General features: G+C 45.1%; 13 protein-coding genes and 1 long non-coding RNA gene across 22 annotated transcripts; 7 read left to right on the top strand and 7 right to left on the bottom strand.

Moving 5' to 3' along the window:
- Positions 1 to 1,000: 1,000 nt before the first annotated feature.
- On the bottom strand, positions 1,001 to 8,527 carry LOC121594061 (DE-cadherin-like). 6 transcript variants are annotated; one of them, XR_006004891.1, is made up of 4 exons: positions 8,427 to 8,527; positions 3,166 to 6,005; positions 1,514 to 1,690; positions 1,001 to 1,406 (listed from the first exon to the last, which is right to left on the bottom strand). XR_006004891.1 is itself a non-coding variant. In XM_041916958.1 (4 exons), exons 2-4 carry the CDS (start codon positions 5,960 to 5,962, stop codon positions 1,664 to 1,666), a joined length of 2,853 nt encoding a protein of 950 aa, XP_041772892.1. In that variant the 5' UTR covers positions 5,963 to 6,005; positions 8,427 to 8,527; the 3' UTR covers positions 1,564 to 1,663. The 6 variants fall into 6 exon arrangements, 5 of the variants coding, with proteins under 5 accessions (XP_041772889.1, XP_041772892.1, XP_041772891.1 ...); XM_041916958.1 differs by lacking the exon at positions 1,001 to 1,406 and adding an exon at positions 1,748 to 1,776 and having other exon boundaries at positions 1,564 to 1,690; XM_041916955.1 differs by having other exon boundaries at positions 1,001 to 1,690.
- Positions 8,528 to 14,801: 6,274 nt separating this feature from the next.
- On the top strand, positions 14,802 to 20,570 carry LOC121594064 (DE-cadherin-like). Of its 2 annotated transcripts, XM_041916967.1 has the most exons (3): positions 14,802 to 14,949; positions 15,979 to 17,374; positions 17,446 to 20,570. In XM_041916967.1, exons 2-3 carry the CDS (start codon positions 16,024 to 16,026, stop codon positions 17,457 to 17,459), a joined length of 1,365 nt encoding a protein of 454 aa, XP_041772901.1. In that variant the 5' UTR covers positions 14,802 to 14,949; positions 15,979 to 16,023; the 3' UTR covers positions 17,460 to 20,570. The 2 variants fall into 2 exon arrangements, with proteins under 2 accessions (XP_041772901.1, XP_041772900.1); XM_041916966.1 differs by having other exon boundaries at positions 15,979 to 20,570.
- A 9,987-nt stretch (positions 20,571 to 30,557) lies between these two features.
- LOC121591969 (THO complex subunit 4) lies at positions 30,558 to 35,494 on the top strand. Its single transcript, XM_041913099.1, has 4 exons — positions 30,558 to 31,631; positions 34,122 to 34,350; positions 34,440 to 34,646; positions 34,730 to 35,494. The coding sequence occupies exons 1-4, from the start codon at positions 31,374 to 31,376 to the stop codon at positions 34,849 to 34,851; spliced, it is 816 nt and encodes a 271-aa protein (XP_041769033.1). The 5' UTR covers positions 30,558 to 31,373; the 3' UTR covers positions 34,852 to 35,494.
- A 716-nt stretch (positions 35,495 to 36,210) lies between these two features.
- LOC121591968 lies at positions 36,211 to 37,678 on the bottom strand. The gene has a single exon (XM_041913098.1). The coding sequence runs from the start codon at positions 37,331 to 37,333 to the stop codon at positions 36,320 to 36,322; it is 1,014 nt and encodes a 337-aa protein (XP_041769032.1). The 5' UTR covers positions 37,334 to 37,678; the 3' UTR covers positions 36,211 to 36,319.
- A 3,794-nt stretch (positions 37,679 to 41,472) lies between these two features.
- Positions 41,473 to 49,089, bottom strand: LOC121593829 (cilia- and flagella-associated protein 44). The gene is made up of 9 exons (XM_041916535.1): positions 48,910 to 49,089; positions 48,659 to 48,821; positions 48,270 to 48,579; positions 46,717 to 48,208; positions 46,002 to 46,640; positions 45,825 to 45,932; positions 45,319 to 45,502; positions 43,557 to 45,257; positions 41,473 to 43,494 (listed from the first exon to the last, which is right to left on the bottom strand). Exons 1-9 carry the CDS (start codon positions 49,023 to 49,025, stop codon positions 42,469 to 42,471), a joined length of 5,739 nt encoding a protein of 1,912 aa, XP_041772469.1. The 5' UTR covers positions 49,026 to 49,089; the 3' UTR covers positions 41,473 to 42,468.
- Positions 49,090 to 54,837: 5,748 nt separating this feature from the next.
- Positions 54,838 to 59,833, top strand: LOC121593347 (zinc finger protein GLIS2 homolog). The gene is made up of 3 exons (XM_041915616.1): positions 54,838 to 56,280; positions 58,035 to 58,308; positions 58,390 to 59,833. Exons 1-3 carry the CDS (start codon positions 55,667 to 55,669, stop codon positions 59,032 to 59,034), a joined length of 1,533 nt encoding a protein of 510 aa, XP_041771550.1. The 5' UTR covers positions 54,838 to 55,666; the 3' UTR covers positions 59,035 to 59,833.
- Positions 59,834 to 87,487: 27,654 nt separating this feature from the next.
- Positions 87,488 to 235,365, bottom strand: LOC121594831 (homeotic protein female sterile). The gene is made up of 5 exons (XM_041918534.1): positions 233,875 to 235,365; positions 229,407 to 230,664; positions 107,383 to 107,573; positions 97,176 to 97,811; positions 87,488 to 94,741 (listed from the first exon to the last, which is right to left on the bottom strand). The coding sequence occupies exons 2-5, from the start codon at positions 230,179 to 230,181 to the stop codon at positions 93,788 to 93,790; spliced, it is 2,556 nt and encodes an 851-aa protein (XP_041774468.1). The 5' UTR covers positions 230,182 to 230,664; positions 233,875 to 235,365; the 3' UTR covers positions 87,488 to 93,787.
- LOC121594830 (venom allergen 5-like) lies at positions 106,293 to 107,688 on the top strand. The gene is made up of 2 exons (XM_041918533.1): positions 106,293 to 106,563; positions 106,633 to 107,688. Exons 1-2 carry the CDS (start codon positions 106,399 to 106,401, stop codon positions 107,356 to 107,358), a joined length of 891 nt encoding a protein of 296 aa, XP_041774467.1. The 5' UTR covers positions 106,293 to 106,398; the 3' UTR covers positions 107,359 to 107,688.
- Positions 121,357 to 132,422, bottom strand: LOC121594832. Its single transcript, XR_006005042.1, has 3 exons — positions 129,734 to 132,422; positions 122,347 to 122,816; positions 121,357 to 122,238 (listed from the first exon to the last, which is right to left on the bottom strand). It is a non-coding gene; the product is annotated as an uncharacterized LOC121594832 (long non-coding RNA).
- Positions 235,366 to 245,627: 10,262 nt separating the features above from the next.
- LOC121592922 lies at positions 245,628 to 253,220 on the top strand. The gene is made up of 4 exons (XM_041914838.1): positions 245,628 to 245,884; positions 251,007 to 251,138; positions 251,245 to 251,535; positions 252,961 to 253,220. The coding sequence occupies exons 1-4, from the start codon at positions 245,839 to 245,841 to the stop codon at positions 252,990 to 252,992; spliced, it is 501 nt and encodes a 166-aa protein (XP_041770772.1). The 5' UTR covers positions 245,628 to 245,838; the 3' UTR covers positions 252,993 to 253,220.
- Positions 253,221 to 255,258: 2,038 nt separating this feature from the next.
- LOC121593819 lies at positions 255,259 to 262,464 on the bottom strand. Its single transcript, XM_041916521.1, has 2 exons — positions 259,591 to 262,464; positions 255,259 to 256,421 (listed from the first exon to the last, which is right to left on the bottom strand). The coding sequence occupies exons 1-2, from the start codon at positions 261,943 to 261,945 to the stop codon at positions 256,374 to 256,376; spliced, it is 2,403 nt and encodes an 800-aa protein (XP_041772455.1). The 5' UTR covers positions 261,946 to 262,464; the 3' UTR covers positions 255,259 to 256,373.
- A 3,283-nt stretch (positions 262,465 to 265,747) lies between these two features.
- On the top strand, positions 265,748 to 271,166 carry LOC121593939 (atrophin-1-like). Of its 3 annotated transcripts, none has more exons than XM_041916738.1 (5): positions 265,748 to 267,356; positions 268,516 to 268,782; positions 268,848 to 269,134; positions 269,210 to 270,635; positions 270,728 to 271,166. In XM_041916738.1, the coding sequence occupies exons 1-5, from the start codon at positions 267,323 to 267,325 to the stop codon at positions 270,778 to 270,780; spliced, it is 2,067 nt and encodes a 688-aa protein (XP_041772672.1). In that variant the 5' UTR covers positions 265,748 to 267,322; the 3' UTR covers positions 270,781 to 271,166. The 3 variants fall into 3 exon arrangements, with proteins under 3 accessions (XP_041772672.1, XP_041772671.1, XP_041772670.1); XM_041916737.1 differs by having other exon boundaries at positions 268,848 to 269,143; XM_041916736.1 differs by having other exon boundaries at positions 268,848 to 270,635.
- Positions 271,167 to 273,801: 2,635 nt separating this feature from the next.
- On the top strand, positions 273,802 to 279,645 carry LOC121592526. The gene is made up of 4 exons (XM_041914031.1): positions 273,802 to 274,181; positions 274,263 to 274,380; positions 274,840 to 274,995; positions 275,453 to 279,645. The coding sequence occupies exon 4, from the start codon at positions 275,468 to 275,470 to the stop codon at positions 276,263 to 276,265; it is 798 nt and encodes a 265-aa protein (XP_041769965.1). The 5' UTR covers positions 273,802 to 274,181; positions 274,263 to 274,380; positions 274,840 to 274,995; positions 275,453 to 275,467; the 3' UTR covers positions 276,266 to 279,645.
- Positions 279,646 to 281,611: 1,966 nt separating this feature from the next.
- On the bottom strand, positions 281,612 to 284,659 carry LOC121592525 (probable serine/threonine-protein kinase kinX). The gene has a single exon (XM_041914030.1). The coding sequence runs from the start codon at positions 284,391 to 284,393 to the stop codon at positions 282,381 to 282,383; it is 2,013 nt and encodes a 670-aa protein (XP_041769964.1). The 5' UTR covers positions 284,394 to 284,659; the 3' UTR covers positions 281,612 to 282,380.
- Between the last annotated feature and the right edge of the window lie 1,157 nt (positions 284,660 to 285,816).

The following is a 285,816-nucleotide window of genomic DNA, read 5'->3' as shown; positions in this document are numbered from 1 at the left end:
CGCCGGATCGTCGTCCGTCGCCGTTGTTTCACTATCACAACCCTGCTTGGGTTGCTGTGGGGTCTATTCACGCCTCTACGGGCTTGTTACTACTTCGGGTTTTTATTTCCCGATTTATTTGACTACTTGCCGAACCGTTGGTTGATGCGTCCTCTCTGGAGCCACCATTTGTCGCGCACACGAAAGTGTCTTTCGGAGCAGCAGCTTAAGACAGGCACAGTACACGCCGACTTAAGCACAATAATAACGCACCAACTGGTTCTTGGCAAATAATCGATTCATTAGTTTATTCAATTGATTTTATACTCTAAAAATGCTGACCGTCGTCGATCAGCATATTTTTCTTAGTCTATTCTTCTTAGCCTATTTTCCATTTAATCGTTAAACCAGCGCGCATCGCTGGCGCGTTGCATAACGTAGCTAGTCAGCATTTATTGACCTAGCAACGCTTTGTTTTTTAAGCCTAAATTGTCGTCAGCGACAAGGTGATAAAACAACTTTTTGAAACCTGGTAAAATAGATCAGGGATGGCAAAAACATCAACGTTTAACCTTTAAGTTGGCAACCGAATCCCGGGTATTTTTTCAGCTTCGAACTGCAATAACTTTTGATTCATTGCTTTTATTGATCTGAAATTTTCCGTAGCCTCCCAACTTTTAATTTATGATTTTTTGGTGCATAAGTTGTAATTTTAAACAGCCTGTAAGTATTTTATTTTGATTTTTTTTAACTTTACCACGTCAGTTGGCAACCAGCATACCCGGGTATTCCATACATTTTGTGTGGAGAATGACGTTTCTCTTCTTCCTCTTTTCGTATTTTGCTTATTTTCGAGTCAAATTCAAGCGATTCCAAATTTAAATTTGACCGTTGTTTTTATAATAAAACGAAAAAAACTTAATGAATAAATGAAATAGAAGAGAATATATGGTCTGCATTTTGCTTACAGCATTAAAATATAGAAAGCATTGTTTACCTATGAAAATCGTTAATTTTTTGCATCAAAACGTGTGGAATACCCGGGTATGCCGGTTGCCAACTTACGTGTGTAAATCTGGTTGCCAACTCTACGGTTAACAGCCAGAGTGAATTTAGAGCTTGTGAAATTGCACTTGCAGTGAAAATGGGTGATATTTAATTCTGACTTGCAAAACCCCGAGAGAATAATATTAAATTTAATTTTTAAATCGCTTTCTTCTTCTTCTTTCTCGCATAACGTCCAACACGCACATGCCTGTCTGTAAACGACTTTCGAGACTTATTCAGGTACCACGCAGCCAGATAGTCAGTCCTTGCTAGGGGGGACGGTCCATTCGAGGCTTGAACCAATAATGTGCATGCTTTCGAGTCACTCGAGTTGAACTTTACCACGGGGTCGCCCAAAATACCAAGAATGATAAAACATACTAAATGGCGGGTGGGAGGTTAATTCATCGTCATAAATAAATAAATTTTGTTTTTAAAACGTTCCTTTAACTAACTCTTTTGCAAAGGCACGTGTTTCAAAAGTTACCCTTATTTATGTTTCTTCATTCGTACATGACCCCTAAATACCATGCATCTTTTGGACATCAATCTCGTTTGGGTGACTGATTTACAACTGATTTGACTTGAGTCACAGCTCGGAGGCTTGAGCTTATAGACGGAGGCAAGTATCCACCAATTACAGCAGTTGTTGAAACAGAAGATCCTGAAAAAATAGTAATAAATATTATTTGTAGTAAAATTGATTGCTACTAGTATATGCCTTGATGGTAATCGCCATGGGGTTGTTTGCTGAAAAATATAAGAAAAATGTTACATTAATTTTATTTCAGCAACGTGCATAAACATGACATGATCATGATGACCCAAGAAGAAATCCAATGATTAGTTGTTATGATTTTACTCCAGCATTTTATCTGACAGTGTGAACTTGTATGTCGCGTAGCGTCCTTGGTGGATGCGTGATAGAATAGCAATGCTATTATTATCATTGGTCGTTTAAGAAAATCGTTATGAAATGAGGAAATGGAGTGGGTTTCTTACTGGTAACGTGGGTTTTCAACTAGTAATTAGACACGACAAGCAGTTACCGAATGTTGGATTGTATTATGCTTATAGTATTCAATATATTGTTAAATCATTTATGTTACGAAGTATTAATGAGGTAGCAGCAGAATGTGAGATTGCTAAACTAGCCTGATAGAGATTATCGGTTGAGAAATGTAAGAACTTCAAAAAAAATGGGAAGGTGTATGGAAAAGAGCATTGGACCGAGATCTGTATACTCTCAACCTACCAACCCTTTATTTTTGATTAACATTTCTACATATAAAAAGTTAAAAGTATTATTTTTACAAGATAATTATCTTAAAATTAGTACGAACTAGCTAAAGTGATTATCCTTTGATGATCTAATATTTTGTTCAACTTATTTTCTGTCTCTCTGTCCTATGATGTCGAACGGTCACTGTTATACTATAAAATTAAAAGATATTGCTACTCTAGCTAAGAGATTATGGAACCACTAGAAAATATCAAAATTGATTTAATGAGTTGACATACCACTCAACAATCCGACACATCTTTCATCGACTTCGGTAAAAGATGGTAATTGTTCAGGTGCAGGATGCAATTCTACCATCGTGTCAATTGATTTTGTTTGCAGTTTTCTGATTAATATCTCAATCCATGATTGTAAGTAGTCCTTTAATCGTATAACGATTACTATCGACATCGCCATTATCGCTATACTTGAAGTTACAATCGATACCAACAAAATTTGTTCACCTATTGCTGTGAATCCCTGGGAAATGAATAAAATATTATGTTTTTGACTCGTTTGGGTAAAGTCTATCGTGCGCCCGTTTATTGTAAGATTGCGTAGACAACCATCAAAACTCTTCGTAAATGGTACATATTTCCAGCTGTATAGCGATCCCAGCTTATCGAGACTAATTGATGAAACTCCTAGTTGAAGAGACACATTACCTGTAAGAAACCCACTCCAATCCTTATTTTCATAATGACTCCTACTGCTCACCATCTTATTGGTCACTGTTTTTATCTCAATCCTATATGGCTGTAAAATAACCTGAACTTTAATAATCTCGTGTAAAACTATTTGTTGATGCTCGAAACGGCTCGTCCCAGTTCCATAATCCAATAGTAAGACCAACATACCATCGTTGATTTCTAATGCCAGAAAAGGTGATGTCTTCAAAGATGGGTCATACTTCAGAGGACCCATGTAGAATACCAACCCGTCTTTATGTCGGGGCAATAACTCAATGCTGATGTTGTTTACGTTGCCACTGTTGATCGATGGATAGATTGCATACCCACTTCCATCAAAACAGATGTCCAATTTCTCACACAGGGAACCTTCGAACCCCATGGGACAATTACATTTACCATTCTGGAAAGTGCCACCGTTGAAGCATGCTACTAGCGAAGATTCTATCTGTGGGATGCATTGTGCTTGCACCAATGTGGTCATTCCCACAAACGAGCTAGTGTTGGTGTTCACTACGATTGGTTTTGCTGTTTTAAGGACCTTGTTCTTGCATGTCTGTGTACATGTATGTCCTTTCTCGATGCACTCATCGATACCAACCGTCACAATCCGATACCCGACGTCTTCCTCCAATTGGCGTAGATGCAAACTTAACACTGCATTTAAGACCTCTGACGATGTGTAAATAGTATCATCTACTGTAAAGAACACGTCCAAGAATGCACCCCGGGCAAGCTTACGATTGTTGATCGTGAATATGTCCACCTGATCTGGGCTGGTATCCAGAATGCTTGCAATGCTTTGCTGAAGTCGATACATGGGAGTGTTGAGCTCACCCAGTGTCTGAGATATGAATGTCTCAGCAGTTACATTGTAGAAGCGAATCGATCCACTCTGGTTGACTGTTTTCGCCGAGATATTCTTCACTGTCACCGTCACTCGAACAGATACGTTGTGGCGTGGAAAATAGGATGATTCTTCAATCACAGTGAACGCTAGATTGTATATTCCTTCGGGTGTGCCTTTTATCATCGTGATCATACCGGTGTTGAAGTTGAGCTTGAAGAGCTTCCTATTCGTCTCGGGCGTCATCTCATCCCAAAGAAACATCTTGTCTGATACATCCCAATCATCTGGATCGCTGACATACACTCGTCCTAACTGCGTATCTGCAAGCTTGCCTTCGTAATTGTTGACGAGAATGTGGCTCTGGCCCATTTGCATTTCGTTGTCATTTTTGTCACCAATCACCACCAACAGTTTGCTGACGGCGCTCATCGGTTTGTGACCCGAGTCTCGAATCAGTATCGGTACCAAGTATTGTTTCTGCTGCTCCCGATCAAACTCCACCAATGAATACAGCTCATCACCTACAGTCTGGAAGCGATTTTTGATTTCGGTTGGGGCATCGGGATCAACACTGTAGAAGAACGGCGGTCCATTGTGCTCTCCATCAGCGTCTTTTGCAGTCAGCTTCGTGATCATGGCTGAAGGGCGGTTCTCACTCCACACAACTGGCATTCTATTGGTGAGCTGGGGCGCGTTGTCGTTAATGTCTTCAACGAAGATGTAAACTGTTTCCATCACCGTTCTTCCCTTACCATTTTCATCTGTAATGGTAATATTGATTTGTATCACTTCTTGCCCATGTGGAGGATCACGATCAAGAGGCTGGAGCAGTTTAAGACATCCTTTGTCGTCGATGCTTAAGAGGTGCTGGTGTTCTTTGGGAAGTGCATATTGTATGTTTTGTGGGTACTCGAAATTCTCGATGTCTGGATCATAGGCCCACAAATTTGCAATACAATCCAAAGGAATGGTGTTTTCCTTGATCGTGACGTTTGTTAAGGTCAAAATTTGCGGTGCAATGTCATTCAGATTTTTTATTTGAATCCATACGTTGGTTGTGCTTTTAAAACGGCCGTCATAGGCCTGCACGACTAAATCGTATTCTTGAATCGATTCATAGTCGAGCTTTTTGTTAACTGAAATAAGTCCGGTGTCCTCATCGATCTTAAATGCCTTTCCAATGTTATTCTCTATTATGCTGTATTTAATCTTGGGATCTTTGTCCATATCCATTGCCTTCACCTTGATAACACTTGTATTGATGTCAGCGTCTTCTGGTATGTTGTTCACCTCGTAGTATTGTTCATCAAACCGTGGTGGATGATCGTTTTTGTCCAAAACTCTTATGAACAACTGTTTTACCGCACTGTTTGGCTTTCCATTATTGAACAGCACGGACGGTGAGTTATCTTCGACAATCACAGTTACAGGATAAATATCCTTCGCCTCACGATCGAACTCCACCAATGACGTAATGTTGCCAGTTTTACTGTCAATGTGGAAATACTGTCGAGCAGTTCCTTCGAGTCGGTATGATACGATGTTGTGGCTCGATGTCCCGTCATTATCATGTGCCTTTACTTGCATCACAAACGTGCCTGCTGGCTCGTGCTCCAGTATAACTCCATTAAGGTTTCCTGTGATCTCTGGAATATTATCGTTCTCGTCCAGGATCTTGATTAGAACCACTGCTTCTGCCTTCAAGCCCTTTACATTCATTGCTCGTACCGTGATTCTATATTCTTGCACCTTTTCATAGTCAAGTTTGCCTCCCAGCTTTATGTATGCGGTGTTATTGACCTGCTCTAAGATAAATGTATTTTGTATGTTAGGTATGGCATCATTATCTAGAACGAGATCAAATATAATATTTGTTCCATCATTTAAATTCGTATTTGCCTCAAGTTCGGCTATTGCTGTATTGAATTGGTCGTATGTTTCATTGAGTGCGATGGGCGCTGATGGAATCTTGGTAAACAAGGGAATATAAATCGAGTCGACGGTGAGACTTATTGTGTCATTTTCAGCTTCATTCTTGGCTTGAATATTTGCTGCATGCGCATTGATGCAGAATGATACAATCATGAAGATTACAATCAGCTTAAACGGTTTCATTTTTCTGTTGGTTTTGTTTGAATTCCGTTCGCGTTATGCCTTTCTGAAATGAAATAAGATAAGTTCGCAGTCGTTTGTTTAACCTCTATCAATGTTTTGTTGTTATAATTTAATGTAATGTCAATGATCCCTCATTTGAAGAAGCAAACGTGAACAAACAACATCTACATCCTACATACCCTATTCCTCCCTATGAGATCTACCAGTGAATCATAAAACGACACAACAAACACAAACATTGGTAGACCAAAACCAAGACTATACTAGGCCATAGTTCGCCTACTTTTTTCTTATCCTTTGACACAACAGCCGTTGTTGGTCTAGGCATGCCTGTGCCACTAATGGGGCTAGCGATCAGTAACTCATTGCCTGTGTTCACACGTGAGGTCCAAAACAGCCGAAGTCATACAAAATCATGAAAAAGTCTTTGTTCCGGTGTCCTTCGGAAGTTTACCGAGCCGAACTGAATAGTTGTGTTCGATAAACATGTATGCATATCAGGTAGCTGAAGTTGTATTGCTTACCTGCCGTATGCCGATGTGATACCGAACGAGACGCATAGACAACGCGTCTAGAGGTCATGTGTAGCCGTGAGAAAACTTTTCTGCGTCTCTTTTGCCTTGTCCTTGCCTTTAGAACCTGATGAGAAAAGCATGCATACCTTTCGAGTACGTTCGTAGTATAAGCCTTTCCCTCTTACGTTAATGGTGAAGATATAATCGTATGCTATCGGCTCTACATTCGAGCATAGGCAGGCCCATGGGCGTCGTGTGTACGCAGGTATTAAGTCCCCACAGCAGGATAATCAATATTTCGTAAGGAGGAGTAGATCCTTAATCACACAAAGCAGCAACTGCACTGTATTCAGTAAAACGACGTCACTTTACATTACACATTACTTAACGCGGTTTTGACTACTAATTTTTAATATTATTTAACAATACGCTAAATAACTTGTACCTGGTAAAATGCGCCATACAAATGTACAGAGTGAGTCATAGAGTGGGGTAGTGATTCAGCAGATTTGTAGGTGCTTTTATTGTCCTACTTACTCACAGCTGAACTCGTGACGCCTTTGTCTTATTCGTAATCGTTTAATCTTCCTAAAGATTGCGAAACCTTGCGGTATTTTGTATCGAATTATCTCCTTCTTGGAAAACCATATAACGTAAGCACATAAAGTAAACTAGTGATAACATGTTGTTTTTCATATTCAAGTCGATAACAGAATGATAACAGTAAATTACAGCTAAGGGAATGGTTCCGAATCGTCTAGAACAGAGACCGGCTAACTTTGCGACCTAAAGTCAAGAGCCAAATTTTATGAAACATGTTCGCAGAGCCAATTATATAACCAAAAAGTTTGAATGTTTGTTAAAATGTTCAAATGTAAAGGTTTAGAGCGATGATTTTGACATCGTTGTAAATAATGGGAACCTTTCTTTCAATCTAAACATCCAATATGTCTTAACAACGCCATAAAAAATTGACGACTAGAAGCCATTTTGTGAAACCCTTATTTCATTTCTAATGGAGCATGGATGATATACCATGTTTTCAATAATTTATTTAAGTAAGGAAATTGGTACACGATTCTGGTGTAATATAATGTATCTTCAAACTACATTTTATTTAAAATGCAATAATAAAATACGACATGATGTTTTTGATCATTAAATGAGTTAAACTTTGTTTAAAAAAAATATAGAACTGACACGAACTTCATTAAAGTATTCATTTATTTTCATTAAATAGCATTGAAATACACGTAAAATCTAATGGTTGCAGTCCAGTGATCTGTTTGATACACGCGATGGGTACTACAACTACGATGCGGGATTAAACGGACATTTGGACCACTCTACACGTAGCTAGGATGTGCGGATGTGCGTGCGATGGATACGGTTGTGTGGTACTAAATTACGTGTTCACAAGATTTTTATGTATTTTTTGTCATATGCTTCGTATTTCTTCCATAGTAAATATTTATAATGAAAGTTCATTTTCAGTAATCTGATCAAAATTGAATTTAGTAAATTGGATGTTAATAGTCCGTTTGGAAGTCGATTTTGAATACTTTAAAAGTTGAATTTGATAGCTCTCGAAACAATATTGTTTATCAAATAAATAAATATATTGGCAAGCAGTCGTTTTAAAATAATCGTACGCGGCATTTTGCAGGTCAGTTTACTGTTTCCTGATCAAATTTTTCTCTAGTGATGTAGTGTAGTGCAGTGCAGCTTTTCTCTGTTGAATCTTGACTGTTTTGCAATAGAATAGCTTTAATTATGAAGATCCCTTAAGGCTCAATAATGGTGATAAACAATTAGTAATACTTAAAAATCACATTTTAGTCATCCATACGCACTTTAACACTGTAACACACGGCCTTTGCACATTTTCCTATTGTAACACAGTGATTTGTAAATCCATATTATATCACTGCTCGCTTTTGATAACTTACCGGAAATTAATGATCCCATGCATCTACATTGAATCACTGGCAACACTTTAACACAATGCGTTGGGATACTCTGTCGAACTGAGAAGCTTTCATCAAATCTTTGGGTTTTTATATTTCTTATCAGTAACATGTTCTTATCACAGATAACTAAGTTAGCTAAATTGGAAACGATGAATAAGCTGCGCGATACGATAGAAGGCTGCACTGATTCGATTACTTACCGAGGCGCCACTCCATTGCACATTGGGCAAACGCCTGTATAAAAATCGAAAAACCATCTTCATCGCAGGTTAACACCGTAATCATTTTCTTAAAATAGATACTTAAACTTAGTTGAAACCAAAATATTTCACGTTTTTATCTTAAACTTACTGAGATATAGGCCGTCAAAGTGTAAACTTTGTATTTTTGTTCCAAATTTGAGCTATTTTTCGACCGAACATAAACCATCATATTTTAGCATATGATAGTTAGATTTTGATAATTAATGTGTCATTGGAAAGGGTTTTTGTCATACTTTGATGTTATGTCTGAAAATTTTGCAAAAACTTGTTTTTAAAGTTCATTAATGATTGAAAACCAAACATCACTGCCGAATTTTTAGATATTTGGAGAGTGAATTTTTTTATGATTCGACTCGATTTCACTCGTGTGTCGTATATCATCGGAAAGATCAACATTTTTCCTACGTTTTGACGTTGAAATTAGCTGCGACCATCCGCGACCCCGAAAATTATTGAACTTTTTCTTGAAAATAGCGCGGGCGATTTTGACGTGTTGTTGTATGAGCCATACACCACAAGTATCGAACTACCTGTCATAAACGGGCATTTGAAACAAACAGGCATAATAAACAAAGCTGAACAGAGAAAAACAGTTTGAAAAAGGTCGTAAGATAGGAATAAGCTCTTTTCAAAACTAACCATGAAAAACTCGGCTTTTTTAGCGCGTAATACTCAAAAATCGTTTTTAGTAACGAATTTACTCCGCCTTTGTTTTATTTCTTAACAATAATTGTTGATGCTGTTAAGTACTACACAATAATTTAATGTTGTGAGCGATAACTATTAATGTTTTTCGCTGTCTTGACGATTTTAGTACAGGACTGGTCTGTGTAGTAAGAGCAATGTTATTGAATGAAGAAAAACTGCAATAGCACGAGGAATTGATTTTCATCCCGGCGTTTACCCAAATAACCAAATCGTCCTTAACCCACTGTAAAACCACTTCAAACCCACGTGGGTTTGTGGTGGTCGATTCAGTCGTTAACCCACCAAATTTTAGAACAATCGGAGCTGCCAGTTCCGATCCGATGTATTTATCTTGCCCACCCTTAAGCCACCTTTTCCAAAAATGCTTTGAGGAAAAGTTTGGTAAAGGGTTGGCTAAGGTCAATATGCTGGACAGGATTTTAACTCCTCGGTTGATTAAATTCATTCACTTACATCACTGCACTTCAACTTCAGCAATATTATTAGTCTATAAACTATGCACTGACCAGCGAAATGGAAGAGTTCATTCGCAAGTAAACAAACACACATATACACATATACATAAAACATGTTTGTTTTACAACAAACCAACTTAAACACACACGCTTAATTGCTTCCTTCGCACAATTAAATAACATTTTAACACAGGTGAAACATGTTGAGCAAATAAATTGCCCGTGCATAAAAATCTGACTTCAACAACATTGAAGTGGCTGCTTCTGTGGCCGTATGACTTAACCCACCAAACTGATAGTTTTTTAGCTTTGTTTGATGGAATTGGATTTTTAGTACAAGAAATTGATGGCGTTTTCGGTATCTTGGTTATATGGGTTGTATGGCCGTTGCCCACTGTGCATTGTAACAGTCGGTTGCATAATTGAATACGTTTAATCAACCTGTACATGTTGGTCAGTTGCTGGGAGCTGTGTTGTGTGGGTCAAGTATTATTTCGTTTACTACGCACGAGAAAGTGTGAATAATATGGAGAGCTTTGACGAACAATACATTATTTGAGAGTGAGTCCCATGTTAGTCAATCGGTTCTTAAATAATTTAATATATCTTCTTATTATTATTCCCCTTTTTTCTTCTTCTTCTTATTCTTCTTATTCTTCTTCTTCTTCTTCTTCTTCTTCTTCTTCTTCTTCTTCTTCTTCTTCTTCTTCTTCTTCTTCTTCTTCTTCTTCTTCTTCTTCTTCTTCTTCTTCTTCTTCTTATTCTTCTTCTTCTTCTTCTTCTTCTTCTTCTTGTCGGCGTAACGTCCTACGCGGACTTCCCGGCCTATAAGGCTTTCGAGACTTAATACTTTGTCCTAGTAAGGTGACATTGGATGTCAAATTTCGCGCGCCAAAAGAAACCTTTCGTTTTTATTTTTCGTTTGTCAGTATGTATGTTTTCAACAGATCTGCCAAGTTTCAAGTCACTACATCATCCCGTTCGGACAATTTGTTTTCGGAGCTGCGTCAAGTGTTTTTGTCGTCGGTCGAGGTGGATGGTCTCCCCGGACGGACGGTCACCAAAGCCGATCGAAAATCAAAGTGATGCTAACGGTATTCTTTGATTACCGTGGGGTGGTTCACAAGGAATTTCTTCCGAACGGCCAAACTGTGAACAAAGAGTACTATCTAAGCGCAATGCGGCGTTTGCGGAAGTTCATCCGACAAAAGCGAACGGATTTGTGGAAAAACAACAGCTGGTTTTTGCATCACGATAATGCACCCTCCCATACGGCCATCACTTTGAGGGAGTTTTTCGCAAAAACTGGCACCCATATTGTTCCGCAACTGCCGTATTCACCAGATTTGGCTCCAGCCGACTTCTGGCTGTTCAACAGGCTAAAGCGGCCGCTTCGGGGACACCGTTTTGACACTATCGAGGAGATTGAAGCCGCAACGACGGCGGAACTAAAGGACATCCCTGCATTCGCGTTTTCCACCTGCTTCGAGGAGTGGAGGAAGAGGTGGAAGAGGTGCATTGCATCAGAAGGGGATTACTTCGAAGGTACCTATATTTGACCGAATAAAAAAGTAGTAATTCATTACCACGCAGACGGATAGTCAATCCTTGCTACGGGGGACGGTCTATTGTAGACTTGAACCCGTGACGGGCATGTTATTGAATCGTTCGAGTTGACGACCGTACCACGGGACCGCCCCTTTAAAATTTCTAACCGTTACCGTTACTCTAACCGGGAAAAAGGAAAGTTCAGGAACATTGTACGATCAGATGTGATGATATGATGATGAGTGTGTTTGGCATTGCAGACCATAAAAGCTAGATGTTTTAGGCGGTGGTAAATGTTTTAGAACGATTGTGTATTGATATGCAACGTGTTATGAATTGATGGTGAGGTAGGGCGAGGAATATAAATAATGGTTGGGTCGGTCGGGTGGAACAGTCGTCAACTCTAACGACTTAACAACATGTCCGTCATGGGTTCAAGCCCCGAATAGACCGTGCCCCCATACGTAGGACTGACTATCCTGTTACGGTAACAAAATGTCACTGAAAGCCTAGCCCACTTCACTAGCGGGTGCAGGCAGGCCTTGACCGGCAGCAGTTGTTGTGCCAAAAAAAGAAGAAGAAGAAGGGCAAGGAAAAAGTAATGGTGACCATTTAATTGTCGGCATTTCCAAGAGATGTGCTTAAAATGAATGTTGTTTCCAATGGCGATATGATCGGAAAGTAGGGCACTGGAAATATCGCAAAGTCCATATAATACAGAGGTCGAGTCATCCAGAATATTTGATCAAATGTTGACATTTGAAATGTTGAAAGGTTGAATCAAAATGTTGACAGCTGGATGAAAAAGCTTCAATAGTTTCATCGCAGCATGCATTGAGGTTTTAGTTGTTGTGCATGCAGTGGTCTGAATTCATTTTCGGTAATTTTTACGACGTTTGTTCATAATCTTGTTCCTGAAAAAGTTGACGAATATAAAAAAATATATAATTATAGAGTAATTATCAATTCAATCAATCAGATTATTGCTCGAAATTACGACGAACTCATCATGTGCAGTTCAAGAGCACCAAAGCTAAGACGCTAGATTTCTGATTGTGGTCGTTTTTAAGTGATAAATTACTGAAAACACTACTCCATGCCACGTTCATGAGAAAGAAATGTATAGTTACGCTAGATTTTGTGCACAAAATGCACAATTAGCCCTGAAAAGTGTTTGGTTGTTTGGAATCGTTTATGAACGCTTTTTCATCTTTTTCAACTGTCAAAACAAGCTTTCAAAATGGTGGACCAAAACCGAGCTATGCATCGACCTCTGTATTATATAGACTTTTATATGGATGCATGCATTAAGCCGTGGAAAATATTGACATCGATATCAAAGATGTTGAGATTAACAGCATACTCTATTTATTCAATTGGAAAACTCTGTAAACACCTGTTTTACCTTATATTTTATCATACTTGGGAAATACGATTCTTGATAAACATGGTCGCTGAAATAAAAATACATAAAATTCACCCTGCTCCTTTAATGCCACAAAGCTTAGAAAAGCGTGGTTGTAATCTTTTCACTGAATTCTGCTTTCTGTTATTGATTAATCTGTTTATTTTTAAAATAAACCATAACTGAAGATAACATAACACCTGAGATAACATATAAGGATATTTTTCAGCGCGGAAGAGTGAAGTAAGTACGTTCTGGTCGTTGGAGCCCCGTGATAGACTTTTTAAAAGCCCAGCAAACGTTCGGTATGCTTGCGATCCAGACATCGATAAGTCAGAGTAGCCACAAAACATACACTTCCGAAGGAACACGGAAATAGCGTAAAAACTGCCAGTTGGATAGACTTTCTGAAAACGCCAATCCAAACTCATCTTGTTCCCATTCGCACACAGTGTTATTAAGCATTTAGCTTTTTTTTGCTACAGTGTTCTTGGGGGGATGTAAAATTATCTACAAAATGTCATTCAGCCTCAAAATATGCTTTATTGTGAATTAATTGGTAAACCCACCAATAACTTCCTACACATTGTATACTCTTGACTCTTAGATTATTTGTATTTCGTATCGTTACTCCGATCTATAAGCTTTTACTGTTTTATGTTTTTCTTCATAATATTATAGACATACAATTTTAACTCTAGGTTTACGGGCGTCTTTTATATACCTATTTCTACAGACACCCGTCAATTTGACGGGTGGATAAAAAATACGTATTTAGATTGGTTAAATCATGAAAACCCCAATTTTACTAAAATTATGAATCGTTTAACATGTGTTGGTTTCCATAAAAAAATTCTACGCAATGCTAATTTATTGTAATAGTCCTTATTGTTTCACCGAACACATGAACCGATATCTTTTCGATGCCACATTTTGACCGATTTCCACGGGAGTTTCAAAAAAACTCGTTGAGCAAGTTGATCAGCAATACCATTTGAAGCCACTTTATTTAAATTTTAAATTTAAAAAAGAATTATCAATAAGTGTTTTATAGTTATCTTTCATTTTCTTTAAATTTACTTTAAATGAAAAATGTTACAACTCAACTAAATAAACCAAATGTAATCAACCCATCCGCCTATTTGACGGGTTCCGTAGAGTTAGGTATATCACATATGTATCAGAAAATCCATATGCTTCAAACTCATAGTGTTATGATAAATTTACGAAAAGTAAAAATCAAGATGACACAAAAGGTATTCTTAGTATTTCACTTCAAAATATAAATTCCGTTAAATTGATGGGTTCCGTAAACATAGTGATAATGAAATCATTTTATGGAATTCATCTTTCCAGTTCTAATTGTCTTATCGGCAACTAGAAGAGTTTTATTCTTAAAAATGTTTATGTTTCTATTCAAAATGGTATCAAGGAATATTGACCTTGGTTTTTACAAACGAAGTTAATCTCGAAAAATCCAAAGGCCCTCTGTACATGAATGAGGCCCTCTGTACATGATTACCGGGAGGTACTCGGCATCCGTCTTTGATTATGTAACATTTCAACTTAAACTTTGTTGCTAAGCTGGGGGGGGTACTTAGGGTTTGTCTAGCGCGGGGCCCCATCGACCATCACCCACAAGGCCCTCCTTGCTATGAAAGTGTCATATTCTATCTACTGTTATGGATAATGGACTAAAGATTCCGGGGCCCCTCATTCACGGGGCCCCCCGCAGTTGCTTACTTTGTTTACCGTTAAACACGTCACTGGTTTCGCGTAACATAAATCATCTCGGTTTTCGACTTTACGATTTCTAAGAAACAGATAATCTACTTTCAAGCTGGTTTGAAACGCACTACTGATTAGATACCACGCATTGAATTATCTTTGAACAGAGCAAAGTACCCTACTTCGAGCTGATAGCGTTGAAAGTATATAGCTTGCACTCAATGTACAAATTTAAACAGTGAGTGAGTTTAAAAGTGAGTACTCGTCATAACATATCTTCATCCAAAGGAGTAACAATACTAACAAAAAAATCTGTTTAACAAGTGAAAGTAACTACTTTCCTTATTACAAGTGTGATGTAGTAAGGAATATTTACAATTGACCGTTACGGCAAAGTGAGTGATGAAATATGTGCCAGTATTGTTTGGGAACTTAATATTACTTGTGAAAAATAGTGTAACAAAAAGTTTAATGTAAAGGAAAAGCTTTTACATACATTGTAAACATCATATTGAAAGTTGAAAACCAAATGAAACTGAAAGTAAATTGACATAATTTATAAAAGCTTGATGCAGTTTAAGATCCTGTAATCAATGCATTGGATATACTTTTGTTGGTGATGTGTAGATGATGCAGTTGTTCGAAGCCAAAGACTAGTAATGATAGACCACGAAAGTGTTTCGAGATATTTCCTTCTTTCAAATGTTATTGTGTTGTACTAGATGCGTTGTGTTGATTAGAGTAATTTTGTGTGCGAACGTGCACATTACGTTAATGGTGATGTGCAACATTATATCTGATAAAGATTAGATTAAATTAAATTAAAGTTATTATTCAAAAGGTTATGTTATTTTTTTACACAATGTGATTGATTTGATAGCCGGTCTCGTAGTGCAGTCGTCAACTCGTGCGACTTAACAACATGCCCGTCATGGGTTCAATCCCCAAATGGACCGTGCCGCCATACGTAGGACTGACTATCCTTCTATAGGGGGAAATCAATTAGTCACTGAAAGCCAAACCCACAAGTGGTGCAGGCAGGCCTTGACCGACAACGGTTGTTGAGCCAAAGAAGAAGAAGAAGATTGATTTAATATCTGTTTGCCTTTTTGGTAAGAGATGCCATCATATCTCAGATAAAAATGCGAAATAGATTAAAAATATATACATTTTTTTGTTACATTTCGCTCTTTGTTTGTACTGTGTTTTACTATTGCTATTTTCACTATCCTTGGCATTGATAGATGATCATTCGTTTAAATGATAATTTCTGACATTGAATCATATTAAATTAACTTGCACGCGCCCAGATAAAATATAGTTCATTTACAAGCTCCACTAAAATCTATCAAGCGGGGCAACAAGAGCTAAGCAGTGATGTCAAAACTCATTATAATAGAAACTGTTACGATTGCTTTTTTCAGGAGTACTCCTATTTGTCATCTATGTGAAACGAATAAGCTGACAAAATGACGAGACAAATAGGTTTCGTCCTTTTGCTGGTTTCATCAAACTGGTTTCATTGCCACTGTTTTGCAGCAACGGATTTCAAAGCACCTGTAAATCATAAACCAAACTTTCACAATTGTGGAGAATACAAGCCGACATTGAAAGAAGAACAAGAACCTGGGACATCTGTACTCCGCGTGACCGCCACTGATCCAGACCAATCTCAAACGATTAAGTACAGCATTTTAAATGAAATGAGAGAAGAACAGCTTTTCGCCATCGATGAAGATACGGGTGAGATCTTTTCGGCATACATCTTCGATCGAGATCCTCCGTATCGGGATACCGAGTTTTACATTACGGTACGAGCGACCGATAACGGTCTGTCCAGTCTGGATGATGTGTGCACGATCAAAGTGACAATTCTAGACATCAATGACAATCCGCCAGTGTTTGAGAAAGATTATTATGAAGCGTTTGTCTCCATGAATATGACACTTCGCCAACAAGTGACCATCATCACAGCAACGGATATCGACGACCAAACAAATGACGTTTTTTTCGAAATCGTAAAGGAATATGGAGATAGCAGTTACTTCGAGATTGACCAACATACTGGTGTATTCACACTGGATAAGCGCATCGATCGCCACCCAGGAGAGTATTATGCGCTTCGTGTTCGCGCTTACAATCAAGGTTATATAGAAAACGAATCAGAAAACCCAGAAGTTGATGTGAAAGTATGCATAATTGACGCTGACAAACGCTTACCATATTTCACCAAAGTGCCAGAAGCTCCTGTCATATTACACGAAAATTTCACTGCATTTGATCAGGTATTGGCAGTGTTTGAGGCGAAATCAAATATAAACAACGATAGCAACGTTATTTTAGAGATAGTTCGAGGTAAATTTGAACAGACCAACTCGATGAACACATTCCTGTTGGAGCAGATTGATAATACAGCCCACATTAAGCTGGCAAGAGCGCTCGATTATGAAAGGGTCACCGAATACACGATAACTGTGAAAGCTACGAACAGGCACGATCTAGCGACAGAGGCTGTGGTAAAGATCATGATCCTGGACGTAAATGATAATATTCCGGTGATCATTAAAGATGTATCATATCTCGAATATGAACTCATCGACAATTCACCGGTAATCCAAATACATGCGTACGATTTGGATGCTACATCAGCTAACAATATAATTTCGTATAGCATCGCCGAAAGTAATCAGCTGCATTTTACAATTGATTCCCACACCGGAACAGTAACGAAACAAAATAGGCTGTTTGATGACAAAAAGGACATATATATTATCAAAATATCTGCTGAAGACAACGCACCATCCGCCTTACTTCGAAATGGTAAACCAAACATGAGCTCTCATACGTTAATAGTTAAAATTATCAATAGAGATCTAACCATTATTCCCCAGAATGCAATCACTAACATTCAAACACAAGAGCAGCGGACCAACGACAAAACTTTTCAAGAAATTTTAAGGAGTTTGAGGAGTTATGAGCAAATCAATTATATCAATAAAAGGCACATCATTGTTCACAATTATGCAGGCACGCTTACAGATAAACTGATAGGAAGTGTGTACATCGATTATGATAATGAAGATATTTCCAACAAGATAATCCTTTGGGATGATAGGATCAGGAACAGGAAACACTTCAGGCTCAATTTCAAGAGCGGTATGATTATGATGCTAAAAGGCACACCCGAAGGTATATACAATCTAGAATTTACAGTGATTGAAGAATCATCCGATTTTTCACGACACAACGTATCTGCTCGTGTAACGGTGACAGTGAAGAATAACTCGGAGGAAGCGGTCAACCAGAGTGGATCGATTCGCTTCTACAATGTAACGGCTGAGACATTCATATCTCAGACACTGGGTGAGCTCAACACTCCCATGTATCGACTTCAGCAAAGCATTGCAAGCATTTTGGATACCAGCCCAGATCAGGTGGATATATTTACGATCAACAATCGTAAGCTTGCCCGTGGTGCATTCTTGGACGTGTTCTTTGCAGTAGATGATACTATTTACACATCGTCAGAGGTCTTAAATGCAGTGTTAAGTTTGCATTTACGCAAATTGGAGAAAGACGTCGGGTATCGGATTGTGACGGTTGGTATCGATGAGTGCATCGAGAAAGGACATACATGTGCACAGACATGCAAGAACAAGGTCCTTAAAACAGCAAAACCAATCGTAGTGCACACCAACACTAGCTCGTTTGTGGGAATCACCACATTGATGCAAGCACAATGCATCCCACATATACAATCTTCGTTGGTAGCATGCTTGAATGGTGGCACTTTCCAGAATGGTAAATGTAATTGTCCCATGGGGTTCGAAGGTCCCCAGTGCGAGAAATTGGACATCTGTTTTGATGAAAGTGGGTATGCAATCTATCCATCGATCAACAGTGGCAACGTAAACAACATCAGCATTGAGTTATTGCCCCGACATAAAGACGGGTTGGTATTCTACATGGGTCCTCTGAAGTATGACCCATCTTTGAAGGCACTACCTTTTCTGGCATTGGAAATAAAAGATGGTATGTTGGTTATACTATTGGACTATGGAACTGGAATTATTAGGTTCGAGCACCAACAACTAATTTTACATACATTTACAACAGTAGATATTGTGTTAGAGCCTCATCGGTTTGAGATACATACTGCAAGCAACAATTTGAAAGGTAGCAGTAGGAGTCGCTATGAAAATAAGGATTGGAGTGGGGTTCTTCCAGGCAACATGCCTATTTTGTTGGGTGGTACAGTCAATCGCTTTGCCAATTGGCCATTACACCTCGTGGGTATACCACAAACGATAGATTATAACGGTTGCATGCGAAACCTCACAATCAATGGGTATACGATAGATTTTATGCAGCCGATTATGGCAAATAACGTTTCTTTCAGTAGTCAGTGGTTCAATTCAGTTCATAAATCTTTTTCTTTAAAGATATATGCGCATGGTATTGTATTCATTTTAATGTTAGCTACATGTTATGTAATGAAGAACAATATACAACAATTATTTAATGAAGTACAATTTAATAAGCATTCATTGATAACGTCTGATGAAATATTATTGTGTTTGCTGATATTTGCATGGTGTATAGTGGTAGTTTTAATCTTAGCTTCAATTCATTCAATGAATGACAAGACAAGTACTGGAAGATGACAAGACTAGATGGATTGGTCAAAACCCAAATTGAAAAATTATTGTGCTAACATTTGACAGTTGTTGAAACATATATCGCGCGTGATGAACACATATTGGACTTCATGCGATCACCTTACGTGATGTACCGAGTCAAGATGTTACTATGTAAACAGCGTTATTCACCTTGTGTTTTTGCGTTACATTTAATTCTTCAGTTTTTCTGAATGATTCTGAATTCCAAAAACAATCTTGATTAACTTAACAATCATTACAATAGTATTTGATCATTAGAATTTTCGGCTTGTAGAAACACTGATGCTAGCTTCTATAACCGCACCTCTAATTTTTATGTTTTGCTGTGCTGTTTTCGTGTCTTCAAAAGATATGATATCGGTCATTATGGGGTGTTTGTTTGCGATGGTGAAATATGAATTTAGCGCATTTTTGATTATTTTTACCATTCATGTAGCTCTTTTATCATTTTGCTTTTAAACCGCTTATCGGAACACACATATAGACTGTTATATGATATATAACTCTTTGATACTCTTTGGTTATGCTGGTGCAAAAAAATCAGGCCGATACTAAAAAATAATGAAAAAGCGAAAAATAATGTTATCAATGCAGCTAATAGTATAAGCTAACACTAATGAATAATAACTGAAATTGTGTAATTATTGCTACGAGGTCATTTTGCAAAGGAAAGGTGGAATCTCATACCTACTGTTAGAAACTTACAAAGATAACCGAATTTCTTAGGCTAAGGCGTGGTGCCAAAAAATTGGTTTTTATTTTAGGCGTTTTGTGGCTTGCGTTCGCTCGGTGAATTCGTTTAACTGAAAGGACAGAAACTGCCGTTCGTTCCCTATTTAACTATTTTTTGTCCTATCCGCGATGTGCTTGGCTGACAGTTCGGCGGAACCCTACAACGGTTACAGTAACGGTTGTCTATCCTGTATTAAATTAGAAATCCCAAATTCTGGCCCTCCACCAACACTTGGTGACTTAACAGCTCAGACCGTGTAAGTGCCTCGGACCACTGCGCGCTACTTACGATGCTATTCGTGACTTTACAGGACAAGGAGGCCTAACAGTTCGATCTTCAATACTTGAGCAGAAGGCTCCTCCGTGTTGTCAGTCAACTCCACGCATCTTCGAGCCCTGCTCTTTTATATTTTTTATTTTTTGTTAACGAGGAGTGAGCGTATTCCATCCCCCTCCCCGACTTACCCAACCCTGCCGGTACGCTGTGGTGCGTATTACTTCATGAGGAGTCGTGCGTGCGGTGCACCCTGGTTGACGCTCTGCTGCGGCGATCTGGTCTGCTGATTCTGCTTTTTACGCTGCTTTCCGTGGTGCGACGCGGTCCCTGTGATCCTATCACCCACACTTCGGGTGGACAATGGGGGATCTGCATCGTTGGTCACCACTCCAAGCACGTAAGGCAGTTCTTCTACAACGTAAATTGGATAGAGGAAACAAGAAAAAAAACTAAAGAGAAAAGAGATAGGGAAAGTCTAAAAAAAGAAGGAGAGAAAAGAAAAAGGAAGCTGGAAAGGTACGAAAAGAAAAGAAGTAAAAGATTAATAACTTTCCAGCTTACGGTGGCCCTTGCGGCGCGGGTCGTTGCGGTGCCGAAGGGCCTGAAGGATCGCCATTTGAGTCCCTCGCCCGACGTCTGTCCCGCCTGCGTCGCCTTGCCGTGCGCGGCGACCGTTTTGCGATGGGTCTCCTTGTCGAGCACCCATCGCTCCCAGGTGGCAACTCCGTATCGGATGATACTGTTGCCGACGTTCATGAGTTGTCTCTGCGGCTCTTAGGACCACGTTTATTTGGCATCAGGCAGGTCAAGGCATTTGTTATCCGTGAAGCCTTATTGACCACCCTTCCCAGATGCCGGCTGTGGTGCTGTTTGCGGCAGAGGACCACTCCCAGGTACTTCAGCGTTTCCGTGGATTGGATTGAGTGACCGCCCGTTTGTAGCTCTGCGAGCTGCGGGGCATGATGCGTACAGAAAATCATGAACCCGGTCTTTTGGTGGGCAAGTTCTAATCCGACTCTTTGCAACCACCCCTCGATCCTCTCCAGGTTAGCCGTTGCTAAAGCACTAACCTGTTCCGTGGTCCTTCCCAAAAATGTGAAGGCCACGTTGTCAGCAAAACCGATGATGTCCGCTCGTAGTCCCTCAAGCGGCAAGCGGAGTAGGTCGTCATACATGACGTTCCACAGTGTTGGTCCTAGAACTGAACCCTGAGGAACGCCAGCAGCTACAGTCCTCGACACTACTCCCTCATCCGTATCGTAGTGGAGCGTTCGGTCAATAAAATAGTTCCGCAGCAACGCCTGCAAATAAGGCGGAGTGTTTTTACGCTGCAGAGCTTGGCCAATCGCTGTCCAGTTTGCCGAGTTGAAGGCATTCCGGACGTCCACCGTTACCACCGCACAGGGGCGATCCCCCTTTCGTTTTTTGTCCAAAGCGACTTTACCGTTATCCATCACCCGAGTGATGGCATCCACGGTTGAGCGCCCTTTACGGAAATCGTATTGGGCGTCCGAAAGTCCCCCGGTCGACTTCAGGTGGGTTGTCAGCCTCCGCTGAAACAACCGCTACAAAATTTTACCCAACACACTCAGCAGACAAATGGGCCAGTACGACAAGGGCTCCCCAGGTGGTTTCCCCGGCGGGCAATCTCCTTCAACTCTTTCGCTAACTCCTCCTCCGAGACCGGATCCTGCAGATCCCCACCTGCTGCCGTCTCGGGCCACACCATCGGGGAACGCTCTCGACTTGAACCTGTGATGCATTAAAGTTTACTGGCGGGCCTACTCAACAGTCGCCGCAGTGATACGACCAACGACTGTCTTTGGACCCAGTAAGACTGGTGGCCCGTCATGGTTTTCGAGGCCGCGACATCGGTTCGTGGGCCAGCAGAATACGCGCCGCTTTGGCACGCACAAGTGCATGCACGTACCTCAGCGTTGCAGATTGACGCTACCTTAAGAGATGCAGGCGGCCGCAACTATCTGCACCCCGTTCCATAGCGGAGTTACCCACCTGTGTCCGTCTCATTTAACCTAGCGAAGGTAAAGCAGCATCACGGGAAGGTATGAGACCGTTGCCAATGTGGAGTCATGAGGTAAAGAGCCCTCTGGGTCTCCCCTCCGCAGTCTTTCAGCTGTCGAGCAATCCGGGGATTGTAGCAACGCGATCAGCAATGCAACCGTTTAGAACAGTTTTTAGCCTGTGCGTATGCAATCCACAACGCATTGTGTTCTGCACTGATTGCACACCTTAGTTCCATTGCTTCAAATGGTTACTCGTCTATAACAGGACATCAATGCAATATTGCAATATTTTCAATGGTATCGGTGTACATTTCAGCGCGTATGAGTGTTTAAATATGTTATATTGGCCTAAGCAAATTTCATATTTTTTTCCATCGAGAATCGTGCCAACTAAAAATATGCAATAATTGACAGGGAATCGAAGTTTAATCAGTGAGTTCATACTGTATTGCATTGATCTCCCGTTCTAGATAGGCAGCCAATTTGAAGCAATGCAACCAAGCAATGCAATCAATGTAGAACACGATGCGATGTGGATTGCATACGCACAGGCTAATAACTGTTCTAATCGGCTGGATTACTGATTGCATTGCTACCATGTGAAGTACCCTTTAGGAAACTGCACCAATTATGGAAGAGTTTGTACAGTGCGTGGACTCAAAATAAATTGTAACGAAACTACTGAATAAAAACTCATGAAAAGGGTTACGGTATTCGCTTCTGGGTATGCGTTTCCACATATCCGCGCAGCGTGTCCATAGATCCGCGGCTGAACGTGCATGCTGGTTCTTAAGCTGATGCTTGAGAGTGCACCACAGATTTTCAATCGGGTTGAGGTCAGGACTCAACGCAGGCCACGGTAGAACTTGCACATCCTGGTTTGCCAAATAACATTTAACTGTTCGCGATGTATGCTTAGAGTCGTTATCATGCTGAAAGATGTAATGCTCTTCGTCTCCGAATTTTTGTCGGGCGTATGGCAACATCTTACGACTAAGTATTTTTCTATATCCTTCCGAGTTCAGTGTCCCGTTGATACGGAACAAAGGAGCCGGGCCGTGCCAGGAGAAGCAACCCCACACCATTACGTGGCCGCCTCCGAGACTAAGGGTTTTTATCGTATTTTTCGGATGATACGCCTGATTAGGAAGGCGCCAGACGAATTCTGGACTCATCCGAAAAAATGATTTTGCCCCACCAAAAGATGGATGCAGCTAAATGTTCTTCGGCAAACCGAATGCGCGCTTCTACGTGGTGCGGCAGCAGCTTACGAACCTTCCGCGGTCTCCGGGCACTGAACCTAGCGGTGTGTAAACGGCGAGATACCGTTTTCGCCGAAACTTGCAATCCAAGCTCTTGCTTAATACGAGCGCAAGTTTTGAAAGGATCCGCCCTGATCATCTCAACAATCTGCGCGTCAACGTCGGCCTTTGTTTTTCGCGGACGACCTGTCGATTTACCCGTAGCCTCGCTACGAATGGCGTTGTCCACAACAGTCCGCGAACGGCCGAACGCCTTGCAGATTGTCTTGATTGGCACGTTCTCACGATATAGCCCCTGAATGTGTTTTCGCTCCTGTGGTGTGTAGTGCTTTCCGCGACCCATGATGATCCTGTGGAATTTTTAAATAGCAACCTTTCACCTTGACCACTGATGGAAGAATGAAGCGCTACACGGTTTGGCTCTCCTTTTATACTGCCGCAAAACGCTGCCGGCACTCAAAACTCAGATAAGTAGCGCACCAAAAATGAGAGTATAAAAGGCAAAAATCGGCGATTGCAAATTCAGTACGCCTCGAACTTAAGAGGCGAAAGAACTCCGTAGGAGCCAAAGCCTCTCTAAACCATACTAACAACAACATACGCCTCGAACTGTTGGCGATGACACACTTAGTGCACCCAAAAAAAACACACAAATTTTTTTTTTCCTATTTTTATGTCCAGAGGTGTATCTTGCTTTTTGCTTTTTGTTTGCTTAGCATCTTTGCTTTTCTTCTTCTTCTTCTTCTTTTGGCACAACAACCGCTGCCGGTCAAAGCCTGCATGTACCCACCAGTGAAGTGGGCTTGGCTTTCAGAGACTTAGCAGGATAGTCAGTCCCTAGATATCGGGTCACGGTCTATTCGGGGCTTGAACCCATGACGGGCATGTTGTTAAGTCGTTCGAGTTGACGGTACAGTCGTCGACCGGCCGGCCCATCTTTGCTTTTACATTTTGTAAGTTGGACACTTTTTACAAAAGTTCTATCGGTTTTCCTAAACCTCTTCCGTGTACTAATTGTTGTGCTATGTGTTCCAAATGTTGTACTAGCTGTGTACGAATTGTTGTGATTGTCCTAAAAATGTGCTACGATTGTTTGATCTAACAAAATTAATTTTAAACATCGAAGTGAATGTTTTTAAGGAATTTACAATTATAAAATTTGATAACCAAATGTTAGAAACTAATAAAATTTAATATTTTAAGATAAGGTTTAGAATGTCAAATTTGTACGATGCGAAATGATACAACTGATTTTTGCTATCTTACAGCAAAACTTATAGGCATGGATATCACCGACAAACCGACGTGACACTGGCGTTACAAAAGTGTCCCACACGAAAGTACTGTCATTTACCAGTGAGGCGAACACTTCTGTCAAAGTAAGCTCTGTTCACTGCTGCTTCGATGTAAACAACTTTTCTAAATACAAATGGCGAAGGAAGTGTGAGGCAAGATTTTGTGAGAATTATTGGACAAAACACCACGGAAAATCATTTTTTTAGTTTCCAAATCAATACAAATGATGTGAGAAGCACATAAAACAATATGCATTGGAATTTGCGAAGAAAAACAAAAAGCGGGTTTAGCAGCACCGACAAACCGACATGACACTTGCGTTACAAAACTGTCCCACAAGAATGTACTGTCATTTGCCATGAAGGCGAACACTTTTGTCAAAAAGAGCTCTGTTCGCGGCTGCTTAGATGGAAACAACTTTTCCATGTACAAATGGCGGAGGAAGTGTTAAGCAAGATTTTATGAAAAAAATTGGACAAAATACCCAGAAAAATCATTTGATGGGTTTCCAAAGCAATACAAATGATGTGAGAAGTGGAGAAAATATTCTTCGTTGGAAGTTGGGGAGAAAAACGAAAAAGGGGTTTTAGCAATTTCTCCTCTGTGTCAGTGTAGTAAGCGAATCATTATAGAGATGGCGCTACCCAAGTGCCACAAATCCACTAAACGACCACTAAACGGCTTCTAAACGCCTCAAATTCTCTACCTAAACGGAATATAGAAAGACTTCGTTTAGCAGACGGCAAACGACTCATGCATTCTAAAAATAGCAAAAAAGCTGGTGGCGCCATCTGTTTGTGGGATACCCAGCCTGTGGAGCTTCCTCGCTTGGAGGAGAGCTTTCTCATTTCCTCTGTACTGTTGTATGGTTTCGCATTGAAGTTATGCATCGCTAGAACCAGAACGGCGATACGATTGTTTAAATACTAAACTCCAACGGAAACCACCAGTACTGAAGCAAGTGAGATTTGAGTAATGGTCGTTGGTGTTGATACCCACGTATCTGATCACACGACCATTCATATAGATTTTTGCTCAGAAAGTTAGAAGGCTATATAGGTCATTATAAGATGAAACTTGTCGAAACACATTGCAAGAAAAGGATAGCAATATAATGATGAGTTGTAATACGCCATCTATTGATCAAACCAATGAAGCTGTGAAGCTTTCATTTTTTTCCTATGGATATTCAATTTTCCAGTCGTTTAAGCTTAATCTGTGGCGCTTGGGTAGTGTTTAACGTATTTTCATATGAAATAAGGAGACAACTTTTGAAGCTAATTTTGTTCGAAGTGTCACGTCGGTTTGTCGGTGTTAGCAGTTTCTTCCCTGTGTCAGTGTAGTACGCGAATCATTATAGAGATGGCGCTAGTGTTTAACGTATTTTCATTTGAAATAAGAAGACAACTTTTGAAGCTCATTTTGTTCGAAGTGTCACGTCGGTTTGTCGGTGTGGATATAGCATAACAATTGATACATGTCAGTTTTGCACCCATGATTGTTTAGTTTAGTCAACTTGATAAAATAATTATTTAACATTATTAAGCAATCTGAAATGTGCTGTTTCAGTGTTAATGAATCATTATCGATTTTTTAACATCGATTGGCATAGATTCTGTACTCTACCCTACCAGCATTAAACGGCTTTGAAGGCATTCAGAAGGCATTTAAGGCCTTAGTCGCCTTAGAAGACGAATAAAGATTTCAACCGAAACTTTCACGGCTGAAACAGGATCTCTTCGAAATCTTTCAACTTTTTGATTCAACGAGAGCAGATAACTTGCCGCCATCTTAGCTTGTTTATATACTGATTTTGCACCCTCACTAATGTAACTGCCAACTAGAGTAGTGACAACGCTTTTAGTTCCGAACCGAGAAAGCGTGTGTTCAAATCCTGATTTTTATTATCTTTTTTCTGTGTTTATTTCTTTTTAAATTAATATTTTCTTGCTATAATTAGAACAAATCAAATTTATATGAAGCAAAATTTTAAAAACACCTTTTTAAAAAACATAATAATGACTATGTTTACCCTTCATAATCAGGATGGGAGAAAAATGTATCTTATTTCTCCTTTTACTAGAGTTATCGAAATAAGTTTGATATATTAATACCTTTCAACGGGTTGGTCTTTAACAACCGAATAATGCAGACCATATTTAATTAAGTGAAATAGCTCAGAGCTTAACGCAAGAGAACATAACATGTAAATCGTGCTATCGAATCTCACGCACATATCTGGGAACACTACAACAGCGCAGTGCCGAAGACGCTTGTAAGGTTTTCTTTTGACAGTTGCAATTTCAAATTTCAAATTAAAAGTGAAATTTTTCAATGACATATTTCAAAGGCATTTAATTACTGCTAAATGCACTGCTGATCGCCTTCAATTCGCCGGCGATTATAAGGCGATTAGAAGGCATTTAACGGAATTTTGCGGGTAGGGTAGTTTACGTATAGATTGAAATTAAATGTTGGGCGGTTTTTTCGCTCAATGATAAGCAGAAATACTCAAAGTGAGTGTATACATCAGGTGGGCTTATGGTGTTCTTCCTCATACGGACGTCACACGAAGCGTAAACTTTGGCGTAAACTAAATTTCAGCCATACAACTTTATAATCTTTTGACAGGAAGTTTACGCTCTCCCATACAAATCAAGCGTAAACTTTTTGAGTTTACGCTTCGTGTGACGTCCGTATCACCAATACATCGACCAAAGTCTATATAATACAGAGGTCGAAGCATAGCTCGATTTTGGTCCACCATTTTAAAAGCTTGATTTTGACAGTTAGTTGAAAAAGTTTGTGAACGATTCCACACTTTTTAGGCCCAATTGTGCTTTTCTGCACAAAATCTATTGTAACTATACATTTCCTTCTCATTTACATGGCATGGAGTAGTTTTTTCACTAATTCACCGGTTAAACACGACCAAAATCAGGAAACTAGCCTCTTAGTTTTGGTCATCTTGAGCTGCACATGATTTCGTCCTAATTTTGGACACTGATCTTGTTATAATCAATAATTGTACTACAATTCTTTCTTTTCTTGACTCTCGTCAACTTTTTTAAGTACAATATTACGAACAAACGATGTAAAAATGACCGAAAATGCGTTCAGACCACTGCATGCACAACAACTAAAACCTCAATGTATGCTACGATGAAGCTATTGAAGCTTTTTCATCCAGTTGTTAAAACTTTCCCACGCTTTTTGATCAAATGTTCTGGACGACTCGACCTCTGTATTATATAGACTTTGACATCGACACACAATTAGACAGTTTGTTCCATAACAAAATCTAGTATACCTAGAAGTTTAAACTGTATCTCGCAGAAATATTATGTGGTTTTACTCAGGCGTATCACGAAGAAAGAAACCAAAAAAACTTACGTGACGGCCAGTTCTTGGATTAAATGATGATCTTAAGATTACTGGAATGCAAAAACACATTTCCTAAGCAAAATCTGATATATAAGAAACAATTATTGAACCTGTTCGGTCAGCAAGCAAGGAGCAGTGTAATCGAACCAAATGCGGTATCATACTTAAAGTCATTAACGGATTAATGGTATCGGGGGCCCTAGGCGGTAAGACGAGTTGAGGCCCCCTGTAAATGGTAAATGGTGTTCTGGATTGGGGGGGGGGGGGTGGTAGCGGCACTACACTTGCTGTTGGGAGATTCAAATACCGTCGGGGGCCCCGGAGGCTCTAAATTTTTGCTGCCGGGGGGGGGGGGGGTCTAATGATTCGCCAGCCTCGGGGCCCCAACGTTCCCAACTTGTCGCTAGTACTATGTCCATACGACATACTATAGAATGGCGATCTACGGGGCCCCTTCATCGGCAACCGCCTAGTCCGCCTACCGCTAGATCCGCCACTGCTTAAAGTAAGGAACTTATCAGAGTGTCCTTGAATACATTATTTTGTTTCAATCAACAGACCTTTGATTGTTCTCAAAAATCGTTCAAAATTGTGAAAATTTAGGATAGACCAAGGTGTATGGATATTATGAGGTGAAGTGCTTCAGAGCAAATTGACATTTCACGACTTCCCAAGTGCCACAAATCCACTAAACGACCACTAAACGGCTTCTAAACGACTCAAGTTCTCTACCTAAACGGAATATAGAAAGACTTCGTTTAGCAGACGGCAAACGACTCATTCATTCTAAAAATAGCAAAAAAGCTAGTGGCGCTCTCTGTTGGTGGGATACCCCAACCAGTTGAGCTTCATCGCTTGGAGGAGAGCTTTCTCATTTCCTCTGTACTATTGTATGGTTTCGCATTGAAGTTGTGCATCGCTAGAACTAGAATGGCGATACAATTGTTTAATTACTAAACTCCAATGGAAACCACCAGTACTGAAGCAAGTGAGAATTTAGTTATGGTCGTTGGTGTTGATACCCACGTATCTGACCACACGACCATTCACATAGATTTTTGCTCAGAAAGTTATAAGGCTATATAGGTCATGATAAGATGAAACTTGTCGAAACACATTGCAAGAACAGGATAGCAATATAATGATGAGTTGTAATACGCCATCTATTGATCAAACCAATGAAGCTGTGGAGCTTTCATTTTTTTATATGGATATTCAATTTTCCAGTCGTTTAAGCTTAATCTGTGGCGCTTGGGTTGACATAACAATACTGGGTGCTCTGGTATTAAAATCGGGAAGGGCTGGAGGGAGGTGTAGAAAATTGTAGGCGCGGTTAGGAGATACGCGAATTTCTAAGTTTGACAGATCACATGTCAATTCAGTACAATTTGTTTCATGTTCGGTATGAATTGCATTTTTGCTAACAATTTGAAACCGCTTTAAAGCCAGAAATATTATGATTTTCTGCACGAATCATATAAAATAAATGATAAAGTGTATAAAGCTACTAAATTAAATCAATAACTCCGAGTAATCAATAGTATTTTAGTCAAAAAACTTCGAAATTCGACTTAGGGCGGTGGCAACGCTTTTTCGCATGCGATTTTTATCGGACGGCCTGTCAAATTTTTATATGGGATTTGACAGATAACGTCGGACAACAAAATCGCACGTCCGCGTTTTCTAAAGCGTTTTGCAGCTGTCAATTGTTATGTTGCGCTCCGTGTTACCCGGCGCTCTAGCACCAATCGAACACGACATCGAACATGAAAAATGTATGGGATTTGACATGTTTGTCTTGTTTGTTTGTTTGTGTCTGACAGTGCACCTCCATATGATGATATGGGTTTGTTCGAGTCGGATGTCGTGTTCGATTGGTGCCAGAGCGCAGCCTTATGCTGTGTGGAGTCCTGCGGATACAGTGACTAAAACCGCCCCCTACTTGCAAAATTACACGAAAATTAGTGAAATTTTAGCTGGAAATCACGAGATTCGACTTACGCGGAAATTCGAGATACGCGGTATTTTGCGGCCGTTTTCGGTCCCCATTAACTGTGTATCTCGGGCACCGCCTGTATCTCGGGGACCGCCTATATATATTTATCTAGCTTTATATTGGCAGATAAACGTCGTTAAAATATTTGGAACCTAGAAAAAATAACAAAAAAAAAACTTGTAAAAATTAAAACAATATAAACCAAAAGAAACAAACAAAAACAACATAAAAGAAGAATAGGCTGCAAAATCCACACGAAGAACTTAATGGAGAACTTCCTGAAAATATATGCAAGTAGCCAGATAAAAAAAAAAAAACAAAAAAAAAACAATAAAACAAAACATAACACAAAAAAGACAAAAACGTGTCAATCCAAAAAAAACACCAAAACAATAACAATAAAGACAAATAAAATACTCACAAGCACCATGAAGCGACCGTCCTTCCATGTGGCAAACCATTTCTATAGCTTTTCAACAGTGTAGTTAACAAATCGTGCGGGATTAGCCCGTCTGTATATTATACCCACTTTGTTTGAAGTACTCAGTAAAGTAGAGCCAAATCTTTTTCCTTAAAGAAAATGAATTAGAAGACTGGTCAAATTCGGTTTTGATTCTAGTTGGTTTTTATCTGTCGAATAAAATACTTTCGTTACTTTTAGGAATGCTTAAATTAAGGCAAGAGTTTTTAACTGAAAGTAGATAGATGTTAATATATGCAGGTTCAAAGGCTCTTTAAAAAAAATAATTAAAATTATCGAGCAGTTTTCAAGCAGACATTTATGGATGGATCAGTTAAGTTACTTGAAATGTTATTTGACCCTCGATTGAAACGCCCCATCGAAAATGTTAATTGGGTTCTGGCTGCGCTGTCAAAAAATGGGTCGACGTTTACACTCTCGTTCAGAACTTCAAATGCCCATCACCATCACTTGCATTTTCGGGTGCGTGTGAACAGAGAGCGAAAGTTTGCTGCTCCGCCAGAAAACAGCATTTTTGTGAAAATTAAGATCAGTTTGCGTACCAATTTGTATTTACCATCGACGGTTAATTGCACCTGCGGCAATTGTTGTAAAAGTTGTGTGGAAATCGTCCCTACGTAGCGTTTCTAATCACATCATTACAGCACCTACCTCCGAAGTTACGACGGCTCCCCGCATCAAGAACAAAATGGTGGACAAAATTGAGATGAGCCTCGATGAAATCATCAAGTCACAGAAATCGACCCGTCCGCGCGGCGGCGGTGGCCGTTCCGGTGGAGCGGGCCGCTCGAACCGTCGACCGGGAGCGGGTAGCGGCGGTGCCAGCGGTGGTGGCGCCCGAAACGGATTCCGCTCGGGCGGTCAGCGGAACGGCGGAGCGAGCGGCGGCGGTGGCGTACTGAAGGGACGCACCCGTGGTGGCATCACCCGGGCACGCTACGGGCGGGTAAGCGATGGATGAGAATAAGACAAATGCCTTAGCAACTCCTTTGTTCCGGTCACTTCAACTTCCGAGCAATCGCAGCAGCAGCAGCATCATCGACCCGAAACGACATCTCCATTCCCTTGGCCTGGCCGCGGCTGGAAAAGGGACTTACCCCATCCCTCATCCTACAACGGGATCTTGCCCCAGGTTGGCTTGATGACAACTGGACGATTGCGGATCTTAAGGGCGATATCATTCTTCTCTTACTATTCGTGTGAAATTGATTGGTCTGCAGTTCCTCGTAAATGCGTAGTAGAACGTGTGGGGGAGGGGCAACCGTTTCGAGCAAAACGAGTGGACAATTTTGTGCGTTTTGAATGTGCTACGGGTCACTAATCGTAGAATGCATTTACAAATTGGGAAGGAAGCGACCTTTTTGGGACTTTTTTTGCGCCGTAAAATGTTCTTTCATCGGCAAATATGACGCCTTGGTCCAATTCAAGATGGCGTCTATCGGTGATGAAAAATGCCCGCTTGCCGTACGGTGAGCGCTAGAAAGAGAAGCAAACAGTGGAGCGCGTGTGTGCGTGTGTAGTGGTGACAGAATCATCGGCTTAACGCGCGATTTGCAGTGGTATCTGTGTGTGTGTGTGTGTGCGTTGTGTTGCGTTTGGTTTGGTTTTCGCGTGCCGTGTGCGATCGTTCGTGGGTCGTCGCCCTGAACCTCCCAGGGCCCTTGGTGCGTGGTGCGTGGTATTAAAACGAGCAATAGAATGGAAAGTGTGAAAAAAAAAATCGAAAAGCAATACGATTCGCCACTGTGTATGTGTGCGATTAGAGTGAGCGTGTTGTGTGTGTAATATGATTTTTCAAAAGTTTCGATTTGATCAGGAAAAAAGCTCCTTCAGAAATAGTTCTAAAATCCAATTTATTCACTAAATTTTAATAAGTTTAACGAAATTATCGTGTTTTATGCGACATGTTATGTTTCGAAAATCACGTCTCTCCACACTGCTGTCAAAGTATGGTGAAGCAAACAACAAGCCATGCGTTTTCCAATTCCACTTCTCCCCGTCCTACGGTAAAATGAACCTTTGTCGCCGCTATGTGTGAGGTTGTAGAAATTCTTCATTAATGTCCTGTGCGTCCACCGAACGTGTGCTTTGTTCATGCTGAATAAGGCAGCAAAAAAAAAAAAGAAAATTCCATCGAAGTTAATTTTCAATTTGCGCGCACAATGCTTGTGCCTCTCGGGAAAAGTGTGCGTTTGATTAGTTCGGAATCGGTCAATCAGAAGGAAAGCGATATGCTGTGTGTGTTAATGTGAGTGTATGTGTGTTCAATGTCAGCGTGAAGATGTTGCTGTGTTCCACATTGTTCACCAAATCGACGCTCGGCGCACAGCAGCGCACATCACACAGCGCCAGCTCCAGACACAGCACACTCTGCCCTTTAACCCCCTTGACATTCCTAGAAACGCAACTATTCATTTTGCAGCACCATCCAAAAAACGGTTTCAACGATTTTCCTACGATTTTTCCGAGCAAAACCCATCTCCAGCGGCGGGAGCGGTGGCATCTCTTTATTACTCTTTTTCATTGTCGTCTGCTGCGGGTCCCTGATTTTGTAGCTCTTCCGGATTTTGCCGTAACGCACTTGAACTCACACCACACACATATATTTACAAATTTAATCTTATCTTGTCGAGCATATCGTGCTGTCGCGCAGGACAGACAACACAATGTTTGAGGCCATTATGCGCGCGGGAAGGAAATGAATAACGTAAAAGCTGTTTACCATGATCGACTAGCAAATGAGCTTCTCGTAGATGATGATGCTGCTGTCAATAATGGTTGGAAAGGTTCGACCAGGAACTCGGTGTGTTGATCCAGCACTTGGAAAAGCCAGCTGGTTTCGTTGGCGAACAAACTCCGTCGAGGGAGGTAGTCGTCGCGGTTATCCCTTTCTCTCTACTGTTGGTATTGACCACACGCACACACCTACGAGCTTCTGTGAAAATGAGACACACACACACGCGCGCAAACCTGCATTAAACACGTGCCAGGAATGGAAGGCTAATGCGAAAACAAACGTTAAACGAATTTCTTGCAATCGAAGGAAAACGGACGGTAAAAACGCAAGAGAGGGACGGCCCACTAGATGGAAGTAGAATTTGTTGTTCCCCTCGTCTTAGCGGAAGAAGAAGGGTAGAGAATGAGAATGAGAGGTTCGGTCAAAGTGGCGCGATTGCTGGCCTGCGTTGGTGCCCCTTTTCGGCTTGGTTGGGCTTGGTTTTGGATTGTACGGATTCGGTGACGCTGCTCAGCCCTGAGAAGGAAGGAAGAAGAACGGATGGAGGAGAGGCTAAAGCGAACGCATCGGGGGGAAGAAAGGAGGAGGAGTACCTTTTAGAGACCCAGATCGAATCGATAACCGCGTGTGTGTGCGTGTGTGTGATGACTATTCCAAACAACCTCCCTCCACCTCCATCCTCGTCACATCATTCCACAGGGCGACGTGAACAGCGCATGGAAGCACGACATGTACGAGGGGCCGCGCAAGAACCGGCTGCTGGCGGCGGCCGGTGGACTCGGTGCCGGCGGACCGGGCGGTGCGGCGAAGCTGCTGGTATCGAACCTGGACTTTGGCGTGTCGGAGACGGACATCAACGAGCTGTTTGCTGAATTTGGGCCGCTGAGAAGCGCCTCGGTACATTACGACCGTTCGGGCCGTTCGCTTGGTAAGTGTTGGTGGTGGCTAAGGAATTGACGAAACTTTGTTTTATTTAACTAAATATTCCTATTTTTTTGTTTGTCCCCTGCCTTGTAGGAACGGCCGACGTTGTGTTTGAAAGACGTTCCGATGCGATCAAGGCGATGAAGCAGTACAACGGTGTACCACTGGACGGGCGCCCGATGAGCATTCAGATGGCGACCTCGGAAATTCCTGCCCCACGTGTTCCCCGTCCAGCAGTGCTGGCTGCATCGTCGTCCGCACGTTCCCCGCGCAAACCGGCCGGTGGCCGCGGAGCAGGTGGTAAGTAACGCAAGCGTACTAATTGAATGTAACATTGAATCAATCTAACCTCATGGTACCTTCTGTGCGTTTGTTTTTTTTAGGTAAATCCCAAGGCCGTGGTGGTCGCGGCGGAGGTGGTGGCGGCAGACGACAGCCCCGTGAAACGAAAACGGCCGAAGAGCTGGATGCCGAGCTGGATGCGTACACCAAAGACATGAAGTAGGGCGCAAACGCGAACGATGCGTCCTTCACTGATATTCGGTTGTCTCGCATAAACACACAAGAACAGTATTCCGTGGCGAAGCGGAATAGGTAGAGGAGGAGAAGGAGAAGTAGAAGAACGTTTTTTACCTGACAAACGACCTATGCGTGTGTGTGGTACGCGACGGGCGCGTACTGCTACCGTTTGTCTTGGGACACATGTTTTTATTGACATGATTCTAACACCTCAAAACGTCTTGTGCGAGACCTGTGTATATAGAACATAGAGAAGAAAAACAAACTACTATTAATTGCTTACTACCTACAAACACAGAACGTTCGTTCGTTTTGCTGGGCGATTGGTCGATAATTAACAATTGGAGGTTGTGAGGACAAGATCGGTGCTTTCACCACGGTTCTCACTTGCGCCACTGTTGAGCTCTGCCAGCCCCTGTAGTTATTTGGAAAGGAAAAGGAAGATACAGCGATCAAGCGTTGGATTGAGTTTTGATTACTATGCACGTAAAGTACAGAAAAACCAGGAAACCAGGAATACAGTGCAGCGTCGTTGTACATAAGATTGCCAAAAAAAACAGGGGAGCAGTGCGTCAACAAGAAATCGACAAGAAAGAAAAGTGCACAATCGTTACAGTACAGCGTCAGCGTGAAAAAAAAAAACGAAAGGATTTCGCTACTAACCGAAATCAGCTAGTTAAGATTTAATATCAGTTTGATTTACCCGATTTGCCCGGCAGCAGCGGAGATGATCCTTTAGTTTTGCTAAGCTAGTTAAATTGCTAACCCCGCACTAACACGGGCGTGGTAAGGTGAGGAAAGTGAAATTATCCCGTTCGGGTCAGCGTGTGCACCTCCCGCATACCGGCTAATACTATCTTAGGAGAATGCCCGTTGTCCTTTACCCTAGCGTTAACTATTTCATTGTAATTCGCGCGCCAAACTTGTTCTCAATACCGTTGCGGCGCAGCAGTGACGCTTCTGCAACATGTGGCGCAGAAGGTTTTGTTAGTTGAAAATTTGACCCGGCATAGGATCAGCGACTCATTGTCAGTTCAGCAAGTGCAGTATGAATTACCCACATACCGCACCCATTATAAGGATTTATGAGTTTTAGTTTATTCGTACATGATTACACACAGAAGAAGGAAAACAAATGGACGAACTCTTTTCATTCGCCAACACATAACACACAAACAAATGGATTCAAGCGGATGTGACAATTTTAGTTGTATAAGGACAGATTTGTAAACGGCGCGCTGTGTGAAATTCATGCAAATGAAAAGGAAGGAGAAAAAGTTGCGAAACTCGTGAAATAAAACGTAAAAAAAAAACAATGTAAAACGATAGGAGGAAAATAGTGCTGTTAATTTTCAATTTATTTACAATAATTTAGTTTGAAGGAGAAAGAACCGGAACGCGACAACAATTGGAGGAATGTAACATTTTACCCATCATACAGAGCAGCGAGCACATTAAGCCTCAATCCAGTTGATCCCGTACTTGTCGATCAGATAGAAGCGCACGTACTGCTGCTTGTCCGCCATCGTAATGAACGCACTGAACCGCTGGTCGGCACTGCCTTGCTCCGACCCACCCGGACTGGGGTTGTCTGTTTCGGTCAGTTCGATCCGATGGTCAATCAAACTGCCGGCGGACGACGCCGTGCTCATCAAGGGCGTAAGAGGACCCGCAAACGACGATGCCTGAGTCGATCCGTCCAGCGACAGTGCTCCCGCTGCGCTGGTCGTTTCGAAATCACGCCCCGATGCTTGTCGCCCACCAAAGTGGGACGGTTTGGTGAGCAGGACGATCTTTCTCCACTTGCCCGCCAGCCGGCTTAACGTTTTGCAGTGCGCTTTCTGGTACGTATCCTGCCGGATGAGGTTTTTCGCCGTACACTTGGTCCAGTAGAAGGTGGCAATCGAATCGATCAGCACGAACGTCAGCTCGGGCTGCTTCACGAACAAGGCCGGCAGTGCGAGCAGGGAAAATTCAAACTGCTCCAACGAGTAGCACGTGATCAGATGGAGCCGGCTCAGGGCGGCGCGTTGAATGGTTTCCAGCTGGTGCGGATCGGCCAGCGTACTGGCGAGGGCCGGTTCTGCCTGGTTGAGGATGTGCTTTTCCAGGTTGCTTAGCAGGACGGTTTTGCTGTAGCTGTTCTCACAGTCAATCAGGACCGCAGCGAGCTCTAGGCCGCCGCAGCTCGTGGGCAGGATGATGCGAGCGATCAGCTCTAGGCAGAGCAACGATTTGCCGCTGTTCGAGTCGCCACTGATTTCGATCAGTTCGCCGGGCCGCAGACCACCGTCCGGGAAGAGCACGGGATCGACGTTGTGTGTGGCCTCCGAGCCGGAAGCTAGCCGGCTGATGGCAACGAAGGCGGACTCGATTGTATCGCACATTGCACAGGCTTTGCGTGGAAACAATGAGAATTTCACGACTCTTATTTCGTGCCTGTCAAAACATTTGTTTACAAACAACATTGGCGGCAAAAGTTTGACATTTCGCGAAAGCAAAGCAAAGAGGAATTATAAAAACAACCGAATTTAGAGATGAATTGCGATGTGGGATTGTTAAATTTTTCAAAGCATTTACTTCTGCGGTATATAAAGTGTATTTTTAACGTTTGATGACGTAGTTAAACAGTGTGGAAAGCCTCTGAGGTGTTGCGTTTGAGGTTTTTTTTTGTGTTTGTACGGTTTGGTTCCATCATGACGCCGATCGCTGGACATGAATTTCCCAAGAGATACAAATGTTTTAATTAGAAGATTTCACTGTTTATTCTTGTAAAAGGGAGAAAACAACCGAATAATGTGCAATAGTACAGTTTCGATACAAAATAGAGTCGACATAGGGTCACCACGCTCTACAGGAGAGATAATGCAACCGTTCCGTCTTGTACAGTGATTAGCGATCAAGATGGCCTTGGTTCGTTGTCATCCTTTTTACTGTGGTTGCTCAAAACGAATGATTCTCGAGGCCACTGGAAAGCTAGGGCGGAAACACGGTACAGCGACAAAGTAAAGTAAGTAGAGATTATTTATAAAAAATAAGTCCTTTAGAATAGGGTAAATGTCAGCTCTAACATTACGGTGCAGTAGAACATCACGATCTGATCTATGATATGATGTTCGTATGATTTGAACTAGGCAGCTAGGCTCCACCAGGTCTCCATCGTGTAGTCGTGCGGAGCTGGGACTGCCCCAGCTGACTTAAAACACAAAAATACCTGTAGAAGAGTTCAAGCCTCATATCCACCGCAGTAGCAAGGACTGTGACACTCCGGCTACGTGGTATTCTAAATAAGTATTGAAAGCCTGTATGACCGCATATGTCTTCTCTTCTTTGTTACAACAACCGTTGTCGGTCAAGGCCTGTTCTGTACCACTACGAATGGGGCTTTGGCTTTCAGTGACTTATTAAATGGCACACATAAGGGTAGTCAAGTCAGACCTACGCGTGTGGGAGCACGGTCCATTCGGGGCTTGAACCCATGTCGGGTATGTTGTTAAGTCGTACGAGTTGACGACTGTACCACCAGACCGGCTCAATAGGTCGTTACTTCAAATAAAATAATAAGAAAAAATCATCTGCCTAAAACGAGCATGTATGTACTATACAGTGGAGCGCTGTTTATCCGGCTGTCCGTTTATCCATGCTGATGAGACATGACAGTACAGTACAAAGGTGACATTGCGTGCATAGGAGGATATTAGAAGAAAAAAAAGTTATCAGAGCACATTGTCATAACAAAAAACGCAATAATTCATTGCTCATTTCAAATATTCTCATTGGAAAAACATGAAGCTACTAAAAACTGGCTTGGTTTTAACAAATACATAATATAAATAAAAAAAGTCAATAATTTGTGATAAAATATATAATTCTAACTCATTATTCGTGTTATTCGAGCATCCAGGTGAGGTCGAGTCCCCATGATCTCGGATAAACGGCCGCCCACTGTACTTTGTACTACGGTCTTAAGCTAAAACTTATTCATATACTGTCCAACAGCAAAGTGAGATAACAGCTAAAGACAATCTTAGGTAGCATCTGTTAACGTGACCTAGTTAATACTAAAATGTGTCCTATTGCATTATATACGACCATACAGGACAGAAGGTCCCTCGAGCTTAAAATAGACAGGAATTGATCCTATTCCGACAGGACTCCTATCTGAACCATCCCTAATACAAAGTAGAAATTATCTTGCTATTAGATTCGGTTATGGTCTAGATTAATATTTAATGAAACTGTGACACAGCTTAACATTGTTTCAAAAGATGTTCTTCATCTTCAATGCAAAATGTGTTGATAGAAGATTTATGATGTTATACAAACACTTTTCATTTTGTTATTTAAATCATAAAATTAATTCGAAAAAAAAATAGTCAATCACACCACAGATATGTCACATGCGATGACAATTATTACCAGCAAAGATTTAAGAATAGCACAACCTAAAGAAAACAGAACAGAACAGAATCCATCTCAACGTCGATGCCGTTCGATAATTATAAATCCTGCTGATCTCCTGCAAAGCAAAACTACCGGCGACCCATGCGAGAGAGGCGCATGCCGACGGATCAGCTCAGGTAGAGGACCGAACCACAACGCGCACCAATACCAGGAAATTAAAGAAAGACGAAAATTACAGGCATATTCACCGAAACAAAACAAAAAAAAAGGAAGAAAATCAAAGTTTATTATAAAATAATGCCAGCGCTTCCAGCTGACACTTTTTTTTATATTTAATTTTCCATTCCCTCGGCGGGGTCTTCTATTTTCAACCCACGGGTACCGTGGCGCGCCCGTTGCGGTCTCTATCCGGGGGGCCAACACTTTGCCGGGGCTGATCGCTAGCAGCGGTGTGGTCGAGTCTCGATCGTGGTCGCACCGCCAGCAGCGATTGTCGTGATTCACGCGAGTCACCTCGTGGCGTTCGGGTCCAGCACGTGCACAGTTCGAGCGTGCAGCTGCAGTGCAACCAGCTATAGTCCGTTTGAAGTTTGAATTGATTTCAATTGTTTTACATTGTTACCTGTAGCTGTCTATATTGTGCTGTGAACATAGTGATTTACCCTTAGCAGATCTAAATGGTGAGTGTGAACGTGCTGTGATTGCGTTGCAATATTTAAATGTGTGTTTGAATTGTCTCTCTTCTAACCTACAATGTTGTGTTTTCGCTTCTAATAAGCTTCCGTGCAAATAATAAGAAAACAGAAAGGAAAGTGGGCTGCTGTTTTGATAAAGCAGCCGGACTTATTGATACGAAATGTGAATAATTATTATCATACCAAGGCAACTGCAAAACAAAGCAAAAAAGAATGTAATAATCAAACCCAATAATCGGATGGCCAAATCAAAACCAAACAAAGGAGCAGCAACAAGAAGAAACCACACTGTCACGTTGTTTGGAAATGTTAATTAGTGAGTGGGCAGAGTCACAAACACAAGTCTGAGACTGAGCGCACTCGTCCGCCCGCCGTTATCAGCGCACGATTGGAAAGTGTGTGCGCACACGGCACCGGAGCGCACAGATTGTTTATCGTCCGGTTGGTTGGTGGGATCGGGATCGGTACGAACAAACAACTTGCCCGACGCAAACAGTGAACAGGACGGGAAACAAACTCATCAAATCGAAGAAGAACATGGTAATAACGTGTACCATCGGCAGCGGGGTCCCGCCGTATCAGAGGATAGATTATTGGTGGCAGGAAATTCATTTCTTTTTTTTTTTAGACATAGCGCACACAACACTTCCAAACCGACGCAAACAAGGATCGCATGTCATGCTATAGGGATTGGGGGGACATATGGGGGATTTTGCGGGCACACCATCGCACCGACGGACGCAAACACCGGGAAAGCAAACCGAGCAAACGTGATAAGGATGGGCGCGCAAAACCCACTTTTAATGATGGGACCGCACACAGCCCACACCAGCTGCTGATAACGTGAACAAAACCATTGGGTACGTGGTCCGTGTGTGCGTGTACATTTGTGTGTTTCCTAGCGCACACTTTAGGCCTGTGCGCCCCGGAAATCATGTGCCCGGTGCGTGTCGGCTGCCTTTATCTGTGCAAAAAACTGCCAGTCAGGCTGATTGTTTTGGTGTGTGTGTGTGTACTATTCTGTTGTTGTTGATGATGTCTTGTTTTTTGCTCATAGAGGTGAAGAGGTCCCCATTTGAATAGGTGATAAATTTGCGCAAACAAATCACGGTGGGAGTGGCGAGGTTGCCTTAGCGGCGTGTCCTTGAGCATGTTTTTGCCATTTAAATGCAAGTTTGTTTATGAGCCGGGGTCATTTTTTTTTTATTCTTTGCCTTACAACATATCATCTTGTACTAAGGAGAGCAGTAGTACTTTTTGACTCCCATTTTTGAACCTAATCTTTTATCAAAAAGTAAGCAAACAAGTTATAAAGCTGCATGATGCTGCTCACTCGATGCACGATTGCATACTGTTAGGCGCAGCTAATCCGTAACCGTTACGGTCTCACCCGTAGACTACTTAAACGTACCGATAAGCAGTGTGTGTGTTGGCATGATTTTAAAGATTAGTAACACATACAACTCGTAAACAAATGATTAGACAAATGAATTAGCAACACATTTCAGTTGATTGCATCACATTTCATCTTTTCTGCCCGAATCTTATCTTTCGTGTGCGGAAAACACGTAAAGTTGAAATTTCCCCGCCCAAAAAAAAGGGCTTAAAATCACGTTTTCTCCACATTAATCGTACTTCCACACTCTTTCCTTAACCCACAATCGGCATCTTATCGCCACAATCAAGCATAGAAAATTCCCACACGTCAAAAAGCAATGCGAGGGATAGGAGAAAAAAAAACTTCCGATGACTAACATCACTCGCTGTCGATGTGAGGCTATTTTTGGGGGGAGCATTCGCTGCGATAAGGGCTGTTAATCGCGAGAGCATGGTGGATGACTTTCTGGACAATATATCGTAGTGATCTGATAAGTGTGGCAATGAAAAGATTTAGCCACCCGATAGAGGCCAACCAATTTCAGACTGTGTCGGACGCACGGTGCAAGCATTACAAGACTTCTTTGCTTCCCTCGAACATCGATGCCGAATCTCTCTTCTTGTATTGTCCATATTTTGTTTTTTGGCTCAAAATGAGAGGAGAGATGGAGGCTTGTATAAAAAGGGGAGTTTGGCAATGGATTTAGCAAAAGGTTGTTTACTTCCACCACCACACGATAACGGCGTACGCATCTCCATCATCATCGTGTGCAGCTGGCTTGCCCCCATTGTCGGGTGGGAAAGATAGATAACAGCAGCGGCAGCAGCAGCACCACCACCACCACGCTGTCGTCATTGTTGCGGGCGCACGCCACGGACGCATGACAATCGTTCCGCATGGGACCCATCGGCCACCCGTGTGGGCTGGTACTGCTGTCGCTAAGGGCCCACACCACACGCGGTAGACCGGCACACACTGACAGACGCGCGGATCCAAAGCACGCACCGCACACCTTTCGATTATCGTACTCCACACCCCACGTTGCACACATCAATCTCCAAAGCAAACACAATCGGTTCGAGATGCTTCCCCTTATGGCAGTTTTTGGAACCCAGCGTCCCCCAACCTACTGCTCCCGGACGCACTGCAGAATGCCCTCGAGAACGCCCCGGATCAGATCGGTCCCGATCTCGTCCACCGTGTTCTCCTGCGCGTACTGGACGATCTCGTCGCTCATCAGCTGCACGCTGACGCCGTCCGGATCGATGCCGGGCTTGTGCCGGATGCCGTTCGCGATGAACGCGATCGTCTCCGGATGGTTCACGTCCGCGATGTGCAGAGTCGCCAGCACCTGCTTCATAATGTCCACCAGGATGTTGTGCGAGTAGTTCTGCGAGGCGGGAAAGATCATCTCGAGACTGTTGCCGACGATTTCGCCCAGTATCTCCTTCGTGTCGATGTCATATCCCTCCTTGAACGTGCGGAAGATGCTCTCGATCAGCTCGGCAATCGCCTGGGGCGGTATGGTGATGAGCAGCTCCTCCGGTATGAAGGACTTGAAGTTTTCGATAATGTGCGGCAGCAGATCGCTCGCGTGCTCGGGCGCAAAGTTGTGTATGATGTTGGACAGATAGTGGGCCAGATGGTTGACGACGCGCTTGATGTCGGACTGCAGGACGCGCGAACCGAGCTGCTCCACCAGGAAGTCGTCGATCAGGCTGGAGATTTCGTTGTACAGGAAGTTGTCGGGCGAGCTGGCACGGGTGCTGGGCGGGGCCGAGTCCATCACCGCATTGTAGACGGATTCGTCGGCGACCGGGGCCGGTTTGCCGCAGACCGCTGGCGGTGGTATCTGAACCTCCACATCCGGGCTCTCGGCCGAGAGGGGTTTGCACTTCATGCTGAGCGTGCGGATCTCGCGCTGCAGGGTGTTGATCTGTTCCTTCTGGATTTTGGCGATTTCGCGCAGCTTGCTGAGATCTTCCGAGTAGGTCGGCGGTGGCTGTTTGCGACGCTCTAGTATCAGCTTCTGGTGGGCGAGTGCTTTCTCCAGGTTGTTGTACTCCTCTTGAAGGACGGTCAGGATGTGCAGCTTCTCGGTGCCTTCCTGGATGACCTTCTTTAGCTCCTCCTGCTTTTTGGCGTACAGTTTCTGCCGGGGATAAAGCGTCTTTAGACACTGAGCAGAAATAGAAATGCTGAAAACGGACTTACCTTCAGCTCCCGGGCACGCTCCTCGTAGCTCTTGCGCACGTCGTCCAGGTTGGCGCGCATCTCGAACGTGTACTGGCGCAGTATTGTCTCCTCCAGCTCGTCCAGATCGATCACGCGGCCAAACTTCTTCATCATCGTCTCGTTGATCTCCTCCTTGAGCGATACCAGCTGCTGCCGCATGAACTTGATGTCCGTCTTCATGCGCGCGAGATGCACCACGTTCACCCGGTGCTTGCGCTTGGTTTCGAGCGTTTCCGCCGCCAGCTGATCGACGCGCGCGTACAGCTTCAACAGCGCTTCCCGATTGAACAGCAAACTGTTCTCCACGTCCTGAAACTCCGTCTCGGTGCGGAAGTACTGCATCTGATCCATCCTCACTATGATCAGCGTGTCGATATCGTTGAGTCTTCGCTGCTTCTCGCGCCGCAGCTCTAGCAGCTCGTTTTTCCTTTCGCTAAGGCGCGTTTCCGCATCCGCCAGCTTGGGCTTAAGGTTTTCCAGCTGCCGGTGCATCTCCTTCAGGGAGCGTTCCTCCCCGTAGTGGCGCCGCTGCAGCTCCAGCTTCTCGTTGCGCAGCTGGATGGCAAGGTTGTACAGCTCCGGCTTACAGCCGGTCGGACAGTGGTTAAGATCGAGAAACACCTTGCTCACTTCGCCCTCGTTCGCGTTCTCCAGCCCCTCAATGTCTTCCGACGAGTACTCGGACGACGAGTCCGACTCGTTGCCGTTGATTTTGCACGGCTTAAACTTCTTCTTGTAGATGCGCTTCATCACCTTGGTGTAGTCGTTGTCGAGACAGCTCGAGTTGAAGCGCTGCAGGTTCGAGCGCTGCTCGCGCTGTATCTGCTCCATCTCCAGCTCGACCTGCTCGATCGCGACCCGCGCGTCCTGCACGGCCTGCAGTAGTCCGTTCCGCTCGATCGTTACCTGCTCCACGCTGTCCAGGACGGCCGTTTCGATCTTGCTAAAGTCCTTCAGTATCCACAGCTCCTGGTAGAGCGTGAGCTGAAAGTTTTCCAGCAGCTTCGCATCGGTGTCCACCTGCAGCCGCTCCTGGGCCAGCTGGTCCAGCTCACGGTCGAAGCGTTCGATGCGTGCCGACGCTTTGGCGATGATTTTGTCCTGCTTGAAGAGCTTTCCGATCAGGCGCAGCTCTCGCAACTCCCGCTCGTGCTTGCTTAGGGTGAGTGTGGCCTGCTGCTCCGGGGGCAACGTCAGCCCGAGCACTTCCTTCAGTATCATGTCGTGGCTTTTCCGGTGCGCCTTCCGATCCAGTTGCTCCAGAGCGGCCAGATTTTGACGATCCTCTTCGAACTTGTACTGATCGTCGGCGTACTCAACCTTCAAGTTTAGCGTAACGTCGTGGGGGAATTGTTTGCGCTTTTCCGCCGGCAGCTCCTCGTGGATAGCTGCCAACTTTGCCCGCTGCTTCGCTATGTACCGCATCAGCTCGACCTTTTTCTCCCGCAACGCAAACACCCGCTGGTTGTAGTCTCGGCGCAACGTGAACATCTCCTGCCGTATGCGCAACAGCTCGTGGTACTTGCCGGTGGTCGTTTCCACCTGCTCCTCGGCCGGCTCGTAGTCGGGATCGCTCTTGAGATTGTAGTCACCGATCGAGCCGGCCGCCTCCTTGATCGCCAAATCGTCGGCGGGATCGTTCGCGTTCGGGTCCGGTTTGGAGGCTTTATGTTCTTCCCACTGAAAAGGGTGAGAAGACTGTTGGTCGAGCTGTTTGGGTTAAATTCAGTCCACCACTCACCTCTTGCTGGCGTATCGTTTCTTGGTTCTTGCGATCGCGGTACTTCGCCAGCAGGCGTCTCATTTTGCTTTCGAGCTTAAAGTCGATCGTCGACTGCGATAGGCCTTCGAGGAACGATTCTTTGCGCTGCATTTGGGAGTCCTTTCGGCGATCCTTGCGCTTGGCGGAAGTCGTCTCGGGAGCTCTTAAACAGCAGCAAAGGGGAAATTATTATCATTTTGATCAATTTAACAGGATCTAAGGGTCTATTATGCATGGTGTACTACATCAGTGCCTCGAAAAGTAGCATCAGTATCCCAAAAATGCTTAAAATTGTCTCCAAAAACTTGGAAAATGTGCTCTGTGCGTAAGCAAACAGTGAAAAATGACTTTTGTTTCATAAAAAAGACAAACCTATCCTCCGGAGTCTTACACAACTCAATGAAGCGGCTTAATATTTGCAATAAAAAAATTTAATTTGATTAATGCTGTAAGAAACAATTCCATCTGAATCCAGCAACACTTACCGTCTACGTTCTGCCTCTTCTGCGACCAACTTCTCGACCTGCTCCACGGTTTGAAAGTAGTCATCGTCCAGCTTTTCGATGCGGAAACTCTTCACCGACTGTCCACTTCTGCTGAAACAGACATGGATCCCCTTTAATTTACGATTGCAAAGATCTTGTCTGGTCGCAACCCGTTACCTTACTGCCAACACCTCGATCGGGTAGCTTTCCAGCGGCTCCAGGAAGAACTGCTGCAGCTTGCCGGCCGCAATGCGCACCTTCTCCACATCGAACGCCATCCGGCGATGGACCAGCCCGAGCTCGGCCGCCAGCTGCTCCCGCAGATCGTCCATGATGCGCTCGTCCAGCACAAAGTCCGTCACCGGTATGCGGAACGCTTCCGGCAGGGCCCGGTTACGCTCCAGCAACGCCTCGAAACGCTTCCGATGGCTGGCGACGGTGCGCAGCACCGCCTCCTTACGGTCGGAAACAATCTTCGCCAGCCGGTCCCGTTCCTGGCGTGCCTTCTGCTCCTCCAGCGACGGATAGTCACGCTCGTCGATGTCGAACACGCGCTTGACACCCTTTTCGAGCGGTTTCGGAGGGATGGCTTGGAACGGTTCACCCTCACCGAACCACCGGTACGCGAACAGGTTACCGTCCGCCCCAACGCTGAAGATGTACGCATAGTCGTGGCTGAAGGCGAGTGCCGTCACTTTGCCCGTCCGATTATCGTGCATCGGCAACGTCCAGTAGTCGCTGAGGTCGCGAAAGTCACGCTTGGTTCGGTTCACCCGTATCGCACCGTCGCCCGTACCGAAGATGGTGTAGTTTGTGCTGGGGAAATAAAACGCTCCAAAATTAGGGATGCCTATTGAACAGGGGGCACTATTGTGCGAAAGGAAGGCCTTACTCTCGCAGATAGCACGTCAGCTCGACATCCTCCAGCTCCGGTATGGGCGTGCAGGACAGCGGGTCCTCATCGTCGAACCCGTACTCGTACACGTACCCTGCATCGTACCCGCCCATCGACAGCCACAGCGTGTCCTCGTCGGTGTACCGGGCCCACAGCACTGGATTGGGCACCTTCGGGATGTACAGCGGTTCCAGCTCTTCCTCCTCGTCCGAGTCGGCCAAAAACGCTTCCTCGTTGATCTCAGCCTTCGGGTTTTCGATGCGCATCCGCTCGAGCGTTTGCAGCTTTCGGGCGCGCTTCTCCTGCTTGCGCTTCTCGATCTCGGCCACGCGCAGATTGCGCTTGATCTCCGACTTTACCGACTGGAAGGTGAGCTGCCGGATCTCGACGTGCCGCAGATGGTAGGAGATGGTCGTGTAGTCGACGGGCGCTTCGGGCAGCTCCACCTCGAGCAGCTGACCGTGCCGGCAGCCGACCAGAGCGGTGGCGGTTGTGTCCGGCTTCCAGCTAATGGTGCTGACGGCGGACGGGGTGTAGACCAGCCCGATGGGTTCCAGCGTCGCGTGAGGACTCGCTCGGACGCAACGATGCACGAAGATGGTTTGATCTTCCGAGCCGGACACGAGGATTGTTTCCCGAGCGTTTAAACCCAGCGCCGTGATGGCTTTCGAGTGTGGCTTGAGCAGTTGTATGAGATTGACTCGGTTTTCTGGATAGGAAAGGTGTCCCTGGTGCAGGTTTACGGCAACCGCTCGTAGAAACCCGTCCGCAAAGCCTAGCACAAGAATGGCTCCGGTCGGGTCGAGTGTAGGCGGCAGCCAGATCATCGACTGCCCGGCACACTGGAATCGATGGCTCAGCAGTAGCTCCCGCTTGGCGTAATCGTACACGCACAGCATACCGTCCACTCCGAGTGTGGCCACGTGGCTAGACACTGGGCTTGCCTGCACGGCCACAATCTCACCCGCGTGACACTTGAACAGCTGCTGCGGTGGTTCCGTGTGATGCGCAGGGGTTAAATCGCACAACCAAATTCCACCGCTGCCATCCTGTGCGTACCACTGGAAGTCACCCTGCCGGCGCACCAAACACATCAGCTCCGCTCCGATGCGGAACTCCATTATTGGTTCGATCTCCACAAATCGATCGTCGTCCGGTGGATCGGCCAGCTCGACCGTCTCCCAGAACCAGATCCTTATCCGACCGTCCAGGCCCGCCGTCATGACTTCGCCCTCGCGCATCAAGATCTGCGTGATCGGCCCATCGTGGCAGGGTCTGCGGCCCTTGCGGCAAACTTCCAGCTTAATCAGCCCGGCCTCCCACACGAGCACATTGCCCCACTGGCAGCCGGACAGGACTTTCTCATCGGGCAGCGGCAAAATCCCCACAATGTCCGATATCTCCGTCTTGCCAAAGCGTCCCAGCTCGCCCTGGAGCTTCAATCCGGTGAAGGTGCTGGACATTTTCCAGAATTTGATATGTCCCAGGCCTGCGTTGGACACAAGGTATCGTATTACAATCGACGACGGTCACCATAGCAACCAACTTACCGCACGTTGTAATGTGCCCCGGGACGCTCGGCGAGAACATCACGTTCAGCACATCGTTCGAGAACGACTTGCAGCGGAGAATGATTTCCGCCTCGCGCCAGTTCCACACCGTCAGCATGTAGTCGGGCTCGATGCCCTGCGAAATCAGCAGCTTACCATCCACGGTGTAGTCGATGCGCGAGTAACCGCTCGTCGTACCGCCCGTCAGCAGATTAACGACCGTCATCTCAGGATACTGGTAGATGATGATGGGCGGATCGGAGCCATTCTCGCCCACGGTCAGATGGCAATACTCTTCGCTCGGGTTGGTCTGGATAGGAGCGAAACATTGGGATAACATTGTTAGCAACTCAGGTAAAAAAACACTCGCAGGACTGCGCCCTAGCTACCGTAATGCAACCGATGCCGCCCCCGGTCGAGCTGCGGCGCGTCGTGACGGTGTGCGTCGTCACGTCGAAGAAGTGTATCAAATTGCCCGACGCAAACACCAGGACGTTTTCGGCGATTTTGCACAAATTAAAGAACCGCTTGCAGTCGTATCCGTACGAGTAGCTGGGGAGAAATGGGCAGACAGTTTGAATGGAATGGATTGCGGGGAAGGATGTTACTGTTCCATCTTCCCGCCAAGAATGTTACTCACTCAAACTCCAGCAGTTCGTTCGGGATGGTACAGGACGAGTTACGGATTGGTTTCGATATGAGTGATTTTCCATCGTAGCGCCCGGTAGCCGGCCGTTCGTTTGAGCTCCGTTCCATCACTTTTGAAGGTTTGGCTTCTACTGGCGCAGGTGTTTGTGCGGGAATAGGCAACGTATCGATGCCAACTGTTTAAGCTGCACGCAGCCGGTAACCATGGCAATCTATAGCAACCGGAAAAAAAAACATGTTGGCTGACTGCTGCTCCTTGTGCAGCATTGTAAAATTTACGGTGGTTCACTACATTGATCACTCAACATTAACACAGTTTTTAGCGTATATCGTGACATCTCTCTAATATATTTGTCTGATTTGTGACTAGAGATTACACGTCTCTGGTGGATTTTTGTTTTTGTTGTATTTTACGGACATATTACCATTCATTTCTTTTGCTTTATATTAATATGGGTTTTTCAAGGGAAATCATATCAACATAAAAAAGTATTTTTCTTTATTTACATGCAGTCTGAGAAGGACAGTGGCCCTTATCGCTTATTTAAACTAAACTAGGACCTCAAATGTGACACTTTTCTTCGTCTAATCATAGGCTCTTGAAAGAATACCATCAATTGTTTGATTTCGAAATATGGTGTAATGGGTTAATCGAGGCTCAGACAGATTAGTTGGAGAGTCTTGGGAGACTGGTCACGCTATTTGTAAGAAACTGTGCAAAAATTTAGTGTGTGATCAATTTAGTACGCTTTTGAAGAATAAATGTTATAGAAAGAATTTTATTAAAACTTTTACTGCTAGGGCAAAGCGTTTACCAAACTACGCCTAAAATCATGTAATTTGCATAACAAAACACGCAACAAGTAACGTTTTTTAGCTGAATAATTCTAAAAATCGAATAATTTTATGTACAGTATTGAGTTATCTCGCTATACCAAATTTAGTAAAGTGTAAAACGCACTAATATTGCTGATTGAATCAAATCTAGGTGCAGTATTTGGGTTGGAATGGGTTTGGGATAAGTTCTCGGAATGGTGTGGGTTCAGTACAACTTCCAGAACCGGTTTGGGTAGGAGATGAGCTCCAGAATCGGCCCATCAGCTCGAGATAGGTTTCAAACAGTGTCATGGGAATAAGTTCCAAAGCCAGAATGAGTATCAGTCCCTCGACGGGCATGGAGTTGGAATATATTCCAGTATGTTTAAAGGTTCTATAAGTTCCAAGAGTGGTATGGGTACAGTATCTCAGCCATTGGAATGGTATGAGTTCAAGAACATTTTCAGGATCTTAATGGATTGGGATCGACAAGGATTCAGAGCAGTTTTAGTAACAATATAAGTTCAGGATCCGTTTAAGGATCGATATAGGTTCAACTATCACTTTGGGTAATAGTTTAAAATCAGTATCTCTTGACATTCCAAGTTATTTGCAAAGGTAACTGGGTATCCAGTACTAGCCTATTATCCTCTGAAGTAATTTTTCGTAGCCATGTAATCGGGCTAAATAAACTAGTAATAATAAGTCATATCAAAGCTTATTATTTTTACAAGTTATCTATTATTATGGCATTATAGACATATTTCAATCGTAACAACGTCACACATTGTCATCTTATCAGCATTGCATTCATATCCCACGTCTCGTTGCTGAGCTCTCAACTTGAATTGCATTCCCCTCCGATGCAATTCCTAGCTACAAAAACTGATCATCGATACACCTGCCAATAGTCTCGTATTTCGCAACTGTATCAAACACTAATGCTCCCCCCCCCCTCCGCTTCCCTCACCGGTTCATTGACCGTCTGATCGATAAATTCCCCTCCACACGGAGCTGATGAAACATCACGCGCCAGTTTCACCAGATGCGTGCCTGATAAGCCCGCAGCGCTGTTCCAGCTGTTTCCCAGACCCGACCGGGTCCAGGGTATCGTCGCGGACTCCGGTCGAAAATCGCCTCTCCTATCACACAACAAAACTTGGGGGGATCCTTGAGCCACGGGGTCGTCCCCTAGCCCCAACAGGGCGAGACACCTTTAGCGAGTACGGCTTTCCGTTATAAATTATCCTCCAGTCCCCGGGTCGCTATCAGTCGCAGCCCTTGCATGCCCGCAGCCAACCGACACGAACCGGATTCGTGTTCAGCGGATGATTGGTTTCGGTGAGCGCGCACCGATTTTGAAAAGGGTGCTATTTTTGGTGGACACCTTCAAAACAAACAAAAACCTAGGAACGGAGCAAAGGGTGCGATAATTAATCATCCAAGAAACAGGGGAGGTGGATTTTGCCGCGAATGATCTACAGGGCAAAGTGCGCGGAGCTTCGACGGTGTAACATACACAGCGCAAACGCCTCCCACCGCGGGGTGTATTGATGCATTTGTCCAAAGTAGGACAAATGCTCTCGGTGGTCCGGCTGGCCCTTGGACGGAGCGTGTAGTTGCGATAAGCGCCCGATCTGCGCACAACGGCTGTCCGGGGATGATCGAAATCTGGCTCGAACCGGTTCGCGCTGATAACCCGAAGGGTTAATTTCTCCCTCACCGAGCAGAATCGGATTCGGTCCTGGTGTGGGGCCGCGCGTCAATAACTGACAAGCGGTGTGATGGGTGTATTACATTCTGCCAAGAGGTGTACTTCAGATATTCCCACACACACACTCACACACTGAGGCAAGGGCTTATTTATGGTCGAGCTAGAAGGTACTAGAGTGGGTCGTATAGCTTCCAAAAACATGTGTTCGGCGTGTGCCGTCGTCGGACGCATGGTCACGCAGGAAGTGATGTAATGTTCGCCACATATTACTAACGAAAAACTGCCAACACATGTGTTTGTGTGTGCTTTTCCAACTCGAAACTTCCCCCGCTCAAAGTCTACAGCCTTGACTAATGGGAGCCTACACAGTGCCTGCGTGATCGTGAGCGGCCAATGGTAATAAAAACCCTAAAAATACACACAAAATCCACCAACACCTCTGTTGCTGGAATCACGGCACACACGAATTCTTCCCCCCTGCAGGCGAGCAGTATTGTGCCTGCCGGGCTGGGTCTGGTATGTTTCCGTAATTGACGGAATATTGCGCGCGCCCGCACGCGATAAGAAGGTAGAAGTAGACGGGACGCGACAGCATGCTAATCGTCGGTGGAACTGGCTCGAACCGGTTCAATCCCTGGCCGGGCGTACTGGACAATCCGGTACCACGGAGTGCGTTCGGCTTTATCGGTGCTGTACGAGCGATTCCAGACGTGTAGCGCGATAAGAAGCGCTTCACCAAAGTGGGGGTGAGATGACACAAAGTGAAATAGCTCGGTGGTCCGATGATAGGACCCGATTGGGAATTTCTGAAGCATCTGAAAGTGTCTTGGAGTCAGAATTGATGTCAAATTGGGCTATTTCCAATGAACAATTAATTCCCTAGAACCAACAAATTACCATAACGTCACGACAGCCCTCAAGCCTCACCTAAAGGGGCATACTTTTCACCGGAAGACGAGCAGTGGACGGTTGTTTGTACCGGATCTTATCAAAGTGCACTACCGTGCACGTCTTGGCGTTATCACAAGCACCGCGATGCCCGACGAATGTCAATATTAGTAATGCTGGGAATTAAATTGTGGACGTAACAAACTCTGCACCCTAACCTAACCTAGGTTTGGCGAGAGCACCACACGCCGGACCGATCAACGTAAGGCCGACTGTCCCTTGCTGGGGTCCAAAGCGATGCGTCCGACGCTCGATGGGAGTCACTCGCTACCAACCTCCACTAGACGGAACGACCCTGAGCCTGTTTGATGGCGTTGCAGGGCATGTGATGTACCGGTGGCTTTACACGATCGAACTCCGAACCGGTTTGCACAGGATCGGTACGCCCGGGTGGTTTAGTCTATTGGTGCCGATCGTGTACCCGAATCCAGTTTATACTAGCTAGCGAGAAGCTCAATGAGAGTGAATCCCACCAACGGACTAATGACCCGGATTAATGAGAATTTATAGAATCGTGGGTTATCGCGAATGCAGCGCTGCGTTGAAGCCTTCCTTGAAGCTGAAGCTACTACGTAGTATGTCTAAGCATGCGGAGTGTCTAGACGATGCAATATCGATAGCTAGACCTACAGTACCGATCGTGTACATCTGATGAGATTTTATGCTCTGATTGGAGTTCTACTGTTTGTTTGGAGTGGGCCCGATTTCATTCATTACTATTTTGATAACGCCTTCCTAGACACTCTTTACGTTGGTTTTGGTGTAACGCTTCGCAGGTGGCATCTTTGCTTGCTTAAGTGAGCTTTTTTATTCCATATTAGTAAACTTATTAAGAATGTTCGGAATCTTTCGGGGTCAGTCACTGGACACTGTTTATTACAAATGTAGGACAAACTCACTTCAGACCATCGATTGCAATCAGTATGCATAGATAAGCAATAAGCTTTATGGCATTAGACGTCCGGTGTGATTCTTATGACGTGCTTAGCACACCGCAGAGTCCCTTGCATTGGTATTTGTGGAATTAGGGATTTGCTCTGAGTATCTTCCACTTGAGCCTTGAGCTTTTTGACAGTCTTGGCTTACAAGTGACCCTGAACATACTTGAGGTTACGGTAGATTATCTATCAGGTCTGTGCAAACTGTTGAAAAGAACATGAAACTTCATAGGTTCTAATCTCGATCATGATGCGTTTCTTGAGTATTTTTACGTTTTTTTTCCTCAAATCTAACCCATAACCTCAAATAATCAAACATAACGCTAATGTAAAAACACATTGTTTTATGAAGCGCTTTTTCTTATTTTACTTCTTCATACTACATCTTTCTCTTATTGCTCTTCTGTGTCTTCTTAACTTCTTCTTCTTCTTCGTCCTAATCTTATTCTTGTTATTTTTCTTCTTCTTTCCTCTTATTTTTGTTTGTCTTTGTCTTTTTATATTTCTCTTATTTCTTCATGTTTCATCTCTTTTTTTCTGTGTGTCCTTATACTTCTCCACTTTATTTCTTATATTTTATCTTCCTGCTCTTCTTTTTTCTCAATCTTTCTCCTTCTCCTCGCCCTATTTATTCTTATATTTTTATTCTTCTTTTAATCTTGATTTTGTTCTTCTCTTTGTTTTGCTTGCTTTTCTTTCTCAACTGATTCATGTTATTGTTCTTCTCATTCGTATCATTATCATGTTATTCATCGTCTTCTTCTGTTTCTTCTTCCTATCCACTTGTCATTGTTCTTCTTCCTCTTCTTTATATTTTTATTATGGTTATTCTTCTTCTTCTTGCTCGCTCCTTTCTTTTCCTCCTCTTCTTCAGTCGTCTGTTATCAGCCCTATTTTTAAATTAAAGCTGAAAGACCATGCGTCTCCATCTCCACTCCAAGCGTCTCTTACCGTTACTACCCATCATCTTCCGTTGGACAGTGTCGAACCCGTCCAATAGCAGATGAATTGTACCTTAAAATATCCCTTAAAGCCCCCACACGCCACCAGTCGGTAGCGAACCGATGCGTTCGAAGATGTCATCGGGACGGCTTTATCGACGCGCTCGGATTTGTCGAGGCACGGTTAGACCACCCCGATGCCTTCCCATCATTTCCTTTCCAGCTTCTGATAACGGAACCCCCCCTACCGGAGCGGCACACCGTGAAAGGGCACTTTTCGTGTTCCAGACCTACTTCAACGTTTTCCCCCAGGGCGGCGGCATGACGTGCGCGTATTATGAGACTCGCGTTTGAAGGAACGGCCTTCGAGGCGAGGCGTGTGCACACAGGCCATGCAGCGACAGATAGGAATAACCTTCCCTCGTTTCACACAGAACCATTCCTCCAATTGTCCAAAATCACTATCACCCATTGGGTCCACCACACACACAAACACCCCGGGAGGTGATACTGACAGTCTGTATCTCGCTCTCTCTCTCTCTCTCTCTTTGTGGTTCTCTTTCGCTCGCCCTGCCAATTTAGCCTGGTAGGGAGACTGATAAGAACGCTGTAAGTCGCTGACCGAGATGTCGCTTGGTGTGTTGGTGGTCGTACACACAAGTAGGTAGCGTTAAAATGTGTTCCGGTTAGGTGGGGGGCCTTTAGTCAGCATCTCGAACTCGTACCGCTCGGACCGCGCGCCAGGTTCGTTCGCCAGCACAAAAGGTCGCGCGTGGTTGAGTGCTACAGTTGATAAAGCACCAGGCGAAGGATCGGATCCATGCCGGGAGCGCCTCGGAAGATTCGAATTGTGCGTGTTGCCGTCTTGTTTCTCCGCTGCGCTTTTCTCCACACAGTGTTGCTGTTCCGTCCAATATTATTAACTTCTGTGTGATCGAGAGAGAGAGAGATAGAGAGAGAGAGAGAGAAAGAGAGAGAGAGACCGTTTAGAGTTAGACGAGCGACAAACGACGAAAATGCCAAAGAAACCGAATCTGTGAAAGAGAGTGCGAGAAAAGATTAGAACAAAGAGGCCATCTTGGTAGTGAGTGATCGGTAGTAGATCGCTGGATCATTGCTGCGTGTGTGTGTGCATTTTGTGCTAACTCTTGTTCCAACGTGTGTTTGTGTGTGTTTGATTGTGAATGCAAATAAGCCGCCACTTGCTAACAGCCCGGAATGAGTAGTAATTAACACGTTAAGATAACGCTTCCAGTGTTGTGACAGTGTCGTAGTGTCTTCTGGCTGGCTCGACACCGGCTTTAACCCAAAGAAAGCACATCTAACCTTAAATGATATAAAAATAAAAGCAGAAAGCAACCAGCGTCGCGACACAAAACACACGGCACAACAATGCTAATCAACAAAGAAACCATCCCGTACAGGATGGGCCTGCAGCCCTTCTACTACTACCAATCGTCACCGCCGGTGCAGAATGAGCGGCTCGGCGGCTACCACCCGATAACGCCCCCGTACCACCATCCGTACGACTTTATCCTGCCGATGCAATCGTCGCCACCGGGCGCGATGCCGGCCAGCGCAACGGTTGCGGCGGTAGCGGCCGCCGCCGCCGCCGGTGTACCCGTGCCGACCGATCGTCTTCGGTCGCCGGCCTCATCAACCGGCTCGTCGCCTACGTCTGTCGGCCCATCGCCACTGTACTTCTACCTGAACGGGCGCCACACCGGCACGGAGGGAGCGGCCGTGTCGGGAAAGGAGCAACTTGCGGCAGGGCCGCTTTCACCACCCCACACACCACCGTTGCGCGATCGCACGCCCAGTCCACTGTCGGCGGGGCGGGGTGAAGGGCTCGGTGCCGGCAGTACGGCAGCGCAGCGCAACTCCGTCATTATGAAGGTGCAGAATCAGCAGGTCGTCCCGATGCAGGGCGAAACCGACGCGAGCAGCTCGCAGTCCGAGCCGGACACGGTGGAGGAGTTTGTCTGCCGCTGGGAAAACTGTTACTGGTAAGGACGGGGATGGTTTTGTCGATTAGAAACAGGATATTTTGTGAATTTCACTATCTCAATGCTATTAGGGGTACCTCCTACTAGATGGCGCTGTTCTGCGCTCGATTAAAACTAGCCAGAATTCACGATAGAGACAGATAGTTCATTTATTGCTTATGTAGGAGTCAACATTATTGTTCTTTGAATGCAACACATACAACAGTCTTCAATGAAACTTATAAAAAAGCTTGATGTACTTAAGCCTGATGTGATTTTTGGCTGCAGCAGACAGATGGCGCTGCAATGCAATGGTAACAACAATTTAATTCAAGCATTCTAAGTTCTGTTACGATTTCAACAGCCTTAAATCAGCAGTTAGCGCATTGCAATTCAATGATCCTCAAGTTTTTTTTAGTAATTGAAAGACATTTCAAGGAAAGTTCCTTTTTTATTCCTTCGTAAAACGCGACTGGATACACCCTGTACCTTATATCGACTATCGTAAGTTGTTTTTTACCCGCAGAAAAGATCTCTCCAGGCAGTTTGTTATCTTTTTCCTCGCCACCGCGGATCATATGATTGTCGCGAGATATAACAGCCAAGATGAGACTGGAGAAGAAGCGAACGTTTGCTCCTCCGGCTGTCCACCACGTAAAGCAAACAGACAGTCCCAGCCTTCCCTCTCCCCTTTGGGGCCACGTTCTTACTCTGCTTACCCTGAGTCGCACGTTTTCTGTTGTACCGTGTGCAGATGTCAGCGTGAATCTAGCGAGAAGCTCCCGTTCATCGTTCATTGTTTATCGTGGTAGGATTCTAGGAAAAGCACCAAAAATTTGGAATCAAGTTTCCATATTTGGGTGGAGGAAATGGTTAATATCCTACAATATATATATAATTGTATTGACAAAACTGAGGACTTCTAAGCAGAAAATGAAATCAAAACGAATGATTTTTTGAAACAATTCTTAGATTCTCAAATTCTGAACATGAATTCGGCGAAAAGGGCTTATCAACAAGCGCTCTTGAGTAGTCTAGCGCCAACTGATGTATTTGTGACTGTGTGTGAGTGTGTTTATGCCTCGATTTTGATTGGGCCCCCATTTCGTGTGAGGCGTTTTCGCCCGCTCAGGCTCATCCAAAGGCGCGTTACTGATAAATGCGTTAGCACACTCTCACCCTCGCCAGCCATTCCTTGTCAAGCGGAGCAGCGAATTTACAGCTTCTCTAACTCGTGACGTATACCACCGCCGGTGGTGGTAGTGCCTATTTTGAGCGCGTTTTGTTATGCCCCTTGGTCAAACACCAGGTTTGATAAGGCATGGTTTCGCAACATTGAAATAATTACACCATGGTGGTGGCAAGCGACCAGTGGACCGCATCCAAAGCCTTGCTAAACCTGCAAACAAAAACCAGGCAAAAAATCCCAAAATCTATTTCCGGTTGTGATGAGCCAACGATTCCGGCCGCACAAAACACCTTCGTACCTTCGTCGAAAAGCTTGATTAACCCGTACCACGACCAAGCCCTTCCCGCGACCATGCGGTGAGATAATGATCGCATCATCATCATCAACCGGGGGGAAACCGGGGACCTCGGTCCGGTGCGGCCAAACAATTGCGGCCGGCCGGTGTGTTCGAGGTCGATATATCTTATCGGCACAATATCAGCCGGCCTGTGCGTGACGTTGACCCGTTCGCTCACATTCAGCACTAACACCGCGCGCTAAGAAACTCCCACTAATCGTTCCCTCTCTTTCCATCCCTTTCGTGCAGCGTGTTCTTCAAGCTGGAGGATCTGGCAAGTCACGTTACGCAGAAGCACGCCGTCATCGGGCTGGACGGTTTGTACTACTGCCGCTGGGAGCGCTGCCTGCGCCAGGACCGTGGCTTCAACGCGCGCTACAAGATGCTGGTGCACGTGCGCACCCACACGAAGGAGAAGCCGCACCAGTGCGGCAAGTGTGGCAAGTGTTTTTCGCGCGCGGAAAATCTGAAAATTCACCTCCGCTCACACTCGGGCGAAAAGCCGTACGTCTGCCCGGTGGAGGTAAGTGGCACCAGCAGCTGGGATCTTGCATCTTGGATGAGCAGTGTAAACTAATCTCCGCTTTTGCTCTGCCAATTGTAGGGATGCAACAAAGCGTACTCGAACTCTTCCGATCGGTTCAAGCACACCCGAACGCACTCGAACGACAAACCGTACGTGTGCAAGGTGCCGGGCTGCAACAAACGCTACACCGATCCGTCCTCGCTGCGCAAGCACGTCAAGACGTTCAAGCACGCGAACCTGGACGGCTGCTCGCCCCTGCGGCTGCCGGATGTGTGCTGCATGGAGTACGAAAGCTACTCCCAGGACAGTACGACCCGCTCGGATGCGACCGGTTCCTATCCGGACTACGATTCCGAGGACGACGGCGGTGCGCTGATCGATGTGGTGCGTTGTGACGAGGAGGCCCGACTCTATCCCGAGTACGGGCCGCAACGTTTGGCGGGCTGCGAGCATCCCGGGTGCTGTCAGCAGTTTAAGCACGGTGCCAGCTACTGGGGCTTGATGGAACAGGCGGACGATTCCCGGCGCCAGCTGATGGATAGCGAGCAGATCGAACCGTGGGACAACGGCAACGGTACGGCACCGCGCGAAGACGACGAACGGTGCAGGGAGGGTGTCGTCGTCGTCGGTGCTGCCGGGGCGGGTGAGCGTCCGGAGGTTCCGAGGCTGCTCAAGATGGACGTGGAAGATGGTCCGCTCGATCTCAGTGTACATCACCGATGAAAGTATGCAATTGAGGAGATGTTGTTTGGTTTTTCTTTCGTTGTTTTAAAAGAGGTGCGCGTAGTAAGCGTAACTTATCCCCACAACCTTACCTTCCCGAGCTCCCTTTTCCCTATCCTGTCCCACAGTTTCCTTCTCCAACCACACCCTTCCCTTTGTTTCTGCATTGAAACAAACATTTTTAACTGTGTTCTGCAACGCAACTGATGGATTTTGTAGTCTGTAAGGAAACAAGTTTTTTTTTATATTATTATTATTACTTTAATATTTTACACACAACATGCAAGCAAATAAGCAAACAAGCAAGCAAACAAAACATATCTATAACAAACGTTTATCTTTATTGTGTAATGCCGCAAGCGAGCAAAACTAACAAAAACTACATGTGTAGCTATAACGATACGATCGAACACTAGTGCAATGTGCTGCGAATGTTTTAAACTTCATATGGCGGGCGGGCAGCTCCCCACAACAACACACACACAACACAAATAAAATGGTGCAAGTGTAGGTTTAGTAGGCTAGAAAAATAATGCTAGAAGGATTTGTGATTTTGATGGCAAGAGAGATGGAGAAAGCGAGAAAGAAGAAATGAAAAAAGAAGAAATAAGAAGCAGAAAAAGATGATCAAGAAGAAGAAAGCTAAAGAATAAAAGAGAATGAGAAAGAAGTAAAAAGGAAAGGGAAAAGGAATGAGAAGAAGTAAGAAGAACACAGGATAGCAAGATATAGGAAGAAGTAGGATGGCGAAATATGAAGAAGAAAGCAGAAGAAGAAGCAGTAGAAGAAGACGGAATAAGAAGAAAAAAAAGAAGGAGTAGAAGAAGATGAAATAAGAAGAAGAAACAAAGAAGTAGAAGAAAGAAGAAACAAAGAATAGAAGAAAGTAGAAGAAAGAAGAAGATGAAATAAGAAGAAGAAACAAAGAAGTAGAAGAAAGAAGAAACAAAGAATAGAAGAAAGTAGAATAAAGAAGAAGAAAGAAGAAGAAAGAAGAAGAAAGAAGAAGAAAGAAGAAGAAAGAAGAAGAAAGAAGAAGAAAGAAGAAGAAAGAAGAAGAAAGAAGAAGAAAGAAGAAGAAAGAAGAAGAAAGAAAAAGAAAGAAGAAGAAAGAAGAAGAAAGAAGAAGAAAGAAGAAGAATGAAGATGAAAGAAGAAGAAAGAAGAAGAAAGAAGAAGAAAGAAGAAGAAAGAAGAAGAAACAAAAAGAAAGAAAGAAGAATAACATTTCTTTTTCCTTTTATTCTATTTTTTATCGAATGAGACAGAAAACACGAATGTCGAAAAGAACAAAGCGTAAGAGCAAGAATAGAACAGCACGGGAATAGGTGTTACTAATAGAGGAGAACATTAAAACAGAAAGCAAAAGGTAAAGAAAGAGAGCGTGTTTGTGTGCGAGAGAGTGAGAGTACAATTATAGAAAAAAAAAACAAACAAACGGAACAACACTCTGTGGTGTGTATTGAAACTCAACTTCTTTTAACTAAAGCAGTGCAACACGAAAACAAATACTTACTTGTTACAATGTTTAACCCATTTATGTGGTGTGGTTGAATAAAGCAAACCAAAAGCAACAAGCGCGTTTTTCGGGAAGTGAAGGGACTATGGTAAAGTAGCAAATTGGACTCAGAAATATGCTTTATTTTTAGCATTTATTATTTCTTTTTTATAAAAATATGATGCCCACCATGTTGATGTCCACTAAGCTTTATTTCTGTGGCTTCGACCCAATGGGGAAGGAAGGTAAACTGGGAGCTCCACCACCACCACCACCACCTCCGCCCAAGCCACCTCCTCCTCCACCCAGTGCACCAATCACCGTTCCAAGCATCCCCGGATTGAACGGCGTAATGATGGCCTGAAATGCACCCAGTATCAGCGAGGCCTGGGGTGACCCACCCGATTGCTGTCCGCCGGCACCCAGTTCCGGTAGACCACCGCCTCCACCGAGCAGTTCACCCAGGCCGGGCAGAGGTTTCGCTGTGGTTGGCTTTTCACTGGCAGTGGTCGTCGGCAGTGGTGGCCGTAAATCCAGCGGCCCTGCACGTGCATCGAGATCGCCAGCAACATCGGGCGGCGTTGGTGATTGTTGTGTATCATCCGGCAAATCCCCGAAAGTTGAGTGACAGAGCGACAGCACAAATAGTTGCACAAACAGGTGTAGCTTCAGTTGTGTCATGTTCCTAACTTCTGTTACAAGCTCCGTTGGACGCGGTCTGCAAGACTTCTTCAGTACGATCGCTACGAAAGACTGTTTAAATGCAACTCCGAGCTGGAAAACGTGTCCGGACAAATGGTTTCCGGCCTCTTCTGGGGGTGAAGAAGCATTTGAGTCGTTGCAATAATTACACACCGGTTCGCGGGAGATAAGAGGGCCGGTACGTGCGTTGGTATTATTCAATTAACATGCGTTATGCTGGCCGAGAACGGTTTCACCCCAGGGTTCGAAAAGTTATGAGCAACACACGATACGGACTATCAACTCGGGCCGGGGGTCAGGTTGGCAACCCACTGTTCGTTACAGTGTGAGGGGGTTTTTTCCGCACAGAAAGCGGAAATCGTTAACCTGAACGATGTGGTGGTGCGTTATTCAATGCAAATCGGGCAGAACAATGTTATTGGAATGTTTTGGGCGAATTTATTAAGTCGTTAGTCGTGTCGCGTACGAGCTTGTTGCGTTATTTATGGTGCATTCCGTTTTGAGTGGTGCTGTGAGTTTTGGAAACAAAGGAATAAAAAAAAGAAAAATAATGCAATTTACTTCCACTAGTTTGCCTAAAGTTATGCAATTTGCACGACACTATATCAGAGGTGAGCAACCTGTTGCGATTTAAGTTGAAACTGATTAGTTTTTGGGCTTTTTTGGTAAGTTTACTTTGTATAAAAGAAAATATGTTTTCTTTGGTTCTTGGTTTTAGATAATGCAGTCTTTGATATTTCCATTTTTTATATTATTTTCCAAACGCTCCTACATGCTAACATATTGAACAATTATTTTCATTTTAATGATAAATGATATTTTAATATCTACCAAGTGCTTCCAAACCAAACCAATTTCGGTAAACCAATCAATATTTCCCCCCGGTTTGAGTGCACTAACCACGCAACCTGGCCCTTTTCCATAACGATTGATCAATTCGTCTTACTCAAACCCCTCCGCAGAATTTAAATATTGCATTCTGATGAAGTCCCGGTTGATAAAATAAAAATCAAACCCAACCTTTCCCCTGCATATGCATCACCTGCCAGATGCCATTGAGCGGTTGAATTAAACTTCAACAGGTTTTTAATTGACGCTAGAACCATATGCGTTTGCGAGCCTCGTGAACCATGGGTTACGAGCTACAGTATGTCTACTGCGGCACAGTTGTTATCTACAGAGGCAAAAAAAAAAAATGTCAACAAACGCAAACATTTGCGACCGAAATTTCAAACTTGAAGCACAGCTTGGTTCACATGATGCGATCGAAAAAGCAGGACGGAGATAGGCAGCGTTTCCGTGAGGACCATCGGTTAGTTTTAACATTTTTGCTGCAATTTTTGTTCCAATATTTGCGTTTCCCCAGTCAATGGTGTCCTGGCCAAGCGCTTGTGTGCTGATGTGTTGACATTGCTTTCATGCCGTCCAATTCGGTTTATTTAACGGTACGAAGCATTGTATTCAGAGAGTGGTGAAAAAATAAAACCAATTCAACGAGATGGATGAGAGCATATATTGGCATACCGGGCCACTGCAACAAACTGGAGTCGTCTGGCTAAATAATAAAAAAAAGAACGTCATAAAGTCCCGAGGGCTAATTTCCACCGGTCGGTGCAAAGGCCGGACAGGAGTAATAATAAAGCCTTTCCACTTTTACCCAGAACAAGCGCATCGTCCGATCAGTCCAACAAGGGTGGGAAGAAGGGAACCGAAAGCCTTTCATTTACAGTCGGCCAGACAGCTACTCTCCTTTCGCCCCATTGCCCGGATGCATCACAACCACTACCACCGTTCGGCGATTAACTCTGGCGCTGGAATGCAAAACGGTGCCAGATGCAAATCCGTCTGCCCCTTCACAGGGGCGAGAACGAGACTCAGAGAGCGAGGAGGAGAGTTTTCATTATCGTCGACTTTCCACGAACTCCGCCGGCGAGCTCACGTGCAGACGGCGTCTTACGTCGTTTCCGGTCCCAGCGCCCAACGTCAGACACATGCTACACGCTCCGCAACGAACGAACCAGACGGCATGGACGGGAGTGCAAGGTGAACGAAGTAAACGAATTTTAAATTTGTGGATAGCCGAACGGAAGCACTGGCACTGCCACTGGCATGGACACTCTGCTCGATGCACTCTTTGGTGTGCTTCAGACGATGCTACCGGGACGAAACTTTGCACGAATGCGAACAAAATTGCAAACTAAGTCGGAAAAATGATAGTTAGTCGAAGTAAAATTTGTGCTAGTGTGTGTTTGCAGTTTTTCGCTTTGTTTTTGAAAACTCAAATCGACTCAACGGGACTCAAGCCTGCGAACAGATCGGGACGGGATGGTAAACTTTCTTCTGGACACATTGGGTTATAATGATAACAAGGAAGGTTATCGAAAAGTGTCTCATTTTTGCCGTGAATTGTTTAGAAATTTGATGGCTTGTTTGCTTATTTGTTATCCATATTTCAAATTGCTCAAGGCAATCTCGCCTCCAACATGCAATCCAACAAATTGGATGCTTCATCGGTACAGTAGCGCAACAGTGAGAGATAATCGGTTCGGGTGTGAGAGGTGAGCAAATGTTCTCAGTACTTTTCACTATGGGCAAAAAACATGTGTTGTAGGCCCGTTTCATAAAGGTGGTTTAAATATAATTAATACAGAACACATTTTTTTAGTATCCGAATTTCTGATATCCAACTGTAATGTTTGTTTGTAATGTTTGCTATTTTAAGCCTTTGCGAACGAATTTTAACAAGGAAACCTAAGACTTTTATACAGTAATTATCCGCAATACGTTTGATACGTTGTACTTTAATTGATTCTTTTTTAAAATTACTAATATTTCAAAAGCTTGTTTCATAGAATTGGTGCGATACATGCCTATTTTTCAGTAACAATCTTTAATTTAACCATATTTTAAATATTTTGATTCCACATTTCCTTACCCTTGAACTGAAACATAAACTATTTTTCCCTAGGAAATCGCCAGACGCGAATACTCAAGATACGCCATTGTGCTCGATTCCGTTCGATAATTATTGTAATTTATTGAGTTTAAACATTACCTTCATCGATCATTTGAGAGCTTTTTCCCATATAATACTGGTTTGTAATCATTTTGAAAAAAATATTGGTAACATTGCATTCTTTATGCTTCTTCTGTCCCTAAAAATAACTAATACGAAATATAGTGTAGTTGTTATGTTTCTCACTATACTCATTTAGCTCAACATTTAGCTCAACATTCTGTAATATTTCTCACTTTTACATATAATCTTCTTCTCTCTGTCTCTCTTATGCTCATCTGAACCTCTCAGATCTCTCTGTTTTACTGTTTACCTCGAGAACAAGCACCAGTGCCGTCAACGCCGGAAGAACATGGACACTGCACTGGCAGCAGACTACGGCGTTTTGCTCTGCACGCGCAAATCCTCACCATCTTTTGTAACACCACCTGCCCCAGTCCAATGCGCAGACACCGTGTTACGCATGGCGATGAGAAAACAGGAAGTGAACACACAAAAAAGGAGCAGGTTACAGAGTGGTAAGGCAAAGGCAAAACTTTCCCAGACTGTCTGCAGTCCGGCCCGCACAAATGGGTGTGCGAAATTGATGACGTCTGCTGCTGGTGGTGTTACTGGCTGGCTGGCGTTGCTGGTGTGTCTGTATGAGTGTATGCACGAATCGAGCCTGATCCCGACGCTAAAGGATGGCCAGTCGAGCCGGACAGGATAATGGGGTTTGGTGTGCTTGGTTGCCATGAGCCGAGCGGTTTTCACAGTAATGGTCATGGAGTTTTGCAGATAGGAATATGTTTGATTAGTATTAGCTTAGTAGCTCAATTAGTACAACATATTCATCAATTTTATATGTTTTTAACTATAAAAATAAAATTCAAAAATTAAAAATTTGTTGAAAAACTCTTTTAGTAAAATTTTCCATAAAAGCATCAGTTATGGTACGTTACTGTAATCGGTTCCGGTGGCGGTTGGCCACCATAAAGTAATAACAAAAGTATATCTCGTAGCTAAAGACTCTCACAAAGTTCGCATACCGGCATCTCGTGCACCACTAAAAACCAACGCATTTTACACATCCACCCATCGAAGAATATCCACCCGAGAGACGACTTATCGTACGATAAAGTTAGCAGTGCCGTTTTGTCCGATGAAAATGACGCTCGCGATGGAGCAAGTTGCAGCCAGCTGGGGCCAGCTACCCATGTCTCCCATGCCGGACCCATCGCTGTGTGCTGTGATGATAGTAACTTTGGCACTGCATGTCCCAGCTGCACCCGCACGGGATGCACCGGGGACGATGTCACAACCACAAAACTGAGGAGCCACATCGAATGGGCGAAGTCGGCGTGTTGTGTTCGTCGTGCGGGTGCGTTCACTTTTCGTCTTCGCTTCAACCAACCACTCAATCCACCAAACCACTGACGGGAGAGTTCAAAAACCATCGTCCTCCGGGCGGGAGTTACTGTGACTGATTGGAAGCGGTTGAGAGAGAGAGGGGTAGGTAAAAGTTTTAAATGAAAGTTGCCACTCACGCGGTATAAACGCTGTGTCAAACGTGAGGGCCATGGTTATTGGAGCTTTTTTGTACCAAAAAAACAACGAAAGAGGTGAGGAAAGTTCTGTGTCCCGGGCAATGCATTTAACTATGGTGGTGGTGGTGTGTGTGTGTGTGTGATAGCAGGCAGTGATCAACACAAATTGGGGATGAAAAATGATGGTATGGGGATCGCGATTTTTTGTATGTGGAACGCGCCCGGCACACTATCAATCTCGAGCTGCATTTGTTTTCGTGAGAGCAATGTGGTAGGAGAAGCGCTACGTTAAGCTATTACTCAAAGCCGAATCAAGTTGCAATTGTTAGTGATCAAGTGTGACAGATTCGTTTGAGATTGGTGGCTTTGTTTTGAAAAATATGTTTTGTTAGAAATTTGACAAATTAAATGTAAAAAAAGAGATTTCCCCGGCTTCACAATCAATTAAAACAACAAAAGCATTATTTGGTGGTATACAGATTGCATAGGGACAGGGAATGTTTGATCGAAAACGCCCAAAGCTATGCAATACGAGACACGTATCATTCCTTGTCGTTTGCTGTACGCCTAAAAGTATGCAATAGCTTTATGCAACGTTTCTATACTCCTTATGCCTCTTTTAACGGTCCATAATTACGAAACGCATTTAAAGAATCGTATTGCATACCTTCTGGCGCTTAGCAAAGCCCATCACAGGAAGGCAATCCTCATGATTGTATTTTTATAACAATAGTTTAAATTGCTTCATTGTTGCATAAAAGTACATAATTTATCCTCTTCTTTTGTTACAGGAAATCTTAGCTCTGCTATTAAGTTGCGTAATGTAATAAAAATAATTTAATCACAACGCCGATGACCACGAACATTGTCTGATTTTACCTTATTCCCTCCAAGGAGCAATCTACCTCGACTGTTTGCATTTTACATCGTCCTCCTTTCCCCACCATGGGTCATGTGACGACACGTGACGTCACGGCGCTACCAAACTAAAAGCGTAATGCTAAACCTCTCTGTTCCACCGTAAGTGACGCGTCAAATGCATTCGATCCCCGCCCGGGAATACTTTGGCACGCTCGTAATAATGCATGCAAGGGGTGCGCACAGACAGACGGACAGACCATGGGCGAGACGAGGACGGGTGTGTCGGGTAGCATTCGCACCCTCTTTGCAGGACGCGTCCAATGTCTGCACACATTTCGTCAAGGTTATTCATTAGCAAGCATCCATCAGTCAGGCAAACGTGTCTCCTCCTGTCCCAGCACTGGTGTTTGTGGCACAACACAAACACAACACACACACACACGTACACACAGAGAACCACAAGTGGCTGTATGTGTGTGTGTGTGTGTATGTGTGTGTCTCGGGGACGTGCTGACGAGGATCATAATAAAATGCAAATGAGTGAAAATGGAAATTTTGATTGCTCTTGTTTTGTCTCACTCTGGGCGTCTGCGGGTGGGGTTCGGAACGGGAGAAGCAGCTGGTACGAGCGAATTTTTATCACCATCCGCCAAGGAGCGTAAAGCAACCCCTTCGAAACGTGTCTGGTTTGGGGTGGAAAGATGGAAAGTGTCACAACGGTAAAGCTCTCACCTTCCGTCGGAAAGTATTGCCGGAATGTATGCCGCAGACAGGTGGAGCTCGCCAACTAGGTAAGGAGATTGTTCACGGAACGTATGACGGAATGGGTGGCGAAAACGGTGGCGTGCTTCGGAGGGGTTTTCGGGTGGGAATGCCACGGACACGTTGTCGTGCTGCGTAAATTATGCGTTAAAGCTTGTTAAGAGAAGAGGCAAATTAGAATCATTGCGCAATGTTTGCTGTTTGCCATGTTAAACAATTCAGCAGAAATGAGATTGAATGGCTAATATTGTGGAAGGTGGAAGACAGCGTTCCGGGCAAATGGGATGAATCGGATCTATTTAGTCCAACATTTGAGACTCAATGAGAGTAATTTACTGAAGCAAAACCAATAAAATTTCAACCTCAAGCAACACATTTCGTACGTAAAATTTATCGACGTTCTACATCGATTGACAGTCCAGGACAAGAGGACGTCGGTGTCATTCGAACAAAAGCATTCTATACCATCTCTCCACCTCTAAGGCAGAGAGGACCGTTGTCGCCGATGCGGCCGTTGCATTCGCAGGGAAAACTTGCACTTACTAGAAGGCAAATGCTGACATTGCTGTTGGTGATGGTGTCCAATGCAGCGCTCGATATGTACTTGAACCAGACCGAAGGCAGCAAAGCGAGTGAATGTAATCCAGCAGCGACCTGAATCCACGGAGAGCTGGATAAACGCAGCGGGAAGGTGGCCTGGCCATCGGCCCTTCATCACGATGGCCCTGCTTGTTGCGAAGTGCAACGCTTCGATGATGGTCGGTGAATGAACGGGACCGAACGCTGCCAAGGACACCGCTTGCACATTGCACCCTCTCCCGCCTGTCCGGTTGCCTCTCTACTCTTCCCGTGATCGACGGAAATTGGAATGTAAAGTACTATTTACTGCCCCCGTCCCGTGCTTTCGCCCGACTGCACGAGTTGGGTGACTGAATTTAATCTGATTTCAGTCGACAGCTGCATTTGGCGTCGATGGCGTTGCCCTCGCACTCCCTCACAGCTTACAGTGTGGTGGAGTGTGTCCTGTGCGTCAGTGCAAAGGATACGCGACTGTGCTATCGATTTTCCCACCACTCATTGTATGGTGCACTACCCGGCCGTCCATTCGTCCGTTCAGCAGCCAGACGGTTGCAGCCGTTATGTGCTGGTAAATGCAATTCTAATCCTTGCCGCTTGGCTACATGCACCCCGGTTGTTGTTTACCCCATGGCGAGCAGTTTGTGTAGTCATGCTGATGATGCAGGCCAGTTACAAAATCTTACAATGTAGTGTTGCTTTCGTTTACAGTAGTGTGCGACACGGTTACGGGTAGCTATCGATAGAAAACGTACAAAAAAGACTAATTTTTTAAAGCAAATTGCATATTGATAGGCGTTTATGTCTGAAATCTTGTATGCCTACTCTTTTTTAAGGGGAAAAATAAAGATAAAAAGGTTAAATTTATCAATTTTATAAATGAAATGGTTTAATACAAGAAATTATTTGTTTTACAAAATGTAAAATGATGAAAGAAGCAATCATGTAAAAAATGAAAACTCTTTTTTGATTTGAAACGATTGATTTGAAAGACGCCTAAAGTTATGCAATTGCATATTCAAATTGCATTTAAAGGTGATGATTTCGAAATTTAAACTGGTTTGTGACCATTTTCAGCAAACTAAAACTGCATTGAAGACACTTTCAAAGGCTTTTGTAAGTTTTTTTTTAATTTCATTGAGATCAATTGTCTATTTTCATTATCAATTTTCCAATTAACGATGTAAACTGTTTAAATTCTTACCCTTAAAAATTTGTTACCATAAAGTCCCACGCTAATGCCACACAGTGCATGGCAAAGCTGCATCTGCACATCGCCTGGTACTTGCCAACTATGCTCAAAAGACCCTATGAAACAGTCCGATGGTAAATGGCTAAAGGTAAAGAATAAATAAATAAATAAAACACCACCGACGATGATGCCAATCGATTGCGTCAGCACCAATGGGAAAAGCATCAGCACCCACCGCTCTCCCACATCACCCCCGCTACGATGCAACGTTCGACCCCCGCTCGCCCGTACTAAGATCGATGCAAATTTAATGAAAAACTATTTCATTAGCCCATCACTTATTAACGGGACACCGTAATTAAATCAGTCCAGTCAATCGAAAAGCGGATAACCTCGGGACGGGAATCACCCTTGGTCCTCTTTTCCTCTCTCTCGCTTTTCTCTCGCACTATCGCTTTCCACCTGGGTTGAATGTGGCCTTCATCACCTTTCCCTCGCTCCCTCCCTTAAAAGGTGTGACAGTTTCGCAAAGACATACGCCCGCAGGATACGTTGTCCTGGCGAAGGGCAAACTTTGTCGCCGTGACGGAGAGCCCAGATCAAGGGCAGGGGCTGAGCAAATATCGCCTTTTGCTGCATCGAGCGCCAATCTGGCCATCCTTGGACGCTGTGGGTGTGTGTGTGCTCGAAGGGTAGCAGGATAAAGTTTTCGATTGATTGGCTCCCAGACATCAGACGAAATACAATTAACTGTTTTGATGAGCTTCGGCAATGAGTCGAATGGTTCGACAAACTGTCGTCGTCGATGGCAGCGCTTCGGTCCGGTCGGTAACGGCCGGCTGTGGATGCGTTTGATGTGAGGTTAGGTGAGTGTGTGTGCCTGCGTTTTTCTTTCGCTCTATTTAATGGAAATGCAATCGGATAATAGTAGTAGTTTTGAAAAGTTTACAGTTACGATAGGCTAAATGGACTGTTGTGAGATGTTGTTTTGGTGAAATGATTGTGTTACAAATGGTGTTTTGGTTTGCACTGGACAGCTTCAGCAAAAATTCACTTGATGTGTACTTAAATGGTTTAATGTAACGTAAGGTAATTAGTATAAAATGTAACAAATCATTTTTGTAACAATGTGACAAACACAATAAACTAAATTTAAACCAAAATCGTGTTTGATTTTCGGTAGTGTAAATTAGTAATAAACTGCTAACTTTCTTGTTCCACAATTTATGCTTCACCAACTGTGCAACAAACAAACCAATAAAATACCGCCCGTCGCACGTCATTCCCGTTCCCGTGGTGCGAAAACGTTTTCGATAATTAAATCCGTAATTTTAACCGGTCGCTTCTCCGCTCGGTTCCCCAGTTTTGCTTGGAGCGTTTGTTAACGTTTCGGCACGTCAGTAAATACCAACTTTACGGTCGATTCTCACACTCAGGCCAGTACCAGCCAGCCAGCCCGTGGCCGGTGCGTTTTATGACGCCGACACTGGTAGATTAAAATATGTTCACACCGACACGGTTTGCTGTGGTGGTGGTTGGTGTTTGCTTCTCGAAACATACACATTATGTGTAGGGAGTGTGTGGCAGCTGAGCAGCAATATGCAACGAATTCGGTTTCGTTTGCATATACAAAAAAAGGGGAAAGACGTTTTATGTTGGTTTTCGGTACGTTACAACGCTACAATCAGTTGTAATCAGCATCAGCATCGATTGGTGTGGGGGTTTTGTGGGGAGGGCTGAGGCATTTTATTGCCACCGAACACTCGGTAAAAGTAATAAAATTAATCAACTTTCCGTTCGGATCGCATTATTGGCTTGTTTAAGGATATTTGGTTTTACTAACTTACAAGGGTAGTTGATTGAAAGAAAGCTCGGTGCACGAAAAGTCAAGAATGAAGGTTATGTATCAAGAATCGTATTATAAGCAAATAAGCAAGCGAATAGATTGTTTTAACTAAAAAAAGTGATTTTTTCTGTTTAGTCTTGCTGTGCATTATTTTTAGCGCCTTAATGTATGCAAAAAAGATCTTTTTCTTTAAATTAAGCTCAAACGTTGTTTAAAACTTAAATTATTGAATCGATTTTTTCATTTAATTGTAAATATAAATCGTTCTTCATGGTTTAAGCATTTGTAGGTATTTTTGACCAATATTTATACCATTTCTTGTGCAATTCTAGGACTGTTAGATTATAAAGCAGCATTTGCTACACTTTTTGCATACCTTTAGGCGCTTTCAAATTACCGAAAACGGCAGTTCTTTAGAAATTGAATCTAAAAATAGTTTTAATAGCTTTCTACTTCTCCTTAATTCCCAAATCTTGCTTCTAAGGACGGGAAACTAACTCGTTATTAGTTACTACAACACCCAGCTACCATCATTCTACTCGCTCAAAACCCCATCGCAACCATTAGCGAGTTAAGCAGGCGAGCTCTCTCGTCCGTCCGGCTGCTGTTTTGCTCTTTTTCTCGCATTTCGTAGAAGGAAGCAGAGGGAGGAGGCAAGTCCAAATTCCATTTTCCTCCACTTGGCGTCCACTTGGCTGTCATTTCCGTCTGCCAAGCGTCCCCCGGCACACGACCCACCATACGCACCCCGGGCTTTTCTCCCACATTTTCCGTTGAATGTCATCTTTCCGTTTACCTGAGATTTGAACGTTTCCACTTCACTTTCAAGGTCGTCCTAACCATTTTTCATAACGCTCGCCGGATGTCTATACCGATCCAACCCATGGTCGTGCGCTCCATTCCACGATTTCGCATTCTTCTTCTTTGGCACAACAACCGCTGTCGGTCAAGGCCTGCCTGTACCCACTAGTGAAGTGAGCTTGGCTTTCAGTGACTTATTGTTACCATAGCAGGATAGTCAGTCCTACGTATGATTTCGCATTACCGTGGGTTTTTGTCGGTCCCTGAAGAGCCGTCTCCGGAACGTCCACTTACCGGGTCTGTCTGTAGTGGGATTTTTTTTTCTTCTTTCAAAGCTCGAACCTCCATCCCTATCCTCTTCCATCGTTTGAATGAAAATTTTCACAAACCTGTCACGTTCACGTCTATAGGTTTATTTTTTGAAGGTAAAAGTTTTACCCCTTCATACACCTCCACACGCACAACACCGGTCCGGGTCTCAATCCTTTCTCTGGTTTCGGAGATGCAATCATGTCGAGAGAGGAAAAAAGAAGAAGCACGAAACGAGCTCGATTAGGACTCGCAATTATCACGCCTTTTGCGTTATAAGTTGATGGCCGAAAGGCAAAAAAAGTTGATGGTAGTTGCCCCAAAATTGCTTCAAAAGTGTTCGAGGTCTGTGGTGGGTCGAAGTGCATTTCTGGGTGGGAAATGTCGTCAAATTTTTACGAACGAAAGAGAGACGCAATCAAATAAATGTGCGATTTTTGTTTCCAGCCAGCCGTACCTGATTCGATTACCAACGAACTAGCCTCTCAGGAATGGTTTGAACTTGAAATGCTCTTTCCTTTTTCCCCATTGCCCGTGAAGGACAAACACGAAACGATGACGCTTAAACATCGATATGGTAAGCTCCAGATAACTGACTAATGAGCGAACCAAACGAACGAAGCGACGGTTTCGGAACGGGCACCGGACCGGGTATTAAGGATGCCATGCTAACGTTCGCGTACGTCGCGTCCAAACCCGTGGCAGTGCAGTGCTTATGTACTGAAAGCGAAAAGGAAAATGGCCCCGGGTCGGTGGAGGTGGTATTTCCCGTGTGAGCCATTGCGTACGACGAGCAACCCCGTGACCTTGAGACATTTTACGAACGGGCTCCGAACGGGCTCCGAGTGGCAGGACGGGGAACAACGAACGACGTATTTGTACATAAAAGCACCGACACACACACACACACACACACAAGGTGCTCGTTTCGTCATTTCGACCGGCTGGATGCTTGTTGGTCTTATGTGCATGCGACCATCCCTCCTCCCTTTGCATTCGGTACTTATGTGCGGGTCCGTGTGTGCATGGGAGAGCGTTATGTATGCGGCACAAGATAATAATGACCTGTCTGGTTGTGGTGTGCGCTGGCAGGTTTTCGGGTGGGTGGGATCTATTTAGAAGACGGTAAGGTGATCATTTAAAAATAAATCAATCGATCGCGGTGGGACATTTATGAAGTCGCAAGCCAGATGTGACTGCGGTTATGCCGTTGGGTTGTATCGTTCGGATGAGAGCAAATAGTATGAGTATGAGAGTTAGTCTTGGGGCGAGTATGTGTACAAATTATTAATACAATTCAATAGATTGAGAAGCATGTAATTAACGTAATAAAAGTATTAACAATTAGACAACTGCAATTGAATCTTTTTGTGGAAATTGAAAGACATACAAAAAGTTTATTTCTTTTTCTTCATGTTATCAATTTTTGAACACATAAACATATTTTTTTGCACGTTATGTCAATTAGTATTCATAGTACTCTTCTTGTTCTAATTCTTCTTCTTCTTCTTCTTCTTCTTCTTCTTCTTCTTCTTCTTCTTCTTCTTCTTTTTCTTTTTCTTCTTCTTCTTCTTCTTCTTCTTCTTCTTCTTCTTCTTCTTCGTATTCCTCTTCTTCCTCTTCTTCTTCTTCTTCTTCTTCTTCTTCTTCTTCTTTGTCATCTTTTTTCCATTTCTCATCTCATTTTTATACTCTTGCTCTCATTCTCTCTCTCTTTCTTTCTCTTGCACACTCTTTCTCTCTTATTTTTATTCATTTGGTTATTTTTTCTTCTCGTCCCTCGATTTGGGCCTATTTGACTTTCCCCTTATTATTTTTTCGCTTCTATTTATCTTTTTTCTTTTCCTTCTTCATTCTTCTACCCTTCTTCTATACCTGTTTTCCCCTTAATTAGCCTTCCGATCCATGTTTAACATCAAACTTAATTACCAAATACCGTGCGCCGAACCAAAATGTCACACTCATTTAAAAGCTTCGTAATACACGTCTTCCTATTTTTCACCGTCCACCCACCGTACTGGAACAAATGGAAACATTCGATTCGACCTGTCTGCCGGTCCAGCCCAAACCTCGTCCCGTAATGAAGACGGATTCCCGCACCTAATTACGACTAGCACACAGACGGACGCATTTCACACCTTTCACCTGCGTCAAAACCAATCGGGTTGATCACCCAGTGGGGTACAATCCATCATGTAACGAGAGAGAGAGAGGTAAAGGAGGGATGGTTTTGGGTTCGTTTGCTGCACTCGGCGTCATTTATTTTAGCCCTACACGAACCTACGCTCGCCTACGCGCCCAAGGTCAACTGGCAACACCTTGAAAGGGCGCGCAAAAACCCCTGAACACCGGTGGCCGTCTATCAACCTGACGCGGTTAAGACATTTACGCAAATGACCGTGAAATGACGATGGTGCGATTTCGTTTTTGGTTGTGCGATCGTGTGTATGGGTGTGAAATTGTTTGGAATGACTAAAAAGGGAAACAAAAATTAAATGATTACAATCTTCCTGTCTGGTCCAGGAGCGAGGTTTTGGTGGTTCAATATTGCTCATTTGGAATTGAATTTGTAATTTTTTGTTTGGGCTCGATTTGAATATCAGTATGATTAAATCTTATGGATAGATTTGAGTGGTATGCGGTATAGAAGTGAAAGGCTTTAAGGATCTAAACGAAAGTGAATGTTAGCATGCTTTGAACTACAATTTAGCTGTTTGTGCTTGACTGTGCAACAATTCCGTAACTGAATCTTGTAGGCAAAATTTACCCTACCCCAATTTACTAAAGACGTTCACCTTGCTCAACACCTTGCTCCATTCGAACAACAAAAAAGTGAGAAATGGTAAAATTTGCATAATTTATGATCGTTTGCATAAGGATGTGCATAACACGCAGACGGTGACTCTTGGCCGGTGTAGACGAAATAACTCCTCATTTGCCACGGTTTCATGTGGCCACGCTAGGGAAGGAAGATTGATTTCGAGAAGCATTATCTAGCACTAAAAATAGAGGTAATTCAATGTTCATACATTGTGTAGTACAGCGAAAGAAATGCAAATACTTGAACGGTTTCTTGCTACAAAAAATATGACTGTCTGGGTTGATATTTCTGTGAGATTATTTTTTTTTTATTCAGTAGGGACTAGTGATGGGGAAAATGAAGATTTCGTCGGAATCGATTCCGGCTAGCTCCGAAATTTTCTGGAATCGATTCCGGATAGTAGGTCCAGAATCAGTCTTCAGTACCGATTCCGGAACCTATTTCGGAATCGGCTCCGGAACCAACTCCGGAATCGGCTCCAGAATTGGTTCCGGAATCAGCTCCGAAATTGGTTCCGGAATCGGCTTCGAAATTAGTTCCGGAATCGGCTCCGGAATCGGAATTGAATACGGATTTGGTTCCGGAATCGGCTCCGAAATCGGCTCCGGAATTGGAATTGGCTCCGGAATCAAAATCGGTTCCGACATCGGAATTGACTCCGAAATCAGAATTGGCTTCGAAACGGAGTCGGTTTGGGCATCTTCATAGGAATAGGCGTTTGGGTACAATGATGCTATGTGTTGATAGGGACAAAGAATACTTGTAAATGATCTATTCACATCGAGATTCGCGGACTTATTTCGCTGCCCACACTTCTTATTTCAATTCAAACCATTCCATTTCTGGAGTCAAGTTCTGATTCCGGAGCCGATTCCGATCCTGGAATCGATTCCGGAGTCAACTCCGGAATTGATTCCGGAGTTGGCTCCGGAATCAACTCTGGATTCAACTCCGGAATCGGCTCCGAAACCAACTCCGGAATCGGTTCTGGAATCGACTCCGGAATCGGAATCGATTCCAGCGTCGGAATCGGCTCCGGAATTGATTCCGAACACGGTTTCGGAATCGGGTAGGTCCGATTCCGAGCTCCCACCACTAGTAGGGACGGCTTTGCCGTATTGCTTATCTGTGAGATTATTTGATTATATAAATTTTCAAGGTAAAATCTTGTTAATACAGCGAAATAAATTCTAAAAAATATTATTTTTTTTTTGTAAAAAAAATCATACAAAAAAAGTAGCATAATAGTCTTCTACCAATATGTTTCATTACATGAATTCTATGAACACTTGATTTAACGAATTGTTTAAATAATACACCTTTTTCTACGACAACATTCGTTCAGCCGCTCAGATTAAGTGCCATTAATAAAAGGAAATTTTACCCCAAAAAAACAAATACCACATGCAACCTTTTGTCAACGACCCACGACGCAAACGAACAGTATCATTTGAACATAATGTGTACCTTTTATCTTAAATTCATAAATTGTCATCCTCCGCCTCCGGAAGTCATTTATGCTCTTTCGCACCAAAAAAAAAAAAAACAATAACGGGCACAACAAAAGCTGGACGCAAACAAAACAAAACGCTAGCAAACAAAAAGCCATCCAACCAAACACCAGTCTGCCGTTGTTGATACGCTGTAAATAATTGTTAAACTTTTGCTCTTCCTGCTTCCCAAGCATTATCAATCTCGTTCTCGTTGCTGTGTGCGAAACAAAAGCTCGGCCGAATGTGTGAACAAAAATGGCAACGCTGCAGCAAAATGCGAACGAGTCGACAAGCGGCAGCGTGTAAATTCTAGCACCGAAAAAAAAGAAGCTGACGTATAAGAGACAGAGGGAGAGAGAGAGAGAGAGTGTGAGAGTGTGTATGTGTGTGGGAGAGAAAGGGAGAGATGTGAAGGATGGCAAGGAAATGCTGTGGTTTATGCATTAGAGGCGACGGTTTCGGTAGAGATCTTCATCTAAAATGCTATTTACCATGGCTTTTAAGCAACCGAGCGAAGCATTGAACCGGAAGATCTAGCCGGCACAGCGAAGGTACCGGTCGGTCGCTGTTCGGTCGGACAAAGGAAGCCGGCTCAAGTCAAAATAACAATTCTTGCCCCACCGTGCCACACTCGTCCGCCCACTTTCAGCAAACTGCGGGAATGGGGAGGATTAGACAAAATGCAAGTCTGGCAATTGTGAAATACAGTGAAAAACAGAGGAGAAAGAGAGAGATGAAGAGACGTAAGAACGAGCGAGGGAAACACATTCACAGCGAAAGGTTGTGTTCGTTTTAAGGACGAAAGACGGTCGAATAAAAAACTTTCCATTTCACTTTCTGCACTTCTCCCGTACGGTTGCAGGACACCTCCTTCTCCTGCAGTCTCCATCCATCGCTTCCCCTTTGCGTACCTTGCTTATTGTCAAGACGTTGACGCTTCCACCTCTCACCCTCCTCCTCCCACCTGCCATGAGAAGGAAAGTTTCCTTTTTGCGCCCGGTCGTATGTTTTGCTTTCTCGTGTGCCCTTGCCCTTGAGCGAGCAGCGAGCATGTTCGATTAAACCGAAACAAGGATTCGGTGTCGATGGTAGTAGGTGGTGACGGTGGTGGCGTGTTGAGAGCAGGTGTAGGGAGAAGAAGAATGGAAGGAAGGGAAGAGAAAGAAAGGTTGGCTGATCGTGGTATCGCAGCGATGGAACAACATGCTTTGGCTGTTCGTGCGTTGGTGGTTCCGTCGCGTTGAACGGTGTGGAGCACACAAGTAGCAAATACAGAGAAAACAGAAAAGCGTAGTGGACACGTCTTCGAATGAACTATGGTTTTCTTTACAAAACAAAAGGTTATCAATAGAAAGTTTCAAAAATTCCAATAAATAAGCAAACTAACATCAAACAAATGATAAAAAATATTAAAATAAGGGAAAATCGAATAAAAACCGTAACAAAAGGAAACTTAAAATTTAAACAATGAAATTCAAAATAAGGAATAACAATTTAAGCATAAAATGTACACCTTCTGAATTGAATATGTAATTCAATAGCACAGGGTTTTTACTTGATTTGGCAACCGTAGCAACGTTGAACGCAACTGCAGCTACACTTGCTTGAATCCGCAACACTGGAATTGTGCTATTGTGCACCGCAACAAGAAAAGGCAAATTTTGAAGAAAAAGCATAATTTTCTTCGTTTTCCCGCTCTCATCTAAATTTTATACACACTTTCATGTCTGCAGCTTCATTTATACTAAGTTTATGGTTTATGATCGTTATTATACTATATTTTCTCGTAACTCTGTTACAGGTTCGGCAGTGCTGCAGCGTTGCTTAAAACTACTTTAAGAAAAAATAATAAGAAAGGGTCTCATGTAAAAATTCATTTGAAAATAAAAAGCAAAGAATTGAAAATAATATAACCAAAATAACCTTAAATTGACTAACATCGCACATATGATGAGAAAAATGTACACGAATATAAGAGAAAAAGAATAAAAGAAAAAAAATACAGCAATAACATTATAACAAAAACGAAAGAAATCAATCAAATAAAACGAAGAATAGTATTAAGTGAAAAAAAAAACATATGGGGAAAATATTACAGTGGAGCGCCGTTTATCCGGGCTCATCGGAACTGAACCTCACCCGGATACTCGAAAAAAAAAAAGGATAGTGAGCCAAGGTATATATTTTATCACAAATTCCTTTTTGTTTTTTGAAATTTATATTAAGGCCGGGCTACATTGATCGTACTCGCAAGCGTTATTTTTATATTCACTAGCGCATCTGGCGGCGACCAGCGCAAGCTAGATGTGGGTATAATTTAAGTGCCAAAATTATTCATGCTTGGTGTCTCATCAAGTTTCGACCAGCCTACCTGTTTGCCGTAGGAAATGTTGATAAACGTCCATAAATTGTAACAAAGTAGGCCGTTAATTGTTGTTGTTGGACAAATCGTCATTCATACAAAGCGTTGGGCAAATTTTTTCCACATCTTCCAATCTCTATCCATCATTGGGTAAAATTATAGCCTCCTCGACCCAAAACGTTTTTTGACAGATAAATTATACCAGCATCTAGCTTCGACCCGCCGCCGCTAGATGGCGTACGCGTTCACAAAAATTACACTACGAAGTACGATCAATGTAGCCCGGCCTTTATGTTTGCTAAAACCTAGACAGCTTTGATTAACGTCACGTTTTCCAATGAGAATATTTGTAATGTGCCATGAATTATAGCGTTGTTTGTTATGATAGTAGGCTCTGATAACCGTCATTTCAAATATCCTCCTCAGTACGCAATGTCAGTCTTTGTATTTAACTGTCATTTTTCAACAGCACGGATAACCGGACAGCTGGATAAAAGGCATCCGGATAAACGGCGCTCCACTGTATCTCCTTTGTTGTATTACTTGTTTCTTTTGTACTGACACAAACATACAACTCTGTGACGTTATGGTGTACCTTTTGCATTGGATTTGTAATATAAATTTCGCCTAAGAAAAAAAAAGTCGGCGTGGAAAACAGTCATAAAATCATTCATTATTTTTGAGTCCTTCATATGTAAAGCAATTGTATGTTATTTTGATATACTAAACATAAAAGCCTCAATACAACCAACAAATAATCAGCAGTCCACTGTCTGCCCGGCTAAAACTCGAGATCAACGCATGGCATGAACCGAAAGGGCAGGAAATAAATTTTCATCATTGCTGGACATTTTTCCAACTCCAACTGCTTACGTTGGGTTCAGGTGTGGTTTCGGAGTTCGGACCACTTCCACCACCACCTCCAACCATGCTCTCCACGGGCTTGTTGTACAGCGTTTTCCCACATTTGATGTATTTGTTTCCTTCTTGCGTCGTCTTGCGTGTGTTGGTGTGTGTCTGTGTAGACCGAAATTCCTTACCGTTGTCTCGACGATGATAGCCTTCGGGGAGTTACGGACAAACACAAAAACACACACAAACACACACATGCATGCTCGATGAACAGGAATAGCGTCTTAGCGAATACATCCCACACACCCATCCCATCCAGCCGCACAATGTAAGAGCCCAGAGCAAGGGCCCAGAATGGACAACTCACACGTGTCTCGTGTTGGTCGGTCCCGGGACACCAGCACGGTTCGCCCGGTCCGCCCAGGGTCAGACAGGTGATCATTTTCGCCCGGTCATCCTGAGAGGTTTCACCTTTCCCGCCACTGTGCCTCCTCCCACCGTCAGACAAGTTTTGGAGCAGACCTGGAGCTGTTTGTTGTTTTTATCGGGTAATGTTTTCGTCCTTAGCGTGTGTTTGTTTTTTCGTTTCTTGCCGTTAGAAGGATTTGTTACTAGTCGTGTTTTGTGTTTTCTTGTGTCGCTCTTTTCGTTCTATTTTCTCATCCAGCTCTATGCGTCTAAGTCTGTGGCCGAAGGTTGGACCGGTGTCTGCACCCCCTTTTCTGTCGTAGGCGGGCCCGCCAGTTCGTTTGTTTACAATTTCGCTCCAGCCCGGACATGGATATCGTTTAGTGCAATTGAAAAAGTTTTGATTAACTTGCCGAGTGTCCGGGGGAAAGTGGAAAACTTTAGACTCTCTGCTTTTGCTCTTTTTTGTTTGTTTCGCCGTCTGCCAACAGACTGTACGCGTGTATGTGAGGGAAGGTTTTTTGTTGCGACGCCCTCCTGTACACTTACAGCACATTTTATTTGTGTTTTAACTAACGGTCACAAACAGAAGCAGCGGAAAAGTGTTCCCACAGAGCGAAAAGCATTACAGTACGTAATGTCTAGCAACGATAATGTGAATGATGGTCAGTCGGGAGCGAGATAGAGAGAGATAATGAAATGATTGGCCAAATGGTTGAGCTCTTCGGACCATTTGGCTGTGGGAGGAAATGCATTGGAACGTTGGAACGAGGAATGATGGTGATGGATTTTAAGGTAATGAGATTAAGTCCGTTAATTCGACGAAAGTGCACTTGTGAGTGTGTCGAATGAATGGCAGGAGAGCTTACTGGGATAAAAAGTACTCATGTTGAAATGTGAATTTAGTGGATGTAAAGTGCTAAAATGTTTAAAAGTGGATTCAAGTTTGTTAAAAAAATATATAAATACTTTGGAAAATTTAAATTTAAATAAGAAAATTAAAAAAAAACAAAAATTCGTCGAAAATAACAAAAACATGAATAAATACAGTTTCTATGTTTCTTAATTTAAAGCATCTTTCTGAGAAATACCATGCGCCTCCATCCGTCTCCATCAGCTTCCTTATCGATTTTAAATGCTTTTTATACTTCACAGGTACATCCGACACTCCATTGATTGGTGCACAATTTTTTGTGATGCTCTCCTTTAACACTCCTCCCCCCCCCCCAACCCCTCCATGTCATTGACAGAACATATTTGCTTAATGCTGCCATCAAAATGACACAGTCGACCACAAAAGCATACTTCTCGGCCTGCTCTCCCCCTCCGCACCCGATCGCGGCTAATAGACCGACCGAAAGCGAACCGAAAAGTGTCGTTATTTTGCACTTTCATCTGCGAAGCATAAAATTCCTCTAACGGCCACGACAACACGCGCCAGCAGCAGCAGCACGAGCAGCAGTGTCATCAGCACCAGAAGCAGAAAAGCTCCGCAGAATGTGCAATCTGGCCAGCGAGAGATAGCGACCGATTGCTTTATCTTTATGGTAGCCGGTTCACATAGTGGTGGCCGGCTGTGCCCATCGTATTAATGGTACTTGGAACGCACATTGGCCGGGCACACACACACAGACAAAAGCGGACCGGCCTTGGCACGGGGGAGCACGGTCCTTTGTGCGGCTGCGTTGGTCGCCGAACTAGCAGTAAGAGGACAGTTTGTTTCGAGCAGCTTCCCAGGCAAAAAAGAAAAGCAGAAGAACCATTAAACTCATGTTCGCTTCAGCGGTGTTGAATCGGGCCAAAACCTTTAGCTCAGCACCATAAACATACCCATCGTGTGCAGGGTTAGCCCCGGTTGCTCTTGGAGCTACTGAAGGGAGCGAAGCCAGGAGACGAACTTTTTTGTTTTTTTTTTTTTTATAATTTTATCAACAACTACCGAAAGTTCAACCTGTGCCAACCATTAGCTGTAAATTTGAGGACATCATTTCGCTGGTTGCTTCCATATCGCAACCCGAACTGCACGAAAAAAAAAAAAACGCCACGTGCCACGATTCAAGTGTTGGTCCATTTTTGGGCAGCGCAAACTTTACTCTCGAACGGAGCTCGGAGCTCACATTACGGTTTTATCTTTTGCTTTGCGTTAGCCGAAGACATATTTTAGCCACTTTCGCGCTCCGGCTGGAGCGATGGGGCAGAGCATGTTCATGGCTGTTGGATTGTTTGAGCTTCGTTTTTGTTTCTAATACGCTTTGCCGTACTTACTTTGGTGCTCATTGTGGTTCAACGTATGGCTAACAGGCAGATAGGATGCGACGTGAAACTCGTTAACAGATAAAAAATAAACTATACGCCCATGACAAAGTTTAATTCATGGTCATGAACGTTACTGCTGCTGCCACGGAACTTTTTGATGGCTTTCACAGGTTCACAGTGACTGCTGACGGGAATGCTGTACAACAATGTAATGGAAATGGCACGGAAAGCATCGATTATGGTCACATATGGCTTTTGTAGTGTTTTATGGTAAGGATAAAAGGGGAGCGCATACCACTCAATGACACATTACGCTGGTGAATGTATGCCGGGACTTAATTGTAATACAGCTGCGAAGTGTCCTCATACAAACCCCGTTTTTCAATACGCCTGAAGGTATGCAGCACGCACTGCACCAGCGGTGGCAAACACTAGCATGAAGCGTTTCGCTCAACGCTATCCCTTATTTGCGTTGCTTTTAAACTAAAAAAAGTCATGTGGTTCATTTTTTTAAATATTTTAAATAAAATATACAATCTTTTATCCGATCCAGCAGAGCAATTTACCATTCGAGGGCCAGTCCCTGTGCGGGATCACATTGCAAATCAACTCTGTCGGCACACTAAATCCACTCAAACGCATCAGCACCCTTCAGCACGTTGTGCGATGCGTTTCGTCCTTCCGGCTGACAAGCAACTGCACTGCACTTGTATTGCCAAGGGTTCCCTCGAGCCCGAACTATCCCATTCCCTGCTGGGTTTTGCCTATCCCGAAACCAGACGCCCGACACCGGAGCATCCCCTTCCTAGCAAGGCGGCTGGACGAAAGCGAAGGCCATCATCGATAGTGTGAAGTGCCACATTTTGCATACACACACACACACATAAACACCACGGAAAGGATGTGAGTAGATGCATGGGATGTGATGAGGCATCGTCACACAGGCATCGTCGAAACCGGTCGGGCACAGACACACACACACACCCGGAGACAGACGACCTCAATGCAATTACCAATTCGATTTAAAATCTAAATCAGAATCAGAAACTCAACATGTGCATGTGGAAATGCAATTATTATGATGATAGTATTTCAGTGATTTTGTGCAATTGAATTATCAGCCGAGGGAATCGAGTTTCCGGCAACGGGTTTGCTGCGTTGTGGGCAAACGATGGGCGAAGCACAAGACGAGGAAGAGGAATGGCCCGACGGGCGTCTGGCGTCCGTCTGGCCAGCTGCTTGAAGCTGGCAAATCCAAGGCGGTGTCAATGGCACAGAAGTGTGAAATTCGAGTGTCGAACTGCCGAATGGGTGAAATTAACGGTGAGTTTCTGGTGCGTTTCGGAACGGGTCAACAGGGAGGTAAGTAACGGGCGTATAGAAGATCGCAAGCAAAACAAATACATACTGAAATGCTTTTTTCCATCCAATTAAGCGTGATTAAATTGGGAGCGAAAAAAAAAGGTAAATTCATATTTGCTTGCAGCATGAAATTTTCATGTAGAATCGATTTCTCTCGTCGCACACATACATTGTTGTGTCGATGCAATAGGGGTGGAAAACGTGAATTCGGACAAAAAACGAAGCTAATGGGAAAGTATTTACATTACATTGCCGCTTTATCATTCATCCATCATTCGTTAATCAATGCTTTACCGACTCTCCTCTCCTCCAGCCATGCCAGGCTGTTTGTGCAATTATACAATATTTCACACACAAACACGCAAACCAGGAGCTGCCTGAAACGAGGGAGGAAAATAATCAATCGAAGCTTCACCAACCCAATAGGAAAAACTGGCAAGAAATGAAATGGCGCTTCACAATGTGTAAATTTTATGTAAATTAAATATTAACAAGCCATCGCCCTTTTCCGATCGCGATGGGGTGGCAGTAATGGTAATTATTTTTTCCCCAACCTAGAAACAACAGCGGCATTCAGTAATCATTGCGTTTGTAACAATGTTGTACGTGACGGTATTGCTTTGCTTCCTTTTTTTTTAACCATTTTCAACTCGGCTAGATTTGCACGACTGCATAGATAAAGCTTAAACCTTCCTCCCGTCCCCTTTTCTTCCAGCATCACGCGTGCGTGCGGTTGGGGCATCGTAAAGTTAAACTTTTAAATGAAAAAGTTGTCCGTTTAATTAAGATTTCTTCCCTTCTCAGCGTTCTTCCTCACCGTAACGTCCAAAAAGAAGTCAAAGAAAGTTTTGGTAAGCTCGTTCGACAGTACCGACCCGAAGTGATAAAAGGACGCTTTCGTCGAGTGGTCGCGCTTTGAACGCGGCACACCTATATCTACCCCTTTCGGGTTCCTTTGGCCGATGATCTCTCATAAACATTGAAGATTGGTAGTGCAAATTTACGGATTATCTTTACCGCTGCTTCAATGCGAAGCTGTTTCTGGGGAAAGGGTTCTAAGTTCGTCGCTTGCGCTGCTAGTAATTATCAGTCAAATGATCTGCAAAGACCAAGGGCCGATTAAAACCAGTTCGCGAGACGGTTTCACAAGCAGTAAAACTTCCCCCGTGACTGCCCCCCCGAGCGGTGTAGATGGAGAAATCGGAAGGAAATGAATTGGGTGGTATTGGGGGGTGGGGTGTGAATTTTCATAATTTCTTGCAGTGCTTCAGTAAGCAGTTTTTAAGTCTGTTTCGGTAATTTTATGTAACATTGTGTGATATTTAGTTTCTCCTTTCTTTCTTGTAATTACGATCCACAAAGAAGAAGAGATGATACACAGATCTAACTAATTAAAAAAAGATGATTGGAGGGTGCACTTAAAATAAATGCAATTAAACAAGATTCTGCAACATACTTAAAATATACTGACATTGTTTGCACAACTATGTACCAATATTTTAATTTAAACTAGTTAATTAGGTCCGGTTGCAGGGCAGCGCAGCGAAATGTAAAGGGTTAGAGCTGTATTCCGATGTTTAGGCCTAAATTTTTGGTTTCGAAATACAATTCAAATGAGGAACTTATGACGACCCAAACACAATTCAAATGAGGAACTGATGACGACTCATTTCAAATACCAAAAACCAAACCCTTACCAGTTGGGGTACAGTGCCTATACTGGTTCAGAAATTGATCAGAATCTTATGCCGGCCCTGGACCGGATACTGAACCTATACCGGTTCCGGAACCAATACTGAACCCATACCAGTCTAGGACCCGATCACGAACCCATATCGATCCTGGAACCAATTAGGAACCGCTACTGGTCCTGGAACCTATTACGAAGCCATACTGGATCTGGAACCGATCATGAACTCAAACTGGTTCTGGAACTGATCATGAACCCACATCGGTCCTAGAACCGATCATGAACCCATACCAGTTCTGGAACCTATCATGCACCTATACGGGTCCTGGAACTGCTCATGAATCCATACTGATCCTGGATCTGATCATCAACCCATACCGGTTCTGGAACCACTCATGAACCCAAACTGGTCCTGGAACCGCTCATGAACTCATTACGGTCCTGGAACCACTCATACTGGTCCTGTTCCTGATAATGAATCCATACCGGTCCTGGAATCACTCATGAACCCATACTGGATCTGGAACCACTCATAAACTCCTAACGGTCTTGGACCCGATAATGAATCCATACCGGTCCTGCAACCACTCATGAACCTATACTGGTACTGGAACCGCTCATAAACTCCTAACGGGCTTGGACCTGATAATGAATCCATACCGATCCTGGAATCACTCATGAACCCATACTGGATCTGGAACCGCTCATGAACCCATACTGGTACTGGAACCACTCATGAATCGGGTCCTTAGACCGCTATTGAACCAGTAACGGTTCTGAAATAGCTCTCGATTTCATCCCGTTCCTGGAACTGTACCTGTAACTCTTCCAGATTTGGTCAGAGCCTGGAACCGAAACAGTTCCAGTACTAGTACTATTTGTATAGTGATTTACAAAGTGATATTAAACATATTAGCTTCATATTACCTTAAACAACGATCCCGCCGCTGTAAGTCACCTCCGTTCTCGAGGTCGAGGTGATACGAAATACAACCGAGACAACACATTGGGGAATGTTAATTTCATTATTTATTATTTTCTCTTTAAATTATTTAGTTACTTTTCTGTTTTTCCATTATTATCATTTACCATCATATCCATATTGTTTGTTATTATAATTATTATTAATATTACCTTTTTTCATTATTATCAATAGTACTATTGTTATTAGTATTACTCATATGAATAATAGTAATATATATATTCAATATATATATAGTCCCGTTCCACAACTGCACACACCCACACACACACACGAACGCACATGGAGTGGCCCTTGACCGATCAACCAAGTGACGCAGTTGTGTGGCACGGTATCTTAGCGAGTGTATCACGCACACCTTTTCCCTACACTTCCCCAATACGTAATAAATATGATTTGTTTGATTTTCTTTTGCGCACACCACCATTTCGCTTCTTCCCTTCGATTGATCGCTATGACACACACACACGCACATACAATTCATGCATGTTCTTCCTTTCAGAGTGTTGAGTGCTGCTTACATGTCACATTCATTCCTAATGCGCCATCACCATCGCATCCACACACAACCTCGCCTTTTTTTCTCCTTCGTTTGGACTTTTGCTGGACTCACAGTTAAAACACATATACTCGCACGCATCTCATTCCCTAACTATATATATTTGCATTTTGCGGCTTCGAGCTACTACTGCTACCACGCGGAAAACTCCCCACTTTGCCTGTCCATCACCACAGGGATCACGCTCATCTCTCTCTCTCTCTCTCTCTCTCCCACCTCTCTCTCATAACGTGCATAATGCATTTCTTTAGTATTGTAAAACAAATCGGAAACCGATCGCCGAACAGGAGTCAGAAAGGAGTCAGAACACAAAGCGCGATAAAACGAGCAACCAACCAACGTGCTGCAGTGTCGCGTGTGTGTACGTATGTCTATGTATGTGTGTGTGTGTAAGTGTAGGTGTCTGTTTATAAGAAGGCTTACTTTAGATGAAGGCTTCACTAAATAAAATTGCTTGCGCGTGTTTGTAACACGCGCCTTGCACCACATGCTTTAAAATGTCTTTCCCACGGAGCTCCACGGGGCCAACGCGTTCGTGTCGCTTGCGCCTCTATATTGTAGTCGTTTTTTTTTCTTTTCGTTATGTTTTGGATACACTATTTGTACACTATTTACATACATGCTTGTGCTTACGCCGAGTGGCCACTGCCTGCGGGTGGAGACTGTACTAGCCCGGCCGAATGATATATGGGGCTGCCTTGCTCGGCGCATTAGTATCGGTAAAAGCATTCGGAACTCTGGTTCTGGTTCTGGTTTATGTGGTACTGTGGAGGGCTGTGGTAGTTTATGTGGTACTGCCTTCGCGCACAGATGGGTTATTTGTATTTTGTAGCGTTTAACCTAAACTCTGCTTAACATTTTCTGCTGTGATTCTTTGCACAAAAAGGAACGAGCTTTTATCTAGTTGGTTTTTTTTTAACTTTATTTCCAGTTGTATTTTTAATTGGATTCATTTCTCATTGTGTTCCTGTTTTGTTCTCTTATGTGTGAGTGTGTTGGATTAGCTTTGCTTTACATACTTACGTTACACTACATAATTGTGCTATAACTGTCTGCGTGTCACCTGTTGTATATCTATTTGTGTTGCTGCTCTGAATCATTATTGTTTTCCTTGTTCTATTGTTTCAGTTGCTTCCACAAAACAACATTTCTTATGTTTGTTTGTTTGTTTGTTTGTTTCTTTGTGTTTGTTCTTTCTCTCTATTCTGCACACAAAAGTATCAATTCCACCCCTCACCTCTCCCTACCTGGTCCTGGTATGCATACTTGAGTTATCATTCGTTTTGGATAAAGCTATTGGACACTTACTGCGTTTGAATGATCGGTAACAAACGCCCCTCGAGCTACACCCCGCTAGGAAGGAAATGATTGAAATCAAACGACGCCATTTACAAAGAAGTACGGAAAGCATCAAGTTAAAAACGAAACAGGAACAGAGAGCCAAGCCAAGCACTTACGGGGCCGCTCCAGCGCTTAAGTGGAAGTCTGCTTTATCTGCTGCCTGGTTTTGAGGGTTGGTCGTAATCGCGGGAAGCGTTACGCGTTACACGATTACGGTTGCTGTCTATTTTCTCTCCTTTAGTTGTATGTTCGATTCTTAATATGTATTTTTTCCTTCTTCTTCTTCTTCTTCTTCTGGTGTATTTTTTCCTTTCTGTTTCATATTATTATTTATAAGAGCTTATTCTGCCATTTTCTCAACATCCCGTTCACGTTATATCAAATTTTTGGTTCATCTTTTTTTTTAAATTCTTTTTTCATTCTTTTTTGCGTCAAACATTCGTCTGCCAATAGGTTTTTAGGACCACCTTCTATTTTTCTTGTTCTCTCTCTCTCTCTCTCTCTCTCTCACTCCCGCTCACTTGCGTTGATTAGCCTGATGCACAGAACACGGATTTAATTATTTAGTCTACGCTATCAAAAAACAACGATTCGATTAGGATAAGTTTAAACATCATCACCGTAGCCGAAGAAACTCGCTTCAGCCCCTTCCCGCTTGCTCACGCGCAGTACACACAGACAGAAACGCAGGACACACATCCAAGTTGCACACTCTGGTCCTTTTTCCTGTCTTTACTCTAGATCATTTTCGATCTCTCTTGTTGTTTCTATCGATGCCTATGCAAAGAATGATTGGACCGCGCGACTGCTCTTCCGCAACTGGAAGGGTTCGCTTTTGCATCACATCCCTTGTCGTCACATCCACATGTTGCTAAACACACCCTTATTGAATTAATGAACACCAGAGCTTTCAATGAACACACACCGCTCCACTGTGCAATGGGAGAGCACGTGACGCTGTGAGCATACATACATACACCCACACCCACACACACACATACGCACACACAAACGCGCACACGTACATTCGATTTTCCATTCCGTTACCATTTATCACATTTCGATTTCAGTTTCTTTTTTTCCATTTTTTCTTCTTCTCTACTCTGCCCGCTGCTGCATCCCTTTCCTTTCCGATCATGTCTCTTGCTCTCTTTCTCTGTCGGTAGTTTCAAGTTTAATGCCGATTTAAATATGTTGATGTTTCCATGCTAAACAGCAGCTACACGGCGGGGTATAAGATTGATACTGACTTTTACTACTATTGCGCTGTGTGCTGTGGAACGCTGTGAACTTTAATCGCTACCAGCAAGATCAAATGCCTATTTTTGAGAATGAAAAAAGGAAGGAAGGTCCTTCCGTTATACAATGGGAAGGAAAGCTGTAATCGACGTGAAACAAAACAAATAAATAATCCTCGTTAATTTCGCTGATCAAGTCGACCTCTAGCCCGCCGTTTTTCATCTTTTATGTGATTCCACTCATTCCTCCTTCGCTCCCGCATACACCCTCGCTACAACCTCCTGGCACATACTGCTGACCACCATCGAATCATCAAATGTCGATACTAATCATTCGTTAAATAAATATTTATCACAAATTTGTCATACATTCACTTTCACTACACGCACCGGCCTGCCACCTCTGTTACGAGCACATTTTACCTAGGTCTGCTCACCGCTCTGCTTCAAGGTTCGTTATGTGCGGCACTTTTTATAGCCAAGATTGGCCCAGTTTCAAGGGTTTGGATTTTCCCAATTCACTATGCAACAGATCAAATCTTGCTGCTCTTTTTTGCACGTTTGTCTACAAACAATCAACCCCTCCCCCTGAAGCTGGCCACACTCGCGCGCAAATTAAGCCACACATGGTGAACCCTGATCTGCTCTCTCTCTCTCTTCCTCTCTCACTCGCTGTCGGGCTACTCCTAACCATTTGATCTAAAATAAAACACATTTGCATTACTGTTGTTACCCATCATTATTAAAATAAGAAACAAAAAAAGAACGGGGTCTACACAATAAATATATTTTTTGTTTATCTCGTTACCTGGTGTGTATGTATGTGTTTGAAGACAGCACACTCCATTTCTGTCCCTATTTTCACTCCCGGCAGCACAGGCACACACACAAACACACCGTCCCCATCGGTTGCTTACATTAAAAGGAAGTGTAATGCAGTTGCCTACATTTAGGCGCGTTCCGTGGACGAACCGTTCTCCTTCTTTTTTGTCGCCCTTGCCTTACTTGCTTTACTTGTTTTACAAATTTTCCTATCCCAAACTTTCCACCCTGTTGACTTTCCATTTTTTCCTTTTTCTTATCGCTAGAGCCGTTTCACTGTTTTGTTTTTTTACACCACACTCACCCCGCCTGTTTGACATGCACGGGCATTAGTACATTAGTACATTAGTACTGACAATAATCCATGCTAATTGAAACTATAATAGTTAAGATAATAAACGTCTCTCTTTAAAACTCTTTAGCTCCCTCTGTTCAGCAATTTTTTCTCTCTCTCTCTCTCTCTCTCTCTCTCTCTCTATCCATTTTGCTGGTTCTGGTGCTTCACACATTTTCATACTATTAGAAAGATTACACATTCCCAGCCAAGTAGTTGTAGTAGTTAGTAGTAGTCGTAAGTAGTATTAGTAGTAGTGGTAGTAGTTATAGTGGATTCCTGGTGTGCGGTTTATCTTCTTCTTGTTGTTTTTGCTTTTTTGCGTGGTTGTTGCATTCGCTAAATAAAAAGGTGTTTACGCAAGTGTCATTAGTACACACATTATTTAGCTAAAAGGTAGTTTTAGTTTCGCTTTTTTCGCTGTAACTGGCGCTGCGGAGAGCAAACACTGATCTGTTGTCCATTGTTTTGTTTGTTACTCCTTCTATTTTCTTATCCTATTTTTCGCTTTCTGGTGTCACTACTCTCTGGTTTTGTTGCGCTATTTTCATTTATTGTTTTGTTATGTGAGGAAAATGTATGCATTCAGTGGACCCCGTCTTGCGGGGGCAGTTAGTGTTTGTGTCTGTTGCTGTTTTGTTTGCAATTTGAGGTGAACATTTGTGGCACACAAATTGTAGGTTGTTTTTTTTTACGAGCGAGCGTTTGTGTATAGTAGCAGAAACAGTAGTTTGTTTTATTGTATTTTGTTTTTGTTGGTAAATGGCTTTCCGGCAACTGTCTCTATCCGGTAATACGATGCAGCAATATTGATAGTAACAGTAATGAATAGTATTAGTAGTAGTTGTTGTTGTTGTGGTAGTAGCCAGTAGTGGTGGTAGTTAGTATTTCGTTATTATTATCCTTCGGTTTCCTGTTTATTGCAGAACATGTATGACTATTGAATCGAATGTCTTGCCTCATCGACCATGTAAGGAGCTGCTGTTTACTAAGCGATTACTAAGCGATACGTTTGAGTTACACTGTGTTTTGTGTGTGTGTGTGTTATTATTCTTCGATCAGCATTGCATGCTGACGTTCTATGTGTGCTGTTGTGAGCAAGTGTAGGTAGTATTGGGCATATTTGTCTATGAATTATGTTTATCTCTTTGATTGACTCGTCATTATTTCTCCTACGAATGCTTATGCTCTTTCCCTCACGTTTTCTCTCTCTCTCTGTTTTACCACACACTCACACTCACGCATATGACGAAAAAACATGCAAACATGGTTCACACTCACCATCCCTATCCACACTCTGCTATACTTCTCGCACGTGACAAATTGATTTACTTAAATAATACAACTTATAACAAATAGAACATTTTTGCTAGATTCCATTCCATTACACAGACACACAAACACACACATTTCAACGCACACACACACACACACGTACACACCTGCTCATAGAGTTCGTCCTTCCTATCGTCGTCCGCCAGGAACGCGCCCGTCTGTCGGGGAAGAGTGAGAAAGTGAGAGACAGACGTCGTCGGCACGCTTTCTTTCGAATCACACCACAAACGCAACAACGACGCATCCTGGCCACACACACACACACATATTTATCCTTTAACGCGGCCCTGGTTCGCGCTTATTTTTCCCTTTATTCATTGGTTTACTTATTGGTTGCCACCTGGTATAAGTGTAGTTTTGAGTGGGTGTGTGCTTTTTTCCACGTGTTTTCTCTTCCCTTTCTTGCGCTCGATTTCGACTAAATAAACCACGTGTACTTCTCGTACTTCCTTCCCCCCATTTTCAATGCTGTGCTCGCTCACGCTCTCCTAAACCGCATAGGGTGTGTTGTTGCACATCGAAGTTTGTTTTAGTTTAATTTATAATAGTTTTTTTTACAATATTGTTCACCTTCTTTTCCCTTTCTTTACTCCCGTTCGGTTCGTAAATCCAATCCATTCGCGTTTCGTTTCCTTTCTACCGTTTCCATCCTCTCCTTTCGTCTTTTCTCGCTCTCTCTCTCTCGCTCTCTCTCTCTCTACCTATGGTGTTTGCTTTTAAAAATCTAGTTTTATAGTTTAGTTATGCTTAGAAATCTTAAGATACGCGCATAAAATGTACAGCTCGATTCATTTTGTGTATTTATTTTTTTAACCGTTTTCTTCCTTTCCTGTTTTTTTTTTAAATGTACTGCTCCTTTCCTTCATCGCTGTTAATGCTGGCCCGTGTGCAGCCTCCTGTCTTATCTTCTTCAGGCTGTGTTGTTTATGTTAATGTTGGTTGTCACTGGGCAATACAGGAGTATATGGTCAGAGCGGAACAAATCAGTTCCAGCGGCATGTGTGTATGTGTTTTTGTTATAGGTTCTACGATTAATATTTGCTACTTTCTATTTAAACATTGCTGTGACGCGAGTTTTGAGGCTTCGAAGCAGGCTCATGAGCTCGACAGGGGAGAGTTGTAAGGAGCAAAACACAACAACGACAAAAAATCAATCTCAACGATCGATCCAATGTTTCAATGTTGGGGGGGGGGGGTTTACATTAGTTTGAATAAGATTTCACGAATAAAAACATCCAGTGGGTGCGTGTAGAACACGCTTTGCCGTAGAACACAACGACCGGGGTAAGATCGTGGAAAGGCGCCTTCCACGAGTTACAATTCTATGACTAGTATCGGTCACAGTGCAATACAAAATGGAGCAGACGTTACACGTTACAAACGATCCTATTTGTTACCGTTACCGAAGAAAACGATCAACACGCTCGCGCAGTCACAGTAGAGCTAAGATTTGTACTTGGCCTTTCGATTCGTTGCGACCCGCAATCCTATTTGACAGCTTTTGTTTGCTTGCCCCACAAACCTATCCAGTCCATCCCTTACTTTAGCAGCTCATCCCGCATCGCCACCGCAACACGACCAGCACACTCCAGACCCTGTCACTCCATGCCCATTTCTAACTCTTCATCACAAATAGTATCACGACATCGATTAGCTAAATAATTGGGGTACGACACTAAGCGGCTTCGGCCAACGACGGAGGATGCGACGATCGGGCAAGGTGATGCGCGCGAAGGCAGGCCGAATTCAAAGACTGCTCACCGCACTGCCCACGATGCGTCGTCCACCGCCACCGCCGCTTACCGTCGGTCACATCGTGAAGGGTGCGTGGCCCGGTTCCGCGCCCGGGCCGGTCGCTTCCGATGGCCGCGCGCTGCCTAACGATGTCGGGGAGGACGCCGTGGACGAGGAGGACACCGACGAGGAGGTCGGTGAGGTGGCCGCCACCACCGCCGGCGTGGGAGGAGATCGATAGTGCTGGTTGTGATTGTGGATGCCGGCACCGGGCGCCGCTAAGCTTAAGCCGCCGCGACCATCGACTCGAATGTTGCTGCCAGCGGTACTGCCGCTGCTACCGCTACTACTGCCGCCAACACCGCACCCGACGCGATTGTTGTTGGCGTGATTGCTACTAATAACGCTACTACTGCTAGGTCCATAGGATCCGCTTATGCTACCGAGGGCGCCGCCGCCGCCGACGTTGTTGTTGTTGTTGAGACTGGCGGTGCTGCTAGTGTGGCTACTGCCGGGCAGCACGCCCGTGCCAGCACCTTGATGATTGTTGTTAATATTACTGGTGTGCTTCATGCCACCGCCGCAGGATGACGAGGTGGAGGAAGCAGAGGACGACGATGACGACGTCGACGAGGAGGACGACGATGATGATGATGAAGTGGAAGATTTAGTGGCTTTACCTGGCAAAAACCGGAAAATCTTCTGCAGCTTGTCGACCGATTTCTGCTGACAGGTGGCGCTGCTGCTGCTGTTCGTGGTGCCACCGCCTAAACTGGGCCCGGGTGTGGCCGCTGCCAGACGGCCACCGTCGCCCGCCGGCCGTCCGGCGATTGTCTTCGCGCTGCCGTAGTAGCTCGCGACGTCTACCATGGAGCTGGCGAGGCTGGAGCTGCCGCCGGTACCGGTCATGGTGGCGGTGGTGGTGGTGCCGTGCGTCGTGATCCCACCCGTCGACTGGTACTGCACGGGCACGTCACGCACGGTCTTGTTCGGTGGGGCTTTCACGTACGTTCGAGGTATTTCCGATTGCTGGAAAGGAGAAGAGAGGAAGGGAGAGTTGGGATTAAAACGAAGGTCTTTTAGCGGTGGTTTGAGATGGATAATTCGTTCAACGGTTGTAACAAGATATACCAGATTCTCAAGACATCCTCAATTACCCGCAAATTCCTAAATTCTGAGCTGGAAACTAGTGGAAATCTGCCTTGCAGTAGTTGTTACGCATGCCAACAGATTGCATTCTTAAAATTTTTGAATCAAGAATAGGAAAATTCCATAGATAACCTAATAATTATATTAATACAAATCTTGGGAAAGACCTAGCAACGACAGCTTGATCTAAAAGTAGTTGAAGATCTTTAATATAGCTACAATTTACCATCGGAAGAATTTCTTAATTTCTGAATCAGAAGTAGGATCAGGGCATCTGAATTTCGATGTCTAAATCCTCCTTCCGGCGACATTGGCTCCTCATTCTTAGGATTTGACTCATCTATCCGGAAGGTTTTAGTGTTCAACACGACTCTGCGATCCTGCCGATCCTTCGTGTGACTTGTGCACGGAAAGCAATAGCATTAACAGTAGTATCCAATATTTTGTAAGAACATCAATCCATATATGTTGAATATGTACATCATACACTCCACATGTATGTAATACTGAGTAATAAATTCTGGAAAAGAACCTAAAGCACTCTCAAATGGACATCTCTATGTAGGGCATGCAGTCAACTTGCTAGAATCACATTTCTATGTCACATACCTAGAAAGCCACTGGAAACAACAAAGACCGACCATTATTTCTTGCACAATATTCAACGTTCGTACAAAGCACACTGCGTACATCGAACGAGCAGTGCATTCCGATCAAATCCAATAATGGTGATGAAGCAAAGTACACATCCTTCTCGTCATACCCTTCGGCAGTAGCAAGCAGGACCAGCGTTTGACCTAGTTTAAGTTTTGCTGCTTCAGTTTTTCACTGCTTTCGTGCCATTCCAGCCGAGAAACAATAGTGTCCCGCGGGTTACATAAATGAAAATCCTCAACCAGGACCGTCTCCCTCCCCCTGGGGCCAGTGTCCACGAAGTAGAACGAGCACAGGGACGGTTTGCCGTTTAGCTGGAGTATGCTTGACGCTCTTTCTCCGGCCTTTACTGCAACAATTTATGGTTCCCTTGTGGCTGACGGAATGTACTCGCCGAGCGAAACAATCGCCAAAACCAGGTCAACACCAGCAGCAAAACCAAGCTTAAGGACACACACACAAAACCCAGTCTTTCGACCCGTCCTAAACCCGTTGACTTGACTAGGTCAAATTGTGTGCTTTTTCCCTTATTTTTTTTGTTTTTGTTCACGAAGCTGTAATAAGTTTCGTCGCTATTCAGCCCGCAGTGGGACATCGTGACGTTGAAGGTGTTGTTCAGATTTTCCACCACATGCACTGTACGGGAGTGCGCACACTGTTTTCGAGTGGAAAAGTTCTCACCCGCCCCAACTGCACGACTCCACGGGTGTTAGTTGCTTTCCAATGCACGTCATTTGCGTTGCCCGTCTACTGCGTCATCGCAGCCGCAGCACACGTGTGTGCAACGCGCTCGTCTGGGAAAGCACTGCAGCACACGCCACGCCACGAGCAATGCATCTTCGGACGGCGTGACAGGGTGTGTTGGCGGTGCCAGCGTGGAATGCAAACACAGTCTTGACAAGCACACACGAACACACACACGCCGGGTGGCGGATGATTAAATCATAAAGTGGTTGAAGTGATCTGACTAATGCTTTACGATCCGATCGCATTTTACAGTGTTTTAGCCCACTCTCACTCACACACGTTCTCAATTTGCGCGCGTTTGTGTGACCGGATGTAGTGCGAGATGTGAATGTGAGTTTGTGTGCTGCTATCGATAGGTCGATTGAGTCATTGTATGATCACGAGAGCGGTCTGATTATTATGTGCCTATTCCATCACGAATCACGTGTAGACATTACACGAATGTCAATCACTGGCCGAGCTTTAATGACCAATTGCTAAGCCGTTCATTTCAGGTTAATCAGGGTCTGGTTCACTTGTATTAACTGTCTTCAGGAATAGGCGTCTATCATGCCCCTTACTGATAGCTGGCCACGTCTTTCCAAGGCTACTGATTTAAACGTTTCACTAACACATCCTGGAGTTTGCCTGAGGATTTTGGACTATTTCTCAAGGGTTTTTGTCAATCTCCCAAATATTTTTGTAACAAACATACAGCCTGTTAGCTTCAAAGTAGTAGACAAGTAGTAGGAAGTATTCAAAAATAATACTGTAAGAAATTCTTGGAAACCTTTATAACTAACATATGAAGCATCTTTACCCGAAAACTACCCGTAAAGCAGTACCTAAACAGAGCTCCAATTTCCTCGCGTTCAACTCAAAAGATCGCACTCCAAAAAAGGGACAACCTAGGCAAGACTTCAAGTAAACCTACCTGGCACGGTGTCCGTATCCGCAGGTCCCGATCCGGACCAAACTCCCCGTCCGGCAGCGGCACATGGTAGATGCAGTGCGGGAATCCGCTCGTCACCGGGTTGGAGCTGGCCGAGCTGCCGATGCTACTGCCACCGTACGAGCTATTGCTGTAGTGCGTCTTATAGTTGATGCTACTGCTACCACTACTACTACCACCACCACCACCACCACCGACGTTGTTCGATTGGTGCGGAATGAACAGATAGGATTGATTGTGGTTGTTGCTGCGAAAGTTGCTACTGGTGGTGCTGCTCAGTATCAGATCGCTGCTGCTGAACCGCAGGTTGCTGTGCCCGGTCGCCACCGCCGTCTGCTGATGATACTGGTGTGGATGATGATGGTGATTGTGATGATGATGATGGCGGTGGTGGTTTTGCTGCGATTGTTGCTGCTGTTGCGCTGACTGTTGCTGCTGTTGCTGCTGTTGGGGAGTTTGTTGCGATTGTTGCTGCTGCTGCTGTTGCTGCTGTTGTGACTGCTGTTGGTGATGGAAGCCCGCCCGTTCGTTCCTTAATGGAGGTGATCCGATGGAACCGCGGGCAGGAACGCCGAGCCGCTCCATCCCCGCGCAGCCCGGTGACTGTACCGATAGCATCTGTGGGTGAGGCAAGAGAGAACGAAAAAGGTATTAGTGAGTTTCTAGTAGAAAGAAGAACTAATAGTAGTGCCACGAATGCTTCCCCCCCCCCCCTCCAGAAACAGGAAAGTTTTACCGTGGACCAGACAGACCAAACCGACAGACAAGGCGTACAGACACGCGCGCAAAAACAAAACATGTCTCGATGGGGGAATTGTTCTTCGATTGCCAAACGTTTGCCGCATACCGAGTCGGCTGCGCACCCAGCGCTGCAATTGCTGAAGTTGCAAAATGCAAATGCCCACCGACACCTTCACAGACAGACACACACACACGCTCCTTTTACGAACGAAACGCAGTGAATCGATTGAAGCAGTTGGGTATGTGCAGCAAGCAAGGTGAAGTTTGTTTGCTTTGCTGTTGAGGTTCTTAGTCTCACACCCCATCCTAAGGTGCCCAAAATGTGCGTGTGGTTGGGTGAGTAATAAACAAATTAATTAATTAATTGCCCAAGCTAATGGAATGCTAATTGCTGGCCAGAAGGGGCAGAGCAGCAGGGGCATTTCGCAGGGTCTCCGTCACAAATGGCTGTGCGCAACCGATTTTGCAAATTGGGCCAAAATTTCATTCCACCACCCTTGCACGGCTTGTTTCACCTATGGATGGGGAAGAGAGGGCAGCAAAGGTAGAACAGCAACAAATCGAGCCACTGGCGTGGAGTGCTACGAGTGGCCAGACAGACAGACAGGCCAGATAGCACGGACGGGTGGTGACTGGGGCGATTAATTATTTTCACATACATGGAGTCAACCTGTGGAGTGATATTGTAATTTATTACAGTTAGGGGAAATAATTATCATATTATCTAAATTCAATTTTAGAACACAGAAAGACAAGCTTTCCACACTTTTTCTTTAAAGTTGATAAAAACGCCTAAACGCTCAAGCAGTAACCTGCCACGAGGGGGACATTACATTACAGTGCACGGCCATAATTCATTGCCGAAAGTCTTTTGCCCGCTTTGGTTGGATCGCGGAGGGAGCTCGCAGCGTCATTTAAATCATGTGGCGGAATGCAAACAACAAACGGTAGGCAAAAAATAGCACCACCATGGGGCACCGGTACCGATGCATGCACCAATGACAGGAATGAATACCGCGCAACGAATACAAAGAACGCGTAGACGCCTGAGGAATTTGAGGTTTTAAGAACGCAAACAGCAAAGAAGCTTCGCTCTGCTGGGAAGCATTTAATCCTTTGCAAAAATGCGCCCAAGAGTAACGATGACAGCCGAAAGTGGGTGAAAATCGGACGATCGGCTGTGTATATTTTCCTCTCAGTGGTTTTTTCACTACTCTGCCTCCTCTCCTTTTTGCAGCCGAAAAGGGTGCAATAAAACGTTACACCGCCCCGACAAGTCGCGCTACACTATCATTAACAAACGCGTATGCGTGTTCAACAAGGGCCCATGTTTTGCGCCCACTTACACGAAAGCCGCTCTAATTGAGCTCTAATATCGATGTCGGTTGGGGCGGGGTGGTAGCCCAGACGAATTCAATTAAAACAACGGCACAAGGGAAGCTTTCGTCGATGAGGCGAAATTGAACAATAAAAAAGGCGAGCAAGAACTAGCCAGCGATTGCGCGTCCAATGCAGTATTATCACTTGTTGAGCGTTTTGTTCAATGATTGGAGGCACACAGACACGGAGGAGAAGGTGGTGGTGAAAATGCAGTCAGCAGGCAAGTCAGCCAATCGATCAATGATGCGTTTTGATGATCAGTTTGGATGATCTTTGTGTGGTTTTCTGCATATAGTACGCAGTTTTGGTCCATGTAAACCCTCCAGACATCATGTTCTCCAGAGAGAAAGAGAGCAGGTTTTTGTTGCTTATGGGGAAATAATACACTCGGAATTGCAATCTGTGCAATGACATGCATTGGAGAAGAGCCGTTGGTTCTCTGCTTCGAAGAACACACTAATTATGGAGCCGACTCGACTATTCAGCTACCACTGATGCACTAACGGGCAAGTTAGCGGAGAGCTGCAAATGTGCATTGGCGGAGGTTGTGATTGCTATTGTGTGTGATGAAATTCAGGCTGATCTAATGGTCCGTTTCGCCTTGAATTGTCCAACCACACACAAACACACAAATGCATGCACACTTAAGTTCTCTATCTCTCTTTGGTCGTCCTTCCCACTCATCGTCCTCTGCTTGCCACCCCGTACGCAGCGTCATGATTATGTTGATTACTCTCAATTGGGTTTGATAGTGGAATTGGTTCAATGTTGCCATTTCTCAGGAAGACAAGGCACACACGATTCGCGCGCAGAAGATGAAATTGAATTTCATGGCAAAACCACACACACACACACACTCTCTGCTGAAAAGGTGGTTAAGTGCGAAAAGAAGATTGGAATACAAAAAAAAAACAAAATTTCTTACAAATTGCAATTTGAGTGCTTTGGTTAGGGCCGTTAGTGCGTCGAAGATACGCTACAAACGGTAATGGGCACTCGAAGAGGTGTGATCAGTGGAACTTTACAACTGAGATTTACGGTGGTTTAGGAGCGTTCAGTAGAGAGGAAAATTATTGTAGGCAAATGGCATTACCCTGATCAAGATACTCAGCTCAGAGGGCCGTGAGGACCCACTGGAGATTGAAACCAACGATCAGGGGCGCACTACCTCAATATGAGATGAACAAGATAATTGTCTTTTGAGTCGAAATTCCACTGTGCAGTTGAGCGAAAAGGGAAAATCTTTCTATTTTATTATTAGAACATTAGGATCAATGTCAAAAAGGAAAGTAAAAAGGAAAAGGGTTAGGACGACTTCCAAAACCCCGTACAGCCATCAATTCCAAAAAAGCTCACTTCTACACACACCAAATGCACCAAACCAAGTGCAATAAATTCGAGTGAAATCCCCCAACCCACAGATTAAATCTAGCAGATCGCATCCACAAAACTGCAAACGTTCCAAACAGTTCTCGAATCTTCAGACTGTACACTGGTACCGACCATTGATGATCATGATTTGCATTGTAGCGTCGTCTATTAGTATGCACGCGGGTCGTCGGTGACCTTCACAAGCTTGCTTTGGTTGAGATTTGTTAGCCTTGTTGTAGACCCTCCTCTCGCCTGGACCAGCTACAAAAATTGGCAGCAGCGTTGACCTGCCGCACCAGTGCCGGCCATCCCCCACAGGCTGTATAACAATGACACAAACGTTGCACATACTTTTCATTTTTTTTTTTCTGTTTCGTGTCCACCAATGCACCGTAGGTTCTGATTTTTCTGAACACTCCTTCATCTCTCCCTCACGCCAAAAGCTTGTCAGTTTATCTTTCAGACAAATCAGTCACCCTGCCGAAAACGAAATCCTGAGACAGACACACACACACACACACACACACACACACACACACACACACACACACACGGGATGGGGGAGAGATGTTTCGAAGATGTTGTGTTGTTCGAATTGCAAGAATATATCCCCAAAAACACACACACACACACAGCGTTCCTCATCCCGAGATGCAATCGTTATTTGCAATGATGGTTGCGTCTTCTTCTCTGGCGTGCTTTTGAGAATGGAACGGAACACCAGGACCGAGCCAAACACAACCCCACCAGGCGACTATGCCAAGAAGAGAATGGAGGAGGAGGAAGAGGAAAAAAAGAGCACCGGAGACACGAAAAGCAAACATACAATTCGACACCGAAACAGACAAAATGTTCAACGAGCGTGCCCGGTCTACATCGTCGTCGTCGTCGTCGTCGTCATCGTCTGGACGGCCACTTGATGGAAGTGTTGCAGTGCACTGCGCGTGGTCAGGGGAGAGGCTGTCGAAGGAACAATCGTAGCAGCAGCAGCAGCAACCCCCATGGCGGTCATGTCTGCACAAACGGAACGTGCTAAAATGACCGAATCGTGCTGAATTGCACATGCAGATGGCCAACACAAACAGCGGCAGCGTGCGTTTCGTCGCAGCACGAGGTGTCTGGTCTGGTGTGTTCCCCCACCTTCTCCCCGCTCCCTTGCCCCATCCTCACGCCTTTGGTTTGGTACACTGGTCATCAACCTCCGTTTGCGCGGAGTGACTTTTCGGGCGAGCCAGTTCCGAAAAAAAGCAGAAAGAATTGCAGCGGGGTGTCCTCAGTGGTTTTCGGCTGTTTGGCGGGGGGAGTTTGCATTTCGACTGACAAAGCGCAAATTTAAACCCAGACATATCCACACACACACACACACGCAGTGCTCTCCTTCCAAATATGTTCCCTCGTAGCTTACCGCGCCGCCAGACACAGTTTGAGTCAATAAACATGCAACTCTTTTATTGTTGCTATTCATCCGATGTACGATGTTTTTTTTTGTATCTCTCCCCTGCATGAAGAGGGTGTTCTTGTTGGGAGGGTGAAAAGGGTCAAGAATTTAACCACATACTGCAGCCAACCAACCACAAACAAAAGGTATCCAAAACCTCAAAACATGACAATTTCGTTGCTTCGCGCGATGTTCAGGTCTCGGGTGTTTTGTGTCGCGATGGGTTTGACTTGTTTCCCCTCCCCAGCATACACAATACATTAACATTTACAAGATCTCGTGACGGGTTGCTTTGGAAGATTAATCATGCTTCGATTCGATAATTAATTAGGTGCTATATGATGCATAACTTCCCACAGCGCACACACAAAACGGGTCTCCTTCGCGTCCAAAGCCAAAACGGTGCGATTAGATAGTGCGAAGAAGTCGTGCACCGGGCGCGAACGACTCGAGACAGATCGCTATAGCGAGAGAGAGCGACCGCCTCGAAACCTTCACGAAGATTTATTGACGACCACCAGCCCGGAATGTGTGTGTGTGTGTGAGCTGGACACAACAGCAACGGTACGGAAACACGACGACACGATCGCGAAGGCTGCAGAGAGCGGAAAGAATGCATCGAAAATGAAGCTGATAAAAATAAATGGCAAATCATAGCAGTTTAACAAGCAATCTCCTCCATCTCTCCCTGCTCCTCCCCCCCCCCCCCTGGCATCTCTTAACAAAACTTAACAACAAAACAGAGGGAGGGAAAACGTCCAATCTCCAGGCCCAAAGGAAGCCTCGCCAGAGACCCACGAGTGTGATGTATCGTGTTTGCTTTGCGTTCGATTTCAGGTTCGGCGTGGTTGCTTTGCCGGCGGCATGGGTGATCGATGATCGTACGCGCGCGTCGCTGGAAAAAAATGCCACGACACGTCAAGATGCATCCCCTTTTCGGGGAGGATGGAAGGCTTATGGAACATGATATACCGCCAACCACCGACCATCACAAAGTGCTGTCGCCTCTCTCGCCCACCTGCGGATCCGGGGCGGCATTTCGCCCGATGGGCGACCAGGTGGGCGTCCGTAACAGTTTGCCAACGAAGTGCAAGTCTCGCTCTCGATCGACGTTAACGTCTCTATTTCGCAGCGTCGTCGAATTAATTTGTTTTATTTCTTGCCTTTTTGGTGTGTTAATTCTACTCGAAGGTGGTTCGGGCAGAAGGTGTTTTTGTTTTTCAAACCATCAGGTGGGACAAAGGTGGTTGTGTTGTATTTTTAGTACAAAAAAAAAGTTAATTAATGTGAAAAGACAATATTAAAATACAGCATAGCGTTTAACCAAACCAGTACAGAATTTCATAAAACAATGAATTTAAAAAGTAGTTGCTAGAAATAAATGATTTAAATTTAAACAATACTCTAACAATTCAAAAAAATCTAATTAAAATATTTTTATACGTTTGCAGTAAATAAAATTTCTTATCACAATGCTCTAAAACGTAACAAGTAATCGAATTGCTCATTGTTGAAACTCATTATTTTGAAAACATAACCATCGTCGGATTACTTATGGCAATAAACAGGACACAATCTATTATTTGTTAATTTGTTAAATTGAATTGTTCCACGCTTTTCCACGCAGTTATAAGTAATTAAAAAGTAATTTATTACTAAATGAACCAATGTCTAGAGTCCTTACTTATCTAGAGTCCACAGTTTTAATATTTACCACTTTTTAGAGAAATTTGATTCGCAAAACTTACTTTAAAATGAATATTTATCATGTTGTATTGATGAAGCGTTTTAGTTGTGTTATTTTGAATTATTTTTATCTCTAAACTAAAAGTAACGTCAATCAAAAGAAAGTAAATTAAAGCAAAGCTAGTAGTTAATACAACACTTGCTTTAAGCGTGCAATTTCAGAGGAAAAAGTCTGAGAGCAGCAAAACAAACAACCCATAAACAACTGTCCCATGAGCAAACATTTGTAATTGTTTATTAATTTCCCAATAAACACATAGAACTGAAATAAATCAACCCGTGCTTAACCCGTTTCTCAGCTGGCCGCAACAATTAACCATTCCCACATCCTTGACCCAGTAATGTCTGTCGCCGCAATCGCCTCAATCGTTCCCGTTCGCAAAGCATTCCCGTGACCGTGGAGACGCATGGTCGATGAAAGCCACCGCGAGTGTCTCCGCTAACGTGCAATCATCAAGAGAAGGCCAAAGAAAGAAAACAAAAACTCACGATTCCAATCATGGCACAGGAGGAGGAAAAACTTGCGATGAAAAATTAAAGCCACAAGTCCCCTTTACTCTTGTGCACGTTGGTCTTCTCGTTCGGATCCGGTCAGCTCGAACCACACGCAACACGGCGTAAAGCGATTTATTTATTATTCAACCACCCATCAAAATACTGCCATCGTTTTTAATGCGAGCAATTAAAATTAGCCTTTTCGCCTTCGCTGCAACGGTCCACCAAATGGTCCTCCAACAAAACGCCGTTGCCGTCTGCCAGCCCCCGTGGTGTGGTGTGGTTTGTCACTCGATTATTGCATATCCCACCCATCATTGGTGTGCTGCTTGCTGGTGGGAATGCAGTTTGTGTGTGTGTGTGCTACATGCCACTGAGACTTTCGCTTTCGCTTGGGAAATGATAAACCTCCGCCCATACTGCCCCGATTCTCTGCACCGCAGGGTTGGCCTGCTTTTATTTGTTTATTTATTTATGCTGTTTTTTCTTCGTTTTTTTCTGCCAACCTGTCACCCTCACTCCTCCATCAACTCAGCTGTCACGTCCTATCGTCGCGTGAGCGCGTTAGTTGCGCAAAGCGGGAACAAACCGCTGCTGTGAGAAAATGGTTGTTCATTCGATCCGTTGCTGTGGCCATTGCTGGCGTATTTCATTAGACTGTGTTTGTCACCCCACTCGCGATTGTTGGTCGCCCGACGGCCAACGGTAGTTCGTAGAAATGGTTACCGAGCCTTAGGAGGGCTTTGGCGACACAACAACAGTGCGCACTTTGTTTTGGTGAAATTGTTGACTGTCACTGTTTCTTTTTTTTTCTTTTATTTGTCCGGGCCGGGTCGGGACGCGCGACGCGCCATTTCGAAAGAAATCCGCGGGAAACTAGACGCCCAAGTAGGTCGGCGGTGTCCGATGGGCCCCCTCCTTCCAGGGCGTAAATAAGTATTGGCGTAACGGGGTTTACTTCCCAGAATATAATGGATGAAAGTGCGTTCCAATGCATTTTTTACACTTTCTTTAAGGGCTAGAGGGTTTGAAAGACTAAACAATAGCTTAACTTTGGCACTGCAGTAGGCGCTGGTGTGCATCATTCAAGCAGTAAAAATGCAATAGGAAAGCAATCGTTGGATGTGTGATAACAGGCTTACAGTTTGAATGAAAAACAACTTTCTACAAAAAACAGCATGGGACAAAATACTCTTTTAAAGAATTGAGGAACATTTTTCCATGCGAAACTTATCAAAAAGCAAAATTCAATAAATAGCATGCAATTAAAATTGAACTAGTAAGGCACAATAAATAAATAAAATTGATACAAACGAAAAATTGCCTATAAACACGATTTATAGCCCACCTGCAGTGGCTCTCAAACAGTTGATTAGAAAAGTTATTTGAGGAAATTTATATAATTCAATATCATGTCCAAGTGTTCACAATTAACCTACAGACAACTCGCTCATCAAAATTTGTCCAAAGGATACAACTTTCTGGGTTGTTTTATTACGATTGATGACTATGGACCTCATGTCGCCCAACAACAGGCTTTGTTGTTTATTAAAATTTAGCCTGACAAGTTACCCGTATTGCTAAAAAACCTAAAAACTATTTGGCACTTGTTTTCCGTTTCTTAGATAGATGTACCATAAATTGTTTGACTTCGTATCACGTTGTTGCACAGACAACATATGATAATCTTTCATGTTGAAACAAAAGAGATGCTAAGAAAGATTACACATTGAATGGCATCCAGCATTCATAGCTCTAGCCAGCTAGAGAATTGGCTACGATATTGGCAAAATACTGCGCAAAGGTTGAGTACACCATACATTTAGTGAGCTGTATTTGGGGTTTACGATTAGTCTTGTCTCTTTTTCTTTTTTTTTTCAATCCATCCCATTTAGTAAAAAAATCTTCAAAAACATCAACATTCTTTAAATAATTGATCAAAGTAGGCTACTTCTTGACAACCACGTCATAACAGAGTAGGATTGCAAAACAGAAAATTCTATTAGTCGAGCCCACTGATCCACAAACAGAGTCATGAAGCTCATGATACTCTGCAGGTTCTTGCTGGCTCTAATGGCAGCGAACCTTACTGCCGGCGAGACAGAACACCATCTGAGCTCCATTTTCCTCTCCGGCGAGTACACCAACTACTGTCAGTTGGAATGTCCCGGAGCTCAGCAGCACACACTGTGTGAAAGGGTAAGTAAGAACCAGTTTTTTTCTACAAATTTTCACTGAATAATCAATTTCTGACCTTTCTCATTACAGCAAACCATTCTGGCCCGCTCCCCCGAGCACTGCCCCAACTTCCAGCAACTCCTTGGCAACTCCGACCTCTGGACCACCATCCTGGACGCGCACAATGGCGTGCGGAATCGGTTTGCGATCCGCTTCCAGGTCACCAACATGAAGAAGCTCGTCTGGGACGCTGAGTTGGCGCGGATGGCCCGGCTACATCTGGCCAGCTGCGAGCGCTACGAACCCGACCCTTGCACCCAGCTTCAGAACCCCTCCGTCTACAGCCGCGATTACCGCAACGTGCGCCAAAGCAAAGCGTTCGTGACCGAGCGCTACCTGCCCAAGTACTACGCATTTGACGTCCTGCGCAACTGGTATCTGCAGAAGGACGAAACGCCCGATCCGAAGATAACGGCCAGCCTGCAGATGCAGTACTCGGTGCTGAACAACTTCACCCTGCTGACCTGGGCCAGCCTGGAGCGGGTCGGGTGTGCCGCGGCCAAGTATCGCGACGGTTTCCAGCTCGTGTGCAACTACTTCCCGTTCTACTCGCTTGCCGAGCCGAGTGCCGAGCTGGGCCTGCCGGCACGGCGCTGTCCCCGTACCTTTCCCCTGCGCAGCAAAATCTTCGAGGGGCTCTGTACGTTCGAGCTGGATGGTGCGGTGAGCCGGCGGGTTTCCCGTCTGGTGGCGGCGATGCTTCCGCTGGTTTGGCTTTGGCAAACGACACTGCACCAGCAGTTGGAGCTGTTATAGGGAGGAGCGTGTTTGAATACTTACGGGTACCGGCAGGTGGTTCAAGTTGGCGTCTAGAGGAGCAAGATCGTCGGTGAGGAACTGGATCGGCAGCGTCAGCGCTTCGGCGGTCGCTCGCGTACCGGTGGTCGTCGCACGCAGGCAGCGAAACACGCCGAACAGCCCAAGGACCAGGGCGCAGAGCACGGAGAACGACACCAACCCGTAGATGTAGCCTGGAGGTGAGAAAAGGGCAAAAAAGACGATGTTTTAGGGAGTTGTAATGAAGAAATAGATCTTTGTAAGAGAAGTTGGCAAAAGAAAATTATCCCCCAATAAGGCAACTGTGTAGCCACCGACTTTTACTTGCTTCGGAAACCGTGTCACAGTGTCCTTGCGGCGACACTAACCGTGTCACGACATGATTGGAAAGCCTCGCGCGCGTTGGCCAATAATTGAGCTCTTGGAGACGGCGAGTGTGTCCCCCGATGCGACAGATAGCGCTGCCGGCAGTTTAACCAGCGTGATACAAATTGGCTACCGATCGCACGCATGCTGGTAGCTAAACGATCAGTCTAATGGCACCGGCAGTCGACCTTAGAATGCTGGCGACCGACTTCTCTCTCTCGTCGGTCTTGACGGTCAAGCGAACCCAAAATTAACACGCCCTCTTCCTCCACCTTCGACAAACACACACACACACACACACACACACACAACACACGCGTGCGACAGTCATGTGGCTCTCCTAACTGGCCATCATTATCATCAGGGTCGGGGTGGGCGGTAACGTACACTAATCGGTTTCGTCTGTAGCGTGCTACGATTTCTAATGGCCCCTCTTTCGGCTCTACTGCGGTGTCTGCGTCCGGCGGGAGGACTGTGCGCTACATATGGCGATAGTGCGGGTGTCCGGCTCATCGCATTGCATTCCCATTCCAAAACCGCTCGCAGACACCCGCCCCACAAAAAAAAAAAAAACAAAAAACCAGCAGAGCCCAGAGTGAGAAAAGCAACAAAAGAAATAAAAAAAACCTATCGGAGGGGATCCGTCTCGTCGCAGTCGCGCTAAACCCGAAATGGGGAGAGCGAATGCTCATCGCAATGAATGTGCATCATTGCCACTTCCAAACGCACCTTCAAAACCTTCGCCTCCATCCCCTCCATCCCGGGGTGCACACACACGACGTAATTATCATTCCGACGTGAAGTGTTGATTTTGCGTTTTCGTACGTAGGTTTTGCTGTGTTTTGCTTTTGCTATCCCCCCCCCCCCCTTTGGCTCTGCCTCTTCTTTCGCTCTCTGTATGTTATGTCTGGTCTGGCTGACGGGTTCCTGCTGCTGCTGCTGTTGCTACACACACTGTGGCGCGTCAGACTGGCTCTGCCGCCGGTAACAAAACTGCATTTAAGCGGATGTTTTATTCCGCGATGTAAACGATCGAAAATCGACCCTGGGATGATGGAAATGGCAGTAAGCAGTAGCCAGCAGTAGCAGCAAACGATCGCGTGTCCGTGTGTGCTACCAATAAGGTGAGACACAATCGTCGTGAGTAGTGTGTGCATTCATTTTGCGCTCGCCGTTTTGTACCGGCTGTCGGTCGGCATTAAACGGCATCGTGCAATCGAGCAAGAGTTGCGCTTTCGGGAGGTGGCTTCAGTGGAACGGGCAGCGAAACGAAGTTGATAAGATAAGGGTGGTATGTGGTGTGTACACCCACCATCCCTTAACACCAGCGCACAGCGTCTTGTTACGTTAAAGCTCACGATGGAGCGTTGTTGTCGATGGGCGAGAAGAATGAAAGCTTTTTTTTGGCTTCGGATTTGTTATGTAAATATAAGCTGGCGTGAGTTGTGGTGGGTTTTATATCTTTTCACGATGAATCAAAGTGAACTTCAGTGATCACGACGATCGGTGCATTTTTTTATTGCAGCGAATGCATTTTGAACGACCGATGAAGAGGAGATTGTTTAGAAAAGCAGTTCGTGCCAGTGTAAATAATTGCGATGCATCGTTTGAACTGAACTCAGCTCTTTTTTTAAATATTCTTTGACAAAAAATGCAAGCTCAGTCGTTGAATTGGTTTAGGATTTAGCACAATGGTTTAGGATTTAGCAAAGGGAAGATGTTCAGAAAAATTGGTACATTGTTTCATAAATATAGAATTTAACGTTGACGGAGGAATTGACGTTGAATAAAGAATAACCTATAATTTGAAGCGAAACATTTTTACTCGCTATAACATGTCAGGAAAGATGTACCTATACTGGTGGTAGTACCGATAGTAGGTGTAGAATACGAAATATCGTCTGATCTTTTACAAAAAGTTTAAGAGTTAAATAATGCCATTCTGTTGTATAGTAGCTTAAAACTACATTTCCTTGTAAAATGTATCAATATTATTTGGAAATCCGTAGCATCACCAAAGCAATCTTATGTTTTAGTTAACACTGTAAATATTACAAAACTACTGTGTATTGAAATTGATTTACCCATAATCGCGCAAAATTTGGCTTTTGGTTTTTTTTTCTTCTAAATTTTTCACATTTATTATTATAGTCCCACTATAGCAACAGAAGACAGGCATGTCCCTAGAGTGACTAAAGGCATAACATCAGTAAAACCAGTTAATGGGGCCCTTTCCGTTTGAAGTTCGTAGGCTGAAATTTCAGCCGGTCAGCTGTTTGCATTGTATAGCAGTTTTCGAGCAGCTATATATGTGAGTATAATATACAGGTGGGCTTATCCCAAGGTGTATGAATTTAGAAGGCTGATTTTTATCGCTTCTGCTTCTGAATGAAGATTTTAAGAGTGTTTTGTGTATTCCTCAAGCCTCTAGAAAGCTCGTTGGAGCAAAAGTTTTCACTCGTTCTGTCAAAAAGTGATGTTCAAAATTGGTTATAAAAAATGCTATGAGACCACCTGGACTACATACACTTTGATTCCAGATTCGATTACCTGATTTCTTTAATGCACCTTGGGATAAATGTACACTTTGTTTTCGAGCCGGTACTCGATTCTAATTCTAGCTTTGTGGCTAGAATAATCTAGACTGAAAATTGCAGGCTAGTTTTTTGTGTGGTTTTGTATGGAGTGTTTACATAATTTCAGCCTCCAACTGTCAAACTCCATACAAAAAACTTACTAGAATCGTGAAGGCCCCCAATTTTGGAAAACAAACCAGGGGTTTTCTGACTACTCGTATTACTTTCGCAGAAAAAGTATTAGAAATAAATGTAATGTTAAAAAATTATCAAACACAATTCAAGGTCCCGTGATACAATCGTCAACTCACACGACTTAACAACTTTCCCGTCGTTGGACCTTCCCCTTAACAAGGCCTGAATATCCGGCAGCGTGGAACTACGTGGCAGCGTCCCCTTAGGACGTAACGCCAAATAGACGAAGAATATGAAACAAGCCTCAAAACGCAGCCATTCAAGTTGTATAAAGTTTTTGTTTTATATTTCTTTGACTTCCCCCATTTTCAATAGGAACATGCTACGATAAATATAGGAACCATAGTAACATTATGAGTACAACGGTGTGGCATGAGAAATATGAAATTTTCATACATTCATGGTAGTAATGTTTGTGTTTGGGAAGCTAAAACGTATTTCAATTATAATGTGATAAAATTTCAAATATATTTACCATATTGACACTTTAAATGCATTGACGCACAGCGGTACCCATTACAAATTGCACCACTATCGGTACATTTACCCTATGTTGTTTAGTTACAGCAAACTCGATAAAACAAATTGCGAACAAATCGTTTCAGATAATAACGATAAAAATAAAATAGTTATTTTTGAACGTACAATGTTGCACTGTTTGATACAAATGTTTGTGCTGGAGATTACTACTGTCCCAATCACAATCTCAAAACACGCTAATCCCAAAAAAACATATACAGCCCCGAATGATTCACACCATTTAGAAGCATGTGACTAAACACGAATAACAAATATAAAATGCGACCTTCCTTTCGGGTCGCATACGTGGAGGGAAAATTCTGTTCTACCAGCAATCGACATCTGTAGCGTTTGTAATGCATTTACTTTGCGGTGACGCAAACGTCTAGGCAAATAAAAAGTGCTTATCAGACGTGTCGGAAACTATTATCGACTGGACTGGACGGCTGGTGACGTTTGTATTGCTACTACGACGGCTTACGCCGATTAAGCCGCATGACGTGGCGCGTCAAACAAATGGCGCATGACGCGCGGCCAGCTGTTGACGCCGGCCGTGTATTTGTTCGATTTGTTTTTCGAGGGAAACGGTGCTGGACAGGCTGTAAGATACTGTTCTTGGTATTAGAGATTAGAAATTAACTTTCTGTTTTTTTTAATTTGTTTGAGTATTTATTACATCCAAATTCAATTTCAAACAACTTAAATATATACATATATTTCTGCGAGTCGTCTTTATCCCCCCATGCCCAATGGTTTTCGATGCATCACGAGCCGAACCGATCTCTAGCGATAAAAAAAAACCCAGCCAGACACATTTCGATGGAATCCAATCAAATTTCGCCCGAACCAGACGCTCCGAAGTGCAGTCCAAACTCTGCCAGATCGTCCTTTTCCCGTCCCAGCGCGCGTTTGAATGATGTTAATTTCATACAAACGCCCCCACACCCCCTCTACTACCCCTCTCAAAAACCCAATCAAAACGTGTCTCTATAATCTCAATGCCAGGCACAAACACACACACAGCTTTTGGGCAAGCAAAAAACGGCAGACATTTGGAGCTAAAAATGTTCGTTTTCGTGGTTTTCTTCATTTAATTTAGGTCGCCATGGAAATCACCCCGCGTTCGTCGGGGGGAAAGGGAGAGCGGCGCAAGAGTTTGTGCCATTGCCAAAAGTTCACTGTCATCCCATCCCCCATCCCCACACCCTCATACTCCCACCGCTTCAACTGCTGGAGAGGATTCAATTTATTTTCGAATTATCCGACAACCGACAAGGACAAACGTCACTCCGGCCTGCACACTAACAATGGTTCCTTTCTTTTTTTTTCGCCCTCACTCTATCGATCCATCCGCAACGAACGACAGCGAAACAGACTGCAGCAGCACCAGACACGGATGAAGCAAAAAAAAGCTCACTAAATGCAGTCGAGAAATCGTTGAGATTGTCCAATAAAACGGCCCAGCAGCAGCAGCAGCCAGTAGGATGTATCAATCTCTACCGCGAGTTGGGTTGGCAGCGGTTTGGCATTTGCACATCCGGACACCCGAGCGTGTGGGTGGAGGTTGAACAAGCCGTCGTATTCAAATTCTAATGTTTATCGCCATTGGAGCCCCGGGAAGACGGCAGGATTAAATTAATTGCTCGTCGTTAAAGTCGAACCGATACAAATTGAAGCCACCAGTAAAAGCAGTTATCTCTCAGCATTCGGATTTTGACCACCACAAGCTGGAGGTGGTGTAGGCGGAATCAACCGAAACCCCAACGATCCACGTCCAGAAGGTGCTATAAAAATGCATTTTAAGCTGTCATTTCTTTCGCCTTTCCGCTTCGTTCGAAACAGTTCTTTGCTTCGCATGAGCAGTGTGCCTGGATGTCCTGTTCGCGAACGTCGAGAGATTGCAGATACACGAATTCCGCCACCCCATGTACAGCACCACCACAACTAACGCTTCCGGCAGAGCTTTTGCTGACATTTTTCCAGCCGTCTGACAATTGATTTCCTCGACCGCCACTAAAAGCATGGGATGTATGCAACGGGCCTATGCGCATGCGCCGCCGTCCCCACACAGTCAGACACGGCCTAAATCAGACGGCAGACGCTGCCCCAGACATGCCGTTTTCCTGCAAACTCCTAGGCAAAAAAAGGAAAGGAAACAAAAAACCCTGACCTCCCGCAAAACATAGCCCGTGGCGTGTTGGCTGAGCTGTGACGGGATATCCCGAAGAGGGTTCCGTCCTTGTGGAATACAAAAACACACACACACTCACATACGTTCCCTTATGTGAACTCGGTTCCCGCGTAGCGGCGGTGGTGATGGGCCCTCATCATATTTTCTCCTCTTTATTGCGTCCACGGCCTAGTCGACTGGGTTTGGAAAGCCTCTTTATGAACCCGGAGAGCATGAGCGAAAAATTCATTTGCGCCATCATTTTGCCTTCCTCACACACACACATACATGCGGTGCATCATCTTTCAGTGGAAACGTTTACCCCCGGAAACGCTGCTGGTGACTGGCACATATAAGAGAGGCACACACTGACGCGTAAGAAGAGGGAACACCAACCTCAACCTATAAAAAAAAGCTGAACCCGCGGGCTAGAAACAAACGTTTGCTTATGTATGTGCGTGTGTGTATGTGTGCATAATGCGAGATGAGGACGGGGGACGAGCGAAAAAATCGATATTTAGGTCGCGAAACTTTTCTTCATCACATCTCGCCACCGAACGGGGACTGTGAAATAGAGCAGTACAGTGAAGGAGGACTAGCAGAGCATTTCGAGCAAAAGACGCGAAATTGCGACCTCCGTGTGCTACCGAGCTTTCACGGGTTTTTGGGATCTAAATGCAAGCCATTCTCAGGCACAATGTTTTGATAGTAGAAAGGATTTGATTATAGATCAGAGCGGACTGTTTGATCAGAAAATTGAAATTTGCAAAGTGATGCTCATGTCATTGAAAAGTCACTGGACAATCTGGCATGCCTTCACAATGTTTCTTAAGATCACTTTATTGGGGATATTCTGGGGATGGGACAAAAGCCTTAACGGTTGAAAAATAATCGAGACAAACGTTCAGTTAGTGACTATCAAAATGCTTTACGAACAAATAATGCTATGTAAGACAAATTGATAACTGATTCCTAATGGAACAGATCTTTGACAGTCGTCGTACTCGTAGAAACAATACAGGGTTTTCCAGGAGTTCTCATAGCTGTGGGACACTTTATTGACTGCTTCTTACGTGAAATGAACTTAATGTAAGGTGAATTGGACTCTATAGCACCCTTGTTGGACAAATCCAATAGGAATTTCCAATAAGAGCTGTCCAAAAAAGGTGCCATAGAGTCCAATTTCCATCATATGAAGTTCATTTCGCATAAGAAAGAGTCAAGGAAGTGTCCCACAACTATGAGAACCCCTGGAAAACCCTGTAAACTGGTGTCGGTTTCGTTTCTGGTGTTAAATGCTTATCTCATTATCGTGTAGAAATAATGTTAGTGTTACATTACAACTTAACCTCGAGTTCGACCGTATTGATTAGTCCGTCAATCCATATTACGATAATGAAGGTTGGAAGAGGACGAGATAATGTGAAAGGTCAGGCTAAGAGATGTTCAACAATTTTTATACGAATAGGTTATTCCAATCTTTAAAAATTGGTCAAATCCTTTGCTTTGGCAAAGGCGTTTGAAGAGTACTTTGGGTGAGCAAGTTTGAAACTTTTGCAATGCATTCTGGATTTCACAACGTAAAACATCTTCCAACGTGTTTTGTAAAGAGGATGAGCACTGCAGGTGTCTTATTGTTTAACTCTTCTTTCAGCAAAATCCCAATATGGCACTTCAACAAAGCATAAAACCATTGAGCTTAATTGGGAATTATCTGTAGGCATTTCAAGGATTTTAATCGAAGAGATATTAGAGCTCATATTTGAAGAAAAACTTAAGGATATCCATATCAATATTCAGTTCAGATCTGGAACTCGTTTGATACATCAAACATTAATTGAGACTAAATCAAAGAAAAAATCTCCTGATTTTAAAACACCAATTAACGCAAAAAGATTCGACCTTCACCCATAACACAGCAGGAGATAATTTATTCCATCATCAATATTTGACAATTATCTTACGCCTACTCCTCCGAACCGATCGATCCATCATCGCACTCATTAATTTCTCGCTAATGCAATTGTCTCTCTCTCTCTTTTTCTCTCTTTTTGTCTCGCTTGATCTCTGCATAAGCGCAACGTACAGCACAGGCACACTTCATCGCAACAAACGGAACTAGACAGTTTGGAGGGAGCTGTAGCAGAAGAGGGGCCGCCCGCCAACGGGCCGCGAGACTCATTCATTCGATTTTTATTACCTAACACTCAAACCACCCACCCACCAAACAACACACACACTCACCCCTTTCCACCGAAAACTCATTGCTCGATGATCTGGTGGTGCTGGTCGGTCACAGTTTGAAGGGCAGACAGACAGCCTGCTAACCAGCCAGCCAGACAGCGAGACAGACACGGACAAACCGAGGACATTTTCGACACTTCCGTCTAACGGGCCCACCGCCACAAGCAGCGAACACAGCCGACCAGTCGTCTGGTGGAGAGGAGGGTGGGTGAGAAACAAAGTTGGGGTAGTGGGGGCCAGTATTTAAGCTGTTCCGTCTGGTCGACGGCGTGTTTCGTGTGTGACGGCGTTCGGCGAAGCTAAGCGAATCAACCATTGCCAAATAGCGCGCACACACACGCGCCGCACCACTCTATCACACACAATTATCTAAAGTCCACACAGATATATTCAAACACACACACACACACACACACACGGGCAACATTTATTTTGACTTTTTAGGGTACCCAAAGCAATATATATATATTGTGCCGCAAAAAGTAAGGGAAGGCTTCACCGACACACAACGGACCAAAAAAATCAACAACTCTTTTGCATGTACTTTTGCCATTGAGCGGTAAACTGATGAGCAACTGATGGGATGAAACAAGTGGGAAAACAACACCCCATGCAAGGGGAAAACACACAAGCACACATACACAAAAAAGAGAAATGTCCGTAAGAGTGTGAGAGTATTTCTATTTTGTGAGAGTGCGGTTTTTTTTTTTGCTTTTTCTTTTGCTATTATTATTGGTTCATGGCCATCGTCAGAGTCGCACGGATGATGCTGCTTTCGCATGACAAACCTACTGCTACAGTAGCCCCCCCCCCCCTCTCACAACCATGCATCATTCACGGCAGCCACGGGCCTCAGGGTCCGGACCGCACACGCGAGCACACTTAAAATTTGCCAAAAAAGGGAAGGAAATGAAATCTAATAAAAAATAAAACACATTCCGACAGCGAAATCTCAGTCTACGGGTGGAGCGAACCGCCGGCCGGCCCGTCGGCGAGTACACGGTTCGTGACCACACTACTGTCCCTTTTCCTGGCGCGCCGCCTTTTGGATTGCGTCCGGATGTCCAGTGAAAAAAAATGGTATGCACACACACACACACACACACACACACACACACACACACACACACACACACACACACACCACACACACACACACACACACACACACACCACACACACACACACACACACCACACACACCACACACACACACACACACACACACACACACACACACACACACCACACACACACACACACACACACACACACACACCACACACACACACCACACACCACACACACACACACCACACACACACACACACACACACACACACACACACACACACACACACACACACCACACACACACACACACACACACACACACAACCACACACACACACACACACACACCACACACACACACACACAACACACACACACACACACACACACACACACACACACACACACACACACACACACACACCACACACACACACACACACACCACACACACACACACACACACACACACACACACACACACACAGACACTGACAGGTCAACGGAAGGAGAACCGGAATGGTGCCGGCGGAATAAATCTGTCGAACTGTCGCTAGTCGACCGGAAAGATGGCTGCCAGACCTCGGGGCGATGAAGGGAAGAGAAAGGATGGGCGTGCGGGGGTGGGGGGGAAGAAATTGTCGTTTGTTATTTTGCGGACAGCGACAGACACATGTACCGGGAGCTCGTTTTTTTAAGGGCAAGAAAGAATTTGTATCCTGCACAAGAAGCAAGTGGCAGTGAAAAAAGTTTATAAAAGACAGCAGACAACGAACCTGCTTTTATTTTATTTTTTTATTTTATCAGTTGAATCGATTTTATGCTTTCAACTATCCTAATATGTGAATTCAAAACAATTTCCTTAATTTTGGTTTCTAAGCCACTATTGCTAACATCAAAGTGAAAAAATTGATACCCCACAAATTAGACAATAAATTGCACAATCCAATGCTTTCCAGCTAAATGCATAATTGAGTTGCATTATGCAACTAGAAAAGCTTCCCAGAATTGCTACTGCATCTGTTTGTTGGCCGCAAACGGCCCCCCTAAAAACCAACATCCAAGCCGCTGCAGAACGTCACCGGCTCCATTGCGTAAGTGAATAATGAACGAAGGAAGGCAAGCGGTCAAACTTCGCATCCAAAAAGCTGCAGCCGAAAAACTGCATTTATCCAATTAAACTCGTTACCACCGGAGGATCGAAATCACCCCCTCCCCTCCCTCTCCCCACCCCACCGGAACACCGATGGCCGTCGGTCGGATTTCGGTGTATTTTATTTTTGCATCTGGCATTTCAAACTCTGTCGGCAATTGTTAGTCCAATCCGTTGCGGTTGGCGCACGCTATTGCCCCGGTGCTCATGTGGGGTTCATGGCCAAAAGTGGCCGCGACGGTGACATTTCTTCATCTCCGGCCCGAAATGCATCTCTCGGGGGAGTAGTAGTATAGTTGCACGCAGTGTCATCTCGCATTGCATTCTTCTGGCACCTTCTGGAAGTGAATTATAGTGTCATTTCTTTTCTTTTTTTGTCGCATTAATCCATTCTTCGTGCTGGAAAGACGATCCACCGAAAAGAGGAAAACATTTGGCTGATTGACGAAAAGCTAACCGACATTGAAGAAGATGGGGGATTACGGTGGGTTGAATACAATCACACGAACCGCTAATTTCGCAAATCTCCGCCGTCGCATTGCACTTATATACGAAGGGAGAAGACGACGGTAAGATTGGGCAACAACAAACAAACAAAACCGAACCAAAAAAAAAAAGACATACACTCCCAACAGGGGAGGCTGATTATCCAATAAAACGGTCACTGACTGATTTCTCTTGTCATTTTCTCCCCCTTTTTTTTTTGGGGGGAGGTTTGAACTTTTTCTTAGACTTAATTCGAGGGGGCCTTTCCGCCGACTGCAATCATGTTTGCCCGTTTTCACATCCTGCTGCTTTTGCTGGCCGCTCTCTCGTGCAGGTTAGAGACGACAACATTGTTGCAGCAAGGGTTTCCGACCGTTGTCAATGCGCGCTGAAACATATGCGCATTTCGGTGTTTCGATTGCGTGTCGACAGCGCCGAAATGGGGTCCACATGGCTGCGCGCACAGCTTCTGAGCGGTAAGCTCGGTTGGGTAAGCCCTTCCGGCAACTTGGATACCGCGTCTGAGGCCGACCAAAACAAAAAAAAAACACCCATGTAGAAGGTAAATTTTTGGTTGTTTCAGTTTGTGGTAAAGTTTTGTTTCAAGTTGAGGGATTTTTTTCATTGCCCTGTGCACGAACTCAGCGGGAGGTAGAAAGGGTAGTATGTTTCCTGCTGTCAGCGCATGTTTTATCTATAGAGGCAAGGCTTACAATGTACTCTCAAAGTAGGTGAGGTAGAGTTAGTTTGTTTTTTTTTTTCGTCTGTGCTTTCGACACCGAATGTGGAGAAAGATTGTACAAAAAAGAGTTACGTGTGATTTAGAAGGGGTCAAAAGCGCAGTAAGCTTTTGCAATGTGTTTTTGAGCAAACTTTTCCAAGACTTTACTCTTTTGCTTCTCTGTTCTTTAGGGTCGTGTTAGTATAACAATGCCAAATAGTGCCTTCTTTTTTGTGTCTAGCAATGTTTTAGTACGGTTTTTGTTGAACATACGGTGGAAATAAGAAAGGTTTTCAAATATTACATTCGCAACGAACAGTTGGTGGTGGTGGTCAATTTTAGAATTGAACTCTTGAACTATGACGCGTAAGAATAAGCGCTTCACACGACACCACCAAGCCATGTGTTGGATGAGCAAGAAGATAAGCAATAAAAATTTGAAGTTATCGTATGGAGAAGCTTACATATTCCACTTGTTTCAAGTTTAGTTCATTGTGTGCTGATTTATTAATTTGTTTAAAAATTATTTCGGTATTTAGAATAATCCTCGCATTTTCAACCGATTTCTTTTTCTTACTTTTTAATTTTTTGTTCTCGTTTGCCTAAACCAAATGCAAAGCTCCTCTGCTTCGATGTGTCGAGCAAATTCACTCGCTCCTAAAACTATCATGCCCTTTCCGAATGATTGCCAAACGAGCTTCTTCTTCCACACTACATCTCTTTTTACACCTTTTTATGCCAAATTCGCAATCAACGCAAACCAACGCCAAAATCAACAACAGAAAAAAGAGAGCTACAATAAGCTTCTTTTCTTTTATCCGCCGTTCCCAAAAAGAAGAAAAAAAAACAACGCGAAACACACACTATTTCTCTCACGGTACGGCAGCAACTCTCGCTGGCGAACATGTCAACGAACGCGCTGCTACTCCACGGTGCGCTAGTAGTGACGCAGTCCAGCGCCGCTGAGCGGGTGTAGTAGGAAGGGATAGACCATGCACTTCCCTCCCATCAACCCAGCGACAGTCCTTTGATGAGGCAGCGCGCACCAGCGCACCGCTAGAAATAGGCAGAAAAGGCCACGACTCGGTCACGGTTCTTGACTTCTAGTTGGTGTGTGCTTTTACTCGCCACTACGCCAGCTTTGCCTATTCCCATTCAATTCGCTATTTGCCATTCCGCGAGTAGTGTGTGTGTGCGAGCGTTTTTTTTTGGCTTGCTTCACCGATATACCCAATGCTCATTTGTAATGCTATGCTGCAAAAAAAAAAAAACGTGGCCCAGACCACCAGCTGCTTCTCCGGTCTCTTGTGCAACCGCCCCCCCCCTCTCCTCTTACCCTTCACCTGGCTCGTCATGTTCCTGTTCAGCGGAGAGAATAATAGGAGACGGCGAGATGCGCGAAGAGATTCGCGAAGTGGATGTCGACCGGCCTCCGGCATAGACACACACACACACTCAAACACACCGGTCCGAATAGTAAAACCTGCCATCTCCAGCCCACTTTGCTGCCCAATGCGAGGGAAATCAGCAGGCGGCGGCGGCGGCGGCGACCAGCATAACTAACCCTGGGTGGATGGGTGGCTGAGGCAAGCGAAGCTTTTTGCCTGTGCTGTTGTGCCTATGATGATGGATTCGTTCGCGAATTTTTTGCACATAAAATTTGAACCACCCAAACCAAAGGGTGGCGATGGTGGTGATCTGGCAGAGAGCTGGAGGAACATCGAAGAAGTCATTCACCCCATTCGAAGCCGGCTGGAGCCGAGTTCGGAAGGTGATGAAGCCACGATCGGAACGCGATCGCCGACGGACAACGTGCGGCAAACACTAGCGCTTTCCAGCTTCAAAAACGAGTGGTACCTAGGGGAAGGGGAAAGAGTTGTCATTCTACGGGTGTCTGCTATTTGTAATGTAGACAAATTTGGCCAGCAGCTCGTGTCCGGCGTAGGAGTTGGCGACTCCGTGCCTCTCGCCATCGGCGCTGGGTACGTACACGCTCTTACGCGCTCGTTTTATTTTCAGAATATTTTTAAACTGCTTTCCTCCCCACACTTATCAGTATACGAGACACCCGGTCTCGCTTATTATCGTGCGATGTTTGGAATGATTTGAAATTCATTCATCGCTTCCTATTCCACACGTCAGAGGGACACAAAGTGACTGAGATACGATTTTGTACGTACTTTATCGTTGACTCTTGGTTCTGGTGCGACATTTAGTACACCTTTGCCTTTTCTCTAGCTTCGGTGCGTATTTCAAATACTATTAAACGGTAAAATCTTAGTTTTACATGTTTTCCTTCACGTTTTTTTAACTTTTCGTCCATCAAGAATACTTTTTTCTCGAGCTAAAGACCTCGTTTGCTCATTATGGCATGATTTAAGATGCGTTTTAAACCGCATCGCGCGCTTGAATTGCTCATAAAAACCATTCATTTGGCGCAGCTTTTTTCTTTGCAGATATTCGCGACATAAACCCCTGGTCGAAGCCGTTAATCATGCATCCCATTCACGAGCCTCCAATAAAAAAGGCCTATAAACGGTTGGCCCGAAAACTGGTTTTCGTCCGCCCTGGGGACGGACGTGCATTCCTAATTAGCTGCATTCAAGTGTCCTCCCGCCCCATCCCGGTGTGATGATTTCTAACTAGCTGTAGTTTGTGGAGCATCGGAGCTCGTTTTGATCGGTCATATAAATTGGCCGTAAATTTGCTAAACAGCAGGTGACAATTTTAGAGCCTCATTTTTGTGCTTCATCCCTCCAAAATGAGGAAATAAAAATAAATAAATTTAAAAATTAACGATGAACACTCGTTATCAAAAGCAGTTTTTTGCAGTTGGAGTTGGAAAAAGCTTCTTTAGGACCTAAACTTAAAAGACGAAGCACCAACGAAAGGTGAAGTAGGGAAATGCATGGCTCAGGTGTTTCACATTGACTTGTTTCGTGGTGTTGGCTTATTTCTCTCTTGCTCGTCTTTCTCATCTACTGTAATGCAAAATTTCCTACCCTAGCCTTCCAGGGTTGATGCGTTGCTGTACTTTTTTCCTCGCTCCGCCTCGCAGCTTCAAAGCCCACCGCTTTTCGATGCACGACAGCAGCGCGTGGAAGGTGTGGATGATAAATGAAGCTAGGGGCCAGTTTTACTAAGCTCCATTTTTTTCACATCGTCTGCTTTTTTTGTCTAAACGGTGCCTAGGTGAGCTCTTGAAGAGGGAAAAAAACTACACCTCATAAATACTTGCAAAGCAGTGTCTTGGCAGTGAACGGGCCGGCATCAGAAATTAAGATTGTGGAACCACTCCCGCCAGAAAGAGATGAAGATGGCGTTTCTTGAGGTGTTCAGTAGGTGGAAAATGAAGCTATTCAGAGTTATAGACCGTTTGAAAATATATAGAAAGGCCAGGGTAACACAAATTGGTAAGATATATCAGGAATCCGTTAAACTTAAACTCATGTCTATGAATTACCTTATGAATCAATACGTAACATGTTGTTTTTTACCGCACAATACTTTGTTCGATTCCATCAAATTGTTAACGCAAAGATCCTAGAAATACAATTTGTTTTAGTGATTCTTCTCGAAACTCCGGCAAACACTCTTCTCTTCACGACAAACCAACAAGCTGCCATTTGTTCCTCGCTTTTGGACCGTTTCGGGCAGTGCGTGAACAAACAACAAACCGAACGAGTCCTTTCCTTCTCAGGGCAACAAAAAAAAAAAAAAGAAAAGAAACTAAACAACAAAACCTATTCACGTACAAAGTTCCTTCAACTTTGACCGGAACATTCTCCGTGTGCCGGGCCATTGTGTGCGCCCGCTTTTCCTCCTTCTTCTCTCCTCGCCCCAGTACCATCTCTCTCTCTCTCACACGTCATCAAAAGGACTTTGACTTTTTTCGTTCGCTTCCGTTTTGCTATGTTGATTTTGTTTTTCCTCCTGCAAGCAGAGGGCAGAGAGTGTGTGAGCGGCAGGCGGCGCAGCAAGCAGGAAATGTAATGCCATGCAAACGCCCCATCCCTTTCCCGTCACCTGTCACCCTCTCCCATTCTGCCCATTCGAAGGATCGAGCGAAGGACGGCACGGCCCCTTTGGTAAATGGCGCGAATATAGGCTCAAAGCCCAAGGAGTTGGCACACACACACACGCGCACAAACAGGCTAAGAACATAATCAAACGATAAGATGGAGCGAGAGAGACAGAGAGAAAAAAACGAAGAAGAAATAGATGCCATCGTACTACCACAACAACCGACACCAACATGTGAAGTAGTGTGTGGAGCAACACGGAGGGCACTTTTTATGTCCCCATTGTTTGTTCTTTTTTTTTTAATCCACGTCACGCGTGTGGCGTCCATCCCACGGTGCGAGTTCAACCAACTGGAAAACATAGGCCTAGGGAAAATTATGTACAAGACGTTTGCACCAAAACACACACACACACAGACCGTTTAGAAGAAACAAACAGTAAAACGTTGGGTTCTTTTTAGTGGCAAAACATGAGACAGCGTTTATGTTACTGCCGGTCTAGGGATGTGACTAGACGCGTCTGTGTTGGTGTTTCTGGGGCGGCTGATGTGTCTCTGTATTCGTGCAAACCCTTGCCAGCGGGTGGAGATTTAGTGGGTGGCATTTATTAGCGAAACTGAAGCACACCGAGAGGTCGTTGACATCGTTTTTACATCGGCTCGATGTGCCGGTGGCAACAAGGATAAAGGCAGGACACCGTAAGAACCCGGAGTCGAGAGCCTGGGCTTTTGGGTAGAAGGCTTTTTCTCTCTCCTTCTCTTTCTATTAGCTTCTTTCTATTTTTACGCTTACCCTTACCGGCGCAAATGAAGTTAGTCGGGGAACTGTTTGAAAAGTCTCGGCCTTGCTCGTTGCTCGGTGGGAGAGTTATGCGGGGAGACCAGACGCTGGGAGGGACCCCTTATTTTATCAGGCCCGAACCTTTGACTGGCTGACACACACACACACACACACACACACGTATGCCATCATGGCCAGATAGGCTGGCCAGAATGTCTTCGGATCGCAATTTCAATAAAATGCTCATCCGATGCGAATTTATAACGACTTTGCCATGCTCTTGCCAGAAGCGGCGTGTCTGCCATCCCCCACGAAAAAACAGCGCCGAGACTGGGCAGGGAAGAATAAGGTCGTAAAATTTTACGACATTTCAGAATCGCAAGCGGGCTTTGCTCTCCAACGCCGCTGGAGGAATCCAAATGATCACGGACGACCTTCTTCGGCGAAGGCATTCGATTGAGTGTGTCTATGTTGTCTTGTGCTGCTTCCTCTAACTCATTCTCCGACAACTCCACAACCACCCCAAAGGTCGTCTGCTGTTTGCCGAACTGGATGACCGATACCGAAAGGGGACTACCAGCGGGGGGGACGCTCTATCGCTCTGTACCGGGAAAAATCATAAAAATTAAAGCATGGAGCGAAACGGCCGCCTCGGACAGAAATGTGCAAATGGATTTATGACCTAGCTGCACAGTTTACCCACCGTACCGCAGCCTCTGCACGTCCAGGTGCAATGATTTTACTCAACAAGTGTCAAATTGACCCTTAAATGGGGTACAAATATGTAACTATACGCTTACTTTAATAGCATACACTGTGCGATACTGCAATTAAAATAGTTGCTCACATAAAACGAACTTCATAAGGCTTTAGCCTACCACCGGCAGGGCCTAATTGTCCGGCGTAATTACGCGAAACGCACAAAAAAGCGCTGTCATATCTTACAACCGGCACCAGCCTTGCAGCCTTCGCAGCAACGCTTCCTCGTCGTGTGCTCGCGCCTCTTATCGGATGCAATTCTGTGAAGAAAAAAAAAATCCTGCACCACTAGGCACCCCCGAGCAAATGCAACTGGTCAAGGACACCCGCATAATAGCAACCACAGAAAAAAAGCTCCCCGGTAAGTACGCTTCAAGAAACGATGCAAAATTATAATTATGCATTATTAACGCAGGATAGCTGCAACTGTGTTCGAGGGCATATGGGCGCCAAAGCTGGCGTTGGTAGGTTTTTTATTACGGTCGTTTCGTTTTTTTTAAGCCTCACACTGCCGCATAGTTCCAAATTGCACGGCTCTCCGGTGGAATGAGTGGATTTTCAACAAATTCATTCACTCGGCCTTGGGCGTTGGTGTGGTGGCGTGCTTCGAAGCGCAGTTAACATTTTTCAACGAACCTTATTGGTTTACTAAGGAATTTGCGCGACCCATTTACTGTGAAAATCGATATTTTCCAATGCAATGTTGTGATTGTGAATTCAAGGAATTCAACTGGAAAGTGGAAAAAATCGTACAAGCCTACACTTTCGTTACAATTGCGAGGGGTTGGGGAGTTGGCAACACAATTATATCTGACAATGTTAGTAAACCCATTTGTTTAATTTCAAATGTTTTTAAAAATAACTTAAAACAACAAACAATAAACGGGCACGTATGTGGGTAGAGTAAAATAGTAATGCTATTAGTTTTAGCAAACCGTTTTTTCCTATTAAATCGCCCCAAAAGCTTATCGCCATCACTCGCAGCATTCTTTCATTTCTTCGTGCTAAAGGCTGCCTCGATTATTTGGAGCACTCGTATGAAAAAGAACGCTGACTGGGCGATTTTAAATGAGCAACGTACCCGTTTATAATAATCTAAAAGCGGTCTAGAAGCTTCCAATTATCTGTCTTAATTTTTTGTTTCATGCCCATATAATAGTTTTGTTTCTAGGAGAGTTGTTCTAGATGACAGTTGTTACTATTGGCTAATTGGCTTGATAACCAACAGCAGAGGAGTTGGTTATGTCATACAGAGGACGTTTTTGATTCAATTCCGGACAGCCTCAAAATTACGTCAATTAACTTCAAATGGATACACACACTGCACCTTTTTTTCAAGTCTGAACACTAAATACTGAGTGTCGGTGTCCACCTGAACCGACAGGTCGGACGGACTTACTGATAACCAGGTTTCGAGGAAACTACTTTGGAGTTGTTTTGAAACAAAACAGATAACAATGCCTCTAGTAAAATATTGATTTACCATTACATTAGGGATCCAAATACACTCTAAACTGATTCTAGAATATCGTAGCGTTGTAGTAAAATTAAAATGTGTCATAGTCTGGATATGAAGACTGGATATGAAGAAATTGAATAGCAACATGGTTAATGTCCAGAATTTGGAGCTGTGCGTAAATTCAGTTAAAACGAAATCGTGATTTTGACGCAAAATATGTTTGGCTAAGCATTTGATTATTTTAAACAAATTCATCATTTAGACGAATGGTTTCAGTATAAAAAAATTGTCTATTTGTTCCCTTTTTTCAAAATTTCACATAAAACGTTAAAACATAACATATCTCCATATCTACATATAGGAATTCGTGTAACTCACGAGCCTACTGTATCTTCATTCCCAATGATAAATGCTGGGTGCCAAGATCAATTATTTAAGACTGCGAATCTCTGATATCTTCACATTTCTCGGCCAAAATATTTTAAATATGTGTATAATTCTGATTCAATGCCGTAATCTTAGCCATTGAGTTAATTATTGGATTAGGTTCAAATCTGTATAATTTATGCCAATATATCTGTCAATCTGCCTTCCTCGGGAACTACCTGTACTGTAAAAGTGCATTGAAAAGTGTTTTGAACGCTGTTTGACAGCAATTCATATTTAAGACTGGTCGTCTTCAGTCTTAAATATGAATTGTAATAGTAATAGTAATAGGTAAACTGGACGACGAAGCAAGGCTCACTCATTTTCAAACATTGTTTAAATGTAAACAGTATAACATTTAAAAGTTCTTTTTCTATTTGGCGTAATTACCTATATAAAGCTTTTGAGACTAATTCAGTATCACGTAGTCAGATAGTCAAGTCTAAATTCCGGAGACGTTCCATATGAGGATTAAGCCCATGACGAGCATGAGTTATCAAGTCGTACGAGTTGATGACTGTACTACGGAACTGGCCCCAACATGTAGACGTCTTCGTCGCTATTATTCGGATGCTTCGCTTTCCCCTTCTTTCTAGTTTGAGTTGTTTGCGCAATACTCTTCTTCAGAATCGATAGCACGTGTTACTTGAAAAGCGTTGTTCCGTCATACAGATAACAACACAGTGATTTCGGAGAAAACGTTGCTTCCAAGAAGCAATCCAATTCAACGTAAACAAAGGACACTAAAGCAATTATTGCACAATGGCATCCCAAGAAGACCTGTAAACCCTTACCAGTGGAAGTCAATTTCTTCTCCATTAAAAACTTCTTCCCACAAAAAGTTTGCCCCGAACCAGACAAATCATTTAACTAACATTGACAAATTGATCATCCCCACTTTCTAACAGATATTTAAAATACCAATGCACGGTAATCCCCAACGGCCCCGTTTTTTGTTCCCTCCTCCATTTCAATGATATAGCGAAAAAAAAGGAGCACAATAATGGTGGTAGCAATTAGCACTTGCTGTAGACGGCAAAAAAACCTAGCCATTCCTTCTTCAACCCCCCTACCCCCCCCCCCCCCCGCTTATCACAACACCGCTCCATCGTAGGCTAGACCAAACCGCCCCTCTTCCCCCTCTTCCCCATCCCTCAGCCACACGCGCTACCCCACCTGCCTTTCCGGGGTGCAACATTCTTCTACGCTATCGCCGATCATCATCACCCAGCCCTCCACACCCTCCGCTTCCCCCTTCATTCAAAGTCCAACCGTGATCCATTGCGCAAACGGGTCCAGACACAGACGCACCCCTTATCAGCCAGACAGCACCATTAGGTGAGGGAGAGAAGAAGCTGGCGGAATGGTTTGCGCGTCGTCGCGCCGATTGTGAGAACATTGTTGTTATGTCTGGGCTTGCGCTACCAACTGCGCGTCTCAAGTGTGTGTGTGTGTGTGTGTGTGTGTGTGTGTGTGTGTGTGTGTGTGTGTGTTTTTCCCTTCTTGGTGCTTCTTGGTGCGGGGTGTTTTAAGTGAGAAGATGATGTGTTTGTGAGTATGTGGCGTGGAGGGGATTGGGAGGGGAGCGGGAAGTTTGAATGGAAAAAACCGCAGCCCCGGAACCCGACGAAGAAGACACACAGTCAGGCGCGGGCAGCAGGCAGTGGGCTCCCCCCCCTTGGGTGGAGCGTTTATTGCCTTTATCGCTAACCGACCGAAAGGGGGAGAGGCTGTGCCACGACCCACAGCCCGGCCAGACGCTCCACATTTGCGTTGAAATGCTGGCGCTCTTTTGGTGCTCTGTTGCGATCGTCGGGCCCAATAATGGGTAGGGTTGTCGGGCTATTTTTTCCTCCTTTACTAAAGCCTATTCTAGCAAAGGAAATCGAACGGTAGAAGCTGTAGATACACAGACGATGCAGCACAAGCTGAATGAGAGCTGATTTTGATGACATTAAATAAATGGTTTTCGCTGCTGTTTGTGTTTGGACATATTTTATTAATGACGCAAACACTGTACACACACGACACGCTTGTGGCACGTAAGAGTCACACACTGATATGTTTGTGATAAGAACACGACGTACCACGTTCGATTTGACATCAAGCTCAGAAGCTAACATACGGGGTCAACATGTTTCTTTTCCTCTCAGCGTCGCCCCAAAATCTGCAAATCATCTCCGCAACGAGCTGCCAAAGCCAAGCGGTGAATGGACTTTGAAAGTGAATCGTCTGAGAGTCAAAATAGCAGCAAAAACGAGAAGAAAAACACAACAACAACAATCGCCCCACGACGTCAAAACAAATTATCAACCAGACAGTGACCGACCGTGCCAACAAAACAAAATTAACACACACTGCTGCTGCTGCTGCTGGCTCCTTCCGTCCCGCCAGCCGCAGAGTGCGGGAAAATGGGAAAGAAAATTCAAAACCCCTTACGTTGCTCCTGTTATCGCACCGGGGAATGCAGGGATTTTGCAGGATTAGGAGCAGCAGCAGCACCATTTATTGACCCAGGGATTTCTTTTCAAGCTTCTTTTTAATCTGCGCTTCCTTCGCTTTACTTAATCAATTAAGCACTAGAAGATACTTTCTTTTTTTGTTTTGTTTTTAATAATGAAATAGAGCGATTATTGGAATTGTTTTTTGTGCGTATGTGCGAGCGTTTTTCACAGGCAAGCTATTGAAAAACACAAAGTCGAAACATGTTTAAAAATCTTAGTAGTTCTAAAGTCTATCCAAGTTCTCTTGTAGTTCCAATTGAAGTTCTCTTGTAGCATGAAGTGGTTTAACGGGTTTAAAAGTGGTAATCTTGTTTTAAAAGACGAAGACCGTTCAAGGGTTCTTCGAAAGCATTCACAATTAAAATCGAGAAGAGTACCAGGTGTATCTCAGCAAGTGATTTCACATCGATTAAAATAGGAATGGGAATAACATAGAAAGGTGGTAAATTGTATCCCACGTGAACTGAACTGCCCAAATCTTTGCGAATATCACTTCGATATCGGCTAAAGAGCCTCGATATTGGATCCAACATTTAACAACATCAAAAACATTGTGTTACATGAGCAGCTAACCAATTTTGGACTAAAATTTCCAATTTCTAACGAGTAAAAGTTCGATGAAAACGCTCTGAGTTTTTTTTTTAAATGTTCCTAATATGTCACCAAACAATTTTATCGCCCAAAAAAGATGGAAATCATTTCCTACGAATAATTCTCAAAAAAAAAAAACAAACAAACAACCCATTCATAACCAAAAACCATAAAACTACTTCACAGCATAAAGAACGCTTCCTTCTGGGGTTTGCGTAAAAAAACCACCTGTTATACAAAACGTACGTCCGGCTCCGTTTGGCCCCCTCGTTGCTGGCGTTTCCCTTAAATTTTCCACAAAATTCATACCTCGTTGCCAACGTATTCGCCACCGGTGTTCGTTCCTGCGTTAGAGAAGCCACACGCGAAAACACGAAACGCACGCACAATCACACACACAAACACACACTGTTTTTCCACCGATTGCTTTGATTGATTGGGCCGGCAGCCTCACGACGCAAACGCTCATATACTCAACACACGGAGAGGCAAAATCGAATGGAAAATTCTTTCGCCTTTCCAATCCTGCCCGTACTCGTTTCGTTTAGGCACGCATTTTTAAAGCCACAAAACGCACACGTACACTCACACACAAGCTACACACGGCTACCGGTGCAACTTTTATCACACTAGGAAAATTCCCTTCCTTTTGCGGCTGCCTTTTCTTTGCCACTAATGCACAAACCAATTGCTTCAAGCGCACACGAAATTACACACACGCATTACTCATACACTGGCAAATTTATATACACAATCGCACACATACACACAAACACCGGTAATGATTGGAGGAGGCCCTTTATGCCTTTTCTTTTCTTCTTTTACCTACACACAGCCAGCCGTGAAATTATCGATAAGACTTATCAAAAGCCACGATTAGGCAATGGAGAACTTGGTTTCACTATTTGCACTCCCACATATACACGTTCACAATCACACACACACACACGCTGTGGCGCCTCAGTTTTACACCGTTTTTTCTTCTTTAGATTGCAAAGATTGCACAGAGGTTTATGCAAGCAGAAAGGTGGGAAGGCGGGCAACGACTACCGCAACACAGACGACACAGCCTTTCTGCTTCGTTTGCTTCTTCTGCTGCAGCACCACCACCATCGCTCAATCCCGTGCTGCTGCTGCTGCTGCTGGCCGGCTTCCGGGGGGGTGCAATGCATATCGTACCGATTGCATTCGCATTAAATCACAGCACATCGCGCATTCGCCGCGCCGCTGTTCACAACCGTTGCATCGCACACACACACACACATACGCACAAATGCAGCCGAGCCCTTGCAGGGTTTCTTTTCCTCGAACCAATCCTCCTCTCCTGCTGTTGCCAGACGCCAGACGGCCTCAAAACGAGAGGAAGCAATTGCACAAACGCCCCCTTCGCTCCTGGTGCGGATGCAGTTTCCGTTTGCAGCCTGCGTTCGGGGTTTGCTGCTCAGGGAAGCCAGAGGTCACCGCACGTTCAAAAACTGACCAGCAGTTTTAGCACTTCAACAATCTCTTCAACAACCCTGGGCAATGACGGTGCAGCGGAGGGGGGATCGAACACGCACAAGTGTGTCGCTTGTGATGACGTTTAGCAATTGCCCTTTCTCGCTCGCGTGCCCTCTCTTTCTCTCGCTTGCTGCACTCTCTTTCCTGTCGATCGAAGCGGGCGGTGACGATGGCAAACCGCGTTCCAACTGAAGGCTGTTTTTTTGCTCCCGGTTCAGGCAGAAGACAGTTTTATCCGAGATGCACCGTGACGCAGTGGTTGACTCCCGGCGCGACTTTTGCAGGCCGTGTCGCGGTGTCTGCGTGTTTGTTGGAAGGCACACACGACGGAGACGGTGGCAAGTTGGACGCCCCTTCACGGCAGCTAATACACCGACCGACGCTGGAGCAATATGGGTTGTCCCGTGAGGAGTGTTTGTGTGTGTCTGGGGCTTGTTTTATCTTTCGTGCTGGTATGTGAACTGTTTCTTTTTTGTTACTCTCCCGTCACTTCTTCTTCTAATTCTGCCCCATCAGTCACACACACACACACACGCGGGAGGCAAAGTTTTGTGTGACAAGTACATTAGACGCGAAACAAAACGCTTCGCACCGCGAGACGACTTAAAAACGGCAGCAGTAACAACAACAAAAACGCGCGCACACACACACACTCTATTTAACAGACGGACGGGGGGTGTCTCACGATCACTTGTGTGCACACACTCGCACACGCACGCACGCACTGAGCAAACATAGAGGCGAGCGGCGAGGCAAATAATGATGACGCGCGCACTGTTGTGTGTGCCCTCCTAACCTAGCACTGCTGCAGCGGGGCGACGACAGCGGTGGCAGCGTCATACACACACGCGCGCATTGTGCACACTTCTCGCTAGTGCGGTTTGTTGTATTTGTGTGCCGGACGCAGTGACAGTTTGGACGCAATTGGCTGCCGGTACACGCAACTGTCACACGATCGATTCACAGCGTCTGTGCACTTGCTTCCCTTTCTATACAGTTTCCGACCGACAAAACACGCACGAACGCACGCACTTCACTACTTACGGCTTGTGTCGCAGACACACACACGCGGGCGTCGCTTTAGACGCTGCTGCTGCTGCTCTGCCTCAGTGTTGAATGCCGGGCGAGTGTCCCACACGATACGACACAACGCACACTCGACGCTTCGATGCCTTCCGGGCTCCGATGGGGGCTCTGTGTGCGACTCTGTGTGCGGCTCTGGGCTGTGCTTGGGATCCGCATCGGTCCGGCCACGAAATGCTTATGCAGTTCGCGATGCGTTCGATTCACCGCTCGACACCGGAGCCGTGCTCCGTCGTAGCAGACAGAGCGAGCGAGAGCGGGCGAGAGTGAGAGGCGTGCTATGTGCGGTTGAATGGAGCGCGCGCTCTTACGCATGCAAAATGCTTGCTCCCGTTAAGGAGGCGAGACAGCGAATGGGAGCGAGATTTGACAAAAGAGCGAGAGAGCTTGACACGGCTGCAGGTGTGTTAGACAGAGCAGCACGATTCGCGAGAGTAGCGCAACACAATCGCGAGAGCGAATTGTGCAATTTGCATTTCGTGTCTTCTCGCTCACTCTCTCGCTCTTTTTTACGCTCTCGTACGCTTCGCTTGACGTGGAGCCATGAGGAACGGAGTTGGGATAGCTTTTTCACCGGGGTGCACGGCAAAAATGGGTGAGCGAGATGGAGACGCACGCAATTTCATTATTGTCGCAGACACACACACACAGACGTAGACGAATCAATCGCTCTGGGGGAGAGCAGAGCGAACATGCCAGAAACGCACATTCCACGCGTTTCGTTCATACTCAACCACCGCGATTTTGCTCATTCGTGAGTGTGTGTCTCTCTCTTTCTAGCGTGCTCGCTGCCATTCTCTTCTCAATTGTTTTCTGAGAATAACGCACCTCGCGCTTTGGCAGTTAAGGCACGAGCAGGCCGCAAAAAAACATCCAAGAGCACAGTAAGAAGAATCGCCGTTTAACGCCGCCGCTGCTCGCGAGCGCTAGCGGAGGTGCGCAACAGCTCGCGGGCGATGGAAAGAGAAGGAAATACGCAGAGCGCAAAGAGAATGAATGGCGACAGAATAAACAAAAAAACTGTTTAGAGTGTCCACAGGAAAGGGTAATGTGTTGTAGACGGGCAGGACTCCACGGCCTGGGGACTGGCATTTGTGTTCGCAAATCCTGACCCAAACTGGGACCGGGACCGACCGGTGGAGGTTTGCTCGGGCCGGGTTTTGGATTTTTGTTTTCTGGCTCGGGTTTTGCGCTGCAGTTTTGCAGTCCTGCGAAAAGGACTCGAGCGTCCTGACCGCAAACCGCAGACGGGATATAATTATCCATCGGTATGCTCGCGTCAACCGATATTGGGCACAGGATTTGGGGCAACCGAATCGATCGGCAGACACCATCGTCTGGTCTGGTGATGAGCGTATTTAAAAACATCCTTTGACGGGAGCGGGGCTGATCCTCCGGACAGACCACTTGCGGCTGCGGGAGTGAGAACCATTTTTTCAAAGGTGCTCTTGCGCTCATAAAAAAAAAATGACACCAAACTTAGGCTTGCACCGGTCCCAGATGGAATTCCTGGCCCTGCAGGGTTATTTGTCCAAAAATTGTCTGCCCCATCCCTCCGTATCGTCTTCCGTAAAAAATAATAATAATAAAAAACACAGGCAAACCCAACCGCTTTGCGAGACCCAGTCTAGACAACACCGAAACCATCGACATCATTTTTCTCCGCTCCGTTTTGGCGAGTCCGTTAAATGCAGTATTGAGACCGGTACAACAACAAAATGCAACCTTCAAATCAACCCAGGCAAAGGAGCGAGTCGTTAAATTAATACAGACAGTTTGTTTTGTGATTTTCAAACACAGAACGTCACAGGATGTTAGAAAAACGTATCCAAAGAATTCAGAAGAGTTGGAGGTAAGAAAAAGAGCATTGAAACTGTATACATGAAATTTCTTCTAAATGTATTGCTTTCATTCAGAACCCAAGAACTTCAAAAAGGCCAACTTAAAAATAGTGTTGAAATGAAAAAGAAAATTAAAACATCTCTTCTTTCGTAACTTTAAAATACTGTGCAGCTTGATTTATGTATTTTTTTTTATTTTAATGATTATACTTACATCAAATTAGTTTTCGTGTTTTAATAATGCTTACCTGAAATATGAAAAATAAAATAAAATACTTAATTAATGTAGTACATATTTTATTGTAAGATTAGTATAAAACAAGTTATTTGCATTTTCTTTTAACCATTCACACTTCAGTCACCACTTTAAAACCAGAGAGATGCAAAAAAAAAACAAATGCACAACATCAAAAACTCTCTCGTATTCTCCATATTCAATTCTTTCTCTCTCCCCTCTATCACCATCCTGCTACACATTCACACACCTTATGCTATGCTGCTCGTAAGTGCACTCTATGCAAGAAAGAGCAAGCAGCATCCCAGAAAAAGAAAAACAAACCGCAGACAGATCTGCCATATTGGTGGTGGTGGTGCTGGTATTGGTGCGCCACCTTATGCACCACCGACCAGGCTGCTCCATCGCATCGCACGCTCAGGCGACGAACCCTTTCGCCGGGAACGGAATTGTTATGCAAAAATCCGAAACGGCACTGCGAGTGAGTGAGCAGTGCAGGAAGCGTCTGCCAAAACATATCCTTACACGCTACTCCCTGTGTGAGTGTGTGTGATTGCATGCAGACACGCCACTACAGACGGTTTTGCGCGACACACAGTCACACAAACACACGCCGGTGCCGGTGTCTGCGTTTTCCAGCCTACTGAAACCGCAATAAGGGAAGCGCAGAAAAAAAGCTGTGTCTGGAAGGAAAAGAGAGAGAGAAAGGAAAGAGCGATACAGAGAAAGAGAGAGAGAGAGAAAGACAGAAAGCATTTCCCGTTCATTTCCTTCCCTTGTTCGATAGGCGCGCTCTCCCTTTGGCACAAGCTCTTGCGGTGTGTATGATGTATAATCGAGCATGTGTATTATGCCATATGTGTGCGCGAGTGTGTGTGTGTGTGTGTGTGCGGACACAAATTTGCTTTACCATCGACCCCCGCCACCCCTCAGGCTAGACACTCCTTAGCACCCCGCGACGAACCCGAAACCGTATATCGGATTGCTGGAGCGTCTGCCCTGCGTTGTATGTATGCGTTGCGTGCCTGTATGGCGCTGGTTCGACTCTCGAGAGCACCAGCTCGCAAGAAGAGCACGAATTTTCGATGCGGGATGAGATGTATGTGTGTGTGTGTGTGTTTCTTCTCTTTTTCTTGTATGCCGGCGCGCACAAATAATGCTCCCTTTTGTCTGCCCCGTGCTTGCCGTGTCCCCGGCAAGCCCAGTCTCCCTTTTAGTTCTCGCTCCGTGCCCCGTTCGATTAACGGGAGCGCCTGCTACTCACACCAGCCCGTCCGGCAAGAGAGAAAGGGAATGAAAGAGATAGTGAGAGAGGAAGAGAGAGAGAGAGAGAGAGAGAAAGAGAGAGTGGGACGGCGCGAAGGAGAATGTGTCTCGAGCGTCTGGGCGATGCTACAGAACCAACAACAACTGTTCTTGTGGTGTCTGGTCCCGCCTGTTACCTTTGCTGTGGCAAATGTTGGGGTGGAAAAGTGTTGCAATTGCATTTTAAAAAGCAAAAATCAATTTACTCATTTCAGCTTTCTGCTTCCTTTATTGCAAAAAATTATCTCAATTGCATGTTCAAAGTCATCGTAATCATTCTTTCCGGCAGTTTTTTTTTGAACGCAAGCACCCTCTTCCGCTGAACACGTGTCTGCGCGTTCGGTGTGCGCTCGCAGGACCGTTCACAGCAAGCGTCGAGATGACAGACACCCCAACCTGACACACATACACACACAGACACAGACACACACATGGCGCTAGAGAGCTCTAGCCTGCTGCCGGCTGTCTGCGAGATGAATCAGGGCCTGTGCGACCGAGCGAGGGGTCCCGGCCCGGCCCGGCCGAGGCCGAGCGAATGAAACGGCGTCAAAATGTATGCGCATAAACGAGAGCGCCAATGCACAATGGCCAGACAGGAAATTTTCAAACAACAGACCCGGCTTCTTCACATTGCCTACGCCCATGCAAATTCGCAGACATAACTGCCACCGCCACCCTGCCCCTGCCCCACCACCACCAGCTGAACATGTACGTCAAACGGTGCGGTGCGGTGTGCTGTCATTGAAGCATCCGAGCAGGCAGTCCGATAGTCACACCTCCCTCTCCTCCCAACCCACTGTCTGGGGACGACCGTTTCCATGGGAGCATAAACTACTGGTGTTACCTTTTTCGATCATCAGTAGCAGCAGCCACCCTAAACACAGTGCAAGAGTTGAGTCTCTCTCTCATTCTCTCTCTTGCTTTATCTCTCCCACTACTCTCTCTATCTCTTTCTGTGGTCGCTGTCGGCAGCCAAATTTCGATCTGCTTAGGTATGTTTTTGTTGTTGTTGTTGTTCCTGCTTTTTTATCTCTCTCTCCATCCCCAAACATCATCCCAATTTTAAGTTTGAAGTTGTTTTTTTGTTTTGTTTCAACGCCCCATGCCCCATGCTGCTCCGTATGATCTCAGCTTCTCGTTTATGCAAATAGCCAGTGTGTTTGATCGCAATCTTGGAACAAAACAACAACCAGCATCAACAACAACAGCAGCAGCAGCAGCACCATCATCAACAGCAGTATCAGTCAGGCCACAACAACACCACCGTCCATTGATAACTGAAGACTTTGATGAATGAAGCTAATTTCTTAGTCTAACATTCATTCCGCGTTCCGTGTGCCCCATCCAGTGCAGGAGCAATCACTTATCTGTTGGTTGTGTTGACTGTGTGTTTTTTTGTGTACTCTCTCTCTCTCTCTCTCTCTGCCTTCAAACTTCTGATAAAAAAATACAAACCGCTTCGATTCGTCGGAAGCTGCTATCTATTATCTTCCCATTATCACATGATTGTCGGCGGCTCCCGGATGAATCGAACCGTACAATTTCGTACCCATCGGGGGTTTGAGTGTGAGAATCGGGGGGTTGAAGAAGAGGAAGGGGGAAGGTTGAAGGAGAGAGCAAAAAAGGGGGAGAAAATCAGCCCCGTGTCTTCTGTGCGGGGGTGGTTGGGATGTTTGTTTTGTTATTTTCCCGTGTTTGCAGCAACTTCCCCGTAACAGCATGCGTGTGCCGTACTTCCTGTATGCGGCGGTGTCGACTCGATTACAAAGGGTGGGGCTACAGACGCTACAGCACACAGAACACAAGCACACGAAATGCCCAAACATCCCGAAACACGGAAAGAATGCAGCTAATTCACGGGGCTGTAATTTAAAGGGATTCGGGGTGGAACAAAACGGGTAGGTTTTGTTTTGTCAAGGGAAGGGGGAGATGTCTGGACTGAAGAGTGATAAACTAGGTGGATTGCTATCTTGCTGTGTGTACCGGTTTAGTTGATGAACCCGGATATGATAAAATTACGGTTTAAGGTCAAAAAAGACAAATGAATTGTTGAAAGAAGCTCTGAAGATTTAGATTCAATAACAACTCGACCACATATTCACGCGAAATTTAAATTCAACAGTGTGATGACGATGTGCTGATGACATTGAGTCTAACAATACTTGTGTTATTCTCCGCAGAGCATAATTTATATTGTAAAAAAGGTACTTATGTGTCGCATTTGGTCTATTACTCTAACTGAAGGTGAGAATGTGAAGAAGGCACCAGAATCATCAAATTAGCTTCTGTTTCAAGCCCTAAAACATAAAGCACATTTTATCTACTGGAATAGAGATCAGTCTCATGGTACAGTTGTCAAGTGGTACACCCCAACAACAAGTCCATCATGAGTTCAAGTTCCATAGGGGACAGAATAAATCCAATTACGTCACTGATAGCCGCCAAAGCCCATAGGAGCCTTAGGCAGGTAGGTTTCTAGACCAACTGTTGTTGTTTATTGTGTTATCCACAATATGAAAAAAAAAGAACAAGAGGGACCAACGAGCAGTTACTTTGAAAACAGGTGGCATAGAAATGCAAGAAAACGCTGCGTTATTATATTCCATCATCCACCAACATTTACCAGCAGTAGTGATTGTTTGAGCAGCAAAAACCAAACGAAATTGAAATTCTTCAAAGTATATTGGCGTTTAGTTACACACCAATTTTCTAATTAATGTTTTATACCCTAAACTTAGTTTCAAAGGCACCCAATGCCATCTAGAAATGCGTTTGAATGTAGTTTGAGCTTATGTGCAGTGATGTTGTTTGTAATTGTTAGGTTGTATTTTAAAATACATTTCTAACGTCATCCGTCCACTTCTGGTCCCCAGATAATCTGTAATTGTATTACATGCCAACATGCCAAAATTATACTTCCATTTTTACCCCAAACCAGGTTGTTTTGCATAATAATATCCACCCGCACAGGTCGCTCTGTTACATAGAGGATCAGACCGACCAGACATGCACCATGTGTCCTTTCGTCGCTCTTTAGATGCTTAGGGCTGTTTGGGCATCACACCGACGACCGGACACTGGACGAACGTGTGAGGTAGGCTCAACCGACCGGGAAGAGATGCGGTCCTTAAGAAGCGCATTCCCTGCCCAAACCCCAAACGGAGGAAATCCTTGTCTCTGCCGGATCTATCCGATGATTTACGCTCCGGATCTCGCTCTCTCTCGCTCTCTCTCGCCGTCGGGGTGTCGGCTGCAAAGTGTCCTAGGAGCAAACACACACACACACACTCTCTGTTTCTCTCCGTGTCTAATCGTCTAACGCATTTTTTCGCTTGGGGAATGATGCTGGGGGGCCTCACGGTGCTCTCGGTTGCGTACGACAATCCTACGCATCGGCTACTTTATCGCACACCAGGGACAAGACGTGATCAGAGGTGGAATACGCACTCTCGCACATCCACTGTCTCAACCCTGCACGACCTTGGGGATGGGCCGGCGGAGGGTACCGATTTATCTCGCCAATTCTCTCAACTCAACAAACGCTCTCCCGCTCTATCTGGGTGCCCCAGCTTCATCGATTCGACAAGCCAGGCCAGCTTTTCCCAGACATGCGCCGAAACACGGCTGACGAGCAAAACCCGAAAGGCTTCCGAAGGCGGCCAGCCCACCATGGCCGCGGCCAGGGCACGGCCAGACGCGGGCCAGCAAAAACCAGAACCGACCAGACAGCAGACAGACAGACCAGACCAGACAGGACGGACAGGTTAGGGCGCGTCTCGCCGTGTGGTTCTGTGTGTGTGTGTCGGTGTGTGGTTGCGTGCGTTCGTGCCAGACGCCCCGGTATTGTTTTGCACACCCCCCTTCGCCCCCCCCCTCTCCCCCTGTTAATGCGAGAGCGGGACAGGAAAGCACACCGGGCAGAGCGAAAACCGGACAGACAGACAGACAGGATAGTGTGTGTGTGTGTGTGGGGCGTGAATGGACACCGGCGGCTCTCAATCGATTCCCAAACGGGGAAGGAACACGAGAAGGGAAAATGGGATGGCGCTAGAGGAGAATTGGGGGGAAAAGAATCTAGAAGTGGGTTGTGGTGGGCGCTACGCACATTCTGGTTGTCGGTGCTTCTCGTTCCTTCCTTCGCGTTCTCGCCGGAACGGTTCGCCGAGATCCGTTATTCTACGCACAAGGTCGTTTCGGATTAGAAAACCTCCCCACCCACCCTTTTTTTTGTTGTCTGGCTGTTCAGTGTCTGGGCGTACGAGTGAGTGAGTGGGCCATCGACTTTCTTTCTCTCTTTCTCTCGCTCTCTCTCTCTCCCTCTCTCTTTCTCCTTTTGAAGCGCACCTTCTGCTGCTCGTTTGGCGAGGAAAGTGGACGCGTTAGAGGCGTTAAAAAGGGCGGCCGTGATGCTATTTTTGGTCCGTCTCGACGCCGTCTCCGGTGTCAGTGAGGGAGCATAACAGAGACGTGCGTATTTTACGTGCGAGCTCACACACAAACACACTATGTTTCGTCTAATACGCATCTTTTCCACCTGCGCGCTGCTGCCTTTTCCTCCCATTTTCTGGTACGGTGGTCCGTAGCGCCGTCGTTTTGTGAGCGATTGATACGAGCCAGAAGTGTGTGCCTTGGGGAGGAAGGGGCAAGGGTGGTTGAAAGCTTTTATTTACTGTAAATTGAAACGATCGCCACAATGCGCTCGTCCCAGGGCGAGTTATTTCACTTTCGTTTTTCCGTTAGCGCAAGAAGAATGGGGAAAAAAGGCCAGCAAAATGGTTGGAGAATGTGGTTTATTGTTGAGCTTGAGAATGTTGGTGACATTTTCGGTTTCGGTTGTGTTAACGGGGAAAAATAAATCCTAACCCTGGTTCCAACAGCTGCAGCACATTGTGTTTGGCAGATTTTGAGCTTACCAGTGTTAGAATCTACCAGCAAATTCAATCGAACAAGGTTACTGTGGAGCTTACTGGAAATAATCTTTGGCGTCTTCCATTCTTGGCGCTCTTCGGGGAAAGATTCGCAAGCGCAAGCGGGATGTCCTTGAAATACTTTGGCAAACAAACATTTTAATTGTTTTTCCAGAACTGGTTGCCCTCCCCCAGATAGGCCCAAATCCCGTCGTAAAATCAAACTTTATTCGATGCGCGTTTTGCCATCAAGCGTTGGCTTAAGCCGCAGCTTAGCGCTAAACCGTCGCGCAGCAAGAGCAGCAAACAGCAATAAGCCATTTTCTAAAACCAATTTTTATGATTGCCCTGCCCACGTCAAACCACCCTCTTTGGTTGGCCAAAGGGAGCCTAAACGGTGTCGGTTATGATAGTAATAAAACCGTCCCCCATTGCCTCCGAAAAGTCATAATCCTTCTAAAAAACCGTTCGAATCGGTCGGTACCAGCGTTCGTAAATCATTTCGGTCGTAAGAATTTTCCGTTCGCCCCTGCCTGGCTAATATGCACACTGACGTCCACCGACAGGAGACGCCTGTCACAGGCGCCCCTTGGGGGCTTCGAACAGCCGCATTGCGAATGGTTTGGAGCCGCTTTTTGGTCAAAACCAAACACGCCGAACCTTAACAGAGCTGGGCCGTTTGGTAATGGGCCTTACATGGGCCGTGCGCCTTTTGTGGTTTTTGTGCAATGGCAAATGGTCGATGGAGGATGATCATAAAAATCATCGCGTCCCGGATAAGCGGCATCAGTCGGCCCCGGCGACCATTAAAGGCTTTTGCAAGGGCCTTGAAGGGTTCGAACCTCGAAGCCTCTTTCTTTGGCAGCGATTGGCTGCACACTCAAGGGCCGCATTTGCCGTACAAGGGGATCAAAGGCTTTAGCAATATTGATTGAATTAAAACTCGTCGCCTCTTGAACAGATTTTGTGCCCGAGGGAGTCCGAAACGGTGCCATTTTAGCTTACCGATTGGACGGAGCTCCTCCCGGCCCGCTGGCAAAGCGCAAGAATCATTCCGATCGAACGGGGAGTGTGTCATTTCCATCGAACAATTCTGGCGGGGTTTCTGTTTCTCTCAGCAGCAGCCATCACCCTCCTGCCACGCTGGAGAAACGTCATTATCGTCTGCTCGCGCCGCGGCAGCATAAACCCATCGGACCGTCGGCGCATCGGCGTGAAAGGTGTGCCGACGAGCCCGAGTGTTTCGGTCTCGGTCGCGCGACCTTCAATTTTATTTTATTACCGTCTGGCATTCGGAAGCCAGACAGCCGCTCCCGCCGTTCGTATCGGGCGTGGCGGAAGGAGCAGCATCGGTTTGGGGAAGAGGCGCACACACCGCGCTGGCATAAACGGTCGGTGATTTGGTGCGGTACCCGGATTTTAACGCGATTCGCTTCACCGTCGCTGTGCAATCGCGTCTCTCGCGCCTTTCGCGCGTCTTGAGCGCATCTCGTGCTACTGTGGCGCTGCATGCACACGGTTTGGGGCTAATCGATTGGTTTTGTGTGTTTCTTTTTTGCTAGTGAGCCTGTCCGTTAAATGTGTTTTGCCATAAATTTGCGATGTTTAAAAATAATTAAACGCTATGCAAATTTAACCCGTTATGCTTGTGTATTTTAAATGATTTATTTGTTAAACCGAAACGCAACGGTTTGCAAACTAGAACGTTGGGCCTTTTTTTCTCCTCTTCCTCTTCTCAGCAACTTGGCCTTCGATGTCTCTCTGTGTATATATGTGTCTTCCCAATTGCGCATCGCCAACGTTCAGGGCAATCAGCGATAACAACATCCACCATTGGCAGATCGCAATCGTGTGGTGGCGTGCGTTGGCACGAGAGATCGAATGCAGGGAAACTAGATGCGGCGATACGCGTTGCACATTTGTGCACATTTGTGGCGGGCCCCGATTGCAATTCTGCGCTGTCTGCGAATGAGCCCGCCGGCCGAGGTCGTCCGGTGGGCCGTCAGGGTCACTCTGGGGAAAAACCGGTCGGCAGGAAAAGCCAAAGCAGGCACTGTCCGGGTAGTCGCAATGATAAAGGGCACCGCGCAAGATGGGCACCCTTTTTCTGTCTTGTCGAGGGTCGCACACACACACACACACACACACACACACACACACACACACACACACACACCGGTTGATTGATCGCTCGATACAAGTTTAAGACGGGCATAGAACAGGAAGGAAGGCATGTGCCCAAAACAGGACGACGTTTGGCAACGGTTGCGGTCTGCAGTATCGTCACGACATTGAGCCGATGCACGTGTACGGCAGTTGTAGTGCATGAATGTTCTTGTTTGTTTTTGCAATCAGTCTGGGTGTGTTCGTTTGGTGATGGAAATCATTAAAAAAGATATGGAATAACATCTTCACGAATTTAAACATCATATTGGTAGCAATAGCGCGCGTTTTTTCATCATTTCATTGCAGTAATTGAAGGCTACAGTACCGAATTTACTTCCTCATAAGCAACAGTTTCCTTCTCCTACAACCACGCTAACTGCAGACCAGCTTATTAGAGTTCTTTTGCGGCCAGACATATCGATGAATAATGGGAACCGCCTATCTAACAATCAGCTCACAACACACACCAAAAAAAAGCCTCACACACGACCAGTAGAAGCCTCCCAGCTGCCGGGTTCGAGAACTTCCCCCCGGTGGGGCTGCGTGAGAACCGGTGCTACATAGCACGCAGGGCAAACAACACTTGCCAGCAACTGCACTTGCCGCTTCGGTTGCGCTTAGTTGCCGGCTCGAACCGGGCTAGACATAACACAGCGTCGGCGATTGCGTTGGGGCCAGACGATTAGCGAAATCGAGGGCTCGCTGTCGATTGCACGTCCGTCCGTCCGGTCGGTCGGTCGGACGGCGGGTTTTCACTCGATTTGTCTGCACGGGTTTGAATGTGTATGTGTGTGTGTGTGTATATGCATGCACTGCGTGAGCGACGCATCATCCGTCGTGTTGCAATTGTTGTCTGCCGTCTGGTCGTTGCATTCTTGCACGCCATTGCGAAGCTTTTATAGGCGGGGGAAAGATTGACTTTGGCGGGTTGCACGGAACGAACGCCGTCTAGTGAGGCAGTGTGTTGAACGGGAAGATAGAGAGTTTCCCAGGGAGTTTGATGAAAAAAATAAACTTCTCATGCCTAGCTATCGTTTGCCTAGCGATGTTTAAAAGCGACATACAAAAATCATTGCAAAAAATGCGATTTAATGAAACAATCCTCAACAATTTTTGAGATATGATTAGTAAATGCGTTCCTCAGTACATCAAATTTGGGGTTTTCACGATTTTTGAATAATCAATTGATAATTTCTAAATATCGACATCGGGGGCTGCATTGATTATTATAAGTGAATAAAATTTAAATTCAAGATAAAAAAGAGTTGCTAATGCAGTCGTTGCTGTACCTTTTACTCTAAGTTATCAATTTATGGTAAACAGCTGGTTAAAATTTTTGCTTCAAAGGCATAAATTTCCAACTTGTGAGTCAAATTTGTAATTTATTTAACACTCGTTTCATTTTTATGGATGTGTGTCCCATAATTCATTGTTACGTTATTATTATCATTGATATGCCGATTTTGAAACTTTTCATAGAGACCTATGTGAGATTTGACGTCCTTTTGCATATCGTGAAACTCTTTAAAAATGTATCAATGTTTCAAATCTCAATATTAAAGACTATTTTAAATGCTGTATTAAGTTTATTTGGATATTGTAAAATATTTCATAGCCAACAAGAGTTTGTATCATTGAGTTCTTAAAACTATTGAAACCAGCTAAGCGCGTAGCATCAACGTAATCACAAGTCTGCTCAAATTCCTGGCAAATTTGTCATAATTTCTACACGATTTTTCACGTGTCTTGAGAAAATAAATGGCATTTTACAGGGTTTTTCAACTCAAGCAATAGGTTATGATCTGAAATTATTAGTAGATTTTTTTCAGAATTTTCCAAATACAAAATGAAAATTGTACATGTTTATTTAACGTTCCACAACAAAAACAGCTTGAAAAACTGAACAGTGTATTGGAAAAAAAAATCCCACAAAAATCGAACAAGTACAGATACACTCCAAGCTATATATTACCACCAGACACAAGGCTTAGCCAAATGGGCTCACAAACCGGCAAGATTGCGAATCGTGTCTATTCGACCGGTGTGCAGTTTGTGCACTGTGCTTTTTGCCCTTCATTTCCACGCAGACCGGATTACGTTTCGGCAACGGTTATTACTGTATCGTCTTGCGCAGGTTCATCCTTATCGTTCCTTCCAGCCTGAGCGCAAAAAGGAGCTACGGATGTACTGCGATCCGGACGAGGGGGTGCGTGACCCACCCTCAAGAAGAAATATTAAACGCACTTGAACGTTCGTTGCTTACGCCGGTTTGGTGTACGCTGTGTGTGTGTGTATGTTTTTTTTTTTTTTGCTGTTGGCCAAGTGCGTTCTACCTGATACCTGTGTACCAGTGTCTCCCGGTGATGCTGCAGACCAAGAGACCAGAGAGCCCAGACGGTAATGATGTTATTTATTTGCCTTGGGTGTGTGTGCGTTTTTTTTTCTCGCTTGCTTTCGTTTGTGCAAAGTACCTCGATACCATGGCCACGATTCGCATCGCACCGGGGCACGTTCGCCATTGAGGGGGGTTGTGGGCTGCTGCGTGTCCGGAGACCGGTAAGGGCTTGGGCAATATATTTTTCTGCCTAAAAGGCTTAACCGTTCCGACGCACGGAATTCGTGGACGTGAATGTCTGGCGCAAAAGCTGGCATCCCTTTCCCCTGCTAACCGTCATGGCATCCCTGGCATCCGCAGCTGGGCAGAAGGATAATGCAACCGGGAAGTGTTTGTGGAAATATTCCGTCGCGATGCGTGGTGTGTGCGAGCAGACTTAGCAGATTGCCTTGGCGAGGGCTGGAAGGCTTCGCTATCAGTATCACTTCGCTCTTGAGCTTACCTTTGGGGGAATGTGTCTTGCGAGAAAAAATTGTTGTTACAGAAGAAGCCTAATTTTTACTTATTAAGCAAAACAATTCAAATAATATAGCATATAGCATTTTACTATTTTAATAAGATTTGATAAGATATGATAAGGTTGTGTCTTACCAATGATATATGAAATTCATTTAAACGTCATATAAACACGTTTGATAACATCTCTTGTTTGCGTGTAGCTCAATTCTCTCCGATCGATTTTATTAAATTTTAGGTCATTAATTTTTAGGTCTGTGCTCATTTTTATTGCAACAAACGCTTATATCTGACAGTTTATTATTTTCTCCATGAAATAGGCCAATTTGAAAGAAACAAAAACATGTTTTATTAAACAACAACAAACGAGTGCATTTGATGCAGCCTGTAGCACAGCCAGCCAGTTCTCGTTTATCGCTGTTGGCAATAATATTTTTACGATGCGAATTTTCCATGCGTCGATTGTTCGTCGTTGTTACAAAATGGAACCGTTCACAGCATGTGCACAGCCGTCCGCTGGATACGTGGAATGTGCGCATAAAAAGTTAGACGCAACAATAACCACCAGCTCAATCGGACCACTTCGTCAGAAGTCATGGAGTAGTAGCAGCACAAAAATACGACACTCGAAACGCAATTCTGTTTGCCACTCAAATCGGCACCCCGCTTGTCACAGAATCGTGTTGTTGTTGCTGTTGTTGTTGTGTGGTTGATGTTTGCATCAATACCATTACTCTTTCCGTGCCAGAAGACGATGAATTTTCACCTTCGCGTTTGCGGGTCGGGGAAAGGGGAAAAATAAAAACAACCACCGATTCTACCCAACGAACGGACGGTTCCAATTTCACGTATGTGTGTGTGTGTTTTTTATGGTGGCAATCAATCTGAGACGTTGAGGCGTTGTTCGATGGCACTGACAAACGTCGAGCAAATGGGTTTCACTCACCTCTGGTACGACTTGGGAACGGTAGGCAAACAAAGACTAATCCCTCACAGCAGGGGAAGCTTTCTGGGGAACCATCCTTTGGGGGGGGGGGGGGGGGGGGCGAAGCGAAGAAAAAGAATTGCCAAACTTTACTGTCGATCGACAGCTAAAGCACATGCACCGCGACTAGAGAACAACCGTGCGATGCGATGGGGAGTTCTCAACCAGTCAATTCTCACAGCCCACATCGTCGTAATCGTAAATCGTGCCGACGCCCGTGAAATGTAAGTTGGCACCCTAAGCTCGCGGCCGAAGTGATCGACGAGCTGCCGGAATGTGTATGCGCCAAGCAGGAATAGGGGGGGGGGGAGCTTTTCCGAATGCAATCAATATCGGTGGCAGCAATTGGACGGCAGAGCGTACGGGGAATTTGTTGTTTAGTTTAAGTGTTGATGTTATTGTTGGTAGTGCTATTGCTCCACTATTGCCAGAACTCGGTTTACTTGCGAAACAAACCAAAATTCTACCTTTAAACGATCTAGATTTGGAGAAAGTTTGAGAACAATTGCTTGGGTAGAAGCATTCAATCATTCAACAGTCAATCAATGATAGGATCGAATCTATGAGGCTCAAATATATTTGAACAATTTGAGAATATGAAGTAAAATCTGCGAGTTTTTAAAATACTAGACATTGAATTTTCTTTAATTTCAACACTTTCAACATTTTTTTTCTGTTAATTACAATTGGAGCTATTCAAATTTGTATCTATTGAAATTGTTTACCATTTTTCACCAAAAACTTCAACTTGAAAGTTTATTTTGCTTTTAACGCATTACCTTTGATTTTTGAATAAATTTGCAAAAAAAAAGATTTTTTTTTTGTAAAATTTGAAACAATTTGTAAAATGTTCGCCTAAAACTTTCAAAGCAAAGAATTTTCAAAAACATTAAAAATTAGCAAAATTTTTTTTCTTTTGACGTTGTAGGCAATTCGAGGTTTCGATTTTTCATGCAAAATTTTAGAAAATGATTTTTTTTATCCAGGAGTAGTAAAATCAATCATTAAATATTTGAATATGATATGAAATATGTGAAGGTAAAACAGCCAACATCTATGCAGCTAAGTAATTTTACGACCATTGACGTGATTTCTGACAAAGCCATGCCACCAATCTGCGTTTTATATAGATTTTGTTTACGATAACATCTATTGACTAGTTTGGCTGGGTTCTCTATAGAGTGTTGAAATAAAAATCAAACAACAAGTGTCAATCTTCATATAAAAACCAACTGGGAGAATTATCAATGCTCATTTAGCCTTTGCATTGTTAATGCTAATTAGAGATGGACAATGTATCAGAGTTATTGGATACAATAAATTGATTTATTTCCCGAAGATTGCAATCACGAGTAGCTCCCAAAAGTAAGCATGCCACCTTTCTTGATGTTTTAGATTTATTTTTAACAGTTTTGTAGTGCGTTTAAAGCTCCAACCTATTTTTTTTATTGCAAAGTTAGCTGTAATCTTCACACAATATAGATCAGTTGATTACAAACGTCTTCTCCAACGCAACAGTTTCGGTGCATTAGAGCTCACAGTGAATCAAAACGTTCAACGAAATAATCAATTGATTGCGTTTAACGGCCAGTAATAAAGCGATCAAAGACAGACAACCGACACTAAACCTCAACCCCATTAGGCGACGAACTGCTGTATATATACATATATTTGTACCGTAAAACATAAACTTCCACCCTGTTGAACGTAATGAAAAAAAAAAAAAAACGCAGCACCGACCGGCAAGCTACAACATAAACGGGATGCGGTTGACTAGACGTGTGTTATGAATATTATTTTATTACTTCAGCAACACAAGCGCAAGGGTTCCCCCTCGAGCCTCCGTCGCACTCCAGCAGCCTGCCAGGGTGGGTCTGCTGTCTGGCTGGCCGGGCGGTATCAGTCTCGCACGATCACACCACACCGAAAATCAGCCAGCCTGCGGAACCACCCCTAGGCCCGGGCGCTAGCGACAAGGAGCCTTCCATCACGTGTCTGTCAGCGTACGGGGAACCCGCCGTAGGCCGTGAATCATTTCAAGCCCGTCTGGTGGCAGTGGCGAACAGGGCGAGCTCGAGGATAATCCTATCAAAAAAGGGGTTAGCTGCGAGCACAAACGAACACACACACACACACACACACACACACACACACACACACACACACACACACACACACACACAAAGGACTAATGCACGCGCTCGTTTTTAGCCGTTGAAAACACGTGGAAAACAACCACTGCACACGTGGACGTGGCAGTGCGTCCTGCGCGGAGATGGTGGCAAGCATTTTGATGACTTGTCATACGCGTCCATTTTTTCATTCTTTCTCTCTCTCTCTCTCTCTCTCTCTCTCTCTCTCTCTTATTTTATTCACCCTGGTTTCTGGTCGATCCCAAAGAACGCTTTGTAGATTGTTTCCAGCCGACAGAATCGTGAGTCTGTCCCCCATCCTTCAGGATCGTCATAAAGTTTGATGACATCAAGGTTTCGCTGACGGTTTCGGCGCTGCTTTGCTACCCCTCTTTTCACGACACGCCAAACTGATGGCTGTCGGCAAACACACACACATACACACACCGGATGATGATGAAACCCTAGGTGACGTTTGCAAACGATTCGTTCCCGCCGTTGTAAATGAACCTTCAATTAGGTAATGAATCGGCCTGCCGTTACGCCGCGCACGGTTGATATGACTGAGCAGTGATTTGTTGATGATTGCAGCCAGTGTGTGTGTGTGTGTGTTTCTTACTATTACGTTTGATTAATGATGACAGTGAGTTGTATGAATTTTTAATGGTTGGATTCTTTCAATTGTCCTGTTCGATTGGCGTTTAGAAGAGTTGGGTTAATCCTATATTCGTGGACGTTTCAACCTTGACGCATTTATCTTTTTTTATAATTTAAATTAAAATACATAAAAAATAAAGAAAGCTAAAAACCCTTTTCTCGTGAAAAGTAAAAAAAAACACCAAAATCAATAAAAGCATCCACCAGTAACACCAGTAGCAAGAGGCCAAACCTGTTCCCTTCCCCAAATAAAAAAAAACAAGTATGTTGCCCAAAGCATTTGATTAGGATGTTGTTTTCACAGTCACGAAATCTTCCCTTACACCGGAAACTGGTTTGGCTTTGCAGCATCGCACCACGTGGCACTCTTCGGCACGATGCTTTGCTTTTCTAATGGATGTCACGTATCGGTCGCCGTACAGAGGGCCTTGTGAGCTTGTGACATACGATCGCAGAGCGGTACCACGAAAAGGCGAAAAGGATTTCGGGGCAGCCAAAAGAGCCGCTGCTGTCCCGCTGGGTTTCATTTTTTGGGGCAGTGAAATGGCTACCGTTTGAGGGCTAGCTACGGCAATTCAACTACAATTTGTTTTGATTTGTTAAACATATTAAATTAACTTTCGGCTTGCCAAATTGATACTTAAACCTGGTAGGAAAAGAGTGTATTAAATAAAAACGGCTCATCGTTTCATTTTATCAGAAAGCGTGCTGAATGTACCTCTTATCTTCAATTTCCATTCCTAAGCATAGGAACACATTTCAAACGATCGGTTCGTTTTTTTAAAAGTATATTCTTACAATGTTTTTGTTGCCAACGATGGTTAGAATATCTTTTTGGCACTTTCATACAGCGACACACCTGTTTGTCGCTTTGTCGACACACAAGCGCAAGCACAGACAGCCGAAACGGCGTGTTCGTCTGTCATCACGCTCAGGGTCATCATGTACCGGCCACGAAACCCACGACGTGCTAATGTCGTAGGGCTTCGCGGCCAATGATGGTGATGATGGGTGAAATCAGCCAAACTGCCGAAGACCGAGTGCGCGAGACGACACTAACGATAAAACTTTCCCGAACACCGGTCAAGTCGGTCACCTGTCTGGGGCTGGGTTAGCATAATGGTTAAGTTGTTATTAAACGATGCCCCAACCCTCGGCAGGTGGGTTTTGCCCGTTAAGCCGGGTGGTAGGTGGTGCTAGTGTCTAGCAGTAGCGTTGTGCGCTGGGATGGAGCAGACGGATAGATGTCTCCATTTGATAGTGGAGAAGTTAGGATCAGAAGGATGGTTTGCTGTTTTTCTCGAGAAATTGGTGCTGTGAATAGGTTCCATTTAGTTTAAAACAAATATAAGATACGTGGAATGGCTCTGCTTGTAGTGAAAACGGCAGCTAAAGTGAGATCTTGTGAATGATATCAAGAACATACAATTTGTTTCTCTGAAGAATAAAAAACAAACCTTCATTCTTCTTTAGAACCGGTTAATGGACTGAAGTATCAAAGTAAATAAAATATTTTTGTAATAGTTTTTGCTTTTTTAATGTTATTTAGTTATTTGTTACACGTGTGTTACAGAGTTACCCAAAAATGGATATTATTAAAATAAACATCTTTGCTTGAATATGACACAGAATGAGAATAACATTTAATCAAAAACATAACAAAACAAGACGAACAAGTTTAAGGGTAACCCCGTCAGGAGAAAAAAACACTCCATTTGAACTGCTTCGTCTAGCAATTCCAGGAAATCGATTTCGCTGTCCCTGCCCTTGACCGCAAAGGGCACAAGTGCAGATGCCGGTTCACAGGCCTGGAAGGTGCAGCCTGGGAAAATGGCACCCTGTGCTACACTTCACAGTTTTCCCTTCGAGGACGCAAGCAACAAGGGACGGAAAAGGGAGAATCCTTCCCGGAAGTAGCGTAAACCCATTTCCGCACAGACACGAAAGCACGTGTTTGCTGTCTGGAAGTTTACAGTTGAGTATGGGCCACTGCTCCGAAGTTAGTATCGTAATTGAGACTTACTTAAATGTGAGTTGAAAACCGTTTCAATCTTAAAAAAAAAAAACGCCAGCGCCCTGTAATCTTCACCGTGACCGCACTTGAGGATCTATATTCAATTCCTTCCTGAGCCTCACGGACCGACTCCGACCGAAAACGACTTTATCCACTTGAGCAAAAGGCTTTTTTGCGGGAGTCTTTGGAGTAGCCCCGGGTTGAGCACTAATCTCCATCGTCACCGTCACCGCGCAGGGAAGGACACGGTGACAACAATGGCGTTATGTTGGCTGACGATACAGGGCAGGGCTGCGGTGTGACATTGAAAAATATTTGCTCGTATATTTATCGTTTTTTGGTTGGGTTTGCGAACCTTGGTTGTTTTGGGTTGGTGTTTTCTTTCCAATCCGAAAAAAAGAACAGGGAAGTGCTGTGCCGAGTGATGGCATATTTTTGTGTGTCACAAACCGAAACCGAACCCAAACAGCTCCACAAAGAGAGGGAAACAGGGTGTTATGGAGAGCAGGAGTGGTCGCTATATTTATGCTGGCAAGGAAGCGAAGCGAAGAAGCAGTGTGGAGCATGGCTTTCGTGGTATCTGCCTAAAACTGTGCTGCCAAACCGTGCGTGAGACAGGTCCCAGGGGGTAGGAAAGGATGGGTTTTGCGAACGGGCGGGTGTAGGTGTGGTATTTGAGGACACACATCAGAAGAAGAAAAAAAACAACAACGAACCGGTAGGATTGAAATGGGCTCAACCCGAAAAGAAAAAGCAGAAGAAGACAGCCAGAGCCAAATGACAACACAACTACTCACGGGCCGTGGCCAAACATTCGGATAGAAAAAGCCAAAAAGGCGAAAATAAAAATCGCAACCTCAACCGTTCTTCACCGCAGACAAACGGATTGTTGGGTTTTTGAATTCCTTTTGTGCCTGGGCTGTGCCCTAGACACTGTCGAGTGTTGCTTTTGCGTAGTCACGAGAGCAGTGGTAAAGGCTGTGAGTGCGAGTTTTTTTTTTTGTTGTTGTTTGCACCGGCCGAGGGTGGTTAGAAGTGCACATGCACATAGACACACGCAGACACCCCTTCAAACACACTAATAGGAAGGGGGAGGGGGGGAGGGGGGAGAGGGAGCGAAAAAAAAAACGCAAACGCTTAGACGTCATGGATGTTCGGTACCGCTCTGCTCTGCTGCTTTTATTTAGTTTCGGGTTTGTTTGACTTTCTTTGGCTCACCGTTTGTGTCTCGCGGGCGGTAGCAAATGTTTGATTTTCGTGACAAGGTGGTGGTGGTGAGATGTCGCTGCAAGCCTCCCGCTGAGTGGAGCGGAGAATGCAACCATACACGATGATGAGCCATCCAAATCCTGCCCGGCTAGACACGGGACGGTGGATGACGTTCGTTATTCGTCTCTTTTTTGTTTTTTTTTTTTTTTTTAAACAGAAGACACGGCATCGTCAACGGACACGGTTTAAGGTGGCATGCGGAGTGGAACCAATGTTGAGACAAGCTTTGTGATTGTGATAAGAAATTCAGATTTAATGCAAAGGGTGACATATTTTGGTGTTAGATTCTTCAACCTAGGTTTTTCCAGCAGACGAAGCTACACAAAACACTCACAAATTTACATCATCGAAGGACAATGTCTACTTATGGAGGGCGTCTGAGGAATTGTGTTACATGTAGAAGGCACTCTTCCTGATAAAAGTAAATCCAAGTCTATCCAAGTGTTTAAATATTACAATAATAAACGATAAAGCGTATGCAAAGACTTGTCATGACATGAGTCATCTCAATCCCTTCTCGTACTACTACCACGATGATAGACCACATGGCCACAGCATTTGCTGCCAAAAGGACAGCCATTGTCACGGTGTCAAATCTAGGCATCCAACAAACCGAAAATAAGTAACGAACCGGAGGCGCAAGCAGCAACCGTTCCGATGAAGTCTCCACTGTTTAACCGGTCACAGGACATCGGTTTTGGCAACGCTCGAAAGGGGTGAAATCTCCGCAAGGATAATGCGAAGGTTTGCGAAGGCACTGCTATGCTCCCTTCGCTCCTCCCCAAAACGGGTGACGAAATGAGAAATGATGAAGACAGAGCAAATATTGAAGCAGACACCTCGTCCTACCTTCTGCTCTAAGCGCTTCTCTCTTTAGCAGCCGACCGATTGTGGCTCGTTCTAGTAGTAGATCTACTCACTCATCTACTCACCGCCAATGCCAGCATAGTGTAGCCGTACAATAATTGGGTGAATTAGTTTGCGTGTGTCTCCTGCCCTCCTGTGTGTCTTGGAAACGTATTATCCCCCCCCCCCCGTTTTCGTTCGTTCAGTTTTTAATGCTCTATACTCTCTCTCTCTCCCCTCGACTCGACGACGTTGGTATACTGTCACCGTTCATCACCTTTCCTTGCACGGCTTGTACAGTGTTCTTTGGTAGAAAAAAACCCCTTTGGCAATGCAAACTGAACGAGTATTGAGTGTGTGTGGTAGGGGGGATGGGATAAGCTGTGAATAGGGAGCGAAAGGGGGAGAGTTTCAACGAAAAACAGTTAAACTCAGCCAACCCGAACCGAGCCGTGGGCCAGACTGCACACGACCGTAGACATGCAGACAAGTCGAGGTGGTCGAGAACGCTCCCGTAACGCCTGAAAGTGAGGCAGAGGGCCAGTGAAGGAGGGGTGAAAAAGCCAGACAAGAACACGCCAGACGCAGACCTAGACTCGAATGGGTGACCCTCTTTCACTAGAAAACAGCAACGAGCAGCGTCCGCGTTAGAACAAGTGGTCGTAGTCTGAGTAGCGCGCACGACACCACACACACACACACGGGTGACGGGCGGTTTGGCTTAGCGGGCGGAGGGAGCAGGGTGAAGGATCGGTTAGACAAGCGCCAGGCGGGTTTTGGGGTGGCAAAGTGTCTGATGTTTATCTCGCCCAAGGTTTAGGCTCGCTGCCCGTAAGCAGATGAGACGGGCGGATGAGTTACGGTGCTAGCCTCAACATTTAACGCTCCACCGATAAGCTCCAGGGACTGAGGGGGCATAGCGAGGTGCGTCATTAAAGGTTCGGTTCTAGGTTGGCTTCGGGTCGGTGGATGGGGTTGTTTTGGCAAAACTGTCGTCCGGGGGAGGAGGGAACGCTTTGAGAAATTTGCGTGCGTGCGTTTGCGTCTGTGTGACGGTTGTTTGGGAGTAGAACAGTGAGGTGTTTGTAGTTTTGTTTAGCACTTCCCCAGTGAGCAATTAAACTAAAGATAGAAGAAAAGAGTAACTACATGTAATTTAAAAAAAAGAGTTTTTGTGTCTGTTTTATGCGTGAGCTACGATATAACCGATATTTGTATATTTCATAAACGTTTATTCGTCTAGAACATTGGTTGATAGATGTAGGAGTAGTAAAAATAAATATACACAGTGAAGCTAAGGTTTGAAATACATAAGTTTACGAAGAGGAACATGAAGTTTAAAAAAGAAAAACATTATAATGAACAGCATAATAGACATAAAAGAAACAAACATGAAAAAAGAATAAAACGCTAAGCAAAGAATTGAGAAAAGCGCATGATTTGCTAAAATTGAAAGAAAAACACAAATACACTGAATGAAAATCTTGAAAGATACTATATAAATTGTAAAATTACTTCAAAAAAGGCTTAAATATTTACAAATAAATAACACTTATTGTTACAAGCGTATAATTATAAACAAAAAATTGAAACAAACATGATAAATCAACAGTGCATAGTTTTGTTTGTTACGAATCTTTAATCTAGTAACTCACAAAACTTAAGTATACATTTCAAGTAAAATATAAATTACCATAATAAAATGTAGAAACATTTTAAAGTTATGTATCGCGGCACGAAACATCAAACCAGCCTATACAGGGCTACGCAAATAACTAAAAACAAAGATAATGCAATAATGCTACGAAATTGCAGTATGAAGTTATGGATATCAATCTCAAACAATAACAAATTCTTCTCCACTCTACGACATCAATAAACACATCCACGTTTCACCGCACTGTGCTGCTTGTCGCTGTCACTGGGTCCGTGTTCGTGCTGTCTGTTAGCACCCAACCGCAACAGCAAAAAAAAAAAAAAGTTGAATCATACGCTTTAAACTGCCGCCACAACATCCCTGACTCACACACTTGATCGGCTTCTTTCCCTGTTCCCGGCGCGGCCTCCCTACGATCGGCCAACTGTCCTCCCCGGTACGACCGGTCGGTCGTCCGTCTGATGCAATTTCAATCTGTCTATATATGCAATTAGTGCGAAAAATTAACGGCGATTAATTAGCGGTGTCTGGGAAGCGCACTGTCGCCATGCCGCTGCTCTCTCTCTCTCCCTATCTCGCCTTCGCCAAAGGGTTCTGTTGGCACGATATCGACCTCGTGCGAGATCTGTCAGGCGAATGTTGACATATATCGAGCTATCTTGATAATAGCTCGAATAAGTCACAATAAACCCCTCAGATGGCGCTATAACATACAGAGAAGGACGAAAATACGAGACAGCTAGATCTCCAACATTAGGGCCAATTAGGAGAAAGTTCATCTACGGTCAACTTTAGGGCAAACAAGGTCAAGGAGATCAGCTGATCGAGTAAAATGCCGCCATCGCAAAAGGGACAGTAGCAAAAGTCAAGCGAAAGAAGAAAGACTATTTTTTGAACTGTGCAGCGAAAACCCTATACGCGAGAGCCAGTTGCAAGAAAGTCTACAAAGCTACCGAAAATAAACGGATTGTTACCAGGCGTAGCAACATTCAAAAAATACGTGCGAATATTTCTTTCGAAAACTACAATTCGTGCAAATAGTGACTGCGATGAATCAACGCGGGTTTAATTGTGGTGGCTGCGAGCGGCATATTACTGTGAATAATACGGTGCTGTGCAATAAGTGCAAAATGAGGTACCACCACGGATGTGTCGGCGTCACCACATTGACAAAATACCGGGCGTTGTGTTGCGATTCGTGTGTGATAAAGATGTCAAAGTGCGAAGCCAAGGAGACGGGTTACATAATGACCTCCCAGGAAGCCAACGCGAAGACGAGGAAGCCTGCAGATAGTTGCGACGGCGATAATAAGGCCAAAGAAGCAGTATCTAGCGAGGGCGAAACTTCGGCGAACAAGCTGTCCACAGGAGAAGAAGTGCCCATGATGATCCACGCTGCAAGGATGGCATCTACCACGAACGCATCAAAAAGGGCGTCAACTAAAAGCACAATACAAGCTGCACTTACACGACTTGTAAAAGTGCAGCATCTAGAACGAGAAATGGCCTTGAAGAAGTTCGAACTCAAAATGGCCAATCTGAAGTTCGAGCAAGAAAAGATTCAGCTTCAATTCGAGTACGAACGAGAATCGATTCGATCTTCCGTGAAGAAAACATTCACAGAACAGATCAATTGCAAGCAGCTGCAGCAGCAGCAACAGCAACATCAGCCGCAGCATCAGCAGACGCAGCATCAGCAGCAGCAGCATCAGCAGCATCAGCAGCATCAGCAGCATAAGCAACATCAGCAGCCGCAGCAGCATCAGCAGCCTTGTGATGTAGCTACAAATGAAAGTGCGTGCATCAAATCGGGGACTCCTTCGGCAGTGGCAGTCAGGGATGAAATAGTCCTTCCTGAGCTTGATGCGGAGGGGCGGCGATCTTCCGAACGACATAATACCGCACTCCTGCTCGATGCGTCGAGAATGTGGGTACCGAGAGAACAATTTGGTGTAGTGTCTGTCACACCTTTGCAACATGGACAACAAACCGTCAACACCTCCGACGACGGATCAGCACAAGCTCTTCTGCTATCACAACTGGCACGATGCACCGGTGTAACGGGTAAACCAAAACCATCGGAAAGGAGCTGCACAGGAGACGCAGCGAGGGACGATTTGACTGGGAGGCGGACCAACTTAGCAATTTCGGCGTGCGGCAACAGCAGACAACACGAGTTTGCCAACACTCGTTCCTTCAAACAGCTAAGTTTGCCGCTTCAAGAATCGTACTTCATCGCATTAACCATTGACTTTACTCACTTTCAGGGACTGTCGACTCTACCGTTCCTGAAAGGGGAGTTGAGGTCAATGATCGGGACTCAACGCATCGATTCAGTGGCATCACTCGAGATTTGCAGCACCGACAACTCTGCAACCGGGAGAAGCCGTTTGAGATTGATGAACCATGGTTGCGGCAGCCTCGACGGACCCACTACCGGCAGAGGCCGAACGCGACACATATTCCCCGGCGTACAACAAAACGGTGTAGCAAAGCTAAAAATAACAATGCGCAAATTAGGAATCTGTACACACACGCACTCACCAGTATCGACACAGTTGAGGTTAAGTTACTACCATCCGCGTTGCGAAACAGGAATATAGGCCAAACAAACCTACGTCTTCGTGTCCCAAAACAAAGAGGTAGAGCAAACAAGCTAGATAACGTAAAACCATCAGAATGCCAGCTACGGTTGAGTGAAAGATTGATTGAAGGAAGGCGCAGACGTGACCGCTTAAAGTTTGTAGCGCAGAAAGTAAACAAACCGAACGAGATGAAACGCAATGATGAGCGTTATAAACAGCGAATAATCAGGCGACATATTACGAAACCTTTTATCCCACACTTGAGTCGAGAAGCAGGAAATTGGTATATCGTGCTAATTATAAGCAAATCCTGCTTTTCTAAGGATTTACGGGGTGGGGTGTTGGCACGATATCGACCTCGTGCGAGATCTGTCAGGCGAATGTTGACATATATCGAGCTATCTTGATAATAGCTCGAATAAGTCACAATAAACCCCTCAGATGGCGCTATAACATACAGAGAAGGACGAAAATACGAGACAGCTAGATCTCCAACATTAGGGCCAATTAGGAGAAAGTTCATCTACGGTCAACTTTAGGGCAAACAAGGTCAAGGAGATCAGCTGATCGAGTAAAATGCCGCCATCGCAAAAGGGACAGTAGCAAAAGTCAAGCGAAAGAAGAAAGACTATTTTTTGAACTGTGCAGCGAAAACCCTATACGCGAGAGCCAGTTGCAAGAAAGTCTACAAAGCTACCGAAAATAAACGGATTGTTACCAGGCGTAGCAACAGGTTCTCTTCCCTTGTTTGTTTGCTGTGAGTCGCGAGTCGTCGTGATTTTTTCGGTCGCTGCATGTTATTTGACCTATGATGTTCCGCATGCCGTCCGACAGCGTCCGGGAGTTTTTTTTTTTTTTTGTTGCTGTATTCATTCGTTTGTTTTTTATCATTTTTTTTTCTTCTGAGTTTCGAATGGCAACGTTTTGCACAAGTTGTATCAAGCGTGCAACGCGGAGAGAGCGAATTGGCCCCTGCCAGTGACGAATGTCACCACAAGCGCGCCCGGTCACCATGGACCTGTCTTGACAGGGGGGAGGGGGGGGATACATCATAAACATGTCACGGTCCAGTCATTTTTACACGATCCCAGACGAAGTACCGGGATTTTTAGGGACGGCCCGCATGCCGTTGGACACTACGCATGCAGTGTTGGGGAATGGAATTTCACATGAAAAGAATTTCCTATTTTTGTGGGAAAAAGTCAACGTTTGATCTGGATTTGATGATTGATTTTTTTTTTGAAAAATTGTTGAATTTTTATATAGCAGTTATTGGAAAAAATGGAACAAAAAGTGTCTGCGTTAAGGGGAACTGTGAAACTTTCAAAAATAATTTATAATTTGCTTTATTATTGTCTATATTTATGATTGGCTTTATTGCCAGATCGATAGACTTACAGAAAAAAGTTTAAACTATGAACATTCAATATTTTATAAAAAGGCTTATTTAAAAGGCTTATTTAATCCCCTTTGTCACCAGAAAAATCGGAATGATGTTATTTGAACAATGATTCATGATTTGCCCAAAAATACGACTTTACTGCCTGTCGTTCCAAAAAAGCAGCATTTTAATAATCAACCAACTGCACCTCAAATTGGCCGCTCCGTTGCAGCGCTAATTCGCATGATTTATGGTTCGGTTGCTTATTAGCTGCACTTTTTGCAAGTTTGGCTGAAGCAAAAAATCTTCCCAAACCCATCGTCTGCCTGCTGAAAGTCACCTCGCCGATGCTTCTTTTCAGCGAATCACACACCGTGTGCCGTTTTGACTGCACACTGTAGTAAATCGCCAACGTCTAATGCAAAAGCCGTGTATAAGTATCACTGGGCGTCTGCAGAAGGTGTCCGAAAAAGAGTCAAGACTCCTTCGCCTGCCAAAAGCCCAACACACAAGCCCTGCTAATGACAGCGCCGACAGCCGCCATCGGTAAGGACATCCTAATAAACGGACCGGTCGAATGGAAGCGTTGTTTATTTAAATATTAATCAACTTTATATCGACAATAATTGCATTAAATTAATCAACCGACCGCCGGGCGGGTTCGCGGCTGCACAGCATCCACCAGAGCAGTGCTGCACCGCTCTTGACGCTGCCAGTCGCCTGACGACGTGTCGAGAGGGTGGTGCACTCAGCCCGGTGCACAATTACTCGCTGTGGGGTGCACTTTAGACATGCCAGACGTGTGATGCGCGAGTCGCCGCACGGGAGCTGGCCAGACCCGCGGTCAGACGGCAACCTGCTGCCGCCACCGTGCGTCCTAGACACTGGCAAAGGCCGAACGTTCGCACCATCGCTCTATAATAAACAGTTTCGATGAGTTGTGGCTATAAAATATGCAAACTAAATCATAACCATCGGCCACCGGTCCGGCGGGCACGAGCGCTAGTCTCGATGATGGCTCACTTTCCGTTTGGGGAGGACATGTGGGGTGAGATATAAGCGGCATCATTTGTCTCATTACGGCTCGCCCGGCTTGGCCGTAGCCGAGACTGACCTTCGGGGTGCAATTTGCACACCGGTGAATGGGATAATTACTTCCCGGGTGACGGTTATTTGTGGCCGGTGGTAATTGATAGGAATGTGTTTGCCACCAGCGGGACCCGATTGCCCGATTGTGTGCGTGTGTTTAGGCGCAGACAGACGCATCGAGACGCGCGATTGGAGGATGGAACGGCGCGAAAGGATGCTGGCCGGAAGCAACGCGTTGACGACAGGCGCCGTCGTGTTGGCTGCTGTTGTTGGGTGTGATTTGTGCCGATGATCACAGAGCCGGAACGCGCCTGCGACGGAAATTGTGAGCAACGATATACTACAATCGGGGAATTAGATGCATTGTGGGAATGTTGCAAAATGTGTGTGCAGTTTAAAATCGGGCATTATGGGAAATTTTGAAATTGTAGCATCAGACCAACCTGACATCATTAAATCCTATTTTAACACACATTTACTTTGCTTAGACGACACGATTCATGTTCGAAAATGTCTCTCAAAGACACAATATCCTCCCTAGGAGAAACCCTATGTCACGTGTAGGGTTCATGGCTATTTCAGGTGAGGCCATGAAATAGGCTATTTTTCTTCTCAATCTGATGATCTAATTTCTAGTGACCGATCCGATCATAAATGGATTAGAAGAACTAGACATTAGAGTTGAACTACTATCAAGAATAAACACAAATTTTCAACGATGCTACTGAAAGAATCATAGACTTTATATACCCTTAAATAAATAGCAAACTTTGTATTCCTTCTCATGTGAAGCGCGGGCTTCGACAACCGGGACACGATTTTCACCTGATCTCTCCAATTTGGCTTCGCGGATGACATCGACATCATCCGACGTTCCACTGCGGCGGTGTGTGAAGCGTACAGCCGACTGAAACGCGAGGCCGAAAGGATTGGATTGAGGATCAATGCGACGAAGACAAAGCCAAAAAATGAGCAGGGCCTGCTTGCCGGGGGCTCTGTACGTGATAAAGCGGTCGATCTCGAGGTGGTAGAGGAGTTCTGCTACCTTGGTACGATCGTAACTTCGGATAACAATGTAAGCAGCGAAATCAGAAGGCGCATTGTTCAGGGAAGTCGTGCCTACTACGGGCTCCACAAACTCCTGCGATCCAGAAGACCCCAGCAACACACGAAATGCGCCATATATCGCACACTGATTCATCCGGTAGTCCTCTACGGGTACGAGTCTAGGACTATGCTAACGGAGGACGCCAATGCCCTCGCCATTTTCGAACGGCGGGTGCTAAGGATTATCTTTGGCGGTGTGTGCGAGCAGAGCTTGTGGAGAAGGAGGATGAACCACGAGCTAGCTGAGCTGTTTGGCGGTGCTGATATCCTGACGGTCATCAAAGCCGGAAGGATACGATGGCTGCGACACGTGATGAGGATGCCGGACTCATGTCCCACCAGGAGGGTGCACGTCAGCGATCCGTTCGGCAAGAGGCGTAAAGGAGCACAGCGAGCTTGTTGGCTGGATCAGGTGGAGACGAACCTGTCGGAGATCGGATGCAGCGGTGGTTGGAGGACTGCAGCCCAGGACCGAGTTTTCTGGAAACGGATTGGCGACCTGGCTATGTCTACTAGACGTACTCGTACATGAGCAGGCCAAGAAGAAGAAAAAGAAGAATAAGTATTGCTTCTCGATGTGTAAAAACTGACTATTTGTCCAAGGAGCACTGAGTGTAGAACGAAATTTCAAACTATCAAGTACTATATGCAAACCGTCTTATGCTGCGAAATCGTGTCGAGTTCAAGATGGAAGGGCAAGAGCAAAGACATCAGTTTTATCAGTACACATATTAAAACACTAAGAATATTGACACCCTCCAAACTTTATTGAAATGTGATACTTGATTTCACTTTGAGCTAGCTTGTTATTAAACGTCCTTTGATCTCTTCTTTCAAATGTCCTCAAAAGAGGCAAAGTCCGAAAGCCTATGGTAAGCTCCTCACTAGTGAACGACACAACACATGTCTGAACAACAGGAATTTCTCAACTCCTGAAAAAACACACCTTCGGAATGCTATATCTCATCGACATTAACCGTGCACCATGGGAAGTATTTGTTTCGTTAATCATAACCTAACTAGTTAACACCACAGTGAATTATCTTTATGCGGTGTTCATTAAAATAATGACTGGTTTCTTTGCCTCATGTTCCAACGCAAAGAAAAATGAGCAGGGCCAAAACGGCAAATTATGGCATGTCGTTTAATAACTGCCTTGTAAGCTGGGAAACAAATCCGTGACAAAAAAGCTTCCCACAATGTAATGCGAAATAAATGTACCGAAAAAATGCCCCACGACCATGTGACCCGTCACTACCCCAGCATTAAACCCGTTGCTAGTAAATGAGTCGTCCAATCTGATTGTGTACTAATCACAATAACCGACACGCCAAAGCCCAAACACGACGTGCGCGCTGAGGTCGATGGTTGCCTAACTTTTCTGCCCATATGCGACGTTTTCCATTGTGATTAATGACCTCTCGCTGGCCCGAGTAAAAACAAAACGAAAGAAAGAAATGGGCGAAGAATTCGGCAACGAAAGCTCCCGTACAGAACAAAACCAGCGCAAACGAATCGCGTCCTAGAGATTGGCGTCACGCGACTCAATGCGCTTTGTTTGTACCCCGGCACGTCAAACATGTCTGACTTCTGTCTCCGGGTAATTGCGGTTGTAATCTTGCATACCATCGCACACTCCACCGCTGCCTCCCCTTGGTCTGTCCGTCAGTCCAGAGTCAGTCAGGGGTTGGCGGGAAGGCAAAAGTACGAAGGTGCGATCGCCGATTCCGTTTGATGGTGAATTATGCCGCGCCGGTCTTGCGGCAAAGATTCGTGCGGCGCGTTTGCAGCATAAATTCTGGCTGCACGACGGCACACGGCGATAGCATGAGTCACGAAACTTTCGTCGGTCGGTGTCCAGGCAACTTCAATTGAAAGCTCCCATTTTTTCTTTGGGGTAGCGCAAGGGGAAGCAACCCACCATAAGACGAAATTTTGGTCGAAAAATGTTTGTCTGTGCGCGATGGTCTCCCCGCCCGGTTCCGGGCGCATTGGTTGGAATGGAAATAAGATTTTTATTGAAATTAATTAGAAGATTACGGCGAATGAGTATAAATCACAATCTACTTAAAGCCTTGCCTCAGTGTTCGGTCATGACATGTGCCGGCATGTGTCTGCTTTGTTTGGTGGAGGAGATGCACCATGGGAAGAAGAAGAAGACACAAAAATCTCCCAAGACATCCCAAGCGCACCAAAAAAAAAAAGACAGGCTAAAACAAAATTGTCTGACTGGTGCGGCTTATCGAGAAGGCTGGTGCAATGGCGCACAGTGAGCGATGGCGAAAACGAACATTCAGGCACGCCAGACAAAAAGCATTTAAGTTAACGGATTATGCTTATTCCTGGGGCCGCATTCTCGTGAGTGAGAATAATTCCAAGCCTCGGCAATAAATTGGTGCTCGTTTGTGGGCGTTGGCTTGGAAGTGGCATTTGGGGTATTTGAGGATATTAAATTGAGGTTTCGAATGACTACGGAGCGCTGAGAGGCTTTGTTTGCTGCAATTAATGTTTTGCTCATGATCAAATAAATGACCATGACGATCCTTGCAAGGATGTGTGGCAAAGTATGAAGATTGCAATTACGATCCTATTTATTCTTCCGCGAATATCATCTTTACATTCGCTCAAACAAAGCATCTTGCGTGCTGTGATAAGACGTTAAACTGAAATGGACTTTATTTCGGTGTGCTGAAATGGACACATTCCTTTCTTGGACTTTCATCTTGCAAGCATCGGCCATTTTTTCCACCCGAGAGAATGTAAAAAAAAAAAACAAAGCGTCACCGAAGCCGAAATACATCTTTTAGTCAGCTCACCTCACACATGACCTCGGACGATCGATCAGTGCGAGTGCTGTCAGCTTGTGTTTCTATTTTGCATTTCTGCGTTACTCCTGGGCCGGGGTCTCCATCCGCCTTTCATCTTTCATTCCCCTTCCGTTCGACCCCTTCATGTCTCGCAAGCTCCACAGGACATGCATTTCTTATGCACGCACATCCATCGGAACTGTCATTTATCATCGTCAGTGCGCGGCCGCAGCACATGTCGCGGGTTATCGTGGCCACGCCAAAACGCACCTGAATGCATCATGGCTGGTGTCTTCTTGTCACGTCATAAATTCCCCGTTCCCCGTCCATTCGTTTCTTGTTCGTTCTTCTCAAAAGATGTTTCAGCCTTCACTCTCTCTCTCCGTCCCGTCTTTTGTTGTGCATCCCGAAAATAAAAATGCAAATTCCCGAGCGCCCGAGTCCGACAGTGCAATCGGTCGCGTCGATTGCGCTGCACCGGGACGAGAAATTCATTAAAAATCTGATGGAGTGCCCGTTATTAATCTTGTTAGGTTGAACAATTTTTTGACAGGCTTCTTCTTCCCCATGTAGCGAAAATGGCTCTCCGCATGATGGACGGAAAGCGAGAGCGACAGAGGCAGGGTCATTCCTTTTATTTGACGAAACAAATGGCGCTCCTGGCCATCATCAGCAAGGGGTGTGACATTTGTGCTCCGTCATGAAGCAAACAGTTCGGTCGGGCAGCTCTCGGCGTTGACCAAATGTGTCAAACAATAAAAAAAGATCCTGCGAAAGAAAGCTTGGACGCTTGAACTGGGCAAACACCGTGTTGTGTGTCGTTTTGGGGCCGGGGGGTCTTCTTTTGCACACAAACAACTTCGAGCCGAACCAAAGGGGTCGGTGGTGCGCATAACTTGTGAAGCGGCAAAAGTTAACGCGCCCTGCAAAATATTGAAGGGCACCCGCCTAAGAAATTACGGAAAGTGCTTCAAGCACGGTCGCACCAATTCATCACCGCCCGGTCGCCCGAAAAGATGCTTTGCGGGGAGGCTAACTTTTGCCGTGGAAGCCCAACACATCAAAAAACGGCAAACGGCGAAGCGAGCTGAAAGGGCTTGGCCGTTCATGGACGAACGATAAAGGGAAGGAAGTACGACAGTGCTTCAGTCTGCCGACAGCCGTAAGAAAGCTCGCAGAAGGTGGCGTAAAGGCAGCCGCAAAAGGGTAGCTAAATGTCAAATGTCATCAATGGCCGGGGCACGCTCTTGAGCGTGTCTGGCTGAAAGGGCGAGTCGAAAAGGAATAGTACGAGAAGAGTGCTGCAGAATGCACTAGTAGATGAAACGCTGAGTGAATTCGTAGTCGGCAGCAGCAGCAGCCTGTAACAGCTGCTTTGGGAAGGAGTACACAGGTGGAGGATTGCTAAGAGCAAACTATTATTGGAACTCCTTGGGAAGGGGATGAACCCTTTGAACACATACTTGGATAGAGAAGAACATGAAAGAATTTGCCATGAACATTTTACAGTAAATTCATACATTTTAATATAGAATATTATGTAACATTGCATTAACCTTCAGCTCGTTTCATTTTCAACTTTAATCGGAAAAGAGTTTTCTAATGAAATATACAATCATAAACTCGTTTCTTTCTTCCAAACTCCGCCGATCGTGTAATGACCCGTAACCGGTACTCAGAAAACCAGTCCGAAAACGGCTGAACAGACGGTTTTGTTACCAGAAATACAAAAAAAAAAACATCTTCTTCACGCACCGAGACGTACAGGATGGGGTAAGAAAACGGCCACCATCGCTCCATTGCTCGCTGCCTGCGTACAAAACCTTTTAAAAGTACGTTGAACGATAGGCAACGCACAAAACCACAGCCACCAAATCGCCGTCATCTGACCCGATGTGCGCCGAAATGATTGGGAAACGATGTAAAATTATTTTGCGAAAAAGTACACGTCAATCAAGGGTAAGGATGCAATTTTTCGCTTCCACCCGTACTTTCCCCCGTTGTCCATCGCATCCTGAGACGCACAACAGCCCGATGTATGCTAAGAGCTGATGCTGCACGGCCCTCGGGGAATGGAAAAGTGATTGAAACAGACAGGCACAACAACATCGCCCTAAAGTACACGAACGAGTGATTACGCGAAAATTTAGTTACGAAAAAATGAACTGCTCTTGTCCATCCACGCAGGTCTCATCGGACAAAGGGGGTCGGGTAAACTCTTTTGCTTTTTTTTTTCGTGGGCTTTTGCTCCTACAAACAGAGCGCCCTAAAGCGAGTGGTTAATTTTTAACGATTCCGAAAATTCAATACACCATCACCGTTGACGGGCTGTCAGGCCGGGCGATGTCGTGAGCTCGTGGTGTGCTGGTTGGTTTGTTTTTTTTTCGGCATTCTGGGCCTGTGTCCGAGAAAGCTTCTTACCGAAACGCCAACTGAAACAGGTTGGCGTGATTACATTGAGAGGTTTTTTTTGTGTTTAATTTCTTTTAAGTTGACATCAGCCTTTAAGTTCCAAGATGTCATAAGAAGCTTGTAACGTGCTTCATTAAAGAATACATCTATTATGCATTTTATGTCGGTCAATTTGTTTAACAGAAGACTTTTATGCAGTAAAGAAACCATTATCCATGTATCCTTGTGCATATTTTGCCACAAGAAAGCAATAACTTTCAGAAGTAATTGCAAACAGACACATAGCAGCATGAAGTGATTTGGATGATGAAACGGGATTCATTATAACTTTTACAAGCTTTTGTTTAAGATGTTATGTTTTAGTAAACAACTTGGTCAAAATTGTCCCTAAAAGCACATTGTGATCTTTATAGTTACTTAAAAAGAATTTCAAACAAAATTATGACTCTTCAACACTTGAGACAGGACAAACGATGATGATAATAACTACATAAAGTTTAAAAATTGTCATTGAAGCACACAAAACGCTCGCGCGACAGCGTAAGCAGCCTATCTCAAAAGACCCCTTCAACCGTTGCAGCATTAAATCAATCCCTTCACAAGCTGACAGCAACACTCCCCCCATCGATATCACTCCCAAGAAATCAGCATTAATAAATGATGATGAATAGTGCCGTTGATTTACGGGCTCCAATTATCCAGTTCGCTCAAGAAAATCCTCCCCATACTCCCCGCGGCTTCGAACCCATGCTGGAGGCGTAGCATGGCAAACGGAAAAGTGTGCACCACTACAAAACAGCGTGTCCTCTGGCCCACCCGTCTTGGGGGTGGTTGTCCCGGCACAATCGGCAAAGAAAGGATTGTTCCGAGCAAATCTTTTAATTACTTCTAATTGAGCGGGCTCTCGCTGCGTTTCGCGCTGTCAGCAAAGAGATCAGTTGCAAACCGGAGTCTGGCTGACAATCCGATTACTACACACGGCCAGCTGTCGCGCGGGGGCTTCCCGAGTAGTATCTCCTGCTCGCCCTGCCGTGCTGAGACGGGACAACTGGGAGCTGAGAAAATCAAAGGTTTTCGCTAGTTTAATCTGGCCCGCCGTGCCTCGTCATACCTCCTCGTCCGTGCTGCTGCAGCTGTTAAGTTGTTAACAGTTTGCAACGTTGCTAAGGACACAGCGACGGTTGTTTATCGCCATTCAATCGTCACCCCTTTTTCGGCATCGGCACGGAAAATTCGCCCGCTTGTCTGAAGTGCTTTCAAGACGGTCGAGCTTGCAGTTTTCCGCTGGCGGCTGGGCTGGAATGGCTGAAAGGCGGGTTTGGTTCAGGGGGGGGGGGGGGGGGGTTCTCGATCACATTGAGCTGTTGGTGCTGTTGTTTCGTTATGAAATTTGTCCCTTTCAACGTGTTGAACCGCGCCACCGGGATGGCTGAGTGTTGCAAAGAAACCATAAACCAAAATAATAAAAAATGGGGGAAAGTGTCAACGCGCCCTGGAAGACGGGTTTCGGGTGAAAAGGCTTTGATCTCACTGCGGCTAATGGCACCGGGCTTTGTTTGGGGTTTTTTTCCGAAAACGAATACAGCTTCAGCTCTTTGTTGTTTTGTTATTTTTAAAACTGTTTTATCTCCCTCTCTAGCTTCTTCCTCTACACGACCATGGGGGAGGAGTTCGTTCATTTGAGTAATGTTTGATTGCTTTCGGTTGCCCATTTCTATCGCACCGAAAGCATTTAAGGTGGTAACAGTGCATTGAGGGGTTGAGTGGGTGAATTTTTAAGTGATTTGTACTGCCGTAAGCAGCAGACTTGGATTTACTGTTTTCTGTACGTTCTGAACGCAAAAAGGGATACATCGCTTTGGGGTTACACCAATCATTACGGTGTGTGCATTATGATGTGAATTTCTGCGTAATCGAAAAGAGCACCGAACTCACCGGTTTTGCTAGGAGTTGTGCATGACCTCTAGCGATGGTTTCATTAGAGAAACAAAATGAAAACGATGTCTTACCTGGAACGAGAAAATAAAAAACAATCTTTATAGCATCCGGTAGCTGGCAGTAGAATGACTTGAACAAGTTTAAAACGATAACAAGTGACATTAAATAAATTAAGCCTATTGTACTTGAACTTTGCCGACAAGTGCCGACTTCTGCACTGTTTCCAACAGTGCCAAATTGCTGACTCCACTTGTTACCATAAAGATAGTAAGAAATAACACTAACAGAAGGTTAAACAAAACAGAAAAAAAGCCCTTAAAGCACTTCCGATAATGACAGCCAATGAAATGCATCCGTTTGTCGCCTCCGAGGACCGAACTCCCGGGCGTTATCCACGCTGCCAGGCCACAAAAACCTCAATTTATGCCGAAGTCGCTAGACACATAAAACGGCCCCGGTCTCAAAACAATACATCAAATTAAGGTAAAGCCACCAGGGTCATCACAGATGCGAAAGCGGGGCAATGGCAAATGTGCCGGCATGCGGTGTGGACGCATCCGCAGGTCGACTAATAAAAACGAGCTTTTTGCTGCGCTACCGGGCCGCAATTGTCTGGTATGCAGGGCGGCGACGACATGCAACCCGCGCGATGGTCGGATGTGAACATGGTGATCGTAAAAAAAACAACGTCCAAGTAAGAGGGTAATGCCAGGAGCGGTTTGCCATGCGAAGAAAAACAAATCCAACCGCCGGCTTCGAACCGCGCCTGGAAGCGAGCAGTAAAACTGACAACGGAACGGAAAATACCGGTAGCTTAAAACCATTTATTTTAAAAAGACATGTTTCTGAAATTGGTTTGCAACGCTTCTCTGTGTCGGGACCCTCCCATCCATCCAGGTCGGGCGAGTGTTTTGGCCTTGTGAACCCGCGGTAGCCCTCTGGGATCGTGTGTATGTGTGTGTATGTGTGTGTGTATGGGTTATTGTAATGACACGAGGGCCATCATGCGAATAGTTGTTCCTGTTGAAGTGCATATAATCTGTAGCTTTTTGGCACAGTGAATGGTGGGTATGTATAGGGAACGATGGATTGAGTAAGCATTTTGTGGAGAATGTTTCTTTGCCAAAATGAATGTGGACAGAAGTGACAATTAGGCAAACCTGGCAACATGGCAAGCGGCTATTACGTCTTGCACACGGTAGCTTACGGATGGGCATGCGGTACATGAAAATGGTCCAACGTGTTAATGGACTCATTCGTACATTCGTGTACATGTTGACAGTGTAATTTACTTTGTTGTGCTATTTTTCCTTTTTTTTTTTTTGCTCTGTTTGAGCCTTCCAACGTAGCATTGACAAAACCATTTCAGTTCGTACATTTTATATGACTTGAGTTTAACGAAGTATACAAGGTTTGTACAGGTTTCTCGGAATGTTTGGACATTTTTGACTCTTTGAAAATTCCTATTGGATTTCAAATGTCAAATGAATTCCGTAGAGTCGTAGAGTGCAATTCCCATCAAATAATGTTAACTTCCCTCCACTCCAGAAAGAGTCAAAAATGAGTCCCCAAAATTATGAGAAGTATTCGCTGCTTTAATTTCAAACACCAAATAATGTTTTGAACTCATATGTCTTTCCAGCTAAAAACAAGCCTCGTAAAAGCATTACGACCAATTTATTCTTCAATGCTCCTTCACACATCCCTCAACGTATTTTAAACTCCTCATGTGTATTAATAATTAAAAACCACTCAAAGGCTTCTGCCGTCCTTAAAGGGTAGCTTCCATTAAAAGCGACTCGCTTGACAGTTGAAACACTTTAACGCGTTGTCCACCAACAATGCCAGTGGTTATTACCACCTTAAAGAAGCACCCCCATTACCATCCGCCGTGTTAAATCTCCAGCATGATCTAAGGCGCTTGTCTAGGTAAGGGTAATAAATTTTCACCGCCCAAGATACCATCCTGCTCGCCTGTAGCCCTTCCGGCTGCACCGCACTTCGTCGGTCCCGTGGTCCCAGATTTATGGGTGGCGCTACAAAAGCTCACCACGGACTAGCGCGCCCAGGCGTTAAAAATACGATGAAACATGGTTTAGTACGCCGGAGGTAAATCAACCTGGCTCTCTCTCTTTCTCTCTCTCTCTGGCAGCACAATGATGGACGAGTGATTTCGGCAAATCGTATCGTTGTGGTCACCTTTTTTGCGATGGCTAGGGGGAAAGCTCAAAGTGGAACCGCAGTGCACCGATTACGGCGAGCAAACGCAATCACTTTCGCCCGCGCAGCACTGATATCGTAACGGCAAGTGTTCGAAATTGCAAAATCTGAATCCCCAATCCATCGCTGGAGGTGTAGAGAAACATGACACCTGTCAAGCGTGGCTGGTGGCTGGTGACGCCTGCACCAAGCAAACCCGAGGACTCGCCACCACCGGTTGACGGCAAGCTCCATCTGGGGGCGATTTAATTTCGCCGTATTTTCGTCTTGGCGTGTAAATAGCGGTGCATACGTGATAAACCACCAGACGAGCGAGCAGAAGCGTATCAACAACAGCAGCTTTAGCACCGTGCCAGACAGGTGCAGGTGAATAACCGCCTGCTCGAGAGGCTGTATGACGCCATCCGCCCGAAGCAACTTCCCGCAGCTTTACTGGGGTGGATTATCTCTAAGCGTGGCTTTTACATGGGAGGGTGTGAATTAGAAGAGGTGGATCGAGTTTTTTTTTCTCGTTCTTGAGCGGCAAGCTGCCTGTCTCGGCGCCAAAAGACGTTCTCAAGGGTATGGTGGGGAAGGAAGCATTTAATGTTTGCGGCTGTTTACCGAAGAGTGGCAAAGCGGGCGGCGAATTGTTGCCACCTTGTTTGTTGAGTATGTTTCGGTTCTAAGCGCGTCAAAATAGGTGGACCTCCAAGCTCAAGTACAAACTGGACGTGGATATGGACTTACTCATCAATGAATCCGCTCACACGGGTTACCATTCCTTTTTTTTATCTAAACGATAATACAAAAGGTTGTACAAGGTGTCAGTTTATTGGGGATATGATGTACAGGATCAATGAATTTGTTGAAACTTGCAGTCTTATAGCAATTAACGGATCAATATTGTACGATATTTTTTAAACGGATGAATATGATAAATTATATTTTTTTTTATTATATTTTAGCTAAAATGCAAAACAACCCCAAAGTTTTTGATCGAAAAATTAATAATACGTGGCTGCGTGGACAAATGTACGACATTTGAGGTCATAATTTAGGTTCAATAAGCAACCAGGGCCATTAGTCTTCTTAGAATGCATAAAAACACCAAAGAAGACTATTTTGGTTGATAAGAGTTCCGTAAACCTAACAGTTCGACTGATAAATGTGCGCTGATAAATTTAAAACCATATTTTTTTAGCTTCTACCAACCTTTAAACATATTGTGTGACGCATGTTTTGTGTTTCGATAAATCATGGAAAAGAAGGAATTTCGCGTGATGATAAAGCATTGCTTTTTGAAAGAAAGAAATACAGTTGAAGCGAAAAATTAGCTTGATGATGAGTTTTCGGATACTGCTCCACCAAAATCAACCATAAAATATTGGTATGCTAAATTTAAACGGGGTGAAATGAGCACTGAGGATTGTGAACACAGTGGACGCCCAAAAGAGGTGGTTACAGACGAAAACATTAAAAAATCCACAAAATTATTAAAAGTAACCGTAATGTGAAGTTGATCGAAATAGCTGACACCCTAAAGATATCCAAGGAACGTGTTTGACGTATCGTTCACGAGTATTTGGATATGAGAAAGCTCTGTGCAAAATGGGTGCCGCGCGAGCTCACATTTGACCAAAAACAACAACGAGTTGATGATTCGCAGCAGTGTTTGGAGCTGTTTGAGCGTAATAATTCCGAGTTTTTGCGTCGGTATGTTACCATGGATGAGACATGGCTTCACCACTACACTCCAAAGTCCAATAGACAATCGTCCGAGTGGACTGGTCGCAATGAACCTGCTCCAAAGCGGGGAAAACGAAACAATCAGCTGGCAAGGTTATGGCGTCAGTTTTTTGGGATTTGCAAGGAATAATCTTCATTGACTACCTTGAGAAAGGAAAGACCATTAACAGCGAATATTACATCAAGTTGTTGGAGCGTTTGAAGGACAAAATCGCTACAAAACGGCCACATTTGAAGAAAAAAAAAAATTGTTTCATCAAGACAACGCACCGTACCACAAATCAGTGAAAACAATAGCAAAAATTCAAGAATTAGGCTATGAATTGCTTCCCCATTCTCCGTATTCCCCAGATCTGGCTCCCAGCAACTATTTCCTTTTTTCAGATCTCAAAAGGATGCTCGCTGGGAAGAAATTTTCGTCGGATGAAGAAGTGATTGCCGAAACTGAGGACTTTTTTGAGGTAAAGGAGAAATATTACTATAAAAATGATATCGAAAAATTGAAAGATCGCTATACTCGGTATATAGCCCTTGAAGGGATGTATGTTGAATAAAAAAAAGAAAATTGCAAAAAAATGTGATTTACTATCATAGGCCAAACAATTATCAGCCCACCTGTTAAAAGGAAAAAGGGTCAAAAGGAATCAAAAGTAAAAAAAGATCAAAGGCATAGAATAGAAAGTTGTACGCTTGGACCATGTGCCAATGCACTAGCAATACCCGAACCAGATCACTAACGTTATTGTCCAAAGAGCCCGTGCCAGTGCCTCATGCAATCCACCTTAAAATTCTAACATTTCAACACCTTGCACACATCTTTCTCTCTATCTCTTTGAAAAAAAAACCCCACAAATCATAGGAAACAATAGGAACGTGTGCGATTCCCTGCGGTTTGTTTGGTTTTTCGCGGTATTTTATAGCTTGCCTTGCGGTGCCGCCAACGCGCTCAACACCTGTAACACATTCCGTTTGGACAAAAAGGTACCTCCCGCCACACAGCCACCCACACAGATAGTCGCGAAATAAAACCACGCGACGGTTACGTGTTTGAAGTTAATTTAATTTTCGTTTGTTTCGTTTGTTTTCTCATTTTGACGGTACTTAAAATGGGAAAAAGTCACCATCATCATCCACCGACGTCGCGCTTATTTAAGCGATACACGTGGCCCTTTTGCGTCTTTCCTGTCTTTCCACCCGTTGCTAGTTCAACCGAAAGTTAGGCGAATGAAGCTGTCTTACCCATCATCGTCATCATCATCATGCTTCGCGCTGTTAAACGGTTACGTTCATCCTTTCGTTTAGTCCTGATAAATGCAGTAAAGTCGTTTATTGTTACACACTCTGAACGTCCTGCGGTCACGACATCAACCAAAGGCAGGGATCGGTGTTTTGTGGTGACCAATGTGTAAGTACACACGCACACACACGAGACAAAGCGCAAAAGCCAAACAAAATATGTAGGAAAGTGTCGCATAACTGGTGCATGCCCAGCTATACCCTTTTCAAAAAAGAAAAACATGACCGCACAGGGACAGTGTAAGGGATATCTCAATGGAAGCTTTGATTTGCAAAACAAAATATTTGTTAGACACCTTTTTATACAACATCAACCACTCAAGCTTCAACAAGAAACATTTAAATGAATTATTTCACCCAATATGATAATAAGAAAGAACATAAATTGCTCTAAAATATCTCTTAGCTGAACAAAAGAAAGGTCCTACGCTTTGCTTCGTTATGCTAACTCCATAAAAAGAAACTCCAGACACAGGTCGGCACCTGCTAAAGTCAATGACATCAATCTGAAAATTGACCTCCGAAGAGAAGCTAATCGAAACGGCACGTGGATTACACTGCGACACTGCGACGCTGGGACGTTGTACACGTTGCAGCATGAAATGGAAATCACCTTTGGCTTACCACCCACCAAAAATATCCTTCCTTTGCGGCCCGCATCGTCAACCGTGTAGTGCGGTATACACAATCAGTGCACTTGGGGACAGAGGATAGAGGAAGCAGTGGGTGGGTGTGCAATGGACGTAGTTTCTGTAATTAGAAGAAATTTTATAGATTCCAGTGCAATGGGCGACAGCGCAATGGAAAGGTGTGTGTGTTGTGCTGTCGCATCGTTTCCCACGTTTCCATCCCACAAGAACTGGTGCGGGTGCTAACAACCCCGCGCTAACACCGTTCGGTTCATTATCTTCGAACGTTTGGCGACGAGTGAAATGAGTGTAGTTCACGCTCTTCAGTTAATTTGGTTTGGCTTTCGAGAGGCGATGTCGTAAGACGCGCGAACAACGCGCGGGAAAGATTGGACGACTGCTAGCGTCTAAACGAAGGCAACCCTTTTCACGCGTCGCTTCGAAGCAAATGAGTTGCCCCGTCTAATTGCCTTCCACGTTTGATTAGCACGGTGCAAAATCAGCGACTCAAATCAACATAAACAATCCAATCCTTCCCTTTGTTTTCCCCCTTTGTGCTGTTCGGCGCTCGGTAAACAGTTTCTGAAATAAAGACAACAGAGCAAAGGCGGCTTCGGCAGCGACCGCGCGAGCGACATAAATATGAGCTCCGCGTATAATCGAACCCATTCTATTTCTCCGCTGCCATCCCATGTGTTCCCGAGAAGGCGCGGCAACATTAAGCAACACTGCGCACCATCTGAGCGGCACGACCCGATAAACCCGATCACATCGCGGCTCGTAAAACAAACGAACGAACGACCATGGACCGTTCCTTCTGAGGTCGCCGTCGTTCAAAATTCCGGTCGGCAAAGGGCGAATCGAGAGAGAGAGAGAGAGAGAGAGAGAGAGAGAGAGAGAAAAAAAAAGAATCTCTCGCATCCGATTCGGGCCGCGGCAAACATCAAAAGCAACCCGGAGCTTCTTGCCACGGGAATCTGGCAACTGGCGGGAGTTTATCGTGTGTTTGCTGCAGTACTTCAAGTTCCTTTCATTTGGCACCGCACCCGCGAGATTCGCGAGGGCAAAGGGAAGGTCAGATACGACGCGGACTTAACTTTTCGCAAGTGCCTCCAGCACACTGGGCACAAAGTGATTTTTGGAGTTCCCGCATCTCTCCTTTCCCCCACCGCGTGATGTGTCGCGTCCTTTGATATCCTTTTCCTGTGTGTGTGAGAGAGTTCCTGTGTTATCTATCTCTCTCCAGTGTCTCTTTCTCTGTGAGATGAGTCTGTATTTCCATTTAAATTATTGAACTGCAGTCGCGTTGCGTTGAGCATGCAATTTTTTTCGCCCTCCCGTAAGTGGGGAGTGTTCTTCCTTCCCTGTCTCGGGAGACAAAAAAAGGAAACAACAGACAGGCCTGAAACTAACACCACTGGACCGTGCCGTGTCTGACGGGGTCATTTTTCGCACTTTTATTTTTGCAGCAATCCACCGGCCCTTCACGCCGACGCCGTTCGCCTTAGAATGCATTCGCTGGCAGCATTAATGGCAGTTGGCGTTGGGCAGACTGCGCGTCCGGCGGGATGGGACGACGAGTTAATAAATTGAAAAATTGTTCAGACGCGCCCTGCTACCAACCACAATGGAGGGACGGGAAGGTATGGCAGGCAGAATGAATCGAGGGAACAAAAAGATCTCCCAAACTGGCTTGAAACTACAAAAAAAAGTGGAGAAAGAAAAGGAAACGCTCGCCTTGTAGAAGGATAAAAATGATTGTCCGCCATTTGGCGTCGTTTCTTTTCGGTTTCTTTACTCGCCATGGAAAATGGACATTTAAACGGAGCCTGGTAGCGCGGGCAGCAGCACGGAAGACGGATTCGCGGGTCCCCGGACCGTGATTGAAACATCATCAATCACCACATTTCGGTTTCATTAACTCTTGATTTTCGCTGCTGCCGCCGCTGCATCCGTTGGACCTTCCTCGAACGTCGAAAGATCCAATTCCCAGTGGAGCGACCAATGGGAGAAGTTATCCTCGATTCTTGCAAAATATCCGACCCTATTGCAGCGACAAAACCAGCCACATCCGCAACTCCAGCATTTGGGATCCTTGGGACTGCTGCTGATCCGGCTGTATGCGTTGTGGCTGCGTGTCTGCGTCTGCACAGCGAACAGATTTTCCTTTACGTCTACGGCTCATACGCCCCAAGGGAGAACCTTAGGACTTAATTAATGGATGCTTTTAACGCAAAAACCCGAAACCCCTGGCCCGGGGATGGAGTCTCTCAACTCGCCACCGTTGCAAAAGCCGGTTCTATATGCCGCCCGATCTTGCCATTTTTTTTTCTCTCTCCTGATTTTACGGTGCCTGTGTCTCTGCTGTTGTGCAACTGGACGCTTCCAGGCCGGAGGGCATGGTGAAGGTCCGGCCAAGGCATCGAGAGTGGGGCCGCGGGAAGCTGCAGGTGTTCGGGTAGCGTGTCGATGATGGGTTAAAGTCGGCCGGTGGTGTAGGTTGCCCCTGTAGGCACGTTGCCAGACATCCAGACTACCAGACTTGGGGAACAACGGGCAGCGTGTGTGAGTGTGTGTGTGAAGGAAAGGCAAAAAGAAGAAGGGAATGCACACTGGCATAGGCCGTTCGAGATGCAAAGGGACACGAGCGAGGACTACACCAACGACCGACGGCACAGTATCATCATACATGCGATGAGAAAGACTTCCTACATCTGGCCGGCCGGCCGGCTGGCTGGCTGTCTCTCTCTCTCTTGTGCTGAAGTTTTCAAAGCTTCAATGTTCCCCGGCCAGGGGGGGCCAGTACAACTTCATGCCCTTTTAATCAGTGCCAGACACAGTCAGCTTTCCTGGCAGCAGGACGCATTCGTGTGTGTCTGGAGTTCGTAATCAGTTGCCTTCGGGGCTGGCTGGTGCAGTTTTAACTACTCCCCCGTCGGTGCTGTGGTTGAAATGGGAAATCAACAACAAAAAGGAAACAAGGTAATATCTAAGAGCTGCCCCACCGTACACTGAGAAGGATGATGACTTAGAAGCACAGACGCATGCCATCTTTGCACGGGGAGGGAAAGCGTTGGGATGGTGTGTGGCTTAGGAGCAAATGATCTCATCGCTGCTACATCGCCCTGGCATCGTGTTGCACTTCCCGTTGTCAGTTTCTGGCCCAGCTCAAGCTTTTATTGCTCCATCGAGTTTCCCGTTTCCGGGGCTAGTTGTAGGGGCAGGGGTGATTTTAACATTTCATTAGGGAAAAGGGAATTACAATCAGTAACGAAGCATTACATCTGGAGCTGGGATGGCCGTCGGGCTTTATTTCGTTTTAATTCTTTTCCTGACAAGACACTGCAACAAGACACCATTGTGCTTTGGCTGTCTGGGAAGTAGGAATTTGAGTTCAAGAGGTGAAAAAAGCACACGTCTTTTAAATGACAAGATCTGTAATAAACAAGCATGTGTAAGGATCCTTCCACAATTTCTATTCCATTCGTAAGAAGTGGAGGGTGGTTTTGCCTGTTCCACTATTACTGCATTGTGCAGGAAATGTTATGAATGCTGATTGTGCTCCATAAAGTCCGATTGAGAGCTAAAAGCAGTGCTTCAAATAATGCATTACACTCGAGCTCAAGAAGCACACCACCGCTCACACACTTAATTCGTGCACTTTGTGCATTCATGCGCATTGTCTGGATTCCGGCGCATTAATATAAATCAATCAGTTATTCAAGTTCCTTCCGCTCTTGCCATGCCGATTGTTCAAATGGCTTCCACAGCCAGCTGAACTCGAGCTTCAGATGGATCGATGAGGATCAAACGACGGCAGAGCACTCCAGCTTCTTTGAAATGTAATTACGTATCCTGTGGGGAAAGACTGATTCCGTCCACAGCGCTCTGAAGCTGGGTGCATTATCCTTGGTGCGTCCTGGATGCACTGCACGCTTCTGCATGCATGCCGATAGGTTCCCACCGGTCAGCATTGCCATCAACGTTGCTTCTCACCACCACCACCACAGGAACATGCCAGCCAGCAAACGAGCGTTTATTCGTCCGCAAATAGTTTCGCTGCTGTGCGCGGTGCGCGATAACGACGGTGCTGAGACTCCGTCCATCCAGCGAAGGATTGATGTAAGCGTTTGGTTTGGTGCGAACCGTCCACTCTCCACCGTCGTGAGTGTCGCGCAAGTTCGCACCACTGCCCAGACCACTGCCAGACGTCGTAATCCCATTACAGAGCGCTCCCGAGCTCCCAGCACCATTAGGGAGGAATGGGTGCGTTTGCCGTTCGTCTAGCTCCCGCGCTAGACAGAGCTGAAAGAGAGAGAGAAAAAAAAGCTGATCCGGACGAATGCATTTACATTTGTCCGTTCGCTTTCGTCCTTTCGGGTGCTGCAAGTGTGTGTGTGTGTGTACGTTTGATGATGCTTTTTTGCCACTGCTACTGGTTCAATCCCGTTTCGATTCACGTGGAGCACGCAGCCTTCCAGAGGAACGTGTCAAATGCAGTGGTGCAGTGACTGGGACAGATCTATTTGGCCGTCCTGTAATGACTTTTGGGACGCAGCGAGCACACACAAGCACACTGGACACAAGTGGTCTGGATGAACGATTCGTACTCGGTAGAGACCTGTGCATGACGTTTTGCCGGACAATGTTCCCTAGCAGACAGGCGCTGGCTAGCAGCGGGTTTAGCACAGAGAGCGCACACAAGTTTGAACACAGTTTTGAGGAATGGGTTTCCCTGCTAAAGAAAGCATTGTAAAAGGAGAATAATCATATTTCTCTTTGTGTGCGGAGTGCAGTTTGTTGAACTACGTAAAATGCCAAAAATACAGCAAACCTTCAACATTTAGGAAAACTTAGTATTGTAGAGCTAAAACTATCATACAAAAAAGGGTTTATATCTGGATCAGGAAAATTACAACAATTCATCTCAAGGATTTAATCAAAACTTCATCAAAGCATGCTTTATGTGGCTCTTGTTAAACTCCCTCATTGAAATCATCCAACCCTAACGCACCAAAGAGCAATGGCGTGGCCACCTAAAAATGGTTCCATTTGACCAAAGTGCTTTCATAACTTATTACGAACCTTTGTTCGATGCTTACATGACCTCACATACATATAACACTGCACATTACACCCTCCCCTTCACCCATTCTATCAAAAGGGATTTCATTACACACCTCCAAATGCAGCAGCTGTCCCCAACAGCTTCTTCAGCCCGAGTTTGCGACACGTTTACACGCCAGACGGAACGCATTCGCCGTACTCCCCCATTATTTTCTGACCCCGGCCCCAAACCCCGGCCAACCGAAGTGCACCAGACAAACGAAATGATGGAAATAAATTGAATTATACCGAGAAAAAGGATTCAGGAGCTCAGAAGCCCGTACACATACACACACAAGGGAAAGGATAGCGTAACGAGCGCAGGATAAACGTCACGTGAAGCTGACTCGAGCCGCCACGCTACGCTAGAAGTCGAGCTGCCTTCAAGAAGCGTGACGAGACCGATGGCCGATTGTGATTTACGCGCGCGCCTGAAACAATCGTCCGTCCCACTCTCAGTTTATTCTTTTGCTTAAGAAAGATTCCGCCCAAAAGTTTCCCTGCTCGGCCTGAAGCGGTGAAAGTGTTTTACAGGGGGCGAGTAATAATTCGTGCAGTCCAAGTTCGCTCGTTAAGAATTCAATATTTTATTGCTCCTCGTGCTGTGCAGGTAGCTTGAAGGCAGGCGCAGGCAATTGCGCCCGCGTCCAGCTGATTGGAGTTGATAAACTTTTGATTAAACGCAGCGCATCGACTGGCTGGCCGGGCTTATGGGCAAGAGGAGCAAATTCGGTCAATTGAAAGTAATGAAGTAGCGCTACGCGTGTCAAAACCGATCAAATTCGATCCTGCAATGATGGCGATTGTACGGGCGAAAGCTCTCGCATCCCTTACTCGCTATCAGGATCGAAGGTTTTCAATTACATTTTCATCACACTCTGGCACTCTCCGGTGCTGTCCGGTGTAATAAAGGATCTTGTCCAGTCGATATTATTAGACATCGCGGCAGTGAACCTGTCCCGTGCCCTACCGCAGTGAGCGCCGTCGCGCAAAGTAGCTACAAAGCATTCTCATTTGTCTAACAACACAACCAGAATGAGTTGCCTGTCCCAGCTTGTCCCATTTGCGTTCGATAGGTTTTTTGCTTTAGCGATGCCAAAAAAAAAAGAGAAAAGAAACCCCAAAACCGGCTGAGTGCTTTCGCGGCGTCACCAAAGCGAAACTTCATTTAGCAACCGCTAGGAGAGTTCGGTGGTGTTTGCAGTGAAGCTGAAAATTGGAAAGTAATTCTATCGCGAGACAGACGCTTTTCACTTCACTTCATTAATGGAGGGGCACGGTTAAAGCATAAGGCATTGCTGCGCGATCCTTTGCTTGTTTCCTTCGCTTCGTTTTTATTACTTTGCGGAGGTCCTTCACGCGGTCCCGCAGGTCCTCGAAAGAGCGCATTGAAGAGGTGCATCAAACCCAGGGGAATGTGGAAAACAACGGATAAAAGCTACCTAGCTGGTACGCTCTGCTACCCCTCCAAAGGTGATTGATGAAAATCGCTGAGCCAGCCAACTAGCAGAGCGAAAGGAAAGCTGTAAAAGACAAGCAAATGAACGAGAGAAATAGGCAACACACACAAAAAAGCCACCAATCTGCCACTTAGTGGGTTTGGGATTTTTTGCTGCGTTGGGAGGACCGAGCCGAGATTTGCTACCCACAAATACCGTGCCCTTTGCACAGGGAAGCACAAGCTCGCCAAACCGTAACCAGATTAAACGGAATCTCTCCGACCCCCTGACGGGCACCGGGTTCGGGCCCTTCGGTTGGACGGTTTCGTCGTTCGCCTCCCCCGTTCCTGGTGAGCTTGCCAGACCACGTGTTCGCTTTTCTTGGAACAGCAAGACATCAAGTTAGCGAGGCCGCTCGTGTGGAACAAAACGATTAGCCAGTAACATAATTTATCAGTTGTTCTCTGATAGTGTGCATATGTAGCTATGTCACACATGAGCGATATTCTATTTCCGCTGCGGGATGGGAAGAATTGCTCGAGTCAATTCATGGGGGAGTTCCGTTGGATGGAATTAGGTAGGCAGAAGGGAAATTTTGGATGAAGAAATTCAGGGGGAATGGTTTGCAATATGAAAGAAAATACAGTCATTTGTTGGATTAAATATAGCTTTAGGGCCGTTTATTCTGCTGAAGATGAACATCTTGAATTTAGTTTTGAAGACTTGAAGATCTCCTGTCAGTAGTTTTATAACTCTTCCTTACTTTGGGTCCACCATCCTGAAAAGGACAAACCATATCTTGAGAAATTGATTAAATTAGAAAGTGATTTCAGTCCTTCCACTATCTTCCCGGAATGAGATGATAAGGTTTTTCTTCTTACAAAACCATCAGTGCCGCCTTTTGCTCGTTTTACTTAGAATTTCCCGATAGTGCCCACTGTGATCCTTTTGCCAGAAATGGTAACACCAAGAACGTATGCTTCGTCAAGCCCACAAGCAACCTAAGCTTATCGTCATCTCGGTGGGCTCATCTAATTTGCTCTAAATGATGTACACTTTCGCCCTCCATCACCGAGTAGGTGTTGATGATAATGTTCCGGGTGAAGGTGTTCCTCCCCAACGAATAGATCTGTCTAGCGTGCTTCTTTTATATTTGGTTTGCTCTTCGATCCGGGGATTTCGCTTTTTAGACTGAGACTGAGCAAGAAAAAAAAGGGTCGAAGACGAGGACGTCTCTAATACCTTCTACGAACGCCCGCCGCCATTCGAACAGACAGGTTGGCGTTCTGATTGAACTTGGAAGCCGGTGTTCGGAGGCTTCTCGTTGCAGCACGCACCGAAGCGAGCAGGAGCAGGAGCACTTCTCCAGGGGGAATTGCGTCTAGCGCTGTGTACGATGTGATGTGTTTTCCTTTCTATGTGTTTCGTTTGCTGAGTAGAAGACATTCCATCGAAGGTACAAAAAAATGGGTAGAAAATCAAATAATGTTCGGTTCGGTTTCTTGCTTCAGCATCTCCAGTTTCGGGTGTGTGTGTGTTGTTGGTACTTATTACGAGTGAGTGGTGTAAGCACGCACCAGCCAAAAAAAAAATAGAAACCCTCTCCGATCACTTTCACCGGGCGCACATCCTTTGACGAGCCAATATTTACGTAGCCTGCCAGGGATTTACCTGATAGATATCGTGGCGCATAAGTCCGTGGCACGAACGAATGTACTGGCGGGCGCTTCATTCGTAGCATTATCTCGGTACGTTTTCGGAGGGAAAAACGAATAAGCAGCTTCATCGTACAAGCAGCCGTGTGTTGTAAGGATTGAGACGGGAGCAATGAAGTGAAGACGACGAAACGTGCTACTAATATGGGGGGGTTTCTTTTTCAAATGAAAAAATAAAAAATAAAAAGAATTCCTGTGCTTTGACGTGTCCTGCGCACGTCTGCACGCGCGATAAGAGTGAAAGGTACAAATTTCCACCGTAACAAACCGCTACGAATAAAACCTCATCGCTCGATCTCGATCCTCGCCGCCCTCACCACGATCCATTTCGGTGTCGAAATATGTCGAATGCGAAAGCGTTTGCAAACGAGCTGATAGCTTACATTTTTATCCCCTTTTCCCGGTACACATAACCTCCTGTGCTAGATTGCGATTCAAGCGAGACGTTGCCGAGATAATGACGCTCCCCTCCCCACGACAAGCGCGTCCCCATTTTGATGATGATGATGATGATCGTGATGATGCCAATGATAATACTACTGACGAAGGTACCAATCCGCACCATCAAACGAAGATGACACGGTTCGCTCTGCATCTGCAGCAGCAAAAATTTGAACCTCGTTAACGTCAAAAGCTTGGAGCGTAATTTTCCAGCGTGATTTTCCGGTGTCCCTGTCGGATTTGCTGGCTGCTTGTTGACAGCGCTCCCAGTGTGCCGCTGCCACGGTGCTGTCGTTTTGTTGGTCCGTTTTTTTTTTCTTCTCTTTCTTCCTCGTGGTCCCAACCAACACAAAGGGTACTTTCGGTGGCGCGTGCTACCGATAAAACATGCGAGTTATGAACTGAACCCGGTCTCCCGGTACCGATCGTAATTGACAGTCGGAAGCGACTGTGTGTCCGTTGCATATGGTATGTGTCGCTCTTCGTTTATTTTTTTTTTTTTTGTATTCGTTATGAGGGTCTATTCGGGAGACAAATTTCCGTTCCGAAGCGTTGCCACTTGAACGGTTAACCGATTGTCGTCTTGTGATGGGCTGGAGACGTGTGTGCTGTCGCTTGTCTCCCCCTCACACCCCAGTGAGCGGCAGACGTCAGGTGATAAAGTTTTATTCGATGCACTTTGCTGCAGCGATCGCTCGGGCAAGTACAGTGAGCAGACATAAAACGGGTTTAATGAGAGTTCGATAGTGGCATATTGAGTGCTGGTAGTGCAAAGCGAGGTGGTCCGAGCGCACAGTTAATGATGTAGCGTGCATTAAGGGATTGTGCGCTGTGAAAGGATGATGACCTTCCAGTTTATGAGTGAAAGATTGTAGTCCAAAGATAAAAGAAGATGAATGGGGTGGAATCATGCAATTATTCAGCTATATTCTGCAAATCATTTCGAATGTTTAATCCATGCTATAAAATAGTTCATGGAATTTTTGTTTATACGAATCGACTTTTAATTATTTCTTGAATTTGGGAGGGACAGAAAGTTTTACAATTTGACAGATTTTACTGAAGTTGAGGAAGGAAATATTTAATTAGTTATTTTCCCAATTTAGGATACTTACAATTCGCCCATCGATCACCCAGTTGATAAAAAGTTTAATGTTCACAGTTTTATTTAATGAAATCTTTGATTAAATTATTAATTATTTATCAAACCTCTTTTTCTCTAAAGGAATTTGATTTTTTTTTATAATATATGGCATCTTGTTTTCAAAACTAAACAGATTACTTTAATCGTTTTTTCTACATTCATAAACTTATAAAATAAAACACGTAATAAAAAATTAAAATAATTAAACATAATCAAGTAAAAGAATATTATACATCCTGGTGGAAGATAGCAACAATATAATGTATAATGTTAAAATGAAAATAAAAAGTCTCTCAATCAACCTTTTGACCTTCAATCAGATTGAGGAACGCCGTCCGAGTTATGATTCTCGAGACAGGCACCGCTCAGTGAAATCGATTGCCCGTATCAGTCGTTCGTGATGGTGCACCATTTGCAGCGTTCCCTCAGGGGGTAAGGGGGGGAACGACAACGTCCCACCAATCGAAACTGCATTTTTGCGTGCCGGCTCAATCGCAGAACGCGCCCAAACACACAAAAACCATTGCACTCCCGATCCAGCAGGATTATCGCACAGCTCTGCAGTCTGCAATGGTGCAAAGGCATGCGATACGGACGCCCGGAGAGACAGACCAATCGGAAATGGCCAATCCCGGCACCGAAAAAATGCAACCCCTCAGGCCGAACCGCGAAATGCTGCACACACAAAATCCGACAATGTACGATAAATTCCGATTACTGTCAGAGTTTAGTGTCTCGTTGTATCAAATATTAAAATGCACTTATCCCCTTTCGGTGCAGACTGGGAAAGTTTCCGCGTCGTCTGCAACCAATCAAAGCAGGGGGGAGGGATACACGATCGATACAAAGCAGTGCGGGCAGTGGCAGGTACGCTCGGGAAAGGAAATATAATTTTCAGATTTTATTACCCCGAAAGCAGCGAATGGGGGGAAAAAAGGAATTGCCTCTCGGAACTCCAAACCAACCAAACGGGGAAAGAACAAAAAATACACACATTTTTGATTCCTTTCCCCCTCAGTAGAGTAGAAAGGGTGCTATCCATCCCCAGCGGCCCCTGGAGAGACCAGTGTCGACGGTACACAGCGCGGTATTAATATTATTGCCGCTCACATTTCAATATTTACTTTTAATTTCGATACCGTCGCCAAACCGAGTGCAGACACAGAAGGGAGTGCAGTGTGGGACACAAGTCCTGGGAGCAATGGGGGACATCTTGAGAATCTTGAACCACTGCTTGGTGGATTAAGATTTCTCGAACAGAGAAACCGGCCCGCGATTCGCGACGAACAGATAAAACTGTCCGTCTGCAAGGCGAAAGATGATTTTACATTGCATATTATTTCCACCGTGCCGGGCCGCAACCATCGCAAGGACGCTCTGGGGATTCGGCATTTCGCAAACGATCGCCTGACGAAGTTCAGCTCAGCCCGCCAGCTCCACCACACTAATTTTCCCTCGTTTCCACTGTGTGCGCTCGGCTGGTTGGGTTTTGCGATTCTTATCCATTACCGGCGGTAATTCCACCGAGACACCGAAACGTTAGGCACGGGAAAAAGCGATGCCTTAATGGGTTTCACGATTCCGCACGAGATGCATCAGATCGCTACAGTTCTTACTGGGGGAGGGAAGCTTTTCGGTTTCTTCGTCTCCTATGTACGGCTCCGTGGAGCGTTTTGAGAGCGCGCGCGCGCTTTTTGTTCGGTTCGTTTTCACTTTTTTCTTTCTTGCTTTAATTTTAATACATCACTACATGCACCCATTGGAAATGGTTGAATGTGTAGCGAATGAAAGAGGATAAGTCCAGTTTTTTTGTCCCAAGCATGCTTCAACTGCACATCGCATCTGCATACGAATGATGAGGTGCAGTCGCATTGATTTTTTGACTGCTTTTGAGCAGAGGAAATCATTTGCATTTTAAGTTGATGAAATCTTGTTCAATAAAGGACTTGTTACGACTTCAGGTTATTTTTGATAAATCGAGTTTGGTAGGTAGAATTTTTGCGAACACAATCAGGCCAAACATCGGCTATATTTCAATCTCCATAAAGACTTAGAAAAAAAATCTCTAACGCTTCACATGACCTGAATTGTTTAAAATTACAAATCAAATCAAACTTTTAATCAAATTCAACAATTTAATTTTCGTTTCCCGCGAAGACAAAATGGCATTTGTTGTTTCACTTCTATCTTTCACAACTAAAAAAAACTTTTTTAAATATCTTATCACCACACAAACCTCTCTTCCTCCTTCTTATTTGCACTTAGGTATGCACTCCGCTCACCCGCTTAGAACCAGACGTTCGCCTAACGACATGTCGCCGGTCGTAAAATCGAATGGCTTTGGATTTAACGCGATTTTGGCCGGCCTCCCCACCCTTAAGATGACCTCCTCGAGCATGTGCGCATACGCGTTCATCGTGCTCGATCCGTGGCAGCGGCAGGGTATGGATCAGTGTACCGGTGAGTGCACTTTTTATTCTGCCTGCCTGCTGCGCTTTGCAACTGTGACGCTCCACATGCTCAGCCCGCACACGCCAGACCCGCCTGATCGGTGGGTGGTCTCGTCTTCTATCAATGGGGTGGTTCCTTTCACCGTGGCACCGCGCAGTGGTGCAGTATGCGAAAAAGTTTGACTTTTCCAATGGAGATTTTATGGCGCTTTTGGTCGATATTACTTTTTATTGGCATTGCATTATAAATTCAATGTTTCTGATATTTTATTACGATCCGCGCCAACGTCAACCGGAAAGACGGGAAATGCCAGCAATCGCTGTTGGTACCGTCGACAACGAGAGAGGGGGGGGGGGGCGTTGTTACTGTGTTCTGTTCATAATTTGATATCCTTAACTTTTTTGTTCAATTTTGGAACTGTTTGCACCCATTTGCCCAGTGATGCAAGGGTTAAAGTTTGTGTGATGTGTTTTATTGTTTTTACTTCCCGGCGCACACAATATCAAACACAGCAACACCACCCGGAATCGTAAAATTTGCAATTGTTAGGATTTGTTTCGCCGGAGCGGCGAAGAAACTTCCCGGTCGGGGTCCGAGGAGTTTCGGTTTTGTTGCTTACCCGCCAGCGGTCGAACAGGCATTATAAATTTGGTGTTATGTTGCCGTTAAATTAATTTCATTACTGTTAAGTCGTAGCGTGCCAAGCAAGTCCGAGGGATTGTGTTATGTTTTATTGTGGCCTGATTCGACTTTAAATGAATTTATTCGTTGGTATCGTAATAATAATCGTCGTTAAGAATAAAAGTCTACAATTTCATTTCATTTCTTATTCGATTGTATGCTCTTTTTTTAAATTCAATTATTTCACTTGAATAATTCATGGATACAAGGATCACGAGTACAATTACCATCTTTCCGTTGTTGAAGTATTTGCTGTGCTTCATATTAGCACTGAGAATATTCAAGCCCATTTTGCCAGTAGATGACGCAATTATTATAAGTCATTTTAATACTTTCGTCTGTATACCCGGAAAAATCCCCGTCAGTCCAATCAATTACTCATGGTTTGTCTCCACCATAGTTTAAGAGCTGTGTACTTTATTTCCTCCCATTATTCATGATCCTGTATTCATCTAACATAATAAACAATGACTGATTTTTGTAATAAGGACCGCCAGACTTGCAAGACAAACTTTTAAGACGATCGTAAAATGTTGTTGCTCCCGATTGTGACGGCACTTGTTGGGAAGTGACACCATGATACTTTGTAAATTACACCTTCACCGCTGCAACACCCTGTACCGCTACTAGACGGTAGCATACCTCGTCCAGACGGTGAAAATGAAAGGCTTCAAGGTATGCCACACACTCACACAATCATACACCGATGAGCGATGTGTCTTGTATGGCGCAAAAAAAAAAACAGGTCCCAGGTCTTAACCCGCACCATTCCCTTCAAAGTCACGAGCATCGCGATAGAAACGTTTTTCACACGAGCTTACCGCACACACACAGAGCGTACAAATAGCAACAGGAAAAAAATATGAAGCTGAAATGACTTGTGCGAGAGGACATACCAAGCCACTTCCCGTACTCTCCCGAAACACGTCTCAAGGACCGTGGGCGCGCTCGCTTTCCGGTGGCAAAAAATATAGTCGGAAGCACAAGCGGAAGCCCTAAGTGTCTCTGCAATTCACGGGAATCTTTCACCAGACAACGGGCTCTGTCTGGTCGGGTTTCGTGCCGGCGAAGACCACCCACGAGGAGAGGAAGATGACGGAAGGAACGAAATCAACGCTGGTGCAAAAAGAATTCACACGAAGACGGCTAGAATCTCTGGGCTCGGGTATTGTCGAGGAAGAGATTTTAACTCAACCCAGCACTGGTGTTGGATGCTGCTGGAGTACCTTTTCCATAACGCCACGGATGGAACGAGCGTCTGCTTCAAAGCGACTGGGAGCTCGCAATTGCGAATGCCGCCACTCTCACGGCAAACTACCGCATAAATAGTGAATGGATGAAAAAGTGATGTCTATGCGCGTCGCGAGACTTTCTGTCTGTGTTCCGACTCGTCCGGACCTTTGCTCGGTATTTCACCCTTCCAACCTTCCCTATCCATCCGGGAGTGCAGGAACCGATGTGCGATTGTTTAGCTTTCCTGCTTCCGAGAGTCAGCCAGAGGATACGCTGACATATGTCTTCAGGTTTGTACACCGTAAACCGTTCGCCCGTCTCCGCACTGAGTGCACTTGCTCTGACGCTGTTTGCAGCATCCCGCAACCATTTTCCCAATGTCTTACCACGTTTCTGGTTGATTCCTCCTCCTCCCATACTCTTCCGCAAGCATCACCACAATCAAAGCAATCGTGCAAGCCATGCAGTATTCAACGCTGTACTCTGTAAACTCTGGCAACGCGACCCAGGGGAACTCCGTGGTGGCAGCGTCAGAACTGGCAGAACAATTCATTCCCGTCGCGCAGCAATAGAAAGATGAACAATTTATTATTCTATTACCTTGCAGCCTTCTCCGGGTCGGGTCTGTGCATTTGTGCTGTGTGCTTTTTATTAAATTTTGCCCCACCTTTGTCCCAGTCCCAGCTTCTTCGGGCGTTGGAAAGTAACATTTCCCCGGTTGCTGCTCTATCTAATACCCTTTGGGGAAGATGCTTCCAGTTACAGCACGGGGCTAGATACTGAACCCGTTCGTTTGAGGAAAACGAAGAACCGAAGGGACTTTTCTGAAGTGAGTAAATTTTGGGCGTTGTTTTTAAAAGGGAAAAGAAAGAAAACTTATACCCCCCTGAAGCATGGCAATGGTTGCATTAAATAAATCCGTTTCTCCGTATCTGGCTGCCATGGCTGCGAAACAGATGGAATCGTAACGAGATGGATGCTGCATTAATAATTGGAACATTAATGGAGAAGTAGTTGGAATTATGGTTATTAAGCAACCTGCCACCTTAGAATGGAGTAGTTTGTCGCTGGGTTGGCAGGATAAACTGAACTGTGAAATGATGAAGTGATATTAAATGCGGGTAGATCTTGCTAGATCCATTTTCTTTACCTCAGAATTCACTCAGAACTCACCTGTTTAATAGAGTTGATAATGTTTTTCTTCTTGTATGAATTATGAAGAATGAGTTGTATATTTGAAGTTAACCTGAAATACTTCATCCGAACTGACATCAGATTCGTAATGTTTATTAATTGATCATGTGATTTGTATTGAAGAATTCTGAAACAAATAGTTCCAGACCGAACAAAATCGATAAGAAGCAATCTACTTAAGTTGATGTCCATGATACGTATTACAACCACTATACAGGCATTGAGCCAAGTCGACTGCTAAATCGCGAGTGGAGTTCGTTTTTAGGTTGGGCCCCAGCGAATTATGAAAGAATTTGTAGGTTTTATGGAAAGACACAGTTCCATAGTTTATTTTAAAAATAAGTTTCCTACATTTAGGTCTCAACTAGTTTGTATGAGATCTCTATGTCCGAGATATTGTTGGAACGTATACTTCATCTTGTGATTACTAAACCGTAATTCAATGCTCAGAGTATTAGCAAGAGGTATGATATTGAGACGACTTGATGATCCTGAAGCCAAAACCTATTATTGGACGAGATCTGCCTCAATACCCGTCAAGTTAAGGAGTACCCATAGGTCAAGGAACCCTATAAAAAGGAAATGATTGCGGCTTCCTTGGCAATGTTGCACATGCAGCATCAACATTTCCCCAAGATGTCAAAGATCATCTAAATGTCGATCGGTGTCCAAACTATATTCTGTAGTTAATAGAAGTATGGCTTTTTGGACCATTGCTCCGCTCGATGTCTATTTCAGACTAGGACCCCGAGAGATAAAACTAGGGCCTTGAGTCAAATATTCAGATAGATTGCTAAAAGCTGTAATAAAATGGTTTGTATGTACAAGGATTGTATAAGATTAGAAAATCTTACACATAACAGCACTGTAGTCGTTTTAAGTGTACTGATAATGAAGATTGGACGACTAAGACTGCAACTGGATTCAATTACAGACAATGCTGATTTTCCTCTCATTCATGTTCTACAATACCTAAGATATTTTTAAGAGTTATCTTTTTCTAACCAAGGTCTTCACTCAAAGAATTTTATTCCAGAGACGTATATATTTTCCAAAAAATGACCAAACATCTTGAACAGGCAGCTTATGTGTCACCAATGCACAATGGGCAGTTTAGAACAAAGTTCGGGATAAAATTATTTTTCCAGAAATTGTTAGTTTTTATCGTTTGTAGTAAAGAGTTATGATAGTAAATAACATTTTATATGTAGTTCGCATCCATACCACCAGGTGGCGCTACATAAAATAGTGTTTTAAGGGACCTTTGCTTAATTTTATTAATTTTGTGTGTTTTTTTTCTTGTATTTGTTGTTTCTAATAGTATAAACCATATTAAAATATACTGTAATGTTTCATAATATATGAACAAAACATAATAATTTTGAATAAGATATAATTTTCTGCTTTGTATAGGACAGTTGTAGCTAATTTTCATCACTTTTACTCATAGGTAGTACAAATATTAAAATTTGACATACACAACTTAGGTGGATGCTATTACAAGCTCCTGACGTCTAGTTCTCATTTCTAAAGACATGAATAAAGGCATTTAAATAATTAGATAGAGCAGGTACATTGAAATAAAGTACTTCCCAAATTCATAATGAAAAGCAGCTCATATTGTTTGTCTTTGAATATTCATTCTATACTTTTCCAAGTCCTGTACTACCTTCAGAAGGGGTGATAAAACTAAACATTGTATGTTCTTGGTTTTACAACTATCCGAAAAAATCAGAGTTCAACAATAGCTACAAACAAAGTATTTACTTCATTTGTAAAGTTAAACTCTGTCTTTGTTTTAGTGCGTGTAGCTACTGATATTGAATTGGTTAACGAATCAGAGGAATACAGCTCATTATACAAAATGTCCTTCTGGATGCATTTTCTTTCTTGCAAAATATTCTTTGTAGCATACTCCCCTCTATCCTTATATTTAGTTTGTCATCACTTTTGGGAGTTTCTTCTCCCAAAACGCCAATAGATGCTGGTGCATTCCGTCGATAATCTGGAGTAGGACCAAAAGTTATTTGGTTCTGATTTGCTTCATTATATTTAATAATAAAGTTAGGTTAGAATAGAAATTTACATTTTAGATAAGTACATGAGCTGAAACTAAGATACACAGCTTCGTAATGGAAATTAAAATCACGTAGAATATAGTTTTGTGGAATACACTAAATACGCTACACTAGGCTCCTATGGAGCCGCCTAGTTGCGTATGTGTCTGTTTTTAGAAAAAGTTGATGTGAAAAAACTTGAATAAAATTCGCGTTCGCAAACTTTCGCAGAATATTTCTTCACAGATTGATAGTATATATATTACACTATTATGTAACATATATGAGACAACGAGATTCGCTTCGGGAGCCCAGATGGATGTCATCTATACCGACCTTAAGGCTGCCTTTGATCGGGTGAATCATCGCTTGCTGTTGGCGAAGCTTGCTCGTCTTGGATTCTCTACCCCTTTAGTTGAGTGGTTCGAATCTTATCTCACCAATCGTCGATATCGCGTGAAAGTTGAATGTATGACATCTAGGGAATTCGTGAGTTGTTCAGGCGTGCCACAGGGTAGTAACCTTGGACCTTTGCTGTTTTCTCTATTTTTCAATGACGTTACTACTGTAGTAAGGGAATCTGAATGTTTATTGTATGCGGACGATCTTAGACTTTTTTTTCCTGTGAGGTGTTTTGGTGATTGTCTTGTCCTGCAAGCATCGATCGACTCTTTTTCTGACTGGTGTCTGAACAATGACCTACAAATTTCTGTTGATAAATGTTTGTCCATGTCGTTTCACCGTTCTAATTGTCCAATAGTGTTTAACTACTGCATCTCCGGTACACAATTACAACGACACAGTGCAGTAAAAGACTTAGGAGTTACCCTTGACCGTAAACTTGACTTTCATGTGCACCATAACGAAATTATTGATAGAGCGAACAGAATGCTAGGATTTATACGCAGGCAGTCGAGAGAATTCTCCGACCCACATTGTCTTGTCGCACTCTACAAATCACTAGTCAGATCCATCTTAGAATACTCCTCAGTAGTTTGGTGCCCATCGTCGTCGTTATGGTCGAATAAGATTGAGTCAGTGCAGAAAAAATTCACCCGTTTGGTCTTACGGTTCACACCCTGGCGTAACGTAGCAGCAAGACCTAGTTATCATGCCCGGTGTTTAATTTTTGGACTCGAGTCTCTCGCTACTCGTCGCGAAACGGCGCAAATCTTGTTTATGAAAAAAATCATCCTAGGAGAGATAGATTCACCGGACCTTTTAGCTAGAGTTAATTTCCACGTACCTGCTCGTATTTTAAGAAACTTTAGGCTACTAAGAGTTGACCAAACTAGACGTGCATATAGCGATAATGAACCTTTGACTGCGATGGCTTTTAGATTTAATGCACATTATGACTCTTTTGACTGGAATTCCCTAAGTTAACCTGTTTCTCTTGCTGTGATACTCTGTGTTATTTATTTTGTGCTGATGTTACATTGTACCGTGATGCTTTATGTTATTATAAGTTTAGTTTATAAGATCAGTGATAAGGCCAATGATGGCCAATCACTTAACATTTACAAATAAACAAATAAACAAATAAACAAATAAACAACGCCACTCTACGCCACTTTCATAATGGCATCATGTCAAAAATTAAACTGATGAAATTTTTTAGGAAGTTTCTTCAGTTATTATCGTATATTTTTGCAAAAAAATTAACTTAACTCAAAATCTTTAATGTATTTTTAAAGCTGACCAAATATCCTTTTTAAAATGTCTTAACTAATCAAAATCGGTTCATATTTGAAAAAGTTACAAAGGTTCAAAGTTTTCCAAAAAATCGAAAAATTTTCTGCGTTTTTTTAACAAATCTCGACTTTGAAAGGTTTTTTATAGAAAACCAGAAAAGATAAAGAGCTCATATTTGGTATTTTTCTTAGCTTAACCCTTAGTATTAAAACCTATTATTTGGAATTGCGCTATTACAAAGTTGATTTTTTGAATTTCATCCCGGCAAATGCCCATTGTGCAATGTGTTAACCTCCAATTTCACATTGAAAAATGTTGAATCATGTTGGGCTTCCGTTGCATATGCTTTATTACTCGCATGCCTTGCAATGGAATGCCAGACAACACTATTTTGTCCCCTCCGTTCCCATCTCCACCCGATGCCCTCGTTCCTAGTAGACGCATATTCCTATTTGTTCGGCAACTTGATCCCGCCAGTATCCGGTGTGTAACCGGACCGGCCCATACTAACTATCGGATACTGGGGTTGCATGATTCATGGGCTGCATCGAAATTCCGGAAACCTAACACCCGAGCGTACCAGTGCAGCTACCCTGCAAAACGCACCAGGCCCCGGTACCAACGCAACCAGTGTGCAGCCGGGCGAAACTGCTGACCTCGTTCGGCGTCGGCCGTGCGTTCAAGTGCGCGCGTCCAGACATTCTATCGCGTCCGGTTTGCGCATAAACCACGCGGGAAACCGCGCGATGGACACTCGCACACACACACACACACATACACAGACACACGCCCGCGGTCACACTACCCTCAAGGGCAGTGTCGGATTATCGGTGTACCGGAGGTGGCATTAAAAGCGTGTGCCCAGCGGGTGGAACTGCACGCCCGACGGGCTTGTGCCGCTCAGAGGGAGATTGCATTCGGATGCACCCGTCATGGTTGACCCAAATCGTGTGTGTGTGTGTGTGAGAGAGAGAGAGAGAGGGCACCAGTGTGTGTCTCCACTTGCACTCCAATTCGGACACGGTGTTGTCTCCCCGACCAGCCAGCCAGCAATAGGTCAGTGAACGGATAAGATAGCAAAAACGGCGGCGGCGACGGCGACGACGACCAGCGTGATGCACTTTGTGCAATGTGCTTTGTGATGCACTTTTTTTGTTGCCTTCGATTCCAACGACGCCTCACTGTCGCGCTCGTAAACGAGGTCGACCCCGCCACACCCCCTCTCCCTCCTCGTCTCTACTGCACAGGACGGACGGGTAAAGGGGAGCCATGATGGCCAATTGTGGCGCAAAACCAAAACATTCGCCCAAATAGGAGGACGCGCTCGTTATCAGCGGGACTGGTTTCGTTTGCCTCTCGTTCTCTCTGTCTTTCTCTTCCTACTCTTCCTTTGTTGGGTGTTGCATCGAAGGCACAAATAAAATCGAAGATACATATTTTTTGCCCTTACCCTCTGCTCGCTCTTATTGTCATTCGGACCGGCAGACGTCCAAGTGCAGGAAGGACAGGCCGACGCACCAAATGCATCAGCATCCAAGCATCCGAGTGCCGTGCCGCGCCGCCTGACAGGAAACGGACACGCCAGACACGACGCACCAATGGCGCACGATGAGACACGATGTGCATTGTTTGTTTCCACGTTTTTATTTTTTTTTTTGTTGTTGTGCGGTTCGTTTGCCCTTTCTTTACTCTTCTTCCTGACTCTGGGATGCGTGGCAGTGAAACTCGAGACAGACCCCGAATTGATTGCGACCAATATTGACGGGTCTCGGTCGATGGGGCGGCGCGCAGACGAACGGTGCAGGGGATGCAGCGTCCAACGTCCAACGACGACGGGATGTCTGGAGTGTAATGAAACTCGAGCAGTTCTCGTGATGATTGTTTCAACTTTCGACTCATCAACTCGGAGGACGACGGGCGAGCGAAACAAGGCAGCAGGCAGGATAAGAAGCAGAAGAAGTAGCGAACAGTCCGTCTGCCAGTTGTCGAAATGAAACGAGAGATGTTATTGCACGTTTGAGAAAATAATTTTGATGATTTCCCTCTGTCCCCGCTTTTGCTTGCTTGATATAATTGTGCATGAGTCTGGTTTCGAGTCGAGTTTGTGCATTTAACGCTATCCAAAAGCAAGCTGCTGAAAACCAATTGGATTTTGTAGAAGATATTTATACTACTCGTTATTGGTTTTCTTTAAGCGTTTTTCCTTTAATTATTATGTTTTTTTTTTCATAAGTATAGAGTATTTTGATGTATTTTTATCTCAATTTTTCATATTTTTTATTGATCTTTTGATGAATAGTTGTTTACTTTTTCATTCATTACTTAATTTTTCAATGATTTTTTTTCAACCAAATTTTACGGTCTTATACATTCAGTATTAATTTTTGTAATTTTGTTCAATTTTCGTTTTTTTATCTGAATTATGTAATTTTCTTCAATAACAAATTTTTATATCACGTTTATATCATGTTCAGTTGATGCTCCAAATTCTCCAATATTCAATTTCCTCATTAATTTGTCCTCTTGTCCCAAAACAAAAACAAAAACTCCATCACCCCCTTCCATTCTTTCTTCCACCCCGATCCATTCCCGGTCCAACTATCGGATCAATGCGTCATGTTATCGTGCTGTCGAGCTTAATCATCGTTACACCGAGCGCTGAAACATAACTCCCCTTTGCCTCTTAAGCACTTGAGCGAAAGCAACAACTAGCAAACTTCTGGCCAAAGGCACGACCCAGCACGGGCTGTCAAATACTGTCAATTATTGAAATGTAACACGATTACACGATACGCGCCGCAGCATCGCCGTGCGCTCGGAGCTGTCACGCGTGAACGTAGATGGCGACGAACGGTGCCCCCAGGAAGGGGGAGCGGGGTTTGCATCAATCGGGCGTTTGGCAATGGTTCTGGCGAACGCTAAGAACGTGTCAAAAATTTCTGATGCATGTCGTCTGCCAGTCAAAACGCTGCCGAAAGAGAGTGTGCGTTAAGAGGTTTCCCGTCATTTCATTTCTTCCGCTCTGGCTTTCTGTTCCAGAAGGTATCAAAATATTAAACGACCATCCGAGCTTACATCCGACAAGAGGATTAAGATAATGCAATCGAGTATCGTCTCCAGAGTGCCAATCGGTACAAATTGATTTCGGTTTTTCGGCTGCCTTTTGGAGGATTGTTTCAATGGTGCAATGGACGAATATAATAACTGGCTGGACGGTGTCCTTCCAGCTTTCTAGCTTGTCTTTTTTTTATCGATCAATGAAAAACGAAAACAAGTGCTTGTAGGATAATTGGACAAAGGAGCATTCGTACCAAGTTCATACGAGCGGGATGCCTTTCATTCACAAGAATAATACGCTTCTCAAGAAGTATACCGGGGCCGTCTTTTCCAGCTCGTAGTCATAATAAACCGTCCAGCTTCGGCGAAAGCAGACACTCCGAATGAATCGAGCGTACCAAAGATACCTGCCATGCAAAAGAGAAGCTGTGTAAAAATAACAACCCATCCGATACACTCGCTCGGGCCCATTATGGGGTACAGCATAATGATCATCGAATGACGGATTGTTCCTCCCCGTTCCTTGCCTGGCAGCCGGTTTGTTATGTCTCGTAAGGACGGGAGGCGGACTGCTCCAAGGGCAGTCGTCACCCAAGCAGTAAACTGATCGACATTCACGTTCGCGCTCGTACAAGTGTGTGCTGTCGTGCCTTTTAGATGCTGCACGCGATGGCAGCTTTGACGGAGCTAGTCAAAACATCGTTCCATCGATAGAGTGTGTTGCATATCCATGCGCAGCCCTTTTTATGATGCTGGTGGTGGGCAATCGTAATGGGTAGGTACATTATGTCAAATGATGCATCACATTGCCACATCGAATGGAAGGGCGACAATGAAGGGCTAATGGGATGCGTAAAATTGCACTGTTAAAGCTTATTTTCACTAACAAATCACTGCTGAATGGGGAAGTGGTCCGCCAAGATCTGTGATGATGACGAGAAATGAACATGTGAATGAAAATATCGTGTTTTTAATTCACTAATTTTTGAGTTCTATATAATATGAAGCATTTCTGTTGGAATCAAAACACTCCAGACAGTCACACCACACTGACACAAACACTTCGTTAGTAACCGTGTTAAATTTGCATCACTCGCTGCACTCACTCTCTGCACCCAGATCTGTCCCGGAGCGATGTAGTGCGAGACAGCAATGGCGTTTCCTTCCCGCCTGTGTTCACTAATGCACAGAGCAGGGATGCGCTCCAGTATTTCCAGTCGTTAATTTTCATGTGATTACATTATAACTCTGGCATTCACTTTTATCGCCGGGAACACCACTTTAAATTCGTTGCAGTTCCTTGTAGCGCTGATTTGCTCAAGCTTATTGCCCACAGTTTGCCTGAACAGAAGATGGACTACAGTGGCTCCAAGAGGAGAGGGCAAAAAACAGAAACGTTAGGACAGTTGCTTCCGCTCCATCGCGCGGCGGTATCCAATCACTGCTTTCGTTTGGCCGAAATATGCCAGTTTCGTCCCGGAAAGGAAAAACGGGCAAAAAAAACCCCTCGACATGCACAACAACATTGGCTCAAGGTGCAGACAGATAGAAAATTGATATTTAATGCAATTAGTCGCGAAGAATAGCGTCCGCCGAAAGGGGCATGGGCGCACGAGACGGCCGCCACTGCCAGCTGGTGGCGCGGCGATGACTTCAAAATTGTGTTTCTGCAGAATGGGTGGGGAACGAGGTGGTGGGTTCTGAGGGTGGGCAGGAGTGGGGTGGAGTGTGTCTGGCTTTTGGCAGAGGCGAGTGGCGTTCTCGGGCCGTGTCGATTATCTGACCTCGCCGAAGGGCTCGGTGAGGTCATGCGACTCGGTTGCAGAAAGTGGCAAAGAGTGCTGCCCGACCGGTGCGCGATACCAATATTCGAGGCTTAATAATATATATTTTAATATCAGTAGAGATTTAAATGTACAGATATCTTCAGTTTAGCATCTTTACAAACATTATGTAAAAAATTGACAATTTGCAGTATTTTATATTTTTTTAAACGGTGTTTCAATTGTTTTCTCATTTTTTTTTCTCATCTTTGCAAAGGAATAAGGATTTTACATGTGACAAATACTTGTATACCATATTTTCATCCTTCGTAACGTTTTTCGAATGATCCTCTAATTGGAAATAAAATATGTTTGATGTATCAATTCATCAACCTGCAAACAATTATTAACCTTTCAAATCCTATAACTACAGTATAGTCTTTCCCCGACATTTCTCCAACAATTGTCAAATGCAAAATAAATTGTATTTTTGATAAAATTTTGAATTCACTTAACAGATAGATGTTACCGAATTTTCTACATGAATTTTATTACATATGAAATTAATTGCATAAAAGTACTAAATGTAGTCAAAACTAACTCTTTATCATCTATATTTGAGAGGAAAAAGTTTAAATTAGACTTACGTGAAAATTCGTATCACACAAATGTCTCCGGAACGTATTATTCGCTCAACTCTGGGAAAGGCTGTACTCTAAAGCTTTGCTTTGCGTGAGTTTTTTAATCACACTTTGCTTATCGGTACAACGCACCGTTCGGGCAACGGTGGTCGGCCAGACACCAAAAACCGGGCGCAAAGAATTGCCCCGAGCTAAAACCTCATGAAATATTAACACATCGTCTCGCTCGCATGTAGCGGTTCTCGGTTTCTATATATTTTCCATAAGGCGAGCGAGGCGAAGGCACCGGCGAAGGCAAAACACAATAACAACAAACTAAAACGACAAGACAATGTCTGGCAGTCGCGGATAGCTTGCACGATTTGCAACGATGCACCGATGGAACCCGGTGCAGCACTTCGACGCGACAGAGCTGCAGACACACACACACACATACAAACACCGACGGACAATCGAGGCCCGTATGCCCTTCGAAGGGGTGGACATTTTTCCCAAAGCACCGGTCTGGGGACAGAAACACAAACCGCAGCGCGGATTTCGGGGAAAAGTTCATCGATGACGCGAGCGGTGCATTCGTTTGGAAGCTTTTCAGAGACCCCGACCGACCGGCAAGGCCGACTGTGATTGAAATTCACCCGAGAAAGGTGAGCCTTGTACGCTGAGGGCATGCAATAGACAGTTTCTTAGGAAGCGTGTCCCAACCTGTGCTGTGGTGAAGGTTCGTTGGTCAATTCCGATTTACCCTGTCGATGTGCCCGTGTTTCATGGGCAGTTTCCCTAGGAGGAGGTGGGCGGAAAACCACCCAAGTAAGCACTGGGAACATGATCCACCCTCCCTCGTAAGGGTGCTTGGGATGCGATGGTTTCGTAGGATTCGTTTGGGTCAAGATTGCAAACGAAGCGTAAGGCCACCCGCATCGAGCAGCCGAGCGGTGACTCAAGCGATCGAAACGAAATGCAGAGGAAACAGAAGTAAAAACAGAAAAAAACCAGTGGGAAGAATTAGACATGGGAGCGAAAATGCTGATTTGCGTCTAGACACCCGGTATCGAAATACACACCGGAGGAGATTGGGCACTGTTGCCCAGTTGGGCGATGATGATGGTAGTATCATTGTCTTGTAAAGCATTCAGTTTGCTTCATGAATGGAGACAAAAAATGGTTTCAACGGTGTCAGGGTGATAAGATTTATTAAATGGAAAAGAATATAACAATATTTAGGTAAAAAAATGTTTAAAAAATTGTTTGATACGCTTTTATTTAAACAAACGGAACTGAAAAACGAACGTAAAGATATCATAAGAGGCAGTAGTAGGCAATAGCGTTGAAGTTGTGTTACAACCATAAAATAAGTTCCATCATTAAAGTGCACCAAGGACACTCATTTAAATTGGATATCGCTCGCAACGTAAAACACACATAAATATCCTCGGAAACAGTATGTATGTTCGTTAAATCATGGTATCGCCTCCGGACTAATGCTTGCCGGCTGTCCTTGCAAAAAGCAAGGCAACGGCAAACCGCCTGCACGCTCGTTATTGCTCTTCATTAGTCCTGTGCATAAATTGTGCCCTGGCCCAATAGTGCAATGTTGCAATTGCACCCTGGAGGCCTGTTTTTCTCTCTTTCCCTTGCTCTCTTTGCTCTACGAATCCTTTTCCCCTTCACTTTTGTGGTATTACTCTTCATCCTTCCCGCTCAATGGAGCTTGCGGAGCTGCGAGGATTTGCTGCACCGAAGAATGCAATGCCGGGAGGAAAGATAAAAGTGAGCGGCAACAATTGGCAAACACAGAACAGGCCCCACTCCCAAGCGACGGAGCCCATTGCAAACCCATTGCAAACGCTTTGGATGGGCTGCTTTTTTGCTCTGCAGGCGGCAGTTGGAATTTTACATTGTAACACTATTTCCGAATGCACATGTTGCATCAACTTCCCGAGTGCATCCAGTTCCTGATCTCGCTCGTTTTTCTCATTGTCTCTTGCCGCAACAGCTTATGCTCGGCCATGCACTCGGAGGCCTTGACTGGCGGACTGGTACAGTGCGGGCTAAACAGTGGCTGCAGCTGTGATTGTGGAAATATATTAGGGATTATGGAATAAGGTTTCCTTTTCGCTCTGTGCGCTTTGTCACACAGGTCAAGGTCAAAGTTCAAGGCTATCATACTAAATCGGATCCTTTAAATCAGTGGTGTCCAACCTGTGCTCCGTAGCGTTAACAGAAGTGGTCAGCTTGGCGATAGCAGAGGAAAAAAAGCTTATTACGATTCATATCGTGCTATTATTTTCCTACAATCAAGAATAAATATTTAGCTAGCACGTCTAGAATAAGATTTAAACGATTTTTTTTTTAAATAAGTCTATAAGATGTATGTACTCAATAGATCACATCAAATGTATTTTCAAAGTCAAGTGGTGCCCAATCCTAAAAAAGGTTGGAGCAGTGCTTCAAATGAATAATTTGTGTTTACCATTCATCGAAGTGTCAATCGCTTAATGAGCAAAACATGAAATAAAACTTCAAGTGAAGAATTTTCCTCAACAATTTCAAACCAAACAGCTTAAAATCATTTCTTTTTTTGCACCGCACTGTACCGGAGTAAACTATCGTAACGCCTAGCAGACACTTCCCCGCCTCAAGTCAGTCGCCAAAGCGTTTCCAGTGTTGCTTGTTTTCGCTGTCTTTCTCTCTGTTCCATCCCTTCAAACCCCGCCCGCGTATCACTATTTATTTTCTTTTACTTACACCAAGACTTATCGCGATAGAACACACTCACTCTGCGCTCCCCGCTCGAATCTCTATCCAATCCGATCGCATTCGAGCTGCATTCTCCAGCTCTGCTTACTTGCATTTTTTTTTGCCGTGTGCTTTGTGCTTTTACTTTTATTTGGTCTTGCGTTGTGTGGTGCACCGTTCCCTGCACCGCTGGCGACCGGTTCAACCACTGGCTGTTTCGTTGTTTTAATGCAATTATGTTTCACGTTGTCTACCGTGCAGGCCCGCGTCGCGCTGGTTTGTTGATCACTCCACCGTTTCACGTGCACCCAGTCTGTCCCGTTTCAATTGCTCCCCGTTGCAAGATCGACAACAAAGATGCACCATTTGTTGTAGGGTCGACGTGGGGAGGAAGTGGGAGAGGTGACCAAGGGCCCACAGATCCCTCGCTTCGGTCGAGCAATCCCGGGCCCAAGTGCATTGATTTCTATCTGTCTGGCGGGTGCAGTTCCGACCCTGAGGTTTTCGCCCGTTTAAGGTTTTGTGTGTGTTTTTTTCCCTCTCCCCCGGAAGTCGGCCAATACGAGGGCTAGCAGGCGGGAAACTTGGCGGGAGAGGTCAAACGCAACGCATCGCAGACGGACACCAGACATGGGGCGGATTTTGAGCGGCTCGCCCTCCGACACAGGGCGTCTGTTTCATTGCACAATTGTTTCATGTTGCTTTTTTTTGCTGTCGTCCACTTACACTCGCAGTTGCACTTGGTGTTTTTTGTTGTCTGTCGTTCCAGCTTAGCATTTACTCATTTCGCTTCTTAGCGCGGCAGTCCAGTTTCGTGCGGAGGAATACAAGTTTTTGCCTTGTCGATCGACTAGTTTTGTGTGTGTGTGTGTGTGTGTTGTTGCTTGTTCCCCCTTTTTGCCATTTAGAGAAGCGCCCAGTGGTAAATGCAAAAATTATTCATGCCAATTATTGATGAGCACCAATTGCACCAACTGTCCCTATTTGACAGGCGGCGCTGTCTAGACTCGCCAAGCTCCAGGGAGGGTTTTCTTTGCCTCTGTTGCTTCGCTTTGCCGACGCATCATGGACGCGTCTTGACGCTGATAGGGCCCTTACGCGGCCAGTGGAAATGGATTTGGTTCTTTCGGGGTTTTCTTTTTTGTTTCTTCCCCTCCCAACTGCACACAAACGACAGGCCGGTGCATAAATTAGTTTGCAAGGCTGGAAATGGATTACGCACGGGCACGGGTGCACCCTGCACCATTTGGCGCACTTTCAACGGGCACTTTCATGCCCAAAAATGGCATTTATGTTGGAGAGGTGAGGAAGGGTTGTTTCAGGGATACGAGAAGAGGCACACAAAATCACGACTTCCAGTCGCTGGGGATCGATCGCGGTGTGAAGTTTGCAATACTAATTACAGGCGCTTGGGGCTAATGGGGCTTTTGGCCATTTTCCAGGTAAAGTTTGAGGAATTTAAAGCGTCCGTTTCTTATTTATGTTTTAGCAGTTTGGGCGAAAAACATGTGCGTTACTCATTTCTAATTTGCCGTAGCGAACGGTCCGTTGGCATTTGTTGAATGAATTATGGCTTGTTTAGGTGATTTAAATGGTGATGTTTTATTCTAGAATTCTACGAAATTGAACTGGTGTGTTTTACTTCAAAGATCATAAACGATTTGAAATAATCATTGTAAGAATTTGGTAAATCAACCTCAAACTTTTGATCTGATGTTGTGTTAATCAGATATGATTGTTTAATGTTTGCCTTTGCTTGATTTCACGAATTGGCTGTGTGGTGTTTAGACTCCGATTGATTTTATTGTGGTTGTTCATTGGTATTTTGGAAGCGTTACGAATTAAACGAGGAAATGTAGAATAGATCGTACCTCCGATAGTAAAGGAGCAGGGAGATAAGGGTTCAATAGGCGGATTGAAGCAAAAGTGAAGAACAGTTTGCTCGAATATTCGCTTAGCTGAAATACGTCTGATAAATGGGCATTTTTGATTAAATGTAGTACTGTTATACACTTTACCATTTATTCAAGAAAATTGGGATATTTCTGGCTTTTAAGTGGCTTCAACATTTTGGGAGAACAGCATTTTTGCTTAAATAGCACAATCCCCGTAAGAAATAGTACTGATTTGACAGGTAAACTGTCAAATTTAGAAAACCGCGTGTGTCGAAAACCACGTAACTAGGGAACAGACTGTATTTAGTATAACCATACACCGGTTAGTTATTGAAACCTTGATTGGGTTGGTATTAATTGGTGATGATCAATTACAAATTCAAACTTAAAATCACCTGGAATGGTTCCTACAACAATAAAATGTGTTGCTTTCTGAGCTGAGTTCAAATGCTCTTTTTTAATACATTAAATCTCACACAATCTCATTGACTGGTTGATTGATCTATGGTTTCTGTGAAATTTACTGAACTATTGAAAGCATTTAATCTGATGTTGCTTGTAAGTATGTTCTATACGTTTCACTTATGACATACTATGTAAGAAGCAGATTTATCGACCAATGAATGAAAGAATCTGTTGCTGTCAATGCAGATTTCATTTGTCTATGGAATTTTGCAACAGCCCCATATGCTTGTCGATGACATGAAGTTTTAGTAATATGATGTAAGTAATAAATGAGATTGAAATCAGAATTGAAAACATTCAAAATGTTTGGATAAAACCTCCATCAAATGATTTTGTATATAAATTGTTTCTTAATAAGCGGAGAGATTCCCTAACAAAGGTTTGGGCTATTTTAGCCAAATATATGTCCGTATAACATTCCACCGATTATATAACATTCTAAGCATAAGTTACCTCCTCGAAGTGCACTAACTCAGATAAATTTAAATTCAATAATGGAAGATTAAATTTTATGTTTTTACAGCCACTTTGTCACACAACCACTGTATTAAAAAACCGATGACTTTATGACATAAAATGACCAGCTAATGAAGTTTCATTCAATCATAAAAATAATATTCATTGTGAAGCTTAAAAAAAGTTGCTAATGTGAAACCATCAAATAAGCTTATCCATCATAAAGATCATGCACAGCAACTCTTTTTAACCTGCCTGTGAATGCTTACAGCACAAATTGCCCAGTTTATGGCTACGATTCGCCATCGTGCCAGCTATGCAACCGTACTCAACTGCACTGCACTCACCTAAAGCAGTGCCGGACAAGATTGTGAATTACACGTTCCTTTTAAAATCTCATTTCATTACTACCTTCTCATAGCGGGCCAATATTTCCCTTTTATCATTATTGCCTTCCTTAAAATCTCTTTCATCATCTACAAATTTTTTTTGAAGGGGGTAATATTGATGAAATTTTCCACCGCAGACTCTCCCAAGGTGCGTAAGGTAAATGGCAGACAGACTTTCATTCCATCTTTTGCCGATAGCATCTTTCGCTCGCTTGTCGTAAAGATAAGACTGAGGTCAATAATTGGCTATAAAGGGGAGATTATGCGATACGACTGGCCGTTCGCAAGACTCCGGTACTGTCCGTCCGTCCAAAACGAGTATGAGATTATTGAACCCCAGCAGCAGCTCAAACTATTCGGGTTGCCGAACGAGCAAAAATAAAACTGGGGGTGGCTGAGTGGATTTGAATGAGAATTTATTGCACAATTTGGCCACAACTCGACACAATTTGGCCTGTCGATGGACGATGACGAGACGGTTCACGCACACAGCGGCGGTGCGGAGCGTAAAGGGGGAAAGTTTGCATCGTGGCGTTGGCAAAAACATTGCCATTGAACGGGAAGGTTGAATTAACTCACTCACGTTCGCCGAAAGTCTCCACGCCGAGAGTCCGTGGAGCGCGCGGGCGATGATGGTCTTACGGAGCGTAGCGGCGCTGCAATCGCCCGACGATGCAACTGCACTTCGCACAGTTGGCTGTCTCCGATGCATAAACGGTCGTTGCCGTGCCGTTGATTTTTGTTGCCCTCTCCTTGCTGTTGGTTCTTCTCCTCTCGACAGAAGCGAGGAAGTCCCCTGGAACTAACTGTCTGGTTTCGGTCTGGGCCTTTGCTCCGATTCTGTTTCCCTTTTATTTTGCTCCGAACCACTTGTCCACCCGACGGAAGCACGACATGCAACAAAACGTTGTATTATATGAGTGAGAGAATATGTGCAAAATAGAGAGAGAGAGAGAGAGAGAGAGAGAGAGAAAGAGAGATGGAAAGAGTGCAGAAACGAGACGCTGAATGGTTGCAATGGCGAGAAGCTGCACATTGCAGCAAACGGCAACCTGTAGAGATTGTGTTTGTGCAAACCAAACCCCAAACCCGAATACATTCGAGTGAATGAAAGGAGAACAAGCACGAGAGCGAGCAATGGAAAGAACAGAGAAGCAACTGCTGGTGCACTGGTCTCGTTTCGTTGTTGGCCAATGCACTTTTCTGTTTGTCTCCCAGTCTAGACGGAAATTCGGATTGCACTACATTATGTACGCGGGCGCATGCAATCGATGTTCTCTTCTCTTTCTCCACGTTTTTTGCCCCCCATTCATTCCGCGGAGCTGACCTCGGGTTCGTTGGTTGTGCCGAAAAGGGGTCCCCCTTTTCACCCCCCATCCGTCTCTTTTTTCCGTTTGGAGAACGATTGGTGACGCCATCAACACACACACACGTGCGCCACACACCACTCGATGTCATTATCCCTGTTCTAGCGACGGTTTGCGGGATGTTTTCTAGTTTCCGTGTCCTCTCGCCCCCTCTCCCCCACACTCTGCCGCTTTTGTTTCCACTTTTCCCGGGGCGTGAACGCTAGGCGAGTGCACTCAGCCGATAGTGCACCGGAGGCTATTGTCCGGGTTAGAGTTCGCAGCGGTTTGGTGCATCGCGACTGTGCGCGCTCTCTCCAGCAGTGGCGCACACCGATGCACACCGATGCACTCGCGAGCACACCGTGCTGCAGCTCCCGCGGGGGTCACCCGGGCGGTCGGGCAGCTATGTGGAACACTGTCCGAATGGTGTCTGGCTTCGTTCCCCGTGCTGGTTTGTTTTGTTCGTTTCCTTTTTTGTTGTTGCTATCCACGAACATAGATTCGATGCCCGCCGATGACCTCTGGCAGGTTGTGCTGTTTTCCACCCACTTTCTGCTGAGCGAGCTGATGCGATGTTTTCTAATATATTTTTTTAAACACGCTCTCCAGTCCGCTACAGCAAAGGGTTTCGGAGAAAGGCTAATGAGCGTAAAATGGGAGCAAATTTGCACTGAAACAGGTCGTCGAGCGAGATTGGTTCTTTGAATCAGGGATTTGCATTTATAATTGTACGGTTTCTAGGGTGAGTAGAACGCTGGTTTATTGTTTGCCTCAAGTGACTTACATTTGTTGTTCTTTACTTTGATATTTAGATGACGTAGTGTAGGAATTAGTAGAGCTGCCCTTCTTTTTGTAAAAACGTTGAGCAAGGATAAGCTTACCTAAAAATAAAACAGAACGTGAAATATTAATATGTTGTATCATTTATCACATTATAAAATATGTATCAAGAAATCATCATTTATGGGTGTATTAACAAATATTGTAAATTTTGTAAATTATGCAACAGTTTGCATACCTTCAGGCGCATTAGTCTTTCAGACCCGACCATCTTCAACAACATGTCTTGCGAATAATCGTAAAAAATAAACTAAAACCTCACTTGAAGCACAAACCTGTTTTCCATCCTGTTACCCCCGAATGTACAACATTCGAGCATTAATTTTTTGACTGCATTACTTTCCTTACATTACAAAATCCCTCCCACCATCACCGCGCGGGCGACATAGCACCTTCTTGCGACAGACGCACGCGTTTTCGTGCCACCGGATGTCGCTTTCGGTCGCGTATCATCAGCACAATCAGGTAGGATAGGTAACCCCGAAACCCATCGTACTTGGGCGGCATCGGCTGCCAAGGGGTGCTGCCAGCGGGAACCGAAACCGCGAGATTCGTTTCACGCCTCGCTGCGCCTTGACGCGCCAATGTGTCGCACATAATTTCGATCACTTTGACCGATAGCCGAACGTGACAGGGGGTGGGGCTCGGTTTGCTGATCGTACGCGTACCCTGTGTACAGTGTGCGTTTTACAACATTGTTGCATTCGGGGCTGAGGGCGTGCAATGTGCAATAGTATGCACGGTGCAAAAACAAAAACAAAAAAGCTGTGATCTCTCGCGTAACTGACAGGCGATCTTGCCATCATGGTGGGATCTTGTGACATCGAAAGGTAGTAAAAACACCAACGGGGAACGAGTCTTTCAGGTGTTTGGTTGTCTTTCGTTTTTCGTAAGTAATTTTTACATCCTGTTTTGTGTCGTATTTTGTTGCAAAGAAATAAAGGGAATAAATCAATTCCCTTTCTTTATGCAGTCGTTTGTGAGTCCTGTCTTGTATACGAATCTTGATGTTTATACAGCCATTAATGTGCTGGAATATTAAATCTTACAATAGTGTTTCACAAAATCCATCACCAGCTCATACTTGAGTGTCTGCTTTTAAAGATCTTTCAACAAAACTGTGTAAATCATTTCCAATTTCAACGCAAAATTCCCACGATCACTACGAAATGACAATTTAAAAATGAAATACAATGTCAGTGCGGTAATTAAATGCTCACTAATTTAACCCATTTTTACGATCACCCAACGCCCATACATCACTCGTCGCGACGGAAAAGGATTCTGCTGTATTCCAGCGATGTTTTGCTTTCCTTTGCCCTGCACGGACAGGCCATTTTTTCTGCTGCTCACGTTTGAGTTAACGGAAAAATAACAAGCTCTGTCCTGCGCCAGAATGCAATTGCGTAAATCCCACACTACGGTCGGTCGTTTGTGATTTTGTTACACGCTCCATGTTTTTTTTCCTATTTGTGAGAGTTTGCGTGCGCGAGTATGCTTTTGCATCGTGGAATTTCGTCACAAAATAGCACCAATAAATAGATTCTGTCTTTTTTGTTTGAATGTTTGCGACATTTCGATGTATGGTGATTTGGTTTTGGTGGAGCTCTTTTTTTCTCCTCCTACGAGAGAGATGAAAATGCCGAAACGAACCAACTTTATGGTTTCAGCTTTCCGATGTGTTCCATTTCTGTGCGTCGGCCGTATTTTCATTGGTTGAATATTGGATCTGTTTGCTTCTTGTATAGCACGATGTTGTGTTGTTTGAAGTGTTATTATTTAACATTTGAAACGATTTATGATCGGTATTTATGTTTTTGGAGTTAAAAAATGTATTTATGGCTGCATCAGTGCGGATAAACGAGAGCGTGGATTTAACGGTTGTTATATAACGTTCTACTTTTTTGAAATTATAAAAAAATATTTGAAACTTGGCATTTTTACTTCGAATTGTTATATTATTATGTATTGTAAATAGTAAATGTAAATAGTACACAACAGACAGCAGTAAAATGTAAAATTGTTTTGCAACTTCGCCATTACTGAAAAACTGTCCATCGATCCTTCCATTACACTTAACACTAATGCCACGGCAAGAACAATTTGAGCATGCACATAATGCTTCCGTCTAAACTTTCCCCGCCCGACGCAACCGTTAGAAAAATACAACGGAGCAACTTTCTAAACTTTCCACCATAATTATGCTCGCGTATCGCACGATAGTGACTTCCTCCGACACGGCGGAAGCACCGACGGAGCCTGTATGCCTGGCTTTTCAATTGAAATATTTCACACCCCAAAATACCCGGCGGCGTCCAGTTTTCCCCAAAGCCAATAACTTTCCGCCTCTCTACAGTTATACCGGAAGCTACCGGCTGCTGCCACTGACGCTGCTGCATTGAAGCGTAACGATAAACTTTTGGGGTAACAGTTGATTTAAGATATTCCGAATCGGGTCCAATACCACGGTCCACTGTACTCGCCGATCGGAAGTAACATTTGTTTAAGGACGGTTTTCCTGCCGGCTACGTTACGGACAGACAACCGCCCCCCCCCCCCCCCCATGATTGGTGTGGTCTGGGTGTGTGGCGCTTTTCAACCACGCCAACTGAAGCAACTTTGGTGCAAAAACTTTCGAGACACTTTACATCACTTTGTACCCGTCCCGGGTGCGTGTGCGAGTGGTGAGAGCCCGGAAGGCCGTACGGTTTACGGTTTGATGGCGTCAGCCCGATACACTCCACGGTCCCTGCAATTAAAGTCCATCCGCTGCAAGCGCGCGTCTCCGATCGTCTGTTTGCCGGAATTCCGGAACCGAACTTGCAAGACATTGTTGATGGAAGGGATATTTTTGGGTGTCGTGCTTTTTCTGCTCTTTCTTTGTGTGGCTAGTTTGAAATGATCCAGCATTTGCTAACTTTAAGTGGTGAGTGGAGATCCAAAAACCGTCAGCCGCCATCAAGGACGCACAAGGTGAGCTGCTTTTGTAACATTGTAGCCCGCTCGGGATGAATTATCGGCCACGGTATCAATTGCAGCGCCCCGGATGGGAGGCCCGATAGAAAACAAAAAAAAGCAGGGCGGAAACCACCGCAAAAACAAAGGAGCCAAATTGCACTTCACTAGACAGCTCAAATTACAGCTCTTTCTCGCATTTCCAGCGTGGGGATTGCTTTTTTTCCTTTTGATGGGAAGCGGAATCCTTTTTAACGAGGCGCCGAGGAGCGTGCAAACATTGTAGAACAATGTGTATGTTTGGAAAGGAAAGGATGGTCTGTTTAATTTACGATGCCCTGCAAGCTGACTGACGTTGCATGTGATTGGGGGGCTGGGGTAGTTACACGTACTGGCCAGGCTGGGTCTTGGGTGGTCTTGCGAACTACAAATCAATTCCTGCTGATTTAAGGTATCTTTTCTGCTTACTGGTCTGATAGCTATTTTCAACCTGACGCCGACGATTATTCGGAAGATGTTTTAAAGGACTGAATGCTCTAAAGTTAGACATTGTCAAGGCGCGGTACAGTGTAACACGCTATGGAAGAACCACAGTTTGTTTTTGATTAACTCATTTTTTTTCTTATAATTTATATGCCATTTATTCAAGCCCTTCTCAATGCACAGCGACACTGTATTCCTTCCAGCATTATATTCAAAATCTCATCAAAAAGCAATAAGACACATGTACACTTGTTCATCCACATGCAGGCTATTCTCAAGATACGCTATTCATACAGACTGGGAAGCAACTGCACATGTCGAATATCTGCGAAAGTCTTAGTTCACAGCCAAAATATAGGTAGTTTTTTTTTTAAACTTTGCTTGAAGTAGTACGAATTTAGTGACTAGAATCAATGTTTTGATATGATTCTGACTGGAGATAAAAATTGTGAAACTTTTTGAATTTTTAATTTTCTCAAAGAACGTAAAAAACACGCTTATCTCAGAATTCGTGTATCAGATGTATAACACTTCTTGGACGGACTTCCTGTACAGGTCCACATAATGAGTAAATGAAGGAGGATGCAAAGGGCACATGTTACTTGAAATGATTTCTTTATTCCATTGATCAAACATTAAATATGTATGATATGGCAACAGTTATATTATTCCTAGTTTACATTTTTTATTTAATTTCCTGAACAACATAACACAAATGCAGCAAACTTTGTGAAACGCTTATTAACTTTATTTCAAGGCCGATTATTCAAGGTAAGACTAGGTAATCTACCCCAAGTTCTCGATATTGTGTAGAAGAAATATTGACTTTTATTATTCAGGAATTTAATTCGTAAGACTTATTGAAATGAAGCACCCATTGAAATGAATTTAAAAAGATAATGAAAGCATCTGCAAATGAAAGCGCAAAGTTATTCTAAGTAAACCAAATGAAACCGCTGAATCATTTTAATATTAATGCAAAAACATAAAGGTCAAATTATAAGGCATTGAAATAAAACGATATGTGGCATGAGTAAATAGTGATATGAAGCAAATTTGAAATTGCCAAAGAAATTCTTAAGTGTAGTCTTCAGAACTCCACACTTCAGAAGGAATAGCCAAGGAGAAATACAACAAAATCATTTATTATATTGTTAATGTTAAATGCCAATAAGTCTCTTGCACAATGGGTTTCCCTTTTAGAGAAACCTTCCAAAATAAATAACTACACGCCTTTTAAAATCTATTTTGCAAGATTAGCCAGCCACCAAATACTACACTGCTATCAACCGTCACAATCATCTATCAACCACGAAAGAAGTACAGAAAGCTGCTTTTGCAATTGCACTTCTTCTACCAACCACTGACCAGGGCCTCCACCGGCCAAAGCTTAATTGTGTAGTTACAGCAACAAAAACCACAGTGCCACTTTTTTGCCATGTGTGTGTGTGTGTTTTTTTTTTTTTTTGTGTAGTGCGTATGCGCAACACCGGCGGCCAACGAACCCCCTTGGGAGGATACACGTTGGTATCCTGCGCTGTTCCAGTGCACCGTTTGCCCCCAAAGAATGTCGTGTTGTAGCGATAAATCAGCGCAAGGGGCCTCCTTTTTTCGGTAATTGTTTATTATTTTCGAGAATAATTAATATTTCTCCCAGCCAATCTGACAGCGTACGCACAGCGAACCCGACCGCCCCGGTGTGTGTGTGTGCGTCTTCCTGCCTGGGTGATCTTCTTCTTTCTTGCACTGGCCGCGGCGTGCTCGGTGCTTTGCATGGCTTTGCTGCCGATGTTACCAGAGCCAGGCCAGATATTTGGCGTCGTATGTCATGTGCAGTTGGGAGAGAAATTAATTTCGCGACAGAGATTGATGGTGCATCGTAGAGCCGGGACCACCCCGCCCTGTACACCGCCGTGACCAAGCGAAATCGCATCCCTGCGCGGCTGCGTGGTTTTAAGCAAATTAGGAAACGCTGGAACACGGCGATTGTTGCATTTTTGCTGTAGCTCCGTTTTTTTTTTATTTGTTCGTCTGGTTCCTCTCGTCCCGGGGTGACTGTGTTTGGATTGTTGTCTTCTTACGGTTTAATCGTTGTTTGCCGAAACTCATGGGCATGAGGAGACAGCACTTGGGGAATAATGTAACAACGCACGAAAATTGCACAACATTTGTCTGCGTCGTGCAGTCGCGGACGACACGATCCGTGCAAGGGATAATAAGCAGCAACGCAGCTCGGCGAGGTTGAAGATGTTTTAATTTGCTTCCTTTTCACCGGCCGTCAGCCATGCAGCGTGCGTCTTAAAACGGAAAACGGGAAGCCTTGGAGACTGCAGGCAAAGTAGCAGTGCCCTTTGGTCGGTCGGCACGCAGAAAATGGCTCGTAAAACAGCCCCAAACTGGAAAGCCTACACCGCCACGTACACCGCTTGTCAAATGCAGTTTTTGAAAGGCTGGTGGCTTGAAGAAGCACACAGCCAAACCCGCACCAAAAGAACTATAAAGAAACATCTTTCCTTAATGATAATGACAATTATAAATTGCTGGGATGTTTACTTTTGTTATTTAAATCGCAAATTTCTCCCTTGCTCCAGTGACGACAGTTTAAGTGGCTCGCCACACACTCGGCCCCCGCTCGGCGTTCGTCATCGTCAACTCTCCTTCGCTCCCGGGCCAACAGTGCACAGCCCGGGACGCATACTGCACCGGGTGAAATGTGTTTATTTATCGCCGGGATGAACGAGCGGTAATAAAAATCACATAAACCGAGTCAACCTTATTAAATGCTTTTCATCGAGGTCATTAGGCGGTACCGTTTGCCAGGGATGGAATGCAAGAGAAAAGAAGAAGAAAAAAAAACATGAGTGAAAAGAAAAGGACACAAGGACAGCGTGGCTGGCTGTTGGAGGTGCTGGACGCTTTCCTTTCTATGACCCCGTTCGGTCAGTTTGTCAGGGGGGCATTAAATTGTGACGAGCAGCTCTTCTAGCGCGTGGTAGGGTTGGGCAGATGTTTGTTTCTCCATTTTAGTTAATTAAGAAGCTTTCTGGACGGTTTTTATTGAAAGCAAGAAGGCATCTTGGTCTTGTAAATCGAGTATAAATAATTGCAGATTGTAGAAGGTAGAACAAGATAAGGAAAATCATAAAAGTCACGTTCGAATCATTGATAAACCACCGACTCTCTTTTCAACAAGCTTATTCAAGCCTGCAGTTTTTATCTTCAAATCTCAACATAGGAAAGATTATTATAAGTTTTGGTAAATGACTACTGCAGTTTGTTAACAATAAAAAGATTTTGTTGAAATACATCTTTCAAACTGCTTCAAATAGCTCCGAGGACATCGAAAAGACACGACATGGATGCTATTGCCAATGCATCTAATCCAAGTTCTCGGTTCGATTTATCACATTGGACCGGTTTTCATATGCTTATCAAGGAGTCTCGTCCATCCCAGCCGTAAGTCGGGTGTGTCCGTCGGGATAGTAAATGAGCCAAACGAAGAAGCTAAAAAATGCATACACACACACACACACACACGCACAACGTGTTTGCGAGTTTTCGGTAGACAAAGTGCGCCCGGCACGTCGCGCAAAAGGATCGAAAACGGTTTCCATAATTAATCGATCATTTAGAGCTGAAATTTATGAACCACCGCCGAACCCGAACGAACGAGCCAACCGACGATTTTGCACCCCTTTTCACGTTCGGAACGGAATGCCGCAGACGAGCCGCAGTCCAAACACCCTCCCCGGGGCGGGCAGTCCAAGATGTCCAACCCTAGGAGCAGCAGCAGTAGAAGCAGCAGAAGCAGCAGCATAAATTTCCAGACGACATTTATTTTGCTCACTTTCGGGTTTCGGATAAGCTTTTTTTTTGTTTTGTTTTGGTGTTCGTTGTGGTCTTTCTTTTTCTGTCTGCATTTTTTGCTTGCTTGCTTGCTTTTGTCTTGCGTTTTGACACTTATGATAGGGTGTTTTTCGGGTTGTGCAAGTGCAATAACCTGTGGATGATTGGAAAAAAAGTACGGAGCTTTACTTTAAAGCCCTTCCATGCCACGTGATCAAAGACACTGAAAATTGGGATTAAAAAGTGAGTTGAATTGTTTGAGCGGACTCGAAACTACCCATTGCATCTTTAAATATATTACCTATAACGTAACGTACGTCCCACGACTTCTCCTTTATTACTCACTTTGTGCATTTTTTAAAAAAAAACCATTATTCCATTTGTGCCCGTTCGTCGTCTACCAACCGTTTCCGAAATGACGAATGTCTGGTTTTGGCACCTCCGGACAGATCGTGCCCGACGGACGGAACGCTTCCTTCCTTCCCACCACGCCATCCAACCGAGACATACATGGATACCGTTTTTTTTTCTTCCTTTCATTCTTCTTCCTCTCTATATTGGGAGACACAAAGACCGCAGAGAATACAAGACGGCTGCGCGGTGCGGCCGCCGTTCCAATTCAAAGCGTTCGCTGTCGCATTTGGATGATCATCAGTCATTTAATTGACCTATTGGGAGGCAACATGCCGCCGCCGCTGCTGCCGCCGCTTTATGCTGCTGGCCAGGCTGGCTGGCTGGTCTGGGCGCTGCTTGCTGATCTGCATATTAAAACCGCATGCATCATCCATCACTGACAGCGGGATGTTAATCAAAATATATATTCTTTTCTGCTGCTGCTGCTGCCGCCTATTTTGCGCGGCCGGGCAGCCGGGAATGCACACAGATGCCAAAACGGATTTTGGCAGTTGAAAGTGGAAAGGCTGTGGCTGTAGTTTGTTTTTGTTGGGTGGTTTGCTTTTGTGCAAGTTTGATTTCATTTAGCTGAAAGGGTTATCAATTTACAGCAACTTTTTCGATTGCATTCTTTTCGGCGCAAAAAAAGGCAAAAAAGAATGATACAACAGTTGGGAACAAAAAAAAGGAAATATATGAGATGTGTTAATAAAGTAATAAACAAACGAAATACTTTACAATTTTCCTTTGGATAAGTTACAGTCGTTGCCACCTAATTTTGGCTCTAAGGCATCAATTTTTAACAGTCATCATCGGTCAACAGTCAGACATATTTTTACAAAGTATTTCAGTATACTTTTGACAACTTTTATTTTACATCAAATAAAAAATACAAAAATCATGTAATTTGAGAGTTTTTTGAGAAAAAAAAATTACATTCTATAAATTTTAAAGCCATTGTTTACTCCTGAAAATACATGCTATTTTTCACACCATTCAAACTTCCAAAATTGGTACAGTAATTGTTATATTTTGAATAAGATCATAGAAATTATTAACTACTTTATTTAATTTAAATAATTTTGGATTCAAAAATTGATGCATTAGAGGCAAAAATTGTAACACGCTGTCAAAAAATGGTGTCTTTGATACAAAAATAGGTGAAAAAATTTTAGAGTCAAAATTTAGCGACAACGGCTGTAGTAATCACGACGACTGAAACAGTAATGAGCCCTAAGGAGGAGAAATGACTACCATTTCCATTCAAACAAACAGTAACCATCGTGCTGCAACTGTCTTACACAGTATTGTTTCTTCTAATAACTCCAGCAGCCCTGGTCGATTACAACATTGTGATCCCGTGAAAATTAAAAACAAACTTTTAAAGTAAGTTGTAAATTAAAAATGTTTTGGTGCTTCATTGTTTCCTCATTCATGCTTTGTAAGTTGAAAAGAATTATTATATTTGCCCCATTCTCTCTCTTTCTCCATCTTGTCGAACGACAATCGGCTAGACAATACGTTGAATTGGATTTTCACACTCCTTCTCCCCTTCATAAAACCGCTCAAATCGAACTACAAAGTTGTCATACACTTTTCTTTTGCGTCGAAGTAACGAAAGAAAACGCCCAAATTGTCAAACGACTGCACACACATACACACACCCCGTACACGTACCGAGCTGGCATGATCAAAGGTAAGCGCCCGGTCTGTAGTATGCATCATCGAACCGATGCCAAAAGACGAACCTCGGTGCCGTTTTGGTGGTGCGGCAGGCCAAGGTTGAAAATGTTTGTGTGCTGCACCTCCCTAGCCACCCTCCCCACCCTCCCTTTCAATTTAACTTATTGTCCTTGTCGCTCTTGGTGTGTGTGTTTGTGTGTATGTGGCTGTGTGTACAAGCGCGCTTGGAAGCGTGAAAATGCATGCATGCTTTCGGGGCGCTTTTTATGAAGTCTAGTCCCTGTCTAGACGGGGACCCGACTCCACTCCAAAAAACCCTCGACAACCACACACACACACACAGGACACAGCACAAAACGAGAGGCGCGCACAATAACAATACGGTGGCGCGCGACCAAAAGCGACCACTTGTGCCGTTTTGTACGATGCATGCGCCAAAAACCCACCAGCGAACGCCGTCGACCCCCTCGACACGTGGCTGCAGCGCGGTGACCGATCTCGAGACTCTCCATCCATCGTTTCCCGGGCTCCCCCCATTGCGACGATGCGTCCTACCGCCACGAATGCAAACGAACGGGTAGTGGGGACGACCAGCATGCAGCCGAGCGAACAAATGACGATAATGGTACACCGAGCGCACAACTCCGCGCGACAGCCCGTCCGACTCGACCGACACCTTGCAAACGCGCGGACCAAATCGAACGAACGACGAACGGAACCGGGCGGGAGCGTCTTATCGTTCGACAAGGCATCGTTATGCACCTGGCTAAGCAGCTACTAAGCTGCAAAAGGTCGGGCGGCACCCGGGCCGGTCAAATTAGCTCCCGGCTCCGATAAATCCAATTTTCCTTCGCCAATGGTAGTTTGATGTTTGGGAAGAACCGAAATCCCTCCCCTCCCCCGAGGGGGGGGGGAATATTTTCGGGTGAAAATTCGGCACACAAACGAGGGCAAAGAAAGGGAGAGATTACCGTGATTGACTGTCTGAGCTGTCCCGGGCGCGACTGACCTGTAAGAGGATAACACTACACACTTGGCAAACCCATCACCCCAGTGGGCCACGGTTCACTTCGCCCCGAGCAACGGAACGGATTAGCATTACGGATGCTTCCACGGCGTGATTGGAACGCCTCGCGTATGGTTTGCGTGCTTTGTTGTGCTGTGATCCTCGACGCGGAGCATAATCGGACTAAACCGGAAGGGATTTTCTTCCAAGCCAAGCTCGGGGGAATTGTTTTCTTAACAAAGGGAATTTCAAATACCATCGGCAACAGTAAAAATTGGAGATAAGTCATTGATTCCCTTTCGTGACAGATGCTTGTTGAATGTTTAAATAGTAGTGATGATGTATGTGCTCACTCAGCTTTAGATATGCTAGCAGTCTCAAATTATCGAACTATGCAGTTAATAGCAACAGCAAGTGTTTGTACATATACTTTCGTTTTACGTTTATTCTTAATAGAGATTATTTAAGTTCATTTTTTTACCTCGATTTTTTTGTGGAGGTATGAATTATTTAACTTGTTGTTTGTTTGTAATACACCTCAATGCATGCATTTATTTATTACACTCTTTTGCTATTATCAGATCATAGTTTTTAAACATTTCTATTGCTTTCATATGATTTCTTCAGTTAACATATTTGTTTAACAATTTGCTCGAATTATTTGTTTACTTATTGAACTCGTGTGTGTATTTTTACAGTCATCATGTTCTTATTTCATATTTCACTGTAAATTTGTGTTTCTCTGCTTCTTTCCGACGATTTAGCTCTTTTTTGTTAATGTCGTTTGGTAGTGTATAATGGCAGATGTTTTAATTTTTCATCTAGAATTTAGTTTGTAGAAAAATGAACAAGGTGAAATGTTGAAAATATTATACTTCAGAGACTATTACACTATCATAAGGGTTATTACTTGATCTTTCGATGGGTAAAATATCCAAAAAATATAATTAAAGGTTAGTTTTGAAAATAGTACATTGAAATAAATATATTTTACTGAAAACATGCCTACAAAACATTCAAATAGGAATGAGAGTGTTGAGAGGAATGAGAGAGAGAGAGAGTGCAAAAATTTAATGTTTCCACTATGTGTCTCAATCGAAGCTTTAAACATAACAGCTGTACAATTATCTTTTTAAATCATTATTTAAAATCATATTATTAAAGAAAAGAATGCTATGTTAAAGTATAAAGTATTACACAAATCAATGAAAGCACCATTACTTTACCATGAAACAACTCACACTTTCTTCTTTCAAAACACACCGTAGCTCACCATTTTACTACCATCTACTGCACGCCAATAAAAAGATGAGAAACGTGCAACACTATCCACGTACTCCAGAATCCACGCCAACCTCAAGCACGGGTGTCTTATGGCAATGATGTTCCATCACCTCCATGTACGGAGAGGTACTGAACTCACACAAGTACTTCCATGGAATTCCCGCAGGGTAATTTCAGCGTGCCATGGTACCATCGCTAATAAAATTGCAATATCATTGCATGCTTTCTTCTCCCTCGAAAACACTACACCACAAGTTCAATAGGTATATTCCCGCAGACAAACAGAAGGCGCGGGAAAGTCACGCAAAATCGACATTGCAACCGCAAGCGAGCAGCAGCAGCAGCGGCAACAAACAATCATCAAATCGTATAAAATACGACACACTTGCCCGCAGCAGCAGCGCAACTTCGATCTGCTCATCTGTTCCGCTGATCTGTAGCTTTCGCCAAATCCGCGGTTACAGACAGATTCGACGTGCAGGCAGCGTGTATCGAACCGCGTAAAATTTTATTCCCCGAAACAAAACAGTCACGACCGGCGGACTGGGTTCATGTTACGATCGCGCTATTTCACGCCCAAGTAAGATATCAGTTGCCGAAACCGTCAGGTTCGATTCATTTTCGTGCCGGCGGACACGATGGGCACGACGATGGCCGGATCGAATGCATTCCCGCACGTTTCGTTTTCGGCTGCAAGAAATTGGAAATGTGAGATATTTGCACCCTCCCCAATCCATGGGCAGTCGTAGCCGACAGGGCGTGTTTTTTTTTTTTTTAACCGAAAGGATCGATTCCTACTGCACGGTTCCAGCTGGCAGCAGGATGCCCACCCCCACCCGGTCCGAACAAGCAACGGCTTGATTTATAAACTCATAATTTTGCATAAATTATGAAGCACAAACTGTTGCCAAATTTAATCCCATTTGCTTATGTTCGCCGGGCGGTGGCGCTTGTCGGGGCAAACTTTTTAGCCAAAAGCGTCCGACCTGCTCCAACCCTTGCCCTTGCTACACCGAATTATCCAAAAACACACACTCGTTCAGCAAATGAGATCAGTTGTTGGTGGTTTTGATGCTGTAGGGCAGGGCAGGGACAACAACACTGCTGCTGGCATACAAACGCGGGCGGAGGAGGACCGTAGCAGCTTCACCAGAGCTCGCGACCACAGCGGCACAGGCACTGCAAGAACTTTTGCCACCAGCCAACCAACCTTGTTTGGAAAACTTTCGAGACTGCCACGCTGTCGAGCTCTTCGTCTCCGCGACTCCCTCCTTCGCTTAAACCACGAGATGGGGCGCAAATTGCATAAAAAGGCAAACCGAAAACCAACCGAATACAGTCGTGTGGGCTCATCTGGCCCTGGTATCCGGTATCTGTCAGCCGAGTAAGTTCACCCTCCTACTCCTATTCCTTTTGCGATCTGCAAAACACGTGTCCCGACTGCTGCGGGCCGCAAATAAAAAACCACAAACGATATGTGACTTCTAATATAAACTGACACTTTTTATTTGCAGCTGCTGTGGGGCGACGGGAAGAAAGCTTCTCGAGCTATTTACACTCATACACACCTACCAGTGAACTTTTTGGGGATTGTCTCACTATGGTTTTCCAACACCACTTGATGTAGGAGGAATGAGCGTAGAGTTCCGTTTCGATCGTTCAGTACGAGTTGTTGTAAGATTCCCGTCTGTTTATTACATAGCATGATGGTCAATTACGGGAAATTCATATTCAAATTACTTCACTTGTTATTAGCATTTGGAGCGTAATATGCTGAGGTGTGAATTCATATCCTGTCAAGCAAAGCGCTTTTCGTATAGCATGGTAACAAGAAATATGGTCGATACATGACAGCGTTATAATACAGATTAGAGGTAAAAAAATAATCTTCCGTTCAGCCGTAGATGTGCTACATTTTGATGCAATTTTATGGCATTCTTATGTGATTCAGTATCAATTTCCAAAAGTCTGATATATGTTCAAGAACAATTCCACGACCGTTGTAAGTTCAGAATCAGCATCAAGATCTTAATACCGTCGGAATCAGTTCCAAGACCTGTATAGGTTTCAGTCTCTAGAGCGGGTTGGGTTCAGTGTCAACTTCCAGTATGGATTCAGGACAAATTCCGGGACTGGTATAAGTTTGAGATCAGTTCCAGAACCGATATGGGTTAAGGTTTTGTAAACGGACTATCACAGGGTTTCGAATCTAATAAGGGTATAGTTCAATCACTTAGGGCAGGGGTCTCCAAACTACGGCTCGCGGGCCGCTTGCGGCCCTCAAGAGCCTTTAATGTGGCTCGCGATGACTACGTAAAGGTTAAATTGAGCTGTTAGCTGATAGCTGTCTATTGGGACTAACTACACTTACTCTAAAGGAAGCGTCAAAATGACCCTCAACAACGTTGATTGTGAAGCAATGCGGTCCGCGAAGTGAACATTTTGGAGACCCCTGACTTAGGGGAATGTTGCAAGCATACTGTGAGGCTGTCATCAGATTACGTTTATTTTAATTAATAGTAACGTGTAATTATGGCTCTACAGCAGGATTTATTTAGTTTATTATGTGTACAGCTAAATGCAACACGAAAATAGCTCCAAATGATGTTTTTTAGAAAACATCATCGGTATCAATTCGAAGCTTTTTAAACCGCCACTCATAATCTGATGACAGCTCTACAGTATGCTTGCAAAATTCTCCTAATCCATTGCAATACTCCCGTATATGATTGCAAACTTCCACAGCTTGCTTGAAACATTCCCTTACCGATTTGAAACATTCCCCTAATTGATTAAACTATTCCCTTATATGATTCGAAACCCTGTATAGGGTTGAGATCAATACTAGGACCAGTGGCGGATTTAACGGTGCGCGGACTGAGCAGCCGCAGGGGCCGTCAATGTAGGGGCCCCGTGTATGGTAATTCCAGCATATAGAACAGTGTGTACAGTAGTCTCAGCTAGAGTTTCTGCGCTAGATAGGGGCCCCATGGATGAAGGGACTCATAAACTATAGGGGCCCAGTACAGGGATTCTGAGCACCCCCCCCCCCCCAGCAAACATTTAAAATTCATTCAAAACCTAATGCAACAATATGCACCCCCCCCCCCCCCCCCCCGATCGACACCAACCGGGGGGCCTCTTCTCCTTTTAACGCTTAGGGCCCCCAACACCCTAAATCCGCCACTGACTAGGACATGTACAGATTGGCGATCAGTTTCAACACTGGAATGAGTTTGTATTCTGTTCCTGGACTGGAATGAAATCAGGCTCATTTTCGGAACCGGTATAGGATTAAGATAAGTTCAATTATCACTACTGACTGGGAATGATTACTTCAAGATTAATTCAGACATAGGTATGAGCTAAAGATCAACTTGAGAACCGTAAAATGTAGAAAATACCAGCCAAGACTAGTTCAAAATCAAACATTGGTTTGAAAACCTGTTTTTTATTACACCTTGTAGTGAAAGATCAACTTGAAATTGTGTGGCCCTGTAGTTTTGTTATTGAGTTCAACTACATTCATTAAAAATCTGCTTTTAAAAAGTTATTAAGTTTATAGGAAAGTGACTTTCGAATTATGAATAATGAGAAAAAAAACCGAAAAATAGCTTTTAACAAGTCGAAGAAAATGCATTCGTTTCTAACTTGAGCACTATTATCTCAATTTTGTTCAATCTCCTCTAAGTCGAGCTCTACGAACAATTACAAATGCTTCATCGGGTCTGGCGCGTGCAATAAAAAAACGAACCTTCCCAGCACACCTTTGAGCTGCTGCAGTTTCGCAGATACGCACGGCTCAGTCGGCTTTACAAGCTCCATTCCCAAGGTCTTTAATCACTTTCCCGGATTCCTTGGCAGCACCGGGTCGGGCTTTGGCGGACAGCATTGGCATGCAAATAAATCAGCTTTATGCGGGATTAAATCACAACGCACCGGGTGAACTGTTCCTCGCACACACACAGCCAATCAAAAGTGCAATCCCAGACAAGCGTACTAAACGCAGTCTCTGTCGCTCGGGGCACTGTCGTTCGTTTCCTGTAAACCAAATCCTCTCAACAACAGCAAAAAACTCCTTTTTTATTTGCTGCCCCTTTACGAGATGCACAGACAAATCCTGCCACAAACTGTTGTGCTGTTGTGAGATAATTCCCACCCTGTCCACCAGATTGGGCTGTTGCAATGTTGCAATGTTGCGTCTGCAGCCGCGGCTCCGGGTAGATCCGATTGTTGCGGAATCACGCCCGCATCACTCTATCACAGAATGCAAAATATGATTTCATTCAGCGTGCGGGATTTATCGCAGAACATTCCGGTTCCAGCAAGCAACAAAGTATTGCCCTCCTGGGAGGGGAAAGGGGAGAATGGATGAATGCAACGATGGGATTTAGGGCGACTTCTTCATTGTGCAGTGTGAATGATAGAGAGAGAAAGAGAAAGAGAGAGAGAGAGAGAGAAAAAGAGAGAAGGGAAGAAGTGCATCAGCATTGATATACAAAAGGGAGTCAGTTCATTATCGCCAACGGTTGCTACAAATCACGAAAGCATTATCATGGACAGGAAAGGAATGATCTTTGTTGTGCATGTAAAGAGGATAATGCTATGATGTGTATTAGTGGATGAAAGCGAGTTTCTTTTAACTGAGCAACTGTCAGCTAATTGATATGGTTCCTCATGATGCTCGGAAACATTGCTTCTGATTATTGACGCTACAATCCTTTTTATTACGCATTAAATTACATACAAAATTTTAAGCCCAAAAACCAGCTCAAAATACTGGTACACATTGAAGTAATTTAGAAAATTTAATTTGAGTATCTTCAATATTACCAAGATAGTAAAGTTTAGATAGGCAGTTTAGTAACAGTAATGGAGTAAGTTTACAAACTTCCAACATCATCCCCAAAAGACTTAACGTTTTCCTACCAAATGATGTCCTACAAAACGAATGTATCTTCTAGGTATTGTACAGATCACCCAGGAGCTGTTATCACAAACATTTTACCCTCTTGCAATTTGGTTGACGCAGTGAACCATCATCATCCATACTCTCCACATGGCAAACTTTCACATTTTTATCAGCACCGTTTGCGTTCCCTTTTTTTGTAGGTACTTACCCACCCCACGAGCATTGTTGTGTCATAATTTAACGTGCGCATGCAGATGTCTGCCCCGTAGCTATCTTTCCCGGCTGGCCGGCCATTAAACGGCGGCTAATTGTTGCAGCCAATGCACCATAACCGTTACTCAGGCTCCGGTCTGGGGATGCCTGTCGCTCACTCCCACCCAATAACCGGACCCCGAACGATCGCGAGTCGGTCGGTCGGTCGGGTTTGTCAGTTGTCAGGCGGCGGCAATCGTTACAGCGTCTGCCAGTCCAGTTCGCCTGCGGGACGCAATCAACTCCAGCGTTCCGCCGATGCAGTGCTATCAATCGCTGCTGAAAGCTTTACAGCCATTTTCCGCCAAGTCCAAGCGGAGCTGCAGCGGAGGAGTGAAATTCCGGGCCCGGCAGGAAGCGTCAGCTCTCATCTGCGCCACGTCAACGCTCACGCTTGCTGTCACTTTCGCCACTGTCAATCTGCAGGAGGATTTGCGCTCGGTTGCTACATTGGAGCACGCTGCCGGACGGTCCGGGTTGCAGACAGATGGTAAAGGTCGTAATTATTTTTTCATGCCAAATTTCAACGTCATTTTATGGCGGTTAATGCATAAATGTGTACACACACTCACACACATACGGCCGACACCGTTGCAGTTTCACACTTTACGTCATTTAAACTCATTTGCAGCACATAACGTCATCCATTGCAATTTTATATTCATTTTTTGAGGCCTGTGTGCTATGGGAATGAGTTTTTTTTTTTGTATTATTGTATGTCGTTTCCATTGCATTCACGTTAATTCCGTTACTGGCTCGGCTTATGATGGTAAGAGAGAGTGTGTGTGTGTACCATTTTTTTGTATTATTTTGAACACCGTTCCAAAAGTGCGCACACGCATTTACGAACCATTTTAACGACCGCGGTTCGAAGACGGGCACGACACTTGCGCAGCAGCCTATTTACTGGCTGGTTCAACGGACGTTTACGATTTTACAACGCCACAGTCTGGACATGGTCGAAACGACGCCATCCCCGCCTTTCCACTCGCTTTCGAGCGATGAACGTTTAAATATGAATTATAGAGTGAAGATACGTGCTTCTTTTCTCCTGTTTCTACATTCGCTCTCATGTGCCTGCATGTGTCCAGGATGCACGAGATGCTTTCCACCAGCTGCCGGTGACCTCGAAAGACCTGAAGAGCCTGCACTATGTGGCCTAGTACATCGCTAGGGAAATTTTATCGGTACGCCGGTAATGGAGAGTCGATGCTAAATCCTGCCCAGTGCCTTCCGTTTGTCTAAACGTAAATCTTACGATAACACTCCCACAACCGTCCCTTCGCGCTAGGGACTAGCGTGAGCAGCCAGCCACACCGACAGGACCTACACTCGACGGGGTGCCTGTAGGAGTTACACGTAGCGCACTGCACTGGGTCAGCTGTACCGGTACGTAAAGTTGCACTCGTACGGCGGCACCAGACGATTGCACCATCCGGCTGTGCACGATAATTACTGGCCAGTCGGGAGGCCCAGGATAAATCGTTCGACAGTGAGCATTAATTTAAGTCTGAAACTCTACCCCGCAAGCAACATGGCCCAATATGGCCGTGTAGACAGATGAGCGAGAAAGGGAAGGAGTAAAAGGATAGAGGTGGAAATTAAAATTGCACTCGTGTGCACCCACCTGATGGGCATGGGGGATTGGCAACAGGATTGGCAAGTGTGGCACAGTGTTGCAATAACTGCAACGGACACCGTTGTTGTAGGACGTTCTGGACACAACGTGGCACTGGCATTGAGAACGGTTATTGCAATGCACGAACGAATTGCATAAGAGCTGGGCACGGTTTTAATTTTGAAATAGTGCAGCAATTGTTTACACACTGTCACACAGCTAATGGTTTGAGTTTAAATCAAGATTATAGCGGGGGTAGTATTTGAAATTCCCGGAAATTGTGCGGAATGTAAGCACAACAGTGTGTTGCTTCATTTTTAAAGTCTTGTATTGCGAAATATGCTGTTTGTTTTACGAGAAGTTCCAAACAATTTTGAACAAAACTTCATTTTATTTCAAAATCTGCGATTTTGATATCAATTTTGAATTAAACTTACTTAACAAAACTGTAACTTGATGAATTGATGATACTCTTGCAACTTTTACGCAGATTTTTTCAAATGTCTTGATCAGTTCCTCAGCTAGATTCAATATTTTGATGTCATTAGATAGATTATTCTTCTGAACTTAAAATATGTTTGATAAATGGAACGTTCCTGTGATACAGTCGACAAACCGGCATGGGTTCAAGCTCCATGTGGACCATCCCTCCGTAGCCAGATCTGAAACTCCGGCTACATGGTACTAAATTAGTCTCGAATGCCGACATGTTCTCGACATGTTCGCTATCATTTTCAGAAAAAAAAACATAATTCCAAATCAAACAATGTATGACATGAAAGTGAAGTCAAATCAAAGGGGAAGAGATGATAATCTGTAATTTTATAAATACCAAAAATCCTAACCACTTTACATCAGTTTAAAAAAAAAACTTTTCGTTAGGGATTGATTAGATCCTTCTTTTTCCTAAACGTCCACGTTGGAGTCAATTTCTGTTGATCTACTCTTGTCAAATTATGGAATCTCCAACTCCCAATATTTATATCCAACGAGAAAGTGCTAAGAACATAGATATAAAAGCAAGTAGTTCCATACTATTAACATCAAAATCTAAGGTGTTTAAATGACCGTAAAAGAGTTCTACCTATACGTTTTGTATCTACCTTAACTATGTAGGCTCACAATCTCCTTTAGAACTGGCTGGTTATCGTTGTCTGGGGATTATTTCAAACGTATCTTATCTCTCTTATCCACATCATGACAGTGCACAAAGCAACAATGAATGCAACAATTCATTCTTAATTAATTACCTCAAGCCAAAACTGCTTGATTCTTTTCACATTTAACCGAAAATAATCAGCACCGACGGCATTCATCACAAGACGCCCGTTACCAAGCAATGCAAAAGACCATACCACGCTGAACAACTGTTCGCTTCCGACAATAAACTTAATCAAGTCGCATTCGGAATACCATACCCCCCAGCACAACCGGTACGGCAAGCATATCACAAACTCCACGCTGCAAAGAGATAGTTCGCGCATAAATTTGCAAGTCAACGAAACGAAAATGATGAGCCACCTTCCCTGTTTTTTTTTTGCTGTTTCGCTTCCTCGGTGCCAAAACCAACCACTGCAGCCACACCCTCGGATGCTACTTTAGCGTGCAGCTTTGAGCTAGAGGGTAGAGAGCATGTTTCTTTTCCACGTTGCTTCTTCTTCCGAGAGCACATCCCCCATGCGCTATCAGTACTCCGCAATCGAAACATACCGCTTGTCCATTCATTCATTTGGCGAATCTTCGGACCCGGCCCGATGCGGTGCGCTATCAATTGACTTCTATCTGTTATGCAAATGAGCGCAACGCGCATGGGGCAGTGTCAAAGCAAGACAGGCAGCGTGCTAGAAAACTTCAAAGTTTGAACGTTTCTCTTGCCCGCGCCGTAGGTCAGTTTCGTTGCCATCAGGATCTGCTACCGCTGAGGGGTTTTTTTTCCCTTCTGAGGACAGACCCGTTAAGTCCACTGCAAGATCGGCAGCATGATAACCCCCTGCGCTAGTAAACCCTTCAGTGTTCTGTCAGTGGCACAATAAGCATCTCCCCCCGAAAGCTACGGTAAGCCGGCAACTAACGTGACCGAAAGCACCGAAATTCCACCCCACCGAATCTAGGTCGTGGGATCCGTCCGAAATTCGACCACTTCGAAAGGTCTCGCCCCAACGAATAGAAGGGAGGGAAACAATCAGTGCGTGTTATCAGTGCTGTTGCAGCGGCAGGCAAATTTCAATCTAGACGAGCAGCATCAGAATACACGGTGGCCAATCGTAAGCGACCCTTGCCCACGGGCAGCGCATAAATAAATAAACTAGATACAAATTTGTTTATTTCGTGACTGGGCAGCGTTAGCGAGAGGCACACTCTGCTGCTGCAACAGATGGAACCACGACAGGCAGTACGACAATCAAACTGGCGCAACGATTGGCTGTGGTGGTCACTACCAATGTTAGGGACGTCAATGTTCTGGAGAAGAGAGCAAGAGAGAGAGAGAGAGAGAGAGAGAGAGAGAGAGAGAGAGAGAGAGAGAGAGAGAGAGAGAGAAACCATTGTTCTACAAAAGATCCCGCTGATTCCATCAATCTGATAGTGATTTTTCGAAGCGGTCTTTTTAAACCCTCAAACAGACTGCAGATTAGTGAGTTGAAGAAGCAATATTGGAGGAAAGGAGTCAAATTGTCACCCGAACGAAGACGTGCTTCAGTCATTTACTCGCGAGACTTCAACCGAGATTGAGATCTAGATTAATATCCTCCTTTGTCCTACTGTTGGAGCTGAAGTTGCCGTCCGCCAGTGCTTAAACATTGAAGAAGCTTCTGTAACATCTTCCCTTCCGTTTGTGGAATAATTATTCATAGTGACCTTAAATCTGCCCGCTCTTCACACAATTCCCCATGCATGCTGCAGCAAAACTCGCAGATGCTTTCCCTTTTCTTTTGCATAATGCTTGAATCAATTGCAATTGCTTTGGATGCGATTAGCGGCGCGCCCGGGCTCGTCCACAGCGACCAAGGAAGCTCGGAACGCTCCCACAGCGACACACGACACATTGACACATCATCCGGGGAGGAAGGGGTCATCAATTTACCATTCAAATCTCGTTTCATTTCCTTGCCAAATGAATCGCAAACGTTGGCGGTCTAGAATTCGCCAAACGGACCACTCGCACATTACCATTTAACCATGAACCTTTCGCAAGAACAAGCGGACCATAGGAGTTTGAAGGTGCGGGCAAAGGGAAGGATGAATATGCAATGTTGTGCAGCCGAGGCTGTGTGGCTCACCAGAGACGCCGGACGAAACTCGGCCAGCCCAGAGATGCATCGTCTGTGTGAATCCGGTTTCGGAAACCAATTCCAGACATCTTGGATGTGTTCTTTTTTTGTTTGTTTGGAGCTGGTTTTCTCCTATCTGCAGTCTATTAATTCTCTCGCAGCTGGAGCCGCACTTCCAGGGCTTTCGTGGTGTCCATTTCATTGCGTCCGAATCAATCTTGCCCATACGCCAAATCCGCCGCGGTGCAGCTTTATCTGAAACCCATCCCAGCCTGAACCGTCTCGACGAGCATCGAAATGCAGCCAATCATTATTATTCCCCACTGCCGTCTCAGGTCCCGTCTGTGGGGCCGCTCGTTAATGAATAAAATCGGATTTGCAGTGAAATTTTAACCTTGCGTTGCGTTTTGGTTTTTGGCATAATCTTTTTCTTCTGCTTCCCTCCCTTATTTCTCTTTTAAGCGATCATGGGGACACTGTCATTCCAACGCATTGGGGCAGATTAAACAGCGCGACAGACGGCGCAAGAAATGCAATGCGAACAACAGGAAACCACCGTGCAGCAGGAGGAAGGAGGAGACGGAGCAGTGATCATCAACGGGATGCGAGCAAAAACTTGACACTCAATCCGGAATCATCATCGCTGAAGGGGGGTAGGACATGGAGAGACGCGTAAGTCAAGCACAAGACCCGCCGTTGCACGCAAAAAAGTGTCACACGTCGCCGGTCATGGCCATAAAATGAGCGATTTAATGAGCAGCCGGGTCCGGGATGGACCTTTTTTTCTTTTGCGTGTGCGTTTGTTGCTGTCCTCCCCTCTTCTGGGGATATAAATTACCGTTGTCTAAAGCGACAAGCCGGCTTCTCCTGTCTCGTTCACCATACGCCACTTACCTCTGTGTTGGGCGAAGGTGGAGTTCCAAGTGGTGGACGTTTTGCCCGGCCGCAACGGGAACGAGGAGGACACCGTGATGTAGCCGCGCGGATCGTCCATGAGGACGCTGTAATCGCGCTGACCGGTAGTGGCCGGCGGTGCCACCGACGAGGACGCCACCGGCACGGGCGTAACGTTGACCACGCTCGGCAACGGTTCCGCTGGACCATTGCGATCCACCGTGTCCGTTCCTATCCCGACCGAACCGTTCGGGGTAGGACCGAACGGATACGACCCCAGACCGGCCACTCCATCCAGCACGGCCTGGCTGGTGTTGAACTCCTTGAACCGCCGGTAGAACTCCACGTCCACCGCGTCCACGTGCAGATGGGAGCGCTTGCGCGGTGCCTTCCCGTACCGGGATGCGTTCAGGTGGTTGCGCAGGTACTGGCGCATCGCCGTCAGGGTAAGATTGTACAGATCGGGATGGTCGGGCCGGTGGCCGTACTCGTGCTCCCCGTCTGCTCCGAGAGCAGCGGTCGGCTCAGCGGGTCGCCGGTGGTTGCCATGCTGCTTTCGCTCCGGCTGCTGCTGCTGCTGCTGCTGCTGCACCACGTGAAGGAGCGTAAGGGTGGACGGTGTGGTGCCGACGGTTGATGGTGATGAGGCGGACAGTGTGCTGTGATTTTGATCGCTGAACCCACCGCCGCCGCCTTCGCTGCCGCTGTAGTGTTTCTGTGCCACCGATGGCACCGCTAGGGAACACGCCGACGAGAGCAGTGAAGTCAGCAGCATTAGTATGAGCCCGTACGCTCGGCTGGCCCCCGCGGCACCACTGGACACATTCTGGGGGGCCACTGCGACGACCGGTGTTCACCGTTGGGGTGACCCACTGCCACCACAGCTACCCACGGCTGCCGTTAGCCACCCGGTGGTGCACCTCACCATCACGCGCCGACCACGCACGCAAAACCGGAAAGGAGGATGCACGCGCACTAAAACGGGGCTCCCCTCCGCCCACCACACCCGGTGGCAGTTGTCACTACGAAAATGAACCTTGTATTTTTGCTCGCCTTTTTCTTGAACACAGTGTACACTTTTCACTTGTCAAATTTTGTACTTTTAATTACACTTTTTTGTATTTCGGTTGTATTTGATCACTGTTTGGTACTTTACTTTACACACTTACAACTTCACTTCAAACCCACACTGTAACGCTTGTTTGTTTGCAGACTTCTGTTTGTTTGTTTTCGTAGTTTCACTTTTCGGCTTTTTTATCTGAAAATAAAAAAAACGAAGCGAATTATGAATTAATTTTTCGTCTATTTGAATAAACGCAGGAAATTATAGTTTTGTGTATTATGTAGGCAAACATTTGTCTATTGTTTAATTTTGTTGTTTGGTTATTTATTATAATTAATATCTGATTTGTAGTACAAGAAAATCGGCGAAGAATTTCAATTTTTTTCGCAACATTTCAACAACTCGAGTTATATGAATATTCAACCATTTATTTGTATTTCTTTTCATGATCAATCAATTAACTTTTTTGATACCTGATTTTCTAAACATGAGTTTCTAGACATAAATTGCAGAGTTTCTAAATTAAAAACAAGTATGTATGTAGCTTGTTTATACGGTATGAATTAAGGTAAATTTAGTAATCGACTGATCGTGAAAATTAAATCTAACTTTAGTGTATAGAAAAATACCAAGCAAATGAATATTTCTCTTTTACTCAAACGGTTTGATACAATAACAAAAAGCATACATTGAACATTTGTATTGGTCGTTCCCTGCTGACATAAAAAGATTACTGTAAACGTGTATGGAGCGAAATAAACGTTCATAGTAATAAGTTTTCTAGATTACTTATAATACGGCGTATTATAAGTTGTTCTTTGTTCCAATTCTATGTACTTCTTTGTTCTAATACGGCCGTTCCTTCTGGATCAAAAATTATATGTTTTATAAGTAGTTTAGTATAAATCACTAAAGAATATTCTTTGTAGTAAAAAAGCCAAATTTGGCTATTTGGCTAAGCATGTTAATTAAAATATAAATAATAAAACTTTCATGTTCACTTTGGCTCGATCACAAAATGGACTTGATGGAAACAATAGCTTTTGTAGTAGTGTTTAAATTATTTTCACTTTATCCCATAGTATCCTCCCTATAAGGCACATTTTATAGCCTCTGGGAATCTCCAACTATCTTTCATGGCATGCCTCTGGGTAGGCAGGCCAACTATATTTCATAAAGCGAAAAGATATGTAAAAGACTAGTTTGTATTGAATGTTACGATGTTACTGATTCATTCAACGCCATTTCGATACATCTTCCAAAACTGAAAATAGGTTAAAAAGTTACTCAACGCAGGCAAACACATGCTCGCACACATATAAATACGTCAAACCACCCTAAGACAGGCAGGCCTCCAAATGCGCGCTCGAAAGCCGTTTCCGATCCACCTGCTCGGTTATGCAACAGCGCGCGGCCAGTCGCTAGAGTCGCGATGGAATCCAAACATCCCTCCAAGCCCTGTAAGCTGCAAGCGGCTCGCCCAACCACCGACCGGTACGATAATTCACGGCATGTTTCACCTCACTACCAGTCACACAGCCCCTGCCCATCCCCAGGCAACAACTCAGTTCGATCAGTTTCAATTATAGCACCCGGTACGAGACTGTTGCGTCCTTTCGCGCTGTGTCGCCAACGAAGACGACGGCGACGACGCAAGCATGGCGATGTATATATCAAGCAGTTAAAATACCACACATGTACGTTTTGATTTACTACCAACTTAGTGGTCATCGCGAAAAATATGCTCTTCCGCACCTGGTGCGCACCACCGGCCACCACCAGCGTTGTCGAAACCGGAGCGACCTGTAGCTACGTCCTTCCTTTTCTAAACTGTGCCCGTCCGTATCCGTCGCTCTACATCATAATCATCGTAAAACGGTAGTGAAGCAAAAAAAAGCTGACCATCCATTGGAACGGTCGGTGGTTTCGAAGGTAGACAGGGGTTGGAAAATGGGGGCTAGCGACAAGAAAATATATTTATATTTAGCTCTCATTTTTCTCTGAGTGATGACATTTGCAGGATTTGCGTTCTTCTTTCTCTTGCTGCTACTGCTACTACTTTTCCTCCCTCATCAACAGCTTACAGAGTTTTGCATGACATGACGAGAGAGGGAATGTTTGGGACAGTGGAACGGCCACGAATCTAGAACGGGGAACTAGGTGAAACGTAAAAAAGATTGATCTTTAGTAGGGAGGGAAACGGGAGACCTGCAGTGGGGCTCAATCTCCAATACCGGATACATATTTATGGCTTTTGCTTGCCGACTGTACAGAAGACATTCGAACGATGCCACATAGAGATGGGAGAGAGAGAGAGAGAGAGAGAGAGAGAGAGAGAGAGAGAGAGAGAGAGAGAGAGAGAGAGAGAGAGCATCAGCACTAAATGTCGAAATTGATTGAGATGAAACGTCCGCCGGATTTGGCTGGCTGCTTAATCATTTTTCCGTTTTCATTTCGACTTAAAAGCGCTATAATCGTCTTCGTCTCATGTAGATGAGCCCTCCACATTCCTCGCCAAAAGAGTGGCCGCAAAGGAGGAGTACCACAGCACGTGGAACGGGGGTTTGTCTGACAGATGATTTCGCAGGCCCGTACTCGCGCGAACGAAAAAAAAAACACTAGACCACCGAGACATTCGATGGAAAGCTACAGGGGGGGGGGGGAAGCCGTTCGCCACTATCACTGGCCTGGTGGAATCCCGTCAAAACAAACCGTACGGCGCATGTCTACCAAGGCACACACACTCACACACACACGCAGACACTCCAATGTGGAGCTGAAACCTTCCCTGGCAAGGACAGGGGATAGGAGAACGGTGGACGGTATTTTCACTGAAATGGTGAGAAAAACAACTGGCCCCTCAGAATGAAAACTCACTCACTCGCTCGCGATGAGCTCACCTACGGCTGCCTCATCTCACCGTGAGCGGCACGGCGAGTTGCGAGAGCTGCTGTACGAGAGCGTGAGCGCGACTTCAGACTCCCTCTCGCGCCTCCCCACGCTCCTCACCCGCTGCCGCTGGATCTTCCTGGCCCTGTGCGGTATTTTCGCGCTCGCGTTGTGTCGCGCCACGGTTTCTGGGTGAAAATAATATATCGTAGAGAGAGCATTTTGGTTGCAAATCCTCCTTGAGGAAAAGACAAGTTCTTTAAATAGAATGGAATGGTTTTTGGTACGGTCCTGAAGCCTTCCCTTTTCACGTCCCTTTTTCCCCCGAGTACGGCGGCCTCGTTGTGTGGCCCCCTTTTTGGCGTTTTTTGGTTCTAGTTCCTGTAGGCGCACTTGGAAGGAACAGTTCCTCTGGAAGCGCATCTGTTCCGATTTCATCCGTAACATCACTTAAACTACGCCATTGTTGATAATAAATTTGGCTAGCATGCTAAGAGCACTACGGAGAGCACCTACCATGGATGACCATTACTTCCAACACGTTCTAAAACACAAACACACACTCGCACCTTCACTGTGCTTCCCATGTGAGAGCACAAAGTTCCGCACCGGATGTGGTGTACCGGAACGGCTCCGCGCGCACTCGTTCGCTCGCTGGGTCAGTTGCACTTGTGATGAATAAAACGAGCTCTATCACACACACACTTTCCCGCTCACCACTTTCAGCTAGCTCCAGCTAGCCGCTGGAGCACACATTTGCCGCGAAGGCCACAACACCTGAACGACGGCGACACCCAGAATGGCCCTTTTCTGTCTCAGCCAAGCGCACACGCCACTAGACACCGAAACCGCATTATGGGTTCCTGCACAAACCGCAAATGCAAATCACGACCCGCCAGCACGGATATGCACGGACACACACAGACAGTCGCGCAACTGGTGCAAGTGCATCCGCTAGTTTGCATATGAAATTGCAAATTATTGTACCCCTTTCGGGCGGAGCAGAGCCGGGAAGTACCCGCACGCACTTGACGCTTCTGCTGGTTGGCACACAGCTGTAAAGTGGGGGGGCGGGGAGGCCTGCTTGCATTGAGGAACACACACACAAATACACACACACAAAACTACGCGCTCTGCCGGTACCGTACCCGTACACTGGTGCTGTCGGGGTGCGCGCACTTTTCGGCCGGCTTTCACGAGACTCACGAGGTCTAATAATAAACTGGGACACACACTCACACGCGACAACAGGACACCGGGTGGAGGGAGACAGAGGAGAGGCCGTCGAATGCCACGACAAAATTGCGCGACCGCGATGGCGACGGCGGGACGCGCGAATGGCAACCAAGATGGCGCACTCCCACCGTCTCGGCGCACGGGCGGTGGAATCCACCCAGCAGACACTTTTGATCCGTGGTTTTTAACAAACGAGTGCGACAGGGGGGAGGGGATGCTGTTTTTATTCCTCTTCTCCTTCTTCCTCTTCTTCGTCTGACGACGTATCACGCACCACAATCTCGAATATCGATGCACACACGTGGTGCACCCAACAATCACAATAAGCGCGCACCGTGCGCGACCGAACTGCTGCAGACAGACACACACACACGCACGCGGAAAACAGTGGGGCGAAAAAAGGGCCCCCGTTTGACAGCTAGCAATGGGGACAGACACAGCTCACCAAAACACGCGGTTCGTACGATCGGGAAAACCGCGCCGGAATCGCGCGCTCATCTCACGTCTCACGGGGGTGCGCGCGCGCGCACACACGGCCGGTACGCTCTACACTCTGTGCGAGGATGGAGGATGTTTGCCACAGCCTCTCTCGCTCTTTCGCACTATCTTTTCCCTTCGCTCTCTCGATCGCTCTCACTCTCCTTTTATCGCACACACGCAGCTCACTCCGGTGTCTACTAACGCGAACGCGCTCCGTGTGGCGTATGGCGCCGTGGGGGGGGAGGGGGGGGGACCCGAACAGAACCGGCTGTTGCGTGTGCTGTTGTGTCCTCGCGCTACCGTTAGCTTCGCACTACTGACGACGGCATCTTCTAGTTGCGGGCGCGCGCGAGCTCTCTCTCACACTCTCTTTCCGGCTGCCGCTTGGTTAGCGCCAATTTTATTACGCGCACACCGTGTGCGTGTGTGTGTGTGTTGATGTTTATTTTTATTTATTTGGCTCATTAATATTTCACCTCGCGGGCAGGAATTGCGAACCGGTGGCGGTGGCGGTGTGGCAAGAACGTTGGCTAAATCTGTGGCCGCCGCTGCTGGGGTGATTTTACCTTTACCCCCCTGGCGGTGGTGTGGAAATCGCGCGCTACCCGAAACTAAGTGGCCGCCACTGAAGGAGACTCCTGGTCGCTCGTAGCCTGTCGCGTTCAAAGTTGCACCCGCGTGCGTGTGTGTGTGTGTCGGTGCGTTTCCCTATGCTGATGCTGTGTGTCTTCTAGTAGTTGGCTCACTCGTCATCTAAATCTGCTCTCATGCAGGCCATTTGAATTGTACGCTCATTGGCTCAATCCGTCCACGTTGCCGTTTGCGGGATTGATCATAGAAAGGAAAGCATTATATTTGAAGCAGATGCTTGTAGGCACATGAATGGTATTGTGGTAGTAACTAACAATTCCATGGCAAAGACTAGTGTTCTGTTTTCTTAAGATATTCGGAAGTTACTAATTTTGTTTCGAATGCCGCTCTTTCTGAATATAAAAACAAAAAATTAAAATAATTTAAAGCAACACAGACAGTCCTTCACCGACAACGGTTGTTGTACCAAAGAAGAAGAAGATCAAGAAGAATAAAATATTTTATTGAATACATATTCAGTCGTACAACAGAAGTGTTATGAATGATGTATACAGCTGATCCCCGAGATACGAAAAAATATTCCAAAGCAAGGTGCAAGTCAAAAAAGTCCTAAGTCTTAAGACTATCTGTCAATATATGCAGGTATTCCCCGATATACGCTATTAATGCGGACCGGAGACAATAGAATATCTCGAAAATTAGCCGAATTAGCTGAAGTCGAATTTCGAGGTTTTCAGTCAAATTATAGCTAATTTTCGTATAATTTTGCTTGAAATGGTTTTCAGCAACTAAATTAGTTATTTAATCTGATTTCAACATAAGATTACAATTTTATACCTTTTAAAATGGTTTTTAAAATTCGACAAAAAGGGATTTTTTTTGCATTTGACATTTGATGTGTTAAATCAGTACAATTTGCTCGAATAACTGTCAAATTAAAAATGTAGAGTATAACGAAATCCCGTATATCGAGTATAGCGTATATCGGGGAATGCCTGTAGTTTATATCCCAAGTTGAAGAGTATTTTATCTAAAATATTATTCGATAATATATAAACACGATATATTCAAGTTTCAGTTAGATCGTCGTAACTCGAAAGGTTCTTATCTCGAGGGTCGAGGGTTAGAATCCGTCCCACAGCTTTATGACTATTTTTTAAATATTCAAATTAAAATGAATGAAAAATATTAGCACAACAATCAATAAATCGAGGTACAAATTAAAAAATATCAGCAAAACTGTTAATAAATTGGAACAAATGATAGGCCCAGTTTAAAAAACGTGTTTCGTATAATTATTATTATAAGACACAATAACCCGTAGTTGGTATAGGCCTGTCAAAAGCCACACATGGACTTGGCTTGTTAATAATTTATAGTCATGATGATACTCATAAGTCACATGAGTCCTGTCTATTAGGGAAAATCCGGACCATACGGGGCTTGAACACATCATGAACAAGTTGTTAGATCATACGAATTGATGTCCGTATCACGGAACTGGCACTTCCAACAAAATGTTTGAAGAACTATAAAATAGTTCAATACAGGGATTGTCATGTCAGTTTTGAATGTAAACGTTGTTATACTTAATTTCTTAATCATCTTCATTTTTATTTTCTTTGGCATGATTTTAAAAATGTGTTAAAATGGGTTTAGTTTGACAGTTCCTTGAGATGTGTTTGTGATTCAAAAGTTATTTGGAAAACCTTCCAAGTTAAAAAAATATGAGAAGCTCTACATTCTAACAGTGACATTGGCGAACAGAACCTCCTAATGAGCTTGTGGATTCTTCTAATGTTAAGATTCGTTTATATGATTCCAATATATAATTGGTATAGTTTCCCATGATTAGGTTCATTTATTCAAAGACTAGATTATGATAACCTTCATGTTTGGTATATTAAGGTATCTTAAATATCTAAATTGTATGGCCTTCTGAAAAAGATACGATATTGAACATCAGCACTGTGAAACTCAGCAATCAAATAGCTGTTGTGTGTACTATAAATGTATGTACAGAAGAGAGAACCCAAATACAAGTGTTTTTCTTATTTATTTTCATTACTTATTCAGTTTGTAATGCTCTACAATTACTTTCTATTTGCTGAACAAAGAAAGGTGATATTTATGGACGACAAACAATTCCTAAAATAATGAAGTTTCATCAGAGTTAAATAACAAGCTAATACATAAAACTAGTCAAAATGAAACTTGCAGTGCTCAAGTCACCTAAATGTACTGAGGAACTACTCAACATACATGAGACTCATTGCGTTAAGTTTACTATCACCAACCACATCGTCTGGTTTCAATTTTCTCATCGAAAAAAAAGTGAAACATCAAAACCAAAACTAGTGAATCAGTCTAGCACCAACTGTTGTGCTACCAGAAAACCACCAGAGAGCTGATTCGCTCCCAAACCATCGCCAGCGCCAGTCTATCATTGCAATCACAAAACTTAACTTCCGAAACAAACATCCACATCCAGCGCCGAATTGTTTGATGTGGAATAATTACACCCGGCAAACATTTCCCACCGGAAAGAAGAACCACCACCTCCACCATCACGACCGCCGTTGCAAAACAAGTCGATCTGGCAAATGCAAAACCACGCTTTTGCAAAAGACGACTCAACCGAACCGAACCCGGTCGCTCCATCGATGCTCTCGGGCCTGCAACCGCAAAATGCCCGCCTGGAACCAAAACCGCAGCAGCACTGTCTCGGTCTGCAGATCCCCTGTTTCGATTGTGTCTTTCCCCCGAGGGTGGTGGTGGTGGTACAAATGGGGCGGCCTGTCTTCACGACCCGGTTCTGTGGAGTGTTCGAGAACTGGAACTGGGGCCGGGAGACGAAATTGATTATTGCCAGCTCGTGACAGGCTGGCCCGATGAGAGCTGACATTGAGGCTGAGGCGGGGAGGTGTTTTTTCCTCTTCTTTCGTTATGCCTCGCCCGGCTGATGGGGCCAGAAAGGTGGTGGAGCGTTCGGAACGATGGTGGTCTCGTCCCAAGAGACAGTAGACGGAGCACGCCCGGCTCGGGAGGCGGTTGACGGTCGAGGCATGTCTAGTCGCTGTCTAGACATCGAGATACTCTACACTGTGCCTGTGCCTGTGCCTGTGTGTCTCTAGTCGTTCGCTGCCTACGCCATTCTGCCTCGTGCTTGGTTGTGTCATAGCGAGGGAATGGGGTGGAGGGGAGGGGGCAGGTGGGGACACACCAGCACGACTAGCGACAGCCTAGTACGCCCGGTGCTTCGGTGCGCTCGAAGCCTACGCTAGCAAAGGCGTACGTCTCCAGTCATGTCCCGGAGGAGATTCCGACATTCCTCGACATTCCCGGGCTGTCTCGTCTGGGAGAGAATAGGGGGAGGGACACGGGGGAGTTCTCGGGCATGCAGATGGTGCAGTGGTTGTTTACATGACGAGCGAACGCGGAAAGCTCTGCTGCGTTGCAGCGTCGAATGAAGTCATGTTTGGTAATGTTTGGGGAAGGTTCAAGACCTAAGCCTCGGTTTGGACGCTTCTGGCCCTGCTGCCACTACTGCTACAGCTCGCCAAGCCCACTCGGAACCGTATCGTAGCTGACATCCTGACACCTCCAGCCCTGTCCGTATCCGCTTTGAAGCTATTTGGAGCCGTTCCAAACCAACCTCCTCATGCCGAACAGTGAGAGGGGGAGCCCAGGCGAGACACATAAAATATGGCCATTGTCGTGGAAAGCTATCAGGAATATTGCTCACACAGAGTGCTCGCACATACACATACAGAAAACAGAAAGAACCCGATGTGAGCTGACAAATTGCGTAGGTTGTGCCGGATCCGGCAGCAACGGCCAGACGGCTTGACGCCGTTTCAGCCGAAATTTTGGGCTTCCAGACTTGCCTTCCCATCCATCCACCCACCCAACCCCAAAAACGGTTTGTTATTGTCGCTGCGTACCGTCGTGTGTAACGCTTATGCGCCCACGCTTATGCAGGACGCGTACCCACACGCACGTCACGCATAGCTCGGAAAAGGGAGAATGAAGCCATTGCGACGGGTTGCGCCCGTTACAAACTGGGTGGCGTTTCAAGGGGTCACACCGTCGGGAAGAGGTAGGGAGATTCTCGAGCTTGGTTGGTAAAATATTTTCACGACACAAAGTTCAACCCATCCATCGCCGTTTGGGCGGGGGCTGTTGGTCGGGAATTGGCACTACTTTTTCGCTTCGCACTTTTCGCACACTCCGCTTTGGCGCCTAATGGAGCAGCTCATCGTGGGAATGATGCCGTGGGGGCAATGGTTTATGGGCAGGACTCCGTTGGCACCTTTGGTAATGTATTAAAAAATGATCGAGCAGTGGCACGTGCCGTCGGCGGACGGTTCCTTTCATTGTAATTCATGGCGTGTTGTATGGAGAGCGCTGTTTTTAGCCCAAAAAACTGTGTTGTGGATGGACTATTATTTTATTACGTTGTCGTTTTCAATTGATGCCATTTCTCATTAATTGATCATTGCCATTTAGAGACCGACAGTTATATGACATTTTCAACATTTTTCTCTACAATAATCGTGCAAATGTACAAAAAAAATGATGAATTAAACCAAAATGTCTTGATTATGGACGTTTTAGGACCTGCGGATTGCATACCTTCTTGGAAGTAGGGACGTTTTGCATACCTTGTACAAAAAAAGAGCAACAGTATCATTGCATACCTTTCGGCGCATTTTTAAATGTACTGCATATTGCATATGCGTAAGGTGGAAAATCGTGGTGAATTAATGGTGAACTGCTGTTAATCTGTTTTTACAGTACATTTTCAAAGTTCATTTGTCTCTGAACAAAACAATTAAAACCTTGACATACAATATTTAAGCACTGTTTTCAAATGCTTGATTTTCGCTTAGAATAACATACAAATGAACCAAATGGGTTTTTGTTTCTAAAATAGGAAACATTTCCTAAAATTGCTGATTGCAATTTTCAATTACGAGCACACAGCCAACTATTTATTATGCTAAAATTGTATCTAATGATACAATTTGCGTACTCATCTGGAACGGCACAACGTTAACGGCCAGCGCCTTGGCGTCCAAGCCGTAGTAGACTAACAAAATTTAGGCTGTAAATTGAAAAGTCTCATCTTCACAGCCATCCCTAACCCGCCCCCGCATCGCTGGCACGTCTAGCGAGGCTGGCCCCCTTTCCGAACACAATCAACTCGAAATTTACATAATCACAATAATCGGCCCGGTGTAATCCCACACTGTGCTGGGGGCTCGGTCGGTCGGCTAACGACGTCGGGCTGGGCAAAAACAGTTCGGGGCATCGGGTCGAAAGTTAATTTCCTTCGCTTCAATACCATCACGGACACATAATCGCCCATCTCGCCACCCTAGCCACATTCACCTGGACTTCCACCTCCACTACCACCAACGAGAGAGAAAGACGGAGCGAATTTGATTAAAACAATCCATTAGCTGCCGCTGCTCGCTTAAAATTCCCGGCATGTTTGCACCGTTTTGCCAGACGTGTTACCTCGTGTTGCCTCGCTCATCACCGTCCGTCCCGCGCGAAATATCCCTTGCCTGGCTGTGCCGTATCCCTATTGCGTCAGGTGCATCTCGAACGGACGCTTTATCCAGCGTCAGGGATTGCAGACGGATTCCATCCACCAATGCGCTCCATCCATCCACTCACACACACACATCCACAGCCCGAGCGATGGAAGTCCTGCCGACTCACCTGGGGCGCCGCTGTGAGTCGTGATTTTCTAGCTCCCCCCTTTTCCTTCCTAGACAGAGTGCCACCGAAGCACACCGGTTGCCCATTGTTTTCGGCGGGAGCTAGCAGTGGTGCAAAATTTCTTCATTCCATCTCGCAACCTTCACCAAAGCAACTGCTGGGATCGAACGCCAGGGCCCAGGGCTGCTGGAAAGTCTAGTCACGATAAATTTCCATCCTCACCTGTCGCACCATTCTGCCCACACACACAGACACACACACACACAGCCCCCGGGGGGAACAAGACAGACAATCAAACAGTTCGAGATAAACAAAAACCCAAACGATACTGAACCGACCCAAAAGGGGGCGGAGTACCATTTCCAATTTTCCTATTCAACAGATGTTTTGTTTGATTATTGGATCATGCCCTTCGGTTGCCGCTTCAGTGATTGAAAATCACGTGTGCCGACGGCCCGTCGTCACAATGCTCGGGCCAACAGAGCACACTCGGTTGTATAAAAGGAGTCGGGTTCATCTCCGGTGACTTCATTGCATTTCCGCTCCCAACTCCCGCTGCCAAAACGGGGGAAGCCGGATTTGGAAAGCTAAATTCAACCTTACTCAACCTTCGCTGACAACGCTCGAGGGAGCTGTGGTACATAACAAAAACAACACTTTTGCATATTAAAAACCACCCACTTTTTCTAGACTTGGTCAGCCTGTGCTCGCCGGCCGACCAGGGGGGTTGTTGTTGCCTAATTTGCAATGATTGACCGATTGTTTCTTTACCCCTGTACCGTATGGGAGCGGGCGGAAAGAAACAAAAAGCCGCCAGAAGAATGGGGCTAAATCATTCCTAGGATCGATGCGGGTCGTTGAGTTTCTTGTGTGGGAAGGCCCACAATGTTTGGCCACTCTCAATCAAGCTAATGGGAAATGCGCAACATAAAACGGGTTGATGCGAGAGGGGAAGGATGGTTGTACATAAATAAAATCTCGGGCTCTTTCTTTCCTCGCACTGCTGCGCCCAGGAGATGCCCCTTTAAAAAAAAAGGAGAATTGTTTGCTTTGGATCCCTTTTTTCGGCAGAGCGGTGAAAGGTTTAAAAGTTCAACGGAAGGAGGAATCGAGCACGCAACAGTGTTTTGATAGGATGTACACATTGTTCCGCAAATTAATATGCAGTTTTCATTTCCATTTCCAGTGGGGCCGTGTACGAACCCCCGGATTCCCCGGAGCAATGGAGGAGCTGGTGTGTACTAATAATTTAATGAGTATTCTTAGTAAACTGAAGTATTTCTGCTCTTGGACGTAAAATTGAAATGACATCTGGTGCTCGAATTTATCTTTCGCATTGTCTGTCTAATGGCTAATATGTTAATGTCTATCAAACAAGTTGTTCCTTTCCCAATTATGCTACCATCCACTCGCATTACGCAGTTGTACGTGGCACTGATAACGTCCACAAACGCACGTCTTTTGATTGTGGTGTCGTAAACGCGTTTTCTCCGTTTTAATGAAGCTCGCAGCATACCTCAAGGGTGCGTTATCATCATCATCATCATGACACAGCTTCCGCCGCAGCAGCTTCTTGGGCCAGACGACACGACCTTGAACTGTCTGCTAAATATGCAATTAAGAAGACCTTTCCTTCTCTGCTTCTCGCAATGCCTGCCGTACACTTGCGTAAGGTTGTATCCGGCAAAACTCCTTCGCAGCATCATCGTGGGGAAAAACTTTTCACTTTCTCTTTCTCTCTCTCTCTCTCTCTCTCTCTCTCTCTCACTCTCTCTCTCTCTTGCTCTCAGGTGATGGAATATTTGGATGTTCTTTTTTTCCCTCTGCCTTCGTGCGAACCCACCCACCAACCCACATCTCTATTTGTTTTTCCGTTTTTTTTGCTGTTCCATTCCTCCTAGAATGAAGCTCATTCTGAGCAGCATTATTTATTTACCTTCGCCCAGTAAGGAGCATTGGCTCCACGATGATCGTAGAGACGACCTTGGCAACTGGGTCGGCTTCCTTGGCAGGGCCGGACGACCATCGGAACGTTCGTTTCGTTCGTTCGTCTCGTTCGTCGTTGCGCTTTTGCTCCATGGCACAGCCACGGCAGGACACGGAGCCCAGGACATTTACATCATTACACCGTAGAGCGAATATAAATTGCAACATTATACAACTGCCGGGGTGTTCGCTCATCCAGGTCCCCCCCTCTCTTCCCTTTCCCAAACCCTCCCTAGGTGGTCGGTTTTCTCATCAAATCATCGTTCACGCTTCGTCGCAGCTATCGAACCGGGCGAATGAACGTGGGAAACAGGTACGGAGCGACATAGACCACCAGCACCATCAGGCCTGGTACGACTGGATCGATTTCCGTTCCTTCTACGGTGGGTTGGAGTGTTTGTGTGAAATCGATCCGTACATGAGGTACAGGATGGCGGCAGCACACTGACGATAGTTCATCTCCGCAGCCACGCGGCGTTCTTATTGACAGCCGTGTCATTCACGTGTCGAGTCGGATGCGCGCGCGCACACACACACATGGCGCATGGTGTTGTATAAATTAGAAAGACAATTCTGAGAAATTCATCTGCATCACAGATTGGTTTGTTGGTCGGCCCTCGTTTCGTTGGTTGGTTCTTATTGCTATTTCATCTACTGCTGAGCACACGAAGTGTTTGCCTTTAATGTTAGATCAATGTTTAAAGGGGATGGCACTTCACTTTCACTTTTCGACATAAATAGAATAGCTTTTAGGTTGAACGTAAGATGTGAGTAATAAGGGAGACAACAACGTTAAAATTGAGGATGTCTAACAACTGATTTTAATTCAGCACAAAAGGGCCTTAAAATGAGAATCATTTGATAAAACTTACTGTTGAACGTATGACTTAGAAGATATCATATTGATTTTGTATAAAATTGACTGCAATTTTTTTCAAAACCATGTTAAATGTCGTTATTCTGTGTCTTCTTCTCTAGACACTTTGATCTGTTCGTAAAGTTTAACCATTTATGCACATTTGTCGGTACACTGAACGACTTAGTACTTTATGTCTAACCTTCGCTTCTCGACAAAACTCGTACAAATGAGGATGTTGATCAACGTAAATCATACTTCGCGGGCCGACAGGCAAATTTTACCAAAATATCGTTCAAAACGACTTAAACCGGTCTATTACATCAATGAAGAATAAAAAAAACGAACATTGCTGTTAATTACAATTACAATGTCACCTTTAAGAGCATTTGTTACATGCAGCCCTTTCAGGGACAGTCCAATGCGCCGAGCTCGAGTAAAAAACCACAACAAAACAACAAAACATCCACTCTTTCCAAGATGTCTACGTGCGCTCCATCACATACCAGGTGGGTCCAACGTCCAACCGTGCGCAGAGACCACAAACGGTCAATCATCATTTGTCTTCTCGGTGGTGGTGGTCTCAATATGCCCAGCACGCTTGGTAACACAATTTCTGTTGACCCAGCGCAGGGACAGGCAAAAGCTTAGAATCGTTCTAGAAACACTTTAACACATTGTAACGCTGCCGAACCTGTTTAGCTATCAGATTCGCGACAATTCGGACAGGAAGAAACCGGCTTCAGATCTCTACAAAAAACAGTGTTGGACAACTGTAGGGGATGGTCAGTTACGGAAATGTAAATTAGTTGCTAACTGGAAATCGGGCCCCTCTGATTAGCCAAAAGTGGAAGCGTTATTTTCTGTGTTAACCCTCGAGTGACTCCGATGAAAGTAAAGGCAGGTTGGTTTAATCTACTCAATCAATTCAAGGATCAATTTGTACGGCGAGAAGAACGTCTGATTAAGAGATAAATTACCATTAAATCATTCGGAGATGCAACGCGAACAACACATTATTCTCATGCAGAAAGCACTCAAGGGATGATTTGTTACATCACAAAGCGTCACACCGGTTCAAAACTGTCTGCAAAAAAAACTCCAATCTTTCTCTCTTTTAATACCACCCTGGGTTTAGTATCCCCTCCATTTGCTGAAGCTTTGCGCATTTTGTATTTCCACTCAATCTAATAAACATTGGACTTCCGATTTTCTCTTCCTCCCCCCTCTACTGCCCCTCAATCCCGGGTCGAGCACCATTCGTACGGCATCAAGAACATTTCCCCCACCCTTGCCCGACCACTAGCCCGCCCGTTCTTGCTGCACCTTGAACCGTGCAGACCGCAACCGCGATCACCGCCGATCGCGACTTCGAGCCTTCATGAGCCTGTGCAGGACTCAACCAAGCGGTCAGTTAGCGTCGATTCTTCGCTGGCTCCGGACGAGTCGCTTGCGACACACAGCCCAACTGCCGAATCCGGAACTAGTCGGCCCCCGCGTAGCAGAGTGTAGCTAAAGTTGCAATTCGACACGGTGTTTGCGAGTGGTTCGCGAAGGCAAAGATTGGACGGATTTTCCAAGCATCCAAGGGTACATCCGCGATGGAACGGAATGGACGTGTTGCGGTTGTCGGAGTGTTGCTGGTCGGTGAGTAGCGCTGGTGATCCGTGATGCGTTGTTTCGTACCCAACCGCCTGTAATGAGTCGTAAAACCGCGGAAGTGTATCGCGTGTGCAGCGCGCTAAACGCTGGTTCGCCGCCTGTTGTGTTGCCGTTGATTGAGTCTTTCGTGGTGGAAAAGCACGGTGTCGATTGGCGGAGAGGGTAGTGAGCATTACACTGCAAAGAATTATTCCACTGGGTGTGATATTAATTTTAAATAGCTTTGTATTGAAAAGCACAAGAATGAGGTAGAAAATCGTCGAGCAAGAGAACAGAAAGATAATTAAAAATGGTTGTAAAATGTTAAGCATCCTTTTAAAATTCAAATTTTATCATTATGAGCCGTACGAAGTTCATCGTGTGAGCTTCAGAGGACTTACTGCGAATTGTGAATGTTTTATTGGATGTTCTTTTCCGTCTACTGATACGAAAAAACGAAAGCTGCAGCTGGTGCTAACCTTAAACTAAGTATCTAATATTCCTTGAGCTTTAAAAACCTCAATGTTTGCATCCTCAAAATTGCTGCGTAAAAGCTCCCCCATTTGCCAAACAAACATACACTTTCCCTTACACACGTGCGCGTTCAATCACGCGCAACAACGCATCGGCAAAAGCGCTCCTCGCGCTACTTTCGCGAGCTCTCTGCGGAGCTGTTTGAACATCATCAGTAGTCAATACAAACATGCATACAAAAACCACACCATGCAAACTGGATGCTCGAGCGCACACACACACACAATTACATACCAGCGCAACCGAAGGATACGGCACGCGTCCTTTGGTGAGTCATGCTGTGGGGAGTTGTTTTTGTTTGAGCTTGCCGCTCTGCTTGCGCCTTGCTTTGCTCGCTTGCAATCGCTCGCCGTCCGAAGGTCTACAGCCCCAGAGGTGCAAGATGGAAGGCTGTATGGAAATGTGGAAAAACTTCTTCACCTTCACCGCAAGCCAAACGGAAGCAGCAGCAGCATGCGAGCGATGGCAGAAGGTTTCTTCTGCTCTTGTTGCGAAGCAACCAGAAGATTCGCCCCACTGACGTCATTGGCGATGCCTTTGTTGATGAGCTTTCAAATTTGCATGTGGCAATGTGTGCAATGAGTGCACGGTTTTTCTATTATTTCTTTTCGTTTTGGCACATATGCACCGAGGAAACGAACCATAGTGGTCCGGAAATTGATTCATCAGCTGAGTGTGGTTAACATTGATTGTTGTGTCGGGATTGGTTGATGATTTTATGATCGCAATTTAGAGTTCGCCACAAAGTAAGTGTTGAGGACTTTTTGTCAAGGAAGTGTCTCTGTTACGACTTGATAGCGATAAAAGAGGCGTGAAGGGAACAGAAATATTCCTCCAATGGCAATATAAAGTACTCACTTCAATAGCACATCAAAGACAATGGTGTAGAAACTTTGGTTCAATGAGATAATATCTCTTTACACTAGATTTAGTAAACAATCTATAAGATTCGTTTTCCATCGTGTATGTTAAGGATAGAATTATATATATGTTTCAACTATTTCCAAAATAAACTTTCAATAAATTGTTTTAACTTTAAATCATTTATTCTCATTCATATTCATACTGCCTTGCAAAGTCGTTCACGTCGCAAACAGATCTCAAAGACTCTCCCATTTACAACGGCCTGTTGTGTTGCCGTTGATTGAGTCTTTCGTGGTGGAAAAGCACGGTGTCGATTGGCGGAGAGGGTAGTGAGCATTACACTGCAAAGAATTATTCCACTGGGTGTGATATTAATTTTAAATAGCTTTGTATTGAAAAGCACAAGAATGAGGTAGAAAATCGTCGAGCAAGAGAACAGAAAGATAATAAAAATGGTTGTAAAATGTTAAGCATCCTTTTAAAATTCAAATTTTATCATTATGAGCCGTACGAAGTTCATCGTGTGAGCTTCAGAGGACTTACTGCGAATTGTGAATGTTTTATTGGATGTTCTTTTCCGTCTACTGATACGAAAAAACGAAAGCTGCAGCTGGTGCTAACCTTAAACTAAGTATCTAATATTCCTTGAGCTTTAAAAACCTCAATGTTTGCATCCTCAAAATTGCTGCGTAAAAGCTCCCCCATTTGCCAAACAAACATACACTTTCCCTTACACACGTGCGCGTTCAATCACGCGCAACAACGCATCGGCAAAAGCGCTCCTCGCGCTACTTTCGCGAGCTCTCTGCGGAGCTGTTTGAACATCATCAGTAGTCAATACAAACATGCATACAAAAACCACACCATGCAAACTGGATGCTCGAGCGCACACACACACACAATTACATACCAGCGCAACCGAAGGATACGGCACGCGTCCTTTGGTGAGTCATGCTGTGGGGAGTTGTTTTTGTTTGAGCTTGCCGCTCTGCTTGCGCCTTGCTTTGCTCGCTTGCAATCGCTCGCCGTCCGAAGGTCTACAGCCCCAGAGGTGCAAGATGGAAGGCTGTATGGAAATGTGGAAAAACTTCTTCACCTTCACCGCAAGCCAAACGGAAGCAGCAGCAGCATGCGAGCGATGGCAGAAGGTTTCTTCTGCTCTTGTTGCGAAGCAACCAGAAGATTCGCCCCACTGACGTCATTGGCGATGCCTTTGTTGATGAGCTTTCAAATTTGCATGTGGCAATGTGTGCAATGAGTGCACGGTTTTTCTATTATTTCTTTTCGTTTTGGCACATATGCACCGAGGAAACGAACCATAGTGGTCCGGAAATTGATTCATCAGCTGAGTGTGGTTAACATTGATTGTTGTGTCGGGATTGGTTGATGATTTTATGATCGCAATTTAGAGTTCGCCACAAAGTAAGTGTTGAGGACTTTTTGTCAAGGAAGTGTCTCTGTTACGACTTGATAGCGATAAAAGAGGCGTGAAGGGAACAGAAATATTCCTCCAATGGCAATATAAAGTACTCACTTCAATAGCACATCAAAGACAATGGTGTAGAAACTTTGGTTCAATGAGATAATATCTCTTTACACTAGATTTAGTAAACAATCTATAAGATTCGTTTTCCATCGTGTATGTTAAGGATAGAATTATATATATGTTTCAACTATTTCCAAAATAAACTTTCAATAAATTGTTTTAACTTTAAATCATTTATTCTCATTCATATTCATACTGCCTTGCAAAGTCGTTCACGTCGCAAACAGATCTCAAAGACTCTCCCATTTACAAATTCCAACATAGGACCTCTTAGTTATGTTAATTGGACATAACATGATGAGAAAACAAAGCTATAAACATAATCATCGAATGTCGTCTGGAGACTGTAAAAAATCTCGCCTATTTAACCTGAACCTGGCTTCATTAATCTTCATCTAACACATCGCACCACTTGAAAACCAGCTCATGTTAGCAGTTGCTGTGTTGGAGTTTCGTATGCTTCTGTCTGTTTGTATGTGTGTGTGTGTGTGTTTTTTTTTTTGTTGTATGCTAGTGTTGCATGTTTTCACCACAGATTTGCACATTTCCATCAAATGGACACCCGCCGATAATCGCTGGCAAATAATTACCGAACGTGATCTGCTTTTGATTTGAGGCTAATTGAATTCGTCTTCCACTTTGCCCTGTACGCGGACCGCGCTGTACACTGGCTGTCAGTAAATAAAACAGAGAGAGAGAGAGAGAGAGAGAGAGAGAGAGAGAGAGAGATGAATAGAGAGGGAAGGAAAAAAAGCTCCAGCGCCCCTACCCCAAACACAACTAAGCCGAACAGATTCAGCCAGATCGTGTGCATTTGTGTGGAAGTTTGGTTGAATGTGGAGGGGAAATGTGTGTGTGTGGAAGAAAAGCCTCACAAAATCGACAGCAGTCCGAATCTCGTCCCGTCCCCGGCGCTCGAAAGCCGCATCATTTCCATGAGGAAGGATTTCTCTTTTCGGGGCATTTTTATCTGATCGAGCTTGGAAAAATTTCCATCCAAACGATTCCCATGCGTAGCCGATATGGTTTTGGGTGGCAAAAAAAAAAGGTGAAGAAACTTGCCAAGGCATGCCGAAAGTGGATGAGGTTTGTTTTCGATTGTGAACCAAATCGAGCCATATTTCACGCAACGGCGAGCGCGAACAGATTAGGGAACATCGCAGATATCAATTTTGGGTATGAAAGCAAAATTAAACGCTTCAACCATGCTGCCTTCATTAAAGTTGTAATATGCCTTCATATGTAACATTTATCATTACAATTCGTCCTTTATGATAACAATATTCTTCATCAAAACCTTCCACTTTGCGCATCATATAACAACATCAATCAGCTTCGTCCGTTTTCCATTATGCAACCGAGTCCGAGTTTCACCCATTTCGACCGTTAGTTTTTGGCAGAATTTATTGCCATCTCATAACTATTTCGCACCTCTGGCTCCGATCCAACCCATCACCCCATCATTCCACTCGGAATGACCTTTTCCAGCAGAGCTCATTCCGTTACACAACAAAATCCGGTTCCGAATGGACCGCACTTCCTTTTCTGCGGCTCATTTTCGCAACAATTCGCGATCTTTACGATCAACCTGAGCCAAACACGATCGAACTGAATGTTTTCAAACCCCTGCGCTGCACAAAATCCAATTAAAAACGCTTCCAAGCGGAAAAACAAGCCCCCAAAACGTTCAAGTTCAAGGAACCAGCCGCGTCACGGCACGTCAGAGCCATCGCGCGCCCGCAAGTCAATGTCCCGCGCTCAACGCGCTCATCATAAACGGCCATCGTCCGTTTGTGTGTTACTCGGTGGAGGTCATCGCTGGAAGTTTGATCGCACGGGGCCGATTGATTTTTGGGCTCGCGTTTGATTTCAGCCTGGTGGCTGGCTATCATTATGCGAGGGCCACAATGCCGTTGGTCGTTGCTGCTTCCCTGCGTCTGCGTGCCACCGGTTTGCTAATGATGACCTAGTGATGGAAAACTGACCGCGCGGGACCATCATTATTATACGTCAGGCCGGTCCAAAACGGTGCAATAATCCGATGCAATAATGCTTCGAAAGCGCGCTCCCACCGTTGTTCTGCGGGAAGCTAACGGTGTCGGGGTGGAATTATAGCCCTTCAAATCCAAACCACCTCTCCCTCCACTAACCCATTGCACTGTTGTTTAATTTCCTTCCCCACAGTAAGCTGCCTGGCACTGCTGCTGCTAGCCCTAGCCGAACCGAGCCGAGCCGATGTCATTGCAGGGCGGGTTCGTCGCCAGAGTCCGTGGCTCCAGCGGGCTCCACTTACGTTCGCGCTAGGCAAGAAATTCGGTAAGCTACCTACCCCCCACAACAACAAAAAAAAACCGCTGCTTTAAGACAAACGCTGCTCTAATCTACCCCGTTCCGATCTGTCTATTATAATCAATCCCTTCAGCGCGGAATCGACCGGCGGCCAGTTCAGCATTCGCCCTCGAAACCAACACCGACTGGCGGGAGAACGCGGTGGAGCAAAGCCGACCAGCCCAACCGGTAGCGGTACGTCCGCTTGCCGAGCTTTCGGCGGAAGTGACCGACAGCAAGCCGGCGCCACGATCGAGGGCCTTCTACGGCTGCATGTCGAACTGTCTCACGCTGTCGCAGTACAATCCGGTGTGCGGTACGGACCACACCACCTACCACAACGAGTACAAACTGGAGTGCGCCAACCGGTGCGGAGCAAAGCCCAGTAAGTGTGGAGCGTGTTGTACGATGGTGCTGTTTTGCAACGGCCAGTTTTGATGATTATCGCGATCATTAGATCGTGTAAACGGTTTACATGCTCGCCTTGATCTTATGCTTTCTAAACGCCGTAATTGTCTGCTTTGCGTGACCTAAGCCCGATTGGTGCTGTGACTGTTTCCATTTTCTGTTCTAAAAACACACACTTGGGCCTATTGCTGTATGTTTATTATAAGGAGCATCGATAAGGTTTTGCCGTTATCTAATCGAACTTCTTTTTTAGGTGAAAAATGATTATTTTATAATAATTTAATGTTGGCCACAACTGGCGGTGTTCGTCGCCTGTTAGATTCAGTTCAGTCCACCTTTCGGATCTTTTCAATTGGTTTTAGTAGATGCCAAATTTTCTGAGATACTCCAGGTGTACTTGGAAGCTCCTGATGTCTTTGTATAGGATCATTACCGAGCACCACCTTTAGTTGTAGGATATCCTCACTTTCTCGCGGTGCCCTGGAACATTCTTCGTCTTTTAAATCAAAATTACGATTTTTTAACCAAGCAAACCACTTCCGACAAGTTGTCTCATCTTGTTCATTACCAATTTCTTCTGCTTATTTGTCTTCTTCTTCTTCTTCGTTTTCTTCGTCTGGCTACGAAGGGACGGTCCATATGAGGCTTGCACCTATGATGAGCATTTTATTATGTCGTACGAGTTGACGACTGTACCGCGGGCCCGCTCCATTTAGCTTAGTTAGTTCTTCCTTCTTTAGCTTTGACGACTTTATTAGGGGACCGCGATAAATGATAGCGTAAGGCAGACTTTTTTTCCATAGTGTCAGAGCTTCTCTTAAAAAACTCTTGAAGCAGAACTTATTACATAAGAATTGGCATGATTAGTTAGGCTTACAAAAACGATCTTGTATCGACTGTGGCTCTTCAATATAAGATTGCCTAATCACTAACAGTGACAATATCTGACATCAAAACATTTCGAACTTATTGATACTCATAATTTTAAACAAATTTTGCACGGTTTGAAGAGACGAATCAAGGGACCGCAAGACTCCAAAATAGTCTAAAGTTGAAATACCTATCGTTTCTTTCAAACTTTTCCAAAAGTGTCGTTCAAGCTTACTTATCCCTCTACCTCCAACTCTACGTCTAGCTAGAAGACCATTAACGAGCATCATAAAACCCATCACTTTTCCCCCCTAAATGATCCCAAAACACTGATCGTATCAGCATTTGAAAGTGAAATGAAACTATGCGCACACATAATTCCACACATAATTTGAACGACACTGAAACCGTTTCCACGTCTAAGCCTAATGAGCCATATGGAGGAGTGCCAGCGGGAAGTGCCGGAAAGCCAGAAATGCTTGCCTAACAATCCATTAACTGTTTTTCTTTACCCTTTCTTTTTTTTCCACAGGAGTTTCGATCAAAAAGTCGGGCATTTGCTAGGCCAGCCACAGCAACCTGTCGCTTCTGTCCAATGCATCCGAGACGCAACCGAACGTCCCAGCTGCATTGCTCACCCTTCACTAGACTAAGAAGTCCTCTAGACGCAAGGCGACTGGATGCGTACAAAATAGGGGAGATAGGCGAGCGAAGATTTCTAATTTATTTCTAGTTTTTATAATACACCCGGTAGCGAAAATATGGCACAAAAATAATAAACAAAATCGCTAAACACAACACCGCCCATCATCCGGTATCATTTCGTGTTGCGTCGGCGTCTTTTCCCTAATGAGGAGAAAATTTCAATTTTGATCAATATGGTCCATCGTGTGTGTATGTGCGTGAATGCGTGTCTGTGCACGTGTGTGGATATCTAACGAGAAGCCAATTGATCGTTTCCATCCGCATTAGCCCTCCCGCAGTGTCACCTTACGAGGGAAGATGAAAAAAAAAAGAACGTGCCGGAAAAATGGGGAAAAGTACCGTTCCGCCTTCGAGCGCGAGGGATGAGCATCAGGCACTTGCGCAACCACGTGCGCAGTGCGGTTCCACGTGGCAGGCATTGTCGTCGTTAATGGCATGATTAATTGGCAGCGTTTAGGCTGGGTGCTGGCTGGCGGAGCCAAATCGAGCCAACAAGGGCTGTTTTTCGCCCGCACTAATGCCGAACCGATTAATAATGGCGGCGGAAAGATGGTTCATGTGAAAGAAACCACATTGAGCACGGTACGTCACGGGTGATTATTTCCTGTAAAGTTGAGCCCATCAGTCCCACGCACTTCCAGCGGGTGGCGTAATTATGTTCATGCTGTGATGAGCTTTTTTGTTTTGTTTAGTGTTGGGATAATTACCAGAAACGAATGTTTTTTTCTTTAGCTTTCAGTGTTATGCCATTGTTTTGTTGTTATTTGTGTTATTTGCAATATTGCTAGTGTCTTTTCACCAATCCTGAATAATTCGATTGATCTTTAACAGTTCACTGTCCAAATAGTTTCCTCGTATAAATTGATATGATGTGAAAAAGTTAATAATAAATCATTTAAATAAACTAACACATTATTTAAAACTTGCATTGGTAACATAACATAACAAAACATTGGTAACATAATTCAAAAATTTATGCAAAACATTTATAAATGCAAAACAGTTCTTTAAAGTATTCGTTGTAGATTAAATCGAGATCGAGTATCTTTCTCAGCAAGCTGAATTTCATTTATATTTCTTCTCATCCCAGCAAATGATTCCAAAACCTCAGTAATGACTTATTCACCACGGTATGAGATTAAAGCGCTATTAACGCCCCTAAACTTAAATGGCATGACAAGTCCATTCTCAAGAACATTACTACCACTGCCCTGTCATTTCACCACCGTAACAGCACGTTCTCCATCGACACTTCACTTGGAATTGGGTTACACAGTGGATCTGCCCAGCCCCATGTACCTTCTTTTCTTCAAACGAACTGGCCTATGTTCTTACGGCCCTTTCAAACCAGCGACTAACCCTCACCAATCTCTCGCTCCCCCGGGCGAGGGCAGTAAATACGCATATTTTAACACTTCACTTCAAACCCCTCCAGGAAGTGACCACCGAAATGATGCCGTTAAACTCCTCCCACTGAAATCGGTGCAATCGCTACTGCTGCTGCTGCTGCTGCTGCCCCACAAGCTCAAAACGGAAACGTTTCATTAGCCTCGAAAGTAAGGGAATGATCGGTCGGAGGAACAGAAAGAAAGACACTCGAAAAAAAAACATCGCAAACCCCAGACGCCCTCACAAGCTGACGAAATGTACGACAAGCACAAACCCACGAGCGCGTACCGAGCCGTAATTGAAGCAAGGCAAACGAAACGACCAGGATGGAACGAAATGACGGGAAGCCTCAATCGGCTGAACTTTGGCGTCTAGGCCAGCTTTAATGGCCGTGCGGGCGATGTGAGTTGCGATTGCAAGCGGCAGTCGATGCCAAAAATCATGTCAATGTAATTGGGCCAAATCGGGTGGTGGTTGTTTTTGTTGGTGTTGTTCTTCTTCTTTCCTTTCGATCCTTTGCTTTGGGGTCGGGGTTTGTGTTTCGATTCGTGTTTTTGCGCCAGCATCTTCCGATACAAGTGGCCAAAAACAGCAAGGCAAAAGAAAGGCTAGCCAAATAGATGGGACACGGGGTTTTTTTCTCTGGCGTAGAAGGGGGCATGGCTCAAATTGCTGCCTCTGTTTGATTAGCATGGTGGAGGAAAAGAAAAATAAACAAAATAAACACGTGTTTATTGTGGAGAAGTGTGCAAAAACATTTAATTCGTACAGTGAAGGGGAAAAGGTTTAACATCGCGATCGAGATAAAACATCGCATCGGTAAGATGATGGCAGTTACACTTTTGCTACGGACTATAAAGACACATTTACATTTTTTGGGTTATTTTATTATATTGTTGTATTGTTTTTGTTACTTTTATCATAATTAGCAATTATTGAAGATTATTGGAGTTTTGGAGATATTTTTTCTTTATCACATGGCCTAATATGAAAAAAACAACTATCTGAAATTTTCAGAATTATTATTGTTGCGACGATCGCTTTTGCAAAGGGGTTTATTTAATATAATAATCACGAAAACCAAGCTTTTTGTAGCGAGACTTGTTTATTTGTGTTAAGCTTAAAAAACGTCTTGGCTTCTCCTTTGCGAATGGACTCGTTAAGTGTTTTTAGCGCGCTTAAATCGGTTTGACCTCTCTGACCTTAACCGCGATTTTGTCCCTTTTTTCGGAGAGCTGGTTGGTTTCTTCTAACTGATTTCCCTCTCTTTTCCACGATCTATTCCCTTTTCCACGATCTATTCTATACGCCATCTAGTGGGCATTGATGGCACCTATCATTATTCGAAATCATAGATCAATATTCGAACTCATTCGAACATCAACAATCCGCTGTCAGTTTAAAGCCGTCCCAACAACAATATCCGTTCCAACATTCCCCACCGCGTGAACACATCTGCCTGCACGTTGTTGCTGTTCACTCATATCCTACTAGTTTGCATTGGTATTTTCGGCTTATTTTGCTCGTCTATGTTTTCCCCATCTTTCACTTCAACATCGATCAACGCTAGTTTTACTGCCGGACGTTTTAGTTCCTTCCCCGTAGTTGTACGTACCAGTGCTTGCCTTACTGTGCCATCCGTGCCCGGGTATGTTTCCAGTACGATTGCTCTCAGCCATTCCTTCCTTGCACCCTCTGTGATGAAAACCAGGTCTCCTGGTTTTAGTGGTTTACATGGCTCCAACCATTTACTGCGGCGGTTTAGGGTCGGTATATATTCCTTCAGCCATCGATCCCACATGGCCTCTGCTAGGACAATCGCTCGTTGGTAGCTACTTCTTAGCGCGTTCGCTAGTTCTGGTGTTGTGCGAAGTGTTTGTTTTCTTCCTGCCGAGTTGCCTAGAAGGAAATGGTTAGGGGTTAGTGCTTCCCTATCCGATGAAGTTTGTGGCATATAAGTTAGTGGCCGAGAATTGATCAGGTATTCCACGTCTGTCAACACGGTAACGAGTATTTCGTCATTCAACTTTCTGCCATCATTCAACCCGTTTAATCCTTCTTTAACGCTTCGGACCAGTCGTTCCCAAACTCCACCCATGTGTGGCGCGGAAGGGGGGTTGAAGATCCACTTCGTGTGAGTGTCTGTAAAGGTGGCTGCACAGGTAAGGTTCAGTTCTTTCATCTGTCTTTTCAGTTCGTTGCTGGCGCCTTGAAAATTGGTTCCATTGTCGGAGTAAATCTCCGCCGGTGGCCCTCTGCGACAGACAAATCTTTTGATGGCCATTATGCAGGACTCGGTAGAGAGGCTGTAAGCGACCTCGAGATGGACTGCTCGTGTCACAAGGCAAGTGAAAACGGCCACATATCGTTTCTCGTGCCGTCGCGCATTTATGATGTCTATTGGCCCCAAATAGTCAACTCCTACGTTTGTGAATGGGCGCAAGAAGGGGGTAAGTCGTTGCTCCGGTAGCGGAGCCATTCGAGGATTTTGTGACTTACACTTTTTTATTTTGCAGTATTGGCATGTTTTCCTCACTCTATCAACTACTGCTCTTAAGGATGGAATATAGTACCGCTGTCGGACTTCATTCACCACGGTTTCCCGATTCGCATGCCCATATTGCCCGTGGTAGTGTCGCAGGAGCAGTTCTGTCGTGCGGTGTGAGGAGGGTAAAATGATTGGGAACCTTGTGTCGTAGGGAATATTGCTTGCATTCGCGGTTCGCCCATCTACACGTAGAATCCCGTTTTCGTCTACAAACGGGTCAATGCTGTACAGAGGGCTTGATTTTTCGACCATTTGTTTGTTTTCGGCCCCTGCTTCTTTCTGGAGGACTTCGAGCTCTTTTCTAAAGCAATCGTTCTGTGCTAGCTGTATCAGAAGCTTTTCAGCGCGTTGAAGTTCTTCGGATTGTAGTGGTTCTAACTCATGTTGCATTTTGCATTTAATGATCTGAGCCTGTTTCTCGGTAGCTTCGAGTGTCTTTATGGGTTTACCAATCAGTTTCAGTTTACAATTTGTTATAAACCTGCAGACTTTAGCTACAGTGCGTAATAGTACATTCCATTTCGAGATTCGGGTGATATCAATGAGCGGTAGATCCGAAGGCGTAATGGAATGTGCAAGTAGGGGGACCCTTCTTTCTATTGTTGTTGTGCGAATTGGTTTTTGTTCAGGCCAACACTCTTTAGGATGGTAGAGGAAAGAAGGACCGTTGAGCCATCGCCCTTCCGCTCCTATTTCCGTGTCTTTATTCCATTTCGTCAGACAATCTGCTGGATTCTCTTTAGAGGGGACGTATCTCCAGTTAGCTGTGTCTGTCAAGGTTCGAATCTCTCCGACTCGGTGTGCTATGTATTGTTTATATTCCCTAGGGGGTGATCGAATCCAGGCAAGAACGACTTCAGAGTCAGTATGTATATACTTTTCTGTTATATTTATGTCGTGATTTTCACTGACAGTTTTCATCAGTCTTGATCCTAGAAGGGCTGCTTGCAGTTCAAGCCTGGGTACGGACAAATGTTTAAGGGGTGCCACTTTGCTTCTGGACATCACCAACGCACAGCGAATAGACTTGCTCTCTGTCAATCTAAGATACGCCACGCATCCGTAAGCCTGCTCGCTTGCATCCGTAAATACATGCAATTGCACTGGTTCTTGTGTAGTCGAGCATGCACCTTTGAAGTACCAACGCGGTATTTTTACTTTGTAAATACTGGGAAGTATGGCTATCCAGTTTCTCCATTTAGTCAGTTCTTCGTCTCCCACTTGCTCGTCCCAGTCGATTCGGCTTCGCCACAGATCTTGCATCAGCAAGCGTCCGTGAATCAGAGTGGGGGCTAGTACTCCAAGAGGGTCGAAAATGCTCATTATCGCTCTCAACGCAATTCGTTTCGTGGGTCTTTTTTCTTCAACCACATAAGGAATTAGTTCTTTGTGCCATGATGAGGGAAATTGGAAAACATCACTGATTGGATCCCAAACCATTCCAAGTACTCTTGTTTCGCTATCGTTATCAGCGGGTTTGAAGGTTATTAGAGTTTGGCTGTTTTGGTTTTCTTGCAAGCGCTCTACAAGAGTGTGGTCGTTGCTCACCCAGTTTCGCATATTCAGTCCTGCTTGGGCGTGAATGCACTTTACTTGTTCAGCGCGCTCGATTGCTTCTTCTTTCGTATCGCAGCTGTCGAAGTAATCGTCCATGTAGGTGGAACGTTTTATGGCAGCTGCCGCAATCGGGTATTCCTTCGCATGTTCATCGGCATTACGGTGCATGATATATTGGGCCGAGCATGGAGAACACGTTGCCCCAAATGTAGCTACGTCCATGAGATAGACGTCTGGGTCTTGGTTTTTCTCGAATCGGAATAAGAATCTTTGACTGTGTGTGTCTTCTATCCGTATTCGAATTTGATGGAACATTTTTTCGATGTCTCCACCAAAGGCAATTCGTCGTTGCCTAAATATGCTCAGTACTCCTGGCAATTCGACTAGTAGATCTGGGCCTTTTAGTAGTTGCGAATTCAAAGACACTCCTTCTACTTTTGCGGCGGCGTCCCAAATCAGTCGTTTTTTAGTGGGTTTCTTGGGATGGGACACGACATTCAAGGGGAGATACCACACTCTGTCTTGATTTGCTAGTCCCAATTCCTGGGGTGTGGCAACATGAGCAAATCCCTTTTTCACGTAGTCTCGGATTTGATTATGGACTTCTATTTTGAGTTCGGGATCTTTATCCAGTTTCCTTTCCAAGGCGAGCAGTCGCTTGAAGGCCATGGGCTTACTATCTGGAAACCGAAATTCATCGCTCTTCCATAGTAGTCCAGTAGTGAATCTACCGTTTGTTTTGAATGACGTGTTTTGCAAGATGGTTTTCGCTCTTGCCACGTCAGTGGGTTCTGGAATCGGTCCGGCATAAGTCCCTACATCATCTAGCACAAATAATTGTCGCAGTAGCTCGTTGAGCTCCCTATCTGCAATCGCTCTATCATTTCCCTCTTCGCGAGGTTTAACGCGGGAAAACTTATCTACTGCTAATTGTAGTGCTACTTGATTATGTGGTTCGCTCACCGATTGTCGTGGTACGGCAACGTCCTCCAGCACGCCCTCACGCGCTCCCTCATCGCGGTGGGTTTCGCGGGAGTTCGAGTGGGGCTTTTCAGTTGGTGTGTCGTTGCTCGTTCCTTCATCGCGAATGTCTTCGCAGAAGCTCTCCTCCTCCTGTCGGGGTGTTTGGTGTACTCCTAGGGTCATCCTTTCAGCACGCGCGTCGGTTGGTCCGTAGATGGCCCAGCCGAGGGCACTCCTTACTGCGACGGGCTCATGGGGTAGGCCAAACCGTGTTTCGAGCGGTCGCATCAACTGCATGTCTCGCAGTCCGATCAGGATGGTCGGCTTCGCGTTAGCCAGGGACGTCATCGGAAGGTGCTGTAAGTGTGTAAAGGAACTTATCAGTGCGTCGTATTTAATGTTGTTAGACGGCAAACTTAGCTCTTTGACGGTGCGGGCGGCCGCTATGTCGTAGCGCCGCCCCTCTCCTCTCGCAGATATCTGGAAACTGACGCGGCGGGACTCTTCTTCCTTCCGGGTTACGTTGGCTGTCCAGCAGAGCTCTAGTGGTTCTACCTCTCCGTCAAGTCCCAACTTCGAGGCCAATTCGGCTTCCACCAGGGTGATGGCTGATCCCTCATCAAGAAAGGCGACGGTGTCGATGGCGCGCCGGCCGTGGTACACCGTAACTGGCACGATGCGGAAAATCGCCGGCTGCTTGATGTAGTGATGAGCTTGGTAGTGCACGCCCTTAGGTGATTCTCTATCTCGGTGTAGCAGAGTGTGGTGTCTTTCGCCGCATCCTGGCACCCGACATGTGAATCGTGATCGACACGGTTTCGTACCATGTCTGTTCAGGCACGTCGAGCAAAGTTGTAATTGCGTTACGCTTTCCCACCGTTCGTCCACGGTCATTCTCTTGAGCGTTTCGCAATGCTTGGCGGCATGTCCCGGCGTAGCGCATACCAGGCATTTTATAATGACTTGTCGCGAAGTGTGTGACGTATGTGCAGGCGGTTCTGGGTCGGAGTGTTGCACGTGCAAGTGGGAGTGGAAGCTTCTTGATCTCGTTTGATCTGCTCTAGGAGGAACGTAAGTGGTGACGTCGCATGCATCGTCTACCAGCGTCTCTATGAATTCGCCGAACTCCTTTAGCGTTGGTTCGGAATATTTGTTTTTGTACCTAGACCACTCAAGTTTCCTTGTTGCAGGTAATTTATCCACCAAATCCGCCAAAAGTTCCGGGTTGTTAAAATAGCCAGTCAGGTTGCTCAGAGTCAGGTGATCGCACAAATTAATGACTTCCAAGCCGAACGTAATAAGATTGTTCAACTGCTCTGGCTTGGGGGGGTCCAATCTGCGAACACGTTCCGTGAGTTGTCGCACGAGCTGGGCTGGTTTTCCGAACAGTTTTTCCAACCGTTTAATTATGAGCGGAGCGGCATTTGGCAACCTTAGTTTGGACTGCACGGCATCTCGAGCGGGGCCCCTTAAACACTCAGTTAATCTGATGGTATTTTCGCCATCAGTATACCCGCAGGCTTTGGTCGACTCTTGGTAGCAGTTGAGAAAGATGGACCATTCATTTGCACACCCTGAAAATATGGGTAGTTTTTTGGGGTACATTTCGCGTGCGATACTTAATTCGGCCGTTCGTGAGTGTGTCGCGACCGGGGTGGACATTATTGCTGGCAAAATGGGTTGCGATGGAGGCTCGGTTCTTCGGCTCTGTTCGGGGGTGGCTTCCATGACTTGCCGATTTTGGTGCTTGACCCACTCGGCTGTCCTATTTGTTTTGGAGTCTGCCGAGTAGATTGACAGATTTTCTATCTCGTCTTTCAATGCATTAAGTTGCGTTTCGTGTTGTAGCTCCATTTCGGCCATCTTCGCACGAATTCCCGCTTCCATTTTTTCCTTTTCAGCCAGCAAGATCTGTTTCTGCATCTCCTGCTCCTTCTCTAAGCGTTTCAGCGCCAACTGTGCCGATAGTCGGGAGGAAGCGACACTTCCTTGCCTGGTTGGAGTGGGGTTTTCCGGATGGCTCTTTGCAGTGTTCGGGCTAGGAAGAGGCTTAGCGGGCAGTTCCTTGCTAATACCAGGCGTCGCTTCCGATTGTTGCTTCCCTTCCGGGAGATCGGGCTGCTGGCTTGCCTTTGCAACCGCCATCGCTTTTTCGCTCTTAGGGCGCCGTGTCTTCATTGACGTTTTTGGCCCTTGTTCCGCGCACTTGTCGCACACCCAGAAAGCTTCTGAGACGCTTTCTCCCACTCCAGCACAATTGAAGTGACACCATTTCTTACACTCCTGGCACTGCACCATATCATCGATATCGTTGGGTAAACTGCACTTCACACAATCACTCTTAGTCGCGGGCATCTTGTCACTTAACTTAACTTAACTCGCGGGCACTTTACGCGTAGACTTTGAACTTTCAAGAAGTTTTTTAAGAATGTTGCGACGATCGCTTTTGCAAAGGGGTTTATTTAATATAATAATCACGAAAACCAAGCTTTTTGTAGCGAGACTTGTTTATTTGTGTTAAGCTTAAAAAACGTCTTGGCTTCTCCTTTGCGAATGGACTCGTTAAGTGTTTTTAGCGCGCTTAAATCGGTTTGACCTCTCTGACCTTAACCGCGATTTTGTCCCTTTTTTCGGAGAGCTGGTTGGTTTCTTCTAACTGATTTCCCTCTCTTTTCCACGATCTATTCCCTTTTCCACGATCTATTCTATACGCCATCTAGTGGGCATTGATGGCACCTATCATTATTCGAAATCATAGATCAATATTCGAACTCATTCGAACATCAACAATCCGCTGTCAGTTTAAAGCCGTCCCAACAACAATATCCGTTCCAACAATTATAATCAACAGGGTATATCATTAAAATATAATAAAAAAAAGTAAGCTTACAACTAAATCTGACTAAGTTGTTTTTAAAAGTTTCTAATACATTCAAACATATACAATTCAAACATATACATTCAAATAAAGTTGATAATAAATAACATAAAAATACGAAAAACAAATAAACCCAAAAAAAAACAAACCTCAAATAAACAGCACAAACCAACAAATAACTAGATCCTTTTCAGCAATTATAGCCATAAAAACTCAAAACTACAGTGTGCCTCTGTATGATTCCCACCAAATACTAAAGAAACAAATCGAACAGCAACACAGCAAATGTCCCAAAACGCAACACTTACTTTCGTTCACAATGGTTAGCACTAATGGGTGATTTCTCACACACTTGCTCACCCCTGTCTTTGCACCCCTAAACCGAGCAGCTGCTGTTTTGATTGGCATCGATCAGAGTCCTCACCTAATGAGACGTGGCGCATAGCCTCCGGCATGCCCTAACCTCATTCATCAAGAACTCTCGCGACCGGAATCACTCCACACAGGGCAATTGCTAGTTGTATGTGTACCAAGGGGGAACTCCCGTCTCTTTTCAAGCTGCTAAAGTAAACATAAACTGCCCGATAAATCTCCCGGTGCGGAGACGTTTATCCGGCCATCTGATCGAACGCATCTCGTCATGCACCAGTCACTCCAAGAACGGTGTGCAATCTTCAGTGCGTGAAGATGCTTAAGTCCCCCTGTTCCCAATGGTTCTTCATCCGTCGCTTCCCTTTGGGGCAAGCTGTTTTGACTCCGAGTCAAGTGTTTTTCTGTTTGGATCTAATGATTGGGAATTTCCTGCTTTTGATTGTTCACTTTTGCTTCAACCACAAACAGCAAACTAATAACAAGATGCAACAATCAAACCATACTCTCCTTTAGACAAACAAACACCCCCCCCCCCCCCCCCTCTCCGCCAGGCCCAGTAGAAAGTGATGGCAGATTTCTACATCATTCAACTGCTTTTGCCTCGATCGAGCCCAGCGGACCTGGCGAAGCGTCTTCCGTGCATTACTGGTGAAAATGAAAGCTCACGAACTCGTTCACACAAACACGCACACTCACACACATGCTCATGCATCATTAGCCTGAGCCTTGGCAGAAATTATTTCCTTCTGCTCCAAATTATTGATTCGCTGGTCACGGTCAAAGGCGTGTGAAGATTGCCGCCCTGCGAGCGTTGAAAAGATGATGTGACCGATCGTGGCTTTTCGATGCGCTCGATGCAAAATTACTATGATTTGCGGCAATTGATTGGTGGAGTCTGCCAGGACATTAATTTACCCCGGTGAAAGCTGAGAGCATTTTCCCTTTTTTTCGCACATTTGAATCGGAATGGCGAGACAAATATTTAGGAAATGGTTCAACAAATAAATGTACAATATTAAATAATACTTAACGAATGTTATTTTCCGATTGTCTTATGTTTGGCAACGTACTTGAACCTGTTGTGCCTTTTTTATAACCTTTCATTTTATGCTTCAAGCCACCAGAGGAAACAATCAACTGCAAAACATTTTAATTAAAGCTTCATTAAAAGTGGTGCAACTTGCCTAACAATAGCACATCTCACCCTCCCTCTCAAAAGACACAGCTCTCAAAAATCCCTTTTACCTTTCGATATAATTTTTCCCTACCCCATCACGGGCCGTTTGCGGTACGCTTACCCATCCGTTCCGTACTTTATTGATTTCTTTGGCATTTTTGGGAAGAGTTTTACCATTAGCGAGATTTTTCATTACACTCTGTCTCTCTCTCTCACTGTGTCTGTCTTTTGCTCTCCCTAATAATTAACTCCCCATGCTGGCAGGTACGCGCACTCACCGGTCCGCGAAAATAAAATAAAAATCTACCCCACAACCGTATGTGCAGCTTCCTCCAGCCTCTGTATCTGGAGCCTAGCATGTGCGGCTGGCCCGATGCTTTTGGGGCTAGAGAAACCCATAACGGCACCAATCGGATGTGTATGCGCGTGTAGGAACGGAGAAAGTGATCGCGTCTCTGACCTCAAATTTAATTTCGATAATGCACCTGCACGATCTTCCTTCTATTCATTTTTTTTTCGCCAACAATTCCAAAGATGCTAACCAAAGAGTGTATTGTTACCGTTTGGGCCTTGGTTTCCTTTTTTTTTTTTAATTTTGCTGTCTCTCTGCCGTTTTCAATTAATTTTCAGCACATGACTCCCCGGAACCCATTAAAACCCGTTCCGTCTGTCCTGTGCCGCGCTCTCCTTTTTCGTGCTTTGAGCCACCCAGATGGCAGGAAAATCAAAACAATTAATGCGCGTTTAAAAAGCATCGACCGCCAGACACCAGGCTGAAAAGAAGAGGAAAATCAGTGAAATGAAAACAAGCGGCAGTGTTGGAGACGGGTTGAAGAAACTGCTCGTATCAGACAGGTAGTTGGGCGGTGAAGTTGCATTTTCCGAAATCGAACCCGAGAAAGACCAAAAAAAAAACGGTTGGCATTAGTAGCAGATGAAAACATTCGAAAATGAACCCCTCGTGGCGCCTATGATAGACGTGCCAGAGTGCGTGAACAGTTGGTTCGGTGTCGTTTCATAACGAAATGCAACCTGCAAAGCGTGTCACCGGCGGCGGTAAATTTGACGGGACTGTTTCAATTAAACCGACCCGGCCGGGGGGAGATTTTCTGCATTTAAACCTCCGAAGCACGCGGCCGGTACGAAGTTTGCCTTGTATAGTACTCTGTACAGAAAAAATAAAACCTTTTCCGGCTTGTATCAGTCGGCATTGCTTACTGTTTTACTTTCTTTCTATTTGTAATCGGTTCAGCATCGTGACGGCTGTGTCGTTTTGGGGTCAAGCGTCCCATACGATGCATCTATTAGTTTGGATTTATTTTGATTAGTACAAGTTTTGCGGTCGTTGTATAATTTTCTATAGCTTATCTATCTTAGGCTTATTATCTTAAATTATACAGCCTAACTCTCTTTTCCTTTGACAAATAAATGAAGTAATAATGAGAAATTCAAATGATTCAAAACTATGATATTTACGGTAATTTACTAAACATGTAGTTCAAGAGAAAATAAGCCAAACATCGAACAAAATGGATGTGCAAATTAATGTTCAATAGCACACAATTGAATTATAAAAAGAAGGCAATGAATTAAAGTAACAATAAACTAACATAATAAAAAAGCTATAAATTATTCAAGCGTTGTAAAAGAAATTAAAGAACCCAAATTGAGAAATAATATAAAACACGCCTTAAATTAAAAATATTTAAACTGAATGCTAACATTAACCAGCACAAGTGACAAGAAATAAAAAGTCGCTAGGATGAATTTTAAAAACAAAAAACGAACTTATAAAATTTACATTCAATGGGGATAACACACGAACAACGATAACATACACAAACAAAACCCTTAAAAAGACACAAATAAAAGTCGCTATTGAAATATCATTCCCCAACCAATTACCAATAAATATCAGCAGAAAAACAAAGGGACAGGTGACAATTGCTTTCTATCATCAAAACATGTCATTTTTCTACCCTAACAGCTCTCACAATGGTCCATTTTACTTTCGTTTCACGTTTTATGAGCAGCCGGTATCAAAAACAGGTGCGATGCTTGTCTCAGGTCTGAGCTGGAATTGAAAATCAGTTTTGCTCTTCACCTCGCCAAACCAATGCAATAAATCAAAACCTTATCTAGGTCCTCTTTAACAAATGAACACAAAACGAGACGCTTGTTGTATGTCGGTGAGAAATATTGTGTTACTTTAATGCTTCCGTATTACCTTCGAACGGTTCGACTGTAAGTTCAGTACACATGCACACTCCCGGAGCCCGGTCGAAGAATTTCCCCGCTTTTCTATCGTGTGCGTACCAAATTATTCGGCTCCATCCATCGGCCACCGCAAAACAACGAAGAAAAAAACAAACCCCCCCCCAAGGGAAAGAGTGAGGAGAAAGAAAAGCCCAAACGTACAGCGCGAAAGCTCACCCTGAGGCCGGGCCTGAACTGCCGAACGGTGTCAAGAAAGTGGAGATCAAAGCGAAGATCGAAACACAGCAAAACGATCGCACGCGGAAAAGGAATCGGTGGCTCGGAGAGGTCGTAAACCGTACGCTACTACACACTCGAACACTGGGTGGATGGGTCCAAAGGGGATGGGAAAACTCCTCTCCCCGCATGGAAGGGGCTGGAGATCGGCGCGAAAATGTTTCAAAATTTTGTACACCCTCCCGGGGAAGGTTTATTCATTGGCCAGCGCTTGCCCGGGACGGAAGCCGTGTTGTGCTGTGGGTAACGAAACAGCGGAAAAAAGGTTTTAGACAACGCACGACGACGAAGCGTGTTCGTCGCGTCACAGTGACTTAGAAAAAAGGGGTTTGCCACCTTTCACGCGTGTACGGTGAACGCGGCAAGCAGTGTGTAAAACGTGCATGTGCTGGGTGCCAAAGAAAAACGGGATCCCAAGACGCGAACAAAGCACAACAAATCTAATCAAAGTGAAAATCCTTGTTCTGGAAAACTACCCGAACAAATTATAAAACTATTAGCGAGTGATTGAGTGTGTGTTTGCGGGTGTGCGTGAGTGTTCTGGTGAAAACGCTGCTGGGAAAACACGTTTGAGATCCACGCAGAGAGCAAAAAGGCACCGGGTCGGAACGTGCTAGACACAGCGACAAACCTTCCCTACAAAGATTGAAAAGGTGGAAATTAATTTTCACGTGTGAACGTGTGCTGTACGTGTGTAGCATTGTGGAAGCGGAATTCTGTGCGCGCTGCCGGAAAAACCGACTCCCGGGTTCCTTGACATCCACAGGCAAGACGAACGTGCGTTGCGAGTGACGAAGAACAAAAAAAGCACGATGCGATCCTTGTGGTTGTTTCTACTGGTGGCAGGTAAGCGCAGACGGTCGGAGACGGTCGGACAGACAGCCCTTGCCGTTTGTAATTTAAAATGTGTCCCAAACGCTCCGGTTCGTTCGCGGGTTTTTTGCATACCGCGGGGAACTTCGCGGGCGGAGCCGTTTGGTGGCCAACTCATTATACCAAATTACTTCGCTTAGCGTTTCGGTTCCGTTTATGGGGGTTTCCTTCTTTCGATTTTCATCTCATGTGTTGGCTGCTGTTTGAGATGGCATTTGCAATTAATTCTCGGCAGCAGTGGAATTTGGTTTTGTGGCGAGAATGGGGGTTTGATTTTTTGAAAAAAATTAATTCCACCAGTTTTTTTTCTTCTCTTATTGCAATCATGTTCTTTGAGATTGCAGAATCAAACGTAGTAGAGGAAAAACAAAATTAGAGAAAGAGTGTTTTATCCATCGGGATTTATGTCTGCTCTGTTTTTTTTTGGAATACCAAGGATTGGAAGTCAGGATAGTGCAACCGGTAGTAGTTACAGGCTTTTTTTAATTTCTAAAAAAAATGCGAAACAGCAGATTACAATTTATTAGCAGTTTGATTTATCACAAATGACGTTGTAAATTGTTATTCAAATTGATTGTTTCATCACTCAAATTTCTAACTGATTCCGATATCAAAAAGTTAGCTTTGAATCTATTCAAGCGTCTAATATAACTGCAAAATGGTCACAATTCAAGAAAAGCTCTGAATTTAGCTCATTTTGAGACTTTAAGAACGATACCTTTGGTACAATAGATTCAGTTCTGTTGAGGGATCTATTGAAGCTCTGACTCCACACATGAGAGGACAACCATATTAGTAACAAGATTTGTTCATGGGTTTAGATTAGAAAGAAGAAGGGATTTTCTGGGGTTGTCTTGATTTTGGGAAATTTTCTTTAGTCTTTCTTACGGTTAGTGATCTTTTCCTGTTGGAAATTGGACCATTTCACCAACATTTTTGGACAGGCACGTTGAAAATTCCTGAATTGGATTCCAATTGAGTCTGTGCAAAACGAGTGTTTTAGAGCCCACTGCACATTATGTTGACTTTCCGTAAGAAAGTGTTCTGAAATTATCAAAACTCCTGCGAACTCCAGTATGTGCCCAAATTCAGAAAAGCCATATTCTTAATCAATAATCTTTCTTCTTCCTAGCGCCACTGGTACTGGCCGAGGATAAGCTTAAAAAGCCCAACCCCGCCGTTGCGCCAGCGGTGGCCTCCACGTCCAAGATCGCCGACAGCGTTGCCAGCCCCAGCGTGACCGAGTACAAAAAGACGCTCATCCGCAAGCCGAAGCGTTCGAACGGTGAGATTCCGCTGCTGATCATCCGTCCGGTGGACAAACGGCGCAAGATCTACTTCAAGGAGCCGACGGTGAAGATCGCTTCCGGCGGTGTGGCCACGTATGGCACCTATCCTGGTAAGCAATTCGATCGCTTGATTGATGCCGCTTTAGACTAATCGACAATGGGCCTGCCCTTTCAGAGCTTCATACGAACGACGGTGAGATGTTTACGCTCGAGCACATGCTGCCGATCCTCAGCCTGGAGGGCATGCTGAAAGGGTTCTCCAAGCACGGTCCGAACCACTTCGTACCCTCGCCACAGTTCAAACCGTCCGACATCCATCACCTGGTGGCGCCCCAGAAGACGAAGGAAGAGTATCACCATCAGCTCGCGCCGCTAAAACCAAGCCAGCTGCTGTCCATCTCGCACAAACCGGCTGAGGCCGTGCCGGCCCAGACGCTACCATCGCCGCCGCCCCCGAACTACGTACCGGCCGTAAATTCTGAAGATCAGCTACTGAAACTTGGTCAACCACAGCCTTCCTTTTCGCCCCTGGTACAGGACAAGCCGGCGTTCGTCAAGCCCGAGCAGCTGCCCGCCAGCTTCAACTTCAAGGTGCAGGAGGAGGTCGGCCACTACAAGGTGAACGCGATCCCGCTGTCGAAGCCGCCGGCGGCGTCCGAGCCGCACCACCATCAGCACCACCATCCGGCCCATCAGCAGCACCATCACTTCGGGCAGCCGACCGCCGGGGGCGCCACCAGCTACGTCGGCAGCCAGCAGGGTAAGTCGCCCCAGCCGCCCCAATCGCAACCGCTCTACATCCATGCAGCGCCACCGGCCACCGACCACCACGCGTCCAGTGGCAGCAAGTGGCAGGAGGTCGTCCCGAAGAAGTCCCCGCAGGTGTCCGTGTCCACCAACTTTTACCATCCGAAAACGATCGTCACCGAGCAGGAGCAGTCGCAGCACACGAAGGCGTACGCGCAGGCCCAGCAAGCGGTTGCAGCCCCGCCGTCCCAACAACAGCCAACCGTGCAGACGCATCTGAGCTACTACTTCCCGAAGGAAGAGTCGGCACCGCAGTCGGCCCCGGTCGCCCACCACCAGCACGGCCAGCAGTCGGCGACGTCGTACAGCAATGTGCAGGCGAGCGGTAGTGCACCGCCCGGCGACCATCTTGCCGACACGCCCGCCGAAAAGCCAATCCACAAGACGTACAGCTCGCACATTAAGCAGAAGTACCAGAAGCAGCACCATCAGCAGCCGCACGTCTTCATCCAGAAGTACTTCGAGTTCCCGTCCAAGCCCGGTACGCACCAGAAGAACGTCGTGAGCGAGTTCCACGGTTCGCACGGTAACGAGACGTCCGACCATCAGCATCTGCCCGAGCCGCAGGCCTACGCCGCGCCCCAGTATCTGCCACTGCCCCAGCCGCAGGCCCTTCATCAGCCACAGCACACGGTCAATGGTGGTCCGGGGGCCCAAACGCTTCACCTGCAGCTGCACCACCCTGTACATCATCCGGTGCACCATCCGATGCATCACGGTGGACCTGCTCAAAGCTACTGGAAGTTTGGGCGTCGCAACCAGGACACGACCCAGGCAGTCAAACCAGTGGTAGAGCACACGAACGAGCCGGACCATCACGATAGCCAGCATGCCGGTTCGGTTCTGCGCCCGGTCAAGCACACGACAGTGACCATCGGAACAAGCACAGAGTCGGCCCCATCCACCGGCAAGGACACCAAGGACGGACAGCCCCAGGCTCAGGATCGTATCGATCAGGGTGCGCCGTCGACCAATGGGACTGCCAGTGCGTCCACCAGTGCACCGACCCGAACGCCCAAGCAGATCCAGCACGGCTGCGAACGGCGCTGCATTCGCAACACGGTCGCCCAGGCGTACGAGCCCGTGTGCGGCACGGACGGTGTGACCTACTCGAACCGGGGCAAGCTGCGCTGTGCCCGAACGTGCGGTAATGACGGTAAGCAGCCGGAGCTCATCTCTCCAACTCCAAATTGGAACTAAATACCTTGTGTTCATGCCACATTTTCGGCGATCTCTTTCTTTCTCCAGATCTCGAGATACGATCGTACGGCGAATGTTCCACGACCTCGCGGAACGCATAATTGACCTGTGTCGGCACAAACGGGCCCACAGCAGATAGTTTCATTTCCGCTTTCACTCATTCACTCAGGCTGCCGGCAGAAGTAGTGGTTACCCTCGATTATGGAGCCCGTGTGGAACGGAAATGATGCTGCCAACAACACACACCTGCGGCGGGGCATGGTAAACTCTTAAACGGTGAAACAATATCGATTGCCGCCTGATCCATTGCCGTGTTCATCTTTCCTGGGGGTTTATTCCTCCTCCCGCCGTAAACTGTTTAAATATCGATCGGGAAAATTCGATCGCTTCGAGCGCGGGCAATCTGAGAGCGGAGTGATTGGGTGGAGAGTGAGAGAGAGAGAGAGAGAGAGAGAGAGAGAGAGAGAGAGAGAGAGAGAGAGAGAGAGAGAGAGAGAGAGAGAGAGAGAGTTACCTGTTTTGATCGAATTGGTGATCAGGGGAAGAAGAAAACGTAATTAGTGATTTATTTATTTATTATTGGATTCCTCACCTCGGGAACCGTTGTTTTGTTACCGGGTTTTCTCTTCTTTTGGTTTTTTTTTACAATCAATTCATTTGCAGTCGAATCGACTCGAACACACCTACACATCCATAGACACATACACACATCTACAGACAGACACGCTTAGATATGTAAGATTATTTTAATTTCCTTGCGCAATCTCTTTCTTGTGGTTGGCAGGAGGCAGTGGAGTTGACGTGCGGATGAATAAAATGGTGATGATGATTAATAATAAAACACAGCAAGAATGCTTTGCTTATCAAAGAGAACTGGTGAAAGAACGGGATACTTTTATGACGTGATAAAAAGGTGAGAAATGTCTGGTGTGGTGATACTGATTATTTTGTGAATGTACGTGGAATGCGAGGGATATTGGAAGATATTCGAGAGGCTGCCAAAGGATTCTGATAACGTAATTAAGCATACATTATCATATCAAACTTACGGGATGACCTTAACCATGGCCAGGAAGATCCCAGATATTCAAAAAATAAATCAAATTATGCCGTTGTAACACATTCATTAGCAAAAGGACTAGGACTAGGTGTTTGCTGCTTAGGAATCCGCCCCTCGCCGAACGTGTTGAGCACACGCCAGGCTGGCATTTATCACAAGAATCTTAAACAGAACCATCGCCTGTCCCGAACAACCCCCTTCTGCCGTCTACTAAATTCAGCTGACGATCTCTATAAGCCTGGAATGACGATAGCAGAACTGACTTCAGGTTTAAGTGTTCGAAATGCGTCCAACAATAACAATATATAAATGTTCTGTTCGTTATCTTATGTATATTGTAAACAAAACTTGGCTCGAAAGGGATTTACAGTCCATCGGTTAATTAACACTAAACTAAACTAAACTAAAATTAAACGATATCTCAGCCGATATACAGTGAACTCTCTTATTTGACACCTCTCCAATTTTAAAAACCTCTGTTATTTGAACATTTTTCACAGTTCCTTGATTTCCAGTACATTTTTGTCCTTCCAATTTCAAAAACCTTTGAAATTTCGAAATTCGACAGTTCCATCGCCTATTAAATATCTCTCTCTTATTTGACTGTATTTTCAACATTCGAATATAATTTGATTTAAATTAGCAGGATCACTAGTTTTTAATGGAGATGTATTGTATAAATTTTTTTAATATTACTAGTCAACATGTGCTCTTCTCGCATCCGAAAATACTGGTATTGGACCACATCAGGGTCCTTATTTGGTGGAATCCTGGGTTAGATCTAACGAGTTAGCTATTTACTACCAGAATGTCTATTAGAACCAATATCGTAAGGAAATTTATAAAATCTAAACAACTTATCTAAACAACATACTTGATTAAATCCGGATGCATAATGGGGAACGATCCAAATGGAAAATCAACATTTACCGTTTACCTCATTTGGGCGCATTTAAAGTGTAAATTTGCGTGTTTATCGTGATTTTAAAATTCTAAACAGGGTAGAATACATATATTCGCAACCATAAAATCTTTTATTTAAAAAAAAACTCATTGGTTTTCTCTTCTTCTTCTTCTTCTTCTTCTTCTTCTTCTTCTTCTTCTTCTTCTTATTCTTCGTCTTCGTCTTCTTCTTCTTCAACTTCTTCTTCTTTGACACAACAACCGTTGTCGGTTAAGGGCTGCCTCTACCATTAGTGGGCTTGGCTTTCAGCGACTTACTGATTACACATAGCCGGATAGTCAATCCTATGTATGGGGGCACGCTCCAGTTGGGGATTGAACCCATGACGGGCTTGCTGGTACGACTAGTTGACGAATGTACCACGAGACCGTTCCAAACTTGTTTACTGTTCTGGTAAAAACGAAGCCTGGCGAACTATTTACTAAACGAAGCAAATCTGCCAATGAATGTTGAATTCTACACATTTTATTTTATATTTTGAAAAAATACAAAAGGAAATTATACAAAACATTCGTTTATGAAATACAAATGAGCATAATTATATTTCAAAATTGTGTTTTGAGACGCATTTTTTTCGTATTTTCAAGTGTTTAGTTATCCTACCGCAAAGAGGTATTCTGCGGAAAACTATTACAGCTGCTCTGTATATATTTTTTTATCTTCGGGATTTTGCCGAACAATTTGGAAACAGCTGGTATTTTGGAGGACAGATCCAAAAACATTCGAAAAGCAGTAAAATATTTAAAAAAAAACTAATTATCTCACGGACCATTTTGTAATCAAACCATCTGTCAAAACTATGCTGCAACAGTTCAGCCACATGCTTTTCATCATACGTTTCTTTCTTCCAATCACCATCATTATTTATCATTAGAACGAAAAATACTTCAAAATACAATTCATTTCAGCTATCGACATCTTAACGTCTTTTTTCCAACGAACATTGTTTAAAATTCCAACAGACAAAATGTACTAAACTTTAAACGTTTTAGCACTCATCGTACAATTTTGACCATCTTGTACTAACTGATACTCCCACCGTGAACGATCTGTCATCGGCCGCTGCTATAAAACGCCATAATAGCAATTTTAGCAATGAAAATTCAAACACTTTAATAAAATTATGCTAATAATCAATCGCAACCAGGCAATTTGAACTTTTCCACTCCATTTTAACAAGTTTTCATTTAAAAAAATAAAACTTAATCCCCAAATCGCCACTTGTTTACATCACTGTGGGATGTAAACAAACAAACAAGACGTCATTTGGCGGCAATCGCGAATCGGTGCGTTTCGTGTGTGACTGTGTGAGTGTTTATTTTTTCGTTCTTTCATCTTCTTCTCCAAGCACGAAGGCCAATTCTGACGAGGAGACAATTACAAGTGCGCTTCATCCATTTGAAAGCATTAGATAAGATCAAGTACGTGTTTCGTGGCAGCAGCTCCGGCAACAGCAGCAGCACCAATCGCATCAGGAGGTCTATCATCCGCTCGCGTCATTCCGAAATAGCACCGCCATTCGCACCCGTACTAATGCACTTATTTTCGTACCCTTGCAGTGAATGGCATCGAATGCGGCACTGGGGAAGCTGATTCTGGCCGCTACATTTAGCGCGTTTCTCTACTACGTGCTGTGGGTTGCGGTACTGCCGTTCATCGTAATCGACGCCAGGGATGGTAAGCGGGGGCTTCTGTTCTGTTTACAGCACATAATCGATCGCAGGGAACGGAAAAAAGAACCACCACAGGCGTGTGTTGAGCATGTGCTTGTGTGTGCGAGTCACAAAACAGCTTCACGCAATTGATGGACAATAGAGGAGTCTCCAGCTCCCCCCTCTCGCCGGCCCGTGTGTGATGGCACAAACATCAATCTAATGGATTGCGCGAGCAACGGAAGCAAAAAACATTGCTCACCAATAACCTTGAGCCGGGTCGGTTCGGTCGCGCTTTACATGTTGACCCTCATGACGCGCGCGAGCTCTCTCAAGCATTACGCGTTCCGTACGAGGCGACGGTTCGCTAGCACACGGTTCTAATTGGTTCTATTGCATTGCGGTTTCGTTTCGTAGCGCCCGTGGTCTTAAATTGTGTCGTGCACGAGCGCATGATCTTGATTCAATTGATCTTCATTTGCAGAAAGTTGGATCTATGCGCTGTTTCCACCGATGAAGTTTGCATTCCTCGTGCCGGCACTGTTCGGTGTGGTGCTGCTCGGCGGACTGTCGGCCTTTTCGGTGTACCATTTGCGGGACCATCTCGGAGCGCGGTTTATCCGACCACAGTAACGCACAGGTAAGCGTGCGGGTGTGTGTGAAAGCGAACGTTTTTCGTTAATCTGTTGCTCCAATCTTCAAACCAAACACGACAAACGCTTTGCACAAAGATGTCATAACAACCAGCAATGAGCGGTTTAGAGCAGGCACTAGACAAGATAAGAAATTCACTTTAAAGGTTTACGTTAGAGTCCCCCTCACGCTCGCCGTGCAGCACACGAGAAAATGATTATAAACCATAATCATATTCTCGTGCAGCGGTTCGTGTTGATCACGCGTTACCAACCCAAACCGCGGACGACGGCCCGCCGTTCTTATCGCCCTGTTTTGAATGATTTACCCCCGGCAAAGGTACGCTGCGGTACGGTTGCTCAGTGTTTCCACTACCCTAGTACTAGGTCGATCGTGTGCAGTTCGTTCGCGTCTACACAGTGAAGAGTGTTGTAAAACCATTTCCCTTGTTACCCCGCCTGTAGCGACAGCGCCACACCATGGAGACGTGGCTCGTCATCGGCATATCCGGGGTGACGAACGGCGGCAAGACGACGCTGGCCAAATCGCTCGAAGCATACTTTACCGCCCACCTGCACAAAACCTTCTTCAAGGAAAATCTCATCCTCAACAAGGTGGTTGCGCTGTGCCAGGACGATTACTTCCTGCCGGTGGACAGCCCCCGGCACGAGATGGTGAAGAAGCTCAATCACATCAACTGGGAGATTCTCGGCTCGCTCGATATGGACCGCATGTGCCAGGACATTATGCAGGTGCTGGGGCAAAAGTTCATCCTGTACAACTGCCACCAGCTGCGGCGCGCTCGGAGCGACGAGGACAGCGAGATGGGCGAGCGGGTCGAATCGATGGACGAGTTCAATCTGTTTGCCGACCACTTCCTGAGCAACTTTCTGGCAAAGTACGATGAAAACGGGACCGGCAGCAGGACGACGAATTTGATCAAAAAGTCCAAAAACGAATCGTACCAAAGCATGAACATTAAGATCAACGTGCTGCTGCTGGAGGGCTTTCTGCTGTTCAATCACTCGTTTACGCGCGATCTGTGCAGCATCAAGTTTCACATCCATCTGCCGTACGAGCGGTGCTACGCCCGGCGGATGCAGCGCGTGTACGATCCGCCGGACGTGGTCGGCTACTTCGAGATGTGCGTGTGGCCACTGTACGAGAAGCACTATCGGGAGTTTAAGGGCCGGAAGGACATCTACGTGCTGAATGGGGAGATAGCGCCGGACAGCATTTTCAACTATGTGTTAAATAGCATCAAAGACTTACTGTAGTAGCTGTGGGTGGAGAGTATAAGTTGGTTGCTCATAACCAGCAGCAGCAGGTAGAATAGTTGTCGAACAATTCCAGAGACGGGTTTCAAGAGTTCCTTAACCCCTGTAGGCAGCGACTAGGATGTAAGCTATAGAAATATATATACCAAGAGAGCAAGAAGGGGCTCGTATGGACATACGCGTTTAAGCCGTGTCCACGAAGCACGACACCGCGGTACAGTGTAACAACACACTTTCGTTTGTTTTTTTTTTTTGTACATGTCACACGTAACGCCTTTCACGACACATCTGAATCATTTCGCACGCCCATCCCCGCCCCCATGGGATCTCACTTATCGACACACAGGGAACAAAGGTGAACCAGCGTTGCGAATACGATATGCAAATAACTTTCTTTCTCATTTACAGTAGGGAAACATCCAGCCCCCCAAAAAAACCCCGTTTGGCGCCGGCAACACCGAGAGGGGGCCAAGTTTCATTTTCGCCCTCGGTTGTTGTTGATTTGTATGATTTGGGCTTCTCGCGTATTTTTTGTTTGGTGAGTGCGGGATTTTTTTTTTTCTACGTTCACTCCAATCGTTTTCACCGATCCGTGTGTTTGCTTTTTTTCATGCCGGCATCCGGTCTCTGCTGAGATGATCCGTTTTGGGGGGTTTATAGAACCGGTTTTTTTTCGGGGGGAGAGGCTCAGTACTGCCGGGTGTCTGGCTCGCCATAATCCCGAAGCGTGCAGCACGCCACGCATTGGCGAGGGAACGATGCGTAACTGTAGAATATTTTAAGCGATCGCAAACGGTTGTGGTTTAATTGCTTGTTTTTGGGAAAGACACGTTCTGCTGCCTCGCCGTTTAATGCTATTTTTGAACCCCTCCCCCAAGGGATCTCCTTTTCACGCATCCTCCCCTCCTGCTCCGTTTTCGAAGTACCGCTCTCCCTCCCAAAAAAAGGCCAAAAATAGCATGAAACCGGTATCGATCCTGTGCCCGTGCCGTGAAAGAAAGTAGTCGAATGAAAACGAAAGCAGCCCAAGCGCCCGGCGTGTACCCGTACCTGGGTGGATGCGCGAATCCACCAAATGTTTAATTCAAAACAAAATAAACAAAAAAAAACAGCCGAAGAACCCTGGCCGCAAGTGTGGTTTGATAGTGAACGCGCGCCGTGCCCGATCTGGTTGCTCGAAATTCGAATCAGCGATCAATTTGTGGTTTGTGTGTTTCCGGAACCCGTGCGACAACCGCTCCACACACACACAAAAAGGGGTGAAAAGATTGAAAGTTTCGCACGAAAATAAGGAAAAGGGTAAAGTGCATTAACCTTCATTGGAGCTCCTGCGAATCGAGCCCCGTTTTCGTGATTGTGAAAACTGGGATTGCAGCGAGCGCGCGTTAGGTGCATCCTTCGGTCAATGTACGCGGACCGCTTCCACAATGTATGCGTGTGCTTTAAATTAATTGCATCCCTTGTTTTCGCCACTCGTCGTTGCCATTCCTCGTTGCGGACCAGAAGAGAGAACGAAAGACAGCGAGAAAGAGAGAGTAAAGTCCCTGGCGTGCTGCAAACGCGACTAAAAGGTTGATTGACAAGGCTTAATAAAACTGGTCGTTTAGCTCTGCCACAAATCGCTTTAGAATCTGGCTCGCGGCCTGATTGCTCCCCATGGGGAGTTCACCTAAGGCAAATGATGCGTTTGCTCTCACCCTCACAAACCCCAATCCGTGCGCCAAACCACTCGCATAAATCGCGTTTTCCACAGGCGGGTTGCGGAGGCATATGACACGTGTCGTTGGGGCAGCAGAGAGGGAGGAACACTTTCCGGAGTGTTTTCGCTCTGCTTCTTTTCTTTTTTTGCACTGACAGGGCAGTATTTTCTACCGACCCTTTTTTCCGTGTGCGCGCCCATTTGCTGCTCATAAATGCTGCCCGGCCCGGTTCGTCGCTTAGCCTGTGCCGCACAACGCAACACGACGTTAACGATCCTTTCCCAGGCGGAAAAGCAGCAGAGAACAGAGAACGAACCTTTCATACAGAACCGATGCCAACGCGAAAGGTTCATTAACTTACTCCTATAAATCTTTGCAAAAATCTCCCCATCTTTCAGCCCTTCCGGTCACTCTTCGCAAAACCCTCCTCGAGAGGGCAGTCGCACGTTCACAGCCAATTATATTATTATGTGATCGCGAGCAAGCCGGCCGCCATCCGCCGGCTGCTCGGTTCTGGTTCTAGCGGGCCGAAGAGATGCATCAACGCGAAGAGCGAATCGTCCGGACCAGAGCGTCCCATTGGCGATCGATGTCTAAACACGGGCTCGGTCAGGTTGTGGTGTCCATCTAAGGCACATTTCGCACATTCGCCACTTACCGCTAACAGCGGGTCGTGTTCGAAGCCACCACAGCAGAAGAGCAGAGGTTGGTGGTTTTCTTTTGCTCCGTTTGGCGAGCGCGAGAGCCCTGCCTGACCACGGGTCGTGTCGGGTCATTGTCGGGCGCGTTGGAGATAGAGGAGTAAAGGGAGGAAGTAAGGGCACGAGAAAGAAAGAGAGACAGGGGGAAACACAAGGGAGATATTGAAGATATAATTTACAACCGACGGATGTGGTTCGGGAAGAGGAGCATAAAATGAAACACACACACACACATAGAAGGATGGGACGAAACCTGTCCGGGACGCGCGATAGACGGACGATAGCAATTTGCGGGGATTGGAAAGCCGTGCAAAAACCGTGCAAAAAGGATGTGCGGCTGATTATTTTTAATGCCAGCCGTCGAGCGATGGCCGAGCGACGTGCTCTCGCAGCAGGAGGAGACAGCGTTCGGCGCGATGGACGGGATAGAAAAATTCGTTACTGCGAAGGTTTTTTTTGCTGAAATATATATTTTAATGTACGTGCTAGATTAAACTAGGGAAAACGATCGCTGGGAAACGATTGAAGAATGTTATAAATGGTTAACCACAAGTCGCAGTTTACAGGTAGTTTGTGGTGGCGAAACTCGACCTCGCCGGTGGAACCAAAATATTAAACGAAATGGCATACATGGATAAATGGAAATGGTTATCGTACTTTAACTAATGTGAAACTATGTTATAAGACGAATGGCGACGTTCAATGTTGAAATTTGTACACAAAGGACTGTCAAGCGTTTTAAGCGTTTGTGACAATATTGCTAGTAGTTGCTTGACACTAGAAGCGCTTAAAGTGTTGCAAAATTGCTAGCAGGAGCCTAATACAAAATTGCAATGAGCTCGATTAAAGCTTTTTTAATATACTTTAATTATTTTTTTCAATTCAAAAAATCGTTCTCAATCTCTTACATGGTTTTCTAAGTCACTTTCGAGTGTAAAAGTTGTAATTCACCGCATGCAAAATGTTATTCCACATCGATCTAACATTTCATTTCCATTATCATAATTTTAAATTTCTTCAGCATGATTTTCAACACGTCTCAAGCTGGATTGAGTTTGATTGATTGATTGTCTTTGTGATGTGTTGAAAATCATGTGTAAGAATTGAAAATTGATTATGATACAAGTACACCATTTGACAGCTGTTGAAAAACATCTTGTAGGCGGTGAATGCCGAGCTGTTGCCGAATGTGTAATGATGTACACATTCGAAACTGACTTGGAAACCCCTGTAAATAGTACCATAGCAAATGTGACTAATTTATAGGACGATCGCAGACGTTACAGGGTTTTTTAAGTCACTTTCGAATGTAAAAGTTGTAATTCATCGCATGCAAAATGTTATTCCAAATCGATCTGACATTTCATTTCCATTATCATAATTTTTAATTTCTTCAGCATGATTTTCAACACGTCTCAAGCGGGATTGATAGTTTGACAGGTCTTTGTGATGTGTTGAAAATCATGTGTTGAAACTGAAATTTCATTTTGAAACAAATAAACCATTTGACAGCTGTTGAAAAACATCTGGGATGCGGTGAATAGTTTAAATTCGAAACTGACTTAGAAAACCCTGCAAGTGTTGAAATGTATATACATAGAACTATCAACCATTTTAAGCGTTAGTGACAATATTGTTAGTAGTGACTTGACACTAAAACTACTAAGCGCTACGATTGAAGGGTTACAATAGCCTAAGCTTTCAAGAGCTTAATACTCAATTCCAAATATCTTGATGATTATTCTATATATGTCAGCTATTTTTTTAATTATAATAATACTCTCTCAATTTCTTAAATACTTCAACAATATTTAGTTGCTAATGATGAACAGTTCACTTAATTTGAGCGTTATCTGTCAAAATGCCTAGTCCGTTAAGTCTAGTGTTAATTTCCCCTGAAGTTAAGGTCCCAATAGTTGGAACTTTTCATCATCCCTTGACTAGATTGTCCCAAAAAGTAGTTGTTACGATCTTAATTAAAGAATCTGCTTCTACTTTTGCGTCAAACAGCGTTATCATCGAAAGAGTGAGCTCAAAACCGCTTACGCTTCATGTCTCGCTGGCAAACGCTCCAGCCACGCTTGAGGGCACTTTCGTTGAACTTGAACTTGACCTTGACTCCACGAACCTTGTGCAACCATCCCGTTGTACCCATCGCGAGCAAAAGGGCCATCCCGCCCTCCCCATGTCTTGACGGTTTGCGCGCTGCGCAATTGTATCGCGATGTGCGCACCACACATCTGGCGCGACTGCGCGCAGCCCGGGGTAGCTTCTGTGGTGAAGAATCTCTCCCCAACGCGAGGCGCGGGTTGTTAGTGTGTCTGGAGGGGCCGAACCGAAGATGGGTTGAAACTGCGCGAAGAATCAATTTATTGGCCCGATCGTTGGTGCGCTCTTGGTCTTCCTGTGCCCGCCACCAGCCAGTTAATGGGCAGTTTTGTGTGACCGTAGATGGAAAGCAGGCAGGCAGGCAGGCAGGCAGAGAAGAAAATTGGCCCGTGTGTCGTGCTGCCCCCGTGGGGAGCCGTGAGGGCATTTGCCCCTGTATCCCGAGCGGTGTGGAGTGACTTGTCCACAGCAACATGGTAAGACCGACGAACCCCAATGCAATGGGAGTGCAATTATTTGCCGTTCCGTTTTAGTGCCGTAATTTCTAAGATCGTGCGCTGGATAAATTAGATTCGTGGTACGCAAGAACCACCACCATCACGCGTGTGTTCTGCGCGCGAAGCAGACAAAGCGACATGCTACATTTAAGAAATAAAGACTGATATACTGATGAAGGTTTTTTTTTACAAATTTTTATACATTTTATTACTTTTTTTGTGCTTACATATTTTTTTGTTTGCCGTCAACCATTCACAGTTGTGTGGACGGTGTTCCTGCCTGTGCGCGTGCACATTGTTGCAGCGCGCATCGTGGCAACCCCTCTCTTGCTATCGCTCTCTATGCTATCTCCTGCTGTGTTATGCAATCTTAGCATGCCCTGAAACAATCCGGTCGCCATTCTACGCCTTCTTCTCTTGCCATTCCTCTTTCGCAGAGCCCATGATCGCCTGCCCGCTCCTGCCGACACGATCGTGTTTTTCGCTCGTTCTGTTTCTTCTGTGTGGATTTTTTGTTTGTTTTAACCTGTTGCTTCTTATCTCCCCGTTTTCCTTCTACCGCTCACAGAATCGCAATGCAATAAATTAAGAAAAATAAAAATAAAAACCGAAAGAAAAACTGCCGCCCAACCGGGGGGATCCGCCCCTGACCGCCGTGTGGACCGACTGCCGACGGTGCGTGTGCGTTTAAATAAATAAGTTAGGAAATGTGTCTCTCACCCCCTTCTCGCTCTCTCACTCTCTCTCTTTCACTCTTACATCGCGCCTTGCTGTCTGTGTCGGTCCGCACTCTGCCGGTTTGGCCGCGGATGGCGTTTTTTGCAGTTTTCTTTTCGAACGGCGTTCTTATGCTGCTGTTTTGTTGCGTTTTAAAATGGAAAAAAAGAAAAGTCTTAAAAAGGGAAGCGACGAACCCTTATTCAGGGGACGGGGTGCAATGCAAGTAGTTACATTCCTTAGAAAAAGAAAGGAATCAACACTTGACGCGCCTTTCCCCGCGCTCACTTGTGCACTGTGCATCCCTTCCTCTCTCTAGCGTTTTTTGCGTGTCTGTATATGGCTTTTGTGTGTGTGTGTGTGTGCGTGAGTGTTGTGTTGTGTTTGTGGCTTAAGCGGCTGGCGTGTCCTGGGGCGTATCGGCGGGAGCGTTGGCCGTACCCTCGGACTGGGTGGCCGGGGCAGCCGTGCTTGGCCGGAAGAAGTTCTGCACGCCCTGCACGATGTTCTGGATCGGGTTCGGCTGCTGCTGCTGCTGCTCCGAGTTGGTCGCCGGTCGGTTGAACACCGAGCCGACCGCATTCTGCACCTGCTGGATGATGTTGGGACGGGTGGTCGACTCCGCCTCCGCGTTGGCGTTGGCCGCGTTCGGGTTGAAGAAGTTCTGCACGTTCTGGGCGAGCTGCTGGACCAGATTGGGAGCGCCAGTCGTCGGGGCCGGAGCCGACTCATCCTGGGCCACCTCGGCACCGTTCTCGGCGGCAGGGGCAGCGGCGGGCGTGTTGGACGGGCGGTTCAGCACCTGGCCGAGCGGGGTCGCCTGGATGAAGCCCTGCACCGGCTGGATGATCTGCTGCAGCAGGTTGGGGCGGGTGGTCGAGCTGCCGCCGGTCTCCTGGCGCACCTCGTTACCGCGCAGCGCCTGGTGCGGCTCCGCCTCCACCTCCTTCACCGGCACGAGATCCTCAGCGATCGGGACGGACTTGACGACGCCGGCCGGCTCCTCCACCGCAACCGGAGCTTCCTGCTTCTCCACGTTCTCCACCACTTCCGGTACGACGACGGCCTTGACGGCGGGCGCAACGACGGCTTCCGGCTCGGCGACGGCAGCAACCTGCTCCTTCTTGGCTTCCTCCAGCACGACCGCGACCGGCTCGTTTACAGTCTCAACGGGGGCAGCCTGGCGGAGCGACTCAACCGGAGCGACGACCTTCTCCTCGACGGCTTCCACAACCTTTTCCTCGGCGGCAACGGCGACAGCGGCGGGCTCTTCCACCGGGACGACCGGAGCGACCGAACGGAGCGACTCAACCGGAGCGACAACCTTCTCCTCCACCGGCTCGACCACAGCAACAACCTCGGGGACGACCTTCTCGACCGCCTCGGCAACCTCCGGAACGGCAACGGTGCGCAGCGACTCGACCGGGGCCACTTCCTGCTCAACGGCGGCCACTGCCGGCTTCTCCTCGGCGACGACGACCTCCGGGACGACCTTAACCGACTCTTCGACCGCAACGACGGGCAGGACGGACTTGAGCTGCGGCACCACCTGTTCCACGGCCACCTCCTTCTCGGCCACCTCAGCGATCGGGACCACCACAGCGACCGGCTCGGCCACCTCAACCACCGGCTCGACCGACTTGAGCGACTCAACCGGGGCCACTTCCGTTTCCTTTGCCGCCGCTGGCTCCTCAACAGCAACCACCTTCTCCTCGGCCTTGTCCAGGATCACCTCAGCAACGGTCTTGACGGCGGGCACAGCGGGGACCTCCACTTCGGGCTTCTTTTCCTCCTCAGCAACAACGACCGCGACGGGCTCGGCCACCTCCGCCACCGGAGCGGCACTGCGCAGCGACTCAACCGGCTCGACGACCTGCACCGACTCCTCGACCGGTGCGGCAGCGTTCTCCACCACCGCCACGACGGGCTCGGCCACCTCCGGCACGGTTTCAACGGTGCGCAGCGACTCAACGGCCGCCGGTTCCTGCTCGGCGACCGCCGGAACGGCCTCCTCGACGGCGAGCTTTGCCTGCTGCTGTTCGGCGGCCACCACGGCCTCCTCGACGGCCTGCACGACCGCAGCCTCCGGGACGGCAGCATCGGCAACGGCATCGGCAACAACGGCCACCGGTTCGGCCACGTCGGCCACCGGTTCGGCCAGCCGCTCGGACTCGACCGGCTCGACCGTCTTCTCTACCGGAGCGGCGGCTTCCTCCTCGACGGCGACCGGAATCTCCGCGCGCTTCAGCTCGGCCGGCTCGGCCACCTTCACGTCCTCGGCCTGCGGGACCACTGCGACCTGCTCGGCCGCCTGCTCATTCTCGCGGCCGACGCGCGTCAACGAAGCACTTAGCACACCGCCGACGGCACAGGCCAGCGCACAGATCAGCAATAGCTGTCGCATTGTCTGTCCTTCCGCTTGATCGATGCTCTCTGTTGGGTTTACCGCAAAAACCCCGCAACAAACTTCACTTCAAGGTATACTACTACACACACAATACAACCGAATGTCACACAAACGTTTTTTTTTTGTCTCTTTAGTCGCCCTTTGGGAAGGAAGAATTTTGTGGGCGGATGCGGTGATGCTGCTACTAAATGGGAAAACCCGGGGACGTCGATCGGCCGATCTGCACCGGGCCAATTAATGTATCCGACTGAATGTAAAATGAGAAAGAAGCTCGGTTTTATACGAGCCGCTCGGCGCTCGACGGTCAGCTCGGTCCCGGCCCGATCGACGCTGGCCGACGACGGGACGGGGGCCGGGCCGCGGCGACAGGACGGGCCGGTCGGTTGCGAAGGGAAAGTGGGCACGCATTGTGCCCGGGCAGGCGCCCGCACGCAGCCGATGACCCGTTAGCTGTCTTCTCTTTTCCCTGTGTGTGTGTTTTTTTTTGTGTTTCCTTCATCCCTACCTTGCTTCTTTCTCTGTTTGCTTGCCTGGGATCGACCGGGTTCGTGTCTTGTGTTGCCCAGCTCTTCGTCCACTTTGTGCTGTCTGCTGTCGTCTTATGCTTATCGTTCCATCCTCTTTGCACTCTCCCTTGCAGGTGGAGGGAGGAAGGAGGAGGGTTTTGCTTTCGGTGCTGGCGCACGAGAGCTTCCGCTCGTACGGTTTCGGGTTTTGTTCCTTTCCTTGAGCTTTTTCCCTTATCGTGCATCCCTTCCGACCGGGTCGAGCAAACGCATTATGCGCCACGGGTGAAAGAACGAACGAGAAAGTATGTACTGTATTGGGGGGTAGAATTGGGTGGTTTGGGGGGTGGTGGAGACCGTTCGCGATGAATCGCGTCAGGATCGCAGAAAGAACGAGCTTTTGCAAAGGAACGAGAACACTGCCAACCGGAAAACCGGGAGTGGGTGAGGACAGGGAAGGACGCTCCAAGGGTTCTCCTGTTGGAGCTTGTTTCTGAGAGTGATTTTGTTGTCGACCGGTGTCTTGTTTTCCTTCCCTCCTTCTCGGAGAAGGGCAAGGTGGACGGGGACACAAGCACACAATCATAAATTAGCAATTGGAAATGCTTACTGCGGGCGTGGAAAATCTTGTTCGATGCATCTCGTTACATGCCGCGCATGCTGTACGGGCACAGGGTTAGGGTCAGAACGATGTTGGCACCACAGGGGTGTGTGTATGTGCGTGTACGTATGCTGTGTGGCCAAGTGTGAATGCATCGATTGATCATTTAGGGGAACGGGGAACGTTGCGGAGGCCGAGGAGTTGTGCAAACAGCAGCGAGTTAGTGTGATCGGATAGTCTGATTCTGTGATATAGTGGAGTCGATTGAGTCGAATTATTTTACAAAGAATGGAGCAATTCTAATAAAAAAGCA

This window comes from Anopheles merus, chromosome 2L (assembly GCF_017562075.2).
Source record: "Anopheles merus strain MAF chromosome 2L, AmerM5.1, whole genome shotgun sequence".
Taxonomy (NCBI): domain Eukaryota; kingdom Metazoa; phylum Arthropoda; class Insecta; order Diptera; family Culicidae; genus Anopheles; species Anopheles merus.
This window is presented reverse-complemented; position numbering and strand designations above follow the sequence as displayed.

Coding starts and splice junctions, on each gene's coding strand:
- LOC121592525 (XM_041914030.1), bottom strand. CDS start 284,393: ATGCGACAGCTATTGCTGATCTGTGCGCTGGCCTGTGCCGTCGGCGGT.
- LOC121593829 (XM_041916535.1), bottom strand. CDS start 49,025: ATGGAACGGAGCTCAAACGAACGGCCGGCTACCGGGCGCTACGATGGA. Junction 45,503..45,824: donor GAAGAGGCAGAACGTAGACG/GTAAGTGTTGCT, acceptor CTGCTGTTTAAG/AGCTCCCGAGACGACTTCCG. Junction 45,258..45,318: donor AAACGATACGCCAGCAAGAG/GTGAGTGGTGGA, acceptor CACCCTTTTCAG/TGGGAAGAACATAAAGCCTC.
- LOC121592922 (XM_041914838.1), top strand. CDS start 245,839: ATGGAACGGAATGGACGTGTTGCGGTTGTCGGAGTGTTGCTGGTCG. Junction 245,885..251,006: donor TGTCGGAGTGTTGCTGGTCG/GTGAGTAGCGCT, acceptor CCTTCCCCACAG/TAAGCTGCCTGGCACTGCTG. Junction 251,536..252,960: donor CCGGTGCGGAGCAAAGCCCA/GTAAGTGTGGAG, acceptor TTTTTTCCACAG/GAGTTTCGATCAAAAAGTCG.
- LOC121593347 (XM_041915616.1), top strand. CDS start 55,667: ATGCTAATCAACAAAGAAACCATCCCGTACAGGATGGGCCTGCAGCCC. Junction 56,281..58,034: donor CGCTGGGAAAACTGTTACTG/GTAAGGACGGGG, acceptor CCTTTCGTGCAG/CGTGTTCTTCAAGCTGGAGG. Junction 58,309..58,389: donor CGTACGTCTGCCCGGTGGAG/GTAAGTGGCACC, acceptor TGCCAATTGTAG/GGATGCAACAAAGCGTACTC.
- LOC121594831 (XM_041918534.1), bottom strand. CDS start 230,181: ATGCTGCTGACTTCACTGCTCTCGTCGGCGTGTTCCCTAGCGGTGCCA. Junction 107,574..229,406: donor CACCTTCGCCCAACACAGAG/GTAAGTGGCGTA, acceptor TCTCACCTCCAG/GCTACATCTACGGGTTGGTG. Junction 94,742..97,175: donor GGATACGGACACCGTGCCAG/GTAGGTTTACTT, acceptor TCTCCTTTCCAG/CAATCGGAAATACCTCGAAC.
- LOC121591968 (XM_041913098.1), bottom strand. CDS start 37,333: ATGTTGTTTGTAAACAAATGTTTTGACAGGCACGAAATAAGAGTCGTG.
- LOC121593939 (XM_041916736.1), top strand. CDS start 267,323: ATGCGATCCTTGTGGTTGTTTCTACTGGTGGCAG. Junction 268,783..268,847: donor CACGTATGGCACCTATCCTG/GTAAGCAATTCG, acceptor CTGCCCTTTCAG/AGCTTCATACGAACGACGGT. Junction 270,636..270,727: donor CCGAACGTGCGGTAATGACG/GTAAGCAGCCGG, acceptor TTCTTTCTCCAG/ATCTCGAGATACGATCGTAC.
- LOC121592526 (XM_041914031.1), top strand. CDS start 275,468: ATGGAGACGTGGCTCGTCATCGGCATATCCGGGGTGACGAACGGCGGC.
- LOC121593819 (XM_041916521.1), bottom strand. CDS start 261,945: ATGCCCGCGACTAAGAGTGATTGTGTGAAGTGCAGTTTACCCAACGAT. Junction 256,422..259,590: donor TTGCCGTACCACGACAATCG/GTGAGCGAACCA, acceptor ATTTCCTTCTAG/GCAACTCGGCAGGAAGAAAA.
- LOC121594830 (XM_041918533.1), top strand. CDS start 106,399: ATGAAGCTCATGATACTCTGCAGGTTCTTGCTGGCTCTAATGGCAGCG. Junction 106,564..106,632: donor AGCACACACTGTGTGAAAGG/GTAAGTAAGAAC, acceptor TTCTCATTACAG/CAAACCATTCTGGCCCGCTC.
- LOC121594061 (XM_041916953.1), bottom strand. CDS start 5,962: ATGAAACCGTTTAAGCTGATTGTAATCTTCATGATTGTATCATTCTGC.
- LOC121594064 (XM_041916966.1), top strand. CDS start 16,024: ATGACGAGACAAATAGGTTTCGTCCTTTTGCTGGTTTCATCAAACTGG.
- LOC121591969 (XM_041913099.1), top strand. CDS start 31,374: ATGGTGGACAAAATTGAGATGAGCCTCGATGAAATCATCAAGTCACAG. Junction 34,351..34,439: donor CCGTTCGGGCCGTTCGCTTG/GTAAGTGTTGGT, acceptor CCTGCCTTGTAG/GAACGGCCGACGTTGTGTTT. Junction 34,647..34,729: donor CGGTGGCCGCGGAGCAGGTG/GTAAGTAACGCA, acceptor TGTTTTTTTTAG/GTAAATCCCAAGGCCGTGGT.